Raw genomic sequence first — 282,892 nt, 5'->3', positions numbered from 1 at the left:
TGGATTCGCAGTTGTGGGCGGAGTTCAATTGTGTCCGGTAAGCTGTTACGACTGTGGGTGAAGGCGTCGGGCTCCTTATTTTTGGTTATCTGAGTTTAAATTTATTAAGAAGTCCCTTTTGGTGTGCATTAACATTGGCGTCCGTCTGGCACGAATGGAGGGCGAGTAGCAGGACGGCCGTGCCGGCAACAACGTAAGATATTCATGCTGGTTATGAGGCCGGACGCACGTGAAACTGTATGGAAGTAATTTATTCATATTCTTACCGCGAGCTTTCGGGAAAATTTAGACTGATTTCACTTACAGAGATTATGTCGCCGCAGACGAAGAAAAGCGCTCCTCAACTGCAGTTTCCACATGTGTATAGCGCGAGTTTTTATGAAAGCCCAGAATGCAGCCTCGATGTACGCTACCCTACGACACGATGTAATATCTTCGTGCTTAGACCAACAAAAGAAGGTGGCTTTTAGACAATAAACGTAAAGTTACTGACGGTCACTTTTTGCCCGTTAAAGGTATCCTGGCTTCAGTGCCTATAACCGTGGCATTTGTACAAAAGGATGCAGAAGAGGGGGTTTAATGCTGGTAGTGTTACAACTTTGTAATAGGACCGACCTGAAAAACGATTTTGTTCCTGACCTGCCTCCACGTCTTACGAAGCTTATACAAAATCCTGTCACCGTTTTATTCACCAACAACTTTTTTATTTCTCCAGAACATTCTCAATAAGATGAATTTGGCTTTGTACGAGAACGGTTTACAGTCGTCACTATTGCTCGGATTTTCTTGTTTTGATTAACACAAACTGCTAGCGGTGGTCCTGTCACTATTATGTGAAAATTACTTGAATTTGCATTTATTTATTTCAACCATGTGAAATGTCATGATGCAGGGACAAAACGCAGTAGGTGCCTGACAGAGGTCCCTTACCTGCCCAATGGCAGAAGCACAGGGCAGAACAAAAATGCACATTTGCTACAGACTATTTCAGTAATGAAGCAGAGAATTGTACTTGGCGTATAACTGTGCATCATAAGGTAGTTTAGGCAGTATTATAGTCGAGGTAACACTCAACGAAGTACGATCAACATAAATAACTTGCCATATTCACAAAACGGAAAACAATCAGATGTGTGCGACTTTGCCAAATTAGAAACAAATCTCCAGCGAAGCTGTTTCTTTCGAACAGTTGCAATAAATTATTCAGTTTCCTGTAATTATATCTCACATTTTAAAGAGCTGCCCGTATGTGACTCTTCCGTTTGAAACCTGGCCCGCATGTAATGCTTTGGAGCTTTTATTGTCGGGAATTTTTTTTTAAGCCAGTAATTCGTCAACACACATGCTACTTCGCCATAACATACACCATGGTGCTCTCTCCCTCTATTTCCCCCTACCTCAATTTCTGCTACATTTGACAATGGTTGAGTGCACAGCTCTCGCAGGGCAGCGAGATAAATTCTTTGTTCGCAAAACACATTAATAATGCTCTAAATCGCTTGCATGCGTAATTTACCGCAGACGCCATAGTTAGTTCCCTCTCTTTGAAATTTACCTACATATTGTCTATAACGCGCCCTTCGTGTTTGCCAAGTGTAAACAAAGTGTATTGTTTAATTCAATGAGGACATCGCTGAAACCAACTAGGAACGTCTTATGACGCATGAAAATATGGGGGTGGGGCTGGGGGGTGAGTGGGGGGAAGGGACGACTGCTCAGTAATTATTTACAACGCTTGTAACTGGACCAGGTACGTAGAATTTTTGTCGCCCATTGCACTTCCCATGACTCACTTCCCCTTTCCACGAAATATAAACGTGTTGTAACCTACAGCTACGTCGGGACATTGGAAACCATAGCTGATAGCGGCCATATCACACGCTCTAGTACTTCAATGAGACTTTTTTTACAGTGAAAGAGTTATATGACTAACCTTCCATAGTTTTTTCGGCGTCCGGCAACAGAAACGGACTTAGCGATTTCTAACAAACCCATACGGGTGCAGTGCGGCGGCGCAGATGCCAAAATGTGGAACAGATTAGAACGCTCGCCGTGAACAATAGCGTGACGTCAAGGTTATCACAGTATATAAGCAGGATAGGTACCGGCGCTAAAAACAGCTGCGTTATCTATTGGGCGGACACGTATGGTTCGCACACCCGAAGAACAACATGCGTACGAGGATCGCCGGAGGGAACAGCAACGAGAATGTAAACGGTGCCGGCAAGAAACGACAACAGACGAAGAACGTTCCCGCGAGGCTGATCGAAAACGACAATCGCGAGCCCGGGCCACTTCGAACGAGCAACGACGCTTGACTCGCAACGCAAAGCATGACATCCTTTCCACTCTGTGAAGATGGAATGGCAGGGAAAGCACTTTGCTTTCCGCTTGGGAGCTTTGACTGTCGTCAGCTTTCGCTGCCATTCCGTCTTTAAAGAGTGGAATGGTTGTCCTTCCTTTGCAAGTGCGGTGTCTGATACAACCGTATTTAACTTTGCACAGAGAGTTCCCTTTGCGTACCGCAAATTTTCGATAAAGTTGAACTTGATGGCTTTTACACTTCTGCCAAGGCAGCAGCATAAATTCTGCCCCGCTCGTCAGACACGCTCATAACACTCAAGAGGGCTTGCATAGGCAATTTATTGAGGAAGCGCCAATTATCCATATATTTCGAACTTTACCTTCACATCACTCATTACCTGGTCCTTAAAGACACCAAACATAAAGAAGCTGCCTCCTTTAGTTCAGTGGGGGCACCAGGCGAACCTAATATATCACGCATAAAAAAGAAAAAGAAAAATAATTGAGCCTAAAGGAATATTTTCAACGCTTGTAAATAGGCCAAAAACATAAAAAGTGCCTGCCAAATTCTACTTAAAGTGCTGTCTATTTCTTCAAAGTATAAAATATCTGAAACGCAAAGTTCTATTGGGATATTGGCAAACCTAACTAATAACAGCAGCTTGATATTTTCGAAAACCTTTTTTTTTAAAGCTGTATTTGGTGAACACGCATTTACCATCGCACATTAACTTTTCGTATTGTTGCGCCTATGTTCGAAAAATCTGATTGTAGTTGCAGTAGCATTATGCCCGCGCAACCGTCTAAGCTTTACACTGTCCGTAAAACAGTCTAATAACGCTATGGACCACTGGCATGCATGTTCTACTGGAAAAAGCGGGTTTGACCCACCCATGTGAAACATTGCCATTTACATACAATTCCCCCTTTTCCCAGGTATAGACCAGATGCCTTGCTCAGCTCACAGCGGACATCGGAGGAACACGCTACGAATCTCTTGTGATGCACAAAAACACATGGGCAAAATCTAGGGTTTAGTAATTATCGACAGCACTCGCACTTAAAGCAGGAAGATGAAAGTTTCCAAGGCATTGCGCTTAACATTGTGCATATTTTCAAAGAATTCAAGTCCGCATCTTGTGCTGCTGTTTTAGTAGTCTTGGAAACATTTAGATTAGCGTCAGTGTGACACCCTCGAACGCTTCAGTGAGTCACTTCTTACAAAGGTTGTAATGAACCTACTCAGAATAAACATGTATCGCTCGTCAATCAGAACAGTGCATCGTACTTCGAATAAATATTAGCACCATGACCTGCTTAGTTTACCAAGGATACCGGGGGAAAACAGCTAAATATCGTGTATAACGCGCAACAATTCATAGAAACAAACTATTCAGTAACTATTTTCAGGACACATAAGCAACCTACACAGACAAAATTTTCAGCACAAGTCAACAAAAAGTGGCCTTCATTTCTTCGAAATATGAAAGATCATCTGTTCTCGCTCCTATCGGGAAACAAGTAATATTGTTGCTCTTATTTCGAAACAGTCTGAAAATGATATAGCCTATAAGAAGTTGCACATGTCCTTAGAAAAATTTAGGTCAGTGCTCTACTGGTATTGAAATCCTTCTCTGCACATTCGATCAATGCCATTTTCACGGACATATCTACGACAAGTGGACACAATGAAATTCGAGAATTATGCCTGTAAGAGGTTTCATTAGAATCGTGATGGAGATAAAATACCGAGATTGCAATCCTATGTAGGCTATTTCTGAACGGAGATTCAATAGTTCCAGCATTGGTATACGTAGTCGTTGGTATACTTTATCCCGACCTCCCCCTCTACCGCAAGTATAGCAGTCTGACTGTGTTTTCAAATTTGTATATAGCGGTCCCAGAAAGCTTTGGAGACGCTTAACCTTCGCCTTTAACAGTAGAACGCGATAGCATCCAAAGATCACTGACTGCTTCTCACGTTTCACGGCAACTGTAGCGTATGTAACCGTAATGTTTACCGAGAAACGCTCGCGGAGTACACTATGCACGAAGGCGGGCTTTCTGGTAGAAACGCCGCCTCTTGCGCGGGCCGCGATGCGGCGGAGGCGAGCGCCATCTCGAAGTGTTTCAAGGAAGCGGGTGCGTCGCTCCGTGGACGCCGAGATATTCACGCGCCGGCGCGCGCAAATGGAGGACGCCGTCACCGGTCTATAAATGGCAGAAACGCTGAAAAAAAGGTTTGTCGAAGTTTTCACGTACGAGAATTATGTTTTCTCCTATATTCAAATTACAATCCGAGAGCTATCATGTCTGTTGGTTCTGTTAAGTCATACGTATTTTAGCTTCAGAAATATGGTTAGTTCAATAACTTCCTTGTGCCACATGGAGGGCCTGGGTATGGGTGGTTCGAAAATCCTTCTGCCGAAACAACGTCCGACGTTGGACGCCAACGCCGATACCGAATTTTCTGCGACACGAGGCCCTTAACGCTATTGCGCTATAACTGGGCATGTTGCAAGTTGTTCTAGATTACATTTGTTAGGGCGGGAACTGCCAAGAGCCATGTCTTCGCCGCTACGTGAGCGTGCATGGCGAATACCGCGCGCGTCCGCTAGAGCGCGTCCTGAGCAGGCAGAAAAGACAATCCTCGCTGCCCAAACATGGGATACGTAGTATACAATTCCGTACGTGGCCACTCTATTAAGAAAAACAAATAAATTGTTGGACTTTCCGGCGTGTAGCCGTAGGTGCCCGCTTTCAGAAGTGGGGTACGGTGGACGAGTGGCATATTTTGCCTGCCCCCCTTTTGACAGTACGTATTTACCGGAAAGGAGCAGAGGGAGATTTGCCCTCTCTGCCCCGGTAAATGGATGGATGAATGGATGATATGAGCGTCCCCTTTGGAACGGGGTGGTGGTTTGTGCCACCAAGCTCTTGCTATTATACTTCCTAATGTCCTACCTAGGTTAAACAATGAAAAAAGAAAACATTATGAAATCCCACAGCCAAATTTTCTGATCCCCTATTGCGAACTGTGCTTTTGTACGTCTCCATTTTTTGTCCTTTCCCTACTTTTCTTCCACCAATCCTCCAATCGTCTCTTACTAATGCCTATTGCGGACATGTTTGCTTTACCACTGCTTCCTCTGAACCCAAGGGCTTCAAGGAGGCCATTGGTGCCTAAATCCACCGCTGGGTAGACGTCTTCACATTCTAATAAAACATGCTCCGTAGTCTCCCTAGCTTGACCGCAGCAAACACATACTTCTTCTTCCGTATTATATCTCGCTTTATAGGTGCGTGTTCTAAGGCATCCCGATCTCGCTTCAAAAAGTAATGAGCTTCCCTTTGAGTTATCATAAATTGTTTCTTTCCTGATTTCGTTTTTTCCTCTTAAGTAGTTACTTATGGCAGGTTTCTTTTCCATTGCCGACACCCATGAGAATATTTCAGCCTCTCTGACTTTCCGCTTGACCTTCTTTGTTGCTGTGTTGCCCACCCTACAGGCCGCATACTTGCTGGTAAGCTTCCCAGTTCTTTTCCTCCACTGTGAATCAATGTTTTTCCTGTACAGATACCTGAACACTCTCCCCGCCCATTTACTTTCTTCCATATTCCACAGCCGTTCTTCATACTCAATTTTACTGCGAGCTTCCCTCACTTCAAAACTAGTCCAGCCCATATCACCCTGCATAGCTTCATTTGTAGTCTTCCCGTGAGCGCCCAATGCGAGGCGACCCCCTGACCTTTGGTTCTCATCGAGTCCTGATTGTACCCCCAATTTAAAGCAAACAACCGCATTTCCAAAAGTAAGTCCTGGAACCATTACACCTTTCCACATACCTCGGAGGACCTCGTACCTATTGTATCCCCATAGCGCTCTGTGCTTCATTATGGCTGCATTTCTCTTCCCCGTCACTGTTATTGTTTTTCCCTGTGTTTCCATATATCCATTGCCTTCGTTTATCCATATACCAAGGTATTTATATTCTGTTACCTGAGGTATTTCCTGGCCCTGTATCTCCACTGTCTGTTCACTGTTTTCATTGAATACCATAACACCTGATTTTCTAACACTAAATTTCAAATCTAAATTGTTGCTTTCCTGTCCACAGATATTAGCCAGACGTCGTAAATCACTTTGCCTGTTAGCTAGCAACACAATTTCGTCCGCATAAAATAAACCAGGGAGTTGCTGCTCTACTACTGTACCCGCCTGTTTGTATGAGAGATTAAACCCAATATTACTTCCTTCTAGCGCCCTTTCCATCCTCACCACGCACATCACAAACAACAGCGGGGATAAAGGGCACCCCTGCCTCAGTCCCTTGTTGATATGAACTTTCTCCTCGCTCTTCATCCCTTCCCATTCAACGCAAACGGTATTTTCTAGGTAAATCTCTCTCAAAAGCTGTAGACAATCGTTACCTAAGCCTTCCCCTTCCAGAATATCCCACAAAATGCTGCGGTCTACGTTGTCGTAGGCTCCTGTAATGTCTAAAAAGGCCACATACAACAGTCTGCTTTCTGCTTTTGATATTTCAATACCCCGTGTAAGAACAAACAAGTTATCATCCAAACGCCTACCTATTCTGCAGCAATTTTGAAGCTCTCCCAAAATGCCATTATTCTCTGCCCATGCTTGAAGCTTAATTTGATTGCCTGCATTGCTAGCCTGTATATTACCGATGTAATGGTCAACGGTCTATACGAGTGAATTCTGTCTTTGTCCCCCTTACCTTTATAAATTAAATTCATTCTTTGTCGCCAACTGTCTGGTATTCGTCTATCTTTTAAAGTTTTTTTTTCCACTGCTTTCACCAGAGCTTTTTTACTTCTTGGTCCTAGTTCATTTATCAGCCTAACGGGAACCTCGTCTAGCCCTGTGGCTGTGCGCTTAGGAATTTTCTCTTCCGCTTTCTTCCAGTTTAAATTTGCTAGCACCCGCTCCTTTACCCCTTGGGTCTCTTTCATGCTCTTTTTTTCTTCAACTACAACCTCTTCACTGCCTTGGAAAGATTCGACTGTTATTTTCGGATGTAATTTATTGCCGCTTCTCCTTCCAGTCTGTTTTCATCTTCGTCTAGGATATGTTGTTGTATTGTTGTTGACTTCCTGCCTAATAGTTTTATGCGGTTCCAAAATATTCTAGGTGCGGCTTTCTTTTCCTCACGTATTTTTGACAGCCAACGTTCACTTTCACCTTTTAATTTTGTTTGCACCAGTATTTGAACCATAGACTTTTTCTCCCAGTATATTTCCCATTTACTGGTTACTTCATCCTGCGGCAACTGCGCCTTCTTTGCCTGCCTGTGCTCTCGAGATGCTTTCTGTCGTTCGGCGATCGCTTCTCGTATCTCCTTGTTCCACCACCTTTTCGGTTTCTTTTTTCCTTTCCAACGAACATGTTGTTTCTCTTTCCGTATTTCTGTCGTTATTACACTTAGAAGCTCACCATACTCCCCACTCTTTACTCAGCCATTTGCCAAGTTCTTCCTCAACTCTAGTGACTATATTCGATATTTGGTAAGCGTTCAAATTTGGACTGGCCATTTTGCTCTCCTTGCTCTCTTTCCCAACTACATATCCCATTTTCAAAATGATGCGTTTATGGTCACTCCCTATGCTGCTAAACCCTTCCTCATCGATGATCATTTCTCGCAACTTATCATGAATTCCTTCTGTCATCAGACAGTAATCAATGGTCGATTGCCGGTTTCCCACTTCCCACGTGATCTGTCCTTCACACTTAGGCCCTGTATTCACGATAACGAGGTTACGTTGTTCACAAAGGTCTAGCATTGACTTCCCGTTATTGTTGGTATAGCCATCTAAATACTGTATGTGAGCATTCATGTCACCTAATAGGACAATTTCAGCACCATTCCCGAAACCCTTAATATCTGAGCTTATGCATTCCACTAACTCTTTATTCTTCTCTGTGCAATTTCTTCCGGTCCACAAATACGTAACGCCCCGCCGAGTTTCTTTTCCACTCATTGTACCTGATAACCAAAGGTGCTCTTAACATTGTGAATTTACTCTTTTCCATTTGGCTCCCTGATGGATGAGCATTCCGACTCCCCCTCCCTTTCTTTCCGACTTAGTTGTGTTGCACCCTTCCCAAACATAATTCTCAATAACTGACGGCTCTTCCGAGTCTCTAAGGTGCGTTTCTGAAACCGCATACACCCCTATTTGCTCTCTATGTAACTGCTCCTCAATCTCTGCCCACTTTTCCTTTCTTTGGCCGCCCTGTATGTTTATGTAGCCTATTGCATGGCGAGCTCTTTTCTTGCTTTCCTCCTTTTTCTGTTATCGACGGCGATGCTGTTTCGATGTTCCACTAGGGGACCTTCTTCATTACTATCTACTCTGACCTCCTGAGCGCCCTCGAGCCCCCTAAAAAAGCAACAGCGCGACCACCAAGTCGCCAGCCCACTTCTCGTGCCTGCCTGTAATTGAAGTGGATCCCGTCTCGTTTAAAACCACAACTTCTCACTTCCCTGTTTACTTCGACAACCTCGAAGGCTTTCTCTCGGCTCATTTTCCATATTGCCTCATTAGCAGCCTCTACGGCTCTTTGTACGTGACTGTCACGTACAGGCACCTCCGGCACCGTGCACACCACGATCTGCACCTGAGGGGATAGCTCGCGCAAGTCGTCCACCCCCTTCGCCAAGCGCTGGGCTAGTCCTGGCCCTTTCCTATTTATGACGTCATTTAGCCCACCTGCCATTATGACAAGGTTGCGCACGTGGGCATTTTCCGCGAGCTTTTATTTTGCTCGCTCCATGACAGAACCCAGTGTCCGCCTTGGAAATGTCCCTACTCTTTTGTCGCCTTTCACCCTCTCCACAATTGCTTTTGAGCACCCAGCCAGGTTTGAGTCGCCGGCGATAATCACCCTTTCACTCCCTTCTACCTCGCTCTGCTTCCATTTGTCCTTTTCCGCGTGATTCGGACTCGACAAGGGGCATTGTCCCCTGGGCTCCTGCTTTTTCCGCGAGGCGGCCTCAAGGTAGGTGCCACTCTTTCCAGCTAATCCTTCATCACGCTGCTTGGATTCCACGTATTTCGCTATGCCTCAGGCGCCGTCTGGTGTCGCTTTCAGCAGCCCTCGCGTGCACATACGATACGAAAGTATGCATGACACGTTTATAACGCAACTTGCGTTATTCAAGAAAGGATAGACCCGACAGAAATCGGCGTCGCTGGCGCCGGCCTTATATGGCCGCTTGGGTATCGCCGAATATAAATTGCATGTCATGCCAGCCATGACCTTAGTAATATGCAGGCACCGTTTGAAACTAAGGCATTTAATCACCAGCAATAAAAAAATATTGACACAACTGCCTGAAAAAAAAAACCAAGAATTATACAGGCCCGACGCACATTTTGAAATATGTGTGAAGCGAAACATTCCAGAAGCGGTTAAGAAAATTTGCTCATCCCATTCTTGCGTCTTTTGCGTTAAGGAAACCGGCATGCGCGCATGGGGTCTCCGGCACACACGTTACGCAATGTGGCAACTCTTATACCAGCTTGTATTTCTTCATTTCTTCTTATTCATTTCGTCTTTATTTTTACTGAAGGATATCCCGAAAGTGGATGGCAACTTCGAAGCAATAAATCCCAAACGTATCCCTACGACTATATGCTTTACCTCTTGATAAATTTTTGGTTATTATTTTCCGCACTTCTTTGCGGACTTCACAATTACCCAGTGATTGGAGGACAGCCCGAATTGTACCCATCTTTAAAAAGGGAGATCGCCTGACACTAGAAAAGTAACGTCCTATTTCACTAACTTCGCAATGCTGCAAAATTATTGAACATATCATAGCTACTACTATAACAAACTTCCTCGAGGAAAGCTGCATATTGACCAAATATCAGCCCGGATTTCGGAAAGGACTATCAACCGTAACTCAACTCGTCACATTATTTCCTTCTCTGGCATTGACCCTCGATAGACACGGTAGGATAGACGTGCTTTTTTTAGATTTTTGCAAAGCCTTCGATAAAGTTCCCCATAGTAAGGTCACTTTCAAACTTGAAACAATAGGCATTCCACAAATACTTGTTCACTGGATTTCAGCCTACTTGAGTAAACGCAAACAATACGTTGATGTAGCGGGTCAACGCTCGGGCTGTCTTCCGGTCACATCCATTGTACCTCAGGGCAGCATGTTAGGCCCTTTGCTCCTTACATTGTATATTAAAGATATTGTTGATGTTCTTCGCCCTGGTGTAGAAATAAGATTGTTTGCTGGTGACTGTGTTTTGTTTAAAGAAATTAGTTCCACTGACGATTACAACGATCTCAACACTAGTCTGGGCAATATACATGAATGGTGTATAAAATGAATATTTACCCTTAACACGAGCCAATGTGTCTCCCTTCTAAAAAATACTAAAATTCTAAAACTCCTAAAAAATATCCGCTGTCATATACCTACATATTAGGGTCTTCACCACTACAAGAAGTAAATTGCTATAACTATCTCGGTCTAACAACCACTTCAAACCTGTCTTGGAATCTTCATATTGATAATGTTTGTTCATTCGCCTTCCGCAAGCTTTGTGTCCTTAAACATAAACTTAAAACTGCTCCCACTAATGTTAAGCTGCTCTGCTATACTGCTCTTGTGCGGCCGACTGGAATATGCGTGCATTATATGGGATCCTCATACTAAGCGCAACATTGATTGTCTTGAACGTATTCAGAGAAAGGCCGTAAGGTTTATCTTTAACAAATTTTCAGCATTAGATTCACCTTCTGATTTAATGTAAGCAAATGTCATTCCCCTATTACAGGCACGAAGGCAAAAATTTAAACTAGAATTTCTTTCCCAACTCTTGGAAAACAAACTAGCGCTAGATGCATCAACATATTTGTCACCCTTAACAATGAAAACGCCCTAACCCCATATTTTGCTCGCACAGACCTATTTAAGTTTTCTTATTTCCCGAGAGCCATTAGAGAATGGAACTGCCTTAGCAAAACAAGCGGTCAAACTGTGAAATAACCTTTCTGAGACTATGTTATTGTTGCTTTTTTCATTGCTGCTTCTTTTGTATTTGTATCGACCGCCCTGCTTGGACCATGAGTCCGCAGTATTGTACAAATAAATAGAATAAAACGATGTTCGATAGTCTCCGACACATCACACAGACGGCAGTTAACAGAAGAAACGAAAAATACCTTTTCTTTGCAACCGCGTTTTGCAACTGCGACAAGGGTTTCGAATGGAGTTTATATATCTAAGACGCTTATGATGAATGTTAAATGACAGCGGTGAGGTGTTTATGCTTTATGCTTGCCAATCTTTCTAGTTAAAAGTATTTCGAAGAATCCCCTGGAAATGTGAGCAACGTGCTTTGTGGTGACTCTTGAGGGTGTGCTATATCGTACATGGTAAAATAAATGTCACTGAATTCGCCTATTTGGTGTTGGTATCATTGTGTCATAGTGTCTGCATTTATGAGTATCAATAAGTTGTTATCAGGTGATGCGTCTTGTTCATGACACTGTATACAATGTAATAAATATTACGAAAGAAAGCTTGCTGCAGAAACTCCCTAGAGGTACACAGAAACTCCCCAGGATATATATATATATATATATATATATATATATATATATATATATATATATCGTCATAAATCTAAGAAGTCTTACGTAGTCATAACGCATAAACATATATACAACTATAGGACCCCATGTTTACCTATGGAACGTAACTTGTCAAGCTTTAACTACAGGTAGACGAACGGACACGTTTTCGAGGGAAATAGCCCACGAATGCTTGCGCATTAAAAAGAAATTGTGGTCTAATGGTTAGAGCATGCGGCTGCTGCTGCTGCTGTTGCCGCCGCCGCCGCCGCCGCCGCCGCCAGCCAGCCAGCCAGCCAGCCAGCCAGCTAGCTAGGCAGCCACGGTCAGGAAAATCCAGGAGGGCTCGCAAAGGCAGGGGCATCGCCATAAAACGGCTTTGCGAGAAATTGCGTTGTGATTCTGCGATGTCACCCAAGTCTAGCGTTTTTTTTCTTGCGTTTATTTTTTCCAGAACTCAGTTCCACTTATGTTTCGTTCCTTTCTGCTCTAGTACGACACTCAATTTCACTCTCTTTAACGCGAATGCGTCTATTTCATCGCCCATTGGAGAAAACGTAAGTAATCCCAGTATGTATGTTGCATGGTCCATAACAAACGGCTGGAACAGTATTTTCCCTAACGTGAAACACTGGTTATGTTTGTTCCCTTCACTTTGATTTAAAATTAAGATATGTGAAGTTGCTCTGATAATTAAAACTCGCCCGATCCTAACTCAGACGAAATGCAGCTGCAATATTTCGCTCGCCAGACCAGTACAGATAAGCAGCTCTTAGCTTGAGGTGCTGCCGTTATTATGATTATTTTTATTTAATATAAAAACACACATTCATTCGCACAGAGCGAGGGAAATAGAAAATGAGCAGGCAAGCAACGGCCACCGAGCAGTTCACAAAGCCTGCCTACTCTTTAGAAAGGAGGGGGCTAGAAAAAGGAAGTTGAAGATGAGAAGAAAAGTAAAAAAGGAAACAGTAAGATGACAGGCCACAAACGAAAGTAAAGCAATATATACAGTGAGCAAGTAGGAACAGAAACATACACGCAGGAACAACAGAAAGAGAACAAGAAAGAAAGAAAGAAAGGATGTAAAAATATACAAACGAAGTTTCTACTAAACATGCAAAAAAGAGCCACCATATTCTGGATCAGTGAGAATGGTAGGTTCTTTTTTTTTTTTCTTCTTTTACAACAATCATAAGCTCTTCCACATTCTTTGTGTCCATTGTCATTCGATAAGTGTTCTCCCTTCTCTATCTAACCTCCCCTAATTATTCTGCAATTTCATGGTCTCCCTACGCATACGCAATATTCTTTCTTTTCAATAAATTTATATACAGTTCCGTCTTTATTCTTGTTTTTCTTACTATCGTTATCGCTCCTACCGACCTAACCTTCGCCCATCTCCAGTAGAGGGTGCGAGCCACATCTGACACAGCAACAGCAACAAGAACGATAAAATTCATGGCCGCCGAAGCTTTGCGTCAAAATTTCGCTGCGCAGAGGCGTCGGCAGGCGTCCGTTTCCAAGGCGGCTGTCAGCGCACGCTTCATCGACACAAAACTATAACCGCAGGTGAGTGGATATGCGTTGCCAAGCCGTTAAAGCTAAAAAACGTGCCTATCGCACCCATCTTGAGACGCGGGGGTTACGTGCCAGCGTGTCGCCAGCCTCGCCTGAGCAGGCTGTACAGCGCAGCGCCATCGTGTTCTTCCTCTGGATAAATTTTACCTACCGTCCCTCTGTTGTATACGTATAAATAGTTCTCTTCTTTACTCTGTCCTTCTTGCTATCATCTTTCCCTGTCCTTTTTGCTTGTATATGGTATACAGTGCTGTTGTACGCTTTTTCACGGCACTGCAGTTGTCTCTCTTGCACTACGGCAGTTCCGCACCTTGCCTCAGTCCCACCAGTAGGTGTCTTCCCCAGTCCAGTCTTTATATATATATACACAAGGACCACAGCTGCCGCCAAAATTGGCGACGCTACGTCTTCGCGAAATTCATTTTTTCTGTTTCTAGAAAGTCTAGAAAATCCATATTGTCCATACATTGACTATATTGTCTGTGCATACAGACGTCTTCGCTTGGCTAATAATGTCTGCATGCTCTCTATAAACAAATCTTGTAAACACGTCTGTTTCTTCGTTCTGTCTACTGAGGGTTACAAATTATGCTGAAAGCATTGTGGCAACTATTCGATAAGAAGTGTAACTCCATAAAGACATATATAACTTTATAGACACTATAAAGCCTTCAAACTTTCCATATGTGTTCCTTCTTTTCAATGACTGCCTAACAAAACACTTCTGGGAGCGGTGGCACGAGTGATGTTTATGTGCTGACATTTGAAGAAACAGTGTATCCGCGTTTTGAGGATCTCTTGATCATTGTCACTTCGCTCGCAAAATAAAGTTCATTGCAACCCCGGATTACTAAAATTGATGGCACTTGTGCGGTCTCAACTGAGTATACACGCTGAAAGCATCTGTTCCTGCATGAAGAAGCCACAACAACAACAACAACCAAGAAAGAGAGAACGCTCGACAGTCAACAAAAACAGCATTGACGAAAAAGGACATTGAAACAGCATGCGCTAGATTTCGATCGCACAATCAATTCTAAATCTGTCTATATCGCAGTGGTCTATCTAACGGCGAGATGCACGAACAGTCATTAGCATCGCTGTGCCAGTTCTCGCGTGGCATCGTGCTTTCCTCCCTTTGTTCTACATATATACTGGGCTTTGAGAGGCCACGCTCAGTAATTATGCATGCGCATGAGTTGCTTATCGACCAGGAGACAAATGCGACGTATATAGATCGCGCAATTTCGGCGAACGAGACGGCTTTGCGGGGTCGAACAGAGGCAGTCCATCTGAAGATCAGGAAGCGTACATGTCTTCATAGTATACGCTCATGACGTTCTCTTGATGAACGGGCACGAAGCACTGCGCGGCCGATTCAGCCACGAAAACAATGAAGTATTGTGCAAGAGGAGTTTTCATATGCGATGACGACTACTGACGTCTCCGTGGTCGAGAAGCGGATTAACGACCGCAGTAATGGGGGCGCATGCAAAAAAAAAAAGTACAGCACACACGAGTTTCAGACTTTGTTGAGGCCATCGTTTTCCGCTCACGGTTCTTGCGCTGGCGTTTGTGCAAATACCGGCACGTTTGCGCAAAAGCCGAATGTGTCTTTGTCCTGCAAGTATCAATCAATGACGTACGGTCTTGGACGGCGGGGTATACATACCTAATTTATCGGGCAAGGCAACGTCAGTGAGCCGACCCTTTCATAATTTATTGAGTAAAAAGGCCTGCCTTGCGTTTGACACCATACTGCATGGGCCCGGGATATGACACGTGAACCAATACTGGTGGTAAGGGCAACATAAGTGTATATATTATGAGTGCCCAGGAGTAGACAAAACAGGGAGAAAAAGATGGAGAGAAAAGACAATGCCATGGTTGGAGCAGTGCACAAAGGACTAGAGCACTGGCGCCGCTTTTGTTGCAAGCGCGATTGCCGTTAGAGCTGCCAGGTCTTCGCCTCAGCGCTGTCGCATACATTCACCGAGTACACTCATTGTGTAGCCGGTAGGCGTATACAGGCATAAGAGCGACCCCGTCGTCTTTTTACAACTCTTTCGTGTTTACCGCGACGTGGCATGCGCGTGTCTGCGTCGTGCGTTCTGGTGTCCTGAGTGGCTTCGTGTAAATCGGCTCCAGAAGGGCGCACTGCGAACCATGGGCAACGTCTGCGTCAGCGGGACTACGCGAGTGGCTCCAGCTGAGGAGTCCTGGCAACAGTCCGCGGGAACAAGCAAGACGCGACGTCCTCCCGGATGGGATGCGCCGGAACCGCTGCCCGACCGAATGACAGCCGAGGTCAGTGCCTCTCTTCCTTTTCTTGACGGATGTAGGTGACGGGCGAGCTTGACACGGCGTAGTGACTCCTGCAAAAATTTCGCGTGGCACCAGTTCGAACAAGCTAGACCATCGGATACACTGGAAAGCAGATGGGTCACGATGTCTTCGTCCCGGTACAAGGGCACCTTGTGTGGTCGGTTGTTCGCGACTAGAATTCGTAACTCTCGCACACCCGTTTATACAGCAAGCGCACTTAGTCTCGACTACAGCCACCAGCTATCGGCCAACTAGATGACCGAGCAGCTGACGACAAAGCCATGGCGAGCGAACACTGATGGTAAGCATACGCGGTACGAACAGGCTGAGCGCTATCGCGGTTGTTCGTTTCGCCGTATCCCGTAGTAGTCGGTAAAAGATGGCTGCCCCTAGAAGCAATGCAAATTCTTGTCGTGGAACTGCAGCAATATAGCAAAATATTAAATACGGTGAAATGCACTGCAGGACGAAGACCTCTCCCAGCGCTCTCCAGTTGCCCCTGTCTTGCGCTAGCAGATTCCAACTTGCGCCTGCAAATTTCTTAATCACGTCACACCACCCAACTTTGTCCCGCCGTCGAGCGCGCTTCGCTTCCTTTGGCATCAGTTCTGCGGTGGCTGTGAATCGCGCACGCGCGTCACCCACGCGCTGTCCTTCGCGATCTCCGAATTAGCGAGGCAGTCGCGCCACACTTCGCACCGTTGCCAACGTACGAGACAGAGTGTCCGCGCCAACCAATATATCGCGAAATGAAAACACGTATCAGTGACGCTCAAATTTCGCATTAGGGAGCATCCTAATCGTCGATGAATTTCTTGTCAAGGGATAGGGGGGTGTGGGTGGAAGTATAGTCGCACGCCGTTAACCCCACCCCCTTTCGGCGCCAGCGTTTCCTCCTGACTACGCTCTGCTCTAATTCCTGTGTTGTCATTTTAGTGATTTTCTCGTTGGATTCAGTGACCTTTTGGTCTATTTATTGTCTGGCCACATTTTTTAGCGATGTGACAGAACAATGGGCGGCATTTTAGTGACTGTGCAGTTAAGAAACTTGCTTCGAAAATTAATTTCTAGTAGGCGTTTAACATTCAAACGCTACAAAAAGGCAGCCGAAATAGGTTGAATGGCACATCGGCTCTGTGGCCAGGATGAAGCAACGGTGATCTGCGCTCCCGGAGGCTGTAGTTTGCGGCCTCACATATTGCTCATAATACATGCATTTTCTTTAATTTTTTTTATTTTTCGTGAAACCCACTAGGATTAATCTTAACGCTGGGGATGCAGCAATTTCACTAAGCATTGATAATGGACGTTGGCAAGCGTAGCGGTAAATTCAATTACCAAAACATGTATAAGTAAACTTTGTGGCGAGGTTTACAATGCACCGAGGTGCGTGATCGCCAGGACAAATTGGCTGCATGAAGGCGTACATCGGAGCGGCTGGGCTAGTTCACGCGAATCTGAGCGCAACGCTTTTGTTTCTTACGGCATTCGGACAAATCAATAACACAAATCACATGGAGCTTGCAGGTTGATGCCGTTTCAGGCGGTTGTCGGTGTCACAGTAATAACACGACAAAGATCGTGTCGGATAATTTTTTTTCGCGAGCACGGAAAACTAGAAAGTTGCACGCATAACATTGACCAAGTGGGCCTTTGTGATAGGAAAATCAGGTGATCCATCTTCTTTTGAACAGTTCTAGATTTTGTATTATCAGAAATATGAAGGTAGGTGCAGGATTTTAGCTGTCGTCATGCCTTTTTTTCTTTAGCTACACTACTAAAAGAAGTCAAGTAATCATGCTCATAACTTTGCTGCTTATTCGATTCTTCCCCTGCAAGTAGACTAGCTGAAATTAAAACGCCATGTGAGCTCATATCATACGTTTCAAGAACGCAAACATTATCGAAAAATCACTCGACAGTTTTAGCTCCAATTTAACCATTTCAGAGCAAGACTTAAAGAGGAACTCCGGCGACTTTTCTAACCATCGTAAGGTAATGGAATATTCAAGATCCCTGAGACACCTCTGTCGCGCCTCTGATAGTAGGATTCTTCCCGAAATTCGAAAATAATCTTAAATAAGCAAAAAAGCGCAAACACGAAACCGAAACATGACCAAGCAGCCAAGCGAACCTCTTTGTGTGACGTCACTCTCGAGATATTCATTAAATTACTTGACATTCTCATTCGAATGAGTCATTACTTCCTATTACTAGATTTCCTCTACCAAAGGTCGTGGGTTCGAGTGTCTTAATTATCAATGCATTAACTAACTCCAAAGTGCGTAGGTTCAACTCCCACTAATGGCCATGGGTTCGACCATCAACGGTGGCACCGTCAGTTCTGGTGCCATTAAATTTTGGTGCCACCAAAGGTCCATGGTTCTACTCACACCAAAGGTCGTGAGTTCTACTGCCTTAATTAACTCCATCCTAATTAACTGTGCCTGAATTAACACCAAAGTCGTGGGTTGGACTGCCACCAGTGGTCGTGGGTTCGAGCATCAATAGTCGCAATATCAATATTGGTGCCATTGAATTTTCCTCTCAAGAAAGGTAGTGGGTCTTAATTAAATTCGCCTTGATTAACAGCACAGTATATAATAGCTGTGTCTTACCAGTACTCACCTACGGGGCAGAAACCTGGAGGCTTACGAAAAGGGTTCTATTCAAATTGAGGACGACACAACGAGCTATGGAAAGAAGAATGATAGGTGTAACGTTAAGGGATAAGAAAAGAGCAGATTGGGTGAGGGAACAAACGCGAGTTAATGACATCTTAGTTGAAATCAAGAAAAAGAAATGGGCATGGGCAGGACATGTAATAAGGAGGGAATATAACCGATGGTCATTAAGGGTTACGGACTGGATCCCAAGGGAAGGGAAGCGTAGCAGGGGGCGGCAGAAAGTTAGGTGGGCGGATGAGATTAAGAAGTTTGCAGGGACGGCATGGCCACAATTAGTACATGACCGGGGTTGTTGGAGAAGTATGGGAGAGGCCTTTGCCCTGCAGTGGGCGTAACCAGGCTGATGATGATGATGAACAGCACAGCTCGCGGAGTCGTCTTCCGCCAAAGGTCGAGGGTTTGACTCCCTATGAATTTTGTGTCATAACGCGGGTGGCGTAACGCCAGACATCGGATTTTTCTTACCATGAGCCGTCTACTTAAGGCTTATGCCTTAAAGGACATTAATTTATGACCCAACAAGTGGGTCAGTTATATTCAACTCCTGAGCTTTTCCGAAAGGAATCTTGGTCCTGTTTGATGAAACCCTGGATTGCACGCGGAGGGGGGTATATGCGGCACGTGTGAAACCTAGTGAAAATGTCCATTTCGTCTGCTGCTGAAGTTCCGATTGACTGGGCTGGGGTACGCGTGAAGAGACGTGTGTCCTCCAGCAATTGAGCCAATCAGCACCTGAGCAGTAGACGAAGTGGACATGCCTTGGACACTTACGAAATACCCCCTCCCCCAGGCTTTTATAGGCGGCTAATCCTCTTGACTAACGCGGAATACAACTCCCTCTAGCTTGCACAAAACTGATAAACAAGCAACCATCTTAATTTGCTGTTTCGTCGCAACAATATACGTAGCCCCACGTCAAATGAAGCAAGACGCCTTACATCGTTCACCTGGCCATGCTCTGCCTGAAAATGCTTTCCTAAGTCACCACGGCGGGTGTGATGTTTTTTGTCGCTGTATTGTCGACGTTCATGGTGAAGTGATTAATGAACTGTTCGACACTACAGTCAAATACATAACTCTAAAATTCCCAAATTACTGTTGAGAAAACACGGGGTGTTGTTGGATGGTGTGACCACGTTCCAATGCCTTCTCGGCTACTTCCACGGAAACACCCTCTTGGAAGGGGTGAACAATCAAGTTTGCCACGAGCGCACACCTTTTGTTGGTTAGATGCACACTTTATTAGTGAAAAGAGGTTTATTGGACGTGGGCCGTGAATACAGAAAGGTATGCAGCCACGAGAAATGGTTCGCGTTGAGTACTTTCTTGCGCACTAATCTTGCTTGCGCTTTGGCTGTCCTCCTCCTCTTCATTACAATTGCCCCCGCGGAATAAGCATGAGGAAACTTTGCGATCTGAGAGGCGGGCATAGGAGTGTCGAAGTAGGACTCAATGTGGTCTACATGAACGATATAGCGTCCATAGCGGCGGAGATCGGCAGGTGGAACAAGAGGCTCAATGACGTAGTAAACAAGACTCGACCACGCCTTCAGACCCGTCATACTGGGGGAGCAGTTTGGAAGACAAATCAGGAGCGTGGGGTAGTACGTATAACCATACGAGTGTTCTGAGAAGGAAAGTAACGGGGAAGCCGTGGCCTTCCTGGGTCTGTTTCTGGCACTGCTGGTCGGTCGTAGTGAAACGCTTGGCCAGTTGGCTTTCTTCGGCATATCAGGCAGCTTCGAAATGGGCACATACTTAGCGACATAGGGATCGTAGGGCACTAGGGTGTCTATGGTATGATATGGTTGACAAACATACAATTGGAGAAATGGAGGAAAACCGGTTGTGACTTGCGTAGCAGTGTTTTAGGCGTAAGTATCAAAGGGATAACCAGGTCCGAATTTGCCTGATTGGACGCAACATGGGTCGCAAGTATGTCTCCCAAAGTCCGATTAAACCACTGAGTGAGGCCGTTTGTCTGAGGGTGGTAGGTTGTGCTGGTACGATGGACAATATAGCAATGATGAAGCAGGGCTTCAACTTCATCAGACAAGAAGACAAGGTAAACCTAAAGACAAAATTAAAGGTGCGATGTCCCGTACTGAGGCAGTGGGTGGTGGTGTTCGGGGGTCAACGGCGACGATAACCTACCAGTTGCGGCAGAAGTGAATCGCACGGGCCCATACATATCAATGCCGACGCAATCAAACGGACGGGCGAAGTACGGAAGCGGCTGTAAAGAACCGGTCGTAGGATGAGGGTTTTTTTTCCGTTGTTGACATGCTGGGCACGCAAAAACGAATGCAGGCGTACATCCCACGACAGAAATATCGATGCCGAATGCGTTCGTAAGTCTTGGAGACACCGGCGTGGCCTCATTGCTAGTCTGAGTGAAAAGCTGCTCAGATTTCAGTGTGCAACGTTCGTGGTATGACTAGAAGCCGCTTCGGACCATCTGGCGAGTAGCTGCACCAGTACAGGAGGCCGTCACGAATAACAAAGTGCAAAGCTTGACGACGCAACGTCCGATATATCGGAAGTATGGGTGTTCCGGAGATAACGTCAAGAAGCGATCCATGGATCGTAGCGCTGCGCTGAAGAGACGGTGTGGATGTCTAAAGAGCACTACTACCTGTGTTCGAGAATGGAGAAGTGACCGGAAGGGTGTGTCAGCAGGTGCATGCTTGGCGCTCGAACAGTATACAGACCGGATTTTGTAGACCTGAATCTGAAGAGGCTAACCTGCAAAGCCGCCTGATGGGTACTTCAATGAAGACAACCAACACAGCGCGTGGTGGTCTGTGACAACTTCGTATGCGCGGTCATATATATATGAACAAAACTTGCCGAGCGCCCAAACTATTTGAAAGCATTCTTTCTCAATAACATTGCAGTCAATTCAATTGCAATAACATTCAGCTTTCATGGGCGTTCGACTGGCATATGCGACGACATAGTTGGAGAATCCAGGTTTCCGTTCTGCAATAACTGCCTCCAGACCGGCACTGCTGGAATCCGTGTGCACTTTAATTGCAACCACGGCGTCGTAATGGCGCAATATAAAGGGAGAAGTAAGGAGATGGTGCAGAGTGGAGAATGCGTGGTCGCCCTCAGAAGACCACGTAAATTGCTCGCGCTGTTATGAAGCTGTGTCAAAGGTGACATGATAGAGGCGAAATTAAGAACCGGCGAAAGTAAGAGCAAAGCCCTACGAAGCTCTTGCACTCTTCTTTCCTTTTTTTTTTTTCGTCGGTTTAGGAAAGTCGACGGCAGCACGGAGTTTAGCTGCGACTGGAAGTATACTGTCCTTGGACACAATGTGGACGAGAATCGTGAACTGCCGCGCAGCAAGCAGCAGTTCTTGAGATTGAGTTCGAGCCCAGCATCCTTTAGGCATAGCAGGACGTGTTTGAGGCGCTCAAGGAGCGTTGCAAATTCTGGAGCAAAGTCGACAATATGTTCCAGGTACCAAATAGATATGGACCGCTTCAATTGGCGCAGCACAGAGGCCATCGTGCACTCGAAGGTGGCAGACGTATTGCAATGGCCAAACGTTATAACGTTGAATTCATAAAACCCGTCCGGTATAACGAAGACAGTTTTGGCGAGGTCGACGTCTTCTACGGATACCTGTCCATACCCTGAGCGCAAATCTAAAAAGAAATAGAAGTACCTGACACCTTGTAAGCATCAAGGGCATCGTCGAGCCGCGGCGAGACAGGATATGCGTCTTTTAGATTGATCTTAAGGCGCCGGTAATCCGCGCAGAAGTGGATTAAACCATCCTTTTTCTTTACATGAACCACTGGACATGCCCATTGACTATGTGATCGTGGGATGACGTCGCATCGTAGCGTGTCGTCGGCCTGCACTGTTACAATGCGGCGTTCTGTGAAGGAAACACCATATGGTATTTGACGCAGCGGTAAATTAGAGCTAATGTCGATTTGGTGACAAACAGTTGATCTGCGGGCAAGTGGAGCCTGGGCCACGTCGACAGGATTGAGGAAATGGCAAGGCAGATTGAGAAGCTCAGAGCGTTGATGAAGAGTAGAGAGTCCGTCGGCGATAGATGGATGGAACGGATCGTTAGCTGAGGAATTCGAAAAGTTGAGGGCACTCAGCGCATCGAAGTCAGGTGTAGGTGACTCATTTCGCACGTCGAAAATCTCCCAGTAATGAATCGATTGCACGCATCCAAGACGTTACCTTCGAAGCAGCTTGACGGGAATAGCAAGGGGATTGGGGATGAAGAGAGTGCTCGACCCGGTCGAGACGGCAAGGGTCGCATAAGGCATAATAGCTTTCTGAGCCAGAAAAGTGCTCGACGGCTCAAAGATTATGTCTTGGTCGGAAAGGTCGCTGCAGATCTAGAGTACAGGCAGAAGAGCTGACGTGGTCGTAGGAATATCCATGTCTTCCTTGACGACGAGTTCGCTCCTAGGCTAATGGGTGTTGTTGATGGGCTCATGATACAGCGGAAAGAGCTCTAGTTCAGCGCGGCGCCGTCGATTGCGGCGCTGTGACGCGAGAGAAAGTCCCTGCCAAGTATGATATCGTGAGAGCAGGATGCAAGTACGATGAATTCAATCATGCAGTGAACGCGCTCAATAATCACAAGGGCAGTGCAAGCAGCTGAGGGCTGAACGGGCTCTCCGTTTGCTGTGAGCAGGGAAAGTCCACGAAGAGACGTTGTCACGTTTTGGAGCTTACGGCACAGGGTCGCGCCAACAACCGAAATGGCAGCGCCAGTGTCTACAAGAGCATATGCACGGACGCCGTCCACAAAAACTTCGACAGCTTATCTGTATATTCGTTGAATGCAGGAGCATATGATGAGCCATGCTTGTCGTCGGCGAGGCTGCCTTTGCGGTTGCCGATTCCGGGTCTTCTTTCACCGAATGCGGGGTATCCTGGCTCGTCGCCACTGTAGCATTTCCACGGCACGCGGCCTGAACCGTTACGAGGCACAGACCGCTCGAAGTTTATTTAGGGGCGTGTGATAGCTTTTATCCCCTGAAATGGGAAGGGAAGTGGGAGCGGAAAGAAGGAACGGAAGTATACTGCGCATGCGCAGAACTAGAGTGACGAAGACAACACTTTCTGTGCAAAAAGGCAAGGACTTCGGCGTTTCCATAGTACAACGCCGCTCTTGCCTCCTGAACAGCGGCAGTCAGTTTCCCTCCTCCAGAGGCAGAACGAGGACGCATCGTAGAAAAAGAGCGTTGACGCAGCGAAGGTGAGCGACGGGACACAGATGGCGGATGGCCACTTAGGGACATACTGGATCGCGGATCCGAACAGTAGTGGCGTGAACGGGTCCGGTCAAGGTAGTACGTTCCATGAAGAGCGTCACGAAACGTTTACACGCGACGACCGCAATGCCTGGCGATGTGGCGGGGGCCGCGACATGCAAAAAAGATCAACCGCTAATCGGGCGTGTGCCAAGAATTTGCGGCGACGGCGGGACGATGCCGACCAACGGGCATAGAAGGGACTGTCGTAGGCGATCCTGGATGAAACGGCCAGTAAATTTGTGGCGGGTTCCATTTCATTGCTTCAGCGTAACTATTGGGAGCGGTGACAGGCTGCGCTAGGACGGTCACCGTTAGAGCCTCCGTGATCTTTTCCTGAATCGCGTGACGGAGCATACTAGCAAAATAAGTGGCTTGCTTGCTTGCTTGCTTGCTTGGCCGCCGCCGCTGCTACTGTGGTGGCCGGTCCGTATGCTGAGTAATGGCGGACACTAGAGACAGCTGACGAGCCACCTATTCATGCGCGAAGGTTTTGATTTGTGTGAAGAAAGATGAGTGGTCAGGGACGACTGCCCGCCCCGTGAGTGGCTTGTCGCATTCGTAAGCACGCCGAGTCAGAGCTCGTTGCTACCGCAGTTCATCGTAGCTCTGACACAAACGTCCGCCACAGTGAGACGGCGCTTCGCGGGAAGCATATCTGAAAGACGTAATCGTCGATACCCTTTATTATCTGCTCAATTTTAGCTCGCTATGCTATTAAAGCGCAAACACGCTTGCCCAGGTTGACGACGTCTTCCATATAACTCGTAAATGTCTCACCGCGATGTTGCACCAGAGCACGCAAATATTCTTCGGCGCACAGCTTCCGGTCGGCAGGGCGGCCGAAAACGTCCAAGAACGACGCCTTGAAAGCGGACCAGGTCGAAAAGTCCGTTTCGTGTTTCTTATACCACAAGTTTGACACGTCCGAAAGATAAAAGATCACGTTCTTCGACTTCCTGGTATCATCCCAGCGATTGTATGTGCTTACTCTCTGGTACAATGTGAGCCAGTCCTCGACGTAGGGGTCGTGGTCGTCGTTGCCACTAAGCACATCGGGGTCTCTGGGCACCAGGTGGTCATCGTAAGGCGCCAGGGGCGCGTGAGCGACGCGCCCTAGAGTCACTGGAAAAAATTTCAGAGTACCGCATTCGTTTTCCCCGCGCCGCCGACGCGTTCATTGGCCCAACCGTACCACGTGACTTTCGAGTGCCATATACCTTCCAAGCGCCGGGCGGGCCGGCTGAGTTAGAGAGTAGGCAGCGCAGGTGCCCTACGTTTTTTGGTGTACCGATTCTCGCACTCGCGTTTGACTGCAAGGAAATCATGCCTGGCTGCTGCGCCTTCGGACGCAGCAACCGAACTGAGTCTGAAAAGACTTTTTTCTAGATTCCGACTGGGAAAAATGACCGAGGGCGTCGTTCTGCGTAGCTACACAGAATCGGCCGGGGTAAATTCAATCCTGCAAAAAACACCCGCGTGTGCGAGGTATAAGTACACCTTGCTTGTGCTTTTCGGCACTGCTTTAGAAGATATTTAAGCGAAGTGCACGCGGTGTTAGCGATGCTACGAAAATAGGAGTTGATTGCAAGGATTGTTCGCGTCTTGCACGTTTGACGCGGGCACACGGGTACGCGTTTTTTGCTCAACACACGCGGTTATTCCGTGCTCGTGGGACGCGAAGGCACACTTGTCGCGCGAGAATTCCGCGTCCTCACGTGCACCGTAGTACTCGCATTATTTCTCCGCGCACGTGAGCGCGCTCTCGCCTCGAGTCACTGGATCCATATGGCACTTGTTTTTCGCAGATCGTGACGATCGCAGTCAATAAAAACATGCTCAATACGAGGCCCATGATACTTCCTTTCTTCCACTTATCCTTTGCTCATTTATACATACGCATTTCGAGCTTGAAATCAATGGCCAGGTGATATTAACAACACATGCTTCAAATTTCGAGCTTGTAAGCCGAACACATGCAATAAACTGAAGTCAGCATACATATTATGCTTTATGTTGAAATGCTACCGTGCATACCCAAATAATGTTTTGCTTGATGCATGATGAGAAATACAATACAACAGAATACCCAGTAGCTTTAGTTTCACTATGAATGTTACATAAACCGGTCTAAAAGCACAAGAATTTTATACATCACCTATGTAACTTAGAAAAAGAAAGTGCTGCGTCACCAGCGGGCGTTCCTCTTTGTTTTTTTTTTTTTTACACAGGTAGCAAATCTTGGCAGTGTAAGAAAACAGTCATAAATAAGATGAGAAGAGTAGCCGCTCATGAACGCACTAGACAGCCGCGCTCATAAATCACAATGTAGCAAACTCTCGCTCATTATCAGTGTACAGAAGTACATATACGTTGCTGCAATCACGCAAATGGCTCAAATTGATCTTCTCCAGGATTTACTGCGCAAAATGTTCATCGAAGTTGGTTTTTTACGCCTGCTGTGCACAGATGGTGTTACGATCACGGCGCAAACACCGGTGCGCACACGGCAGTCGCAGGGTGTCGTGCGTATACGGCGGACGAAGTCGCCCGGCAGAATCGAGAACGCGCGGTATCCGTTTGCAAACTAAATTAAATGTATCCGATTTAGCTTGTGAAATTATACAATGAACGTACGTGCCTGTGACACTGCCAGGTGTTAGTTTCGTCCTGATTGGAAACATTCAATAGAAGCCGACAGCGGTCCACGATGTTCATGCCCAAAAGCACAAGCCTGCCTCATTCCGGCTCGAAGTGACGAAATGTTTCCTTCGTAGCTCGCTCCGCTGAAGGGGGAAAAAAAACGCGTGCATAAGCTCCCGATAGCAGCGCTAAGCTGCTGCCCACAATCGTAGCACAGTTCCAGCAGTAAACACGATCGGCGTGCAAAACAACCACCGGCTGCATTACTTCGCACAACATAACATTTTATTTTCTTTCTTAACAACCATTATCTCCGGGCACAAAGTATTTGTACTTCAGTAAACACTCAGCCCGATGTGTCACCGAATATTAAGCTCTTCCAACACGGCGGCTTTCCCGCGACGCAGTCGGCTTGGAAGGTATATGGTGTTGGCCGCTCAGTGTTGCCAGTCAAATCCCGACCTTTGCGGTACTCTGAAATTTTTTTTTCTGTGATTCTAACGCGCCCTGCTCACCAGCGCCGCGAACGGCAGAAGTCAGAGCACTGGCACGTGAAGCAGACGACGGGACGAAGGCGATCACGGAGCTTCCAGTGAGTCGCGCACTGCGGGTTTTAAGGTCCGACGTACCGGAAAACGCATTTACCATGCAAGATACCATGCGAGCAGTGTGACGCGTCGTACATCGGCGAGGGCGGAAACAACACACGAATGACGTCGCCAAGGGCCACACAGCCGCGAACGCCCTGGCGGAACGTCGCGAACTAACCGGACACAGCATTGACTGGGACTCGACATCCATCATCGCAAAAGAGAAACACTTATCTGCCTGCTTGCTTTTAGAATCATACAACATTCAATCAACTAGACTCATGATAAACAGGACCCGGGGTATACCTGAGATATATACGCCGGCGCGCTGCGCCACCTTACCCATAAATAGCCGCGTGTCCATGCTTATATCTTCATTGTGATCAAGGGACCCGTACGGGCCCCGAAACGTCATGGTCTTTATTTTTATTTTCTTCTTGGCGAGTGCACAATTTTTTTACACCCGCTAGTTAATATTATGTTCGTCATTACGTCCACTTCAGGAAGCCATGCTGAATTATGGCAACTGATTACGATCTTGATGACGGTGAACACAAGAGTGCATTGACTTGTGTACTACTGACACCAGGCACGTACCCAGGGGGGGGCCCGGGGGGACCCGGCCCCCCCCCCCCGAAATCATGTGGCATACCCCCCTCTCCCCACCCACGCCACCACTCCTCACACATTCCTAAAGCGCCGCCAGATCAATGTTGAGACTTGGCAGCTGTTCATCGGTCAGCATTATGCTGCCTTGTTCACTCCTTTTAGATGGCGGTAGTTATCGGCCTCTCTTGTAATGTGAAGGACAGTTTTCTCATTGATTCCGCACCCGCGCAATTAACGCGAGACGCGTTCAGTTGTCACCATCTATTCAACCGTCACGCCCATAGCTGTTGCTTTTGTTAGTTCAACCTTCTTTGTTTAGGCTGATCCTGGGATCAGGAGGGGGATGCGGCTGTTACTCAGCTGGTCTGTACTCTCATGGAACGAGTTGCGGCCAGAGCAAACGCCAATTGCGTTCAGCTTTTCCCTTTGCTTCATTATTTCCTTGAGTTACGGCTCGCCGCGACGCTGGCAGATGCCCGGAACCATCTACACGTGATATGGGTTAGATAAGGTGGGAAATAAAATAATGTGAAAGAGAGTCCATCATGAAACCCTGCAATAACCCTTAACCCATAAGCAAGATGACTGTCGCCCGTTACCTCGTCTGTTTTTCCCTAATTGTATAGCACTTTTCGTGCAAAATTGGCAACTGGAAACAAAAATCGCAAGGAGTTGAGAAATTGAGCGATCTACTAAGGGAGAGAGCCAAGGCAACAACCAAACTGCAAGCAAAAGCGAATAATAAAAAAGTTAACCGTTGTTTATGAGAATATTCATGGATCAACATCTTTTTATTTAAAAAGGAAGCAGAGAAAACGCCGCCGGAAGTGGAGAACAATTACTTGTTTTGAATGATGCTTCTACAGTTATCGGTCGAACCGCCTCACCTAGCCACTTCTCTGCTGTGCTTATGTGGGTGTTTTTCTAACCTTTCGCGGTGAGCGCAGTACGTCTAGAATCGCAGAGTCCTGCGCTCTACGCGGTTGTAGGGGACTGGCGGCCGCACAGCGTTACGCAATTCGCGGAACTGTCAAAACTGATCAACAAGGCGAAAATAACTGATATTCGAAACTATAACATGAGAAAGACTGAAGAAGCCGTAAAAAATGAACGCAGCCTTAAATCAGTAAAGAAACCTGGCATAGGACAAACCATGATGTATGCACTAAAAGATAAGAAGGATAATATCATCAGCAATCTCGAAGATATAGTAAAAGCAGCGGAAAAATTTTAAGCTGACCTGTATACAGTACCCAGAGGAGTCACGATACCTCACTTAGAAACAGTAATGAACAGGATACAGAAACTCTTCTATAACTAGCGATGAGGTCAGAAGGGCCCTGCAAGACATGAAACGATGAAGAAGGGGAGGAGAAGGTGGAATAACAGTCGACTTAATCAAAGATGGAAGAAACATAATGCTTGGAAAACTGGCGGCTCTTTATACGAAGTGTCTATCGACTGCAAGGGTCCCAGAAAACTGGAAGAATGCAGACATTATACTAATCCACAAAAAAGGAGACGTTAAAGAATTGAAAAATTATAGGTCTATTAGCTTGCTCCCAGTATTATATAAAATATTTACCAAAATAATCTCCAATAGAATAAGTGCAACACTGGATTTTGTCAACCAAGGGACAGGCTGGCTTCAGGAAGAGATACATTACAATGGATCACATCCCTGTCATCAATCAGGTTATCGCGAAATCTGCAGAGTAAATAAGCCTCTCTATGTGGCTTATATAGATTACACAAATGCATTTGATTCAGTAGAGATACCAGCAGTCATAGAGGCACTACGTAATCAAGGAGTACAGAACGCTTACGTAAAAAGCTTGGAAAATATTGCTACATGCGTGTGGTATTTGTTTATTTGAACGAGGCGCGTGGGCGCCATCACTCCAGAAAAGAGGAGGAAGAACGAACTGGGCTCGCGCTGTGAATCTAACCGGTCAGCGCTGCAACCGTTGTTGTAAATATAATCTGTAAATAGCTTCTCGTCTTACTGACTCGTCCTTCGCGTAAGAATATCTACAGATGTTCTACAGCTACCTTAATTCTACACAAGAAAAGCAGGGAGATACCTATAGAGAAAGGGGTCAGACAGGGAGACACAATTTCTTCAAAGCTATTCACTGCGTGCTTAGAAGAATTCAAGCTATTGAACTGGGAAGGCCTAGGAGTAAAGGTCGACGGCAAATATCACAGCAACCTTCGGTTTGCCGATGATATTGTTCTATTCAACAACAAAGCAGACGAGTTACAACAAATGATTGGATACCTTAACAGAGAGAGTCTAAGAGTGGGGTAGAATAATAATACGCAGAAGATGAAGATAATGATAAATAGCCGGGCAAAGGAACAAGAGATCAGGATCGCCAGTCGGCCACTAAAGACTGTGAAGGGCAACACTGGATTTTGTCAACCAAGGGAACAGGCTGGCTTCAGGAAGAGATACCTTACAATGGATCGCATCCATGTCATCAATCAGGTTATCGCGAAATCTGCAGAGTACTACTGCAATGTGTACGTGTACCTAGGTCAATTAATCACAGGGATCCCTGATCATGAGAAGGAAATTCACAGAAGAATAAAAATAAGTTGGATCGCATACGGCAGAAATTGCCAGCTCCTGACTGGAAGCTCACCATTATTACTGAAAAGTAAGGTGTGCAATCAGTGCATTTTGCCAGTGCTGACATATGGGGCAGAGTTTTGAGAGCCAGTTAAGGACCGCGCAAAGAGCGATCGAACGAAGATTGCTAGGCATAACGTTAAGAGAGAGAAAGAGAGCGGTTTGGATCAGAAAGCGAACGGGTATAGACAATATTCTAATTGACATCAAGAGGAAAAAAATGTACCTGGGCAGGTCATGTAATGCGCCGGTTAGATAACCGTTGGACCATTAGGGTTACAGAATGGGTACCAAGAGAAGGAAAACGCAATCGAGGACGACAAAACACTAGGTGGAGCGATGAAATTAGGAAATTCGCGGGTGCTTGTTGGAATGGGTTGGCGCAGGACAGGGGTAATTGAAGATCCCAGAGAGAGGCCCTCGTCCTGCAGTGGACATAAAACAGGCTGATGATGATGATGATGATGATGATGATGATGATGATGATGATGATGATGATGATGATGATGATGATGATGATGATGAAGTTGTTGGGCCCCCCCCCCTGAAAAAAAATCCTGGGTACGTGCCTGACTGACACCCTCTGTAATGGTTGTCCAAAGAAGGTGCCAGTGCTTGTGCAATAAGAAGATGCTGTTATCATGCTACTAGTGTTATTGAAGTGCTCGTTTGTTGTTTGCTAAGCTGGATCCCTAATGCCCCGTGACAATGGATAAGAATATACTATATTGGAGAACAAACTGTCACTCACACTATTTATCACTCACAACTGATATGACAGCTGACAGAATATTTCCACCACATCACATCATCTCGTGTTGAACAATTTCAGTTGCTGAATCTTACTTTGCTTATATATTGCTGGATAACTTACAGAAATATTTATTCGGGGCACCCGCTATGTATGAACGAAACACGGTTGTGCCACGTACACCTGCATGGCAGTCTCAGCGCCTGGCTATCGGAATGCGCTGATACCATAACAACCTACACACTCCCGTGTTCCTGCTGCGACCAAAGAACATACTATGCCTTTGCTCGCATGGCAACACCCATTAAAAGCAATGCCAAATAATAAAAACAAAATGTTTATTTCCAGTTATCCACAACCAGAGTAAAAGTTGATTTTCCCTTCTTTGTCCGAACGAAACGTCTTCAGCTAACCTATGTTGCTCAATATAAATATCAATAAATCTGCGAATTTTTGCTTCACTTGTATTGCAAGTGCATAAATTACGTGCGAGTACATGACTGATTCCAAAGAATGTATGCGCTGTTCACTTCATTCTGCTGAGTGCTTGTAGCTTCCGGCTTACGCGGGGCTATGAGCCAATGCATTTTTTGCATGCTTACGGGGCTACGACTGCTTACGGGGGTATGAGCCATTGATTACTATAGTTTCTTGCCAACAGACGCGAAAGCATCACGGGATCCCACCCACACACAGCTTTGCTGTAAAAAAAAAAATACAATATGTAATACCAGTCGTCGTCGACCAGAACCTGGATTGATATATAGACATTGACAGTGAGCTTAGAATGCCAGCGTCAAAAGTCAGCATGACTGTTTCGAGGTGCAAAGAAATTGACGCAAGTGTTTCAGTTTTTGGTGCCAGGACAAAGCAAGTCCGTCGAGGCCGGCATGGGGAATTTGAAGAGGCACTGATTAAGTAGTTCAAACAAGCGAGAGTTTTGGCATAATCTTTTTATTTATTTATTTATTTATTTATTTATTTATTTATTTATTTATTTATTTATCTTGAAATGGGGTTTATTGCAGCTCGTTCGAGGGATCGCAGGTAGCTCTAGATCACGAGTCCTAGCGCTTCGCATCAACAGCCGAGCTCGGGTCTCGCGCTGCAGCGGTGGCAGTCCGCACTGTGCCACATGCATATCACCCACTACAACTTCCCCCGCGCGAAGAGGAGCCATCCTGGCGACCTAAGGTGATGATACTATAAGGGGGTCGTGGTACGGCTTCAGGCGGCTGACGTGAACGGTCTCGCGGCCACGGCGGCGTTTGTCCGAAGATGGCGTAACCGGTTCGACCACATAATTCGCAGGCCTTCGCCTGTGAACACGCGACGATCCGGTACGGACCTTGATATTTCGGAGCAAGCTTTGGGCTAAGGCCTGGAGCTTGGAAGGTCAGCCGAAGCCCGACGTGAGAGTCCACGGCGAAGGACTGTGTGGGCTGATCGTTGTCGTGGCGATCTTTGTGGATTCCTTGGGTATCCGACGTGAACGAGCGAGCCAGTTGGCGGCACTCTTCAGCATGGCGAGCAACTTCGCAAAGAGGGGTGAATTCAGAGGCATCCGGGTGATATGGTAGTACGGTGTCGAGGGTAGTGGATGGTTCACGTCCATGAAGAAGGAAAAATGGTGAGAAGCCTGTGGTAGCCTGAACGGCGGTATTGTATGCGTACGTCACAAAAGGGAGGACATCGTCCCAGTTGGAATGATCAGACGCAACATACATGGTGAGCATGTCCCCAAGAGTGCGGTTGAATCGTTCCGTTAGACCGTTAGTCTGTGGGTGATACGCCGTAGTGGTGCGGTGAATAGTGCGGCACGCGGCGAGTAGCTCATTAATAACTTCGGACAAGAAGACACGGCCTCGGTCACTGAGCAGTTCTTGCGGTGCGCCGTGCCGTAAGACGAAATGCCGTAAGGTGAATGCGGCGACGTCGCGAGCAGCAGCCGAAGTAAGTGCACCAGTTTCAGCATATCTTGTGAGGTGGTCTACTGCGACAATTATCCAACAATTTTCGTTAGCACTGCATGGAAGAGGCCCATAAAGATCAATGCCAATCCGATCAAAAGGACGTGCAGGACACGGTAAAGGTTGCAGAGAGCCTGTCGTATGAAAAGATGTCTTGCGTCGCTGACAGGCTGCGCATGACCGAATGTATTTGCGGACATAAGAATACATGCCGCGCCAGTAGTACCGCTAGCGGAGCCGCTCGTAGGTTTTCAGGACGCCAGCATGAGCTTTTTGTGGGTCTGCATGGAAATACGTGCATACGTCGGAACGCAAATGGTGAGGCATCACTAGCAGTCATTTGCGACCGTCTGGCTGATATTTATTAACTGTACCCTCAAGGCTTTAAAGCATTGCAGAGAGGAGGGACATAGAAAGAACGCTTACAGATTTGATAAGGAGCACCTTACATAAAACATGAAAATCTGAAAATGCAGCAAAAGAAAAAGAAAGAGAAAGATAATGGCATGTTGTCATAAGGTACATGAAATGCCATGGTGATACAAAGTCCATTGCGCTATGCACGGGTACACACACCAAAGAAAAGCTAAAGAAGGAAACGGCAAAAAAAGACAAATGTAAAACCTAAAGGAAAAAGCATAAAAACACCTGATAAGTTCATCGCGGAATCTTTCTGGGTTAGTAACACTGGGAGTTGAGGCGGGCATATGATTCCAGTCACGACAAGTTTTGGATAGAAATGAATGGGACTATGTTAGCGTATTTTCTCGAGAAATATGAACATTGCAATGGTGATCAAGGCGCGAAGATATGAAAGGAGCAGGCTGTATCCAGCGCGACTTAGGTACGTGACTCTGATAGCAGATCTTCTGGAAAGAGAATTTTCTACGCACGAGGAGGCAAGGTAGATTAAGGCTATCTTTATGGAAGTTACACTGCATGTTATATAATAGTTAGAAAGTATGAAATGTGTTGACTAATATTTAAGTGCATCAAGATTGTTGATCAGTGTTACCGCGCCACGGTCCCATATGGATACACCATATTCCAGCAAAGGATGGGCGTAAGTGACATGTAGCTGTTTCTTTAATAATGATGGTGCACGAGAAAAATGGCGTTTTAGGTAAGCGATCATACGATCCGATTTGGATGTTATGTAATAAATTTGATCAGCCCATGACAAAGAGTAGTGTGTATAACAAGATACCTAAAAGTCAGAACAGATTCAAACAGAATTGCGCTCACAGAAGAGTAGTCAGGGAAAGGAGCGTGGTTACGGGAGACGCTCATTGCTTTACACTTATAAATGTTAGGTTGCATTTCCCAGAGCTTACACCAAAGCTTAATATTATTAAGGTCTGGTTGAAGGGATTCGATGCCGGCATCATTTGTAGCTTTCGAGGATATAATACAATCGTTTGATGTAGCAGTTCCGCGGAAACTCGCAAGGTGGAGAGAAGTAATTAATAAAGGGAAATTAAGACGTCCGCACCAAATCGTAGCAATTACTACAAAGGAAACCCATGCGGGTTCCTTAAAAAAAAGCCTCGCAGTTTAAAAATTCGTCCTGGTCCGAGACTCGAACACAGGACCACCGCCTTTGTGGGGCAGCCGCTCTACCATCTGAGCTAACCAAGCGGCTAGGAGAAGGCCGGGCGAAGTCACATTTGTGAACAACTCGAAGCAAAGCAAGAGTTTGACGTAGAAGTTCTCCAGATACCCGCAAGGTGGAGAGAAGTAATTAATTAAGGGAAATTGAGACATCCACCCAATCGTAGCAATTGATACAAAGGAAACCCATGCAGGTTCCTCGAAAGAAAAGCCTCGCAGTTTCGCCCTGCCACCTGCTAGCCGCCTGGTTAGCTCACATGGTAGAGCGGCTGCCCCAGAAATGCGGTGGTCTTGGGTTCGAGTCCCGGACCAGCACGAATTTTTCAGTTGCGACGCTTTTCTTTCGAGGAAGCCCTGTTTCTTTCCTTTGTAGCAATGCTAGTCTCAATTTCCCTTAATTAATAATACAATCGTCAGCAAAAAACAAATGGACGAATTCATATTAGGTCAATCGTTTATATAAATTATAAAAAAGTAGTGGGCCTAGAAAAGAACCTTGGCGAATACCTGAACGTACGGGCACCTCAGAAAAATCGGCATCACTATTGGAAACAAACTTTGTGCAGTTAGAAAGAAATTCTTCAATGCACTGGATCAATAGCGGGTCTATACGTAAGCGGTGCAGTTTTATCACAAGCAGATGATGGTTAACCGTATCGAATGCTTCCGCGAAGACCAGTAAGATGCAGTCAATAGCCTCACCTGTATCAAAGTCAACATTCAAATCATTAGTAAATATGAGTATAGTTGTGTTTCGCATGAAAAGACCTTACGAAAGCCATGTTTTCAGCTGTGGAAAAAGTTATCTGACTCCAAGATATTAACATGATGGGTGTAAATAACGTGCTCCATTAGTATACAAGGAACGGACGTAAGAGAAATATGCGATAGTTACGGAGATTATGCTTGTCGCCAGAATTATGAAGAGGAATTACCGTTGCTGTTTTCCAGTCTTTTCGGAGATACCTATCCCGGAACGATTTAGTAAAAATGTAACATAATATGATAGAACTATAATCTTCGTTATTTGATTGTAGCATATTCCTAGAAAAAGCTTGGAAAATTGCCGATGACTTGGGAGAGCCACGAGTTCACAACGCAGAAAAGACGGATAAGCAGTTTTCGAACAACCATATTCCTTAGCTTGACCGGAGAAATCACTCTGTCTTGCAGCCATCTCTCAAAGTGTTTGCCTCGCGTATCGAGCGATTGCCTGCGTTGGGATTTATTGTTGTTCGTTGTATGGCTCTATTTGTGGAAATTGTAGTTCTGTTTACTTGTTTCATCCTGGTTTTGTTTATGTATATATTATAAATATTTTTTTTGTTTTCTCTTCCTGCCAACTATTTGTAAAACTCTTCATTTTATTAAAGCACTGAGCTAGAATCCCTTTTTGGTATTGCAGTGTCTAAAAGTAATTAAACAAATAAATAAGACACCGTCTAACAGCACGTAAAGGGAAATGCAGCGAGCGTGAATCCGGCTCATGTTGAGAGCTCGATTGCATGCGCAACTCCCTAGCATTATCAATGCGTATGACTGGTGTGACATGTGCAATGCAGAAGAGCTTGGTGCTGTCTTCAAGGTCCAGACTAGCGTTTCTACGCAATGAGGGAGAGTCCTCCGCCGACGGTAAGATCTGCAAAGATCGCGTTCTGGTACTTCCTTTGCTGCACAGAAGACGGTAGCAATGGGATGAAGCTGTGGGTGGACCTGATCGGATAAGCCAAGAACTTGACATGCTTGCAGAACATCGCCCATCTGCCTTGTGTCCGCAAGCGCAACGCGAAGGCATGGATGATGTGCACATCTTCAAGCGGTTCCTTCAAAATATCGATGAACTTATTACGGTGTAAAGGGACGTGCAATAACGTGACAGACATCGTGAGAAAAAAAAATGTCCTCTCTTGGTCTTCACATTATTTTATGTCCTGTTACGGGGGGCAAATCCCAGCAACATCTATCCCCAGCAACAAATGCCGATACTTCAATAGACGACCACAATGCATAGGGGACAAATGTGCCGCTCAACCAAAAGACGCGTCATGCTCCTTAATTTTTTGAAGTGCGTTCCTTCCATAAGAAAACAAGCCAGTTGCTACCTCTAGACGCACGTGTTCTCAAAAACGTAAAATATCTGTATAGGAAGTGCATTGCATATTGCTTCCTCACTCGTGTGTCCTCGCCTGGCGACCCTGGGAAGCTCACACTGTTGGACGTAATGCACCATCTCAAACACTACTGGGAGAGTGTAATGCTCGAAGCAGTAAAGAATCGGTTTAAAGAATGCAGTTTGCAGTGTATCTTGGCCAGCGGAACAATTGCCAGCCCGGCGCTAACAATTAACTGCTTGACCGCACTCCTGAAGATGTCCTTCAAGAGGTGTTTTAACGCACCGGTGCTAAAGGCCCATACAGAGCTTGTTGTAATGGCTGACAACGTCCTGACGTACGAGCAAGAAAGAATGGCTGAGATTTTAATAGAGAAAAGGTGATGACGCAAAACGGCCTAAGAACAGCGAAGACAAAACCAGCCGCCTGCTGGCTAATTTCACCGAATCTCTTACTGGACTAGATGCACGGAGAAACTTATTTCGTGACAAAGACAATACCGATGCAGTGACAGATCTGCAGTGTGTCGACAAGACGCTCCTCCTTTCAAAAGGTCGTATGCTGTACCAACCCAAGATTACAGATATGTTCAGTAGGAAATAAATACGCTCGCACTTCGCACATTCTTGCTGGCGAGTCATTGATTCAAACTTTAATGACTTGGGATTGTACACTTTTTCTGACACAGTGCACTACAGGTAATTTGACTCGGCTTAATTAGATTTTTTGAGGTCAATTTATTCCCAGCCAGCGTACATGCATTTCTATGGGCCCAAACGTTCGTTGTTTTGATCCTAGAATTGGCATTTGCCTGATAATTTGAGCTTGACCAGTCAGCATGCACGCGCCTCAACACTATGGAGACCCCGATAGCGACCCCTTTAGTGGCAGCATCTGTCTCAGCGGAGCTTAGGGGACAGTGAATGCGTGGAACACACGTCATCTCTCGTCGAAAATGCCTATTTTCGCCACGCCCTAGGAACATTCTTAAGCGATGACCATAGCCTACAATGTCTGATTACGGTATTTACTGTGTTCTAATGCACGCTTTACTTTCTTTTTTTGAAGATGAAGAATATTGGGCCAAGAATTGCCTACGCGGTGCAATCCGACACAAAACCAAACTACCTTTGCAACGGTGTTATCCTTTACCACATAACAAGGATTTATTGCGGTGCAGCTGACTAACATGAGTCTGGCCAAGCGCTCACTTCAGCTGCCAGAAATCAGGTGTCATTGTGGAACAATGTTTCTTGCTAAAAAATTGGATGTGCGTTACATTTATACTTTGTTTAGTAGCTTTAATGTCATTCCTGTGTTAGTTTTCTACTTTAAATACATAGAGAGTGTTCGCGCGTTTGCTTCGGAGCTGTGTCAGGATAGGGCGAATTCTGCCGAATAAATCAGCGGTGTGTTTTGGTGTTTTTTATGGAGCTTGCTTAATTCGACTCGCTGGATAATTCGATCACTTTCGTCGGCCCCATCGGGGTCTAAATAAGAGAAGTCAATTGTAGTATGTTTCTTTTTCAGAATAAATGAACGAGGTTCTAGCGTAAATAATGTCAGCTCAGAAATCACCAATAAATCAGCTCGAGATGCCGAAATGTCGTCCACATCAAAGGAAAGTGCTGTGAGTGTACTGAAGATGGGCTTTGAATTTGCTGACAGCGATATCGAAGCATCTCATTAAAAACTGCTTTCACAGTCCGCTAGGCTGTGTGTTATGGTGCTGTTGCTGGCACATGAAATTTCGCCACTGGTTGCCCATATGCAGAACAGCAGCGTTCCAATTATCAGTAACCAAAGGCGAAAGTTTCCTACCTCTGAAAAAAAATTCATTGCAACTTGAGTGTAGCGTAAAAATTTATGAAAGCCACAGCAGCACATGCTGTGAACTTTCACTAGTATGACTGCCCTACTCTTATTTCTTGCAAGAAATAAAAAAAGAAGTACAGAATAATAAAGGAAACGTCAGCACCTTCTACATTAACCAAAGCAGCGTAATGAATTTGATGTTTCATTTTCTTGTAGCAATAAAAAAATTGTAGCAGGAACCATTGAACATGATTGTAAACGTAAGCAAATAGTTTATGCAGACTGCAGAAATCAAATAGACACACCAGCAATACTTCCGAAAAGAAAATTCTGGTGTCGGTAACGGTGTCTGATGACGGCGGCACAAATTAACTGTAAAACACCATTGGCAGATGGCACGACACCCTTACTATGGCGGCACGACGATGAAAATGTTACCACAGTGGAATGACAACGACGGAGATGGCGGTGTGATGATGCTGGCAGGATTACCAGGATGGCACAGCAGCAACAAAAACAGGACAGCGTGACATTGTTGGCGTCATAACGACAGCGTGACGACGATGGCATGACAACAGCTGCAAACCTGCACGTTTTTCTCCTCCAGTTTACTCCATTCAGCCCAAATACTATTTGATTTAAAACCACGTAGTACATCCCATGCACTGTGCTAGTCGGTCTAAGTGAAGCTGTTGCGAGTTAGCAAATCGCAGTAGCGCACTTTGACAAGAATATGCACAGCGCACTTTGGCAATAAACGCAGCTCGCAACCATCAGATCAGGGAACGGAGAGACACAACACAGCACCATCACCGACCGCAGCACTTATACCTTCAGATTCCACAAAGCTTACATGACAGAGCGGGTCTCAAAAAGCTAATTGGCAATTCGCAACTAATGTCCTCCGCAATTCGGCTACGCGAGAACACGCGCCGCCTTGCATCGGCGGAGAAAATACAGCCGCAGACCACCATAACAAAATCGTGTTTGGATCGGACCGCTGGTACGATCTGTTGGGAACTCGGCGCTGACGCCCGTGGTTGTACCTGGGTCGCAAGCCCCAAGGGTAGCGTTGGCCTGGCGGCCTGGGGTACAACTCGAAGCATCCGAAGGTCCCGGCAAAGCATGAGTCGACTGGTAACAACGAAACAACTTGTTTATTTTAACATCGCAAAGAGTTGGTGGTCAGGTTTGACCGTAGTAGAGAGACGGGAGAGCACTTCACTCAACAGAAGAAATCGGAGCCCTTCTTTTGGCGTCCGGGGGCAGCTGTTTTTATACTCTCGCAGTTGAGGGCAAGAAGGAACCCCTCAAAAGACGAGCACATGAATGTACAAAGGGGCTAATGGTGACGCACACTGTCGTAGCGATGCCGTAGCACCATGTCGAGCACGATCTCGTAGCACCCTGTCGTGGCGCTGCCGGTCGGACACAATGACTGTAATGAGAGGATGGTCCCTGCTTTGGCATCGCCTGTTTCGGGCATAATGACTGGAACGAGATCCCTGCTTTGGCATCGCCTGTTTCGGGCCCAATAACTGGAATGAGATCCCTGCTTTGGCATCGCCTGTTTCGGGCACAATGACTGGAACGAGATCCCTGCTTTGGCATCGCCTGTTTCGGGCCCAATAACTGGAATGAGATCCCTGCTTTGGCATCGCCTGTTTCGGGCACAATGACTGGAATGCGAGGATGATCCCTAGGCGGTCGCATCGCCGCAGTCGCGCCTGGAAACACCTGGCGATGAGTGTTGCGGCGACGACGATCGGGCCAAAATGTCTGCCGCCCCGCCGCAGTCGCGCCGGCAAAACCACGTGTCGCAGGCGAAACGCAACAGACCGCCCCGCCGGGGGAAGGAGATCCCGATGGACAGGGGACTGCATCCGCTGTCCGGAGGGATGTCGCTCGATGATGCTCATAACCGAAGTCGGGCGTCCCTTGACGTTTCTTGAGCGCAGCGCACAGAGAAGGCCTCGTTCTCTTGTTCAGGTTCGCACGGGACACTGCAAAGTGACTTCGGGAGAGTTCACATTTTTGTTCTCGTTCCCGGCAAGCGTTAGAACTACGCTGAAACTCAACCGCTCAGTCAGCAAGCACGGCACAACCCTCACTAAGCCCTGCCAGGCTCTTTCCCCTTTTTATACCACTGCCTAGTTCCTTACAGTAGTCTAGCATCACTCAGAACGCGTCCACAAATTGAAAAATTGCACTAGAAAGCATATCATCACTTTGAAACACTAAACAAAAGCAATATGTTAAAAAAAATCCTGCCTCAGGAAGAAAAACATCAGTAACAAACAATTTTGAGGCTGATTCCTACGTTAGGAGCTTCGACTTAAGCCATCGGCGTTACCGTTGAGACTCCCCTTTTTGTAACGCACCTCAAAGGAATATTGTTGTAAAGCGAGGCTCCAGCGCAGGAGGCGGCCATTTTTGGGAGAGATGGTCTGCAGCCATTGGAGAGGGCAGTGATCCGTCTCAATGATAAACCTCGAGCCGGCTAGATAGCATGACAATTTCTGAACGGCCCACACGAGACACGCACACTCTTTCTCGGTGGCGCTATACGCCTGCTCACGATTGGTCAGCTTACGACTAGCATACAGAACGGGGTGTTCTACTTCTCCATTTTCCCGTTGGCACAGTACAACGCCCATGCCTCGCTCACTAGCATCGCACTGAACAATGAAACCTTTTGTATAGTCTGGCGATCGTAGCACAGGCTGGCTTGTTAGGGCACTCTTTAGGGCGCTAAAAGCTCTTTCCTTGGTCTCGTCCCAGACGACTGTTTGAGGCTCTGTCTTTCTTAGAGCATCCGTCAGGGGAGCCGCGATATCAGAGTACCTAGGGATGTACCTCTGATAGTAGCCGGCGACACCCAAGAACGACCGAATATCGGTCTTGGTGCGCGGTTGCGGAAAGTCTCGCACAGCGGCCACTTTTATTTCAGAGGGGCGGCGACGACCCTGACCAATCACGTGACCGAGGTAGACAACCTCGGCCTGTGCTATCTGGCACTTAGGAGCCTTGACTGTCAAGCCCGCTTCGCGCAGGCGGGTTAGCACTGCCCGCAAGTGTGCCATATGCTCAGACCAGGATGCGGAGAATATCGCTACGTCGTCTAGATACGGTAAAGCGAATTCTTGCTGTCCCCGCAACACTTTATCCATGAGACTTGAAAAACAGTATGGCGCGTTCTTCAAACCAAAACTCAACACTTTAGGACGGAATGTTCCCATTGGTGAAATGAACGCCGCATACCTACTAGCCTCTTCTGTAAGTGGAACCTGCCAATAACCCCTGACAAGATCTAGGGTGGAAATAAACTGAGCGCTACTAACTTTCTCAAGGCGCTCCTCGATGTTAGGGATCGGATAAATTTGATCCTTAGTGATGGAATTAAGCCTGCGGTAGTCGACGCAAGGACGAGGTTCCTTGCCCGGTACCTCAACTAAAATCAAAGGGGAGGTATAATCACTCTCACCTGCCTCAATAACACCGAGCTGTAGCATTTTCTTTACCTCAGCCTCCATAATATCGCTCTGGCGGGGTGACACCCGATACGCCTTGGATCGTACTGGCTCTGGGGAGGTAAGTTCTATATCATGAGTAAGTACAGAAGTCCTACCAGGCCTCTCAGAGAACAGACCTTCAAACTCTTGTAATAGCTGGTGTAGTTCGGTTTTCTGCTCAGGCGACAGCGGTGCTTTACTGATAAGGTCACTAATGACTTGACCGGTGTCTTCCCTGTTCGTCACTGAGCCTAGTCCCGGAAGCTCGACCGGAAGCTCTTCAGGAACGTTTACCATCATGCACACCACTGCTTCCCTTTGTCTATAAGGTTTGAGCAGATTACAGTGGTAAACTTGCTGTGCTTTCCGCTTTCCTGGCAGACTTACCACGTAGTTAACGTCCGACAGTTTCTGAACAATTCGTGCTGGGCCCTCCCACTGCACGTCTAGTTTGTTGTTTAGCGATGTGCGCAATATCATGACCTCATCGCCAACCTCAAAACGACGGGCCCTGGCTGTCCGATCATAATAAACCTTGGCCCTCTGCTGGGCCTTTGTCATTGCTTCACCTGACAACCCCTGTGCCCTTCTTAAGCGTTCGAGGAGCTTAAGTACGTACTCCACCACGACTGGGTCGTCGCCCCTACCTTCCCATGATTCTCGAAGCATGCGAAGCGGAGATCGAAGCGAGCGACCGTACACCAGTTCAGCTGGCGAAAACCCCGTAGCCGCATGCGGCGCGGTCCTTAAAGCAAACATCACCCCAGGCAGACACAGCTCCCAGTCAGTTCGATGTTCAAAACACAATGCTCTCAACACGCGCTTCATGACGGAGTGGAGCTTCTCAACGGAATTCGACTGTGGGTGGTACACTGAGCTGTGTAGCAGCTTTACCCCACACCTTTCGAGAAAAGTTGTCGTCAAAGCGCTAGTAAACACTGTGCCCTGATCTGATTGGATTTCCGCAGGAAAACCAACTCGCGCAAATATGGACAGTAGTGCATTAACTATCTCAACTGAGCTGAGTTCTTTAAGCGGCACTGCTTCAGGGAACTTTGTCGCTGGGCAGATCACAGTCAAAATGTGTCTGTACCCCGTGGCTGTTACCGGCAGAGGTCCCACTGTATCAATAACGAGCCGTCTAAAAGGCTCCGTTATGATAGGTACCAATTTCAACGGCGCCCTCGATTTGTCCCCTGGTTTGCCCACCCGCTGACAAGTGTCACATGTCCTCACGAAATGGTCTGCGTCCCGAAAACACCCTGGCCAATAGTACTCTTGCAAGAGACGGTCCTTAGTTTTCTTAACTCCTAGGTGTCCGGACCACGAACCCCCGTGTGACAAGCGCAACAGATCCTGACGATAGCATTGAGGCACGACCAGCTGATCGAACTCCACTCCTCTTCGGTCTAGATACTTCCGGTACAGGACTCCACCTCTTTCCACAAAACGCGCAGTTTTCCTGGCGATACCTTCTTTGACATTGCAGCGCACGTTTTCCAGGCTGCCATCCTTTTTTTGCTCGGCTATCAAAGCCGTCCGGCTGACTTTTAGCAACCTATCAAGTCCGTCTGACGTAGGCGCGATGAGCAAATCAGTAGATAGCTCTTCTAACTTTCCCGCATCGGGATTTTCCTCTCCAGTATCTGGCGCCTTTAACGTTACAGACTCAGGTTTATTCAGTTCGGGCGTGCTCGGAATATCAGCTTGCTGCGCCTCTGACCCTTTTTCGTTGTTTGATAACGTCGGCCCCGCAACTACCGCCTTTGCAGCGAGCTCCCGAACCTTCGATCTGGTTAAGGCCTGAACACTAGCTTCACCAAACAAAAGCCCCTTCTCGCGCAGGAGGTGATCGGACCTGTTTGAAAATAGGTACGGGTACTGGGGTGGCAGCATAGATGACACTGCCGCCTCTGTCTCAAGCGCTCCGAAAGGTCCTTCAATAAGCACTTTTGCTACCGGCAGACACACGCTATGAGCTTCCACGGCTTGCTTGATCCATGCGCACTCGCCCGTGAACATATGGGGTTCTACATAAGACGGGTGAACTACATCCATTGTAGCTGCGGAATCGCGAAGCACTCGGCACTCTTTCCCGTTCACGAGGAGGTCTCGCATGTAAGGCTCGAGAAGCTTCATGTTCTCGTCAGTGCTGCCTATTGAAAAAAAAACAACTTTTGGTGTTGTTTCCGGACACTGCGCCGAAAAGTGACCCGGCTTCTGGCACGTATAACACAAGCGCGCTCGCCTCATCTCGAACCGCTTTCTGCGTTTGGCTGCCGCCGTCTCTTTACGTTTGGTCGGACTGCTTTCGCTCGCATCCGCACTACGCGTGTCCCCCTTTGCTCTCATGGGTGTGAACTTCGGCCTCTCAAACTTCGAGCCAAATTCACCCTTTTGACCGTCCTTAGCTCCGCGAGCTCGACGCGTCACAAACTCCTCGGCTAGCTCAGCGGCTCTAGCCACCGTACTCACGTCTGGCCTATCCAAGACCCAGTATCGCACGTTCTCCGGTAACCGACTATAAAACTGTTCTAGCCCGAAGCACTGCAGAACTTTATCGTGGTCACCAAACGCTTTCTCTTCTTTGAGCCACTCCTGCATGTTCGACATAAGCCTATACGCAAACTCTGTATATGACTCACTTCTGCCTTTCTCATTTTCCCGAAACTTCCGACGGAACGCCTCCGCAGACAGCCGGTACTTTTTTAGAAGACTCGATTTCACTTTGTCGAAATCCTCTGCCTCCTCTCTATCCAAGCGAGCGACTACGTCGGCCGCCTCGCCGGGTAACAAAGTGAGCAAGCGCTGTGGCCACGTTTCCCGAGAGAACCCCTGCTTCTCGCACGTTCGCTCAAAGTTAACCAGGAACAAACCAATGTCCTCTCCAAGCTTAAACGGCCGCATCAGGTCCGTCATTTTGAACAATACGCGTTCTCCTGCACCGTGTGCCTGACTTCCATTACGAGCGCGTTCCATCTCTATCTCGAGACGCTTCATTTCCAAAGCGTGTTCGCGCTCTTCTTTTTTCTCTTGTTGCTCTCGCTCTTTCTGTTCTTTACGTTCACGCTCTTCTTTTTCTTTCTGTTCTTTACGTTCACGCTCTTCTTTTTCTTTCTGTTCTTTACGTTCACGCTCTTCTTTTTCTTTTTGCTCTTTAAGTTCGCGCTCCTGTCTTTTTGACCTCTCCTCAATAGTCTCAAGGCATTCCGACAGCTCGTCATCCTCAGCCTCTAACTCAAGAATAGCCTTTAGCAGTTCAGGTTTTCTTAGTTTGTCTGAGACATCCAGACCCAACTCTCTTGCAAGCTCCAACAATTTCGGTTTGCGCAACGACTTCAAATCCATGGCTGCTCTGAATGCTGCTTTCTCTACTGCTTATTATTGTCTTGCCGCAAACTAACCCGGCAGCAACGACAACCACAATTACCAGCTCTGTTTCTGACACTAACAAAAGCCTGGCAAAGCTCAGAAGAAGAAAGTCCCGCACTCACCAAACCTCGCAGGCAGGAATTCCGCGCAGTCGTTCCGCTGCAGGCAACCAGTCGTCACACAGGGCTCGTTGCACTGCTCCCGGATCGTCGTTGAGCTGCTCAGCATACCGTCAACTGCATCTCTTCGCTGCTGGCCTCCGTTGTCGCGATCTCACCGCTGGCAGACAGTTGTTTGAAGTCGTAGGCGATCTCACCGCTGCCAACCAGATGTTTGAAGTCGGAGGCGATCTCACCGCTGCCAACCAGATGTTTGGATCGGACCGCTGGTACGATCTGTTGGGAACTCGGCGCTGACGCCCGTGGTTGTACCTGGGTCGCAAGCCCCAAGGGTAGCGTTGGCCTGGCGGCCTGGGGTACAACTCGAAGCATCCGAAGGTCCCGGCAAAGCATGAGTCGACTGGTAACAACGAAACAACTTGTTTATTTTAACATCGCAAAGAGTTGGTGGTCAGGTTTGACCGTAGTAGAGAGACGGGAGAGCACTTCACTCAACAGAAGAAATCGGAGCCCTTCTTTTGGCGTCCGGGGGCAGCTGTTTTTATACTCTCGCAGTTGAGGGCAAGAAGGAACCCCTCAAAAGACGAGCACATGAATGTACAAAGGGGCTAATGGTGACGCACACTGTCGTAGCGATGCCGTAGCACCATGTCGAGCACGATCTCGTAGCACCCTGTCGTGGCGCTGCCGGTCGGACACAATGACTGTAATGAGAGGATGGTCCCTGCTTTGGCATCGCCTGTTTCGGGCATAATGACTGGAACGAGATCCCTGCTTTGGCATCGCCTGTTTCGGGCCCAATAACTGGAATGAGATCCCTGCTTTGGCATCGCCTGTTTCGGGCACAATGACTGGAACGAGATCCCTGCTTTGGCATCGCCTGTTTCGGGCCCAATAACTGGAATGAGATCCCTGCTTTGGCATCGCCTGTTTCGGGCACAATGACTGGAATGCGAGGATGATCCCTAGGCGGTCGCATCGCCGCAGTCGCGCCTGGAAACACCTGGCGATGAGTGTTGCGGCGACGACGATCGGGCCAAAATGTCTGCCGCCCCGCCGCAGTCGCGCCGGCAAAACCACGTGTCGCAGGCGAAACGCAACAATCGCCATCTCTGGATGCCGCCGTAACGACACCTACGTTGAGCGACTGGGGCATTGCCCCTTGAAAGACCATGACGCTGCCTTTCAGTCACCCCATACATTGCACCGCAGACTCCTCGTCGCCATCTTAACTATTTCAAAATTACTCGATGTATTGCTGCTATGCTACTCAAGTCACTCTTTCAATTCATGTTTTTTTTTTCTGTGTGTGTGCGGGTCTTTTGTGTTACTCGCGCACTGACCGCCTGCCGGCCCTTCTAATGCCACAAAAACATGCCGCCAACGACTCCCCCTGAATGCTTCCTAACCTCTTGCATCCCCAACACGCTCCCTAGCCCCCGTCTTTCTTAAAATTTTGTTTTTCTCTTTCTTGTTCTTTTTCTCTCTCCGCTTTTTTTCTGTCTTGGTCACGGTGTAAGAAGCACCAAGACACCGTGGTCTTGGTGCCGCCCTGGCTCCCCCACTTTTTTTCTTTTTTTCTGCTTTTGTTTCTTTTCTCTTCTCCCCGCGTGCCCACTTTCACGCTCTTGTCCCCTCGTCTTGGGAACGAAGCTCACAGACGTCGGACGACAGCGCCTGTTTCCTCTGGTAGTCTGTCTCTTTAAAGGGACCCTGAAACGCTTTTGACGATTTTCTACAAACGTACTGAGTCGTTAGAGTAGGTCCTTTTGATCATTAATTGACACATCTAAGTGCCCCGCGTAAAGCGTGTAATTTATTATAAGGTTTTAAAAATGCACATCGCTGCCGATCGCAGCACAGTGCTCGGCGGAATTTTAAGCCGCCCCTACCCATATGACCGAAATCACCCATACGACGTCAGTGGGGCGAGCTATCCGATTGGCTGACAAGGGCGCGTGATCGATAATTTTTCCAACTTTATGGTAAACAAATGATCTTCATAATAGTTGGAATGTTAGCTAATTTGTTTTTATGAAAAGAAAGTAACATAAAGAGAATGCACAAGAATAATTTTTCAGTACACTTGAGCACTTCCGGCACACAGCAAGTGTCGTCTGCTTGTGTTACAACGTACTCCATTTTGACGAGAGCTCCGCGGTCAGAATCGGTCTCAGTCTTTTCGCGAGCACTATGATTCGACTTTGTTGCCTTGTGGACTGCAAACGTAGCGAGTGGCAATGTGTCAAGCTGCGACGTCGTGTCCCTCTGCAAAGCGTACGAGCGAACTGGCTCCTGGGCATCGGACTGCCGCTATCCGATCGGCGCCAGGATTTGCGCGTTTGTGGCCGTCACTTTACACCGGAAGATTACTAACGCAATAGCGTTTCGCGAGTTAGGGCAAACGCAAGCGCAAGGGGACAGAGTTTGGCCGCTTGACTGCCGTAACGGGATGACCCATGAGATGAGCAGAAGGGCAAATGTGAATGGTCTGCACGGTGCAGCCACCTGGTGGCACAGAGCTCAACCATACACAGTAGCAGCAACGAAGTGTATTCTTCTTTGTTGCTGGTGTGTATTTTTCGCAGGAGTGTAATCATCAACACGTTGTTTTTATAAATGTTTAAAATGTTTTACACTTGGTTAGAACAATATTAGCGCTGTGTTTGGCTGGTTAAGCGCTGGGCCAACAAGTGTATGGACCGTGCAGACCGATCAGGCCGCTCACGTACGTCTACGCTAATGTTCCTTCACCAGCTTGAGTTTATGCCTCCAGTCATTTGCCGAAATGACCAGCTTGCCTGTGGTTACCGCTAGTGTGTGGTTAACGGAATACCAGACATGTTCGGCGCTACGACAGAATGCTCGCAACGCACGCTGCTTCGATAGCTCTCGCTTGGGGTCGACGGCCAAGCGGCTAGCGGAGAGGTCTCGCGCGGGCGGGGGCGGGCTCCAAAACAACCGGAAGTGGACGATGTGACGTCGCATCGTGACGCTGAACCAGTGAAGGCGGAGCTTAGCCCCGCTCGCTCGGCGAACGAGTTGAGGAGGAAAAGCATGGCTAGGGAGGAGGGTAACTTCTAATCGCTTGTAGCTCCATTAATACGTAACGCTTCACTTAAATTGTGGTGCGAATGTTCTACTTAAGCTGAACCTTACGCGTCTACAAAATTTGTCCGAACCGTTTCAGGGGCCCTTTAAAACCAGCCGCCAGCGACAACACCCGCACGTGACGTCACTGCACTAACCCTTTAAAACTAACACGCCGAGGATTACGAGGCCGCCTTTGACGAAGATACGTCCTCCTATCGAAACGTTGGCCAGCCTTTCTGAGGCACCTTATCCCTGTTTACGAACTTTATACCACAGTGTGCTATTCCATCTGTCAGCCCCTTTCTTGCTTTAAGGACAAAAGAGGACGAGACTCACTGTCGCGTTTTTCAAGCTGCTCCAAAAGCTCCTCGTACTTCTCCATAGCTCCGTCAGTGTCCATATTATTCACAGCCAAAATGGTCGGCTTAGGAGGTTCTCTCTGTACATTTCCTGTTCCTGAAAGCGTCATCGACGTTGATGTGGAAAAAGTGGAAAGGAAACACCATGGACACATCACAATCGTGCATGAGTACACGCAGTATAAGTACGCTTTCCATTACACACATAGGGTTAGCAAAAAATGTATCCGAAACAATTGTTTCCTGACGTGACTGTACGTCGCAGCGAGCTCGAACTGAGCGTACGTGTGCGGTGGTGGGATATGTGACCGTCTAGACGCGCCAAGCGCCAGTCGCCTGCGAGCGTTCGTTCAGGCTAGATCGTGTTTCAAGTGCACCCCTGTCTAGCGACTGGGTGCAAGCACAAGATGCAGCCAAATATTAAACAGCCGTACACCATCAAATTTTGTGATTGAATGGAGAAATCAGCTACGGAGATGTTGGGCATGATTCGCCAAGTGTTCAAGGACGAAAGCATGTCACAAACTACAGTGTTTAAGTGGCACAAGCTCTATTAAAGAGGGCAGAGAGAGTTTCGAGGGTGAGCCCTGCGCTGGAGGGCCATCGACGTCAAGAACCGACGACAACGTCCAACGTGTGCGTACAATGCTGAATTAAGACCGTCGTTGGAGTATGCAAGTGGTGGCAGGTGAACTTACCATTGTTAAGGTGAGAGTGAACAGCATTATCAAAGAAAATTTGATGACGCGAAAGATCTGCGCTAAGCTCGTCCCGAAGGCCTTGGCGGGCGAACAAAAGCAGAGGCCAGTGTGCGCTATATACTAAGTCCTTCTGCAACATGTTGAATCAGGCCACGGCTTTTTGGACAACATCAACATGGGAGATGAAACTTGGATATTTCAATATGACCCATAAACAAATCGGCAACGTTCCGAATGGCACACTCTGCCACCACCTGCACAAATGAGTAAATAAAGTGCGAAAGCCATCCTCATCATTTACTTCAACAAAAAGGGCGGGCAATCACTGTCCGCTACGAATCGGCACCTCAGAAGCAGACAGTGATTGGCGGTTTTTACCTAGAAAGTGCTAAAATACTGAAGAGAACGGTCAATCGGGTGTGGTCAGCCATCGCCGGAAATTGGAAATTGCATCACGACAATGCAACTAGCCACGTCTCCACCAAGGTCATCGACTAACTGACGACAAACGACATCGCGACGATTTCCCAACATCCTTACAGATCTGACTTGGCAACAACAGACTATTTCCTATTACCAAAAGTCAAATCCTCCCTCGAAGGACACCACCAAGGGACCATAAGAGCCGTCAAAGAAACTTGTACGCGTGTGCCCGTAAGGGCGTTCCGGAATCTGCCTGTCAGGGAGCGTTCAAGTCATGGAAAAGCGGTTGGCAAGTGTGTGGACGCTCAAGGGGTATACTGTGAAGACTTTTGAGGCAATGTAGCTATATTTTTAATGAATCTATTTCTCAGAAACATTTCCCGACATTTTTCATACAAACCCTGTATTTAGTACAACCATACTCTAATGTGGTATGATAGTCCTATCCAATTATAGTTTCTGTTGAGAAACAGGCTTATACTTTACAAAAAGAAAATAGATAAATTTACTAAATAGAATGCGCTGTTTTTCACCTCAGCTCAAAGAAAACAAAAGCAAAGGGAGATACGATTTAAGGTTTATTTTACCTAAATTATGGTCAACATCATGCTATTATTAATGGTGTCCACTACAATAATGCCCATCTTAGGGTATTGTAGGCATTGAATAAATAAATAAATTACTCTGTAACCTGGAATGAACAGCAAGTAGCAGGACTAAATTTCAGCAAAGCCATCAACCTGTAAACTTCTTCAGCTCCCCCAAGGTGCGACAATATCATTAAGAGGAAGCTTTAGCTCGGGCCTAACTCCAATGCTGCCTATTCAAATACATGTAAAATGCAAGAACGCTTTTCTGAGATAATCACTGGACCAATTTTAATGAAATTTTTGCATTTGAGAGAAAATATTTAATTCCTGTGACTGTTGCAAGCATAGTATTTATTTAAAGGGAAGCTGAAGAGTCTGTCGAATTCAATAAGACGCTCATATACGGATGCGGGAACCTTATAAACCATGAAGGTAAAATTTTTGGGGGGATTTTTCACTTAGGAGCGACGCAATCGTCGGTTAAAATGGCGCTGTATCTCCGCCCCCCGTCGAGCGCCGCGCGCTGCTGCTGACGCTGACGATGCGAGCGGAGACCGGAAACCGCGGCGTAGTGACGTCAACACTGGTGTTCCGCTCCTTCGCAGTCTCCGCGACCGTGCCTGACCGGGCTTATTTCTGCGTGCGTGCCATCCTAATCTCCTTCGCTCGACCCTACATTCCTTTGTTTCTGTGTATATAGGAGTGGTAGTTGACGTGCGCAGCATCAATTAAACTTGTAGGCCGATCATGCCGGCGTTCTGTGCAGCCTACTCTTGCACGAACACCAGCGGCCGCGACGATGTTCCGATGTTCCATTAGTTCCTGCAAGACAAGAAGCTTTCAGCTAAGTGGGAGGCTGCTGTGAAGCGAAACAACTTCAAGCGCTCAAGAACAACAGTGTTGTGCTCTAACCACTTCCGTGACGATTACTACCGGAGTTTATCAATAATGCGTGCTTTGCGTTCTCCTAAAAAAAAATTAGCACGCTGAACGGAAGGTGCATGTTTATCTCCCACCCTTGACGCAGGTTTCATCGCCAAGCGCCGCGAATTCTCTATTCCCACGTGTGGCGTGAAACAGCCTGCATGCAGCTACCTTAACGCAGTGCAAGCGTACAGTTTGCATGTGTTGGAAAGCCTGCTCACGCCAGGACGCTGCGCTCCCCCTTCTCTCGCACACATAGAGAAACCGACCATCTCATGTAGCTGACGGAATTCGCCGGTTACGAGTAGCGTGCGGATGGCGCGCTGATGAAGGTTCTATACTACACGTGCTACAATAGCCGGCAAACTTTTCCCGCGTTTAAACCGCCTGTGTAGATTGCCGACAGCTTTGGGGCAGCGCACAAATGCCGAAGATCGCATCACCGCTTAGGTCTACGAGGAGGCACGCAGGAACATAACACTACAGTTGTTTGCCTGTAAACGTACTCACTGGAACGCTGAATGCAGCTTAGCAAAAAACATACCCGCCAAAGAACATTTCCAACACAAGGAGATGCTAACACTTCGCCTTCGTTCGCGTGGAAAGCAGTGCTTGCACCAGCATTTTTTGCTTCTTGGAGAGGCCGGCTATTCGCACTCGGCTCGTACATGTAGGGAGTAAAGTATAAACCCCTTACAAGTGATCTTGCACGCGACAGCGCGAATAGCGGGGCGATGTCTGTCGCGTTCGCTCGTCGCCTGCAAGCCGAACTCCGCGCGAGCGACGGCTTTGAGCGACGACTTCCCGGTTTGAGGGCAGCAATACACGCGCCGAAACTAGCGTGACGCATGCTTTATCAATTTAAGTTGATGTATTTTACTGAAGAAGGAGCATAAAATAATTCTGAACGTCTTGCACTAGGTTCTCATTTTTGCACGTGTAAAATTCAATAGTTTGCTCGTTCCGTGCGACAAACAGTAGTATTTGAGTTATGTACATCCAGTTTCGGCTTCGCACTATTGGATAGTCGCTCATACCATTTCCGGGCGACGAGCGACGAGTTCTAGATTTCTAGAAACGAGCGATCGAGCGACAACACCGAGCGATCTGTTCAAGCGACGGCCCGTTTTGTCGCTCGAAGCCGTCGCCCGTCACCGTCGCGCGCAAAATCGCTCTCGTGGAGTTTGGACTTAAAGCCGAACTCCTCAGAGAAACGCAAGCTCTCGAAATTTTCCATGACCATCTCAACAAAACACCACCAAACTACCTTGAACAGTGCTTCGTTTGTAGTGGCAGCAGTCGGTCCGGACGAACACCATTGTTGACGTCACGAGGCGCCGACCAATCACAGGCGAAAACGAGGCGCGCGAGCTGGGCGTGTCTGCTGCTGCACTTTTCGTCGAAATAAAGTATGTTTGCGCTTTCTTTCGCTCAATTTCGATGCGATATTCGAATTCAGAGAGTTGAAAACCAGGACGTACTGCTCTTCACTCATTTTTTTTCTGGAAAAGCTTTCAGCTTCCCTTTAAGGCCTGAATTTTTTAACGGGATTTTTGAAAATTGGTAGGCATGAAAAAAATAGAAGGAAGAAGTTTGCAAATGCGTAACTCTGCACCAAGAACAGATACATTGTTCTGCAAACTGCATTCGTTAGAGTATACAATGCGTACAAATTTGATATATGAATTTATATTTTGCATGAAATCCATACATTGTTTACAAGGATTTCGTAAAAGTCCTACTTACCTATTAGTGGTAATGTTGAGAGCCTTGTATCATACAACAATTTTGTCCACTTTAGATGTACTGTTATTTGCAATTGACAGAATATTGACAATTCTTTCATTGCTGACATACAGAGTCGTGAACATATTTTCATTTTCTGTGAATGAGCGATTTTCCATATTATTCGTTTAAATATTTTTCACAATATTTGTTTAAATAAATATTCGTTTAAAAAAACCAGTTCTTCTTTCCCAAGTATTTAGATTGGAGCCGCCGAGTTAAGCTTCCTCTCAAAATACTTCAAGGACACAGTTCTTGAGTTTCCTAAACCATAACCGCCACTTCCTCTTCTAGCTCCTGCGACTGCACAATTTTTGGTTGGGATTTTCATACAGCCCACATCTACTCCTCAATTGCTACTTGTTATCCCCCACCCTTTTCCTATGAGCGCCTTCTATGCATCAACTTGTGCAGCCAGGAGGAACATTCCTGGCAACAAACAGCAGATCTATGATGTCCAGACTTGGTGCTGCACCACAGGAGAAACAAACTGAGATTTAAGTTTACTTTTCAGCTGATAAATCCTTGTCACCAAAAGATTTCAAAAAGACTCGTCGTTACAACACACATTTTAACGACTACCTCACTAATAACAATGCCCTACTGAGATACTTTTAGGATGATCACTCAAGCACCAAGTTCAAGCACCGTGTTCAACTTCCTGGTATCATACCTGTGATTGTGCGTGCTCACCCTCTGGTACATTGCGAACCAGTCCTCGACGTCGTCGTCGTGGTCGTCTTTGCCACTGAACTCATCGGGGTATCTGTAGGCACGAGGAGGCCGACATAAGGACTCGTAAGGACGTCGTAAGTGGTGCGGCAGCGACGTGTTGAAGAACAGCGCCGTGAACCGCAGAGGTCAGAGCACTAGCAGGTGAAGCATACGACGGGAGGAAGGCGATCACGGTGCTTTCAGTGATTCTGAACTGCGGGTTTTAAGGCGTGGCGCACCTGAAAACGCATTTTCGGGTGTCTGCTTTTGGGAAAGGTCGCCACTTGTACGAGCCAGGCCCCATTTATGGCACAAGGTAGCTCAGTTAAAACTCGATTTAACGAAACCCGATTTTACGAAGTTCCCGATCTAACGAAGAAATTTGCATTTCTCGGCAAGTACCTGTAAGATTCAATGTTGTCATCAACCCGAATGAGCGAAACTAGTTTGCATTAAACCTTATCTAACGAAGCTATCGCGGAAATAAATGAGTAAAAAAGACTGATTTCTTTTCAATTTCGACGCAGACGGGTTTTTCTTCGAGCGTGCACTCTAACAGTATCACGTTAAACATCTAGGCACCCTAGTCACTGCCCTTGCTTTAAAGGGACCCTGAAACGCTTTTGAAGTTTTTCTACAAACGTACTGAGTCGTTAGAGTAGGTCCTTCTGATCATTAATTGACACATCTAAGTGCTCTGCGTAAAGCGTGTAATTTATTATAAGGTTTTAAAAATGCACATCGCTGCCGATCGCAGCGCACTGTTCGGCGGAATTTTAAGCCGCCCCTACCCATATGACCAAAATCACCCATATGACGTCAGTGGGGCGAGCTATCCGATTGGCTGACCAGGGCACGTGATCGATAATTTTTCCAACTTTATGGTAAACAAATAATCTTCGTAATAGTTGGAATGTTAGTTAATTTGTTTTTATGATAAGAAAGTAGCATAAAGAGAATGCACAAGAACAATTTTTCAGTACATTAAGCACTTCCGGCACACAGCAAGTGCCGTCTGCTTGTGTTACAACGTACTCCATTTTGACAAGAGCTCCGCGGTCACAGTTGGTCTCAGTCTTTTCGCGAGCACTATGATTCGACTTTGTTGCCTTGTGGACTGCAAACGTAGCGACTGGCAATATGTCAAGCTGCGACATCGTGTCCCTCTGCAAGGCAGCGTACGAGCGAACTGGCTGCTGCGCATCGGACTACCGCTATCCGATCGGCGCCAGGATTTGCGCGTTTGTGGCCGTCACTTTACACCGGAAGATTACTAACGCAACAGCGTTTCGCGAGTCCCGTATTAGGGCAAACATAAGCGCAAGGGGACAGGGTCTGGCCGCTTGACTGTGCCCTAACGGGATGAGCCGAGATGAGCAGAAGGGCAAATGTGAATGGTCTAAAGCCCCTCAATTTTTCAAAAGTAGCGCCATTCTTAGATCTTTCCGCCACCCCGCTCACCCTAGCGCGTCCTCCTCCACGCCTCCTGTCGCCCCAGCCTCCTCCGCTCCCCCATTGGCCAATCTGTGTCACGTGGAAGAAGGCGCCGCGCTTTTGTATGTTTTTTCTTTCCAGCGCGGAGCAGGCGCCGCGCTTTTGTATATTTTTTTCTTTCCAGCGCGCGCCGACCTCCATTGTTGGGCCTGCGCGACGAAAGTACGGCAGGCGGACTGGCGGAGTGCGTTAGCGTAATAGAATGTGTCGGGCAGAGAACTTAATTGCGATGCTATGCTGCTGCGCCTTCGGCTGCCGCAACAGACACAGCGAGGGCAAAAAGCTTTTTGCTTTGCCGTCCGGCGGCCGCAACGCAAGAAGTGTGGATTCGCAGGATCGGGCGGGCTGACTTCGAGGAAGTGGCAAAGAACGCACGGCTTAGTGAAGAGCCACGGCTACTGACAACCTCTTATTTCGAGCCTAGTTCACGCCTTCCGCTTCGAAAAAGTGTGTTCATGCTCTGCGTGGTTTTTAGCGCGTTGTTTGACTTTTTTTTTTCGAATGTGCTCTCTTTGTTTCATGTAATTTCGTCTTGCGGTGAAATTCACGCATCTGCAGCTGGCCTGTGACATAAAAGCGACTTTACTCAGGGTGTGTTTTAGGCTCCACCAGAAGTTAGCACATTCTCAAGGCCTTTGCAAGGCTCAATATGACTTACGATGCAGTCTTTTAGCTTCGAATGTACGCCCGCATGTATTGATTTGGTTTGTGGTGATTAACGTTTTTAACGTTCCGAAGCGACTAAAGCGAGGATGCAGGTCGTAGTGGATGGCTCCGGATAACATTATCTAGCTCACCTGGGGATGTTTAACGTGCACTTTGATCGTAGAATCGTACGTGGGCCGGTAAATTCCTCGTTGGCGTTTCATAATATTCGCGCAGGCGCGCTAGCGCAGCTTTAGAAGTTGGCGCCTCGGCGCGATTGTATTTCTTCAATACATTTTATTTACTAGTTGTAACTCCTTGTCATTATTTCGTATTATTGACGGCGCCTCCAGGGCGCCAAAGCGGCAACGGGAACACCAAAGCTAGAACCAGGGCTGGATGGGGCTCGCCGAAGCCTGTACATGCCAAGGGGGTATAAGATCGCGGACAGCCAATTTTGTATGCGAACACTCCTTGCGACGCCTGCATTATTGTAATGTCACGTGCTCTTCAGAGGCCTCCGTTAGCCATTACATGTGCCCTCCTGGAGCAGTACTTGTAAAGAAAAAAACAATATATCGTCACGATTACCAAAGCACCCCGCAATGCAAGAAACGGCCCGGTTGCCAGGCATTGCTGACCGCACACAGCCATTCCGGCTGTGTGCGGTCAGCAATCTCTCACGCGCCGGCCGAACAAAAGTATCCTGCAGGTACGTAAATGAACCTACGAAACCACGTACACATACTTTCACGCCGTCAACACCTGAAACTTTGGTAATTACGCGCGCATTTGAGTACACCGCGTGCTTGCGTCGTGTTTCAGCAACACGAACTCTCAACGTCGCGCGCTTTAAGCCTTAAATACGCCTTGAATAATGGTCCTTTTCGCTATTTCTTCCGCAATTCCAACACGAAATTGTAAAGGCCAGTTACCGACTGACGAAGAAAGATCTCGAGTGAAAAAACTGCTCCGCAGGGCTCGAACGAACTTTTCTGCGGATTTCCTCCCGTAGCGTGTTAGCCGTCGTCTGCTACGGTAGGCCCACCACCGGCGCCGCCACCGTCGAGACCGCGCCGAGCGGAGGAGGAGGGAAGTGAATGGCGCTACTTTGGGAAATTGAGGGGCTTTAGAATGGTCTGCACGGTGCAGCCACCTAGTGGCATAGAGCGCAACCATACACAGTAGCAGCAACGAAGTGTATTCTTCTTTGCTGCTGGTGTGTATTTTTCGCAGGAGTGTAATTATGAACACGTTGTTTTTATAAATGTTTAAAATGTTTTACACTTGGTGAGAGCAATATTAGCGCTTTGTTTGGCTGGTTAAGCGCTGCGCCAACAAGTGTCTGGACCGTGTAGACCGATCAGGCCGCTCACGTACGTCTACGCCAAAGTTCCTTCATCAGCTTGAGTTTATGCCTCCAGTGATTTGCCGAAATGACCAGCTTGCCTGTGGTTAACGGAATACCAGACACGTTCGGCGCTACGACAGAATGCTCGCAACGCACGCTGCTTCGATAGCTCTCGCTTGGGGTCGACAGCCAAGCGGTTAGCGGAGAGGTCTCGCGCGGGCGGGGGCGGGCTCCAAAACAACCGGAAGTGGACGATATGACGTCGCATCGTGACGCAGGACCAGTGAAGGCGGAGCGTAGTCCCGCTCGCTCGGCGAACGAGTTGAGGAGGAAAAGCGTGGATGGGGAGGAGGGTAACTTCTAATCGCTTGTAGCTCCATTAATACGTAACGCTTCACTCAAATTGTGGTGCGAATGTTCTACTTAAGCTGTACCCTACGCGTCTACAAAATTTGTCCGAACCGTTTTAGGGGCCCTTTAACTTGACGATGCTGAACGCCGCGTCCATACCCCGAACAACGGACTCAACAGTCACTAGCGCTCTTACGTACCATATGGCGCTAGGGGCGGGGGTAATTGGGCCGTCCTCGAGGACCTTTTACACGCGTAAGCGTTAGTTAGCGGCAAATTCGATGCTGCGGTACCCTCCGGGTATCGCTACGTTAAAATTTTAGATTTCGAAGAACCTAAAAATCCCTAAGTCGATTTCTCGAACTTTCCGCTTTAAAGAAATAATTCGAGCGTTGTCATAACTTCTTTAAACCAAGTTTCAACTCTATATAGAGTAGAAAATTGGTGCAAATTGCGATGCAAGTGCACCCCGCCAACAGAGCTCACCACGGTAGCCTAAGCCGTGGAGCACCAGCATTTATATTCCAGATAATATTTTTCTGTGCACGTTAGCATTGTGGCGCATTGTGTAAATACGGGGAGACCAAGAAAAATCACCGGCGATTTATGAAAAATGTATAAAATAAATACCACTGGGTATGGAGCCGCCAGGTGTGCGCCACTGCGTAGGTGCCCCAATGGTCAACGGGCATGTGCCGCTCTTCAATAAAACTTTTTTGGCGTCAACTTTGGTCGCCGAAAGTATCACAACAATATCATATCTGCACGGTGACATTCACGTAATGCTATTTTCCTTGCACAAGAGGGTCGGCATCGACGATGTCGCTTTCTTCGGCTCCCAAAAAGCGCGTTTTTGCCAAACATGACGTTCAATTAATATCGCGTTTGTGTTCTTTAAAGGCTATCCCTGGGAGATATTAAGCTAAAAGGGTTTCGCTGCGACCCAAGCGGTTTTCAAGAAGACTTTCTGATTTTCTCGTCAATCATACAATGACGAAGTATTTGTCGGAAGAGTACAAAGACTGCAAGAGCGATTGCAGTGGTTATGAGCAATAACACGTAGGCTTGTGCGTGTATACTTGGCTGTAATGGCAGACAGCCGTCGCGAATGTCAATGGTTGCATCAAACACCTGACAACGGAAGCACAGCATCGCGATGTTCAAACCACACGCAGGTTTCTGCGGTATCGACGCCAACGGCAGTCGAACTGCTCTACAACGAACGTCTCCAGACCAGAATGCCCTGTATAACGAAGGAATAGCTCTGTCCCTGTTCTTGTGTGTGGTATGCGCTGCTCGACATCTACAATGAAGTGACATGTATAACGAAGGATTCTGGAAGCCCTGAGCACTTCATTATAAAGGCGTTCGACTGCATTGCACTTCTTTGGCAGGACTGGCACGCATGCGTCACGTCTCACACAGCATGAGCCAGAGCGCTTGTGTGAGCTCTAGCTTCCGTTCGGGCGCTAAAATTAATTACGTTCTTCCATGCGTCACGAGCAGGAGCGTGTCAATCTGTGCGCTTCTCGACACTTTGCAGCTAACGCTTTGGGACGCTGCGTTGAACTGTACCGCCACCTTCGTTTTCTGTTCTCATTGCCCAGTCATTACCTCGTGCCAGAATGCTACGAAGACGCTGCGAGACGTAGTACTGCCTTCGGTTTCGACCTAGGTGGTACCGTTTCTTTCTGGAGTAAACATTTACCGACGATTACGATACCGCTTCATGCAAGATCTACATGTGTTTTCATTTCGCGATATATTGGCTGGCGCCGACAGTTTGTTTAGTGCGCACATTGCAAACGGCGCGAAGTGTGGGGCGACTACCCCGTTATTCGGGAGATCGCGAGAGGCAACGCGTGGGTGTCGCGTGGGTGCCATTCACAGCACCCTCCGCAGACATACCTCGCGGCACACGCAAGAGGCCGCGTTTCTACCAGAAAGCTCGCCTTCGTGCAAAGCGTTCACCTGTAGTAGCGTTTGCCGGTAAAAATTACAGTTACATAAGCTGAAGTTGCCGGAAAACGTGAGAAGCAGTCGGGGATATTTGAATGCTATCGCGTTTCACTCTTAAGAGGAAGCTTTAGCTCGGGTGATCCTATCTAAATACATGTAAAAAGAGAATTCGTTTTTCTCGGGAACCACTGCACCATTTTTTTTTTATTTATGAATACTGCGATCTTGTACACAAGATCATAGCAGGTGGGAAACATTGCGTTAAGATACAGAATTACAGACACAAAGAAAACAAAATTGCACATAGAAATTCAACAAGAGAATACAGTGACAAGGTCACTTAACAACAATCAATTCAGATGCTCTTGAAATGAATGTAACGATGTCTCTCTGACAACATCATCCGTGAGGTTATTCCAATCAGTGATGGTCCTTGGAAAAAAGGAATATTTAAAACAATTAACTCGCGGATTTAATGGTGTTATAGAAAGAGAATGGCGATTTCTAGTTTGGTACCCCGAGGAATAGATAAGAATATTGGAGGTGTCAACTTTGAAATTATTATTAATTAACTGTTTGACGAGGTTGAGTTTGACGAGGTTTGTTGCATTTAAAAGAAAAACTTAAAGTCTAGTGACTGTTGGTTTCGAATTTTTGAGTTAGGTCGTCAATCTTTTATTAAAAACTAGCGAAAATCCGATATTTTCAAAAAACCAAACTGTCAAGTTTACAACTCCGTAACTCCTAAAAGAAAAACGATAATGCGATTCTGTGAAATGCATGTAATAGTACATCCAAAGCGGACAAAATTGATGTATTACACATGAATCTCAAAAAATTTAGTAACATGGAAATACAGCTTTTGCAAAACCCTTGTAAACAACGTAACAAATTCACGTAAGATGTAAAATGACATATCGAATTTGTCCGCTTTCAATGATCTAATGGATGCCGTTCACAGAACTGCGATATCTGTTTTTGATACAGAGCTATCAATTTTTAAAAATTATGCTTCTATTTTTTTTTAAACGGTCAAATATTTGAAAATCGTTTTAAGAAAATTCAAGCCCTAAATAGAAATTCCGCTTCCAACAGTCACTAGAATTCAACTTTCTCTTTCAAATGCAACAAATTTCATTAAAATCGCTCCAGGGGTTACCTCATAAAAACGTTTTTGCGTTTTACATGTATTTGAATAGGCCGCGTCGGAGTTGGGCCCGAGCTAAAGCTTCCTCTTAAAGGCGAAACTTAACGCCCTGCAAATTTTCTCAGCCACCTTTTGAAAAGTCCTTATGTACCTTCCACCAGCAACTTCTGACCATACGGTGCGACCACCGTCTTCATTTACAGGTCTGTGTTATCTTTCGTGAATTGTGGTGCTATCGCAATGCTCTGAACATGAGGAGAAAGTACAATTCACGTTTTTTATCTCCTCCGAGTAGTTTAAATAAGGCACTCGCGCTGTTGGAGACCTTATTTTATTTGCTATGCTCCATGAAGACGTCTTTTGTTTTGGTACAAAACTGACAAGATTGCCAACCTGGTTTTCTCAACACAGACACTGCAAATCATGCATTTAGCACCCTGGAACAATTTATATTGATATACTGAATTCAGAGGTTGCGTCATTGAACATTACTGTGGACGTTCTCCTATAATTTATGACCACGTAAAGAAATTGATAACTTTCATCCATCGCGCCAAGACCATTTGTCGATGTCACATACGCATTTAACTGGTCCGGTTAGTTATATTCAGAAAACACAACCATATCAGTCAGCACTGCTACAAAAAGATAAGACTAGCACAAAACACTTTTCAGTGACACTTGAACTTTTAGAAATGTATACACTGGTTCACTACAAGCTCAGTTTGGAACTTACGATCTGTGTCTATTGATATTTAAATAATGCATGTCTCGAAAGCAGCGTTCGCGCTCCTAACAAAACGCTCGATTGAATTTACGAGGGATGTCGTGTATTCTAGACATGATGCAGCACTCTGAAATTTTGCAATTGGAATTGAACAGAAGGCGTCTTGGGTTCAAACCGTATCACAACACAACGTTTCCTGGGCGAGTTGGTGCTTATCTGTGAACGAACAGGACCCCAGTGGGACATGCAGATGTGTACACAGGGGAAGAAGTGGACCGGATTTTAATTTCGATTCACCTTGTTTACCTGAGAGTTCTGGCTGGATGAGCGCTCCACTTATAGCCCCTCTTCTTTTTTTTTTTTCGTCACAAATCGTGCGCTTGTCCTTCTTGTGCATGCGTCCCATTGGTTTCCTTATTGCACACACAGGCATTACGTGATACATGCAAACCAAATATAGAAGGTCGTGGAAAAAGCGCGCCGCAAGTTACAAGCCGAATCAGCAGCGCTACATAACAACAACCGCAGTGACGTGCCAGCGACTATACTTAACGCGTAAAGTTCACGCGTGTAGGTACGAGCACATTCCTAACCGTTCCCAACCGATGCAAAGGTACGCGCGTATCATCCGGTCGTGAGGAAACAATGAGAGTTTATGCTAAAGCTGCATCATAGGGGGAACTTTACACCAGAGGCGTCTACTTTAAGTGATTGGCGCAGCCATGACATACTGAGACATCGCAATGCCCTCGGAGAGCGCGTCACAGTCAGTCAAACACTGTTCCGACTGCGCCCCATCAATAAGCACGAAGAACGCACTCCACCCTGTGCTATGATTGCTACTACGGTTCGGGCTTTTTTGCCTCTGGCAAGATGGTGTCGACCGGCTTCACTTTTTGACAGCCGCCTCCACTCCGCAAGTTTAAGTACAAAAAGTCTTTCCTGTCATCATCTACGTAGCGGGCGCGCGTGACGTCCATCCGTCAAGCTATCCACTTGGTATGTTGCATGGTGAAGAAATGTTCGTATAGTTGAAATTTTGTTAATTTGATTCTATAAAGAACAGTAACAGAAATAGTGTTGTTTTTGTTTTTTATTGCACTGCCAATAGTAAGAAATAAATATATCCGTAGATGCAAGTTCTACCCGCCGTGGTTGCTTAGTGGCTGTGGAATTGGAATGCTCAGCACGAAGTCGCGGGATCCAAATAGGATACACAACGACAGTGCATCACTACATTCAAGGACTTCCGGCACACAGCAAGCAAGTGTCGTCGCCTGCTTATGTTACAACGTTCGCGATGTTGACGCGAGCTGTGCGGTCAGTGTAGGTCTCGAACTTGCCTTTTCGCGAGCACCATGCTACGTTGTGGGCTGCAAATCTAGCGATCGGCCATATTTCAAGTTGCGACATCATGTCCCTCTGCAAGACAACATGCGAGCGAGGAGGTTGCAACGCATAGGGCTGTGGGTATCCGATCGGCGCCGCCATCTACGCAATTGCGGCCGTCACTTCACGCCGAAGGATTAGTTCCAGAATAGAGAGTTCTAACGTGTCCGGTATTCCGGTCAATACAGGCGTATTGGGTATATTGCCGGTTGGGCAGAGGCGCAAACGTTAGCGGCCTGCAGTGTTTATCCACCTGATGACGCTGAGCTCAACAAGACAAACACAGAGCTAATACAGCCGTAACCAAGTGTACTCTACTTTGCTTGTGGTGTAAATTTTCGAAACCGGCGTAATCGTGAACATGCTGTCTTTTTTAAATTTTACTCCATAATCTCATTTTACTCTTGGTTACAGCAATTTTAGCGCTGTGTTTGGCTGTTTGAGCTCTGCGCCACCAGGTGCTGCACCGTGAAGGCCGCTCACGTTTACGTCTCCGCCCATCCGCCAAAACGCCCAGCTCGCCTGCGTTTGCCGGAATACCGGGCACGCTCGCCACTGCGACAGAACGCTCGCAACGTACACTGCTTGGATAGTTCTCGTTGGGGATCGATGTCCACACTGAATAAATAATTTACATCCCAAAAAGGGGAAAAAAGTGTAAATGTGTGTATAACTCACAGACTTAGGGTGTTATCTATATATCGGACACCCTAAGGGTGTGAGTTATAGACACATTTACACCCTTTTTAACTTTTTAGGGTGTAAATTATTTTACAGTGCAGGCGGCTAGCGGAGAGGTTGCAGAGGCTTCACGCGCTCGCTCCAAGGCACCAGAAGTAGAAGACACGACGTCACATCATGACGCAAAGCCAGCGCTTAGCCCTGATCGCTCACCAAACGAGCTACGGAGGACAATCCCGGCTAAAGAGGGTAACTTGCAATATTCGCTTAAAATGTCGCGCGAATCCTTTATTGTAGCTTTACCCTACGCTTCTATAAAATTTGTTCGAACCATTTGAGGGAACATTTAAGTTCCGCAATCATTTATTGTAATTCTTTCCCACTGTTGCTGAACTGTACAATGTCCTCTGCAAACCGAAGCTTGTTAAGATGTTGCGGTGTTTCTTTTATTCATTTTGTTTCTTGTTTATTTTACTTCAGAACATGAAAAGCTAGTGCTTAAGCATAAATGCTATGTATCATGTTGGTTTGTCAACCGAAGTGACTGCTGTGCTGGCCTGAACCATCAGCCTCACACAGGAGGCCAAGCCTACACCCAGTGGCGTAGCTAGGTCGTCTGGAACCCGGGGCCCATAGGTCTTCTGTCACGCCTCCCCCCCGCCGGGTGTAGTTGGGGAAGTCAAGGATATCAACAATTTCCGGGTGTCTTCAGACGTATAAGACACCTCCCCCCTCCCACTGGCCCCTTGAACCCGAGGCCCACGCCCCCCCCCCCCCATTGCTACGTCACTGTCTACACCTCGCACCGTAGATTTACAATGCGTGAGAATGATGCCGGTGGCTGGCGCAAGTATGCTCACGACTGGCGCTTGGATGCTTTGGGGCTGCATTGAGTTGCCGTTACATGAGCACTTCTATGAAGTTTCAATTTCTCCGCCAGGGGATGAAATAGGGATAAGTTTTTTGTTTTTATTGCGCTGCCACTAGTATGAAATAAGTATATCCGTAGATGCAACTTCTACCCGCTGGGGTTCCTTAGTGGATATGGGATTGGACTGCTAAGCACGAGGTCGTGGGATCGAATCCCAGCCACGGCGACCGCATTTCAATGGGCGCGAAATGCGAAAACACCTGTGCACTTAGATTTAGGTGTACGTTAAAGAACTTCAGGTGGTTCAAATTATTCCGGAGCCCCCCACTAGGCGTGCCTCATAATCAAATCGTGGTTTTGGCTTGTGAATCCCCATAATTTATTTCTTTATGATGCAACTTCTATTTGCCGAGTAGGAAAGGATGCAGCTGGCATGGTCCACAACCACGCACACATCGTGGCTGCATGCACGTCGCACCTCTGCTGAGTCAAGATCGCTTCCGCTTTCTATAGTTCAACGGGTTGCAAAAAAGGTCACGTAATTTAATGTTTGTAGCGCTCTCGGCTGTCATTCGTACATGTACTGCAGCCAAATACTACACACTGGTTGTCCGACCATTTTCTACGAGCTGATACCCCGTAACTATTTCACTGAACGAGCTAAACTTCCCTAAATTGTTCCACATCACATGGTGGCAACATGTTCAAGCAGCGCCGCACTCACACGCATAAACCAGAAATTTTCCCCTTTCCCCTCACCCAATGAGAAGCGCTATTCGAGCAACCTTACTGCGTTCGCACACTCAGTTTCCGCAGCTGCTGCCTTCGTTGATTATGAAAGAATGGTGTACGTTGCCAGGATTCTTTCCTCTTTCTTACAGCGCAGCTCTAAAGCGCCCGTTCCTGCGTTGAGCGTCGGCGCGCCTCGGCGACCAACGACGTAACGAGCGAACGAGAGCGAAGGGTGACAGAGCGAACGTGGAGCGCAGCGAGGGATCAAAAGAGAGCGCGAGGAGAAAAGTGGAGGAGGAGTGTGCTTTTTTTTTAAATATTATTCTAGCACACTGTAGTATTGCGAAGGCGTAAGAAAAGGGTAGTGCCGCTCTGCGGCGACGATGGTTACGAGATGGCGCCAGAATAGCCCGCGTACTCTGTTCACCGATGACATACGGTGAGCGCGCTTCCAACTATACTATGTACAGGGCGTATGAAACAAAGTGCTGCATTAGCGGAGGTCTGTTTGCGGCGGCGGCTGTGAATCGCGCCCACGCGTCACCCACGGGCTGTTCTTCGCGATCTCCCGATAAGCGAGGCCGTCGCGCCACACTTCGCACCATTTGCAACATGCCGCACAAGACAGATTGTCAGCGCCAACCAATATATCGCGAAATGAAAACACCTATAATCTGCGCTCAAATCTGGTATTGGGGAATATCCTAATGTTGGTTAATTTTTTGTGAAGGGATGGGGGGAGGGAGGCAGGTGGAAGTTGTCTCACGCCGTTTACCCCACCCATGCCAGAGTTGTTCCTGACTATGCTCTGCTATAATATCTGTGTTGCCATTTTAGCGATTTTGTCGCTAGATTTAGCGACATTTTGGTCAATTTAGCAACTGGCCAAATTTTTTAGCGACGTGACAGAACTGGCGAGATTTTAGCGACTTTGCCGTTAACAAACTTACTTCGAAAATGAATTTTTAGAACACGTTTATAATACAAAAGCTACAAAAAGGCAGCCGAAACAGGCTGAACGGTGCGTGGCCTCTGGGGCCATGACGAAGCAAGGGTGATGTACGCTTGCGGAGACCTTAGGTTGCGGCCTCACATATTGCTCACAATATATACGTTGTATTTTATTTTTGTTATTTTTCGTGGAACCCACTACAATGAATCTTAATGCTGGGGATGCAGCAGTTTCACTAAGCATTGATAGTGGACACTGGCAGGCGTATCGGTAAGTTAAATTAGCAAAACATTCCTAAATAAATTTTGTGGCAAGGCTTGCAGCACAACAAGGTGCATAAGAACTAGGACAAATTAGCTGTATGGAAGCATATATCGGAGTTGTTGGGCGAGCTCACGCGAACTGGACCGCAACACCTTTGTTTCTTCCTTCATTTGGACATACATACATACATACATACATACATACATACATACATACATACATACATACATACATACATACGTACGTACGTACGTACGTACATCTTTATTTCAGCAGCATACCACATACCACAAGGAGCTTTCACATGGATGCCGTTTGAGGTGGTTGTCGTTTCCACAGTAACATGACAAAGATTGTGTCGCATAATTTATATTTTTTGTGAGTGCTGAAAACTAGAACGTTGCACGCATAACATTGACCAGGTGCCCCTTTGTGATAGGACAATCAGGTGATACATCTTCTTTTAAACAGTTCTGGATTTGTAATTTTAAAAATCTGAAGGTAGACGCAGGATTTCACCTGCCATCATGCATCGATTCTTTACCTACACTAGTAAAGTAAGTCACGTACATCGTGCTCATAAGTTTACTGTTTGTTCTATTCGTCACATGCAAGTACACTAGCTCAACCTGAAATGCCGTATTAGCTCATGTTATATGTTTCAAGAACGCCAACATTATTAAAAAATCACTCGACTGTTTTAACACCAATTTAACCATTTCGAAGCAAGACTTAAGTAAACAGTTAGCTACTTCTAGTATCAGCTTAGCAACACGCCCGAAAAAAGGTTGGCAATAGTAGTAGTCATACCACGTGGTATGAGGAATATCGGCATCTTTCCTAGCGCTTAACGTAGAAAGGTGGAACAAAATGAACACAAGTTGAGAGACACACAAATGCGCGTCTAGACCGAAATTCATTCTGTCTGTTTTGCACCAAGTTTCTGCGCAACTAGAAAATATGTCTTATATAACAACAAGGCCAAAACTCAACCCGCGCTAATATGAGCAATCTCGATTTTTTAAAATACTCTTGTGGTTCTTAGAAACGTAGATCCTCTTTGACGAATCACTGCCTGTTGTATTATGACATAAAAAGTCAGAGTATTTGTTTTTACAACCGAAATTTGATGGCTAGCTAATAAAGTGTCAGTGATTACTTCCACTTCAGGCAGTCATGCTGAATTGTGGCAGCTGATTACAATCTTGATGATGGTGAACACAAGAGTGCATTGCTTTATGTTCTATTGACGCACTCGTAAGGGTTGTCTGCAGAAGGTGCCTGCGCTTATGCAATAAGAATATGCAGTTATTATGCACATGATGTTATTGAAGTGCTCGCCTGTTGTTTGCTAGGCTGTATTCCCAATGCCCCCAGACGAAGGATAACAAAATACTATGTTGAAGAACAAACTATCACTCAACTGATAAAACAGCCGACATATTTCCACATCTAGTATTGAACCATTTCAGATGTTCAATGTTATTTTGATTATATAGTGAAATCTCGTTACTACAAACCCAACATTATTGAATTTCTCAAATTTACAATTATGTGAAAAAGCCCAGCCAAATTGCCTATATTTTCAATCTAAAATATTTCAGAACAAAGAATCGCAATACAGTGCATATTTCAGAATAATGCACGTAGTTTATTTTCCCCTTTATGACAGAGGAACATCAGTATTACAAATTTGGCTAGAAGTAACAGCGCCACAACTCTCGCGTGTCAGAAACCGCTAGTGCAGTAGCTATTATCATCATCACCATGTCACCATAGCTATCATCATCACCATGTTGAGTGTCAACTGCTTCACCACAAACTTCAAGAACTTCACGACAAAGGTTTGGCGATATTTCTGTGAGATCCAACGATGAATGCTGCTAGCGACGGCGCCAAGAAGTGAAAGCAGTTTTCACTGCAGGACAAATTGGACGTATTCCAGCAAATCGACGCAGGGAAAAAGCAAATCAACATGTGCAGACAGCGTGGCAATGCTACATCGACCATCGCAACCATTTTGAAAGACCGAGACAAGATTGTCAAGCTTCACCTGGAATCACAATTCGCTCCTACGAGGAAACGGCTGCAATTGGGAAACCTTCAAAATGTGGACCAAGCTGTTCTCACGTGGTTCAAAGATGCCAGACTGCAAAACATTCCACTGTCTGGTCCAATGGTTCAAGAAAAAGCCTGCGAATTTGCCGATGCACTTGAAAGAACTGGGTTCGATGGCAGTGTGGGTTGGCTTTTTCGTTTGCACCAAAGGAACAGAATAACTTGGCAGGTAGTCTCGGGCGATGAAAAGGCTGCTGACAGAGAAGGCGCAGATTCCTGGTGCAATGATCGTTTTTTAGAGGTTGCTGAACTGTATTCTGAAGACAATATTTTCAACGCGGATGAGACCGCATGTTTCCATCAGCTCCTGGCAGATTAGATGATGCACTTCAAAGGGAAGCACTGCAAAGGAGAGAAGAAGTCGCATCTTCGTCTGATAGAGTCCTGCTCTGCTGCAATGCAAGAGGCATGAAGAAAATTAAACCGCTCGTCATAAGCAAGTACGCGAAGCCTCGCTGCATGAAAAACATCATGTCGTTACCGTACAACTACTGCGCCAACAAACTAGTCTGGATGACCAGAGAGCTCTTTTCCGAGTGGCTACGCAAACTCGACGACCAAATGAGGAGGGATGACCGAAGAATTCTACTGGTTGTCGACAACTGCTCTGCTCACATTGTGAATGTTTGTTTGACGCATGTTCGCTTAGAGTTTATACCCCGAAACAACACGTCCTTGCTGCAACCCCTGGACTAGGGCATTATAAAGTCTTAAAGCAGAATTATGTAAGCACCTTGTGCAGCGGTTGATTATCAACCTCTGCCTAAAGCAGCCGACTGCAATCAATACTCGTCCATGGAAATGCTGACAGGAGCTTGGTGGAACTTGAAGGTGTCCACCATAAGCAACTACTGGCGAAAAGCAGGGCTTGTCAAAGCGCCTGTGCAGCTTCGTGACCTTGGAGGTGACCGAGGACAACCCAGGTCACCTGTAGACCGAGGCTGGGGAACTGTTGCCCGTCGTCTCTTCCTTTGACAACTATGTAGAGTGCGACAGCGCAGCACTAACAGCGGCGCACCTGAACTCTAAGAGGTGCTTAACTGCACTCGTGATGTCTCCAGTGACGATGCCGACCCGAAGGAAGATGACTGTGGGTCACCGAATACAGAAGATGAGATCATGTCAAACATTGATGTTTTAGTGCGCATGAACAAAGTCGGAACTTTCATCGCTCGTTGCAATGACGTACCCGATGAGGTATTGTGCAAAGAGGAAGATGTAGGCGCGTTCCTAATCGGTTGTGTGTGCAGCATGCGCCAGAAGAAAATCACTGATTTCTTCAAATAAAGCAGCCTTGAAGCGAGTGAAACATATTTATTTGAGAGTATGCTTGTCTGCACACACATTTATGCCAAGGTACGTCATTTTCATACCTAGGTTGGTCCACTGGCTTATAACCGCAATTTTTTCATTACAACGTTATTTCAAAATAACCAACGATTTTCAGCGGTCCCAGGTATTCATTATATCAAGATTTGACTGCATAACGCTCAATAATTTACAGAGATACTTATTTTGGACCTCCACTATGTATGAACGAAATGCAGTTCTGCCAAGTACACCTGCATGGCATTTTCAGCAACTGGCTTTCGAAATACACCGACACAGTAAGAACATACACACCCGTGTTCCTGCTGTGATCAAGATACATACCATGTCTTTGCTCACATGGTGAAACCCATTAGTAGCAATCCCAAATAATATAAACAAAAGGTTTATTTCTACATATACACAACTAGATCAAAACTTGGCCTTCTGTTTTTCGTCCAAATGAAACATCTTCAGCTTTCCTATGTTGCTCAATATAAATATCAATAAATGTGCGAATTTTCTGCTTCACTTGGAGGGTGTTCTTGGCGTCTCGTGCTATAATGGGTATGATTTCATCAAAGTGCATGAGGGTTGATGGCCTGATGTCTTCATGCAATGAGGATGCTGAAATGCATAAGAAAAGGAGTTAGAATTGCATTATGCTGCACAGTTATGGTATTTCATAGAAAAGATTGCAAGTGCACAAATAGATGCGAGTGCACCCCTGTTATCATGCAGATGCTTATGCTACAGTGGCGCTCTGTTCAACGTGGAGAGAAAACCCCCAACTTGACTGCTGGCAACAATTCTAATGAGTTTACTGCGCACTTAACGAGCCCTTCAGCAGGCCCCGTTTTAAATTTTACTTATACGTTGGAAGTTGTAAAATAGTCTATGGAGCATTTCACCCCAAGAAATTATTTAATTGGCTAATTGTTAGACGAGCTAGAAGGCATTGAAATGTTGCGTTGCCATGCTGCAAGGAGGCGAGCTTCACTGCGACACTATTTGTTTGCCTCAAATAGTGTCTCGTAAATGACACTCTTTCCCTGTATTCTCCCATACCTGAGCCAAGGGACCGCATTACGTTTAGGTCATGAGGCCTGCCTTCATGTTTCTTTTTTTTCTTTTTTGCTATACAGCCCACTTCCTGTGGCAGTTTTCCATGCTTTCCATAGGATGATCTACCAAATTAACATGCCACAATAAGTGATCTTGCAGGCACTGCTTCTTACGTAGAGGAATTTATGTGTGTGACCTTGATTTGATGGCAGGAAGTGTGGCTCTCTTGAGAGGAAGGGTGCATGAGCCATGCTGCAGTTTGATACTTTCCAGACACGATCGTTAGCCCATGATTTATGCTTGGGGCTTGTATGTTTACAAGGATGAAGCATAGTGAGGGGCCCTTTAAGCCATAATACTTAATACAGGGACCTGCATATTTTGATTAAATATATTGAAGAAGTATTTTGCATTTACTGCTGTATTGTTCTTGCTCAAATTTCACAAAACAATTGCATTTTGATGCGTACATCATTCATGTAACACATGGCACAGTTAATGGGCTGGTTTAAAAAAAAAGCAAAGTTGCTTCCACTTATAACAATGCAAGCAATTGCTGATACAGCACTAGCATAAACTTATTTTGCCACCTGCTGGAACCTGCCCAAAACAGCTGTTCAGGAAGGGTTGCGAAGTGCTGCCTGTTCCTCTCGAACATTGAATCTAAAGAATTATTTGCCAATGCCTTTGGTTGGAAACTTTCAGGATGCATATCTTGAAATCAGTGTCATCCTCACAATTCTTCCGAAGTGGATATGACTTTCGAAGTCGCTGGCTACAATTCGTTAATTGCATTGTGTGTCATAATGTAACTAGATTAAAAGTTCATTAGTGAGAATTTGTTAATACAACTATGGGTTGTTTCATATATTCAGTTTGATTTCTTGTACAAATATTGTACGCCTCAGAGGGTAATCCAGTTCAAGAAGTAGAACCATTCCACATGTCATGGGTGATATCTAAGAATTCTGTTAACAATAGAACAAGAACTTGCCATCCCGGCCCTGCAAAAGTGCATGTCTAACGGAACTGTTGAAAACCACCAGAACTGCTGAGGGGGGTATGCAATGCTTTATGGCTTTAGAGGGATGGTAGTACATACTAGTGCTATTTTAGTGTAATCGTAGGAATGGGAGTAATGGTAATTTTTCACAGCATGCCGCCACCTATAGCGGTGCTGCAACAACATTGAAATCAGTTGCTAGGCTGTTAATTTTATATATGAAAGGCTAGGGATGGCCCACCCAACGTGGCAAGCATGCGTCACCACGGAAGCTTAGGCAATAGGAATCTTTGGTGAAAAACGTATGTGGTGAGCACTACGTGCTTTGCTTTGCTATCACGAGCGCTTATCATCAGTTATGTGGATCAAATGCTGGTTTTGAGGCTCGTCTTTATTGAAACGTATGCTGTTCTGTATGTTATATGCCTGATTCCAAACATTGTATGCACTGTTCACTTCACTCTGCTGAGTGCTTGTAGCCTCTGCCTTATGCGGGGCTACGACCGCTTATGGAGGTATGACCCGTTGATGATGATAATTTTCTGCCAACAGACGTGAAAGAATCGCAGGATCCTAGCCATATACGGCTTTGCTGTAAAAAAGACCAGATATAGCTTTAGCGGTCGTTGACCAGAACCTGGAGAGAAAGCACACAGACATTGGATATGAGCAGTGAATCCAAAGAAATTGACGCGAATGCTTCAGTGTTTGGTGCCAGGATACAGCAAGTCCGTGGAAGCCAGCATGGGGAATTGGAAGCACTCATTAGGGAGTAAAAAAAGTGAAATCTTTCAGCGTAACCTCTTTATTTGTTTATTTATTCCTTCATTTGTCTATTAATTTATTGTACCTCCAAGGCTTTGCACCATTGCAGAGGGGAAGAGCATAGAAAGAACAGTTACAAATTTGAAAGGAGCACTTTACATAAAACAGAAAATCCAAAAAAGCAGCAAAATATCTGAATGAAAGATAAGGGCATGTTGTCATCAGGTACATGGAATGACATGGTGATGCACACGTCAAAGACACATGCGCCAAAGAAAAAAAAAAAGGCAAGATATGTAAAAACACAAAGACAGAAACCATGAAAAAAAAAGGACCTGTTCATCCGGAATCTTTCTCGGTTAGTAAAACTAGCAGTTAAAGCGGGCAGATCACTCCAGTCATGGCAAGTTTTGGGTAGAAATGAATGGGAATATGCTAGTGCGTTTCCTCAAGGAATATAAACATTGCAATGGTGATTAAGGTGTGACGATATGAAAGGAGCAGGCTGTATCAAGCGCGATTTAAATATGCGATTTTGTTAGCAGATTTTCTGGAAAAGCCAGAGGCGAGAGAATTTTATGCGTATAACAAGGCTAGGGAGCTTAAGGATGTTTTTCATGGTGTTACAATGAGTTTTCGATAATAGTTTGAAAATATGAAACGTGTTGAGTGATATTTAAATGCTTCAAGCTTGTCAAGTGTTACCTGGCCAGGGTCCCATAGGAATGAAGCATATTCTAGCAAAGGATGGACGTAAGTGATACATAGCTGTTTATTTAATGACGATGGTGGAAGAGAAAAATTATGCTTTAGGTAACCGAGCATACGATGGGATTTGGATGTTATGTACCGTATTTACTCGCATAATGATAGCAGTTACTTAATGATCACACTCCTGAATTTTGTCGTCAAAATTCAATTTTTTTAATTTCCTGTGTAATGATCACACCTCGAACTTGCTGAAGCGATATGTCGAGTGCCAAGTCTAGCTAATAATGATCCCGTTTACCATCTGTCGAATGCTATGCGAACGACTCTTCAAGACAAACCAAGCAGTCTGCACGCACCAAACATTCTTTGATGCCCCATTTCATTCCTTTCATCACTTTCCGCAATTCCATGACAAAAAAAAAAGCTACAACCAAACTTGCCTTTATTATGTGTAGGCTTTATAATGGTCGTGGTCAACAACAGCAAAAAAGGCGCCTTTCGATTCTTCTTGTCTGCACTCGTCGGCACACAACAAATCACGAGCGGTAACGATAGCAGCCATGTTTACATTGATAATTTAGAAATGTACTCCATTCATACACCGACGCTTGTAACACAGCTAAGATATTCGCCAACCCTTAGCAGAAACCTGCCGTATTAGGATAGTAGTGAAGACAAATGCCATAGTTTCCACAGCATGCCCGCCATGTGTTCCTAGGTCACTGGCAGCAAAGTGTGCCCGTCTGTTTCTGTCCCCTCAAAGTGGACATGGCTACATTATTGCCACAGACTTGCCTATATTAACGATATTCTTCATTACTGATATGGAAGAAACTGTTTCAATGCAAGTAATGCACTCACAAGAAGAAGAAGAAAGCGCGTTTGGCGTGTTCAGCTTGCTCCGCCGGCCGCCATTCTTGTTTTGGTGTCCCGCACTACAACATACAGCAGCAGTCGCCCATTTGTTGAGCTGTTGTCATCCCGCAGGAAATGAGGGATGAAAAATTTTTTTTTCTTTTTGTGGGAAATTTAACCAGCGTAATGATCGCACCCCTGAATTTGCGTCAATTTTTTTGACAAAAAAGGGCGATCATTATGCGAGTAAATATGGTAAACAATGTGATCAGCCCATGACAAAGAGTTAGTAATGCGTACAGCAAGATACTCACAAGTTCGAACAGATTCAAGCGGGACTGCATTCAAAGAAGATTAGTAGTTAGGGAAAGGTGGGTGGTTACGGGATGCTTTCATTGTTCCACATGTTAACTTATATTTCCAGAGTTCACACCAATGCTTAATATTATTAAGGTCTGTTTGAAGGGATTCGATGCTGGCATCATTAGGAACTTTCCAGTATACAACACAATCGCCAGCAAAAAGACAAATGGATGAATTTAGATGAGGTAAATCATTCATATAAATTTTAAAAAGTAGTGGGCGTAGAACGGAGCATTGCGGAATGCCTGAATGCACGGGTACCTCAGGAGAATCGGTATCACTAGCGGAAACAAACTGTATGCAGTTAGAAAGAAATAGTACTTCTATCCACTGGAACAATAGCGGGTCAATACGTGAGTGGTGTAGCTTTATTAGAAGCAGCTGATGGTTAACCTTATCGATTGCTTTCGCAAAGTCTAGAAAGATGCAGTCAATTGCCGCACCTGTGTCAAAGGCAACATACAAATCATTAGTCAATATCAGTATAGTTGCGTTTTGCATCGAAATACCATACAAAAGCCATGATGGGAGCTATGGAAAAAGTTTGTTGAGTGCAACAAATTAACAAGGTAGGTGTAAATATATGCTTCATTAGTTTATAAAGAAAGGACGTAAGAGAAAGTGGACGATAGTTACGGGGGTTATGCCTGTCACCAGACTTGTGAAGAGAAATCACCTTTGCTGTTTTCCGGTCTTTTAGGACATAGCTATCCTGAATCGATTTAGTGAGAATGCAACCTAATATGACAGAACTACATTCTTTGTTATTTAATTGTAACATATTCCTAGAAAAAGCTTGGGAAGTTGCCGATGCCTTGGCAGCACCACACCTTCACCACAGTGAACAGTCATATAAGCGGTTTTTGAACAACCATAATCTAAGCATGATCTGAGAAATCACTCTGTTTTGCAGCTATCTTTAAAATGTTTGCCTCATGTATCTAGCAATTTCCTGCGTCGTGATTTAGTATTGTTCATTGCATGACTGTATTCATGGAACTTGTAGTTCTGTTTCCTTGTTTCATCATGGTTTTTCTTATGTATACATTTTAACTATTTTTTGTTTGTTTTCTCTTTCTGCCAACTGTTTGTAATGCTCTTCATCTTATGAACCCGCTTTTCAGTACTGCGGTATCTACAGTGAACTCTCACTTGAGTGAACTTCAGGGGACCGAAGGAAATAGTTCACTTAAGTGAAAGTTTACTAAACTGAGTATTCACTAGACCAACATAAGACATGGCATACAGAGTCAAAAGTTTGAAGTGCAATTCATGGAGCAAACGACATGGCATCCATAGTGTTAGAAATGTGTGAAATGGAATTTGTACATATCAGCAAGTACAATGTTCATAACAGTTATAATGCTGCCTTTCTCACTTAGAAAAAAAATCTGCAATCATCTTCTGCACTTGTACTTTTAAAGCACAGGAAGTAACAAAACTGTCCAAAGAGTCAATATTTTTGTATACTTCTTCTGGCACAGCTTGCTGTTGAGACACAAAGTCTCTCAACTTTCCAATGTACCCTACAACCTCAGCTAGAGTTATAGGGCTTGAAACTGGCTCGGCAGTTGCCTCTTCTTCGTCTTCTTCACCTCTTCTTCGAAAGAAAGAGACGACGACCACGCCACGACTAGCCGGTCAGAAAAAAAAACACACCACGTGGTTTGTGGTGTGACAGATCGCCGGTTTGCTCTGGCAGCGTTGCAAGTGCCAGCGATGTTACTTTGTTCATGGTCTCCAAGATTACATGCTTGCTGGTTTTGTGTGGGTGATCTTGGAGGCCATGCCTCATTGCCGTTCGTTTTCGGCACCGCCGCTTTGCTCTAGGGGCACTGTAGCACCAGTGACGTTACATTGCCGCTGGAGCGGCGGTTTGGTGAGGGAGGGCATCGGTTCTGATCGTAAAAATAAGCCTTGGTCCTCTGAGTGAGTTTGTTAAACTGAAATATTGACTGTTTCGAAATTCGTTTAAGTGAAACATTTTTGCATCGAATCTATAAAAAAACTGCCGGGGATTTTTAAAAAGTTCGTTATTCTGAAATATTTGATAAATTGACGTTTGTACAACTGAGAGTTTACTGTATAAATAAATAAGACATCGTCTATCAGCAGATAAAGGGAAATGCAGTGAGTGTGAATCCGGCTGATGTTGAGAGCTCGATCACACAACTCCCCACCATTATCAATGCTTATGACTGGTGTGACCTGTTCAATGCAGATGAGCTTGGCGTTGTCTTCAAGGTCCAGTCTAGCAAGTTTCTAAGCAAGTTACTAGCAAGTTTCTAAGTCCTGTGCCGATGACTGTAAGATCAGCAAAGATCGCATTTTGATTCTATTTTTGCTGCATTGAAGATGGTACCAATGTGATGAAGCTGAGGGCGATCGGAAAAGCATAGAACCTGACATGCTTGCGGAAGATCACCCATCTGCCTTGTGTCCACAAGCGGAACGCGAAGGCGTGGATGATGTGTAACATCTTTGAACAGTTCCTTCAAAACCTCAATGAACTTATTATGGTGTAATGGGACATGAAATAAAGTGAAAACCATCGTGGGAAAGAATGTTCTGTCCTGGTCTTCGCTTTATATTATGTCCCATTATGCTGGTCATAAGTATGAACCACCTAGCCCAGCAACAAATAGCGACGCCTCGATGGATGACTGCAATCCAAAGGGGACAACCATGCAGCTCATTCGAAAGAAGCGTCATGCTTCTGCAATCTTCGTGTTGTGTTCCTTCCATCACACAACTACCTATGGAGGCAGGCGTTCTCAAAAACGTGAAATATCTGTATAGGAAGTGCATTGCGCATTGCTTGCTTGCTCGTATGTTCTGGCCTAAGGATTCTGGGACGCTCACACTGTTGGATGTGATGCACTATCTGTAACACTCCTGGAAGAGTGTAATGCATGAAGTACTCAAGAATTGGTTTAAAAACTGCAGTTCGCAGTGTGTCCTGGCAGCCTAAGAATTTCCACCCCAGCGTTGACAACAAATTTCTTGATTGCGCTCCTGAAGATGTCCTTCAAGGGGAGTTCTAAGCACCGGTGCCAAAGGTCCACACAGGGTTTATCGTAATGGATGACAATGTCCCGACATGCGAGCACAAAAGAAATGGCTGAGATTGTAGCAGAGGTTAAAGGTGATGAAGCAAAATCACCTAACAACAACGAAGACAAAACCAGGTGCCTGCTGGCTAATTTTATCGAATCTCTTACTGGACTAGATGCACTGAGCAGCTCATTCCGTGCCAAAGACAATGCAAGTGCAGTGAGAGATCTGAAGTGTGTCGACAAGGCGCTCCTTGTTTGAAAAGGTCAAATACTGCATGAACAGAAAATTACAGACGTGTTCAGTAGGAAATAAATACGCTCGCATCTTGTACGTTCTTGTTGGTGAGTCACTCATTTAATTTTTAATGACTTTGGATTGTACATTTTTTCCGATACAGTGGACTAATTGGTAAATCCAATCTTTTTTTTTTTTTTTGTCAATGCAATCCCAGCCAGCACCCATGCTTTTCTATGGGCCCAAACGTTTGTTATTTTGATTTATTATTTTGATAATATTTTATTATTATTTTTTCCTCTAGGCTGTGTGTAATAGTGCTGTTGCTGGCCAATGAAACTTTGCGGTTGCCCACATGGAGAACAGCAGCGTTGTAATTATCGCCAACCCAAGCCAAGACAAGAGTTTCCTACCTACGAAAAAAATTCACTCAAAGTTGGCTGTTATGTGAAAATTCATAAGAGCCACAGCAGCATATGCTGTGAACTTTCACTAGTATGGCTGCCTGAGGGTAGTATGGCTGCCCTACTGTGATTTCTTGCAGGAAATGAAAAAAAAGAAGTACAGATTAATACAGAAACAGTCAGCACCTTTTACACTAACTAAAGCAGCGTAACGAAACCGATGTGTGATTTTGTTGCAGCAATAAAAAAAATTGTTGCAGAAGCTATTGAACATGATTGTCAAAGTAAGCAAATATTTTATGCAGACTGCAGAAATCAAATGGATACACCAGCAAGACTTCCGAAATAAACTCTTGATGTCGGTAACGGTGTCTGATGATGGCGACACAAATTAACTGTTGAATGCCTTTTGGTAGATGGCATGACATCAGTACGGTGGCAAGACGACAATGAACATGTGACGATAGTGGAACGACAATGGTGGAGGTGATGGTGTGATGATGAGGGCAGCATTACCTACATGGCCCAGCAGCAACAAAATCAGGTCAGCATGAAATTGTTGGCGGCATGATAAAAGCATGACAACGATGGCATGACAATGGTTGCAAGCATGCGCTTTCTTCTCCACCCCTTTACTCCAGGGAGGCCAAATACTATTTGCTTTAAAACCATGTACTATCATGAGCAATATGAGCGGGAAGACGCGAACGTGCGGCAAATAGCCTCGAAACTGAGTTTGAGTAATACGTGGATGGCGCTGTCGAAAACAGGGGGGAAAGGGAGGCGCTCTTCTACTAGCTTTTTGCATACCCACTGCGCCTGCTTTTGTTGAAAACGGTAGCCGACGCCACTTCATTGGCCGCCGAGAGCTGATAAGGCAGTTTTGTGTCGCAGTGACTTACAGCTAGTGATTTTTTCCTTTCATGTTTGTTATATTTTTAGAGCGCAACTTTAAGTGCCCGTTCCCGCATTTACCGTAAGGTGCTTTTATATATACCACCAATAGGACCTCGTGCATACCTTAAGGAGCGCATTGTGTCACGCATTACAGGCATGTGGACAGATTTTCAGGAAAGTAGCTTTACAATGCTTACACATTGAAACAGCGATACTATTGGTGACGCTTCACAGGGTTACCAGTAACCGCAATATCAAACAGCGTTATAAATGTGTGCTGGCGATGTGAAGTTCCGCAGTTGGTATAAAGAGATGCACGGTACGAGTGCCAACGGTTATTAGAACAGCGTCCTCCTTTCCACTTTGTTTCTGACGGCGGCTGCCGCGTATCGGCCATAGCAGGGTTCGAGGCTATCTGACACGCACTCCTGTGTTCCCGCTCATATTGCTCATGATAGTACATCCCACGCACTGTGCTAGTCAGTTTAAGTGAAGCTGTGGTGAGCCAGCAAAACGAAATAGCGCACTTTAACAAGAAATGCACAGCGGACTTTGGCAATAAACGCATCCCGCAACCACCAGTCCAGACAGTGGAGAAACACAACACAGCAGCCTCACCGACCGCATGGTCCAAACCTTGAGATTCCAGAAAGCTCCCACATGACAGCATGCTGGTCTCAAAGAGCTCGTTGGCAATTCGCCAACCAATGTTCCCTGCAACTCGGCTACACGAAAACCCACACCCTTTTTTTTAGCAGAGAAAGTCCAGCCATAGACCACCAAACCAACGGGCAAAAGAGCAAGAAACTCACTGTCTTGTTTTTCAAGCTGCTCCAAAAGCTCTTCGTACTTCTCCATAGCCCCCTCAGTGTCCATTTTATTTACAGCCAAAATGGCTGGCTTGGTGAGGAGGTCTTCTTTGTACATTTCCAGTTCCTGAAAGTGTCATACACGTTGATGTTGAAAAAGTGGGAGGGAGACACCATGGACACATCTCAATCATGCAAGAGCATATGCAGCATAAGTATGCTGTCCATTACACATAATTAGTGCAACCATACTCTAAAGATGTGATAGCCCTATCTAATTATAGTTTCTATTAAGAAACAGACCAATGCTCCACAAAAAGAAGATCAATAAACTTAATAAACAGATTGTTCTGTTTCTTACTTCAGCTCAAAAAAGTTAATAAACCAAGGAATATATGATTTAAGGCTTAGTTTAAATAAGTTATGGTCAACAGCATGTACTAATGCATGCTGCCTTCTACAAAAATGCCCATATTAGGGTTCTCTAGGTATCTGAATAAATAAGGAAATTACTGTGCAACCAGCCTGTAAGTGAGAATTCTTCAGCTCCCCCAAGGTGTGACAATATCATGTATTCCTTAAAAGGAAGCTTTAGCTCGGGCCCAACTCTGATGCTGCCTATTCAAATACACATAAAATGCGAAAATGGTTTTCTGTGATAATTGCTGGGCAAACCTTAATGAAATTTGTTGCCTTTCAGAGAAAACGTCAAATTCCTGTAAGTGTTGGAAGCAAAATTTTGATTTAGGGCCTGAATTTTTTAAAAGGAATTTTCGAAAATTGGTAAGTCTAAAAAAAAAGCAGAAGCAAAAAGTTTGCAAATGTGTAGCGCTGCACCAAGAACAGATAGTATTGTTCTGTAAGCCTCATCTGTTAGAGCATCCAAAGTGCACAAATTTGGTATATGAATTTATATCTTGCTGAAAATTGTTACTTTGTTTACAAGGGTTTTGCAAAGGTCCTACTCGCATATTAGTAGTATTATTGAGAGCCTTGTATAATACATCAATTTTGTCAGCTTTTGATGTGCTATTATATGCAGTTGACAGAATTTTGATATCTTCTTCAATGCCGAGTTACAGAATTGTGAATATATGTTCATTTTCTGTATATCTGCAATGTTCCACAATATTTATTTAAGGATATGCAGCCTAAATCAGAACTTTGCTTCCAACAGTCACTGGATTTTAAGTTTTTCTTTTAAATACAACAAACCTCACCAAATTTAATGCAGTGGTTGCTGAAAGAAATGGTTTCTTCTTTTCTATGTATTTAGATAGGAGCCCTTGAGCTAAAGCTTCCTCTTAAAATGCTTCGCGGACACAGTTGTGGAGTTTCTTAACTCATAGCTGCCACTTGCTTTTCAAGCTCCTGCGCCTGCACCATTCCTGGTTGAGATTTTCATACAACCCACATCTACTCCTCAATTGCTACTGGTTGTCCCCCACTCAGCCTGCCAGAGCCCTTTCCCTTGAATGCCTTCTGTATATCAACTTGTGCAGCCAGGAGGAACATTCCTGGCTACAAACAGCATATCTATGATGTCAAGAGACTTAGTGCTGCACCACAGGACAAACAAACTGAGACATAAGTTCACTCTTTAGCTCATAACTGCTGGTTACCAAAAGATTTCGAGAACACTTCCAGTTACAACACACATTTTAACGACTACCTCGCTAATAACAACACACTACGGGGCACTTTTAGGACGGTCACTCAAGCACTCGATTAGCAATGATGCCTTCTGAGCAAAAGAAGGAAGCGGTTAAGCTAATATTTTGTGCGAGAAATTACTATAATGCGAAGAAAAATAAGGTAGAAGCGGGAAGCGCTAGGAATTGCAACCAAACGGGTGAAACCTCTGACCTTGTTCAGGGACATGACTGTCTCATAGGCACTCCTGTGCAACGATGACGTGTTAAGGCGGAAGCCGTTGATATCAACAATGAAAAGCAGCATGCTCGTCCGCTCAACATGCTTGAGAAATTTGTGGCCTAAGCCAAAGTTGCGGTGGGCACCTTCGATGAGCCCTGGCAGGTCGGCGAGGGAGATCTGCCACAGAGTCACGACATAATAGTAGATTCATCAGGCATTGAGAAGACAAAAAGCTGTGTGGCTGCTTGCATTAATAGCAAAGTGCCAGGAAAAGGTCTAACCTCTTCGTTTGCCTGCCTCTTCCAGAACATTTTCTCTAATATATTGCAAGCTTATTTCTAGAAGCATTCAAATAGTGCAATTTCCAAATAAGATTTAACACAGATAATTTCAGATAAACAGAATCTGAATATTAAATATTTTCAGATTTCCAAACAATGTGGAATATATGAAGTGCGTTTGGAGTTCATTTGGTAAAAAGAAAAGAAGCTTATACACAACATTTAGTAGACGTATGTGATACTGTTCACAACTGAACCTCCGGACAAGCCAGGCACTTGAAAGTGAGCCACAACTGCTTTCAGGCCATGAAAATGGTTGTAATGAAACAAGGGTAATGGAACACATCACCAGATGAAAGTAGAGTGTTGTGTTCATTGAACGTGAGAAGTGTTATACAACAGATCCGCACATAAACTTAGGCATGCAAACATAGTGAGACTGGTCAAACAATAAATTGAGACAACAAATTAGTTGAATGAATGCCTAAAGGCAAGTCATTCTTACTTTAAATTAAAGAGTGGATGTTATCTGTCCTTATGCTAGGCAACTGGTGCCTTTGTGTTGCAAACTGCAGTTCTCCTGCAATAGAATCATTCGGAAAAGTGTCACTTTCATCATTATCTCTCCCTTGAGACTTCAGTGCTTTGTTGTCTCTTAAATTTGAAAGGAACAAATGTTGCGCTAATTCAAATAGTGAATTTGCAAATAAAATACAAACTAAATAGCAACAGCTATTCTATTCATATTTGAGATTTCGAATGTATTCACATGCCTCTACTTATTTCGCAACCATCTTACATGTCACTGCGCATTCATCATCAGCATAATGTTGCCATTCCTATTTGTTAGGGATGTGCGAATATTTCGAAAGTTCTAATATTATCGAATATTATATTTTTAATATTCATGTTCAATTCGAAAAATTTATATTCGGAAGCAGTGGGAGACTGTGTTGCTCAGCTCGGACCCTGAAGACCAACTATGGCCGTCCAGCAGGCCGAGGATGCCGCTAGAGCTCAAGGGCTTCTGGCCGCCATCTAGGCGGAGTTGCCTCCCCCCCCCCCACTAATCTGCCGGATATACAAATAAAAGTTATTTCTCTCTCTCTCTCTCGAAAATGTTCGAATATTCGGTTGTATACGAATATATGAATGAAATCGAATATACTGCTGCCTATGCGGGAGCAAACACGGTTCTTAGCATTTGTTGCTATCTAATCGAAAAATATTAGGCCGATTTTGTACTAAATTTTGTGACAATTTCGTGCCGATAGCGAAATTTTACCTCTGAAGTGCACTTAGCCACTAAACGACCAAATAGTGCGGGAAAGCCAGCCTCTCAGCAGCAAGGAGCGCGGGTTTGTAGACGGCGAGTGTGCACTTTCTTTGTTTCTTTATTAATTTTTTCTTTTTCTGCAGTGCCACCGCTAATTCTGAGTTTATTGCTTGAAAGTATGTGCGATGGGTGATGACTGGTACAGGGTCAAATGCCTCCGAGCTTACAGGCATATAGTGTGGTATAATAATGTACACGCTAACGAAGACAGCTAACGGGAATTACTAAATTTTCCAGGTTAACATGAGCCAAGTAAACAATGTTTTAGTATAACTGCTTACTAGTCTAGTTTTTAACATTGTGATGTAACTGCAATGTTCCAATGTTACAAATTAACTCAACTTGCTAATAGATGCATTATTTGAAATTCGATACAATATTTGAAGCTAAGTATTCATATTCGATTCATATTTGAACATTTTGGTATTCACACACCCCTACTATTTGTATTAAAATAGAGTTCTGTTAAAGCAACTCCAGCTAATTCACTCTGAGCCAAACGTCCCGGCTAGCGCCCATACATTCATTCCTATGGGCCCAAACTTCCGTTATTTCAATGCTGAAATTTACCTTTGCAGGATGATTCAAACTGGACTTACCACCTTTTTGCTTCATATATTATGCATAAAAAAATTCTGTATGAATACATACTTAGTACAGAGTTATAGGCCTTTTCTCTGCTCCGCAAAACTGATCAACAAATGCTAATGCAGTATGCATTGGCATGCATTCGATCATCATCCTCATCATGGCCAGCCTAAGTCCGCTGCAGGACAATTTCTCCTTTAAGAGATCATCAATTACTCCTGCATTGCTTCATCTAAAAGACATTCTGTCCTATGTGCACACATTTCTTAATTCTGTTGCTATAACTAACTTTCTGCCACACCAAACCCACTGCGCTCTCTTGACAACTTGTTCGGCCATGCTCGCAGAACTCTGATTCACTTTTCTGTGAATTGAACAGTCTACCCAGCTCCAGTTCTTCCTTTCAATAGTATTAGAACATCATATGGGGCAGTGCAATATATGAAGGTACGATTTGATGCCATAGTTACCACAGTAACTGTACTGTGAACACACAAACGCAAGCTTGAGTGAATATTAGATAGTTTACAACATTCAACCAAGTATGCAATTCGATATCTGCTTATGCTCGAATTCCAACATGTATTAGGAATTCTTGAAGTATTAAAAAGTAATGAATGTAAGTTCTAAACATGTACAATCAACAGTTTTGGTTTCGGTAAGCAAGTCGCATAGCCTTTTGCAAGGCTCATGGCCAAGACAAGACAAAGATGAAGAACTAGTTAACAGTTGCCCATAGAATTTTAGGGCCTGCTCAATTATTTGAAGATTCCTGCTGCACCATCACTTTCTCTATTCGACACTATTACTATATGCTTCAACTTTGCCTTAAACGAAGAAATTGATATTTGCATGAACCTACACAAAAGGCAATTTTTTAGTGTTCGCAAATAGGAAAAATATTTTTGTAAACGTATTTGAATTGAACTAGAAAAGACATCAGCACAAATCTGCTTCTGGACACATTAGACACTGCCATCAGCCCACACTGTCTGAAAATGATGTAAATGTGCATGGTAAAGAAGTGGTGGTGGAGGCACTGGTTACGAAAAACAAAGGATGTTCCTGCAGCAGTGCAAGATGACTTCATGCTTGTATTCCCTACATGAATATAGACCAACAGTGCAGAGAGATTGCTCTTTCTGTTTACAGGACATGTGTAAAAATTTTGATGTACTGAGAAAAACTGAGCCCATTTTGTATCTCCGTAGGCAAAATGTGCTGATGCTATAACACACCAGTCTTTCAGTGAGGCGTTTCATTTTGGAGATTTCCAGCAAACAGGCTACAAATCTGAACGAAGATGTAAAAGAAATGGACTAGAAATTCATAAAAGTTATGCAGATCCAAGACGCATGTTGCAATATCTCTGGGTTGAAGCTTTCGTGAAGTGGTTACTCAAATGCTACGATACTAAATGCAATGCATACAGTTGTGTTCACTGTCATATATGCAGCACATAAGGTGACAACTTTGTAGTGACACAGTGTTCACGCTGACGGGCTACACCGTTCCCAATCTAAGCCTAGATTAAAGCAGCAGTTCACACGATCATGATGCACCGGCACAGTGCAAAGAAAACGTTGACACCATGTTTTTTTTATGCACCGAGCAGCCACATCGTGAAGCTGTACAAACTCACCGAAGCTTCCATGCTTTCTAAGTTCACATGGATGCACACTGTGAGACGTCGACGTAGTGACGTCACAAGGACAAGGTTGACAATTGTGGAGGCAAGAATTGCGAGGATAGATGTACGCTGAGAGAAGTACGACACAAAATACAGGGGTAGGGTTGGCTAACTTTGCTATTTCAATTCTGCGTCCGTGGCCTAATAGAAACTGGCGTGCACTCGTGTGCTCTCGTGCAATTGTGGTCTCGCACGCACGAGCTGTGTGACATGAAGCAGTTGCCTATTCAGCGAAAGGATTCACTAAGAACACTTCGCTTTAAAACGCAAAGCAGCTATACTGTCACAAGGCCTAACAATGACTTACCTGCCGGTGGTCAGCATATTCCATGATGCCAATGTTTGGGCTGATTGTTGTAACTGAGAGAGAGAATGAAGAAGAGTTTCAACCCCATGGTATTCATTGGCACAAAACTGCAACACTTTTGTTCAAGAATGCACTTCGAGAAAGATTTCAATGTTTTGTGCACTTTGACAAGTCAACCGTGCAATCAAGCTTTTTAGCAGCTAATAGTTTACGCCTATCAAGCATACCAAGTAGTTTGCTCAAAAATTTTATTAAAATAATCGCGCAGTCAGAAAAAATTGTTAAAAAACATCAAACGCAAAACAAACAAAACAATTTGATTGAAGTTGGGAGCCGACAATCACTTCAGCAGTTTTAAGCCGTACTGACAAAATCCACTTTGCAGCCTCTGTACGGCACACAGAAAGCCAAAAAAAAAAAAATTTCCAATGCACTACAGCAATCAGTGTAAGCCACCCTGTGGTCACATCCATTCTGCTACCTAAGCTTCCCAGCATAACCTCGGATATTGGTCAAAGTGATACAACAGCAAATACTATGTTCACCGAAGTTAACCGCTCTCCACAGTCTGATCAATGCGGCATCAAAACTTAGCCATAAAGTCGTGTGAAAGTGAGGCAACAAGTCGATTATAGCAGCTTTGTTCATGGATGCCACATTTTATGTTTTGCGACAACGCGCATGCATGATGTCTGTAGCCATTAGGCATTTGATACAATGAGTCCTTTAAGTTGGTTCTATCACACACCTATGTGGTTTTGAGGAGTAGGTAGCAGTGGAGTGGGTAAGTGCAAGCAGTTACAAAAGATTGTTCAGCTACTTATAAACAGAACTTGCTGCAGGAGCAATGCAATCAATGAAAACAATTTTATTTATGGCAAAAGTAGTCTGTTATTTTCTACCTTTTACCTGCTTTCACAGGGAATTAGTCTTTTTCTTCAGAGTCAAAGATGTCTTCTTTCAATTTCAAGATAACAGAGAGCGAGCACTGTAGCATCTCGAAATGAGTGGCAACATCCTTTTTCTTGTTGATCAAGACTACTTGCATAATACTACTGCTGTCCTCAAGCGAGAGGGCATTGCATTTAGTACTATGGCATTGTATCACACTCTACGTAGCGTAGTTCCATATTTCATGCGTGCCTTGCATCAGCGCCTGATTTGGTGTTTTTGCTGTCGCCAATGCTCCCTTGTTTAACGTGGCAAGTGATGAGCATTCATGCACTGACGCGTACACGAATGCATACATCTTGCACGTACATAAATGCATACATATGCACACTGAATGCATACATATTCCGTGCGTGCATAAGGCACTACTTTGCTATGTAGAGCGCGATAATGTGCACCAATAAGTGCACCCCCAGGTGTGCTTGACACCATACTCGCCAGCTCGTGGCCTCCAAGATCTGCCGGTACGTCTTGGACGCCATGAACGGCTAAACTTGCTGCTGCCGTTGATAATACTGCTCTTGTTCGGCAGCCGCTCTCTGTTGCATTGCCCACGATTTGAAAGGTGCATTGGGAAACAACCCCATGTGACGCAGCCATTTGACCACTGGTGCCCCCAGTAGTTTCTATTCACTGCCTCAGTCTTCCTTCGCAAGAAGAGTGAAATTTCATTACATGGAAATCATCGATAAACCTGTTTCTTATATTAAGGTCAAAATGCATGGTGTCTAATGGGCATTAAGGTGTAAATAGTTACACTCACATCAACAATTATATTACATTATTGTATGTTATATTGAGGTTTAACAGTAGTGTGCACCCTGGCAATTTTATAACATTATCACGCGAGCATTGACCATATGGCACGTGAGCGGCCTTGTAGTGGTGAGGGATGGAGAGATTGGCAACTTCATGTGCAGCCGTACACGGTGAATTATAGTTCGAATGTATTCTGCAACGTTGTTCACTTCAAGAGTGCCCCTCACTGCTACAAGGCCACTGACACGTTGTGCGGTCGATACTCGCACGATATTGTTAAAAAATTGCAAGGGTGCACATTGCTGTGAGTAAATCAACTAAAAATGAAAACTAGCCTCCAAGCACTGACGTCTAGAAGAAGCCTTTTCAGAGCACAAGTTGTTACAAACATTTCTTCTATATCCAAGTCATAGCAGGCATAACTACTTAATGGTTAAAACTAACAGTGCGACAAATACGAAGGCATGCGGCACAACCCGAGCATTGACCATCAACTGTAAATTTATTCAGGAAAATGGCTTCATGCACATGCCTTACTGCACATGCAAGGCAACTAAGTGAACTTGACAATGTTATGCGGTTAAGATCAATAACCATATAAAAAACAAGAGAAAGACGAAAGCTATAAAAAAGAAACAGAAAACTTGGTGATCTTAACGATCACCAAAACTCACTCAAAGACTCCCTCACACTTTTGCAACTTTAGGCATGCCATCGAATCCTCACAGATCCCACATTGACTCGCAACCCAGACCAACTGATGAATGAATTAGGTGAACCATCAATTAAGTGAAGTGGAGCGATGTATAAAAAAGGCAAACCCAAGTTGTGTGCGGCAGTCCTTAAAAGACCCCCCCCCCCCCCCCCACCTTCCCACCCCAAAAAAGAATTTGCTTTTCATTTTGAGATTATTGCAACAGAGTGGTAATCACTTGCCACGCTGGTTTCGTCGTGGTTTTCCTTACACCCTTCCTGCTACTCTTGCTTTTTTCCATAGCTTATCTAATTAGATTACATTGTCATATTCACTTAGTTGCCTCGCACGTTCATGCGCATTAAAATGTATATTTGCCGACCTGTGAACATTAAAATTCGTAAAAAATCCCATTCCTCTTTAAATGCTTCACTAAAGCATATGCCTCTTGTGGGTGCATAATATGTACAAACTTAGTTAATAATAGTTTACCTTTAGACAAAGCATGCAACCAGAAGCAAACTTGCAACATCAAAGGCTGACAAGTCACATGTTGTTTTTAGGATTACGGTACTTTTTCAGCAACTCTGCTGTTGCCAATTTTGTCTGCTTCAGGAACTTGTCTGCACAATGAACTTGCTTGAAGAAAGTACTCTTTCACTATTGGAAGACTTTCGACACATGGTCCAGTGACTGAAGAGCAAGACTTTTTTGCAAACAGAATAAATTCCTTTATAATACTTGACTCAACATATGTAAAATTATAAAACGAGAACAAATTCATAAACTTTATGGCACATGTAGGAGAGCTGGCATGTACAAAGATCTGTTTCTTAAATAAATTTCCAGTTGATAGTCACTGCTTCTGCTGGGTTGCTTGCCTTCATCTTTGCCATGCTATTAGTTTTAACCATGAACCAGCTCCTGGTTACTATAGTTACTTGCTGCATAAATTTGGACCTTGTCAATTACTACGTGCTGTTGCTGTAGTGATCTCAAAAGCTAGCCAACTGAGACATGATAGGAACACTTCATGAATGCATTGCTAAACATGTTAGCTGGTAGCTGGCTCAATGCATCATTTGCCAATCAGGTGACAGCAGCCTAAGTAGCACTCTTGACAGACTGTGTTGTCATCTCATAGTCCTGTTGTCTATACTGTTCAGTATGTCAATAGTCAACCAACTACCACTAATTATTACTCTTGTACAATACTGCTACATCTATTGGTGATTTTCAAGATTCCAAAGCTCCTCTTCATTGCGAGGTTGTTTGTTGTTTTCTGCTTTGGAGGACACTACTGCCCTTCTGTGCTAGTGATTTTCAGCTTGTGGAGGCATTTTCATAGCTTTGGATATCATATCACTACCATAACACCTACAAAGCTCTTGGATAATTAATCATACACACAAGATGGTACACCAGCATCTTCAAATGGTTAAGAGGTGAGGAACAAACTCCAGAGCCAACTTTAAGACAAAGCCAATGACAAGGTCTAAAGTGGAGCCAAATACAAAGCCAGTGAGGAGATCTCACGTGTAGCCAAACACAAAGTTGCTTCTACATAAAAGGCGCTAAGGATGAATAGACTTCACGTATAGGTCAGGTTCACATATTGGCTGGCTTTGCAATTCAGACTACCTATCTTTTAAAGAAATAAAAATTGACTTATACACTGAAAATTGAGTATTTTGAGCATAAAACACAGCTGGCATACTTACACGGATAGTTGGCAACCTTGGGTGCCGCTCTCGACAGTGCCCTCAGGAGTGTTGACTTGCCAGCGTTAGGAAAACTGAAAAGAGAAGGCAACACACTTCACACAAGAGGCTCTGCACTGCAACATTAAACGGACACTAAAGAGAAAAATAAATTTAGTTGCACTAGTAAATTAGCCTTCTGAATCAAAGAAAGGAACTCTCTTACCATGAAAGGAGCCTTCATAAGCCAGAAAAAAAAAAAAATGAAAACGAAAGATGGGTGGCGACACCACAATGAAGTGTAGACGTCGTCATAGCAGATAATGCCATGAATTTCGACAGCGTCTAATCAGGCCTATTAAACATTTTATTGGTAAAGATGGACCACATTCTATTCTAAAGGAGCCATGGACTGGACTTGGCAAGTTTTGGAAACATTTGCATTAGCAAAATAGCACGAATCTGACAAAATACTTTGAAATCTCTGTTGCCACGCTGATGTACCGGTGCTGAGGTTTCCGTGCAAAAGTAAAAAAAAAAATGGAATTTTTTCCCGTTTCCTGTTTCAGTAACAAACATTTTCGTGCACAAGTAATGAAAATAAGCATTTGAAAGAATATTTTACCAGTACACACCTCTTTAGTGTTTCTCTTGAGCATTCTTTCAGGTGCACAATTTCAGGAACGAAAAATGCAGTGCAAACACAGGGAACCACTTACTATCATAGGTGTACAATTTAAACCTGACGTGACACTACTGGCAGTCTTACTTATTATTAATAGTCTAGCTTCTATGGCATTTAATTTAATAAAGATAAGTAAAGATCTGCCAGATGATTCATGTGGTTTAACCTACCAAAGCAACACACTGGGGCAATGAGAAATGCTGCAGTAGAAGGGCCTGTGTTATTTTTGACCACCTGGCATTCTTTAAAGGCCAACTACAATGAAATTTAACTTTGGCTAAATTTGTTATAGATGAATAGTACTATATACCATAATAGAATTTCTGCAGCATCTTAGTGGGGTTTATTAAACTTTGTTTTGGGTGCTAGATGGGACACATGAAAGGACAGACACACACATACAAAGCGCTAACTACCGTAAAAACCTGCATATAATAAGAGTTTTTTTCCTATTATTAGTGTCCCAAATTTTCAATTCGTACTATATGCGGATCCGAACAAAAATTTCAGTCAGAAATTTGGGCTAGAAGTTTTGGTTTCATTATTGCTGCGTGGCTATGGGTTGACATTGTTATTGCTGCGTGGCTACGGCTTGGTTTCGTTATTGCTACGTGAGTACAGCATCATTCCTTTATTGTTGAGTGTGCACCTTGGCAGCACACGTGCAAACCACGCTTCGCAAAGTGCATCTTTTTTATTCCACATTGAAGGACCAAGATGTCCGGACCACAAAAACAGCACTCGGCTGCTTTCAAGAGAAAGGTTATTTTAGCTGCACAGGACATCGGCAACAGTGCAGCCGGGAGGCAGTTTGACATCAACAAGGCAAGCATTCACAGATGGCGTCGACAGAAGGAAGCCCTTTTCACATGCAGCGGAACACGAAGAAGCTTTCATGGCCCGAAGAGTGGGACATTCCCGGAAATCGAACTCGCCCTGACAGAGTTCGTACACCAACAGCGAGCCGCGCATCTAGCTGTCAGCATGGAGCTTATGCAGGCAGAAGCTAAGGAGCTTGCGAGAGAAAAAGGGCTACCGAGCTCCGCCTTTAAAGCGAGCAAGCACTGGATTATCGCTACATGTGCCATGCTGGATTTTCCTTATGCCGCCGTACTTCGATTTCACAAAAGCTGCCCGAATCGTTCGAAGAGCTGCTTGTGGCTTTCCAGCGCCACGTTACTTCACTGTGCAAGTCCAAGAATTTCCAGCTAGGTCAAATCGGCAATGCTGACCAAATGCCGGTTTATCTGGACATGCCATCGCCCCTCACCATGCACGAAAAGGGCTGTAAACAAGTTTATGTCCGGTCCACTGGCAATGAGAAAACGCAAGTTACTGTCATGTCGTGCGTGGCAGATGGGCGCAAGCTCCCACCCCACGTCGTCTTCAAGCGCAAGACAGTGCCTAAAGGTGAGGAGCTGCCAAAAAAATGTGGTCGTGAGACGCCATGAGAAAGGCTGGATGAATGCGAATCTTGTGCTCAACTGGATAAAGTCCGTCTCGTGTAGGCAGCCCAGCGCACTGTTGTCGTTCCTGTCCATCCTCGTGCTGGACGCATTTCGTTGCCATTTGGCTGACTCAGTGAAGAGGCTGTTATACGAATCCGGCACTGAAATCATCGTTATCCCGGGAGGGATGACGTCTCAGCTGCAGCCTCTAGATGTTTGCGTGAACAAGCCATTCAAGGACACGGTCAAGCGGTGTTACACAGATTGGATGCGCTCAGGTGAGACTGCAGTGACGCCGACCGGGCGGCTGAAGCGGGCTTCGCCAGCCACACTATGCAAGTGGATTGTGGACGCACGGGCCAGCATACCAGAGGACCTCATGCGTCGTGCATTCAAGAAGTGCACCATCTCGAACGTGCTCGCTGGCACAGAGGATGAGTACCTCTGGGAAGATATGTCCAACAAGGAACTATCCAAAGAGAGTGCAGCTGTGGAAGACAGCGATTGAAGTGCGGAGTGCAATTTAAATAAATGTTTTCCTCGAGTTTTCCTAACTCGCATTAGACGCGGATAAAACTTTTTTTTTCCATTTTGCGTCCCAAAAATTTCACCTCGTACTATATGCGGGTTCGTCATAAACGCGGGTTTTTACGATACTAACAGATTTAATACTGCAAGAAATGGAGCATAGTGCAATATTAGTGCTCTCACAAAGCAAGCCTGATCACATGACAGTGACGGCTATGTTCACTTCATTGCTGCAGCTGTGCATCAAGAAGGTGCGCCTCTGATGAATATACTAATGTGATCGAAGTGTCGCTCACACACGTGGGACCTTTCTTGCTGATAAAGTGTGCCTCTCCGATAGTTCATGCGCTGCTTTGTTATCGCTCCTGCCCAGAATATCGACTTGTGACAGTACTGTTCACATGCGCAGGCATTGGAGTGCGTGCTAAGATTCCAACATCCAATTTACTTAAGTTGTTGGCATGCTCACTCAGACAGCCGGTGTGGGCCTGTTTGGCCCACGCAGGACTTGCTACAGCTGAAGGGTATCTTGTAGACAACTTCCCCAACACAGTGCATAAATTCCTTGGCATGATGCTTCAAACATCCTAGTCTCTCACTAGTTGTGGTACAAGGACACAGGTGGGCTGGTGTGTTGGGGGTGAAAAGAACAACAGTAACTGGATGCCACTTCGTTTATATAATGGCTAACTTTGTGCATGTACGGCACAACCTCATCGTTTAGTGGTGTCAGTTCCTTTGATGTCTGATTGGCATTGCGAGTTGAAAGGAAGCCTGATGAGGACTCACCTGCACACTTCAAGAAATCTGTCAGTTTCTTATAAACTTTCTTCGAAGCAACCAGCAAGTGCTTTTTTTCGAGTACAGCAATGTCCGCAATGAGCTCACTTACGGCGTCGCTTGCACAGGCGAGTCTCCAACTGTTGTTGATGCTATGTAGCACATCCACGAACATAGGCACAGGGACGGCAGCTTCTTTGGTTGCATGAAGCAGTGCCTTCTTGCACATCCTGTCCCAAGGACGGTAGCGCGAAAAATCTTGTGTACCCATGCGTAGACAGAAAGCTCTGAACTGTGTGCGTGAAGATGGGTACGTGACACGATCTGCAAGCCTTCCGGTGCCTAATCAGTTTGATCTTGACACGTGCGCTCGCACTATCCACACACACTGGGGCAGTATTCTTGGGTGATCACTTTCAATGGATGGTGTCGAAGCACTCACAGTAGAACCTTGTTAATAGGTTTTCGAAAAAAATGAAAAAAGAAAACTTACTAATCGAGAAAACATACAATCCAAAGACACTAAAATTTGGCAGATTCAACTGTAGCTGACATCGACGTTATGTGAAGTGTTTCACGTGTCATTGCAGCGCGAGACACCAACACATGCCGATCTAGTGGGGCCCAAGTGGCCGAGACACACACTGATGCTTTTGGGGCTTAGGCAAGCTTACATTCATGCTCCTTGGATTCGGCATTGGTTAGCAGCTTCTTCGAGCGGAGCATTTTGGCAGGAACTTTTGATGTGCCTGGTTGGCAAGAATGGTTGCGGCACCAGAAGCTGATAAGCATAGAGCTCGTGGGGCCTGAGCTACCCGAGACACATGTTGTTTTAAGACTGCGATGGGATACCAAAACGAAATCAAATCAGTAGGCAAGTGTGAGTGTCAGTCAAAACCAATAACATTGATGTTCCGGTGTGACATGGCTATTACAGTCAATGACTGATTATTTTAGAGATGCCCAATACTTGAGACACCTTCGCGGCACCGCCACAAACCCCATAGTGGCAATGTATAAGGATGTCAAAAGTTTGGGATGCTGAAGCCCTTTGCCCTTTGATTTTACAGACTTTCTGTCGTGACTGCAGGTCTAAAACAGCATTTATTGAAGCTACTACAACTGCCGTTTTGATCATCTCGCTGCCTCAAACCAGCACTCTCCATCATCGATTCGCTAGCAGTCATAGCCACTGCCGCCACTGTAGCCATTTGTGTTTAGCCACATGGAGTTTGGTGCACTTAATTAATTAATAATAGACGCACGCACCCGCCATCTCCCATCACAGTACAAGCACTGCGATGCCTAATAATTGAAGTGGCACGCCTTCAAAGCTATTTTGGAAGTGGCAGTGGCAGTTTGATCCCTTGAGGGCAGTAAAACGCATGCATTCGTTTTTTCTGACGTTCGTGTGGTCCCGACGGAGACTGAAAAATTGGATGTTGACTGTAGTTCCTTTCACGTGCTCACTGAACTGTCAACCTATAGTTGAAAGTTTTCTCACCCCACAAAGCCCACATCCGCGATGAGCTTGAGGCTAAGAGTGATGTTGTCGGCCTCGCCTTTCTGTCCATGGTACTGGTTGCTGGGGTTGCCCCCCTGGCCCCCTCGCACCACCAAGATCTTGTCATCAGGCTTGATCAGGTCTCCTGGACACGTCAAACGTGGTTATTTCGCTTTCCCAATGTTAATAAGATGAAAATGGCACACACAGAAAAATGCATCTGTGATTGTACCAAAGACGGCACATTATAGCCATTCACATGAAGAATCAACAAATAATAATAATATAATATTTGGGGTTTTACGTGCCAAAACCACTTTCTGATTATGAGGCACGCCGTAGTGGAGGACTCCGGAAATTTTGACCACCTGGGGTTCTTTAACGTGCACCTAAATCTAAGCACACGGGTGTTTTCGCATTTCGCCCCCATCAAAATGCGGCCGCCGTGGCCGGGAAAGAATCAACAAATATGGAGGGCTCATTGTTAAAGTAACGTTTTTGAAGAAAGTGCAAAATGACATACCAATCAAGTGATTCTGGCCATTGTAGACGGATACTCCTATGGGGACTTTGACTGTGATGTCTGTTCCTGCACTTCCAAGGATTTGCGTTGCCCTGTCATCGAGAAACATTTGCAGCAATGAAGAAAGATAAAAAGAAGCCGCACAAATTGGCAAAAAGTATATATATATATTGACACGTGTACTTATTTTTATCGGGCAACTACGTTTCGCCGCCTAACAAATGTAATCGCACAGCGTGGGACGCGCCTGCATGTATCCGAAGTTTCTGGAAAGTTATTGATGCTTCTCTCCGCTGTCTGTTGTCGCCGAACGTTATGTTATCTGATTTCATCACCTGACGCGAATGGTGTAGAACTTTGTGGAAGGCACACGGGTCCGAACGATTAGTCTGGAACATTCGACGACTGCACTATGAAAGCCGACGCGCTTGACCCGCTGATCAGATTTCCGACGATCGCCGACCGTGTTCACCGCTATCGTTGTGCTATAAGTGTAGCCTGTTTTTGTGGGCACAGGTTCGCCCAATAAAAGCTAGTTTTGTATTCCACCGTATTGCTGCTTTGTTCACCGTCACTACCACGTGACATCTGGTGGAGGTGCTTGTGCGTTCATGTACCGAACGCCCCCGCAGAGCCACGATCCAAGCCCGAAGCCCGAGGACAGAACCAACATCGCCCAAGACCAGCGTGCTAGCCGCAGACTGCAAGGACTGCCCCCAGAGCACGGACTTCTACCTGAGACGACAAAGAAGATCGTGGTCAAGACAACCCCAATGGCTGCCCCAGCGTCCCCCGTTATCCTACAACAACCTCGGGACCCACCAACCTTCCATGGAGCAGCGACTGAAGACCCGGAATCATGGCTGCAGACCTACGAACGCATCGCGACATTCAACAACTGGGACTCCGACGACAAGCTGCGGCATGTCTACTTCGCCTTAGAAGACGCCACAAGAACTTGGTTTGAGAACAGGGAATCGACCTTGACAACGTGGGACCTGTTCCGTAGCGGCTTCCTGCGCACCTTTACAAGCGTCGTGCGCAAGGAAAGGGCTGAAGCTATGCTGGACGCCCGAGTGCAGCTACCAAACGAGAACGTTGCCAATCTTTACGGAAGAAATGAGCCGTTTGTTCCGCCAAGCCGACCCGGATATGGCCGAAGAGAAGAAAGTCCACCTACTGATGCGTGGTGTAAAGGAGGAACTTTTCGCCGGAATGGTAAGAAGCCCACCGAAGACCGTCAAAGAGTTTCTTCGTGAGGCGACGAACATTGAGAAGACACTCGAGATCCGAAACCGGCAATTCGATCGCCGCACGAACTCTACAAACTATGCCAGGGTTCAATCACTGGCTACCGACGATCTACGCGAGACTATCACAGCGGTCGTACGGGAGGAGCTGCAGAAGTTCTACCCAAGGATGCAGTCCCCAAGTGGATCCAATCGCTGAAATTGTCAAAGAAGAGGTTCAGCGATCGCTTGGAGTCCCTGAGGTGCAACCACGATCACCGCAACTTCAGCCGGAAGCGATGACCTACGCCGCCGTCGCCCGCCGTCAAGGTCCCCTTCCGCGACAACGCCAGGGCCCTGTAACGCCGCAATTCCGTCGTCCACCGCCACCGCCGCCAGCACGCCCACCCGTCGCCCAGCGCAGCTACGCGAGAAAGACGGACATTTGGCGAGCCCCCGACCACCGCCCGCTCTGCTACCACTGCAGTGAAGCCGGCCATGTGTATCGCCGATGCCCATACCGCGACTTGCGACTGAGAGGGTTCGGCGTCAACGCGCCGCGTCCACAGCTTGGAGAGCGCCCACATGACATCGCCGACTACCTTGCCGCTACTCAATGGAGCCCTCGACGACCGTCCCGTTCACCGTCACCAGGCCGCTACCTGTTGCCGCAGCGCCGACCATACACTGGCCCAGCCCGGGGCCGCTCTGCGAGCCCATATCTGGAAAACTAAAAGCAGCAACCGATGGAGGTGCGGTTGCTGTTCGTCAAACTGACGAAGATCCTCCGCCGCCGACGAAGACGACGAAGAAACCATCTCGACGACCTAATGACGACACGCCGCCGTCCCGAAGGAGTCGGGAAGCCAACACTACACCGACGAAAGACGACTTGACGACGCGACGTTCCAGCTTCAGTTCAACACGACGCAGCCGGGATCCGACACCAAGACCTAATTTGCAATGCCAGACAAAGAACCACCGACCTCGACGTGCTTCTCGACGGCCACGCAGTCACCGCTTTAGTGGACACAGGAGCCGATTACTCCGTCATGAGTGGACCCATCGCCGCGCAGTTGAAGAAAGTTAGTACTGCATGGGAAGGCCCACAAATTCGGACCGCTGGAGGACACCTCATCACGCCGACTGGAATCTGCACGGCAAGAATAACCATTCATGACCGGACTTACCCTGCCACCTTCGTTATCCTCCAACAGTGTTCACGAGACATCGTTCTCGGTATGGACTTCCTGGACCAACACGGCGCAATCATTGACCTGAAGTCGAAGTCAATAACGCTGTCAGAAGATAAAGCGATGCCGGCGGAGAGCCCTCGTAGTCACCACGCCTTGAGTGTGCTCGTAGATCAAGTGAGCATCCCGCCTCGCTCCAGCGTTGTTATTTTGGTCGGCACCGAAACACCCACTGACGTAGAAGGCGTCATCGAAGGCAACCAACGTCTACTGCTAGACCGCGAAATTTGCATCGCAAGAGGGATCGCTCGACTGCATGGAGGGAAAATCGAAGTGTTGCTGACAAACTTCAGCCGGCAGTTCAAGCACATCAACAAGGGCACGACGATCGCGTACATCGAGGAAATTCTGCAAACCAGTAACGCGTTTGCCCACTCGGATTCCGCCGCATCTATACAGACGACCATGGTTGCGAAACCAGACTATGACATTAACCCAAGTCTCCCCGTGATTAAGCAACAGCAGCTGAGAAGTCTGCTCCGACGATACAAAAACTGCTTTTCGACGTCATCTAGGATTCGACAAACACCAGTCGCCAAGCATCGCATAATCACCGAGGAGTGCGCTCGGCCACTGCCAGAGCCCTTACTGAGTTCCGCCGCGAGAACGTAAAGCTATAAGAGAACAAGTCGACGAAATGCTGCGTGACGACATCATCCAGCCGTCGAAAAGCCCGTGGGCATCTCCTGTAGTCTTGGCGAAGAAAAAGGACGTATACGCCCTCCCACGGATAGACGACGCATTGGATCGGCTCTGCAACGCTTAATACTTCTCTTCGATGGACCTGAAGTCTGGCTATTGGCAAATAGGAGTCGACGAAAGAGATCGCGAAAAGACCGCCTTCATCACGCCAGACGGCCTCTACGAGTTCAAGGTCATGCCATTTGGACTGTGCTCGGCGCCTGCAACATTCCAACGCGTGATGGACACGGTTTTAGCAGGACTGAAGTGGCAGACCTGTCTCGTTTACTTGGATGACGTCGTTGTCTTTGCCGGAAATTTCGACGATCACCTTAGGCGGCTTGCAAAAGTACTAGAGGCCATCAAGTCATCAGGGCTTACTCTCAAGCCAGAAAAGTGCCGCTTCGCTTACGATGAGCTTCTGTTCCTAGGCCACGTCATCAGCCAGTCTGGAGTCCGCCCCGACCCGCAGAAGACAGCTGCCATTGCAAAGTTCCCGCAGCCCATCGACAAGAAGGCAGTGCGTAGATTTCTTGGCATGTGTGCCTACTACAGGCAATTTGTCAAGGACTTTTCACGCATCGCTGAGCCACTGACAAAGCTAACTAAATATGACGTCGAGTTCAAGTGGGAAACGCCGCAGGCCGACGCATTTCAAGAACTGAAATGACACATGCAGTCGCCGCCCGTACTTGCGCACTTCGACGAGGACGCCGATACCGAAATACACACTGACGCCAGTAGCCTGGGCCTCGGTGCCGTCCTAGTCCAGAGAAAAGATGCACATGAACACGTGATAGCTTACGCTAGCCGGTCGTTGTCAAAAGCGGAAGGCAATTATTCTACAACCGAAAAGGAATGCCTCGCCATAGTTTGGGCTACAGCGAAACTTCGCCCTTACCTCTATGGCAGGCCGTTCAAAGTGGTCAGCGACCATCACGCGTTGTGTTGGCTAGCTAACTTAAAGGACCCTTCAGGACGGCTGGCACGGTGGAGCCTCAGACTACAAGAATACGACATCACTGTAACATACAAGTCCGGACGAAAACACTCAGATGCCGATTGCGCCCCCATTGACCCGCCGCCGCAAGATGACGAGGATGACGACGCCTTCCTTGGCATAATAAGCGCGGAAGACTTCGCCGAACAACAACGAGGGGACCCGGAGCTAAAAGCCCTAGTTGAGTACTTGGAAGGGCACACCGACGTTGTCCCTAGGGCATTTAAGCGTGGATTATCTTCGTTCACGCTTCAGAACAGCCTACTCGTGAAGAAGAACTTCTCACCAGTTAGCGCCAACTACCTTCTTGTTGTTCCGTCGGCTCTGCTTCCAGAAGTACTGCACGCCCTACATGAACGATCCGACCGCTGGGCACCTCGGTTTCTCTCGGACGCTATTGAGGATACAAGAAAAGTATTACTGGCCGCACCTAACCGCCGATGTCGCCCGTTACGTCAAGACATGCCGAGACTGTCAGCGACGCAAGACACCACCGACAAGGCCAGCGGGATTACTACAGCCGATCAAGCCTCCTTACCGACCTTTTCAGCAGATCGGGATGGACTTGTTAGGACCGTTTCCGACATCAACATCCGGAAATAAGTGGATCGTCGTGGCGACGGACTATCTCACCCGCTTCGCTGAAACTAAAGCTCTACCGAAAGGCAGCGCAGCCGAAGTGGCGAAATTTTTCGGCGAGAACATCCTGCTGCGACATGGTGCTCCAGAAGTCGTCATCACCGACAGAGGAACGGCTTTTACAGCAGAGCTCACACAAGCCATTCTGCGATACAGCCAGACAAGTCACAGGAGGACAACTGCCTACCATCCGCAGACGAATGGTCTCACGGAGCGCCTGAACAAGACCCTCGCCGACATGCTAGCAATGTACGTCGACCTCGAGCACAAGACGTGGGATGCGGTCCTGCCGTACGTAACATTCGCTTACAACACGGCGGTGCAAGAAACAACACAGATCACGCCATTTAAGCTGGTTTACGGCAGGAACCCGACGACGACGCTCGACGCCATGCTGCCGCACGTCACTGACGAGGAAAATCTTGACGTCGCTACCTATCTCCAGTGCGCCGTAGAAGCCCGACAGCTCGCCCGCCTGCGAATCAAGAGCCAGCAGAGGACCGACAGCCGACACTACAACTTCCGACGACGCTTCGTCGAGTACCAGCCCGATGACCATGTTTGGGTTTGGACCCCTATACACCGATGAGGACTGAGCGAGAAGCTTTTGCATCGCTATTTCGGACCGTACAAGATCATCTGACGTATTGGCGCACTAGACTAAGAGGTCGTGCCAGACGGCATTTCGCTATCACAGCGGCGCCGCTCACGACCTGAAATAGTCGACGTTGTGTGACTCAAGCTGTACTACCAGCGTTAATGAACTTTGGGGCTTCGCGTAACTGACCTTTGGACTTTGTTTCCTTTGGTTGTTTCATTACTTATGTTTAATAAGTATCCTTTTGTGTTTCGGTCTCTTATATTTGTAGCATCGGGACGATGCTTTTTAAGAGGGGGGTATTGACACGTGTACTCATCTTTATAGGGGAACCACGTTTCGCCGCCTAACAAATGTAATCGCACAGCGTGAGACGCACCTGCATGTATCCGAAGTTTCTGGAAAGTTATCGATGCTTCTATCCACTGTCTGTTGTCGCCGAACGTTATGTTATCCGATTTCATCACCTGACGCAAATGGTGTAGAACTTTGTGGAAGGCACGCGGGTCCGAACGATTAGTCTGGAACATTCGACGACTGCTCTATGAAAGCCGACGCGATTGACCCGCTGATCAGATTTTCGACGATCGCCGACCGTGTTCGCCGCTATCGTTGTGCTATAAGTGTAGCCTGTTCTTGTGAGCACAGGTTCACCCAATAAAAGCTAGTTTTGTATTCCACCGTATGGTTGCTTTCTTCACCGTGACTACCATGTGACAATATATATATATATATATATATATATATATATATATATATATATATATATATATATATATATATATATATATATATATATATATATATATATATATATATATATATATATATATATATATAAGGGTTATTTTTTTGACACTGTAGGGAACTGTCAAGCACACCTTTTTTTTGCCTGGCATTCATTTCATTGCCGTGGATTCTCTCATATAATCACACTTTCCTAAACAAGGTGAGGACTCGTGCATATCCATTTTCCATGTTGCTACTCGCACATGGAGGGTTAAAGGGCCTCCAAGATATGGAGCGCGCTCATCAGCAAAAATGCTCCGCTCAATCAGCTTAGTGACAGAGCCAGGGCAGTGCTGGCAGCTTCTGCTACTTGCACAAGCATTGTGAGCCCACATAGTAGTGCTCCTGCTGAGCTGCTGCGTGTACGCACTGGCGTGAGTGGAACGGACAGTAAACGTCAAGCCAACTTTATACTTGAAGTAGTGAAGGCAAGGTGCAGAAGACCAGGAAAAATAGAAGGCCTTGCCTTTACTACTTCAAGCATGAACCAACTAGCCCAAGCAAGAGTTTTACTTAACTTTATACATTTTACCAGTTGAGCACAGCACCGCTTCAGGGCAGAAGAGGGCACTACGCTTCTCAGGAATTGCCGACAGGTGTCAGTGAAGCGCAGTGTCCACTTGTGTCAATAGGCGGCACGGCCATTCACTTTCTCAAGTCGAGGTGGAGTGTTGAGCGGAGGAGCATTCTAGAATACGGAAGCGAGTTTTGACTTAACGTCGAGGGTTTCCCATCAGTCGCATATCACGCACCATCTAGACAAAACGCCTACAACATCACTAGTGGCGCTCCTCGTCATGCCAGTGTTCTCAGACGCTTGCTAGTTACTAGTCAGAATACCCTTTGAGCAGTTCAAACGCAACGCTAAACCGTGCCAATGGTGTCAGGGCTTAGCCCCTTTAGACAAAACTGTGAGTTTCTTCAAACCAACATAACTTGAATAGGTCATCTAGACCTACATAAAAGTACTAAAGTTATTGCGGAGGCCTTCATGGCAAAACGAAGTTGCAGTCATCCCCAAAATATGAGTTTCGTCAACAGTGGACCTTGCTGCACATGCATGAAACACATCGATGTGTTACCACAACAGATTTAAAATTGAACAACGAAGCGTGTGGCTTTTAGCACATGCTGCGCCATCTAACCAGGCCCGTGATAAATCGCTAAGCATACGCTGTCAAGTTATGGAGTTCAAGGGTATGTGTCCTGCTTTCATCTTCTAGACTGTGGACCATCTTGCAAGTACTTCGATATCACGTCAGCAGAAGTACTGGAAGGATCTGTTTTACTACAGTGCTCGTCGATGACCGAATGTCTTGCGTGCAAGGTGAAAAAAGAAGAAAAAAAAAACCTGCAAAAAAGCAAATGGGATATTTGCCCGCTTCAGGTCAGTTTATGCTCGGACATCATAACGGTGGTCGAAAGCACACTTGGTTTTCCAACTAACTTGCTATTGTGTCCGTGGCCTGCGTTGACACGCTTGTCGGGATACTCTTTGACGACATCCCTAAGCTCAATTTTGTCGCTGGCCTTCAGGTACACACTGCCACCGCTGCCGCCGATTCCACCGTAGCGTGGGAACCCTGAGCCGCCTCTGCCGGCGTGGATGTTCAGACGCAGACGATCCATGAAACGCTTCACGTCACGCAGTGGTCGGTGCTTGGCTGACTCCTGAACAACAGATGCGTGTCCATGAAAAAGCATCACTAGCAAATAATGCTATCACAAGTATATGTACAGTTTTTAGAGGTGCCCAAGCAGAATGGCAGGAATAAACCCTTGCTAAACAAGAAGAGTGTTTAGCAGAACTTGTTTTCAGGCTAGTCAATTCAAATGTAAGGGAGCACAAGGGGCAAATACATAAGTGCTACTTTCGCCCAAAAGATGTCTTTCCAGATTGTAACAGTTTCAGGTTCCTTTGCTATCTAAGATTGTGCCAAAAGAATTTTATCCTCATCAGCAAAGTAGAAATGCTAAAAACAGTGTTTTTCTCACAAGCCAGTGACTCTACACAAATGAGAATTTCCCGATTTCACTCATATGCAGCTCAAAGGTGGCTTGGGAAAAAAATAAAGGTTGCAGCTGCTGCCACAGAACAAAGCTGAATTGAAGAACAAGGCCCAATGTATGCTGCAGGAGAATGTTAGTTACAATAGATGCAATCTGAATAAGGTGGTAGACTTTAGAAGTTTCGGAACCATTTTTCTCAGTTTATGTTATTTCACAAAAGTTTGTGATTGCAAAAAAATTGTCCTAGTATAATAGGAAGACTTATCGGTAGGGTGCTTACTGGGGCAGAAGTTTATGGGGAATGAAACTGTGGACTCAAATAGATTCCACAAATTTTTAATTGAAGTTTTGACCGCAAGGTGAAAGTTCAATTCCTAGTGAAGCTAATTATGCCATTTTCTGAACAAAACAGCTGCACAGTGGCACAGTTATTGGGCCTTTGTAATAATATGTTATGCATAAGAATTCCAAATATTTTTGTCATTTTAGAACAGCAGTGTTTGCACTTACAAGTCACTTCAACATTTGAAAATTTGTAACTATTCCAAACATTATTCTACAATAAGATTTGGCACCTGGCATTATTATATATGTATTGTGCTCAACGTATCCTCCAATCTTTTATCAAAGTGAATTAAACGGTACAAAAGTTCACTTTCGCGGGCCGTGTCCCCCATCAAAGCAATAACCGTAGCGTTAACACGACATATACAAACAAGGCGACAGGACGAGTGGCCATACTGTCAGTTTTCTTGTTGTCACCGCGTTGACACTGAGGTTTTAAAGCGCACTCGGCCGGGCTGCTTATTCGGGCCATATTGCTTTTCCGCTTTTGTAACGTCGGGGCTTGAGAATGAAAGCTGTCAGCGGCGCGGAGTCGTTTGGTTTGTGTGTGTGTGTGTGTGTCTGTGTGTGTGTGTGCGTGCGCGCGTGTGCGCGTGTGCGTGTGTGGGTGGGTGGGTGGGTGGGTGTGCGCGCGCGCGCGCGTGCGTGCGTGCGTGCGTGCGTGCGTGCGTTTGGAGCGAGAGAGAGACAGAGGAATTTCTCTCGCGCAGGTGGAGGCATTTTGCAGCTGTGATCATTTGGGGCAACACCGATTTGCTTTCAAACTATGATTACTCAGGAAGTGCAGATACAAACCTCACATGTCAATAAGTACCAGATAGCTTTCACGATGAACGCTTAATCTCGCGGATCAACACTTTTATGTCCGGCGTATCCAATCTCCTTGAACGGAATTTACGGCGTTTTCTTAATGGCATGCTTACGGTCATAGCCAAGCGCATCAGTACCCGGTCGGTAAGCAGCTGTTATCCCCACGATTACCCTGCTGAACTCCGTACAACTGAACAGCGTTAAACGAATTCATACGCCACATGCAGGCAAGGATCAGTTTTTAGAGTCCGCTGCTGGTGAAACTGTCAGAGCGCCGACAAACCAGACTCAAAAGGACAGTGAAACAAAAGGAAAACAACAGGAAATATACACGAACCTTAGCAGCATATAAGCAAAAGGTTGTCAGCACAACCATTATCGCTGCCTTGACAAGTTTAGCCCAGGATCTCAGAAGAAGCGCACAAACGCGCAACAAAACGCACTCGCGCAGTTTGCATCGACCGCACGCTCGCGTACTCGCGTATGCTGCGCACTCCGGCGAGGCTTGTCTTGGATAGGAACTCGCAACACTTAGCATATTATTTGTATTTTTAGACAAAACTGTTGTGCGAAAGTACATTATTATAAATTACAAACAAAAATTAGATGCTAATAAAAGTTTTATTACGAAATCGTAAATATATGCGTAGATGTTGTTAAATTGACACACGCGAAGTGTACGACGCTGTTTTGAGCCAAGTCAATACAAGTACAGCCAAAGCAACAAGCCATCTGTAGATTTGAAAACAAGATCTTCGCATGGCCTCGGCTTGTTAAGCAATCATTCGGCGGCGACGGAAGGTCGTCATGTGCAGTATGTAGCCCCGTGCCAAGGCTTCCGTCATCTCTACAGCCTCCAAACTGCCCGAAGAGGGACCACTCGATTGCTCGACTACTTATGTCGAGCAGCTTCTAGCGCCCGACACCAAAAGGTCTCTGGCTTGGCTCATCCGAAACAGCTCCAGGTAACCGCTGCCGCGACCACCACTGTCGTGTTGTTGCTATCGGCTTGCGCGTCGCGCACCTCATGCATCCTAGCCCGCTTCATTGACCCGCGCTTTTCTGGTACGCTGGTTCTGGCTGTTTGCTTTTAGTACGAGCTATTTACCTGGGCGGAGTCGCATTGGCAGCCTGCGCTGCCGCGTGTGGTTCGGGTAACTTTCTTCTTGTTTACACTATGCGTTCTTCGGATTCCTCGTTCTTTTGACCTGAGCATCGTTTGTGTACCCATTCGCGACGGCTTGTTTCCAGATTGGTCCCCGCGTTATTTCTCTGGTAGCTGTAAGGTTTGGTCCAGGCTCGCATCGCCCATTTCCCTTGGGTTGCCACATGCATCCGTCGACGTAAAAAATAATCAACTGTCAACTGATGGCGACGAGCCTGTCAAAAACCGCGTTCTATAGCCTGTCTGCTCTATCCGGTGACGCGCTCTTCGGACAAGCGGTGTACGGTCTGGCGTCGCTCCCGTGCAGACATCCCGTGTGCTCGCGTAGCGTTCGCACTACAGCGGGCATCCGTCCTGTAATTTCGCCTGCTGTACGCTGGCGGGCCGTGGTCCTTATTCGGGTCATATTTCGTTTCCGCTTTCGTGACGCCCCGGCGAAAGAGAGAAAGGTGTTGGCGGCGCGGGGTCGTTTGCTTCGTAAACACATGTAGCCATATATATAGCATCTCTCTCGCGCTCGCAATTCTCGCAGGAAATGGACCGAGCGGCCGCCGAGGAAGCTCGGAGGGAGCGCGACCGGCTGTACGTGAGCGACGAGGAAGCGACTTTCACCCACGACGAGCTTCTGCCGCCGCTGCCGGTCCCGCCGCTGAGGCACACCATCGACAAGTACCTCGACTCGGGTGAGTCCCGTCGGACACCCGCTTGTTTATATTTTGTTCGTTTAATTATATATATCTGTCCATATCCCTAGCCCGCGGAGGCACTATATAGAATATAGGGAAATCGAAAAAGGAGGGGAGTGTGTCGATGCACGTGGTTATCAGCAGCTCTCTTGATGTGCCTGGCCAGTGTGTTCGACATGAGATTGGTTGCCCACAAGACAAGGCCTTTCTCTCGTTATTAGGTGGACAGTCTATAAACTTGCCTATCCGACTGATGCTGTCCACGTTAGTCCCCGCCCCTTCCCCTGTTCATTCATCTTTCTTTCATTCGTTTGTACACGTTATCAGTAAACACTCTTAAAAAGGATTTCACCATTTGGGGTGTGTGTTGTCCCACAACGATAATCGGCATCTGCCTTGCTGGCGTTTCCTTGAAAAATCTGCGCTCGCTACTTTACTGTTGAGAGACTGTTGAGAATTCTATGTCGCGCTGATAACGCGCATGCCGTTCGTGACTCGGCAGTACCGGGCTTCGCAAAGCCCGTTTCACCTGGTGCGTATTTGACTGCGTTTTCGTAGTTTCGGCGGATGGGCCGTCGGACCCTTCGTGCGTGCGATTTTTCCATGTTCGGACTGCTGAACTTTCTGCAAATTAAAACTCACCTGCGGCAAGGACAGGGAACCAGGCACAACATGGATCGTGGACACGTCACTGTGGACTTCCTACTTAATTTTTGTTTTGCTAAACCAACGCGCTCAAAGAGAAAGAACTGTCTCGAAAACAGTTTCTGGGTTGCTTTACTTTGTTCTTACCGAAGCAAACTGACGCCAAAACAATTCTGTCCAAACACAATTCTTTCTTTCCTCTTAAACAAATGTAGTACACCCTATGCGTCGTATCTTGCCACACAACGATAATCTTCATCTGTCTTGTCCGCATTTCCTTTCTTTAACGCTGCGAGCCCGGTACTTCCCAGTAACGAACGGCACGCGAGTTATCAGCACGACAGAGCATTATCGACAGGAAAGTAGCGAGCGCAGCGTTTTTATAAGAAAGGGAACGCAAGCAAGACAGATGACTATTATTGTTGCGTGGCGTGATACGACCCAAAGGGCGTACATTTGGTTAAGAGTGTAGGTGCTGGCCAATCGCGTAGTAACGGGGGGGGGGGGGGGCGTGGCTGCCAGTTGGGGGTGGTGGGGGGTGTCATATATGTCTGAAGACCCCCCCCCCCCACTTTCCTCCGGCTTGACTGGGCGTAAATGCTTAATATACTGCGGTAACCAGCAGCCCGAGCACATGTACCCGATGTACCAGAAGTGTAGTGCTGCAGAATTGTCGGCTGCAGCTTTATCAACATCCTACGTAATAGCTGCACGAATGTGCGGGCTGATAAATTTAATTTGCGAAGTGGTCACTAAGCCACTCGCCGTGCGCTCATGATCGGAGCGGACGTCGCTTAACATACAGTTAGGCCATGTGGCTCTTCGGACCCTCTTCCGTTTAGTCCGCGCTATCTTAAAGTATGATATCTTAAGTAACAGCTTAAATAACAATAATGGAGGAAACGTTGCAATTCTGGAATTGAGGACCCAAAGTCATATTAATATAACTCAACAAAAACTTTTTCTCTAAACAAAATCGTCTTGGGTGCTAGAGCCTGCAGTACTTTGGCACTGGGTGGCTCAGTATGGCAGTACCGAAATAAATATGAAATACTACACCAGTGACGTCAATATTTCTATCCTCTCCATTGCGAGTGTACACCAACAGTAGCGCAAGCTTTCGCTGGTACGGGCTTCATTGCGGCTCTCTCTCTCTTTTTTTCTTTTCTTTTTCTTGTTAACGCCTTGAATAGACGCGAAGCGTGTTCTATTCCGTCCCCAACCTTGTGGTGGTACCGCAGCTCGGATAATGACGTTTGCCAATAACAGCAAATAAAGAAAGGCTTTATGGATCAGAATGAAGAGAACTCGTAATTGCCATAGCGTTGTCAACCGCGCAGCAGGAAAGCAGATGGAGTTTGCTAATAGGATCCGTAAATCATTGTCACTGACGCACTATTTAATTTTCGTTTGGTTTCAGGGTTACCCACAGCCAAAATACTGCACGCCGTAGTACCTACGACGAATTCTGTGACGTTGTTGTTGGGAGACATATGGCTGTCGGGCTTCAATTTTCGAAATGTAATATCGTCTCTAAAATTCCTAATTAAAATTCCATTAGAATTGTTTTGTTACTTGTGAGCCATATTTCCCACAATGCCGCATCTGCATTGGCTGCGAAGCGTTACAGTCTGACAGTAGATGTGCAAATGCGCTTACGACACGTTATCAGTGCAGCACTCTGTGGTATTTAGTGCAGAAAATAGAACAGCGTGCACACCTGCTACATTCGCGATCTGTGGGAACGAAAGTGAAGAGAGGGAGAGGGGGGACATGTGCGGCTGTGCTGATGCTGAAACAATACTCCCCCTCCCCAACATTTTTCGATATCCTCGCCTTCCTCACTACACCCGGGGGGGGGGGGGGGGGGGGACCTGACAGAAGGCCTACGGGCCCCGGGTGCCGAACGACCTAGCTGCGCCACTGCTGCTGGCAAATATGAAAATTGCAGCTGCCACGCTCGTTGCATGTGAAATGCGAAGTTCCCATTTGCGGAGATCGCAGCTGCGAAAAAGAAAGAAAAAACGCAGCGTAAAATCGCACCATGAGTACCGGGCTTTAAAGAAAGTAAACGCACGCAAGGTAGATGACGATTATCGTTGTGGGTCAAGATACGCCTCCAAGGTTGCAAAGTTTCAGAGTGAACGCGTGGTCGCAGCTTGCTATATGATAGGAATCAGCGGTGAGGTGGTTATAATATGTACGTTGCTCCCAAGTCTCCCGAACTTTTCTTTTTCTTTCTCTAAATTTTGTGACTTTCGGATTGTTCTGCGATTGTAAGTGTGTTGAGTCAAATTTTTAGGAAAAATGAATTCGGTTGGCGAAAAAGATTTGAGGCGTTCGGAAAATGGTACCGCGCAAGGTTGCAAAATACGTGCCACACAGAAATTGTGATGGTGGTCGCGCCGCGTTCCGCAAGACACCGTATGAATCGTATAATTCGTGCTTCGAGCAAGTTTATTGTGACAAGTTCCTCAAGCAGTCCGAATCGCCTGCCGTGCAGTCGTTGAAGAAGACATTAGTGATCTAAAAGCGATGTTTCCCGTCAACCACTGCTGTTCCAAGTATGCTGTTGCTTGTATGCTGTCTTGTAGAAGTAAAGAATCCTTATAATAAAATGCTCCTATATCCCACAAAAGGTTAAAAAAAAAGAAACACGGTCTCCGACCGTTGTTTATTTATTAATTTTTTTTCTGCTAGCGCTGAGAAACGCTGGCATGCCGATAATCGCTGCACTCCTTCACTCCTGCGGCCCTGTGTTGTTTCATTCATAAGCGAGCAGACCTGCTAAGCTGTTATTGCGCGTTACAGCGCAACGCGCTGGCATTCCTCGTGACTACGCAGCGATTTCTGTTGTGTAACGTTATGCCCGCCGAGGATGTTTTTTTTTTTCTCTTGTACTCGCCACAAATTGCGGCAGGCTTCCTCAGTGTCTTTTGTTTTTGTTTTTTTTTTTTTTGCTTTTTTTTCTCACTCGACGATCTTGCGCTTAGGAGGAACGAGCTGAGGGGGAAGGGGGGGTGGGGCAGGTGCGAAAACTGCGGCGACCGCTGTAAAGCCAGTAGAAGGAAGAAAGACAAAAAGAAGAGTCGCGGCTTGCAGTTTTCGAGACAAAGGTGACGAAACGCCTTCCTTGTGCAAGCGACCTCGTACGCCTGCCGACCACTTTCTGGGTTTCCGGTTGCGAGGCCGCAGGTGCGACATCCCATCCACGGTCAGGGGCGGATCTTAATGGGGCCTCATCAAAGCATACGAAGTGGGTCACTGCACTCTGTCGGCGCAGGAGTGCAGGCATGCCTCGAGGCGGCAGCGGCCGCTGTGCGCGGTCGCATCAGCATACCGAATCGTCCCGTACGTTGACTTCTTGTGGTGCCCGCTCAAGGACGTTGCATTGACCAACGCCTGCGCGCTGCGGTGTGAAAACTGTCACGCGCCGGGGTTTTTCTCCTTTTCTTTCGTTTTTGTTTGTTTTTTTCCACCTTGGGGGGTGGGCATAACTGCGTTCCCTGGCTCCAGCTTTTACCTTGTTCGCGTTTTGCTCATCGTCTTCAATTTCCATCTCCCGCCTTCTCCGTGTTTTCCCTGGATAAGTGCGTTCTGTCTTTCGAATAAAAAAAATATATATAGCTGTTATGCAAGACGCACCCTTTCAGGCACCGTGTTTCGTTTGTTACTTTGCTTTTTGCGGCAGGCGACGTAATATGCTGGATTGTATGCGTAGTACCTTATTGCTTTTTTTTCCTCATTCCTCGCTGAGCGAGTTTGTTGCAGTTTGGTGGTACGCTAAGGTCGCGCGTGGACGCCAGCTGCACGACAATTATGCGTTGCCTCACCGGGTATGCTGCAAGAAAGCAGCAATAAAAAGTTAATGGTTCGATGTTTACCTCCATCGAAATGGTCTGCGTTAGTATGCCTGTCATTTCAGCCACGAATTTGTGCATTCACCATTAGGCATAGGAAAATCGAGACAAAATGATTATTTTTGCTCGCCACTATTCGTAGGTGGTCTTCGCCCTACAATCCAAGATCATCTTACCGTACCAACTCGCCCAACTTTCTATCCTTTTGCACTATTCATAGAATTAGCGGAAAACAGTAATTGCGCAATATTTGAAGGCAATTATTCTAAATAGACAAGTTTGACGGGCAGAATAAATTATTTAGTTCGGGTGCTCGAGTAGTGAAACTTCCGAATCGAATGCGAATAGTTCAGGAAAGAAAAAAGAAAAAAACGTTGCGACTATTTGCCCCTCGCTGTCGCAGCGCGCTGCCCGTGGTGGTACCCGTCTGTAACGAATTTGGTTCGTCATATCATAAGAAGCCAACAAACAAACACACCGAGGACAGCATAGGGGTAACTACTTGTACTTGTAATTAAAGAAATTATTAATTTATCGAAATGAAAGCGCATGAAAAAAAAAACTGGCCGCCAAACAAATACCACCAGAAATGAGCAAAGCCAGCTGCAAATTAAGACAAAAAAATAACCTTTATAGAACAAAAATCAAAACAGTGGCAAACAGCGTAGTGGTGTTGAGTGCACAAAATCTCAACATCGATATACAAAAGAAGGGGTCATAGCATTCAAGTGCAAACAGAGGGCATGCAAGAAAGCGGACAAGCTGAAAACGTAAACCTGTGGCTTAACGCCGTCCTGGCAAATGTACGGAGTTCACCAGGGAGTCCGAATTGATGTCATCAAAACTGTGGAAAGAAAAAAAAAGTGGACCGGTTGCTTCTTTATCCTGGTAAGAAGTCCGGACTGCGTTGGCAGCGCAGTGACGCTCCAGGATGGCCGAACCGTGCAGCTGTCTGAATGGTCGTCGAAACGCTGCCCCGTCTCCGCACAGCCGGGAGGCACCTCAGAGGTCGTCGGGAGAAGTGCTCTGCGAGCCCGGGTCCAGGAGCCCGTACCTCGGCACCCCAGGAGCAGTGGCGTAGCTAGGTCGTCTGGCACCCGGGGCCCATAGGTCTTCTGTCACCCCCCCCCCCCCCCCCGGTGTAGTCGAGGAAGGCGAGGATATCAACAATTTCCGGGTGTATTCAGACGTATATGACACCTCCCCCCCCTGGCCCCTTGCACCCGGGGCCCACGGCCCCCCGGCCCCCCGTTGCTACGCCACTGCCCAGGAGCCTTCCTCCAACGGTCCCCGCTGGCGTTGTGCTCGATAAACAGCAGGCCATGGGGGAAGCTTCGATGTGGCTGGGCGAAGGCCTTGTATACGCTGGAGGTCCTTCTGGTCGTGTACAAGCCTATATGCACCTCCGCACCCCAAGCCGTCTCCCTGCCGTTCTCCTTCTCTTCCTCCTTCTTTATAGTAGTCTGCCGTGAACTCCTCTCATTGTAAATTTTCTTCATATCTCGTTTTTCATGCTATCGCGCTCGCGCTAGACCCATGTGGTCGCCGTCGTCTTTATTGCGCACACATCTCGCGCCGCGCTGTAGACTCGCAAGTGGGCTCGATGGCTGGACACTGTTCAGTTCGCGCGCATCGTGACACCGTCACACAGCGTTTGGCGTCAGCAGGACGTCGCTTCGAGGAGGAGGGCCGCTACGCGCGCGCTGCAGCCTCCCAGTTTCGGTTTCGTGCGCTCTGATAGCCAAATTTCGTCGTGTCACAGTTCCGCGGGGAATCGTTTTTTTTTTTTTTTTCAGATCCAAAAGTTAACGTGGCTTGTACGGAGAACCAGTTCCAATTTGCCGATTATCATGAGCCCGCTAAATTAAAAGTTTAGGAGGTAAATACCAACGTTACTAGACTAGGTTCAGTTGTTTAACCCTCCGAAGGCGCCGTATATCGCGGGCGCCCCCGAGCCTTTGTTTGCCACCAGAGGGCGGGAGCGCCGCAGGTAGCTCTACTCGGGTGCAGCTCTGCGTTGGCGAAGGTGCTTGGGTCCTCCGACTGCGCAACTTAGGTACGGAGCAAGTGTTTTAACCGAGGCGTTATTTAATGTCTTTAAGTCTCGCGTTTAGCAGATTGATTGAACTTTACGTAGCTGTGAAAATGCTGCTGCGCTCCCCCGGAATGCGCTGTGGAGTCCTTAGTCCAAGGCCACAGCAGCCCCAGCCGTCCACTGCGCTGTACTAATCAGCTCTTGCTGATGGGTAAAATGTAAGTAGCTGATTAGTAGCTGTAATCAGCCGTTGCTGATTAGTACAAATTATTAATGCGAATGCATTGTATTACTCATGAGGCGGCGTTAGCGCGACCGCACGATGGTCCAAAAAGTCAAGGGAGTCCAAGTCAGCCAATCGAGGCAGTTGACGACGGCAGTCAAGGTAGAGTAGATTAAGGCAGAGTGAATTAGGCGAATTAAGGAAAAGTAAACTAAAATAGAGTTAAGGCACTCGAACCCACGACCATTGGTGTAAGTCGAACCCGTGACCGCTGGTGTTAATTAGGGCGATGTTAATACCAGTTTCTAATATGTAGTTAAGGCACTCGAACCCGCGACCTTTAGTGGGAGTCCAACACAGTGCCTTTGGTGTTAATTAAGGCGAAGTTAAGTAAGGGAGAGCGAAATAAGGCGCATATTTAATTACGGTAGAGTTCATTATGATACTCGAACGCACGACCACTCGTAGGAGTCGAACCCACTTACTTTTTGTGATAATTAAGACTAAGTTAATTAATATTGAGTTAAGACACTCGAACCCACGATCTTTGGTGAAAGTCGAACCCTCAACCTTTGGTGGTGGCAATGCTTTCGCATTCATCCACGTAGGGATAACTCTTTCTTTATTAGAACATAAGATATACAAATCAGATATTTCGTCAACGCAATGCCCCTCGAATTTTCATTATTTGATTATGTAAAAAAGCAATTAGCTTATTAGTACTAAAGTTGTATAATCAGCCGTTGCAGCTGTCCGCAGGTCAATCGGGTAATTAATTAGTACTAATGGGTGCTACGCATCGGCAGTTGCAGTGGTCAACAGGTCGATCCGCGCACTTTTAAAATAGTAGGAATAAATCGAAGGCACCTTCTCTCGATACACAAGGTGTCCCAGCTAACTTTAGCCAGAGTTTAAATATATGCGAATGCCAGAACCAAGGTAATGCTATTTGCCGTCGCTTGGAGATACTCAAATTATGGTTTATCAATCGTAATTAGATAATTAGTCCTAATTGCTTAATGAACTTCGCAAACATTATAAGATTAAAAGTGTCAATGAGAAAGTTGTAGAGCGACATGAAAAACTCCCGACACAGCTTTTTGTTTCTCAGTACGGGCTACATAAAAGTTTTTCTGAGCGTGAAAGCAGCCCAGGAATACACGCAAAGTGCCTCGAGCGGCGGGATTCCTTCACACTCGGAAACACTTTTATGTAGCACGTATTGAGGAACAGAAAGATGTGTTGGGAGTTTTTCATGTCGCGCTACAATTTTACACTGACACTTTTCATATAATTATGTTTCAGAAATTTGTGAAATAAGACTAGGCGGTATGAAAAAAAAATATTTGAGCATCTCCAAGATACGGCAAACAACATTACCTTGGTTTCGTTCAGCTACTTGGCATTCGCATATTTTAAAACTGGCTAAAGTTAGAACCCTGTACATACAAACTCTCAGAACTTCATTTCGGGTTGAAAAAAAAAAACTTTCATCAGAGCACCACATTCACAAGTGCAATGTTAAAACCTACGTGAGCTTTGCTCGCTTGCGAGCATAATTGCGCATTCAAGGCAGGTTCTCGCTGCAGGAACGGAGCATAAGTACGCATTCGCGTCACCGAATAAAATTGGATGACATGGGCCGTAAACTCGTCAAATTGCACACGGCATTGACAACGCACAAGAGTGTCGCAAAAAGCACCGAGACTGCGGCAAAACACGCGTGTAATAAACACCGCCAAAACGCGTGAACAGCCGCGGACAGCACTTCGCCGCCCCGTCCGCGCCGTGCAGACCGAGCGAAGTGCGACAGCAGCGCCACGAGATGCGAGAATCGGTGGTCGGTCCACGCAGTCACAGGAGTTTGAAAACTGAACCTAGTCTAGTAAACTTGGTAAATACATTTTTTGTTAATTGGCGATGAATTGCCTCGTATTATCAATCACCCCATGGTCGCCACACCACTGACGTCATGTCCCTCAGGGAACCGTCCTTTCATTTCAGAACGACTAGTTTGAAATATTACTAAAAGCATTCATAGAGGCAGCTGATATACAGGTACAATATGTTTGAATGAGGTTTTATTATAATTAATAGACTAAGATATAGTACAAGGCAATAATATTCTGGAGGAGGTCACGAGGTCAAAGACTGTAATGGGACCTCCTGTAGAGCGTATAAGTAAAAATATAAACAGTTGCAACAAATAGTGTAAAATGTTCAAAAGACAACAAACTTAGTATTGTATTAGGTTTGGCAGTACTAAACAAATTGGCTGTAGACATGCTAGTAAAAAAGTATAATAATTATTATTACATTCAACTAATTACAGAACTATAACACCATTATGAAATTAAATGGATAATGAGACCTAACCAAATGAACGTTAATATGTGTTGCGTAACGAAATGTACATTTGGAGGGGAAAAATACTTATGTAAGTGGTTGCAGAGGATAAAGTGTGGTCTTTTAGTTGTCGTTTAAATTGGAAATGATTTACATGACTTGATAGTACGAGGTAGTGTGTTCCAGAAGGAAATGGAATGGCCCAAGTGCGTGCCTTCTGCACTAGCACTTGGGCGCCGAGCGGTAGGTTTCTTTCGGTATAGCGGGAGGCCATTTGTCAAGAGTTTGCGCCGCCAGAGCACTCCTCCTTTTCTGTTTGGCCGCGCTGACGCGTTCAGCCGGGTATATACCTGGGTCGTTCGGCGTGGGCAGGATAGGGATGGCCGGGACGGAGCGGTCTGTTGCCTCGTTCTCGCTCGCCAGCGCGTGCGCGTCGTCGCTACCGATGCCGCCCGCGTGTACCGGTGCCCAGTGCACTCGCACTTTGAAATTGTGGTCTCTGTGGAGCCTGCTGCTCCACAGCTTTATGTCCCCGACTGAAGTGACTCGGGGTGCCCGCGAATCACATCAGGGCGTCCCCGCTGTCCGTGAAAATGGTCACTTGGCATCCTGTTTTCCATAGGCCCTCTAAGGCCTCTTCGCGAACTTTATGGATAGCGACAAAGACAGAGCATGGTTCGAGTTGACGAAGCGTATAGACGCAACCATACTAGTGCGCGTTTTCCTGTTTCCGTGCTTTGTCACTATCACCATCTTAGCGCATCCTGCGATAGTGTTGCATGCCGCATCATCGAAATCGCATTCTCAGCGGTGTCCCTACATGAGGCCGTCACCCTGCGCTCATCCTCGTGTTCTTGTTTGCGATGCCTTTTCGTCAGGAGCTTTGGCATTCTCACCAATACTTCCCTCGACGGCTCAAGGACTCTCGCGATTGGTTGCTCGGCAGGTGGTTAGTGTCTGCGAGATTGTCGTCGCCAAGGCGGCTTGGTACGGGGAAGCAAAGCGAGAGACCTCCGGCCAGCCTACATGTTCTGCCACCACGAGCCATGGTCCTCGTTGCCCGACTCAATGGTTGACTTGAGAAACGGTAGGCCTGCATATATGTAGAGCTCGGTGCTCTGCGTGTACTGCGGCAGATCAGTAGGAACTCGAGATGGATGACTCCCACTTGCTTCAAGTGTGCACCGTTGAGCTGGAAGCACGCAGCTCCGTAGCAGGCCATGAATGTCAGGCACAGCGTACGAATGGTACAGGCGCCAGCCGGGTCTAAGTTGCCTCTACGATTCCTTTAATCCACCGCTCTCGCTCAACGGGGTACGCACGCACGCACACACGCACGCACACACGCACGCGCACACACACGCACGCGCACACACACGCACGCGCACACACACGCACGCGCACACACACGCGCACACACACGCACACACACACACACGCACACACACACGCGCGCACACACACACACACTATATGTACGTATGGTATGTCTTGATAAGAGGTTTATTGGACGTGAGCCGTGAATCCAGAAGGGTCCGCAGTGAAGAGCACTAGTTCACGTCGAGCACTGTCCCGCGCTCTGCGTTGGCGATCCTGCTTGCTGCTGGGCTGTCCTCTTGTTACAGTTTCCCTCGCGGAATATGCAGGAGCCGTCCTCGCGATCTGCGAGACGGGCACAGGAGTATCGAAGTAGGACTTGAGGTGGTCTACATGAACGATATCGCGTGTCCACGGCGGCGGAGATCGGCAGGCGGGGTAAGGGCTTCGATGACGCGGTTAGCGGCTGCTGTGCGCTCGACCCCGTAGTAGGGCCCGAACTTGGAAGACACACCATGAACGTGGTACGTGGTACGAGTGGTCCAACAAGGAAAGTAGCGGCGGGAGGTTGGTCGTTCTGGATCTGTTTCTGGCGCTGCTGGTCGGTCGTAGTGAAACGCCTGACCAGTTGACGACATTCTTCAGCATATGGGCCAGCTTCGGAAATGGGCGCATACTCGGCGGCATCGAGGTGGTAGAAAGGGGTCTATGGTGTGACACGGTTGGCGACCGTACAACAGGAAGAATGGAGAAAAACCGGTTCTGACTCGCTTAGCAGTGTAGCAGGCGTAAGTAGAAAAGGGGAGAACCAGGTCCCAGTTTGCCTGATTGGACGCAGCATGGGTCGCCAGCATGTCGCGCAAATTCCAATTAAACCGTTCAGTGAGGCCGTTTGTCTGAGCTTGGTAGGCCGTGCTGGTGCGATGGACAATATGGCACTGATGAAGCAAGCCTTCCACCACATCATTAGGAAGGCACTGCTGCGGTCGCTCAAAAGTTTGCGTGGAGGGCCATGTCTAAGGATAAACCGGTTAAGAAGGAAAGATGCGAAGTCCCGTGCTGTGGCAGTGGACAGAGCGGCAGTTTCGGCGTACCGTGTGAGGTGGTCGACGGCAACGATGGCCCACCAGTTGCCTGCAGCAGTTAATGGCAGGAGCCCATACAGATCAGTGCCGACATGGTCGCGAACGGGTGGGCAGGACACGGAAGCGGCTGTAAAGAACCGGTCGTTAGATGGGTTTTTTTTTTAGTCGCTGACATGCGGGGCAGGAACAAATAAACAGGTGAGTGAAGGTGTGCATACCACGCCAGTATACTATCCCTGTCGCGGACGTTCGTAAGGCTTGAAGACTTAAGCCTTGGTCTGATCACATTGCAGGTCTGAGTGAAAGATCGCACAGATTTCAGAGAGCGACGTTCGTGGTGTAACAAGAAGCCACTGCAGACCATCTGATGAACAGTTGTGTTGGTACAGGGGGAAGTCACGAATAACCAAGTGTGAAGCTTGACGACGCAGCGTCCGAGATATTGGAAGTGTGGGTACCTCGGAGAGAACGCCAAGGAGTGAACCGATCCATAGATCGTTGCGCTGCTCCGAGGAGATGCGGCCAATGTCTAGAGAGGACAACGTGTATTCAAAGGTAGAGAGAGAGGCAGTGGCGGCAGGGCGAAGTTATCGGGAGAGTGCGTCAGTATCTGCATGCTTGGGGCCAGAACGGTATAACGCAGATGTCACAGTCCTGAATCCGAAGAGCCCAACGTGCAAGGCCCCTTCCTGATGGGTCCTTCAGTAAACACAACCGACACAACACGTGGTGGTCTGTGACGACGTCGAAGGCGCTGCCATATAAATATGGACGAAACTTGCCGAGAGCCCGAACTATAGATAGGCAAGCATTCTTTCACGGTAACACTGCAGCTTCATTCAGCTTTCATCGGCGTTCGCCTGGCATATGCGGCGACATAGTTGGAGAAGACAGGTTTCCGTTGTGCAGGAACTGCATCCAGACCGACACTGCACTTTATTTGCAGCCGTGGGGTCGTAATGGCGCAATATAAGGGGAGAAGTATGGAGACGGTGGAGAGTGGAGAATGCATGGTCGCACTCAGAAGGCCACGCAAATATATCGCTGGCGCAGCTATGGAGCTGTGGCAAAGGTGACACGATAGAGGCGAAATAACAAACCGGCGAAAGTAGAAGCAAGTCCCTGCGAAGCTCCTGAACTTTTTATTTCCCTTTTTTTTTCTCTTTTTCCTTTTTCTTTTTTGTCGGCAGTTTAGGAAACCCGGCGGCAGCACGGAGTTTAGCTGAATCGTCAGCTGCCGCGCAGCGCAGCGGCATTTCTTGAAACTTAGTTGGAGCCCAGCATCCTTGGCATATGAGGACATACTTGAGCTGCTCAAGGTGCGTTGCGAAATCTGGCATAAAGACGACATTGTTGTACAGGTATCAAATACATATGAACCACTTCAAGCGGCGCAGCAGAGTCCATCATGCGCCAGAAAGTGACGGGCGCATTGCAAAGGTCAAAAGGCATGACATTGAATTCATATAACCCGTCAGGTGTAACGAAGATAGTCTTCGGGCGATCGACGTCTTTAACGGGTACCTGGGAATACCCCGAATGCAGATCTAAAGAATGAAAGTACCCGGCACCTTGTAAGCAATCATGCAAGGGCATCGTCGATACGCGGCAAGGCATATAGGTCTTTTCGAGTTATCTTATTGAGGCGCCGGTAATCCACGCAGAAGCGGATGGAACCATTCGTTTTCTTTACGGGAACCACTGGAGAGGCCCATGGAATATGTGACGATCGGATGACGTTGCGTCGTGGCATGTCGTCGATCTACTCTGTATTAAGTATAAACCCCATGCAAGCGATCTTGCACGCGACAGCGACAGGCGACGCGATGGAGATGGCTGTCGCGTTCGCTCGTCGCCTACAAGTTGCACCCCATGCGAGCGATGACTTCGAGCGACGTCTCCCCAGTGTTGCCGGTATGAGGGCAGCAATATAGGCGCCGAAACTAGCGTGACGCGTGCTTTATTAACTTAAGTTGATGTATCTTACTGTAAAAAGCAGCATAAGATATTTCTGAAAGTCTTGCAGTAGGTTCTTATCCTTGCATCTATAAAAATTCAATCGTTTCTTGTTCGGTGCGACAATCGGAAGTACTGGAGTTATGTACATCCAGTTCCGGCTTTGCGCTATTGGCTAGTCGCTCATAGCACTTCCGGGCGACGAGCGACGAATTCTAGATTTGCAAAACCGAGCGATCGCGCGACAAGACCGAGCGATCTGTTCAAGCGACGGCCTGATACGTCGCGCGAACCCGTCGCTCGTCGCTGTCGCGCACAAAATCGCGCTAATGGGGTTTAGCCTTTAATGTGGCGTTCTATGGCTGAAACACGATATGGTTGTTGGTGCACCGGTGAAATAAAACCAGTGTCGATGTGGTGACGAACAGTTGAGATGCGGCCATGTGCAGCCTGGTTAACGTCCAAAGTATTGTGGAACTGGCACAGCAGATTGAGAAATTAGTCAAGGGGAGAGAGCCCGTCGGCGATAGACGAACAGAACATATCGTTAGGCTGAGGAGTTAGAAAAGCTGATGCCACTCAGTACATCGAAGTCGGCTGTAGACTACTCATTTCGCACATTGAAGACCTTCCAGCAATCATTTCGTTGCACGCATCCAAGTCATTCACCTCTAAGCATCCTAGTGGGAAAAGGAAGGGGATTACCGATAGAGTGCTGAAGCCGGTCGAAACGGCGAGAGTCGCATGAGACAGAAGAGCTTTCCCGAGTCAGAAAAATGTTCCACGGCTCAAAGATTACGACTTCGTCGGAAAGGACGCTTCAACGTACGGGTATGATTACTGACGTGGTCGGAGGAATATAAATGACTCCCTTGACGACGAGTTTGCATAGAGATTCATGGGTTTTGTTGATGGGCGCGCCATATAGCCGAAAGATCTCCAATTCACCGAGGGCGCAGTCGATTACGGCACTGTGACGCGAAAGAAAATCCCGGCCAATTATGATATCGTGAGAGCAGGCTGCATGGAGGATGAATTTGGCAGCGTAGCGAACGCGCTCGATAATAACACGGTCAGTACAAGCGGATAAAGGTTGAACCGGTTCTGGGCATTTGTTGTGCCCAGGGAAAGTCGACTAAGAGACGTTGTCACTTTTCGGAGGGTGGCAAATGGTTGCGTCAATTGGCAGTTTTAGTTGGGCGCCCGCAACCACCCACGTACGCAGCGCACGCGCACGATACGGCAGTAGTTGGCCGGATGCAAAAGTTGAGAAGGGGATCTCTGACTTGCACACGCAGAAGCCGGTAGTGTGCTACTTAGCGCCGCCACATGCCACCTTCTGAGACTGTGTTGACAATATCAGCCGCTACGAAGTCAAACCACAAGCCGGAGTCATATCTTCGGCAAGAGCGGTATCGAAAAATGCGCTCTAGTGGACACGCGAGAACGTCCCGCAAAGCCCGCCAAGGCCGCAGCGCACGTAAGATGCAGTGCGTGCTCCTGCCTACTGCTTATGCGCACTGACGCCTCCGCGGGTTCGCTGTGTACGGAGAGCTGCTGCGAACGCCCAGCTAAAATTGTCTAAGGGAAACGGTGGCTCCAGTGTCTACAAGAACATATGCACGGGCGCCGTCCACAAAAACTTCCACAACGTTTGGCGGAAAAGGGTGGGACCTGGCTTCGGCGTTACGACAGCAGCGCAATTCCTGCCACCTGAATGCGGCAGACACTTTCCCTCTTCTCCAGGGGCAGAACGACGATGCATCGGAGCCGTAGAGCAGCGACGCGGCCAGGGTGAGCGACGTGACTCAGATGGTAGATGGCCACTAAAGGACAGACTATAGATTGCAGATCCTATGAGTCGTAGCTTGAACGAGGGTGATCAACGTAGTAGGTTGGATGACGAGCGTCCCTAAACGTTTGCACCCGATGATCGCAGTGTCTAGCGATGTGGCCGGGGCCGCCACATGCAAAAATATATCGGCCGGTTGTCGGGCGTACGCCAATGATTTTCGGCGACGACGGGTGGTGCCAAGCAACGGGCGTAGGCGACGCTGGATGAAACGGCAAGTAAATTTGTGGCCGGTGCCATTTCGCTGTTTCGGCGTAACTCAGGGGCGCAGCGACAGGCTGTTGCTGGACGGGCACTGGTAGGGCCTCGGCAATCTGCTCCTGAATCACGTGACGGAGCGTAAGAGCCAAAGAAGCGGGCTGCTGCTCTGGTGGCGGGTCCAGATGCTGAGTGGTGGCGGACACAAGGGATAGTTGCCGAGCCACCTCTTCAATCGCAAACGTTTTGATTTGTGGGAAGAGGGACGAGTGGTCAAGGATGACTTCCACCTCCGCGAGTGTCTTGTCGCGTTGGTAAGGACGTCGGGTCAAAGCTCGTCGCTTTCGCAATTCATAGCTCTAAAATAGCGCTATGAGAGGGCACTTCGCGAGGAGCATCTGAAAGACGTCGTCGTCGGTACCCTTGTGCTGAATTTTAGCAGCCTCTCTCAATGAATCGTCGACACGCTTGCACATTTCGACGACGTCCTCGATATAACTCGTAAATGTCTCACCGGGATGTTGCGCCCGAGCGCGCAAACGTTGTTCGGCACGCAGCTTCCGGACGGCAGGGCCGTCGTTTTGTCCAAGAACGACGTAAGCGGAACAGGTGTGAAAGTTCGTTTCGTGCTTCTTATACCACAAGTTTGCCACGTCTGAGAGGTAAAAGATCACGTTATTCGACTTCGTGGTAGCATCCCGGCGATTGTGCGTGCTTTGCACAATCTTTGCCACTGAACACAGCCGGGTCTGTATGGCGAAATGCGCCTAAGCAAATATAGAATCACACACACGATGGCCAATCAGAAAGTCCTTGCCCAATTTTTTTAGCCATATTACAGCTATTAATTTGGTTAAACAACATATCCAGTCCGAGCGGTGGACCTTTCTTCGACCGGCCCGGCCTTATCTGCCCCTAGCTCCGCTGCACGGCGCTGCTGTCATTTGTTGAAGATGGTTGGGCTTTAACCGTCCACGGTGTACGAGCAACGAAGTTTGATTCGTTTTCTATGGCGCAAGGGACGAAAGTCCATCGAAATCCACAGGGAAATGCAGCCCACATATGGGGAAAGGTGTCTCCCTTTGAGAAGTGTGAGGTGGGGGCCGGTGTTGTGAGTTCGCAAAAAGTCGTGAAGATTTGCATGACATTGAGCGTTCTGGTAGGCCGCGTGTGTCGTTGACTGATGACAGGGGTATCTCAAGTTTACTGCTGGGATGGAAATGTTTGAACCGGTGTTGGGACTGGGTGGAAAAATAGTGTAAGGTACGTAGAATAGTCCGTATATTTGTAGATACCTGTATGTATCTTATTTTGGCTAATAAAAAAACTAGGGGCAAATACTTTCTCATTTCGCCCTAATGTAAAATATATATGCACACACACACGCCTCGACCTCTGTAGTCGGGGCAGGTTCTGGGACCGTGGACACATCTCAGTCGCTGGCGCAAGAAAACTGCACTGAAGCGCACCAGTCTGATGCGCGATGAAGGGCCATCCCTGACGGCAAACTACTATACGCAAGCGGAGGGAGTGTTCGCTATAGCGCAGGTTGGCCGCTGGCTACGATGGATATCGTGTGAACGTCCGAGAGCCGTCACGAAAGGCGAAGAGAACTTGGCAAACAATTAAGCCGCGGTGGTCTTGGAGAGCGCTGCCAGAATTCCACGAATAGCGGGAAATGCTCGTTAGCGGCGGCGGCGGCCGTGAAAGTAAACAAGCGCAGCATATGCGAGATCCCGGGGATTTTCGACAACTGCCAGAGTGCCAGACCGCACCGCCGCCTCTCCTACGAAGGGAGAGCACCAAGTGTGCCCGTGAACTACAGACGGCACGATGAACTTGAAAGAGACGAGCCGTTTCTGGCTCTCGCTGTATTTAGCCGCTTAATCAACCTTTCTTGCAAATAAATGCGAGAGATTTCTTTCCTGTTATCTTTAAGAGGAAGCTTTAGCTCGGGCCCAACTACGACGCGGCCTATTCAGATACATGTAAAACGCAAATACGCTTTTCTGAGATAACCCCTGCACCGATTTTAATGAAATTTGTTGCATTTGAGAGAGAAAGCTAATTTCTAATGGCTGTTGAAGTGGAATTTCGATTTACGGCTTGCATTTTGGGAAAAGGACTTTCAAAAATTATGAAGTTCGAAAATAAGACGCACGACGTTTATAAATTAATAACTCTGCATCAAGATCAGATATCGCGGTTCTGTAAACTTATCCATTAGATCATTTAAAGCGGACAAATTCGATATGTCAATTTATATCTTACGTGAATTTATTACGTTGTTTACAAGGGTTCTGGAAAAGCTGTATATACAAATTACCAATTCTTTAGATTCATGTGTAACACATCAATTTTGTCCGCTGTAGATGTGCTATCAGATGCTATTCGCAGAATTATATTTTTCCTTTATGAGCTACAGAGTTGCAAACTTGATGGTTCCGTTTTCTGAAAATTTCTATTTTTGCAAATTTTTAATAAAAAATTGACGACCTAAATCAAAAATTCGACACCAACAATCACAATTTGAAGCTTTTGTTTTAAATGCAACAAACTTCGTCAAATTTGGTGCAGTGGTTGCCGAGAAAAACGAATTCTCCTCTTGCATGTATTTGGATAGCAGTACTCACGTACGGGGCAGAAACCTGGAGGCTTACGAAAAGGGTTCTACTTAAATTGAGGACGACGCAACGAGCTATGGAAAGAAGAATGATGGGTGTAACGTTAAGGGATAAGAAAAGGGCAGATTGGGTGAGGGAACAAACGCGAGTTCATGACATCTTAGTTGAAATCAAGAAAAAGAAAAGGGGGGGGGGGCATGGGCAGGGCATGTAATGAGGAGGAAAGTTAACCGATAGTCACTGAGGGTTACGGATTGGATTCCAAGGGAAGGGAAACGCAGCAGGGGGCGGCAGAAAGTTAGGTGGGCGGATGAAATTAAGAAGTTTGAAGGGACAACATGGCCACAATTACCACATGACCGGGGTAGTTGGAGAAGTATGGGAGAGGCCTTTGCCCTGCAGTGGGCGTGTAACCAGGCTGCTGCTGATGATGATGATGACCCGAGCTAAAGCTCCCTCTTAATGTTCGCCTCGAAAAACAGCACAGCGATCACCACTCGTGTCACGACCGTGACTGTTACTGTCGCGTGTACGGAGCAATGCCACATTGGCGCAAGGATTGGCGACAAGAGAAAACCTGTTTGACCAGAGTCTTACCATGCGAACGCAAATGCTACGTGTACTAAGGTGCCTCGATGCCAGCGCCGCCTCCCGTCGTTTAAGCGTGGCATCGAGGCACCTGAACATGTACGCTTTTGGTGCGCCAGCGGAGTGATGTCTCGCCACAGATGCCGAGGGTAGTGGACGAAAGCCACAGGACGCTTCTGCGTTAAAAGCCCAAAAGCGTGCGCCGACAAAGAATCCAGGTTTAAAGAGGCACTGAGGAGAAACACAGTTGAGCACGATACTGCTTTCTGGCTGTTGCGTCGTTAATCCCGCTGATAGCACTGTCGTTCTGGGCTCTTGGCCTTCGACACTCAGCTCGTCTTAGACTTCGCGTTCCGAAGGCGCTCGCAACAGCTTCTCCGTATACGTGCACCCGTGAGCGAAAGTATACGGGTCACAGGCTCATTGAAAGGACAAAATTTCTCCGTAATTCACATCCACTAAAGTTGACGAGTGCACTGGATTGTTCGCTATGCCTAGTTAGAAGTCCTAAATTTCAAGTTGCATTCCCAAGGAGAGGTAGAAAATTGGCTTTATCGCGGATACCCTTGTCACGGGACTACAGCTTTATTTCGAAATATGCATGTCAAAACACTGCGGAGTGACGGAGCTCCAGAGGCCCTGACCGCGCTCTCCCTTCGTAAAGGCAAACGCCCATCTTTTATCCAATTCGAATCGAAATAATCGCACTTCTTCGCTTGCACTATAGATCTGAGGGACTCCTCACGGCTTTACAAGCGTGTTGCTCTTACACGAACCATTAGTTAGGACAATTTGACGCACGAGATTTCTCTCTGTATAAGTGCCCTCCCTTCGGTATTCCTTTCCCTTAGCCACTCCTTCCGTTGTGGATTCACTTCAAAGAAAACAAACAAATAACGGCAACAACAAGATGCGCAAGTGCAAGCAAGTAGCATTTCCTTTCCATTTCTGGCAGCCTCGCCATGCCTGAGCTCATGCACTTTCAAACAAACGGCACACTATACTCGGGCACATCCCGTATGTTTGCTTTCATATGGGCGGCTCGCTGCCTTGTGTAGCCTACGACTAAGTAACGCGTCTCTCCATGCCTCTGGAAGACACTCGCGCGGCACGCTTTTGTCCAGTTCCCGCGATGTCGTAGGGCGGCGACAACACCAGTACCGGTGCGGCCTTTATGTGTAGTGCTTCGCGAGGAACCTAAGCTCATTTACTGCCAGACAACGGGCTCCTAACTGCGAGCTCCTAACGCGAAGCAGTTCGGAGCTCCTAACAACGAGCTCCTAACTGCGAAGCAGTTAGGAGCTCCCGCAAAGGTTGTGTGGTTCCCACGTGAGGTAAACGACCAATGGTGCCCCAACTACAAGCATCTGAACGGCATTGCCGTCCTGTGCTAGCACACGGAAAGGTTTCTGCGAAGCGTAATTGCGAAGTTCGCCGAACCTAACAAGCCCTAGGTCAGTCTAAAGGGATAAAGTACTTGCGCAAAACTTTATTTTTCGTTAGTTTCTCTGCAAGAGTAATTGGTCGCATAAGGGAGAATGGAGGCGAAACTTCGTTAGTAGGAAATATAATTTTAAATTGGTAAAGAAAGTCAGAAAAACCAGTAAGTCGCGAGGTCTGGTTTTATGCACAACCTATGAGTCCAAGCAGCATATCGTCGTATGCTGGGTGCCGGGGCACCGAGAGATAGAGGGAAACGTGTTGGCTGACCAGCTAGCCACATCCGTCCACGCGAACGCTTCCAACACTTGCACGACTGTCCCTGTGATGGACCTCAAGCCCTCAATAACAAAAACACTAAGGGCTTTCTGGCAGCGCTTGTGGGATAAAGAGACAGAAAATAAATTACATGTTATCAAGCCGTATCTTGGCAACTGGCCGCCGGTATCAAAAAATCGCCATCTAGAAGTAACACTTTGCAGACTCAGGATAGGACACACATACAGCACACACGCATACCTCTTGTCCGGTGGCGATCCACCCACGTGTGATAAATGTGGTGAGCCACTTACCGTGCTTCACATCCTGGTGCAATGCACTCAATTAGACGCTAATAGGAAAAAGCATTTTCCATTACCACATCGGCAGCTAATTCCACTCCATCCTCAAATGATTATAGGTATAGAACCTCTCTTTAAACATGAATCCCTGTTTCGATATTTAAAAGATGTACATAGTTTTCATATTATAGCCCCAGGAAATCCGTAGCACAACCTGTAACAGAGGTTTCTGCTGCGGTAGGTGCAATAAAGCACCTGCCTCCCAGCCTTTGGGCTCAAAGGCCCTCCGGAGGCACAAGTGCTATTTACATATTCTTGCATTTAACTCCATGATCACATATCACTCGTACTATATTCACAGACCACTACATGTATCACAATCATAATTTTATGCTATATACTATTTTACGCTTCCATGACACTGATTTTAGGCCACTTTACAGCCATGTTACATCCCACCATCGCCACTCACAAATCAGCGTTTAAGACAACATTATCAGTCATGGCGCTCTTTGGCCATACCTGGCCCTTGCGCCACTAAACAACACACATCCATCCATCCATCGCGAGGCCTGGCGGTGAACTCTTGATACCTCGACATGAAGTCAGGAGATTACTGTACGTAAGTCGACTGTCATTAAGTACAGTAAAATTATTGCCTAAAATTGCAGTTCGTATATTATTAGACACTTGCGCTTTATTCTGTGCGTATTGCGAAGCATTATGACGAGCGGCGCTCGCGTCGTCCCACGTGCGTGACGGCGCACATGCTGTTGTACGCGCGCGAGTATAGCACGATTCAGCAAGTACTCAGTTTTATGTTCTCCCTGTGATACGAGATGCCGTGGACGAGTTGTGCCGTAAATGGGTGCACTTTTTACCTTCGTGTCTTGCCGCTATCACACTGTATCGACGTCGAGCTCTCCACCGACCGTCAGCAGATTGTCGGCGTCGGGACAATGTGACCCAGGCGCCGACACGAAGAGAAAAACGCTGTCGCCTACAGTCGGCAGACCGAAATCGATGTCGGGTCGGCCTAGTGAGTGAGCATTTACCAATCAGCATTCTGAAGGCGCGCTGCTTGTGGCGGGGACGGCTTATCGTGCAAGTCCGATTTGTCGCTGTCTCTTTCGTCCATCGAAGCATGATGTTCGGGTGCTACTTTGTAAGGATCTAAACTCTGAGCACGCATTCGATCTAAAATCATTTGTTCCAGTACGCTCAGGTCTTCGAGATACATCGAAAATCAGAAACGCATGCTTGGCTACAGCAAAACGAACCGCGTATCACGTGTAAAAGCGTCGTTTCATTTTCGATGGGCTTGGTTTCGTTTTGGCTAGTCAAATACCAAGTAGTTGGACAGGAAACCGCAAAAACACGTAGCTGTTATCGCAGAAATACTTTAACACTTTGGAATACATGATACGCAGGAACATCGACTTCGTAAACAAAATAACACTTTATCCTCACCGCAGATCGAAATATTCTGATAAAAATGTTCCACAGCGTTTTCCGCGTTACTACTTCATGATTAGAGGCTCTGGCCGGTGCTTCCCATTGCACTAAAAAAAGTGGGTATACCATGAAAATTGGGTGTCAGTCCTTTTCATTTTAATAGAGCTCAAGTTATTTTTTTTTATTACCAGGCGGCCGTCCTGCCTCGATATTTTGCACGTGTTTGAGATTCAAACGCATTGTCGTGTGTGTACGAAGGGCTGCAGACGTTTACTAGGAAGAAAAATTATAAAAGAAGCTGTCAAAGCCACACTGTTCTACGTATTCCTCCAGGAAGTTTTAGTGCTTGCGACATCTGTCCTGCAGCTTCTTCCGTCTGTGAAAATAAAATTATTCCGTCTGCAGGCGTAACCACCCGATTGCGGCATGCATTAGTTGCCTCCGGAACACCTTCATATCTTTGCATTTTGATATGTTTATTGAGATTATCATTAGGGCAAAGATACTAGTCAAAATGAGTCAGGTCGGGCGAATAGGCCGCATGATCTGAAGCACCACTTCTAAGCCTAACAAGGTCAGTTTTGCCACTGTTTTACCTGCCGTATGGGATGATGCATTGTCATGCAACAGGATGAAACCGTTAGAGAGCTTTCCATGACGTTTTTCTTTGTTCTGCCTCAACTTCGTTAATGAAGCACAGTAATATTTTGTATTAATGGTTGAACTCCGTTGGAGTCCACCAGCGGAAATTCCTTCTTATCCCACAAAAAGACTCTTGCCATTTGCTTGTGCACCTTTGCACGTGGAACTCCCTTGGCGTATGCCTCCAGTCCTGCACTCGAAAAAAAAAAAATATGTTCGAAGAATTAAAGAAAACTGCGATCGCTGACCACGCCGCAGTACAGAACTCTAGAGCGAATGCGTCCGTAATTCCCTACATTCACGCCGTTTCACATAAACTGAAAACGATATGTGAAAAGGTCGCCGTTGGCCCTTTCAGCCCCAGATAAGCTTGCAAAATTGTGCAGTACAGTAAATAAAGAGAGAATTCAGGAACTATCCTGAGTGCAGCAAGAAACGTCGCCACAGGTTTGTGCACTGCGAAGAAAAAGTGGCGCACGCAATTTGTCATGCGGCTTGACGTATGTTGACCAAATGGGCAGACGCAGGCCTGAACGATAGGTTAAAAGGGCATCGGTTGCAATGCAATAATCGTAATCTCTTGACATCTAAGTTTGCATTGTGGACTGTGCGGCTGCGCACCTTTCTTGGAAGAGACAAGCGTTCTATGCAGATCTGCTGATCGCCGGGCTAAGGAAATTATGGAAGCTCTCGATATAAAAAGCCTGGGGGAGCCTTGTGTCAGCGTGCACTCTTACGTTATCAGAGAAGGATGTGTGCTTTCTGTCGGTATCTGGTATGAACGCGTCTTGTTTCCTTTGTGCAGTGCCGTCCACTGCTGTGTAGAGCGCGCGGGCAGCTGGCTTTGCTCTGCAGGGCGACGCCTGGCGGCAATTGCTGGGTGCGAGATAGTGTGCCCAGGAACATACGCTGCATAACAGACATGCAGAACTGCTTTTGAGGAGTGGCGACATTGAAAAGCGTCTTTGTTTACCCTAATCTGCACTCCGTCTCAAGGGGCTTGCGGCGCGGCAAATGTGGAAGAATGGAGCATATGGGTTGATAATGCACGCCGGTCCTTTCGAAGCAAATGAAGCGCGCTCGCGGAGTGTTCGAGATAACAAAGGCACTTACGAACATCACCTCTGTTTAAATGCAACAAGCGCAAGTTTGGACGTTTATTGGGCCGTGCATGCTCCTTGGCACGCTATCTCGGACCCAGCAACCGTCGCCAGGCGTCGTCCTGCAGAGCAAATCCGGCCGTTCTCGCGCTCTGCACAGCAGTGGACTGCACTGTACTTGGGCTGGTGTGTATTTTCGTTTTATTGCTTGTCAACCAGCGTTTAAACTGCGCGATCAAGAAAGCAACCTTTGGTTGTTAGTGTGCCTTTTGATCGTCTAGGTCTCCTTTCTTTTTTCCAGAAGAGGGTTGTAGTGCCGAAAAACACAACACACAGCAAGCGAGACGGGACAGGCGCCTGTCCCCTCTCGCTTGCTGTGTGTTGTTTTTCGGCGCTACAACCCTCTTCTGAAACATGCGCCAACTAGCCCCCCAACAAGTATTACTCAGTCTCCTTTCTTGTCCCTCGTGTTTCCTGGTGCAGTTTGCTGCCGTAATGAACCAGCTAGACCAACAATGCGGTTTAGAAACAGGTACGCTACGCGCTTTCCGCGGGAAGCAAGCTCTTTAGTTAACAAGAGCGTCTCTATCAGGAAATCGAACCTCTGAGCTCCGCCAGACTGGGGTAGACGCCCGGTAGAGCAAACGATCCGAAACAGTTTCAGCTTTTCCGGACATCAGGGTTTAGTTCGCGGGAGGGGCGCCACGTGGTGTCGTGACCTTATACTTTTTAAACTTCTCGTGGTGACGTAGTGATGACGTCATCGAAACAAAAAACTAAGTTATCCCTGCGCGCTGAACTTCACTACAAGACTTCTCCCGCCGGCGCTGTCAGTTAATAGTCGCTTGTCGGCTGGAAATGACTTATCTTTCTAAGAGCGTTTAGACGTGACGGGGCAAACCCAGCGATTGTTTATTCTGGATTTTTTGGAGGTTCCGCGAAAGGCAGCCACATTTTCTGCTCCTTCTTTTTTTCTTTTTTTAATGCTACGCAGTCAGCGGGCTAGGATAATCGTCGGAAGCGCTCTGCATGCGGCAGCTTTTCTTCTATCGGAATACGTTCTTAGCCTGCGAACGTCGCACAGCATCCACGAAAGACGCCGTCGTGCACGAAAGACGCCGTCGTGGACGGCTTTTTTGACCTATCGGCTTCGTTAAGGTGCTTCAATTATTTTCCTAGCGATTTTTCTACCTGCACTTATGGTCTGCCGCAGCAGTTGGAAATCGAGAAATGATGCGCCTATGTTTTAAGATGGATAAATGAACAAGTTGGTTTTGCACCTTGAGGCAAAAGGCACGACACGAGGATTCTGCAACTGTCTGTTTCGTCGCCCGTTGGCACGCTTTGGCCGAAGATGCTCACAATATTACGTCCCATTTACGGGCCACCGGGCCATGTGCACCTTTGGGCGTGACCTATGCAATACTTTCAGTTGTCAAAGTACTGTCTTGTCACGGTTATCCACGTGCGTGAAAGAAGACTGATATTTAGCATTATTGTGCAGTAATACGCGCGGTATTTGTCTGTTTTCCATATTGTCTGCCATGCTGCCAACTCCGCCTTTATAATATGGCCGTAATTCAGATTAGCAGGTATCGAACGCCAAGAAGGCTGCCCATGTATTCCGAGGTCTCGCGCACAACTCCTCACACTTACTTGCATTCAAGAGTTGTGCGACTGTCGAGGGCATCATTAAGGAATGGTGGCAGTTCGAGGAAGGTGGCAGTCAGCACCTGAGACAATTTGTTCGCTTCTTTATCGCACGAGAATCGGTACCAGCCGTCGAAAGATGACACTGTACACTGCATTGTATTTAATGTGATGGAGTGCGCGTCCCAAATTACAGACCCGACTCACCCGACTGACGACCAGGCATCTCGCTTATAGTATTGCAGTCGTCCGACAGTTCGCGGGCGCTGGCGTAGGCCACAGGGCCTACTGGACCTCTCTTCAACAGTTGCCGCCAATTCTCACCTTATTTCACACCGTCAGGTATCAGCTGAACTAGTCCTACAGCCAATTTATTTGTCTCGAAATTTGGCCACCCTGGTCAGCGTTATGGCTGTTTTTATCTTTAAGTTATATTTAAGTGAGTGCTGGTCCTGACATTGCCGGTGGTTTCACCTTTGCCAAGATGCCCGCATTTTAATTCGTAAGCATGCTTTGGCGAATACTCCAGCAAAATATGTCACGCAAAATGTGTTATGTCTTGTATCTGCACAAAAATGCGTAATTTGAGAAGACACTTAAAGGTTGTAATTGTGTGAATATAGATGATTGGGTAGCATTATAAGCGATAAGAAACAACTGAAACAAAAAGAATTGATCAAGGAGAATACCCATATGATGAGATTTATGCATATCCTTAGGAATAGACAAGACTCCATAGAAAATACATGGGAAAGCCTATAGTAGTGGTGGGTCAACTACATTTTGTGGCTGCGCCAATGTGGCTGCCCAATTGAAATTTGGGAGTGGGCCAACTGTAATGTCGAAGTGGGCCAACTGTAATGTCGAAGTGGGCCAACTGTAATGTCGAAGTGGGCCAACTGTAATGTCGAAGTGGGCCAACTGTAATGTCGAAGTGGGCCAACTGAAATTTGGGGGTGAGCCAACTGAAATTTGGGGGTGAGCCAACTGAAATTTGGGGGGGAGCCAACTGAAATTTGGGGGGGAGCCAACTGAAATTTGGGGGTGAGCCAACTGAAATTTGGGGGTGAGCCAACAGAAATTTGGGGGTGAGCCAACAGAAATTTTGGCGTGGGCCAACTGAAATGTCGAGGTGGGCCAACTGAAATGTCGAGGTGGGCCAACTTGAAATTTGGGGATGAGTCAACCTGAAATTTAGGGGTGGTTCAACTGATATATGGCACTGGGCCAACTTGAAATTTAGTGGTGGGCTAACTGACATTTGAGGGTGGGCCAACTGACATTTGAGGGTGGGCCAACTGACATTTGAGGGTGGGCCAACTGACATTTGAGGGTGGGCCAACTGACATTTGAGGGTGGGCCAACTGACATTTGAGGGTGGGCCAACTGACATTTGAGGGTGGGCCAACTGACATTTGAGGGTGGGCCAACTGACATTTGAGGGTGGGCCAACTGACATTTGAGGGTGGGCCAACTGACATTTGAGGGTGGGCCAACTGACATTTGAGGGTGGGCCAACTGACATTTGAGGGTGGGCCAACTGACATTTGAGGGTGGGCTAACTGACATTTGAGGGTGGGCCAACTTGAAATTTGGGTACGGGCCAACTTGAAATTTGGGTACGGGCCAACTTGAAATTTCGGTACGGGCCAACTTGAAATTTCGGTACGGGCCAACTTGAAATTTGGGTACGGGCCAACTTAAATTTGGGTACGGGCCAACTTAAATTTGGGTACGGGCCAACTTAAATTTGGGTACGGGCCAACTTGAAATTGGGGGTTCTGCTAACTGAAATTTAGGGGTATGCTTACGCACACTTAGACAGCTTCAGTGGAGTGAATGCATGGTTTTTGTCCGGCTCTGTTGACATTTTGGGGGCTTTTCGAAAGACGTCGTAAGAATGGCACACCACCTGACCGTGCTGCTGAAAAAGTCAATTTATTTACATGAGGCCTTCTGCAAGCTTCTACCTTCTTGTCTTTCATCAGCCTCCTTAATTCAATATCAGTTGTAGCCCATTTTTACGACTATGATACCGCGGAAGTCCGCAACGATGCAACGGCCATGGGATTGAAGCCGTTTAAATCGGGCTTACCCTGGACACAGCAGCCGCTTTTTCGGACTTGGAATGAAACTATTTCAATAATGAGCACGATTCTTAAGCACATCCGTAAATTCAGTTAGAAAAAGTTATCTTTATTTCTTGGCGTACAGTCGCATGTCGTCATGTTGTCATCGCGTCCTTTGTGGGATTTCATCATTGCGAGAGCAAACTTGGCCGACCGGGACACTAGGTGTTTTGCCTTCAAGAGTAGCCGTATTCTTTTGCCAACACGCCAATGGTCTAATTTACTACAGCATCTCTTAAAGGACTAATGCAAGCACTATATGGTGAATCAATGTAACGCAAAACATGTATGTTTGCGGGTGGCTGCAGCTATCGAGCTTCGCTTAATATTGCGCAGCGTTACCACGCATATGACGCGCAACGCGTCCGTCAGCGTCTGTGACAACGACCAGACCCACGACGGCGATCGACAACGGTAACCGCAGCAACAATGACGGCTTCGCATCATATTAAAGAAATGCTTAGCATTAACCCGTTAAAGCTGCGGTTTGCCTCGATCGCAGGAAACAAACCAAAAATAAATTATGGGTTGTTACGTGACAAGACCATGATCTGATTACGAGGCATGCGGCATGCCTAGAGCGGCGACTCCGAGGAATAATTGTTACCCCTCCCACCCCCACCCCCCGGACTTCTTCAACGTGCACCTAATTCTGAGCACGGCGAGCGTTTCTGCATTTGGCCCACACGCCGAAATGCGGCCGCCGAGGTCGGGATCGCGGTGTTAGAAGTATTCCGTTGTCGGGATCCAACCTGCGACTTCGAGCACCACAGCGCAAGGTCACTGCGCTAAGCTATACCCCGGTGGGTCGCACGAAACCGTGGGGAAACGGACAGCCCATGGTTACAGTTCAGCATTATACACGACCATACGATTGCATGGCGAGCGGTAGTTTTTCGAAATGTCGATGGATCTCGCGAAATGCTGAAGCCGACATCCACCCCCTGCTGTGGGTTTGCCCTGCACTGAAAGCGACGAGGCTCCGGCACCTCGCAGCAGCGGGACTTTCGCCGCATAATCCGAGCGATTACACTGCTTGGACGCAGGGACCACATTCTCGATCCCTCAAAAAAAATATATATATATATATATATATATATATATATATATATATATATATATATATATAGCGATGGATCAACCTTATCTTGCGACTTCCTTCGAATTCAAATTGTCTGCTTTATAAATGGCAACGCAGGGAGCTATTATACCTTCGACCAGCGCAAATGCCGCACTGCTCCATCGAAAAGCGATGTATGTATAGTCTGCATTCGGAAAGCTTATAGGAAGTTTCCTCGTAACCCAATACGCGATATTAACCGGTTTACTGCGGCTCGTCAGATATATTTCCTTTTTCGCCGATTGGAACGTGGGGCATGGCTGTGCACGTAGGCGAAGGATGGACGCAATGCGTGTGTAGCTTTTGCACGATGTGGAGGATGAATTGTTGTTGTTGTTGCTCTATATTGCTCCATAAATTAGCTGACATTTATTTCGTGTATAATTGTACAATTTTAGCTTACCATTAGCATCTCAAATGCTTACTTGCACTTAGCCGTTGCTGTACATTGTACTATATACATTTGAAGAATCGAATGACCATGGACTTTCACAGTAACCAACGCTGTTGTAACGCGCAAGATTGTGCATATGTGTGTGACCTGCTGTCAGACCTGTCGTTCGTGCACGGGCTCTGAGACCTTTGTCAGGCTTTATGCCTTTAGTCTGTCTACCCTCGTTTGAATGAACGAGAAATAAAATTCAATTCAATTCAAAATTCTTTCACAAAACCGGCACAAGGCGCACGCGCGATTTCCTGCAAAGCTTTTTTTTTTAGTTAGTACTCCATTTCTGAAGACGCGTGCGCTTCGAATCGTTGATTAATGTGAACCGGCTATGGCGCTTTCGTTACCTACTCTGCATATTCAGCTTTTCTTGGCACGTGACAACTAGCGCTCCAAACGACCACGGCATGAAGCTAGCGCATTTTCAATGGAACGAGCGGATTTTTCGCGAATAATTAAAGCTGCAGTTCGATTATTGAAAAAGGCTGGTGACAGACATCTTCTAGAAGACAATCCACACGAGCCAAATGCAGTGGTGACGCTGTGGCAAGCTATAATTTTGTTCCCAGAGCGGTTGAAGATTCAGCAATGGAAGCCTATGGAGCGACGAAAATTTGTACTCGATTTTCGAGACACAAACAATAACTGTGATAAACTACGGCTGCTATCGTAGTAGCCGCTACTGCGTATGTAGTCCGAAGACTCGGCTTTCGATCGATGCCTATCTCGACTCTACATATGGCGTAATACTGTTCCCAAAAGCGATTTTTGAAACACAGTCGCGCAAATTCACGTGGTATCTATGAAACCCCGAGCGTATCACCGGCGGAAGCGTTGGAAGCCGTGCTTGAGTAGTTTAATCACTCGCAGCTGTCGTTCCGCGTCATGTCGGCAGCGGTTCGATACCGTGCTGCGCTACTTTCTTTTTTAGCGCCACGTAGGACTGAGTTCGACAGTCTCCCACCAGATGGCCGAACCACAAAACTCAAGATTTGGTTTTGGTTTCTTCAGGAGTGTTCTTCAGATATATTTGCTATTTTTACTTCATAAAAAGTAGCAATGCGTTGCTACAAGCATAATTTCTTTCTGTTACGTAAAAAAAAAAAAAAAAACTATCGTGCCTTGTAGCATGGACATTCTCATGAATTTCGGACATTGCAGCTTCACCATTCTGTGGGACTTCACGGCAAGGCACATGCGTAACTGAATGGGCAATATTTTAAACAATTCTATTGCAATGTATCGGCAGAGGATCAGCAAGTTTCAACTGACTGCGCCGAGAGGGTAGCCCCTAGTAACAACATATACATTTATGCCACTTAGTCGGAACATTGGTGGTGCGTTAAAGCAATGTTTTGTGCAAGGGTGGGCGGTTATGTCACACGACAGGAGCGAATGATTTTGCACCCTCTCGGCAGAGGGCGCATTGAGTTAAGGAAGCGCCAAATTTAAATCGTAAAGCGATTTATTACAGCGGGAGTTTGAACGTTAATTGCAGAGCGAGTGTCAGTCTGTTTACCCGCGCATGTTTTCGTGAGGCCGCAGGGAAGGAGAGTGTATATATGTGTGTGCACACAGCCTTGAGCGTGCGCGCATGTGTACTTGCATTTGCGTGTGCGAGCGTGTTTGTGTCTCTGTATTTGAATATGCGTGCGCACGTGTATGCGTGTGCGAGCATACGCGCGTTTGTGTGTGCGTGGAGTTCCGTGTGCGTGCGTGCGCACAGTTTTGCGCGTGTGTGCATGCGTGGGCGCGTGTAAATGTAAACGCGGGCGAGCGTTTGTCGTCTCTCAGTGTCGCGTGTGCGTGCATGTGCGTGTGCGAGCATGCGTGTGTGTGAGTGACCGAGCAAGCGTTTCCCCGCTTACGCATACTCTCGGGGATGAATGGCATATAGTTTATTTATGCCCATATTTAAATCTACGAGATCAGCACGAATGGCACTGCATTTATAGCATTCTCTTTCTGAAATCGAAATCAACGCAAAAAAAAAAAAAAGGCCTGAGCCACCCATAACGCCACCCTCGGCACGGCTTCGTGAGCGCCTACCGAGCTGTTCACTTTTGTTATCTTGCTTCCCCCTCGGCGGCAGCGCATTGTCTTGATGCCAGTCGACGCGCTAAATATACACAATCATTGCGTCAGGCACCGCTTCTGCGACCAAGCATGCTTTCGGCGGCACACTTTCGCTGCTATATTGACGTTAAAACTTTAAACTGCTAAAAACTGCGTAAATAAAAATTTAAAGCGGACTGGCCACAAGGAACATGCTCACGGGGCCATACATCAAGGCTAGGTGCGGTCAGGTTGACTTTACAGGTTTGCAAGGATTGACTGATGGGCTAGTTGGTTAGTTATCACGGACACAACAGTGCTTCAAATCGCGGCCACGGCGACCTCATTTCGACGGGGGCGAAATGCGAAAACACCCGTGTATACTTAGATTTAGGCGCACGTTAAAGAACCTTAGGTGGTCCAAATTTCCGTAGTCTCCCACTATGGCGTGCCTCATAATCAGATCGTGGTTTTAGCGCGTAAAACCCTATAATTCAACTTGTATATATTTTTAACAGCGTTTCAAGTTATTAGTCAGCGCAGGGTGTGTGTAGTTCCTCCTTTGCGTCCAGTCTTGAAGCGCTGTTCTTTGCCTTTATAGACGTTCCTTTTCTGCGTCACTTACGTTTTCCAAGAGCGTTTAATTGGAAAGTTTTTGTTTGCATAGCTCTTACCGAAGCACGTTTAATGAAAACTTCTTCCCTCGGCTAGACAATCTCTAGGACGGGTTCCAAGCTATTCATTTCCTTTAGCCACCTAAGATCAGTCATTGAAAACTTAATTAATGTAGCTTCGTTAGTTACGCACACAACTTCTCAACTTACTCTGCATCTAGATGTTACCAGTCTGAACACTCGAATGACAAAATGATGTCACCAATATTTGTGTTGGTTTAATAGTTTTGTTTGGCGCGCTTAAAAGCAGCCGGCATATTGATGGTGTAGTAGGCTTCTGATAAAGCAAGTGCGAAAGCTTGGACTGGTTATGTTGGCGCAAATCAAGTTCATGAGCTTAAACGCATGTGCCCAACTGTGCACTTCTGCCTTTACAGCCGATTCCCCCGCATTATACAAGAAGCACTTGAGCGCTACGGTACTTCACACAAGGTGTGCGAGAAGGTCGTGCGTGCTCCCGATTAGATCTCGGAGCGTTGGTGGCATCAGACTCGCTTTCCTGGCATCGTAAGGAAGAAAAAACAGCTGCCTGGGGGAAAGCATCGGATACATTTTCAGTACTTTGTAACATATGAAGCAGCGCGGACATGTGCGTAAGAACGAAAAGTACTGAAATATTAGGATGATGAGCAAAACGAGAACAAGGTGAATGGAGGAGCCAACGTTTCGACAAGTGGACTTGTCTTCTTCAAGGCGACATATGCTACCCTCGGCACAGTATATATAGGTTGGGTTCTTCTAAAGGGGAGAGGGCGAAAGGCGGGTGGTTGCGGCAACGAGCGAAGGGGTTAGCGTGTCGAATTGCGAATAAAGGAGTGCTGTGCACAAGGCCAGGGACCCGGCCGTCTGTCAATTTCGTGTCAATGCCCGCGTGTCAGCCGGCGTGTCAACGGCGTGCACAGCAGCCCTGTATTCCCTGTTTCACTGGTGATCGTAGGCTATCGTGTCTCTGAAAGAGATAATAAAAAGAGCAGCAGAAACCAGTGGTCGTAAAAAAAAAAAGGAAAATACTAAAATGGTATAAATAAATAAAGGGGGGGGGGAAACAAAAAGAAGGAAAAGAACGAGAAAGAAAGGGAAAAGAACGCTAAGAAACTAAACTAAGTGTTGCCTATAGCTTGAAATTTAGCATAGCGAATAGATTCTAAAGCTCCCTTTCAAACGTTTATGCCTATTGGTTGCAATGTCTTGAACTTATGGATAATGTATGATTCTCTGTATTTTCCTTCTCGTTCAGAACGGAAATTTGAAGATAAGAGGTAGAGTTTAAGTTCGTCAAAGTTATGACCTGGTTGGTTGAAATTCTCGGCGACGGCTTCGGGAAGCTTTCTAGCTGTGTCCGCGCGATATCCGTTTAATCTGACGTTCACTGATTGTCCTGTTTCACAGATATTTCACCGATAGTATCAGGATGAGGGTATCGCTGCATGTATTTTGGCTGTCTAATAATACCTGAAGAAAATACTGTGATTTTGTGACAATGCTGACATACTTAGTCACGTGAAATATGAGCTCCGACACTATAGTGCCCGTGGTGGAACTGGTCCCTGGACTACAGGGCTACATTGAAGAACGAAATGCTGGTTTGATGAATACCACTAATCGGAAAGTGTTTAACTCTTAGAATTTTTGGTATGTCGGCGCCGCTGTGCAGTCTTGGAGGCCCCCCCCCTTTTTTTTTTTTACTACAAGCGCTATGTTTCAGCTCATATTTAGAGCAACTGCACACTTTTTTTGTGTGTGAGTTTTCTTTGGCGCCTAACGACTGTTCCAAAGCTATCGGTTAGCTCAAGATGCGCCTGCACGTGTTTCTAATATCCAGTATGTTGTCACGGATTCAATAGCGAAAGATCGTTATTTAATCGGAATGAGACACACCACATCAACACATTATACAAGAATTCCGCTCTCTTCAAGACAAGTATATAAACTACATAGAATTTTATACTGATGTCTCTAAAACGGAAAAACACGTCGGTGTAGGGGCCATAACAGAAAATTGGGAAACATGTATTCGATTACCTCAGCATGTCGCTGTCTACACAGCCGAAGTGTACGCGATATGGACGGTAGTTCAAAAGATCATTGCTGACAAACTTGAAAACACTGTCATATACACAGATTCATTAAGCGTACTGAAGGCTCTACACATGAAATCCCAAAGTGAACCCTTGTTAGGCGATATTTTGAATGCATTAACATCAAAGAAATATGACCGATCAATAAAGTTTTGCTGGGTACCAAGCCATGTTGGAATATTGGGTAACGAAGCGGCGGATAGATGCGCATCAATGGCAGCGTGCAAAAACATTCAAAATACAGCACTTCCATATAAAGACAGTGTAAATGCGATTCGGAAGGCATTGACGTCAAAATGGCACCGCGATTGGGACACTTGTTTAAGCAACAAGCTTCATCTAATTAAACCTGTAATTGGCGAGTGGAAATCATGCAGTCACCAGCAAGGATTCTACGAGGTGATCTTGTGTCGACTACGAATTGTACACACACAACTGACGCACAATTTCCTTCTCCGAAAAGAAAACCCGCCAACTTGCGAAAAATGTAATGAAGCTCTTACAGTCGTGCACATCTTAATAACATGTCCACACATCAATACACTGAGACGGAGGTTTTTACACAGCCTGTATAAATTGCACATTCCATTACACCCTACCCTATTACTAGCAGATGACCCCCTAGTGCCATTTCCTAACCTCTTCGACTTTTTAGAAAAGACTGGTTATTTACACCAACTATAATGTAATGCAGGTTTCCCCGCCCTAACGTTCCGTTTTATTTTGTCTTGTGACTGGCGCAGCATGGCCTTAGTTGCCTTTGTGCCACTAAACCCAAACTAACTAACTAACTTAATCGGAATGCGCGCGTGAAGCGAATACTGGCGTACATTCTCGATAAAATATGAGCGCCCGAGTTTGGCTACAATGCACGAGCATTCCAATCTGATCAACCGATGCCTAGATCCGTAGGTCAGGTTCAGAGGAAGCACAACTTGGCACGCAGCCATTGTTGTACTTTGAGTGTTTTCTTTTTCGACGCGAGCTCGCCTTATAACGAGTTAGATTCATGACACACTCTTTTGGAACGGCCTTGTTCTTCACATCACTACAACTTGACAGTATAGACATGCTACATCTTCATTGAGTGAATAATCGGAAATGAACTAGGACTTTGGTTGTGTGTGCGTTTGCAGAATTAACGCAACAATTTATGTTTCATAACTTTTCTTTTTAATTTAGGAGCTCGTAAGAGAGGAACCTTATATTAACAGGAAGCCTTGAGAATAAAGTAGATTCAAATGCTTCTTAGCCTTCAGCTCATGGTAAGGAATTAAATTTCAATAGAAATATCCTTATGATAACTATCAAAGCGTGTCCACTTGACAACGTTTCATCTGAGTTCCCCCTTTGCAAGCTGATACCGACTTGAAGGGGGTTCGTATCGTGGGCTCTTCACATATGTCCAACCGTCAAACAAAGGGTTATTCCGAATGTTTTATTTCTGGAAGGCGTGTTACCCTCCTGCCCTTCACTCCGGTTCGCAAACACTCATAAGAGAGAGGTGCTGCGTAAAGAGCGTTGTTAGTCCAAACCGATGAGCTACTGTAACTCATCTCGCATATATCGCTGTCATTCAGGTTTAGGTAAGAAATGTATACTTTAAATCGACACATCACGAATCCGAAAAGAGCTGCCCGCAGCCAGCCCAGCTAGATTTCTTTCATTTCGTGCGTCGTCCCAGGAGAGACCAGGCAGGCCACCGACAAAGGAACGTGCAACATCAAAAAAAAAAAAAGAAAGAAAGAAAAAAACAGAGAATGGAACATGGAAAGACCGGGAGTTTAACCATGGACGTGCCCGAGTGGCTGCCGTTCACATGGGGAGGGAAAAAAATTGAAGGTAATTTAGCGGTAAATGCAAGAGAAATGCGGTAAGCATTACGTCGCACCTCTGCGGGGGTCGCGAATCCGTGGTTTATGGCACGTTTACAAAATTGCAAAGTGTTGTTCAGAAGCTGACTCGACACACGTCCTGTCTCTTCGGGGAGCGAAGTGTAGCATACCGCCATAAACGCCTACATATATATATATACCCAGTTGAAAAACACAACAGGAAATTTTCACAGTCTGTCGTATTTTGGGACGTTGTTTCTGTAGTTCTGTTGCCTGTAGTTCTGTTGTCTGTAGTTCTGTTGTTCTGTAGTGTGACGTCCTGTAGTAGAAAGTTCTGTAGTTCTTGATCAATATTTAATTAAAAATTGACAGAGACCTCCTTAAGGCTATGTAAATTTGTTAGTACAAAAAAAGAAAAATATAAAAGTAAAAAAAAATGAAAAAAAAAAACCGTTGCAGTCCAGGATTCGAACTTGCGACCTCACGATTCCGAGCCCGGCATCTTACCACTGCACCACTCCTGACATACTGTTCGAGTATGCATTTTGGCCATGTCAATAGTACGACGTGCTGATGCGCTGATGTTTACATCTAAGAGCCAAGATCCGCTATCACTCCACCGCGTCAAGTGCCGCATCTCTAGAAGAGCAAGAGTGTTCGTACCATCGACAGGTACATCGTGGAGTGCTAGAACATCAATTTTGATGTACGATATCCATATTAAATAAGAAATTCAGAAATAGACAACGTTGACTTTTAGGGTTATTACTGCTAGTTTCGACAGTTGTCTCTCGTTCTTTACACTTTTGAGCGCGCATATAATTCGTGTCGTCAATGCAAAATAGCTACATAAACATTCGTGGATGAGATTTCTTTCTGACAGCATACTGGCTTCTCACGGCAGCACTGTACCAGATTAATGAGACCCGAGCGAGACAGCTATTCACGCAACTTTGTGGAACAACCCAAATCTTCTTTTCCGCTTCGCATAAGCTTGTGAAATATTCCTGGGAAATTAACTAATGTGTCAGTGTAACAGCACATGTAAGTCCACAGGCCTGTGTGCCACATCTTACCAAAAAAATAAAACGGATACGCAGCCATTCCTGCAGATGGTATGATTTTGATCAGCGGCCGATCTTGAGGAGGCCGGTAGGGCGTTGCTGGTGCCGCGTCGTCACGGCACAATTATAACTATTCGCCACGTCGACTTTAATATCGGTGTTGGTGCCATCAGCATTGCCGGCTTCAGAAAAGCGCGATTGAATACCGCGCAAGAGAAAAGTACAGTGTACACCACCGATGCGAAACTAACATACAATTTTAAAGGGCCGCGACGGAAAGCGCTTCTGTTGCGACTTCGGAACCCTTGGCCGTCGCGACCGAATGCTTCTGCTGCGACGTCAGAATTGGTGTCGTAACGTCGGAGTCGCTGTCAGGATATAAAGCTGTTGTTCCGACTTCAGTGCTCTTGTTGTCGCGACAGAACGTTTCTGTTGCGACTTCATAACTATTGGCCTTCGCGACAGAATGCTTCTGTTGCGACATCAGAATTTCTGTCGTAACGTCAGAAATGTCACTCAATTAAGAAATGTCAAGAACTGCTGTCGTACAACAGAATTTCTGTAGTTGCGACAGGAATTCCTCTTGTCTTTTTCAACTGGGCACTACAGAAGCTTGTCGCATCGCACAATTTCAGTGCACTTCTGTTGTCATCATTGGGTACATGTTGGGACGATAGGTTTCCGTTGTGGAACAGTTCTCTGTAGTACAACAGAAGTTTGTCCATTACTTCAGGAACACTTCTGTTATGACAACTGGGGGCCTGTTGCAATGATAGGTTTCTGTCGTACAACAACATTTTTCTGTAGTACACCAGAAGTTGGTCGCATTACTTCAGGAACACTTCTGTTGTGACAAAATGGGGGCCTGTTGCCACAATAGGTTTCTGTAGTATTTCAACAGCTCTCTGTAGCACTACAGAAGTTTTTCGGGTTACTTCAGGAACATTTCTGTTGGGACAACAGGGTGCCTGTAGTGATGACAAATTTTTCTGTAGTACTACAAAAATCTGTTGTAGAGCTTCAGCTTTCTGTTGTAGCAACAGACATACGACAGACTGTACTTCTGTAGTCACAACAAGAAATGTCTGTTGTACATCAGAAAAGTCTGTCGCTCCATCAGGAATCTGTAGTTACTACAGAAAAATCCTGTTGTACAACAGAAATTTCTGTAGTACTGAACACAACCTCTGTTGTCATTTTCAACTGGGTATATATATATATATATATATATATATATATATATATATATATATATATATATATATATATATATATATATATATATATATACATACACACGCTTTTTTAAGTGGTCCCATCCCCACTCTGCCTCTCTCATGTGACCAGCTTGCTAAACATCACACGCTTCCACGTTTTTTCCACTTTGACAATCCTAATGATGTATTAAAAGACAGAGAGATGAGAAAAATAATGAAGTAGCGAGAGTGAACACTGCAGTACACACAGTGCAGAGAATTTCAAGCAGCAGCCTTGTGAATCGAATAATGCTTAGGCCAAGTTCTCAGGATATTTTTCTCCGAGAGTGGTCTGCCGTCGCAGCGGCTAATAGTAGCTCACGGAGCAGAGCGCTGAGTGTGGAAAAGGCAGAGAAGGCGCCCTCTACTATCTCGTCACCCACCGAAAATTGCATGCCGCGCTGCTATACCATTCCTAGGAAATTGTATATGCGATTCCCAGCCATTTGGAACACAGCAACATTGTTTTGCGATGCGAGAGTCCAGGTGAGAGAGAGGGTGGTTATGGAAATGAAGGCACGATATATTTTCTGCAGCAATTTAGGAAGGAATTAATGAATGACTCATTTATTGAGAAAAGAGGAGGATGAAACATCAGTGAAAGCACGTCTCAGCACATTGGGAAAGGAGCGGGGGACCAAACGAGGAAAAGATAAAGTACAGTTGGCAGACGAAGTCGCAGTTTATGGTCGAGAGAATATAAGCAAGAGGTGGTGAAATTTGTTGCATTCCAGTGTAGATGTGTGGTGTGGCTAGCAAATGATTGTAGCCACTGCCCAGCAGGCGTCCTTCGCAGTGCAATAGGCGCCCGCCGTTCTTGGTAATAAACGTTTCCTGAATGCCAATATTGGCAATAACTCATCCATCAGCCATACTTCGTTGCGTATTCCTTAGTGGCAGGCTCTGTGGATTGCAGCTGCGCTGTCGCGACAACTTACGACCATACACCGTGACTCTTGCGGTTACAGTGGCCATACTCGTGACTCCTGCGATTGCGCGCATATTATAAAAACATGGGTTTACTGCGAAAGTTAGAGAACAGAGTTTAGAATAGTGTCTCGCCTTACATACGCTCAACGCAAGCACCCTTGCAGGATGTTACGGTGCGCGTCCCTTCAAGGCAGAGTTTAATGTATGGGAATGCAAACACAGGAACGCTTTAGAAGATAGGGTGCCGTCTTCGGCCTCGTGCCAAACATATGCAAGCCAACACAATCTGTTAACAACCACGCTGTCGTTTCTTTGCAAGGAAGTTACATACTTAAGCTTTTTGATTGACAGTCCCAGCAGCCGCCTAGCGGACCGAGTGAAGCCACCGGCGGCCATATTGCTAGGTGAAAAAAGAGCGCGCGCCTCCAGCATGCACGGCAAGCAGCTGTGTCGTTTCGGGCTTGTGGAATGCGCGCAGGTTTCGCGTGTCCGCCTTGCTGTTGGAATCGCACTCTGGCCAGTTTAGGTTCGCCGAACTCCAGAGCTTGAACAGTGCGCGCAGAAGCGCGCGATGCCGCGACGTCCATACCTGCTCTGCGCTGCGCCGCCTGCGGCTGCCGATATAAGGCAACGCTGAGCAAACCGCTGTGACTTTGGTGTGCAGCACTGCGCAAACGAACGTAACGCTCGGTGCGCTCTTGAAGCAGTAACATTTATAAATGCGAACTTTTCCAAATGTTATAACTTGATAATCATCTCACATAGCGTATAGGCGGGTAACTTTCAAGCCACGGGTTCCGACAAGAGTCGAATACTCCGGATCTTTATTGGTGGCGTTCACTGGCCTCTTGACTCGAAGGTAATGGCGATCGGCACCTTCTGTAAAAAAAAAAAAAAAGAAAACAAGCCGACCACCCGGCAGCCACGTGTGATGGTTGCGGACGCTTCTCGAGCCCGACACGTCAAGTCCCGAATCGCCACGTTTGAGCTCAGTTTTTGGGAATCGAGTGCAGTGAAGACATCGGGACTGGCGCTGGAACTGTGCACGGCACCCCGTGCCGTGATGAAGTTCACTTTCAGTTCACGGAGCTGCACGTATACGCTTACGTCGGCTGAATGATACCAAATTTATCAAAGGAAAGTAGAGACCTGGACACGTGGCGGCTTCTCCAACTGAACATCGCCAAGAATTATAAATAAATAAATAAATAAATAAATAAATAAATGGTCTTCACGCGTATGGTGTGTTGATCGGCGTTGCTTATACCAGTCGTGTTTCTTATTTTTCTTTAATTTTGCGCTTGTGTAGTCCCTTTTTCCGACGGAACAACATATCCCGCAATGTTTGAAAAATATCACGTGGCAATGCGTACGCGCACCAGCGATAGCAGCATTATTAAAAGTAATCGTCGTCGAATGCAGGCTTGGCTTTCGTACTGCGCAATAAACGAAATTGCACCCTTGCGGTTGGGCGGGTTATCGATGCTCTTTGTGCATCCTTTCTTTTCCTGGGAATGTTTTAAATTAGTGTATTATTTAGTAGAACACTTTTAGTACACCCTCAGTGCACCTTTGTGTTATATTCGGGGTGCTTGAAAGGTGTTATGCGTGAAACATGCATCTTACGGAATCTAAGGTTGGTCAGGCACTTTCGAGCTCCTCTCCCAGCGGTTTTCGCCGAGTCATTGTTTGAGCACGTCGTGAAGTCAGTCTATAGCACATATGTATGTCATCCTGCTTCTTCATGTGTATGGCGTTCCCGACTGTCAAGTGCAGAAGGCGAATCGGTTCTGCGGAATCCCGCAAAGTGTAGGAAGGCTCACGAACGGAAAAATAGCCGTCCACCCGAATGTAGGACGAAGCTAGAAAGGAAATCCGTACGGGCTTCTTTCGAGAAGAACGCTTCGAAGTTCAGGAAAAATTCGTCCTGGTCTGCAGTTTGAACCTGGGACCAACGTCTTCCCGGGAAGGTCGCTCTACCATATTAGCTAACCAGGAGTGAACAAACCGAATTAAGGCGAATTAATTGACAACTCGACGTACAGGGACAGTGAACATGGCAAATCAGTTCTGCGGAGAGAGATTCATGAAAACAGCAACGCTTACCTAAGATGGTAAAGCTACCGCCCTCGAAAAGGCGGTTTAATCTTGCATGTGAAACCTCCGAATTTGATTTAGATTAATGAACTGTTGGCTAATCTTGAGCGTAAGCTGCCCAAATTTCGTGACGTTACGGATCACTGGCTTGAATCTCGTCTCTCGCTTTTGTCTATTTTCGCTAAGCAAAGATCCGGTCTCCTCTTGTATCCCTTTAATCTTCCTGTTGTGACGTGATTAACAAGCATATAGACTTTACATATATCGAAGTCGCGACAGCCGGCTCGAAAAAGTTGATCGACAAAGCCGATTCTCCTATCAGTCGATCTATATCTGATGACCACGAAACTTGTAGAAATCTTAATTATACACTCAGGTCATTTTTGTCATCTCATTCCAAGTGCAGCAATGCAGTATTTCTCGTGTCGTGGATTTCCCCTTCGAAATATAGCCGTATTTTCCCGTTAAGTCTTCTCAGCACCGAATCACCTAAGATTATGCAGGCGACGCCCTTATCTCGTTCCCGTAACGCCCGTACTTGCGCCGGCCCTTCAAACAGCGCTGTTTCCGCGTTGAGCGCGGTCCTCTTGAAGTTCTCGCTGTCTGCATTGCCAGCAATGCGTCGTGGGCACGTCCGCTGGTGATAGTCTGATAAGTCGTCGCCTTCCGAGTGCCAGGAGCGCCCTTTGCGGCTCTGTGCACCTCTTTCGTTAATTGCTCGCTAAGCGATCAGCAACGCGTGTATGCGTGTTGTCTGCTCCCGATTATACGCTATACGAAGTGATTGCGTACGCAAGGAACTGACGCAGCGCGCGTGATTCACTGTGCCCTCTTCCATTCCGATGCGATAATTCGTTTCTTGCCATCGCTTCCGCCTGCCATATAGGCATGCTAAATGTAAAAACGATGCAAACTGTGTAAGCTATTGGGCTAGCACTTTCCTCGTGTGCATTTGTATGCGCCGGGTGTGTATGTGTACGACCTTTTTCCTCACTTTAATTTGTTGATTAAACCCTTGTATTGGATATATACTTCGAGTATCGTGCCGAGCCTGCAGCTATAACTCACCGCTCCGGTTGTCATTAGACTTATCTCTGTCACTCCTCCCACCGCGTTGTCGATCCCAGCGATATAGCCGCAATGTGGACGCGGCTTCGCGCGAGCCAGTGTGCGGAAGGACGCAAAAATGATCGAAAACGAATGAAAGTAATCGTTACGAAATGCGGTCCTATCTCATCGAGCGCCGTCGCTCGCTTATACGCGTAAGAAAAACAGCCGTATAGAACGGGTTAAATTTTAACTCTGCTGGGGGCTTACGTGGCGGAACCACGATATGGATGCGAGGCGCGTCGTATAGTGAGGGAGTCCGAATAAATTCAACTACCTGGAGGTATTTGGCGTGCATCCAATGCACGGTACGCGAGCGTTCCTGCGTTTCACCTCCATCGGCAATGCGGTGGTCGCCGCCGTGAATGGATTCCGTGACCAGCGCAACGCCATAACCGCTAAGCCACCACGGCTCGGGTCAGTAGAGCGGACAAAGTTGTGTGAGTTGGCAAACGGCCATCCCTCTTGTTGGATTCAGCGCGCATGCAATCGACTTCCACAGAAAAGGAACAGCCGAGCACCGTTGACTCGCGATTCATTTTTTTTTGTATTTTATTGAGGAAATGGGAAATAAATATTCGCGATTTAACGAATAAAAATACACCAATCACTAAGAAATATTACAATTCGCATGAGTAACTCATCAATCACAAATAAAGATCACGTTGACCCCTATTGTGATTTACTTGAAATAAAAAAAAATTATGAGCTAGTGTGTTTCATAGATTATGCTAGCTCAATTCTACGAGAAAACTAAAGAAAAGTTTTGGCATCGCGTGCTTTGTGGAAAGGAAAAGCATTGTTCGGTGCGGTTAAGCCTGGTGTTCGGAGCGAGCAGGTGAGTCCTGGCCACGTAGGAGTGCGTATGCCGTTGTGACAGTGAGTCGAACTTAGTGGTTTGTCCAAAAGTAGCCCAGAACTCGCAGCTCTTTCTATCTAAAAAAAAAAAATAAGATAAATGCCCAGTCCATCCATACTATCATTTGATTTTGCAGCTATATGTTCCCACATTTCTTGAATTTGGCGTGTTGCTTTTCGCCCGTTCCTTTTCTAATTAGTTATTGCACTCTGACAAATAGACGGTGTTATTTCTCTATAAATTCTTCATGAATTCGTGAACCTTGTCTGCAAGGAATTTCATTTATCGCTGCTGGAACATAGGTATTTCGGCACACTAGCAAAACTGTTTCCACACGTTATGCACGTGAATGTCGCCATCGAATGTCTTACCCGCATTATCAGGCACGTGCGAGCTGTACAGAAAGACGTTAGAATGTCGTGTGATTGATTGACTCGTGGTGTTTGGAGTCCTAAAGGACCGGTGTGGCTATGACGCCGTAGTGGAGTATAATGATGATGATGAGTTGATGTATGATGATGATAATAGATTAGCATCTGCTTTCAAACAAGACTGCGATCAGTAGCCTTGTCTTGAGTTAATAAGTTTTTACTACATTTATTCCAGTCTCACCCGCCTCGGTAGACCACTGGCTATTGCGTTATGATCGAGGTCGCGGGTTTTATTATTTCTTTTGCAGTCTATCGTTTTCCCAATCTATCCTTTATCATCTCTAGCCTCATTAAAATATATACATTTTTTAACCACCGGACGTTCTTTAACATGCTCCTGTATCGAGTTTGTCTGCATTTCGCCTCCATCGAAATGCGGCTGTCGTGGCCGGGATTATAAGGTGCGACCTTGTGCTTAGCAGCATAAGGCCCCAGACTCTGCGCCACCACGGCGGGCCAGATTGAGATACGGATATGCGGAGATGTTCAGGGATGCAATGTGTACCCTACTAAAGGCATACGCTGGGATTGCATTAAGGTTTTATGACTTGTTCTTGCTTTGTTAGTCTGTTCTTCGTTGGAACGTGCAGTTTCTCGAAAGGTGATCGGCGGTGATGATCGAACGCAGACAGGAAGCGGTGCAGACCAGATGGACGACGAATGCTTATAGCCAAACGTTTACGCCTAAATACGTGGCAGGTGAAGCATATGACTTACAACTTCAACCATATAGAGTGTTACGTTTCGCCTACGACGCGCGGTAAAGCCGGCGAGGATACAACAGACGCCAGGGCTTCGTTCAAAGCGGCAGACATTTTGGCCCGTTCGGCGCCGCCACTACGCCTCCCTGCCAAGCGCGTCCACGCATGTTCCAATGCCACGTGTCTTCATGTGCGTGTGTGAGTGTATGTGCATATTGGTGCCCACGCTTGTCGAAGCGCGGCAGCCGGGGAGAGGAGCTCCCAACAACTGTGAAGCAAGGGGGTCCGAACGGCGCCGACACGACGGCTGCTCCTCCTTCTCTTCCCATTGTGCCCACGCTTGTCGAAGCGCGGCAGCCGGGGAGAGGAGCTCCCAACAACTGTGAAGCAAGGGGGTCCGAGCGGCGCCGACACGACGGCTGCTCCTCCTTCTCTTCCCATTGTGCCCACGCTTGTCGAAGCGCGGCAGCCGGGGAGAGGAGCTCCCAACAACTGTGAAGCAAGGGGGGTCCGAGTGGCGCCGACACGACGCTGCGCCACCTTATCCCATTGTTCCCGAGCGGCACCGTCACGTGCTCGTCTATAGAGGGGGTCCTTCTTGCCCTCAACTGCGAGAGTATAAAAGCAGCTGCCCCCGGACGCCAAAGGAGGGCTCCGATTTCTTCTGTTGAGTAACGTGCTCTCCCGTCTCTCTACTTCGGTCAACCTGACCGCCAACTCTTTGCGATGTTAGAATAAACAAGTTGTTTTGTTGTTACCAGTCGACTCATGCTTTGCCGGGACCTTCGGATGCTTCCAGTTGTACCCCAGGCCGCCAGGCCAACGCTACCCTTGGGGCTTGCGACCCAGGTGCAACCACGGGCGTCAGCGCCGAGTTCCCAACAAATCGCACCAGCGGTGCGATTACAACAACTGTCTGCCAGCGGTGAGATCGCGACAACGGAGGCCAGCAGCGAAGAGATGCAGTTGACTGTATGCTGAGCAGCTCAACGACCATCCGGGAGCAGTGCAACGAGCCCTGTGTGATGACTGGTTGCCTGCAGCGGAACGACTGCGCTGGACTCTTGGCTGCGAGGTTTGGTGAGTGCGGGACTTTCTTCTTCTGAGCTTTGCCAGGCTTTTGTTAGTGTCAGAAACAGAGCTGGTAATTGTGGTTGTCGTTGCTGCCGGGTTAGATTGCGGCAAGACAATAATAGGCAGTAGAGAAAGCAGCATTCAGAGCAGCCATGGATTTGAAGTCGTTGCGCAAACCGAAATTGTTGGAGCTTGCAAGAGAGTTGGGTCTGGATGTCTCAGACAAACTCAGAAAACCAGAACTGCTAAAGGCTATTCTTGAGTTAGAAGCTGAGGATGACGAGCTGTCGGAATGCCTTGAGACTATTGAGGAAAGGTCAAAAAGACAGGAGCGCGAACTTAAAGAGCAAAAAGAGAAACAGGAGCGCGAACTTAAAGAACAAAAAGAGCGAGAGCAGCAAGAGAAAAAAGAGCGCGAACACGCTTTGGAAATGAAGCGTCTCGAGATAGAGATGGAATGCGCTCGTAATGGAAGTCAGGCACACGGTGCAGGAGAACGCGTATTGTTCAAAATGACTGACCTGATGCGGCCGTCTAAGCTTGGAGAGGACATTGGTTTGTTCCTGGTTAACTTTGAGCGAACGTGCGAGAAGCAGGGGTTCTCTCGGGAAACGTGGCCACAGCGCTTGCTCACTTTGTTACCCGGCGAGGCGGCCGACGTAGTCGCTCGCTTGGATAGAGAGGAGGCAGAGGATTTCGACAAAGTGAAATCGAGTCTGCTAAAAAAGTACAGGCTGTCAGCGGAGGCGTTCCGTCGGAAGTTTCGGGAAAATGAGAAAGGCAAAAGTGAGTCATATACAGAGTTTGCCTACAAGCTTATGTCAAACATGCAGGAGTGGCTCAAAGAAGAGAAAGCGTTTGGTGACCACGAGAAAGTTCTGCAGTGTTTCGGGCTAGAACAGTTTTATAGTCGGTTACCTGAGAACGTGCGGTACTGGGTCTTGGATAGCTAGGCCAGACGTTTGTACGGTGGCTAAAGCCGCTGAGCTAGCCGAGGAGTTTGTGACGCGTCGGGCTCGCGGAGCTAAGGAAGGTCAAAAGGGTGAATTTGGCTCGAAGTTTGAGAGGCCGAAGTTCACACCCATGAGAGCAAAGGGGAACACACGTAGTGCGGATGCGAGTGAAAGCAGTGCGACCGAACCTAAGGAGACGGCGGCAGCCGAAGCCGAACGCAGAAAGCGGTTCGAGACGAGGCAAGCGCGCATTTGTTATACGTGCCAGAAGCCGGGTCACTTTTCGGCGCAGTGTCCGGAAACAAAACCAAAAGTTGTGTTTTTGTCAATATGCAGCACTGACGAGAACATGAAGCTTCTCGAGCCTTACATGCGAGACCTCCTCGTGAACGGGAAAGAGTGCCGAGTGCTTCGCGATTCCGCAGCTACAATGGATGTAGTTCACCCGTCTTACGTAGAACCCCATATGTTCACGGGCGAGTGCGCATGGATCAAGCAAGCCGTGGAAGCTCATAGCGTGTGTCTGCCGGTAGCAAAAGTGCTTATTGAAGGACCTTTCGGAGCGCTTGAGACGGAGGCGGCAGTGTCATCTATGCTGCCCCCCCAGTACCCGTACCTATTTTCGAACAGGTCCGATCACCTCCTGCGCGAGAAGGGGCTTTTGTTTGGTGAGGCTAGCGTTCAGGCCTTAACCAGATCGAAGGTTCGGGAGCTCGCTGCAAAGGCGGTAGTTGCGGGGCCGACGTTATCAAACAATGAAAAAGGGTCAGAGGCGCAGCAAGCCGATATTCAGAGCACGCCCGAACTGAATAAAATTGAGTCTGTAACGTTAAAGGCACCAGATACTGGAGAAGAAATTCCCGATGCGGGAAAGTTAGAAGAGCTATCTGCAGATTTGCTCATCGCGCCTACGTCAGACGGACTTAATAGGTTGCTAAAAGTCAGCCGGTCGGCTTTGATAGCCGAGCAAAAAAAGGATGGCAGCCTAGAAAACATACGCTGCATTGTCAAGGAAGGTATCGCCAAGAAAAATGCTCGCTTTGTGGAAAGAGGTGGGGTCCTGTACCGGAAGTATCTAGACCACAGGGGAGTGGAGTTCGATCAGCTGATCGTGCCTCAATGCTATCGTGAGGATCTGTTGCGCTTGTCGCACGGGGGTTCGTGGTCCGGACACCTAGGAGTTAAGAAAACTAAGGACCGTCTCTTGCAAGAGTACTATTGGCCAGGGTGTTTTCGGGACGCAGACAATTTCGTGAGGACATGTGACACCTGTCAGCGGGTGGGCAAACCAGGGGACAAATCGAGGGCGCCGTTGAAATTGGTACCTATCATTACGGAGCCTTTTAGACGGCTCGTTATTGATACAGTGGGACCTCTGCCGGTAACAGCCACGGGGTACAGACACATTTTGACTGTGATCTGCCCAGCGACAAAGTTCCCTGAAGCAGTGCCGCTTAAAGAACTCAGCTCAGTTGAGGTAGTCAATGCACTACTGTCCAAATTTGCGCGAGTTGGTTTTCCTGCGGAAATCCAGTCAGATCAGGGCACGGTGTTTACGAGCGCTTTGACGACAGCCTTTCTCGAAAGGTGTGGGGTAAAGCTGTTACACAGCTCAGTGTACCACCCACAGTCGAATTCCGTTGAGAAGCTCCACTCCGTCATGAAGCGCGTGTTCAAAGCATTGTGTTTTGAACATCAAACTGACTGGGAGCTGTGTCTGCCTGGGGTGATATTTGCATTAAGGACCGCGCCGCATGCAGCTACGGGGTTTTCGCCAGCTGAGCTGGTGTACGGTCGCTCGCTTCGGTCTCCGCTTCGCATGCTTCGAGAATCGTGGGAAGGCAGGGGCGACGACCCAGTCGTGGTGGAGTACGTGCTTAAGCTCCTCGAACGCTTAAGAAGGGCACAGGAGTTGTCAGGTGAAGCAATGGCAAAGGCCCAGCAGAGGGCCAAGGTTTATTATGATCGGACCGCCAGGGCCCGTCGTTTTGAGGTGGGCGATGAGGTCATGATATTGCGCACATCGCTAAACAACAAACTAGACGTGCAGTGGGAGGGCCCAGCACGAATTGTTCAGAAACTGTCGGACGTTAACTACGTGGTGAGTCTGCCAGGAAAGCGGAAAGCACAGCAAGTTTACCACTGTAATCTGCTCAAACCTTATAGACAAAGGGAAGCAGTAGTGTGCATGATGGTAAACGTTCCCGAAGAGCTTCCGGTCGAGCTTCCGGGACTAGGCTCAGTGACGAACAGGGAAGACACCGGTCAAGTCATTAGTGACTTAATCAGTAAAGCATCGCTGTCGCCTGAGCAGAAAACCGAACTACACCAGCTCTTACAAGAGTTTCAAGGTCTGTTCTCTGAGAGGCCTGGTAGGACTTCCGTCCTTACTCATGACATAGAACTTACCTCCCCAGAGCCAGTACGATCCAAGGCGTACCGGGTGTCACCCCGCCAGAGCGATATTATGGAGGCTGAGGTAAAGAAAATGCTACAGCTCGGTGTTATTGAGGCAGGTGAGAGTGATTATACCTCCCCTTTGATTTTAGTTGAGGTACCGGGCAAGGAACCTCGTCCTTGCGTCGACTACCGCAGGCTTAAATCCATCACTAAGGATCAAATTTATCCGATCCCTAACATCGAGGAGCGCCTTGAGAAAGTTAGTAGCGCTCAGTTTATTTCCACCCTAGATCTTGTCAGGGGTTATTGGCAGGTTCCACTTACAGAAGAGGCTAGTAGGTATGCGGCGTTCATTTCACCAATGGGAACATTCCGTCCTAAAGTATTGAGTTTTGGTTTGAAGAACGCGCCATACTGTTTTTCAAGCCTCATGGATAAAGTGTTGCGGGGACAGCAAGAATTCGCTTTACCGTATCTAGACGACGTAGCGATATTCTCCGCATCCTGGTCTGAGCATATGGCACACTTGCGGGCAGTGCTAACCCGCCTGCGCGAAGCGGGCTTGACAGTCAAGGCTCCTAAGTGCCAGTTAGCACAGGCCGAGGTTGTCTACCTCGGTCACGTGATTGGTCAGGGTCGTCGCCGCCCCTCTGAAATAAAGGTGGCCGCTGTGCGAGACTTCCCGCAACCGCGCACGAAGACCGATATTCGGTCGTTCTTAGGTGTCGCCGGCTACTATCAGAGGTACATCCCCAGGTACTCTGATATCGCGGCTCCCCTGACGGATGCTCTAAGAAAGACAGAGCCGCAAACAGTCGTCTGGGACGAGACAAAGGAAAGAGCTTTTAGCGCCCTAAAGAGTGCCCTAACAAGCCAGCCGGTGCTACGATCGCCAGACTATACAAAAGGATTCGTTGTTCAGTGCGATGCTAGTGAGCGAGGCATGGGCGTTGTACTGTGCCAACGGGAAAATGGAGAAGTAGAACACCCCGTCCTGTATGCTAGTCGTAAGCTGACCAGTCGTGAGCAGGCGTATAGCGCCACCGAGAAAGAGTGTGCATGTCTCGTGTGGGCCGTTCAGAAATTGTCATGCTATCTAGCCGGCTCGAGGTTTATCATTGAGACGGATCACTGCCCTCTCCAATGGCTGCAGACCATCTCTCCCAAAAATGGCCGCCTCCTGCGCTGGAGCCTCGCTTTGCAACAATATTCCTTTGAGGTGCGTTACAAAAAGGGGAGTCTCAACGGTAACGCCGATGGCTTAAGTCGAAGCCCCTAACGTAGGAATCAGCCTGAAAATTGTTTGTTACTGATGTTTTTCTTCCTGAGGCAGGATTTTTTAACATATTGCTTTTGTTTAGTGTTTCAAAGTGATGATATGCTTTCTAGTGCAATTTTCCAATTTGTGGACGCGTTCTGAGTGCTGCTAGACTACTGTAAGGAACTAGGCAGTGGTATAAAAGGGGAAAGAGCCTGGCAGGGCTTAGTGAGGGTTGTGCCGTGCTTGCTGACTGAGCGGTTGAGTTTCAGCGTAGTTCTAACGCTTGCCGGGAACGAGAACAAAAATGTGAACTCTCCCGAAGTCACTTTGCAGTGTCCCGTGCGAACCTGAACGAGAGAACGAGGCCTTCTCTGTGCGCTGCGCTCAAGAAACGTCGAGGGACGCCCGACTTCGGTTATGAGCATCATCGAGCGACATCCCTCCGGACAGCGGATGCAGTCCCCTGACCATCGGGATCTCCTTCCCCCGGCGGGGCGGTCTGTTACGTTTCGCCTACGACGCGCGGTAAAGCCGGCGAGGATACAACAGACGCCAGGGCTTCGTTCAAAGCGGCAGACATTTTGGCCCGTTCGGCGCCGCCACTACGCCTCCCTGCCAAGCGCGTCCAGGCATGTTCCGATGCCACGTGTTTTCATGTGCGTGTGTGAGTGTATGTGCATATTGGTGCCCACGCTTGTCGAAGCGCGGCAGCCGGGGAGAGGCGCTCCCAACAACTGTGAAGCAAGGGGGTCCGAGCGGCGCCGACACGACGGCTGCTCCTCCTTCTCTTCCCATTGTGCCCACGCTTGTCGAAGCGCGGCAGCCGGGGAGAGGAGCTCCCAACAACTGTGAAGCAAGGGGGTCCGAGCGGCGCCGATACGACGGCTGCTCCTCCTTCTCTTCCCATTGTGCCCACGCTTGTCGAAGCGCGGCAGCCGGGGAGAGGAGCTCCCAACAACTGTGAAGCAAGGGGGGTCCGAGTGGCGCCGACACGACGCTGCGCCACCTTATCCCATTGTTCCCGAGCGGCACCGTCACGTGCTCGTCTATAGAGGGGTTCCTTCTTGCCCTCAACTGCGAGAGTATAAAAGCAGCTGCCCCCGGACGCCAAAGGAGGGCTCCGATTTCTTCTGTTGAGTAACGTGCTCTCCCGTCTCTCTACTTCGGTCAACCTGACCGCCAACTCTTTGCGATGTTAGAATAAACAGGTTGTTTTGTTGTTACCAGTCGACTCATGCTTTGCCGGGACCTTCGGATGCTTCCAGTTGTACCCCAGGCCGCCAGGCCAACGCTACCCTTGGGGCTTGCGACCCAGGTGCAACCACGGGCGTCAGCGCCGAGTTCCCAACAAATCGCACCAGCGGTGCGATTACAACAAGAGCAAGCAGTCTCTCACTATTCGGCTGTCTGAATCACTACTAGAGCCCAGACTATCCGTACACCGTACGGCGCCTCGCTGATCGATGAGCAAATCGGATCACAACCCCAACTCCTTTTTAACGTAAATCTTACGGAGACTCACTGATCTATCGGCAATCCTGATTTCAGATCAGGCTGACGGACAGGATGTAGTCCCGATTAGTATATATGTCAAAATGACAAAGAAAAAATGGCGAGCGCCGTTTGCTCGTCCCTCAGATGCAATTGCCAATGAGATAAGTTCGGTTGGCCACAGCTCACAGGGGTGGGCCTACTCTTAAAGGTAAATATGTTGGAAAACAGAACTGTTTTCTCCATTTCGAGAACTGCGTTTCCAATCTTCACGTAGTCAGTTACGGCTTCAACGAGAAACGGTAAGCACGCTCAGTTTATCGCCAGGCCGTTTCGAACCTCGGCGGCTCTCTAGCCAGCAGAGAGTTCGGGAGACGGTGCCGCAACACTGCGTAAACCGTTCTCACTCGACGTTTGCCCACGGGGACAAATTATGACCATCGGCGGAATCCGAACTCTGGGTTTACAGGACCACGTTCTCAACATCCGTACCGCGCCCCCGTGGCCCGCATGCACTCTCACTTGTCACCCACCACGCGAGCTTGCCCTCCACTCAAAAAAAAAAAAAAAAAACTTTCTCAGTGGTTGTCACCCGTGCGCGTAGAGAGTAGATTCTTGCCCCGTACACATAACAAGTGGCCAATTCGCGAAGCTATGAAAGTATACAAAACAAGCATGCGGATTTGCAATTGCTGTGGAATGCATCAAAGTTTGTAACGTATAGTGCCAGTGCAGAACTTGATCTGCTTGAGATCTGAAAAATGGACAGAAAAGAATGCATCAGCATAGCGGTAGCCAGTGTGTTTTTTACTCGCATCCACATATATAAGGATGTGCACCAAAGAAGCATCAGGGAGTCGAGTCTGATGCCAGTATATAGTCATTAGTTCCTAAAGGAACTCCTAATAGTTTTTCGTGCGGCCTTGATATGGATCTGAGCAGCAGGTCACTGCCCTTTCGAGTATCATAAAGCGTTTATTCTCTTCTAGCTTCGCTCTTTTGTGTTTGATACAGTTCCCCGAGTTGATTTTATCGAGCCTATCCAGTATGCTGTTCATGTGTAGCTCGATTCGCCCATCCAGTATTTCTGACGTACCGTTTAACAGCGCTTCTTCCGTCACTGTCCATGACCTTAATTATATCTTAGTCCTACATTAGTTTAGACGTTTAAACTTTTTCCTTCGGAACTCCATTTGCATTAATTTGGCGGCAAAAGTTAGCGTTTTGCTGGACAAAATGGAGACCACACTTCCCTACTCTGATTGGCGCGCTGAAACACCATCGACCCTATACAACAGCGTGGCGTCACGTATTTCAGACTCCACTCGTTTGGGCAGTTTTGGGGCTCAGAAGGTTCTCTCGTTCTTAAAAGTGTGTTACCTAGATTGACTGTCTGGTTCATTAGAATGCATTAGTTTTTATTCAACGATAAGGAATTGGCTTTATATACCCGGCTATACAAAATCCATGATGTCTGGGCGTTCTGCATTCGAGAAATTCAGGGCGCCGTCGCCAACAGCCTATCGTTTTTGTTTTCTTTTCCAGTTTATCAATCCTGTTCTTGCGGGCCGTCTTGCCGTTGCAGAGTTAGGTTACAGTCTAATATGATATTCTTTAGTTTAAATGTAATGCGCGCCGGTATTTGTGAGCACCGACGAGATTTGGCTTTTATACTTACGCCATCATGAAGGCTTTCTGCGTAAAGCGCCACTAATACATGGGCTCAAAAGAGCAAGACACACACACAGCGCCACGCACTCAATAGGTGGTGCAGAGGCGTTTGTGAGGCAGGTGTTCGCAGAGCTTCGAAATGCATGCACTGGTTGCCTTGATACGTGCGCAGTCGCGAACAGTACGCACACGTACAGAACGTAAATACTGAATGCGACCGAGGACAGGTGCGCGCACGTTGCTCTTTATGGAAACCCTTGCGCCAGCCGTTTGCTCAGCGGACGGAAATGCTGTGATTTATGATAGAAGAAGGAAAATGGGCGATCCTGAAGGTCAAACTTTCTTTCTAACTGCTCGCGCGAACGTGCTGCGGCGCGGATGACCTCATTGCGCTTGCATCGTAAATTTCGTGGTGTCCTCTCGAATTTTTGTTGTGTTTATGTACGGCATGAGAACCTTGGAGGAAGTTACCTGGTTGAACTATTTTCTGTTTCTTAGCTGACGTAATGCAATTTTTGAGAGTAATAAAAAAAATACCGTGACAGGCAGAAGTTACCTCGATTTGTGAGCTCACTTGAGCCCGTTTCGGTGTATAGCTCAAAGAACGCCTTAAAGAGATACACTGCATCAGTTTAGACCACGGAGCAAGAAATATTTAGGAGTGGAAACCCCGCTGTTTGCGGCGACCAGAAAAGGTCACAAGCCCGCGGAGCCGTTATCGTGCTGGCGGCCTGGAAAGAAATTACCGCCGTTGAGAGCGCGCCGGAGCCGCCTGCCCGGGTGCTGCATTTTTTTTTTTTTTTTTTTTTTTGTCACTGCGGCTTCTACGACGCGCCGCATGGCGCCGCCACTGTATACGGCCCCCGTCGGCGCATACAACAGTTGTGACCTTATCGGGTCGCCCGCGCTCGCTCTCGCTGACGGGAGTTTCACCTCCTAAATATCTTACTCCGTGGTTTAGACCTATGGAGTACTCGTTCAATACGCTGTATCTTCATTGTTAATGCGAAAGCATGATATGGTTCATGAAGCGGAGAATCCTGCGGCGTGGCCGCAGATGCTGCGAAGAGTCACGTGGTCGCAGCCAATCAACGGGAAGCGCGCGCCGCGTGGGCCGCTGGGTTCCTGTAATCACAATTAGATGGTGTTCACCTCCGCGCTAGCGGTGGCGCCGGAAGTGCGGGGAAAAGAAGAAAAAACAACCAGAAAGCTCGCCTTCGGGCATAGCGTTCGTCGCAAGCGTTTCCCGGTTGCGTAAGCTGCAGTTGCCCGGAAGCGGCAATTGTGTGGCCGGTCTATATATAGCGCCGCGCGCCGCGGCTCTGCCAGTCGGTGCGGTGATTTTGGCGAGTTGTGCGCTCCGATGAACGAATCTTCGACTTTGACTCAATAGCTGCGCCCGGCTCCTTTGGACGTCCACGCAAGGACGCGAATGAGACCGAGGCGTCGTCGCACAGACGTCGCAATGCTTTCGCATTCATCCAGTGCCGTTGGATTTTTTTCGTGGTAGTGGGTTGATTACTGAAAGATAAAATGAACGCCAAAGTTTGATTTCCTTTTCTTTTAAATTTCGCGCCTATACAACGGCGCTAGTATATAAATGTGACATCACGGATTTTAAAGTTATCTTTTCGTATTTTGGCCTAATTGTGGCTCAGTACACGTTCTTGTATATTGTTAAGTCTGGCTTAAAATACAATATACCCATCTTAACCAATAAGAAATTGAAAGGTCCCCGAAATAGTTGGGACAAATTTTGTAGACGCGTAGGGTGCAGCTAGAGTAAAACATTCGCGCCACAATTTGAGTGAAGCGTATCATATTAAGAGATATACGGACGATTATAACGCCCTCTTCGCTAGCCATGCTTTTTCTCAACTCGCTCGCCTAGTGGTCGGGGCTAAGCTCCGAATTCACTGGCTCTGCGTCATGATTTGACATTGTGTCGTCTACTGGAGCGAGCGCGCAAAGCCTCCAATTTCTCCGCTTGCTGCCTGTGCGTCGGTTCCCAGCGAGAGCTATTCAGGCAGCGTGCGTTGCGAGTATTCTGTCGCGGCGCTGAGCGTATCTGGTAAACGCAGGCGATCTGGGCGTTTTGACGGATGGGTGGAGGCGCAAACGTGAATGGTCTAAAACTTGCTTTATCTAGGAACCTTCTAGCGGTCTGCACGGTGCAGCCACCTGATGGCGTAGAGCTCAACTAGCCAAACACAGAACTAATATCGCTGTAACCAAGTGTAAAACATTTTAAACGATTAAGAGACGTGTTCACGATTACGCTGCTGCGGAAAACTTGCACCAGCAGCAAAAGAGAATGCGCTTGGTTACTCCTATATTAGATCTGTGTTTGTCTTCTCTGCATCACTAGGTGGCTGCATCCTGCAAGCCGCTCACGTTTATGCCTCGCCCATCCGGCAAAACACCCAGTCCGCCTGTGTTTACCGCAATACCGGACAAGATAAAGCTATCTACTGTGGTAGTAATCCTCTGGCGTGAATTGATGGTGGCAAACACGTAGCTACTGACGCTGATCGGCAGCCCGATACGCTGCAGCCACTTCGCTCACCTGTTTCTTTGCAGAGGGACACGATGTCGCAGCTGGATATGTCGCCTGTCGCTAGAACCCCACAATGCAATAAGGGAGATTCATGGTCCTCGCGAAAAGAAAGCTCGAGACCAACAGGACCAACTCTGACCGCGTAGCTCACACAGAGTAGGTTGCTACATAAGCAGACGGCACTTGCTGTGCCCCTGAAGTGTAGTGATAAATGGTCGCTGTGTATATTCGCTTTCTGTTACTGTTTGCTCTATAGAAACAAATTAACCAGCACTCCAACTATTACGAACATTTCTCACCATAAAGTAAAAAAAAACTCGATGCCACAACGTCGGCAGCCAATCCGGTAGCTCACCCGCGTGACGTCACGTGCGCCCGCTACGTATCCCAGGTAGCACACAGTCTTGAAAACGTCGTATTAAGGGATTCAACGTCTGAAAAGGATTTTTGACCAAAATCGACGCATCAAAGACGTTCCAAACAAGATAGCTTAAAAACGAGGGGTGAATACGTTTTGATAACGTTGGAAGCCAGACAGCTTAAAAACGAGGGGTGAATACGTTTTGCAAACGACTCAGACGCCACCGCCACGCCACGGCGCGTCAGCCTCTTTAGCGGCTTCTACAATATTCAACAACCCATCAACGCGATCCAACCTTGCGCAAGGTGGCGATACCGTCGTCAAATCATGTGACCAAGGTGGCCACGTGATTCGTGATGCCGGGCAGCCGGGCGAGCCGGGGCATAGTCGCGTCGTCATGGCGTCGTCACGTCACCGCACTCGCATTGCGCTGTGGTGTGTTTGCGGCTGTTCTGAACGTGCTGTCGCTGCCCTTTGCTATGTAAGTGTTGCAGTGTTTTGCTGTCAAGAAAACGATATTCTGTGATCAGTTTGGGTTGTGCGATATGTTTGTGTGGTTTTAATTTGGAAATCAGTAGTGTTTTCAATTGTTATTTGATCAAGGCGGCCACGTTATTCGTGAAGCCGGGCATAGTTACGTTATCGCACTCGCATGGCACTATGGTCTGTTTGCGACTGTTCTGAATGTGCTGCCGCTGCCCTTTGTCATGTAAGTGTTGCAGTGCTTTGCTGTCAAGAAAACGACATTCTGTGATTAGTTTGGGTTGTGCGATCTGTTTGAGCCGGGCATAATAACGTTATCGCACTTGCATTGCGCTGTGGTATGATAGCGGCTGTTCTGAATGTGCTGCCGCTGCCCTTTGTCATGTAAGTGTTGCAGGGTTTTGCCGTCAAGAAAACGACGTTCTGTGATTAGTTTGGGTTGTGCGATCTGTTTGTGTAGATTAATTTGGAAATCAGTAGTGTTTTCAATTGGAGGGCGCGGAGTGGAGGGCACTAATCAGCTCTTCAAGTTCACTGTCATGTTATGTGAGGCGCCTTTTCACTGACGCTGTAATTAAGGCGTTAAGGGCAGTATAAGGACGAAAGTTAGAGGGACGAAATCGTGCCTGTGTGTCCCTAGCGTCGGGGTCGGCCGCTATGCGTGATCCTAACAAGAAAGCATTTTGCAGAATGCGAAGAAAGGCGGCAAAATTTCTGTCTGTGCGCACCTTGCCGATCTCCGCAATAGAGCCATCATCGTGGTATTTTAGTCTCCCGTTTAGCAAGAGTGTTGCAGACAAGGGAACTGGTTCAAACAGGCTTTTTTTTAATGATTCACTACTAGTGCGGTATCCCAAAAGGTGAGGTCAAGTGCTCACCCTATTTTCTTCCCTCGCGCTACAGCGCACTGACAGAATTTTGCGTGCACCGTACCGTGCTTTTATCGTTTGCGCTTCAGGTTCTCGATTGTATTTTCGCCCCCTTTACCCACGTGATGGGTATTTCATGGTATTACCGTGTACCACATGTGTCCATATATTGCGTCCAATATATGAAACGGCCAAATTCGATTTTATTTGACGCCTCAAATGTTAGTAATGTATTGAGTCCCTTGTAGCTTTGTGCTTGTTATCAATTTTACTATTTGGCGAATGGATACAGCATGTACGCTGCATAACTCGCTTGTGCATACTGCATACGTGAGTCGAGTATGCCCTTGGTATAAAATAACTTGTATGCTTTAGGTAGTACGATTGTTTGCAGTTTGGGAAATGTGTCGGAATGTACGCTGTGCGCCCTTCGCGCTTTACGGCGGCCTGCCGAGTTCGTGCGGGTGCCATGTGTGCGCATGGAGTTCGCGAAGCGCTCTCGCAGTTTTTTTTAATATATATATACATGTGTTCTGTTCGCGCGCTTCGCACAACAGGGCATGTCGCAGTTCTTTGTCCTTGTGCAACACATTTTCCTAGCGTACGTCTGTGCATTATTTGGTACCGGTTTCACACGGCGCTCTTTTAGCCGCTATCCAGTCCGTTACAAATCGAATTTCTCGGTCGTGATGGCTCCTCTGCGCAAGCTACGAGAGTGAGCCAGTCGCATCGATAATTTCGATCCGGATCGGGCTTGATCGCGATCGAGAGTGGTCGTGTGACACCGGTTTTACACATGGCTCCCACATAGGGAACACTTTAAGTTCAATGCTACTGAGTGAAGAGCAAGTGCATATATATGCCAGTGGTGGTATGTGGGCAAGTCTTTCTGGTGAAGCCAATACTTGTGCATTCAAAACATTTCAATTACCAGCGTAGTGCATCAATGTGTCTACTTCGACAAAATAGAGCACCAGTGCAGATATCTGAACATACCTGTCCAGGGCAGCAAGTCTGTCTAGATTGAAACCACTACCAGCATGTGCGGCAGTTCTATTTCCAGCAGCGGGACTGCACAATAATCAGTAGGGTGCTCTCAAACTGTTTATCTATGAAGCTCTGCCTGGACTGTGTGCCAAATATTTTTGGACGTGAAAGTGGGGGTGAATTGGTGAACATCAGTGGAACTGTGCCTGGACTTTGTGGAAATGTTTTTGGATGTGAAAGTGTGAGTGAACTGGCAAAGAATTTGCTCTGGGCTACATGTGTTAAACGTTTTTCTCATTCAGAGTGCTTCTTTTTACTTTAGGAGACTGGAGATGTGCGCAAAGTGGGACATGTCAGTGTGCTAATTATTGTATTTGCTGGCTTGCAAATTATTCGTTGCAACTTTGTTTTTGCCAGAGAGGTACAACTTTGCCTCTTGTAAAGGGCTTTTTAGATAAAACACTTACTATTTATTATGACCATTGCTTCCTTTGTTACACAAATGCAGCTTCCAGTGCATTCCAGTTTATTTCCATGTTTATGTAAGTTTCTAATATGAGGCTTGCATATTCATTTCTCACGTTCTGGAGTGGCAAGATGCAGCATTACTGTCTCATCGTTCGCTGTACTACAGTAGTGTTCACTTAATTGTTACACTGAATCCCCCGTTTAAGTATTCTGTACTAATTTCACTTGATTGCTTTTTTGTTGTATGGTTATTTTTTTCTCGCCATTACCTTCTTTGATATATCCTAAAGGCAATATTTCCAATTTTGCATTGTTCCCATTTTTTTTTTAATTTCTGTCACAGGATTGTTTTATGATGGTATGCGGTGGTATTTCTTTTTGTGCTCTTTTCAAGCTTCTAGATGATTGGTAACATTGCTTTGAGGCAGTTACCATCTAATTCATACTCTTGCATTTTTCAGTCTACTTCTTCCATTCGCTCCGATGTCACTTCTGCATAACTCTAGTCCATCTAATAGCACGCGCACTTTACTATGATAAATTAGACACTTTAGTACACTCCAGGTTTTTCTGTTCATTTTTGTATATGTACTTGGAATTTTGTTTATGTGCTAGTGAATGTTCACTTTCGAGTTCATTACGAATCCTTTCTGCGACTTTTGTCATTGTTGATGTACTTTTATTTCTATTTGCATTTCTCACACAGTTTGTTCGAACCTTGCATAAGCATTACATTTTAATAAAGTGTTCTTGCTTTGTCACAATGTTCTCATTTCATGCACTCTTGGCATGAAGGGCTTGGTCTGGCCACCTGCCAAGACGTGGCCATTTGTTCTTTGCAGGATGTCATTCCCATTGTGGTTGTAAGCATCGTAGCTTACTAAAGGCGGTATTAAGGATTTATTATTCCTAACAGGCTCATTTTCGTGCGACTTGGTAGACGATGCGCCGGCCATGCGGGGAACAGTGCTTGGCACTGCGCCATGGCTCTTACAGTCAACACCGACGCTTCTACTCATCTGGGGCGCGATTGGAGATCGTTGTTCGAAACACCCGATCAGTTTCACCTAACGCGATTGGCCTAGGCCGTGCCAACGGGTGCGGCTGACGACATCTGCGCGGCATAGGCCAGTCGCGTGAGGCGAAACTAAACGCGTGTTTTGAACAACGATGTCTCATCGCGCCCGTCACCCGCGAAAATTAGCTTCAGATGATCGTAAACCTTTCAAGACCGCTTCTAGACCAGCTTTTTGATAACGTCATAAAAACGTTTAGAAATTGGTTACGAATAGTTTTGGCAAAGGGATTACTTGTGTCTTTCCCAATCCTATTTCTAGACCAGCTTTTCGAATACGTCTTGCAGACCTGTTCTAGATCGTCTCAAGAAAGCAATTAAGCCGGACATTAGCAGAGATATCCGACGTTTTCCCGCCGAAGTTCTCTCATTCGTGTCTTCTTTAGCCCGTTTTTATCGTCTTGGATAAACGCTACGAAAACGTTACGTATCTCTTTTGTGCTACCTGGGATGTGGTAACGATGTGGCTGAAAACTTAAGGGAGCGGTGCCGCACAGATTTGTAGCGATTGATATTTGAAAAGGTTATAATAAGTTACCCGCTTTACGCTTAGAGCTTCAATGTCACTTTAATGATCAGGGCCTAATCTAACGCCTCAGTACGTCTGTACAAAATCTTAATAATCGTTTCAGCGTCCCAAGCAGACGCTGTCGATATCCATGACGCCACGACGATTTTGGTGCTGGAAATTCAAGGCGGAGTGGCTACAGTTAAGTCGTTTTTGCGTTTTTTGTGGCTTACGAGCCTAATTGCTCGCGAAGAGCATGTCTTTTTTTTTGGGGGGGGGGGGTGGGGGGAGGAGAATTGTGAAAGGTTGATTACCTATCAGCTTAAAATATTTTTCTCTTTAGCATCTCCTAGAGGGGTCCTGAACCACATTTTATTTAGTCGAGACAGCATTAAAAGTTAAAATAGGCTTTTAGAAATACCTTGTCGCAAAACACGGGGAAGGCGGGAAATGGAAATTCAAGACGATAATGCAAAACGAGAACGAGGTAAAAGCGGTAGCCAACGTTTCGACAACTGGACTTGTCTCTTGAAAAAGAAAAGTCCACTTGTGGATTTTACCTTGTTCTCGTTTTGTTCATCGTCTTGTCACAAAAAGTACTTCAATGCGGTCACCATTGGTCATCAAACGCCCCGTTCGTGGTGCTTCCGCTCCTTCTTTACTGCCTTGCACTGCGAAGGCTACGGCGGAGCGGGCAGTGCCCACAAAGCTCCACCCTACTGAACGCCGCCGTGACGCGCAGTTCAAATATGATTTTGGTTGTTTAACCACTACTTCCGATTTTGGCGCCTTGGAAGCGCCAAACGTAGCCAAACGTAAAGATCCAAACGCGATTGCACTCGGCGAGCTCAGCCAACGGACTCGTCGCGTCACCCCGCGGCGGCCGCGGTATCTACGCTACGTAGCAGACCGCAGGTACATGCAAGTGTAGTGCAAGGTCCATCTAAATACACTCTAAAAACAGTTGCGCCCTTTGGGGTGTATGTTTGCCACACAACGATAATCGTCATCTGTCTTGCTTGCGTTTCCTCTTACTTTCCTGCCGAGAATGCTCTGTCATGCTGATAACGCGCATGCCATTCGTGGGAAGTGCCGGGCTCGCAGCGTTAACGAAAGGAAATGCGGGCAAGACAGATGACGATTGTTGCTTGGGGACAAAATACAACCCGAAGGGTGTAAACATTTTTTTAACGCTGCGAGCCCGGTACTTATTACAGTCTTAAGGAAATGTACACCCTTTGGGGTGTATATTTCCCACACAATAATCGTCATTTGTCTTGCCCGCATTTCCCTTGTTAAAAACACCGCGCTCGTTACGTTCCTGTCGGGAATGCTGTCATGCTGATAACGTGCATGCCTTTCGTGATTTGGAAGTACCGGGCTTGCAGCGTTAAAGAAAGGAAATGCGAGCAAGACAGATGATTATCGGTGTGCGGCAAGTATAGACCCCAAAGGGTGCAACTGCTTTTAGAGTGTATCGTTGTGTGGAAAGATACGACCCAAAGGGTGTAATTTTGCTTAAAGGGACACTAAAGTGAAAAATGACTTCTTCTGCATCAGTAAATTACCGTTACACGACACCAAAAACACAACTCTTACAACGATAAGACGTTTGCTAAGCCAGAAAAAGCGCAAGAACGAATACGGGTGGCGACGCCTACTTGTGTTCCCGCACCTGAGGGCTGTGACGTCTTGGATTTTGATGGCATCTTCTAGGGCATACTAATTATATATAGCGGTACAAATTGACTACATTGTGTTCTAAAGGAACCAAATATTAAACATTGCAAGTTTCGGGAAACTTTATTCGGCCAACGCGGCTCAAATGCGAAAACATACTTTGGAATCCCTGACGTCACGCTGACGTACCGGCGCAGGGGTTTCGGCGCGGAATTCAAAAACTGATACTTGGATCTTCATTTTCTCATCTAATAATCAAACTATTTTTTTACATGACTGCCTGCAGGGTTCTCACACAATGATCCATTAGTCTAAACTGATTTATTGTTTCGGGGCTTGCGCGTTATCAGCTTGACACAGCAGTCTCGACAGGAAAGTAGCGAGCGCCGAGTTTTCAAGAGAGGAAACGCAAGCAAGGCAGATGACGATTATCGTTTGGGGTGAAGATAAGCTCCAAAGGGTGTGAACTTTTTTTTAGAGTGTAGTCCGCTTTGGGGGGGGGGGGGGGGTGAGGTTTCCGTGGCTGTGGCTTGGCTGTTAATTGGCTTGCGACCCAGGCCGCGCGACTCGGAGACACGCCGGCGTCGCGCGCGCGGGCGTTAGTTGCTTCGGAGGCTATCACTTGCCCTTGTCGTCTGCTTGGCGCTGCTCTTTCGGTGTCGACCACGGCTGGAAGTGCGATACGCGTTCGAAGAAATGACGGATGATGATTTGCACCGCCCCTGCCGGCTTTCTATAGTAGACCTTTTTGCAGTCTACGCTATCAACAGACTGGGTGCAAGCGTACCAGTGGTCATTTCACGCAGAGGAAGGAATTGCGCGTTGCAGATCACCACCACCTGCCTGCAGCCCCCAGAAGTCAGTCGGAAGGGAAGCATTCATCGGAATGGCCTAAGTCTCTGCTGCCGACCCGAAGTTGCTCTCGCAATTAGTGTTGGCCGGTAGCAGGCTTGGGTCAACTTTTCCGCGACCTCTAATGCCAAGGAGATATTTGTATGCTCAGATCGAATTCCCAGTGCCGTCGCCAGCGTGAATAACTCGCTGATCGCCATTCAGCAATCAGAAGGTTCAGCCTAGGCTGGTCCAGCGCTTCCTTCGTTCGGATGATAAAACTGTACAGTCAGGATGGGAAGATATTGCGGAGATCTCTTATTTGGCTGCCCTTCTTGCTCTAGTTCGGGAGTGCCGCACCTTCGTCCTCAATTTCACGGCACAGCGCGCACCGTCAGCACCACACTCTTCGATTTTACTTCGCGCAAGCAATGCAGGGCCCATATATCGTAATGTTCGATTTCAAGTTTCATTGCTTCTATCATGCGACGCGCCATAGGGCAGATCGCAGGGATAGCGGCAGCGCGGCGGCGAGCGTGTCATGTCCCAGCCGATGACGAAGGGCGAAAAAAGAAGGAAAATTGATATAGTCGGCTAGTAAAGGTGGCCCTAAGAACCAGTTCACGGTTTTGTCGCGCTCGCTACTTGGGAAGGTCTGGCAGTGCATTCTTAGTGCGTGCGTCGTGCAAGCTCCTCGTATATATAGCAAACGACATAGCGCAGCGCTCTGCCAACTCATTGACGCTTTCGATACCGCCTGTCGGCCGAGAATGAAAAAGAATGACATTAATAAATTACTTCAAGCATTGCGTAAACGCCCGGCACCGCACGTTTATACTTTAGAGCTTGCCGTATATTATTTAATTCATATTTTATATTTCATTAGCAAGCAAAAACATTCTGCAGTCCCTCGATTAGCTCGTCATATGATGACGTACACTTCAGAGGCAGCACCCTCTCATCCATTGGTCGCGTCCTCCCCTTCCACCTCCGACTTCGGAGTGGCTCATTTAGTGACGTAAGCGGCGAAGTTAACGGTTCGTTTCCGAACCGTTATAAGGTTTAGCTCCAGGCTGAACAAATTCCTGCGCATGCGGCCGCATCGAGCACGAGCAAACGATAGTCTAAACTCTAAGCCTACACTCTAAAAAAAGTTTACACCCTTTGGAGCTTATCTTCTCCCCAAACGATAATCGTCATCTGCCTTGCTTGCGTTTCCTTTCTTGTAAAGGCCACGCCCGCTACTTTCCTGTCGGGAATGCTGTGTCATGCTGATAACGCGGATGCCGTTCGTTACTAGAAAGTACCGGGCTCGTAGCGTTAAAGAAAATGCAGAACAGACAGACGGCGTTTATTGTTGTGGCAAGATACAACCCAAAGGGTGTAATTTTGTTTTAGAGTGTAGAAAGTAGCGCGATGATGCAAACACTCTTTATGATTGATATCAGCTATTGGCCGATTGCAGCCGCGTATATGGCAATCTGCTGTGTTAGGAAATAAAGCCTCCAGAAAAAAAGGGAGGATTACGCATTTGTTGAAAAGAGGGCGTTTGAGAAAAAAAAATTATGGGGTTTAACGTGCCAAAACCTCTTTCTGATTATGAGGCACGCCGTAGTGAAGGACTCCGGTAATTTCGACCACCTGGGGTTCTTTAACGTGCACCTAAATCTAAGTACTCGAGTGTTTTCGTATTTCGCCTCCATCGAAATGCGGCCGCCGTGGCAGGGACTCGATCCCGCGACCTCGTGCTCAGCAGCTGAACACCATATCCACTGAGCAACCACGGCGGGTTCGTTTGAGAAAAAGGTGACTCGATTTAGTTCAGGAATAAGTGCGTTTTGCGTTGTAATAATTAGTGCACGTACATTTAACTGCGGAAACATAGTAAACACCCGGTATCTGTAGTCATTTGCACAAGCCAGTTTATCCCTCCCTGTCTATCTCCCTTTTTCTTGCTGAAAGCTCTTTAAAAAACAACACGAAAAGTTCACGATGGAAGGCGAGACGTTCTGGTTACTTTGGAGCGTTGCAACTTCTTTTGTTGGGCTTTTTTCGTAGCCGCCGCATTTGGCGGGCAATTTTAGCTGGGTGGGGCCAGGAAACAATCCGCCATCTTTGTCAATATAAACAGCTAGCGGGGAAGGGCACTTGCAGTATATGCGTGTATATTGCGATGGTCGGCTGCACCTGGCGAAGAGGTGTCAGAACCCGCAGAGCGAAGCCGCGTTGAAAGTGAAATATGTGCCGTCGCCACTGTCGCAGCCAGTGACCACGTGACTCGACACGGATCGGCACCGCTGCGTACAGTTCCGTTGTGCGTTTTCATTCCCGGCGTCTCGGTTGGCTGGCTGGTCACAGCTAGCACTGGCGAGTTGTTCGCCTTCGCAGGAGCCGATGCGTGACTCTTTGTCCGGGACGCACTTGCTCGGCTCTTCCGGAAGGTAGCCGGCTCATCACGAGCTCCGATTGCTGTCCGTTCGTAACTGCGCGTTATGCTTAGCGCAAAGCGTATTTTTTTTTAAGCGAAGTTATCTACATATACATTTCCGCTATTTGGTGGGTTGCCGTCGGTTGTCTCGCCGAGTAGAAGTAAAGCCCCTATACATTCGAAGGTAGAGGGGCTTTGAGTAGAAGCGGTCGCTATCGGGAATGTGATCGCTTTCGCGAGGTTTATTCGCGACTCGGCACCAGACGCGACAGCGTTTCTGGCGTTCTGCTCGTTATCTTCGTGAAGTGCCAGGAACGTCCTCGGCTGTCTACTTCGACGGCGCGTCCGGTTCCGAGTCACGTGGAAACTCACGAAGGTGGTAGCGTCAGCGATAGTCCTCTCTCGAGGATATCGCCCTTGAATAAAACTGACGTTTGCTCTACAAAGTGCACCTATCTTGATGATGGCAGTTTCGGGACGTGTTCGTCGCTGAAATCCGATGCGTGTTTCTCATCGTGATGTGCCGTTTTGTTCTGCTGGCTCATGAAAACTACTTACCAAACACTTTCCCCACAGGCTTGCATGATTTATTTTTTTAAATTTAAGGCCTGTTAGGACATTGCAGATAGGTTAGGGGGGGGTGGAGGGGGGAGCAGGGCAATACATGGCACAAAGGTAACCTGCATGTGCAGCAGTGGGTGAAAATCAAGATACTGGTTGGAAAAAAAGTTAAAGCAATTGATCACAACCAATACCAGGATCATCAGGTGACGTATTCCGCGACGATCTGATCTGATCACTTTCGGCAATATGCACGCTGAATTCAAGTGACTGTGTACCCATGATCTCATTGTCACACTGCCAACGCATGTTTTTGAACACTTCAAAGCACTATAGAGATAGCTCACCATGCGAGTGCAGAGCGGCTCGGGTGTGTTCTTTTCGAGTGTATCGGCCGCAGCACGGCTTCCACACACTGACAGTAGTTGACTATGGCTGCTTTAGGTAAAATAAATTAAGTGTGAAATGTCTTATGTTATTATTAAATTGTGCTGCAACTCACGTGGCTGCAAAACACATTTTATTGCGATATCAGTTATATGCACACTCTATGCAAGGTCATTTCTGCCTTCGGCGTCCACGTCGCCGTGAGGTTCCGTATAAAGTCCAAGGGCGATAAAATCATCACCGCGCGCCGTATGCTGTATCTGAAAATGAAAGCATGCGAGGGTGAGCCGGCGAACGCGGCTCAATATAGACAAGAACAGCACTGCCGAGCGGAGCTGTTGGATGGATGGATAGATGCATGTTACGAGCGGAAGCGTCCCCTTTGGAACCGGGTGGTGGGTTGCGCCACCAAGCTCTTGCTATTATACTGCCTAATGTCCTACCTAGGTTAAAAAAGAAAAAGAAACCCTATGAACTCCCACAACCAAATTTTCTGATCCCCTATCGCGAACTTTGCTTTGGTACGTCTCTGTTTTTTGTCGTTTCCCTACTTTTATTCACTAATCTTTCAATCGCCTGTTACTAATCTGTCGGATGGATGGATGGAAGGTTGGAGTGTTCCCTTTGAAACGGGTTGATGGCAGTTGCCACCATGCCCAGCTTTTTATATTTGTTTAACTGTAAGTTATTAAAATTCGCTATTTTCGTTAAATAAGTCTTCCTACACTTTAAACCTTATGTCACTTCTCTGCTTTTGAGCCACCAATCTTATAATTGCTTTTTGCTAATTTCCGGTGCATATTTATTTACATGACTATTATCTCTAAAACCTAGGGCCTCAGGAAGCGTGACTGTGCCCGCATCGACATTGGGATGGATACCATCACATTTTAGTATGAGGTGTTCTATTGTTTCTACAGATTTACCACACACAGTACATGTGTCATCTTCGTTAAATTTCTTTTTATAGCTGCGCATTCTAAGACATCCTGACCTAGCTTCAAAGAGTAGGGTACTGCCTCTTGAGTTATCATAAAATGCTTCCTTCCTGATCTGCTGTTTCCGGTATCGATATAGTTCAACACTATGCTTCTTTTCCATTGAATTTATCCAATTTTGACCTCCTGCGTTTTTAACCTCTCGTTTAATGCTCTGTCTTTCTCCGTCCTCGTGTCTGGCATACTTGCTGGTTAGCTTCCTAGTACTTTTCCACCATTGTGAGTCAATGCTCTTTCTGTATAGATATTTAAAAACCTTAGCTGCCCACCTGTTATCGTCCAATTTCCTCAGGCATTTTTCATATAGGATTTTACTCTGAGCTTCCCGTTCTTTGAACGATGCCCAGCCCATATCCCCCTGTACTGCCTCGTTTGTGGTTTTCCCGTGGGCACCTAGTGCTAACCTTCCAACAGCTCTGATTTACTTCTAGTCTCGACTGAACTTCCACCCTTAAGCACAGGATTGCATTCCCGAAAGTAAGCCCCGGCGCCATTATTCCTTTCCAAATACCTCTCAGTACTTCATACCTGTTGTACCCCCACAATGCCCTATGTTTTATTATCCTGGCACCTCTTCGCCCTTTTGCTATGAGAGACTGTTCGTGCTTTTCTGTGTACATCTGCCCTTTGCTTATCCATAACCAGAGATATTTGTATTCGGCCACTCGGGCTATTTCATGGCCTTGTATTATAAGCTCCTGATCAGTTGTATTGTTCCAGGAAGAAAGCAGGCCCACGAGTGTAAAATGTATATTTACAACTGAGGTTAATGGCGTTCAGGCAACTGCCAGACTTAGTCTTCCTCTAGTCCAATCCGACTTCTTCCTTCCCTTCACCGTAACATCACCCTCCCGGCGGAGTAGCTCCGTCCCGGTGCAAGCTATAGAGCCTCACTTATTGGGAGGACATAGGGCTTCAGCCTGGCAATGTAAACAACATTGCTGGTGACGTTGAGAGGCACTGAAGGCTGACCGACTGGGGCGATCTCGTATGTTACGTCGGACAGTTGGCGTAAGATCTGGTACGGACCATAATAACATGAAAGTAGTTTTCCCAACAAGCCGACGCAACGTGAAGGCGTCCAGAGAAGGACAAGGGAACCAGGTGAAAAATGGGAGTCTTGGTGCCGAAGGTCGTAGCGTCGCTTTTGAGAAGCTTGCGAGACTGTGAGGCGATGACAGGCGACTTCTCGGGCCTGGGCGGCTAAGTCAATAGCATCGCGAGTGTAACCAGTGCTGGGTGATTGTACTGCGGAAGGTAGCAACGTGTCAAAGGGCAAGGTGGGGTCGCGGCCATACAACAAGTAAAATGATGAAAATCCGGCAGTGTCGTGACGGGTCGAGTTGTATGCGAAAGTGATGTATGGTAAAGCGACGTCCCAGTCGCGGTGATCGTCGGAAACGTACATGGCCAGCATTTCGGTTAGCGTGCGGTTGAGTCGTTCGGTGAGGCCGTTCGTTTGAGGCTGGTACGCGGTATCAATCTGGTGTTCTGTAGAACAGGAGCGGAGCAGATCATCGACGACCTTCGACAGAAAGTAGCGGCTGTGATCCGTCAGCAACTGGTGAGGGGCGCCGTGGTGCAGGATGACGTCGTATAGTAAGAAGTTGGCGACATCTGTAGTGCAGCTGGTTGGTAGCGCTCGTGCGATGGCATATCTCGTGGCATAATCGGTTGCTACGGCAATCCATTTGTTTCCTTTGATGGAAATTGGAAAGGGGCCAAGGAGGTCTAGGCCCACACGGAAGAAGGGCTCTGTAGGGATGTCAATTGGTTGCAGCAAACCAGCGGGAGGCATAGAGACATCTTCCGGCGCTCACACAGGTCGCAAGAAGTGACATAACGGCGCACAGAGCGATAAATGCCAGGCCAGAAGAAGCGTCGCCGCAGGTGGTCGTACGTACGAGTGATGCCCAGATGTCCGGCAGTAGGAGCGTCATGAAGTTGCTGGAGCATGGCTATTCGAAGGTGCTTGGGAACGACTAGGAGGAGCTCCGGGCCGTCAGGACGAACACTACGATGGTATAAAGTTCCATCACGCAAGGTGAACATCCGGAGGGACGGGTCATTGGGCGAGGAGCTTAGGCGTTCCATAAGTGTTCGAAGAACAAGATCTTTGCGTGGCTCGTTGCCAATATGGAGGAAGCCGGAGATGGACAGAACACTGATGTCTGAGTCTGCATCGGTATCATCCGGTTGATCCACGGGATTGCGGGACAGGCAGTCAGCATCTTTATGCAGGCGCACTGACTTGTACATAATAGAAAATGTATATTCTTGTAGACGCAAGGCCCAACATGCAAGTCGTCCAGTTGGGTCCTTCAAAGAGGAGAGCCAGCAGAGGGCGTGATGATCGGTTACGACGCAGAAGCTCCAACCGAAAAGGTACGGCCGAAATTTCGCGACCGCCCATACGAGCGTGATACATTCTCTCTCGGTAATGGAGTAATTTCGCCCGGGCGTGAAAAGAAGGCGGCTAGCGTAAGCGATGACACGGTCTTGGCCCTGTTGACGCTGAGCAAGGACAGCGCCGATGCCATGACCACTCGCGTCAGTTTGTACTTCAGTGGGCGCAGAAGGGTCAAAGTGTGACAGAATAGGGGAAGTTGTAAGCCGCTCAAACAGGGTAGAGAACACTTTCTCCTGCAGTGGTCCCCAAGAGAAAGAGACGTCTTTCTTAAGAAGGTCAGTGAGAGAGTGAGCTATGTCGGCAAAATTTTTCACAAATCGCCGGAAGTAAGAGCATAAGCCCAGAAAACTACGGACATCGTTTGTGAACAAGGTACAGGAAAATTTCGCACGGCGTGAAATTTCTGTGGATCAGGTTGGATTCCGGCAGTGTTTACGAGATGGCCGAGAATGTTAATTTCACGGCGACCGAAATGGCACTTGGAGGAGTTTAGCTGAAGGCCAGCCCTGCGAAACACTGAGAGTATAGTTGTGAGGCGCCGCAGATGGCTCTCAAAATTCTGTGAAAACACAATCACATCGTCGAGGTAACAGAGGCATGTAGGCCACTTCAAGCCGCGCAAGAGAGAGTCCATCATGCTCTCGAATGTAGCTGGCGCATTGCATAATCCAAAGGGCATGACTATAAATTTGTACAGACCGTCCAGTGTGACGAAGGTGGTTTTCTCGTGGTCCATCTCATCGACACTAATCTGCCAATAGGCGGAGCAGAGGTCAATTGATGAAAAGTATTGGGATCCATGAAGGCAGTCAAGAGCGTCATCAATGCGAGGCAGGGGATAAAGATCCTTCTTTGTTATCCTGTTGAGGTGACGGTAGTCAATGCAGAAGCGCCACGAGTTGTCTTTCTTCCTTACTAAGACAACTGGTGATGCCCACGGGCTACTTGAAGGTTCAATGATGTCCTTGTCCATCATCCTGTCTACCTCTTTTTGTATGATGGCCCTTTCTGTTGCGGAGACACAATATCGCCGCCTATGAATGGGGCTGGCGTCACCGGTGTTGATGCGATGTGTGACAACAGATGTCTGGCCAAGTGGACGGTCGTCCAAATCAAAGATGTGCCGATAAGATGACAGGAGGTGACTAAGAGCTGCTCTTTGCTCGGAAGGACGGTCAGGGGCGATCATCTTAGAAACATCGTCCGTAGGCATCGAGTACGGAGGAGTGGGTGACAAAGGTCCGTTGGTACTGAGGAAGGATTCAGAGGTCAAAGAAGAAACCTCAAATTCTTCCAGAGGAGTGATATGCGCTATGGCGATACCGTGTGGCAGCACATGCGACGAAAATCCAAAATTGAGGATGGGCATGCAAGTGCAGTTTTCGCGGATCCGGACTAAGGTGCTCGGCAGGGCAATATTGCACGACAAAACCACGTCAGTAAGCGGCGACATGACGTACTTGCCATCAGGTACGGGAAGACAGGGCGTCAGGACATTTGTAGCCGCTTGTGGAGACAGCCTTGCAAACTCAGCAAAACATAAGCAGTGTGAAGCACAAGTTGTTGCGTTGGCAGGAAGCGGCAGATCCAACTGTACACCTGCAGAGCAGTCAATTTGGGCAGAGTGTTTCGAAAGGAAGTCGAGGCCGAGAATTAGGTCGTGCGGACAGTGTTCAAGGACGATAAATAGAACAAATGTATAATGGCCCCCAATGGTCACACGTGCTGTGCACATTCCAAGGACAGGTAAAGTACTCCCATCGGTGACTCGCACAGTGCCCAGTACGGTGGGTGTCAGAACCTTCTTGAGCCTTCGGCGGAGAGCAGCGCTCATAACTGAAAGCTGCGCTCCTGTATCAACGAGAGATCTAACAGGAACGCCATCAACTTCAATATCCAGTAGGTTTCCACATGTAGGCAGGGTCAACTGAGGATTTGTGGGCAGGGTCGTAGTTGCAGCTTCACCTTTGGGAGCTGCACCGCCTAGTTTCCCGAAGCGAAGCGACCGGTTGCAGAAGGGGATGAAGAGCGGTGAACGAGAGGCGAACGGGACCTATGACCTTGCGGAGATGGGGAGCAGCTAGACCTTGGTGGAGCACTGCCGGCGTTGATGTTCCTAGTCGGCGTACAGGGCGAGAAAGTAAGATTGTCTGGTACTTGGCGGTAGTGACTCTGAGACGACCACCAAGGAGGCGACGACCAGTGGTTGCGGCAATGACAGGTGATGTGTCCAATACCGGAACAATTAAAGCACATGGGTTTATCATCTGCTGTGCGCCAGTCAGCAGGGTTGCAACGGGGTGGCGGAAAGCTTTGCGTCTGGGAGCGAGTGGCCGGAGAAATCTGGTAGGTGTTTGTATGGCGGACGGAGCAGAGAGATGGAATGCCCAAACTTGCTATTTCCTCCTGAACGACCGCTAGTATAAGGGAGATAGCGGGCACACTTTCCTGGCAGTAGAGACGAACTGGAGCCGGAGCCATGGCCTCAAGCTCACAGCGAACGATGCGCGTGATATCTTCCAGTCCTGCGGGCTGAACGAACCGCAGCGGGTCTTCGCAAGAAGATGTTGCGGCGGTATTGGGCAATCAGTCGAAAGTTTGAGCGACGTGGCAGCCCTTCGCTTGTTCGAAGCGCCGGCACTCCTTTACTCCTTTACAATTGCATCCACAGTGGCACAATCCTTACACATCAGGAGATTGAAGGCTTCGTCTGCAATACCTTTCAGTATGTGACCAATCTTGTCTGCCTCAGTCATGTTGTCATCAGCCTTGCGACAGAGGGCCAGCACATCCTGTATGTACATGACATAGGATTCTGTGGATGTCTGAGTGCGGCACGCAAGTTCTTTTTTTGCTGCCAGCTGACGACCAACAGGTCTGCCAAACAGGTCTCGCATTTTTTCTTTGCAGACATCCCAGCTCGTTAGGTCAGCTTCGTGTGTGTCATACCATTGCTTCGCAGTTACTCTTAGATAAAATATCACGTTTGCTACCATCATTGTTAGATCCCACCTGTTGTCGCACACTCGCTCGTACATCGTAAGCCAGTCCTCGACGTCGGCGTTGTCCATGCCACAAAATGTCCCTGGGTCCCGCGGATGAGTGAGGATGACCGTTGGCACGGGCTGCTGAGGCGTTGTCGCTTGTGTCGGTTGATATGCCATTGTGGCGGCAAGTAGATGACGTCCGCTGCGAAGTTCCGTGATTGTACCCCGCACCTTCCACCAAAATGTTGCAGGAAGAAAGCAGGCCCACGAGTGTAAAATAATGTATATTTTTAACTGAGGTTAATGGCGTTCAGGCAACTGCCAGACTTCGTATTCCTCTAGTCCAATCCAACTTCTTCCTTCCCTTCACCATAACAGTATCGTTGAAAAACATCTCACCAGACTTAGCTGTGCTAAAACTGAAACCTAGACTGTCTCCGTTGTCTCCACAATAATTAACCACTGTTTGCAAATCTTCCTGGCTATCTGCTAACAGTACAGTATCGTCCGCATACATTAAACCCAGTAGTCGTTGCTCAACAACCTTTCACCTAATCTGTACAACAGATTATACCCTAGATTGCTTCCTTGTAGCCTTCTTTCCATACTTATCATATAAAGCATGAACAGAAGCGGTGATAGAGGACAACCTTGCCTTCATCCTTTTTGTACCTCGACAGTTGACGTACTCTTAATTCCTTCACATGTTATTTCAACATTATTTTCTCGATATATTTCCTGTAGGAAACCAATTACCTCATGACCGGTACCTTCATCTCTTAATATGCTCCACAGGCGTTCCCTGCTCACATTGTCGTATGCACTGCTTATGTCCGGGAAGGCTAAGTACAGAGGTCTATTTTCTGCCTTAGCTATTTCTACGCACTGGGTAAGCACGAACAGGCTATCATCTAAGCACCTACCACTTCTGAATCCGTTCTGAAGTTCTCTGAGTATTCTGACTGCATTCTTAATTCCACCGCCTGCATCGCCAGCCTATATATAACTGATGTTATCGTAATTGGTCAGAAGGATGTTGTGTTCGTCTTATCGCCTTTCCCTTTATAAATCAAATTCATTTTACTCTGTTTCCAGCTGTGCGGAATTTGCTTATTTGCTATGACTGCCTCCAATACTTTTATCAGCGTTTCCTTGCTTCTTGGGCCAAGTTCATTAATTAACTTGATCGGAATTTCACCTATCCCTGCGGACGTGCATTTTGGAACATTTGCTTCCACCTTTGTCAAGTTAAGATTGGTCAGTTCTAGGCTGTTTTCTATTGTGCTATCCTGTGTTGATCCCTCATTTGGGGCGATTACGCTATCGTCTTTCCTAAATGATTCGGCTATAACTGAACCATTGTAGTTCATGGCGTCATCTCCCTCTAAACATTTTCCCTTGGCATCGTGAATCTGTTCCTGCTTTCTGTGATTCGCTTTACCCAGCCAGCTTATATGGTTCCAGAATTTTCTTGACCCCCCTTTAGTTGCATCGCGAGCTTCAGCCAGCCAGCGATCAGAGGACAGCTTTATTTTAGCCTGGACGAGGACCTGCACTTGTTTCTTTTGTCGATAAGATTCCCATTTTTGGCCTATTTCCTCTTCAGATAACTGCGCCCTCTTTGCTTCTGTGTTCCCGTGATGCCAGCTGTCGTTGTTCGATGGCCTTCCTAATTTCCTCTTTCCTCTCCAGTGGTTTACTCCTTTCAGTTCTTTTATTTTTGTACTAGTGAGTAGTTCTAACTGATTATAATCCCACTTTACCATGGGATGTTTCTCTATTGCTTCCTCTATGCCGGCCACTATTTGCGCTATTTGTTCGTCATTTAATTTTGCGTACTCTTTTTGACTTCCCTGCATTTCTATTTTGAGCTGGGCTCCCAACTGTAGACTAATACGTTTATGGTCACTTTCAAGGCTGTACTTCCCTTCTTCGTCTATTTCCATTATTGCGCGCTTGATATACATCCCCTGCGACATTAAGCAGTAGTCAATGGCCGTTTACCCGCCGTGGTTGCTCAGTGGCTATGGTGTTAGGCTACTGAGCACGAGGTCGCGGGATCGAATCCCGGCCACGGCGGCCGCATTTCGATGGGGGCGAAATGCGAAAACACCCGTGTACTTATACTTACATTTAGGTGCACGTTGAAGAACCCTACGTGGTCGAAATTTCCGGAGTCCTCCACTACGGCGTGCCTCATAATCAGAAAGTGGTTTTGGCACGTAAGACCACATAATTTTTAATCAATCGTTGTTTGCCTGTTACGGGATTCCGACATGATTGGTCCCTCACACTCAGTTTCTCTATTTACTATAACTAGGTTGTGCCGCTCACAGAAGTCTAGCATCAACTTCTCGTTACAATCTGTGCATCCATCCAGATCCTTGATGTGGCCATTCATGTCACCCAGCAGAATAATATCGGCACCTTCTCCAAACTGCTTTATATTGTCATTGAGACACTTCACTAGATCCTTGTTTCCTTGCCTGCATTTGTCCCCTGTCCCTAAACAAACTATTCCTAGCCATGGCATTTTACCGGCAATTGTACCTGATACCCAGACATGTTCTTTGAAAGTTGACTTTATTCTTTACCAATTTGTTCCTTGATGTATCGGCATACCTACCCCTCCTCTCTTCCTCTCCGTTGTTGTTCCCTTGCTCCCTTCCCAGACGTAGCCCTCAATAAACGGTGGGTCTTCTAGATCCCTGAGATGTTTTGCATAGCGCGTATACATCTACTTCTTTGTCCTTTAACTGCTGTTCTATTTCTAACCACTTCGCTCTCTTTCTACCGCCTTGCATGTTTATGTTCCTGATCCTGGTGTTAAATTTCCTTTTTGTAGTTTTTTACTGGACCTCCTAGCAGCAGTTTTATTGGTCTCAGCCTCTATTGTTGCACTTTCTACATTGTTTCTACCTACCCCTACGCCCTGAGCCGCAGTGGACTCCCTAAAAAAGCTAGTGCCTGGCCTGCCAGGTGCCAGCCGATCTCTGCTCCTAGCCTTCCATTAAAGTGGACACCATCTCGTGTGAAGCCTCCGCCAAAGCCTGCTTTATGCACTTCTCTGTTTATGTATGCCATTTCAAAGCCTTTCTCCTGGCTTAGCTTTCTTATCTTCCGATTAACAGCCACAACGTCCTTAGTAATTTCTCCGTTCCATCCTTGCACCTCCGGCACTGTGCATACCACGATCTGGACTTGCTGTTCTATCGCCCTTAAATCGTCGACTCCCTCCGCTAATCTTTCCCCTACTTTTGTGGCTTCAACATTCAGGACATCATTTAGCCCCACCGCTACCACTACCAAATTACGCTCTGCAACATTATTAGAAAGTTCGTTTTTTGTCTCTCCCAGTACTGCATCCATTGTCCTGCCTGGGAGCAAGCGTCCGCACCGCACAACTCGGATGGATGGATGGGTGGGTGGGTGGGTGGGTGGGTGGATGGATGGATGGATGGATGGATGGATGGATGGATGGATGGATGGATGGATGGATGGATGGATGTTGAGCGTCCCCTTTGGAACTGAGCGGTGGGTTCTGCCACCAAGCTCTTGCTATTATACTGCCTAATGTCCTACTTAGGTTAAGCAATAAAAAAAGAAAAAAAAAACAACTATGAACTCCCACAATAAATTTTCTGATCCCCTATTGCGAACTGTACTTTTATATGTCTCCGTTTTTTTGTAGTTTCCCTACTTTCCTTCCACCAATCCTCCAATCGCCTCTTACTAATCCCTATTGTGGACATGTTTACTTTTCCGCTGCTCTCGCTAAACCCAAGGGCTTCAAGGAGGCCAGTGGTGCCTAAATCGACCGCTGGTAGACGTCTTCACATTCTAATAAAACATGCTCCAAAGTTTCCCTAGCTTTACTGCAGCAAGCACATGCTTCTTCTTCCTTCTTACATCTCGCTTTATAGGTGTGTGTTCTAAGGCATCCCAATCTCGCTTCGAAAAGTAACAAGCTTCCCTTAGAGTTATCATAAATTGTTTCTTTCCCGATTTCGCTTTTCCTCTTAAGCAGCTACTCATGGCAGGTTTCTTTTCCATTGCTGCCACCCATGAGATTATTTCGGCGTCTCTGACTTTCTGCTTGACATTCTTTGTTGCTGTGTTGCCCACCCTACAGGCCACATATTTGCTGGTAAGCTTCCTACTTCTTTTCCTCCACTGTGAATCAATGTTTTTTCTGTACAGATACCTCAGTCATTCATATTCCTCAGTCATTCCATTCTTCATACTTAATTTTACTGCGAGCTTCCCTCACTTTCACTCCCTATGCTGCTATACCCTTCCTCATCAATAACCATTTCTCTGAACTTATCATGAATTCCTTCTGTCATCAGACAGTAAGCAATGGTTGATTGCGAGGTGTCCCAACTTATTGAAAGAATCCATACCTAGTGTTTGGCGCATGATAGCCTAAGCTGCTTATGTGCCATTAGCCTCAACTCAACTCAATGGTTGATTGCCAGTTTCCCACTTCCCACGTGATCTGCCCTTCACACTTAGGCCCTGTATTCACAATAACGAGGTTGTGTTGCTCACAAAGGTCTAGCACTGACTTCCTGTTGTCGGTATAGCCATCTAAATCCTGTATATGGGCATTCATGTCACCTAATAGGATAACTTCAGCACCATTCCCGAAACCCCTAATGTCAGCGCTTATGCATTCAACTAACTCTTTATTCTTCTCTGTGCAAATATTTCTGGTTCACAAATATGTAACGCCCAGCCAAGTTTTTTTCCCACTAATTGTACCTGTTAACCAAAGATGCTCTTGACATTTTTAATTTACTCTTTTCCATTTGGCTCCCACACCCGCCGTGGTTGCTCAGTGGCTATGGTGTTGGGCTGCTGAGCACGAGGTCGCGGGATCGAATCCCGGCCACGGCGGCCGCATTTCGATGGGGGCGAAATGCGAAAACACCCGTGTGCTTAGATTTAGGTGCACGTTAAAGAACCCCAGGTGGTCTAAATTTCCGGAGTCCTCCACTACGGCGTGCCTCATAATCAGAAAGTGGTTTTGGCACGTAAAACCCCAAATATTATTATTTGGCTCCCTAATGGATGAGCATTCCGACTCCCCCTCCCTTTCTTTCTGACTTAGTCCTGTTGCACCCTTCCCAAACATAATTCTCAATCGGCTCTTCCGAGTCTCTAAGGTGCGTTTCTGTAACCGCATACACTCCCTATTTGTTCTCTATTTAACTGCTCCTCAATCTCTGCCCACTTTTCCTTTCTTTTGCCACCCGGCATGTTTATGTAGCCTATTGCATAGCAAGCTCTTTTTCTTGCTTTCCTTTTTCTGCTACTGATGGCGATGCTCTTCTGAGGTTCCCCTAGGGGACCTGCTTCATTACTGCCCACTCTGGCCTCCTGAGCGCTCATGGGCACCCTAAAAAAGCAACAGCACGACCACTGTCGCCAGCCCACTTCTCATGCCAGCCTGTAATTGAAGTGGATCCCGTCTCATTTAAAACCACCACAACTTCTCACTTCCCTGTTTATTTCGACAACCTCGAAGCCTTTCTCTCGGCTCATTTTCCATATCGCCTCATTAGCAGCCACTACGGCTCTTTGTACATGACTGTCACGTAGAGCCACCTCCGGCACCATGCATAACATGATCTGCACTTGAGGGGATAGCTCGCACAAGTCGTCCACCCCGTTTGCCGAGCACTGGGCTAGACCTGTCCCTTTCTTGTTTAGGACATCATTTAGCCCACCTGCTACTATGACAAGGTTGTGCACGTGGGCATTTTCCGCGAGCTTTTCTTTTGCTCGCTCCATGACAGTACCCAGCGTCCGCCCCGGAAACGTCCCTACTGCCACTCTTTTATCGCCTTTCCCCCTTTCCACAATTGCTTCTGAGCACCTCTCCAAGTTTGAGTCGCCGGCCATAATCATCATTTCACTCTCGTCTACCTCTCCCTGCTTCCCTTTGTCCTTTTCCGCGTGATTCGGACTTGAGAAGAGGCATTGTCCTCTCTGCTCCTTCTTTTTCCGCGTGCCAGCCTCCAGGTAGGTGCCGCTCTTTCCAGCTAACCCTTCACCATGTTGCACGCATTCCACGTACTTTGCTAGCACTCCTCCTGTCACGTCGGGGTGCTGCGTTCCATTGTCACGCGCATTCTCGTTCACAATGGCGGCCCTGTTCAGCTTTTCCTCGGCTGCTTAAAGTCTTTTCAGCTACCTTGCATGCATCACGCTCCCTATTTAGCTCATTTTTTAGCTCTTCCACCTGCTTTTCCACTCGCGCTGGCCTGAGAGCGCCGCATGCGGGGCAAAGTTCAACTAGCGGGTGTATACCTCTCCCATCTCTCGTTCGCACCGCCTTGATTGCCTCTTGCACTGCGCGTGTTTGGACACGTTTCTTACCGTGCACGATGTGTGCCTACGTGTGTGTGCATGGACTTTTTACTCAGACAGTGTACACGCTTATATTTGCCTTTAAGAAGATCGTGTTACGTTTCGACTACGACGCGCGGTATAGCCGGCGCGGATGCAACGGACGCCGGGGCTTCGTTCAAAGCGGCAGACATTTTTGCCCGTTCAGCGCCGCCGATACGCCTCCCCGCCAAGCGCGTCCAGGCATGTTTCAATGCCACGTGTCTGCAAGTGTGCGTGTGTGTGTGTGTGTGCGCATGTTGGTGCCCACGCTTGTCAAAGCGCGGCAGCCGGGGAGAGGAGCTCCCCCAACTGTGAAGCGAGGAGGTCTGACCGGCGCCGGCCCGGCGGATGCGTCACCTACTCGTCTCAACGTGCCCGAGCGGCGCCGTCACGTGCGCGTCTATCGAGGCGTTCCTTCTTGCCCTCAACTGCGAGAGTATAAAAGCAGCTGCCCCCGGACGCCAAGAGAGAGGCTCCGATTTCTTCTGTTGAGTAACGTGCTCTCCCGTCTCTCCACTTCGGTCGACCTGACCGGCCGCTCTTTTGCGATGCTAGAATAAACAAGTTGTTCTGTTAGCAGTCGACTCATGCTTTGCCAGGACCTTCGGATGCTTCCAGTTGTGCCCCAGGCCGCCAGGCCAACGCTACCCTTGGGGCTTGCGACCCAGGTGCAACAACGGGTGTCAGCGCTGAGATTCCAACAATCGGTACACATGACGGTTATTTTCATGGCTGCAATGCAGCGAAAGGGCAGCGTCTGCTTAGCCATGTAAGTGACGTGGAGCAGGCAATGGGAAAAGATGTCGTATGTGCCGCTGAAAAAATCTTTGGCTCATACAATGCGTGTTAGGTAAATTCATTTTTGCAGTTTCCCACAAAATGTTCGCTACAAATCCTTGTTGTCTCTGCCAGAGACAACGAACTTCCATCAACACTGTGCGGAAATAAACAAAATATGTCGCCGCATTGCACAAGTTTGACACGCGCACACAACTTCGACTAGTACGTCCCCTACAATATAGAATAGAGGCAGCAACGTAAATAACTTGGCCATTTTTTAACAGTGCTCAAGAAACGGAAGTTGAAATTAATAATCATTTCTGCTTCAGCAATGCCGGCGAGACCAAGATGCTAGCATGTCTCGTCCAGTAACTCAATTGATCGGTGCAGTGGTGATGCAGGAATGAACTCCGGTCATGTTCAATGCATCGTGCACATATTCAATTTCTCGGCACGCATCAACTTTGACCACTACTAGCGCATGCAACAGAAGTGGTTTCCATTCTTGGGCAGCGCAAACACAAACGAAACACGAGAAAGAAGACGGGACAAGTGCTGGTTGAACTGAAAGTTTTTGTTTGAATAAAAGGATTATATGCCCAGCAATCACGAAATTCATGTGGATTACATGTAAAAACCACCATACACTCGCGAGTGATCAATGAACGAGATAGCTTCGTTTGCCAGTTTACTTTGTTCGGCGCACCGCAGTAATCCATGTCTGTCATCTGCTTTTTCGTACTATTTCAGGGTGTCTACCATCCGGGAAAACCGGGAATTCTCAGGGAATTTGAAAAATCTGGAAAAACTCGGGGAATTTATGCTTCTATCAGGGAAAATTAGCTGTAACTTTATTGAAAGGTAATGAAAGTTGTGTTAATGCTGGCTCCAGTAACAGTGGAATCGCAACGAATCGTCATTGACGCCGTGTCATCAGCACAATGTATTGCCAGATTAGTTAACGGCCGATTTTCCAGACACATTTTCGGACATGCCCGATAATTTGCACGGCTTTGCGGAACCACCACATACTCCAAATAGTCGATGTATATTGCCCTAACTGACATGGCGGCCTCAAACCGGCACTATTGCTCGCAGATCCGCCGGCAGCCGTAACCACTACAACGGCAGCATTAGGCATAGCTGCTTCTGCGTTCGCTGTTATGCTTCTTGCCGTGCGGTGCCATGTTTTTTATTGAAAGAATTCGCCGCTTTCAGCAGTGCTAGGCGGCGAAGCATAACAAGTGTGGGAAGGGGCAATTGTCACGGGTCACAGTATGTATTCCTTAATTATACACATGTGCACGCCCATGTCCTGTCACAGTATGAGCACTGATATGCCTAATAAGTCTACTGGCAGGCCTTAAAAGCTTTTTCGGACGTGCCTGTCGCAATTTTAGCCTTTCAGGGCAGTTACAGACATGCGTTCATTGTTTCGGACTGCCCGATTTTTCTGATGTTTTTGCGGCCCCCAAGGAGTCCGAAAAATCGGATGTTGACTGTACAACTGACCAAGAGGATACTTCAAATGATCCATGGGGTGAAAGCGTGGCAGAAGGAGGATGAGAACAGAAAGGACCGACACACTGAGGAATTAACAGGAAAGGAAGTGTGCCGCCGCCTTTTTGAAGGAGCTTGAGCTCAAAAAACAAACTGTTGGTTGACACTGAGATACAGCTGTCCCTCATCCAAACCAAAATAAACTCTTTAAAGCAGTGAAACCCAACACTGAGATGTCGTGTATGGGCTGAGAGTATGTCAGGACAGTTGAGGTTGACTTCCCAGCTGCTGAGAGAGAGTCTTAGTTGTGACAAACTTTAGACCTCATACCGATGAGCTTGCTCTCAGTTGATAGAAATAGCTCATATTCAGAAGTATTTACTTATGTATGCATCTCCTTTTCATCCGTATTTAAAAATGTTCGACTCAATTTGAAATGGGTTTTACCATTTTTTCCGCTGCACATTTTCCTAACACGTTCCTTCTGTTTTCTTTTTAAATAAAGTAGATATTACTCCTTACTATTCAAACTGGATTAAGTCATTTTTTTGTTTCAACATGCTCACTAGAGAGTGACAGCATCGGGCAACATGGTGTCAGCCTGTCTTGACATAAACGATGATCTGGCTCATTCAGGGAATTTTGCAAAGGTGCTCAGGAAAAACCTGGAAAACTCAGGGAATTTGGAAATGTCAACTTGGTAGACACCCTCTATTTTCTTGTGAATTGGCAGAATTTCACTGGTGGCATCAATCCTTTCATGTTTACATTGCTTTCATAACAGTTAATAACACCTTAATAATTTCATAATAAGTCATCCGAAGAGGCACCGTCGCAAAGAAGAGGCGTTTCGCGCTCAGCGCGAACTGAACGCGGGCGCAACTTTGAAGGGAAGCGGCGGAAACGTACACCTGTTGGAGGTGAAATCGTTCCGCCAATGAAGGAACGAGCACTGGCGTCTAGGAAGAAATAGGATGAAACTTCGCGTGCGGACAGTGCGTGCATGAGCAAGGAAGATGGGGCGGAAGCGCGCCCTCTTTTGTCACGAGTGAGGCACGGGTGTGAGGCGAGGGAGAGCGTTCTCTGGTGGCTGCTGCTTATGGCGTGGCCAAAGTGTGCACCCGCGTGGGCCTCACCCTCAAAGCGGTCTGCGATGCTTGCAGGGTGGGCGTAGCGCCGGTAGCTTTGTATCTGCTGTGCTTTTGACGTTTCGTTCTAGTTGAAGCGAGAGATTCACGAAGGTCAATCGCTGGTTGCTGCTACTGCAATCCCTCACTCCAGCATTTTCACAGCGAGTTTCCGCAGTCATTGAGCGTGGTGTGTTCATGTTTACCCGTGCGCGTGTGACATCGTGCTTGTAAATTTATTTAGTAAGTGAATGTTTACAAGTTTATATAGCCAATAAAACTACCATCCTTACTTCATACACTAATTTGTTATCACAATAGATGCTTTGCCTTTCGGGCTAAACTGCAACTTTTTTGATGATATAAAGTGACACAGGAAGTGCTGTCGAAAAGCTTCTCCCATCATGGCGAATGGGTCACGGCTGGGGCATGCATGTCGTTCCCACCGGTGTGCGAGCAAAGCATTGTTCATGGTGCTGCTGTCAGCTGCTCCAAGACACTGTCACTGAAAATTGTCACTTATACAAGGCAACACAGTGCGCTAGCCAATGAACAGTCAACAAATATCACTGTGCAAAACCACCTGCAAACCGCCATCATAAAATACTATAAACTACCATTTCTCATATTGTATACTGGAACTACTAGATGGCACTTTTCATTTTCCGGTCCTGCTGAAACAGCCAGTCAGCACGCGCCCGATGGCAAAGGTGTGGCTAAGGCGATCGTAGCAGAATATGTCCTCTGTATTGTGGCAAAGATTAATGGAAGATATCTGTTTAAGTAAGAACAAGCACTTAGCATAGCAAAATGTTTAGAATGAATGCCAGCCACAGTTGTGGTCCACAAACACATTGACCGTGCACTAGCTAGAAAGTAAAGAAAAAAACGAAAATCGAAATAACTTCAAAACAGTAGCACAAATAGAGGAATTCATAGAACTCTGGCTTTAACTACATTGGTAAATGTGGTGTGGTAAGGGATTTCAGCAATGGATACTGTTTGTCCCAGCTAACGTTAGCCAATCTGTTCAATGAACGAAAAAATATCTTAAAAATGAGGTGCAAGATACAATCATAAGACCTGCAGAATCAGAAATCTGACAACCGAGCACCATAGGTCTTAAAATCTTACCTTGCACTGCGTTTTCCTAAAATATTTTATTTCGTTGAAGAGACTGGCCTACGTTAGCTGAGACACCCTATATAGCATATCCTTTGGTTTAGTAGTTGGACTTCTGTATGGCCAAATACAGGAAGTAAGACCGGAGGTACTTGATGCACGAGCCTGGGGGCTGCCACAGCAACGGTGACAGGTGCCTTGAGGTTGATATTCAATGCTTGTTTACACCCTATAGTGATTCACCTGGAAGCCATGATAGATGGCTGCCGCATTTGTTTGACCATCCTTTGGAGTGTGCTGAAATATCAGAAGAAGAGTGTTTTTCATTTCTTGTGGTTGGTCAATCGGGAGAAGCTAATAAGCTTATTTTCTTGCAAGCTAGATTACACCTAAACAATTGCTCATATCACAGCGTATTGTAGTACACGGATTGCCCGGTGTCTTCGAGACACTTCAAGGAAGTTGGCAGAGTTCGCTATTTGTAGATGAGCCATTAACAAGCATACCCTTTGAAGCAGCAAGCTGCCAAGCTATTTGCGCTGGCCTATCCCTGAAGCTTCGTTGTTCACATAGACCAGGGGCATATATCGATAACAAGGAACACATTTGGTGTTTAACAACCATGCATTTTCGACCTTCACTCTTTTCATTTGACTCTCATGTCCACAGTAGCCCAGTGGCTACGTTGTTATGCTGCTGAGTTTGAGGTTGTGCGTTCGATCCTGGCTGTGGTGGTTGCATTTCGATGGGGGCTAAATGCAAGAACGCCCGTGTACTCAGGTTTACGTGCATGTCAAAAAACCATAGGTGGGCAAAATTAATCCGAATCTCCCACTCATAATCACATTGTGGTTCTGACTCTTAAAACGGCAAAAATTATTTTTTCCCCGCACCATTTTTTTCTCCCGCACATGCAATGCAGCCTGAATCATTGATCGTCGACTGGCATGTTAACTGGATAGCACCAAAAGGAAAAGCAAAACAAGAACACAAAAAAAGAAATAAAAGAAGATTGGTATCCTGCTTGCCACATTTAACTTTATTAAATGCAAAGGTGAGCAAACATAATCTGAGTGCAAATTAAGCAATCCCAACCAGGCCCCGGGAAATGTCCACATAGGGCTAAAGCAAATTATGATGTAAATGAAATAGAGTAACAACCTAAATAAGATGCAATGCGAATTGCAGGAACAGAAAAAAGGAAGCTTGTCAGGCTTTTGTTTATAAAGAAAGCTCTCAGGCATACCAAAAAGAGACCATATCTCAACAGGGATCGCAGTTAAGATGGAATGGATCTCTCGGACAGGTGAAGTTGCACCGTGTAGTTTTTAAAAGAATCGTTGGTCCAGAATGTTGGATTGCATGCGCTGAAACCTAGATATACAAGTATATATAGCGAGTACCAGCAGAGGAGCGCTTTTTTCAGCGGTACTTGTGGGACAGAGCATGGCACAGTAACTGTCTGCCATCTTTTGTTTTAACTCTCGCCTTCACAAACAGCATATTGATTGAGATGGTGTTAGAGAGACGTATTCCACTACAGAGATGAAAAAAAGATACTGCTATATGTGGTTTCCCAGTGCCTTCTATCTTTCAGCATTTTGTTTCTCTTTTCCGCAGTTCGTGCTGTTGCGTCAGATGAGGAGTATGTGCTCACCGAGGGCATCGCCACCGACTTCGAGAATGGCGTCGGTGCCAAGCTCCACCAGCGGCTCCTGCAAAGGGCACAGCACTCTAGAAACTGGGTGAGTCACCTCCTGACAAGTATGCTGCTTGTCAAAATGTCACTGGCAATAATCGGACTCACTATCAACGTCTTTTGCCATCACATTTCTTCTCTCTCTTTTAAGAACGCCTTGTCACCTGCTCTGCCTGTGCTACTTTAGTAGAACAGGTTCTCGCTGTGTCCTCTCCTCCAGGCGTCACAGGGGCATCTGCGTCAACAGGCATTTGGTTTGTTGCGACACCACGTACCCGAGCACACAAGAGTTGGACCCTTTCATGTCTAACCGTGCGTGGCTTAGTCGTGTTTGGGAAAAAAGGGATCCTTGGGTGTGCTTGGGCCATTAAGGCCCCTCAGCGGAGGCAACACACCCATTTGACCTCCGCTTCACTTAGACAGCCCCCCCCTCTCTCCCCCCCCCCCGCACGGACCCACCCGGGGGAAATCAGTATTTGCGTTTTCTTATCCTCATGTCCAATCTTCACATGTCTCTCTCACTTCCATTCTCTCCTATATTCTCCACTATTCCTTTTACTTCTGATTTTCCAGGCAGCGAGGGTTAACCTTGTGTGAGTAGCCAACCTTGGGTATACCACATTTGATTATAGCAGTAACGCACAGCTGGCATTTGCAGGACCTGTTTTTCACATTTTGGGGCGTCCCCTTGTTCGGCTCCATTAGTGGGTGGCTGGCATTGCTGCCGAAAACTGAAGATTCCTTATAGATAGTTATTTTCTGAAACTCCCTGATCACCCTAAGAAATGAAGGCACACCAAACTGTTTCAATTTTCTGGCCACCAATGAGGAAACTTTGCGATGCAAAACCAGAAAAGAGCATGAGAGTCATCTCACATTTCTTGCAAAATGTTTAGATGATTCTATAGGCCCAGGTTACAACGCTACAAAACTAGTTAGTCACAGCTGAAAGCGACGAAGAGACTACTACAGTTTTTAAAAGAGACGGGCTTAGACAAATGGCTGTGACAGTGATGTCACATACCACGCAAGAGTGACAGACTGTAACTGATGATGTGTGTACTGTGCCATATGCTGTCTCTCTCTCTCTCTCCTCCCCATCCCGCTCCCATGTGTAGGGTAACAAACTGGTTGAGCTAAACTGGTTAACCTCCCTGCCTTTCCTTCTCCACCTTTTTCTTCCTTCCTTCCTAGTTAGTGGTGGGCTTCGTTTGGAACTTCATAACAAGAAGCAATATGAAAAGCTACAGAACTTTCTCTTTTGGGAACATTCCAGTTACTGTGAGCCCATACTGAACTACCGTACAATTCTAAGCAAGCCTCCCCCCCCATGGTAAAAGATAATCCATGGAAGTTTGTGGCGAGGGCCTTGCTCAATCGCAGAGCAAAATTCAAGGGCTGTTGGCCCTGGATCTGGCAGCCAGCGAGCTAAGCTTATACCGTCTGCCAGCAATTGCAGGCTTGCCTGGCTTGCTCGTTCGCTTCGCAAGTTTGATACTTCGCAGGTTTGACCAAAATGGTGACTGATGAAGGCTGTGGCTATGCAGATACCTTGGCTATGATGAACTATTGGACCTCAGCAGAAGTGCGGATAAACAATAAATTTCCTTAAGTAGATATGTGGGCTTGTTGGTGCAACATTTTCCAGTTTCTTCCTGTAGCGCAAATGGCACAAGAACGTAGAAGATAAAACAGAGACACACAGGCATTAACTTCTAACGACAATCTATTTCTGGGACGAATGCCACTTTTATACCCTCGCTTTTTTTTAATAAGCACACGTGTCTACTGACAAGGTAACAGAACAAAGGATAGTACAACTCACTTGCAGACTAGGCGAAACTTATTATGTTTAACACATGTTCAGGAATTCCAACTCCTTCGTTGATAGTGACATGGACGATTGGCTAAGACAAGCATTGCCAAACTCTTCAATGCTAGCACTTTCAATGGTGAGATGAGTTAATTCGCGTTTACTTTTCCCAATAACAACTGTATCTTCAAATTGTGGAAGGCATCTGCAATTATGACAAGGAAGCCATCCGGCGAAGGCTTTTTAACTTTATTGGAGCGCTCCCTAAGCCATTTTACATATTTACATAGTGCATTCGAACCCTGAAAATCCTTATTATGCCTCTGTAAATGACATGATGTGTGCTACACTGTTTCATAATCACCCAACATTCAGACAATCCTTCTCGCTGCACGTTAGGAGGCTTAATGAAGAAACGAAGGTCTTACTTCTAGAACACTGTTTGAAAAACCCTGCAAAGCCACTACCGTCGTGGCACTGGGAGATCGTAGAATGAGACGCATCATTTGTAGAAGTCTCGAAGCATGCTCCACAAGAACACATTTGAATATACTTCATATAACTGCAGGTAAAATACTTGTGCAAGGAATTTTGCACGGATGCATCAGTCGCATGCCAGCTTAGCTTGTCCTATGCCGCAGTTGGACCATCATTTTCGAAATATGACATTCTGCACACACTAACCAGCACCTTTGCAGCAGAGTCGTATATGTTATTGTCGTCTGTAAAGCATATTGTGCAAATAAATTTCAAGGAGGCAATTATATTTACATGGTAGAGTGTATAAGCGCGACTGGACGGGGACGAAGAAAGAAACAGATACACAGACACAGCGCTTCACTTTCAACTATAGCTTTTATTTTCACACGCTTCGATAAATATATACCGTGCAAGCGGAAACAAACGTAACAGCAAAAAAAAAAACATTGAGTGGTACATTTCGTTGAACCGGACACGTGTGCAAGGCAAGGGAAAAAAAAAACATGTACTACAATCGTCACAAAGACAAACCAAGGAATCGTATCTCCTTTTCCGATAGTGACACCGAAGGCTTGCTTATGCACTTTTGCTCTGATTTTGCTATCTCGTAGGCCTCTACAATCACCCTCGTCATCCTGCTATGAGCCTTATACAGAATGGAAGTGCTTCCAAACATGGGTTTGCAGGAACAATCTCGGCAGTGAATACCCAAATGACCCGAGATTACCTTAGTGACGTTATATTGATGCTCCTTTAATCTCTCGTTGATGCATCTGCCGGTTTGACCAATATACGTTCTTCCGCATGAAAGTGGGATGGCATAGACAACGTTATGAGTACAGGTTACAAATTGTTTGCGATGTTGGGTAGAACATGAATGCCTTTTGTTATTTTCTGTGTTAACCTGTTTGCATAGGTTCGATAGACGCTCAGGGGCAGAGAAAACCACGTCTATTCCCGATTTCGCCGCTATTCTTCTGAGATTATGTGAAATGCAATGAATGTATGGTACCACAGCAACTTTCTTTGCTCTAGCATTGGTACTGCTTGCATTCGACGCATTTCTGCACTTTTTGCTTAAGCCCTCCGCAACAGAAGTTAGCATACGCATCGGGTAACCAGAATCTGCCAGGCGCTTAGCCTGCTCTTTGAAACTGGCTTCCATTTTGTGGTCACATGGCTTCGTCAAAGAATTGTTGAATCATGATGTCACTACTGCGCGTTTGACAAGTTTTGAATGAGCGGAATGAAATGGTAGGACTGGCTTATTGCCTCTCGGCTGATAACTCCAGCATGTCATTTGTGGATAAAAGTACAATCCCAAGTCTAAAAACCTTATGAAATTGCCTATGGGGACTTCATGTGTCAAAGACAAAGGGGACAACACTTCAGTGAATGAGGTTACACTCATTCACTCTACCATGGATTCTATCCAACTAGCCCGCCAATGTGTTTTAACCAAGTATATTTACAGACTCGTTAAATGTAGTTAAGGCTTTATTGTCGCTTCAAAAGCAGGAAAATCCTGTAGTAATTAAACTATATTCACTTCTGTGCACTACTTATGCAGCTGAACAATGTATCGTAATATGCTGGGTTCCTGGCCACAGAGGCATTAAGGGTAATATGCTTGCTGATGAACTATCTATGCTCATAACAACAAAAACTTGCAATGATCCCATAGCTGTTACAGCTATAGATTTTAAACCGTTCCTACGGAGAAAATTAAGAGGCTACTGGCAGCACCTTTGGGATGCTGAAACATCTAATAAGCTTTGCCTAATTAAGCCACAGTTAGGCATTTCGCCATTAACAACGAAATCACGGGAAGCCGATGTCCTCTTAACTCGGTTGAGAATAGGACACACGTACAGCACACACTACGACTTGTTGACTGGTGATGAACCTCAGATCTGTGGTAAATGTAGTGAGAGGCTGACAGTCATCCACATCGTTTATAGACAACATACCCCTCTTCATCCAGCAGTGTCTCTCGGTAAAGAACCGTTATTGAACACAAGATCCAGTATTCGATTTTTTCAATGAAATCCACTTACTACATGTTATGAGCCGAAACTATTCATAGCGCAGCCTCTCTTGAGAAGGCGCTGTTTTGATGGTAGGGTTTTGTGTAGTGCACGCTTCCAGACCCTTACTCCCGAAGGCCCCTGATGGGACACATATTAGTATATAACCTCTTAGTAGCATATCATTTATTTTCGTCCAGCATATATTGTACACCCTATTTATCACTGTCATAATTTTATTTAAACGTATATTTTAAGTACTTTACAGCGAATGGTTTTAGGCCATCATAAAGTGGTGCCACATACACCTTTTGACATTGACATCATTGACTATGTCATATCATTATTCGGCGCTGTTTGGCCTTCCCTGACCCTTGCGCCATAAAACCCCATTACCGTATTCACTTGCATAATGATAGCACTCGTGTAACGATTGCACCCCCGAATTTTGTCGTCAAAATTCGATTTTTTTTTTTCCCGTGTAATGATCGCACCCCGAACTTGCCGCAGCGATATGTCGTGTGCCAAGTCTAGCTAATGATGATCGCGCTTACCATCTGTCGAATGCTACGCGAACGACAATTACCAAGCGGTCTGCACGCGCCAAACATTTAAGTCTTAAGCATATGCCCCATTTCATTCCTTAAATCACTTTCCGCACTTCCATGACATAAAAAAAAAGCTACGGCCGTCTGACTTGACTTGGCTTTATTATTTGTAGGCTTTATAATGGTGGTGGTCAACAACAACAACAAAAAAAGGCGCCTTTCGATTCTTCTCGTCTGCACTCGTGGGCACGCAACAAATCGCGGGCGGCAACGATAGAGACTGATACGTTAGAAGTGTGCCTTATTCATACGCCGACACTTGTAACACAGCTAAGATATTCGCCCACCCTTAGCGGAAAGGTGCCGTATTAGGATAGTAGTGAAGACAAATGCCGCAGTTTCCGCAGCACGCCCGCCATGTGTTTCTATGTCACTGGCAGCTAAGTGCTCCCATCTCCGTTTCTGTCCCCTCAAAGTGGACATGGCGACGTTATTGCCGCAAGCTTGCCGATATTAACGATATTATTCATTGCTGATACGGAATAAACTGTTTCAAGGCATGTAATGTACTCACGAGAAGGAAAAAAAAAAAATCTCATTCGGCGCGTTCGGTTTGCCCCGCCGGCCGCCATTTTTGTTTTGGTGTCCCGCACTGTTACAGCGGCAGCCGCCTGTTTGTTATCCCACCACAAACGCGGGATGAAAAAAAAAAATTCTTTTCCCGGGAAATTTAACCCGCGTAATGATCGCACCCCTGAATTTGCGCCAATTTCTTTTTTTTTTTTTTGCAGAAAAGTGAGATCATTATGCGAGTAAATACGGTAATGATCATCTCTTCTCCAGCCTATCCTGTTTACTGCAATGTCACTCTCCACTGCAGCTGGAGAAGTGGTGGGAGGACATGGCGTACCTGTCCCAGCGGCAGCCTCTGCTGCCGAACTCGCACATGGCCGGCACGTTCGCGCTCTTCGAAGACGCCTTCCAGTTCCAGGGCGGCCGCAGCCTCTGGGCGGCGCGGAACATCACCTACTACCTCGACTTCTGGGCACTCCTCAGGCAGTGAGTAATGCATGCTAACATAAGGAAAGCACGTGGGTAGCTAACGGTTTTATGTGTATGAATTGGAATGCAGGAATAATACAGAAAAGGAAAAAAAAGTGTGATAAAAGACAGCTCGCCGCCGGTGGGAGCCCAACCGGCAACCTTCGCAAACCGCGTGCGATGGTACTGGTGCCCATAATGGTACCGGCGGCTGTCCCCCGCCTGCTTTATTGTATTTGTGTGAGTTGTGTTCGTGCGTGCGTGTGTGCACGTGCACTCCAGACAATTCAGGGTGTCTACCAACCGGGAAAACTGGGAATTCTCAGGGATTTTGGATAGTAAGGGAAAACTCAGGGAATTTGTGCTTGAATCGGGGAAAATTAGCTGTCATTTTATTTAAAGGGGACGAAATCGCCCTACTTCTGGCTCGAGTAAAAGAGAGGGATCGTAACGAATCGTCTTTGACGCCGTGTCGTCGGCTGGAGGAGTTGCCAGTGTACAGTCAACGACCGATTTTCCGGACGCCCGATTTTTGTGAAATGCTCGATAATGCGGACGATTTCGCGGCACCACCACGTGGCCCATAGAGTCATTGTATAAGAACGTCTGTAATTTCAGACGCAAGATCCCTTCGCTCTCCGATTTTCTGTACGTTTTTCCATGATCGCAGGTCCGAAACGGCATTAATTAAAGCCAACACTACCGTTTTGATTACCTCGCCGCCTCGAACCAGCGCCCTCGCACGCAGATCCGCTGGCAGCCGTAGCCACCATTGTGACAACGCCAGGCTTAGCTGCTTCGACATCTACTATTAAGGTTCTTGCAGTTCGGTGCCGTGATTTTCATTGAAAGAATTCGCCGCTGTCAGTAATGGCACCGATTCCGCCTCTGTAATCCTCGCGATTGGCTTCGAAGCTTAGAAAGCATGACGCGTGGCATAATGCCGGTTCCCGAAAGGCAGCTTCGCCTCAGCACAGTAATGTTACGCGGTGAAGCGTACGTGAAGTATTGGGGCGAAGCTTAAGCGTGGGAAGTGGCTATTGTCACGGGACACAGCACGTATTCCATAATGTTACACGCTTGCACGCACCGTCTGCTGTCACAGTACGAGCACCGATATGCCTAATAAGTGTACTGACAGGCCTTCAGAGCTTTTTCGGACGTGCCTGTGAGGATTTGAGCACTTAAGGGCAGTAAAAAGACAATCTTTCAAATTTTCGGTCTGCCCGATTTGATTTTTCGGATGTTTTCGTGGCTTCTAGGGAGTACGAAAAATCGTACGTTGACTGTATAATTGATGAAGAGGATGCTTCAAATGGTCCCTGGGACGAACATGCGGTGGAACGAGGACAAGAACAGAAATGACCGTTACATTGAGGAATAATCGGGAAAGGAACTGTGCCGCCTCTTCTTTGAAGGAGCTTGAGCTCAAAAAGAAAAGTGTTGGCTGATGCAAAGGTGCAGGTGACCCTCATCTAAACCAAAATAAAGTCTTGAAAGCAGTGAAACACAAAACAGAGGCATTGTGCGTGGCCTAAGAGTATGTGAGGACAGTTGAGGTTGACTTTCCAACTGCTGAGAAAATGTCACTTGTGAAAAAGTTCGGGATCAATGAGCTTGCTATCACCTTATAAAAATAGCTATTTTCAAAAATATTTGCTTCTGTATGCAGCTTTTTATTCGTATTTGAAAATGTTCAACTCAATTTACATAGAGCTTTATAATTTTTCTTTTTCAAATATATCTTATTTGCTGTGCATTTTACTATCCCCTACCTTCAGTTTTCTATTTTGAATAAAATAAACACTACTCCTTACTATTCAAGCTGTATTAACTAGTTTTTCTTATTTTTAATATGCTTACTTAAGAATGACAGCATCGGGTGACATGGTGTCAGCTTGTCTTGACGTAATATAAAGTTCTGTGTCACTCAGGGAAATCCTGGAAAACTCGGGGAACTTGAAAATGTCAACTTGGTAAACAGCCCGGACATAGTTGTTGGTATGTTAACCAGCGCCTCCCATTGCCACGGCAGCAGATGTGCAGCGTAATTTAACTGGCACCCGCCGTTGTGAAGTGGCTTTGGCATTGTGCTGCTAAGTCCGAAGGCTTGAGATCAAATCCTGGCCACTGCGGCCGCATTTTGATGGGAGCAAAATGCAAAAGTGCCTGTATACCGTGCAGTGGGTGCACCCTAAAGAACTATAGATAGTCAAAATTAATACGGAGCTGCCACTGCGGCATGCCTCATAATTATTACATGGTTTTTGCACGTAAAAGCTCGGAATTTAATTTCACCATTGTGGTAGCGTGCTCCTCTGTGCTACCACACGTTTGATGTATGTTTGGTCTAATGGTCTAAGCACTTAAAAAGAAAGCACTCGTGCTGCTCTTCTTTCTTGTCAACCTCATTTCACTTCATTTGCTTAAAGGTACCCTGAAACGATCATAACGATTTTGTACAAAGATACTGAGTCGTTAGGGTAGGTCCTTCTGATCATTAAGCGATGTATTTAAGCACTCTGCATAAAGAATGTAATCTGTTCTAAGATTCTAAAAATGTGCATTGCTACCAGTTGCAATGGTGCGGCTCCCCAGAGTGTCCAGCTGCCCCCTTGCAATCCGCCTCTTTTATGGCGCGACGGCGCATGCGCCCTGCCCTAGCGGATTAGTCGCAAAATGTTTTGGAAGGGTCACGTGCGTAGCCGCGCGCGCCAGGAAGTACCCTGAAAAAAAAAAAAAGCCTGCGGACGCACGCTGCTGCAAACACTCGCGCCGTGTATCGCGTTGAAACGCTACTGCGACGTCGGTGCTGTATCAAAAACTTGCGTAGCGTAATACCGCAACTCTACTTTAAAAGAGAGAGGCCAGGGCACCGTCCAAGTTGTCCGGACTGCACCGTGAGCCAGGTAGTTGCTGCCTTTCATGAATGGCTCGCTAATTTAACGAAAAATCCGTGCATTACACTTGGGCGACACTTAAGTACATCACGTTGCTGACAGTCTTTTCGGAGCGTGGTCCTCACTCGTTGGTGGTGGCAGTGCGTTCCTGACTGCACATATTCGTAAGGCCCGGCAACACTGGGTCGATACGAGGACCGACAAGACGCTCACTCCGATTGACCGACATTTGTGCGTCACTGAAGCCTTTTATCATACCAGGTCGACAACGACGCAACCGACGAGCGTGAGTTGTACTGTGACAGGCTTTCCTGTCGAAAGCACAGGCAAAATCAGCATGCCGTCCATTGTAAAACAGAACGCCACGCGATTGGTCGTCGAACCGACAACACAATATCGACAGCGTCTTTGCTTGTATATATAATTCATCGTGCTCAAAATGAGTCAAGCACGCCTACCAAATTGAAATGCACAAGCTTTAACCCTTTCAAGCCGTGCCCACAAAGTTTGAGCCAATTGGCCTCGAGCTCCACCACTGGAAAAGCTGGCGCCACCGTCGGCGTGACGTGCTAGGAGGGATCACGTGGACATAGCGGCCGCGTCGGCTGCTTCGGGCGCACCGAAGCGAGCTGAAAACGAGAGTTTAAATTCCCTCGTATGCTGCGGTCCTCATTTAGTGGCGAGATTTTCCCGCTTCATGTGTCTCCTTTACAACGCTTGAAAGCACTACAATAGGTACTTGCTGCCTTTGAAGGCGCACAACATGGTAGGCTACTGCTCGGTGCCGCAATGCCGGACGCACGCGACGGAGCACGGTATCAGCGTTATTCACACGTCCGCAGGACAAGAAGCTGTGTGAAGCTTGGCTCGCGAAACATAAAACCGGCAAACAGTCATCGGCTTCAACTCGGGTATGCAGCAAGCACAGACGCGAGGAAGATTTCTGCTACAGCGCCCGGTCTGCGATGTTCTGAAAACGCGCACTGAGACGCTCGCCCGAGTCCGCTGCCCGACTAATGTCATGACGGTTTGGTCTATGAACTTGTCGATGCTATAGATACTGGCAAGTTCAGTGGAGTGGAAAGGCAGCGGTAAGAAGCACATTTAAAAAAAGCATGGCATATGGTCGATGTTTGTGTTATGAATTAATGCAATGGATTACAAAAAAGGAGCAGCGGGGAATTGCACGCTGAGAACACCGATAAACATACAGTGCGACGCAACTCGAGAAATAGTATTGAAAGGTCAAAGAATTTAGTAGAAAAAAAGATTGAATCGTCGCGACGGCACATCACAGTCCCCGTAGGCGTCGAAGTCTCTACAATGAAATTATTTTTGAACAGCTCTGATAGCGCCCACGCAACAATGGTTGCTTGTATACTGTCAAATGCTCATATTCTGCGGCCTAAAGCTCATGGCACGGTGCGAAAATGCGCGCGCGGAGAAAGCGAAACAGTGCGCGGACATGCATGCAGACGCGCAGACGGTCGCTGCGAATCTGTGCGATCGCTGCATTGAGGCTTCATTCTATTACGCTCCATTTAGTTATACAAACACTATAAGAACATATTTCACATAGTTAGCTCTCAGCGTTTACCTACCTTTCACGCAAGGAGCCGGTTCGGGAGACTCCATCGCGGCGACTGCGCGCAGTGGCGTTCACTGTACGTATTCGGTAAAGAGATAGCGTCTGTAAACGATTGTGTGCTTTCAGTTTGCCCAAGATTATTATTTAGACAGTAAGAAACTTCTCTCGTTTCGAAAGTACTTACAGAAATGTCCGGGAGAGCTCGCGCGTGGTGTTTTCAGTGAGTGCTGACAGCAAAACCTATGAGGAGCGCGCCACGTGATCCCTCATACTACGCCAGCGAGGCGCTTCCGATAGATGGCGACTCCGTAACTCCTCGCCGCCAATGTCGATCCTGTTCAGCGAAGTTTAACCTGGCGCCGTCGAGTTCGTGCACTCTCAACCGGTGGACCTGAACTGAAATGTAAGCAGTTAGGTCGAACGAAACTGCTTTTATAGTTCAATTCTGGCCTTAGCGATTTGAAATCAGCTTAACTTCACTTAGCGCGGTGCGTACACAGTAAGCGGTAAGCGGCGACACAGCACTGTGCCAACATCTGTACGTCACCGTACCTGTAGGCTGTCGACCACATTCGCTACGTATATGGGTGGGCCTGTACGTGTTGCTTTGCTGACACATTTCTCAATTTTAGAGATGCACTGTTCGCCTCTGCGTCAAGCGGCAAACAAGAGACGGTGTATTCGGCATACAGCAGCATAAATAACCACCTCGCTCATTTATACCAACGCTGTGTGAGCGATGGCATCTACGCGTTTTTGTGAGAGAACAACATGGCCTACAAATGAGCACTTATGCGAGCACAATTTTCTCTAATAATGCTCTATGACACGCTAAACCTGTTAAAGTTAACTTGAAGAAAAGCGAGAATGAGTTAATTAACAGCCCGTAATGTATGTAGCTGGATCACAGTTGCCATTGTTTAAGTGGTTCAGCCGCTCATATTGACTCGTTTCAGGGTGTAACAACATGGCACATATGCGCAGATATGCATGTTTTGCTATATTTTGACATTATTTCATTTCAGCGACGGACCTTTTCCACACTAGTTGACAATAACAACGACCTGCGGCTATATATGTCGACGTAAACAAGTGCACCGCTTTAATAAGTACGACGCAGAAGGCTGCGCTTGAAAACTTTTTGAATGTGCGAAACGTCTAAACAATGTGTAAAAAGAATACAAAAAGTGATGACCAAGTGCACAAATCAGTGACAAATTCCAAGGCAGCCGTGCCGCCAAACTGAACTCAGCATGCTATTATCGGCCGCACTGTTTGCAGAACTGCGCACTCAGGCCTGCTCACCCAGTAGTTAGTGAGTGCTACATGGCTTCAAGAACGACAGGCTGTCCCTAAGAAGCCATTAATAATGACTTGCAATTCACTAAACACACAACCGACATGCACTCAACGTGGGTGCAGGTACACAGATCAACCGGCGAAAGCCCCGGGACCGTTCCAAAACGTTTTGGCATGCGGCAGAGGGCAGCACAGGAAAATGAAAGAGGCGGATTGACGTAGTTAACCCAATTGACGTCAATTGTGCAAGCTATACATTGGGCTACCCAGGACGCGTCATCGATAATTTTTCCAACTTTATAGTGAACAAATGTTCTTCATAATAGTTAGAGTGTTGGTTAATTTGTTTCTATAAAAAAAGTAACATAACAGAAAGAGTACATGCAACGACACTTTATCACTACAGCCAAGCACTTCCGGCATGCAGCAAGTGTCATCTGCTTGTGTTACGATGTTCTCCGTGTTGGTACGAGCTGTGCAGTCAGTGTGTTAGTCTCGAGCTTTCATTTCACGAGCATGATGGGTCGCCCTTGTTACGTTGTAGACTGCAAATCCTGCCATCAACGACATGTCAAGCTGTGACATTGTGTCCTTCTGCAAGGCAACATCCGAGCGGGGGGGCTGCTGCACATCAGGCTGTCGGTATCCGATAAGCACCAGCATTTATGCATTTGCGGCCGTCATTTTATGCCAGAGGATTACTCCAACAACAGAGAGATTTAGCGTGTCATGTACAGTGAAACCTCGTTAAAACGTAGTTGGCCAGACCTCGGAAAAAGTGTGTACTAAACGATAGTACTGCTTAACCGAAATACATGAGATCACCCACTTGCCTGACATAAACGGAACTCTGAGAGCGTGCGACGAATGGTCAAAAATAGGCAGTATTTATTCACTCCGCACGACAAAAGTCTGTTGTTTTCGTTTGATGCCATGGCGGCCTAGCAGTGACGACGGCGGCCTCAAACTTACTGAAGCTGCGAGCTAGCTTATTCAGCCAAACCCCTCTTCTCAGCAAACACTCGCATGGCAAATTGCTCGTTGGTGTTGCATATTCTCCGTACATGGGCGCAATAGTGCTGAAAAAGTCGCAGGTTGCCTTTTTCATTGTGAGGTGCCGTTCTCGTTGTTACAATTGCATTCATGAGGACGACGTAATGTGCAGCTTCTATCACTATCAGGCCTGAATCACCCATGCTGTTGCTTTTCGTGTCATCCTCATCGCTGTCGTTAGGCGACACTTCCACAACGACAGAGGCAACGATGGAAAAAAAGAACCTTGTAGCCGACATCTCTTCGCAGTCGCGGCAGTGCTTCCAAGCAACTTCTTTGCATTCCAAATGCCACACACCATAGTCAACGGTGGATCCTAGGTTGCGTGCCGGCGCCAACTTCTTTGTGCCATGTTCGACAGCACAAACGATGTCCAATTTTTCTTCTATGCTGAGCACTCAGTGCTCGTTACCTGAGCTTTCGTATGATGCAAGTCTTAGCTTGCATGACTACAAAACGCTTTCTGGCATGCTCTGTGGCACGGCACCAAAATGATGTTGATGTGGCTTCATGCGCAAAAACACAGGGCACTTGGAGGCCGTTGTTCTGATCTTTGAGGCTTGTTCTGTCAAGCCATTCGATGGAGACGATGCACTGCTGTGATTGTGCGACACGAAAAGTGAAAACGCTACATGTTAACCGATACGTACGCAATAAGCTGGTATGGTTTATTTGGATGCAAAATGCTTTGTTTAATGGCTGCTTAGTTGGGGATTTGACTTTACAACTTTAAAATGAAACTACTGTTTAAGCGGGTACAGTGTAATGCGGTTTTACTGTATTCGGATAAGCACAAGGGGTCTAGGCAGTTTATCGAATGAGTGAACGTGCAACCTTGAACCAAAATGCAAATGGGCTTTAGCATAAACGTGAGCAGCCTGCACCTGGTGGCGCAGAGCTTAATCAGCCAAACAAAATATTACTATTGCTGTAACCAAGTACAAGATATTTTAAACATTTAAAAAGATGTGTTCTGGATTACACTTCTGCCAAAAATTTGCACCAGCAGCAAAGTAGAATGCAGCTTGTTGCTGCCATATTATCTTTTGTGTTTGTCTGTCTGAGATCTGTGCCACCAGCTGGCTGCACTGTGTAGGCTGCTCAGGGCACTCATGTTTACGCTAAAGCCCCTTCATCACAGTGGTAGTAGTATGGAGGGGCTTTAGTTTACCCCTCCACCCATCCTTCAAAACGCCTAGCTCACCTGTGGTTACTGGAATACCGGACTCGCTCGGCGCTGCGACAGAACGCTCGCAACGCATGCTGCTCAGATAGCTCTCACGGGTGATCTATGGCTAGGCAGCTAGCAGAGAGGTTGGAGAGGCTTTGCGTGCTGGCACCAAGACAACCAGAAGTAGACATGATGTCGCATCATGACGCAGAGCCTGTGAAGGCGGTGCTTGGCCCCGATCATGCGGTGAACCAATTGATGAAAAGCATGGCTAGGAAGAAGGGTGGCTTGTAATCATCCATAGCTCTCTTAATGTCAGAAGCTTCGTTTAAATTGTGGAGCTAATGTTTTACTGCGGCTGTATCCTAAGCATCTACAAAGTTTGTCCAAACCATTTCAACAACATTTAAATTGCATGCTGCCAGGGCGACCAGGTGTGCGCCTTCTCGGGCTACGTATTGCAGGCAGTAGCCTCAGATACCTGCCCACTCCTCAAAAGCTGATGTTGCGTGCGTGCGTGTGTGTGTGCAGCTTTTGCCAGAAGTGACAAAGCTGCTGTAGTAGCACAATCTGCCTTTTTCACGGCACGACAATGCATGCACCCTGCCTTAGCAGATTAGTCGTGAAACGTTTTGGAAGGGACATGAGCATGGCCTGATATTGAGGGAAAGTCCCCCGGAAAAACATGTACACAGACGCGCATTGGTGCAAACACTCATGCTGTGCACCACGTTGGCTTCGGGGCATTAAGCCTAATCGACATGGAAGCCAAGCACTCAGTCGATCAACCGAATAGTGTAATGGGTTCCAGGTTGACTGTAAATCCCAAGGTCAGCAGTGGTCATTAGTGCCGTGCAATTCTTGATCTTGCGAGAGGATATACACTGTTTGCCACAAGAAAGAAAAGAAAGCTTTTTATTATTATTTCTTATTGCGATAGAAAATATACTGATACTCCAGGCGCCTTTTTGCTGTCACTGTCTCTAGCAAGAAGAATGAGTGGCCCCTGCGCTGTGAGGGTGCAAGAACAAGCGCTACGGTGTGCCATGAAAGGTGGTGGCTTGTTGCGCATGGGAAATCTTGGAGGTCACGTGATCGAGCCTGCTGTGCCCCACAAGAGCGCGGGTCTCCTCTAGCTCAGCCTTATAGGTGTTCTTTGGCCCAACTGTGGCTGCCCGCTGCGGCCGAACAGGTGCCAGGGCTCCGCAGCCCCACATAGCCAGGGCGAAGAGCGAGTGTGCAAGGGAGAGCAAGATGGCTACTGATTTCATGTGCCCTGTCTACCCACAAGCCTGTTGCTGGAGGTCGCATTATTATAAGTTTTCGAGATGCGGTAGAGTCCAAATGGTGAAACGAGCGGAAGCATGAAATATTCACTTTAGGACAAGCACGCCCACCCCTCGCTGTTATTGTTCCTCACCACGCCATCGTTGTTACAAAGATTGCTCTCGGACCATCGAGTGAGATCTGTTCACCTTTGTCTCTGTACATGCGACACCATACTTGTTTAGTTCGCTAATGTTTACCGCAATTTGTACAACTTAAAGAACAGTGAAGTTCATGTATTATTTAATATTTTGCTATGTTACTATCAATGATTTGCCTTCCGAAAAAAACTGCAACTTTCTGTTTTCGAATAACTGTGCGTGAACCCACTAAGGGTATTCGATGCATTGTGATACAGCAGGCTGTGTGCAGGGGTTTTTCTTTCTTTCTTTTGAATTCTGGTAATAGTAACAGTGTGACCTCCAGGATTACGGGCCTGTGACAAAATATGGAGGCCGACAGAGGGTCTGGAAGGGAACACACGCCAAAACCCTGACGGCTGCCTCCTTTGCCAGTTTGTAGGCATTTATACGATCTTCCGCATTTTGCTAAATCAAATCCAACACTAAATCGCGCTAGGATTGCAAGTCACACTTATCTCACTCAGATGCAGCTTGTTTTTTGTGTTAGGCAGCTACGAAATGAATAAATAAGTCACTTTTTTGCCTGAAAGGCAAAGCTTTGATTGTGACAGCAACTTATTAGGCAGCTACACAAAGTAAGGTTAGTTGTTTAATGAGCTGCATAAACTGCTGTAGGCATTCACTTACTAACTAAATTAATGAGCGCGTTGTCACGTCAGCACAGGTAAACAGACACGAACACATCTCACTCGATGACCACGGACACTTGCTTTCTTTTAGAATGCTGGTATGATTAAGAGCGGCAGCAGCGGCGAGCAAATTCCCCTTCATGCTGCTTCTCACTTAAAATAACTAGCTGCTCGAGAACACAACGCACATGAGCGATCAGCTATATCCGGCGGTCTACCCAGTGCAGATTGCCTCAAAAATAGGATATGCACGGCTGCGCTCGGCCATTGCAGCTAGAGTAGAAGAGGAGATCCTCCTTCCTTTCCCTTCTAGCATGCACACATCTCCTCTCGCCCCCCCCTTGCGCACGTGAGAAGACGGCATGCACCAGCCTTGCGAGCATGAGAAGACACCACTGCATCAAGCCACCATCCTTCTCAGCTCACCCTCACAAACTTTCACTCACACCTAAAGCACAGGGTGCGCGGCCGCGATGTTATCGCACTTGGACTTTATATGGAACATCACACCGGCGACGATGGTGCAGTGGAACTTCACCTGGAGTGTCCATATAATTGTTATTGCAACAAAAATAATTCGTGTAGTTTTATGTACCAATATTGCGATCTCATATTGAAGTACACCGTAATAAAGGACCCCGGATTAAAGGGACAATAAAAAGAAATTGCTTTTGAGCTGTGGTTGTAACTGACCCTTACACAGTACCAGAAAAGCTACTCTCACCATGAGAAGACGTTTGGTAAGCCAGAAAAGATGCAAAAGACGGCACGTTTCTCCCAGCCGTCCTCCCATGTGCGCATGAGATCGAACCACCATTGTCAGCTTACCCTCGCGGCCACAATGTTATTGCACTTCGACTTTATATGGAACATCACAGCAACAGTAGAAATGCACCTGGAGTGTCCATATATTTGCTGTCGCAATGAAAATGACAGAAACCAGCCTCTGTGATTACCTAAGTCAGTGTCAAGCATTTCAACCCTGCATGTTGTGCAAAGCCCGAACGAACTCAAGGACCGCCACATGCATGGGCTGCGACACCCTGCCGATGTATAATTGCAACCAGAGGGAGTCGCAGAATCTATACGCTGCACCAAATTCATCTTCGACAAAGTGATTTCGCAAGTACATGTCTGCATCCCGCAACTGGCGGTCCTCCAAGTGGTTCTGCTTGGTCTAGGTGGCCTGTTCAGCAACCGTTACCTGGCGTGTCGCTGGTCTTTGGCCGCAAGTCGCTTCTCTTGCTCACGCTCCAAGGCCGTGTGAATCTCATTGACCCTTCGCTTCTCCTCCTGCCTCGCAGCTTCGGTACGCATCACGTACCTCAGTAGCCTCTGCAGAGCCCTTGTACTCTTACGCTCCTCTTCCACTTGATGCTTTCGAGGGCCTATTGTGTCTACAATTGTGTCTACAAGCTTACGTGCAACATAGTGCAACCGAGCCGCGTAATCCTGTGGGCGCTGCCATGTTTCATCACGTGGTGACGCATTCATGCATTGTCATAGCTGCCTCTGTGTTTAGGATGCATGTGCATGACCCCAGTGGGGCTCAGCAAACTTTTTTTTTGTGGATATCGTAGACGGTCACTGGGCGGACGACACGGAGCTTTGGCAACAGTTTCAAAAAACATACAAGTGCTTTCAAAGCTCATTACACCTTGTACCAACGGTGTGAGCAGCATGTATGGTGCTTTTACTAAAAGTGCGGCTGCAGTTGTATTCGAAACTGCCAAAACTTTTCACTTCTGAATTAAACCAGGATCAGTGTCTCTTGCTCTTCGTTCTTTACTTGCCACTCACTTTGAAGTAGTGGCTTTTGTCATGTTTCTTACTCAGTAACCTAATAATTCCTTGCTGCGGTCACTATATGATTGTTTATTTTCTGCCTAATCGCTCGCGGTATGCCCACTTGCAGCAGATTTGTTCTTGCCGGGCACAAGGGCACGGAATGTAAAATGTTCTCTGCTTTGTAATAACTTGTGTCAAAGGCGTATTATCGCTAGTCATTCACCAACTCTGTGGACCGCCACGAATCATTGAGCTTTGTACATTTGTGAGCTGTCCATCTAGTCCATCGCTCACGCAAGGCGGATTGATTCTAGAGTACGCCCATTTACTTGTCCTTAATATTTGGGCGATAGAATGGGCATAAGCTTGAATGTCAGTTGGGGTGGATGTGTTAAGATCACGTGTGAGAAACTTAATACCGTATTTTTGCGTGCACAACCTCCACTCAAATTTCAGAAAGATTATCATTGAAGTGGGGGTGCGCATTATATGCGAATTTCACCTTGAACTGCGACTTCATGGCAACGCTAATTGTGCTGCCATAAATCCACACCTCAGGTCAAGGTTCTCCACCATTGAAGGTTCCATTATCTCCTAGGGAACCCCCACTCTCCCCGCCCTTGCATGTTGAAACTCCCTCCTCCCCTCTTTCATGGGCTCTTTAATCGTCGCCCATTCTCCTCCTCTTTACAAGTTGCCATTTTGAGTTTAGAAGTTAACGAATAACGCACATGGCGCCGGCAAACTCATATGTCTCCCATTCATATGGGTGCTCCCTCAGTCCGCGCAAAGCGCTTCACAATATGACAGAGGCAAAACATTGTTGGATTTTTAGGCTTGGTCACGTTTGCTGCACCGCCGTTGTACATGCGAGGGCTTCTCCATCTGCGTTGTCATCCACTGTTGTGTGAGTGCTAGCTGTAAAGTGCTCCTCCGAATAACATTGCGTATCGCGCGACTGATTCGTCTGCATTAATGTGCAGCATATGAATCCAGCTTTGTCAGTATCACCGAAGAATGGGAGAATAGAGCCGCTGGCCAAATATACGACGTGGACAAGCCGTGCATCCGTGAGTGGAGACTGTTCTTGCAAAAATTTGAGCGTTGTTGTATTCAGTTATTTTCACAGACTATACATGGAGATATATTTTTTTTTCCTTTCGGGCAGCTGTTGTAATTGGGGGCGAGGGTTATACGCACAGAAATATGGTACTATGCCAGGAAGTGGTGCTACTTCCTTTGTCACTGTGTAACTAGCACTACTCGCTCTTGTCGGCGTTCCACGATTAAAACCCTTTGTTTAGAGATCAGCGACACAATGATAATGGATGAGTAAATTCTTTTTATCCTCTAGGAAAGATTGGCAATCTCAAGTCCAACCCTGTCGAGCTGGGCCCGAAAGGTATGCCGCAGGGTGTGGTAATCTCCTCGCTTTTATTCAAAATTGCCATGTGCAAGCTAGCGAAATCACTCTCCTGAGTCGAAGGCATCGACCATACACTCTGTGCCAACGACATCACCATGTGGTGCTCTGGTGGCAGCGAGGGCAAGGTCAAAACTGCGCTTCAGGAAGTCCTTGACCAAACAATGTTTTCTCACCAACACAGGCCTTAAGTGCTCTTCGACCAAGTTAGAGCTCCTCCTATACAGGCCCGTCAGGAGGGGGCTGAAACCCAAGGGCTGGATGCCACTGTCTGCAGTCGACATAAACCTCTGCACGAGTAACGATGATCCCGTTCCCAGGGTGGACGTCCTTAGAGTTCTCGGCATGCTGATAGTCGAATGTCCGTAATGGTCGAACAATCAACAAAATCGCCACGAAGACAGAGAACGTGATCAGACTAATCAACAGAGGCTCCAGCGATAGGGGAGGTATCAGAGAAGACAACTTCTTGAGGCTATTTCACGCCTTCCTCATGAGCTACATCACATACATGGCAGCCATGTACTGCTGGCAAGGCCACGAGAAGAAGCTGGACACATTAATTCGAAAGAACATAGAGGGTGCTGGGCATTCCCATGCGAGCCAGCACCAAGCGACTCATGCAGCTCACAACACCCTAGAAGAGATCATCGATGCACAGGAATCTGCCCAGGTAGCTCGGCTGCCGTCTGCGCCGGCCGGAAGGAAGATTTTGGCTGTATTTGGCCTCAACCTGATGTTCGTTGCGAAGCAGCGACATCAGCTCTCCAACGCCTAAAGGGCCGGCATTCAGGCCTGTCCTTTTCCTCGCAACATTCATCCGCAGCGTAACGTTGGCAGGCGTGCTGGGCCAGGGCCGTTGGCTTCTCAGGCGTGTTAGGGACAAACCTCGCTCAGCTTGCTTTGTAAATGCCGCCCAGTATGGCCGCTCAACCAGGTTCGCTGCCATTCTCATCGATCACAAGGGTTCAATCATCAGTTCTGCATCTTTTAAAGATTCTACTTTCTCGAAGGCTGAGCAGGCGGCCATAGCTCTCGCCCTCCTAGACAATAGTAAATCACAAATATACACAGACTCGAGATCAGCAGCTAGGGCCTTTGCTTCTGGTTCCATTTCTCTCAAAGCCTCTAAAATTCTCGGCAATAAGATTATATCCCTGCACACCATTACTTGGTTTCTGGCACATCTCGGTTGTCAGCTAGAGTCGCTCACCAACCTCAGTGATACTGCTCACTTCCAGGCGCGCATTCTAACCCTCCGCACTGGGGAAGATGCAGGTCTGCAGGATGGGTACGAGGAATTTAAAGACATTTTATTCACCTTTAACAAAGTCACCAAGCACTATCATATGGGCAGGCTGGCTTTCCTGCCTCGGCGTGATACTCTCCAGGTCTCAGGCAATCACACTCAGAATGTTGCAGACTAGGCCATATCCCAGTTCATCTTTCCTCAGCATTATTGCCCCAGATGCCTTCGTGTCTACCTGCCTGGACTGCGGGTCAGTTAGCAGCTTAGAACACATGCTCTGGCGGTGCCTCTCGTTGCGGGGACCCAATCAAGTCACCGAGGAGGAGTGAAGCTCTGTCTTCAAGAGTTCCGAGCTTCTCCCACAACTCTTCACAACTACTTGTGTAGTGGGGAACCCTGAACTTGGTCACACAGATTCATTCCATTCCTTGAAATTCGAGTCACTATTTTTGCAGCCAACTACTGCACACGTCTTCCCTCTACCATTCCACATTTTGCAGTATGAATGGAGCACTAGGCATTAGTGGTCATCCAGTTGCATTCTCAACAGCTGATTGCGCAGAAGTAGGCCAGAAGTGGTAATGGTTTCGCATGCACCTAAGGCAGTGTGCAGTGTGACACCGGAAGCACCGTCTCGTGCTTCTAAAGCAAACTGTTCTGCGGAAAGGGTCTGCATGTGGCATGCGCTCCTGTACCGGCTAGTCGAGCAAGGAGAGGAGACGCCAAACCAGTAGCGTTATGCAGGCAGGCGCGTGGAGCAAGGAGGGGCCAAGCCATTAGCGGCCATCAAGTGGGTGCATGGGAATGTGCGCGCATTGGTGACACTCTGTGACCTTGGATGGACTCGCGTTTGACTATGGCTCCTACTAAGGAAATAAATGCTTCGCATTTAAAATGAAGCTTCAAATGTTATTTTCTCTTCTAATTATCAACCAGCTGCTGAAAGCTGCCGTTCAGCGAAGACATAGAGTTAATATATGGTTTCAGAGGAGTGGGCAGCGCACAAGAGCCCTTCCTGAACAGCTGCTTTGTGCAGCTGCTGGCAGATGCCAATACAAGTTAATGTAGTGCCATTGCGACAGCAGCTTGCATCCCCATAAATAAGGCTAAATTCAATTTTTTTTTTAAAGACTAGGCAATTAACTGTGCCAAGTGTTGCACTGAACAATGTAGACTCCAAAATGTGATCCTTCAGCAGCGTGGCAGCAGCAGCAGCGAGCGAATTGCCCTTTGTGCTGCCTCTCACTCCTATGCAAATAAGCAGCAAAAGCACAGAGCACACGAAGCTATCAACCCTCGGTGCTTGTCTGCGATGGATACAGGCTCTGTATTCAGTGCAGGATGCTTTCAAGATAGGGCCCGCACAGTTGCACTCAGCCACGCCATATGCAGCCGCCACCGCTGGAGTAGAATGCACCCCCCCCCCCCCTTCCTGGTGCCATGCGCGCGATGGAAAACGCCTCCTTCCTGTCTTCCTGCCTTACATGCGCGAGATCGAACCGCCCTCTTCGATTCACCCTCGCACGCGCGGTTGCACTTATAATTGCTGTCGGAATAAAGACACTTTGGTATTCACTGCCCTATCTCTATGGCTATGGCTTTGTCCTGCTTATCACGGAGTCACAAGTTCTAGTCCCAGCCACGGCAGCCACCTTTCAATAGGAGTGGAATTCAGAAATGCTTGTGTGCCATACTTTGGGCGAAATCCAGGCTGTCAAAATTAGTATGAAGCTCTTCACTATGGCATCTCTCGTAACTAGAATCCGTCATTTTTGTGTAAAACCAATAATTCTCTATTTTTGCACCCTGAATAAGAAGTTCACCACGAAATGCATTCTCTAAAGGATGAGTTTTAAGATTATCTGCTAAATTGAGGCCCGGAGAACAGCACTTGTGAGCTGGCCTACTGGCAAGATGTCACTGCCCGTCACCACAACCTTGTGAATGCATCACTGACATAGCATTGCAAAAGATAGTTATGATGCTGAGAGGACATTTTCCTGACCAAGGTACATTTAATGTTCTGACAGGTCTAGGATAGACACAGAAATGATCACAATGCAAATGATAATGCATCTCAATAAGGGCTTGTAACTATACAAGTAACTCATTCCTCTGAATGCGCTTGTGTCCAGTGTTGGTCTGCCCCCCCCCCCTTTTTTTTTTTCCTTTGTGAAAACATACATGAAACAAATTTAGCCAGCGATTGCCAAGCACGCCTCTGTTTTATTGCGATAGCAATTATAAGGTGCTGGCACCGTGACGTTGTGTATAAAGTTGAACTGCGATAAGGTCCTACCATGCGCTGTATGATGTGGGTGTTGGGGAAAGCGTGTGAGGAGGATCCAAGAAGGATGGTGGCTTGATGGATGCCCAAGTTTAGAGGTCACGTGATAAAGTATGCTCGAAGCAGAGAGGGGAGTGGACATGAGTGTGCAGTACCATGATCAAGTGCGTGTCTCCTCCTAGTAGCCTGGCCGTAGCTGCGCATTGCTGTACATGCGGTTGAGAGCGTACACCATCCATGCCCTATCTTGGAGGTAATCTCCAGCGGCTGCAAAAAATAGGGGAGCCATGATCGCTGGTGGCTGCTTATGTGCTACCTAATGTGGGCGGTTGCCTAATCCCAAGTTTCAGAGATGCATCGAAATGAGAGGCAGGAGAAGTGTTCGCTCCATTTTGTTTGCACTCTTCATCACGCAGGCATTGTGATAGTGAGTGTAATCCGTTCATGTTTGCCTATGTGTACGTGATGCCATGCATGTTAACTTATTTAGTAAGCGAATGTTTACTGAACTTTATACAGCTGATGAAACGACAAACTTTTATTTCGTGCCATATGTCTAATACTTTGCTATCACTATTTATGCTTCGCCTTTCAGGTAAAGGTACTACTTTTTTCCTTCTCTTCGTTTTTGTTTGTGTAAAGAATGCTAATAATGCATTGCAAAAAATATTTACATAAATAAGTTTGTCACATTACTTGTGAGCAGCTCTCCTCATCAATACTTGTTTGTGTGAGTGATTTGCTTCTTTAAACAAAACATTTGTGCCCTGGAGCAAGACCATTGCCTGCGTTAATTGTTCATGAAAGTAGCCAGAAAAGTGCCATTCTTTTGTTCTACCAGCCAACAAATATCGCCAATTTTTCCCCTGTTTTCCTCTTTAAAAAGAATGCCGCCTTTTAACCTCCCGAATTAAAAAATAACATAGAAACTGAAAACAGAGGGCACTACTTATAAGCCAGTGTGCAGTTTCAAGGTATCATAACACATAATATAATTACAGATTACACATTGGGATCTTAAGGAAGATGGGCCATGCTATTGTGCATAAGTCACTTTAAATGAAAGGGTGGTCTTCAGGATAAACAAAATGTCACTTATGTTGTGTGCAAGTTAACAAGGGCAGTGGGTTTACGGCACTCTTGGCAGAAGAGCATTGTAAAGGATTCCTTGAAAGCTGCAGAATATTGTATACCTTACCTACATTTAGTTGTAAAGTGGTATGTAAACATTCCAACAGCTGCAGCAACTGCCTGTTCAAACCGTTCGTCTGTATTACCTGCAGGGAGAGGCTGAAGCCGCAGTCATTCCGCAAAATTCCGTGGACCATGCACCAGTTCAGGAGGTTCTTCAACACTGCGAGAATACCTGCCGAAGGGAAAGACGAGCTCATCTGCAAGTTTTTGACCGGTGAGTGTTCGTTGGCTCATGTGTTGGGCAATGACTGGGATGAATAAGAGTTGCAAATTTTAGTGCCAACAACTGCAGGCCATGACAAACCTTAGTGCTGTCTTAACATACCTCTGTAGCGCTCCTTTTGAATAGACAAGCTTGCCATGATGTCTGTATAGATTGATAATAGTTGCTTCTGTTGGAGAGCTGTTCTTGAACAGAAAGAAAGATGCAGTTTCTACTTTGCAGAGGCGGAGGAGAGCTATGCGGGCGAGTCTCCCACCCACATTGTGGTGCTCCAGAGCGGCCGCATGTTCACCTTCGATCTGCTGAACGAGCGGCGAGAGCCTCTGACGGTGGCCGAGATCACCGCTCAGCTGAACCGCATTGATTACGTGTGCACTAGCTTAGGTCCTGGTGCAGGCGTGGGCATCCTCACACATGGAGACAGGGACAGTTGGGCCCAGGTGAGCAGAGACACATACTGAAATCAGGCTACTTGCAATGCTTGATGTGCCATTCTTATATTTCATTTTCTCTAATGAAAGGGAGTTTTATGGGCAATAGAAGGGAAGCGTCTTTAAGAAATGGGTTTTATTTGATAGCTATACTCGTGCTGACAGTGTCATTTTTGATAAGTTTTCATTCTTTCTGTTTTAACAAGCCACTACTTTACCCTGGGGCTGCTGTAGTTCAGTAAAAACACTCAGCTATACTTATCAGGGTAATGTGCTGGTTAGTTGCTAGTCATTGCACATGCACATACTGGATATTTCCACAAAGTTAGCAAGTAATATTTAAAATTAGAAAACACGATACACAAAAATTAGAAAACACAATATATTGTAGAAAACAGAGGGGAACAGTGACAAGATGACAGGCAAATATAATAGGGGTGTGCGAATAGTCAAATATAACTGAATCGAAGTGTGAATGCTTGTGACAAACCGTACGGTGTCTCGTTCCCGACTCCCAATGCCATTCATAGATGCGCATCAGTACCTTTTGTAGCTTCGAGCATCCTGCCGCAAAACAAGCTTTGGATTTACAGGGCAGGCTCAAAAGTGTCATGTGACTAGTGTGCTGCCATATCTGTGCGAACGGCAGATAGACACGAAGATGAGGGCCTCCCTCACGTGAATTTCTCGTGGCCCTACTGATAAGAATCCTCTAAAAAGTGGCAAATGATGCCAATCCGACATTAAAGAGGCCCGTGCTCTTTACCTTTGGCACCGACCACAGTCAACCTGCACAGCGTCGAACGGCTTCGTACGGAGCAGTGATCGAGTCACGGGACGCATGGTCTGAGCTTTCATCTGTCATGCAGATTGGCCTTATGATGACCCACCTGTCATAAAGATGGGAAAGCCATTCTGTATTTTGGTGGAAAACTGAAAAGCAGAAGTTTCTGTGCAATAATCGATTGCCATAGAACTCAGCTTCACTATTATCCGAGAATCTCTTTAATATTGAGTACAACATATATGATGTCACTAATTCTTTAGGTTCAGAGGAAAAAAGCATTTTATTGTATTCAACAGAGATTCTATTGATCGAAAAAATATATATAATTCCCAGACCTTTATATACTATAACTGAGCTGTAATCACTGCTGGCATAATAATTTGTAGTTGCCTTTAATAATAGTTGACCGTACTATACATCTTAATTTCTATGTACTTAATTTACTGATAGTTTGTTACATTCTCGTTATGCAATTCTAGGAGACTCCCAAGCATCTGCAGCACCGTCTTTGCTCGCACAAAATTTGTAAGCGTTAAATTTTGTGATCAATTTTCTGACATTGGATATTCTATCCTATATTTGTCTTTTCTTTTCCTGATTTCATTTGATATTCTATTCAAACTCTACTATTTTCTATTTGCACACCTCTAAAGGATAGGTTTATTCAAATAAAAAAGTGGCATACTTTTGGAGTCGTGTCAGCGGTTGAGGTGGCCAGAGCACAGGTGAAATGTGACAACTAACACACTAATTAACTAAAATAGTTTAACTTAAGCTTTAGCCATCTGTTGCTGCATAGATGAATCAGCGCTCCTCTCTTACCACACATACTGGATCTGCCCCTGAGCATGCTCATCACCACACCACTACGGGGGAAAGCTGGGCAAGGGCATCACGGGATGCCCAACCAATGCTCTGGCGTCGCCTAGTTTCTCACGTTCTCCACAATCAAGGGGCCAAGCCACGCACCTCACCCCCAGCACCTTCGTGATCACTAGTTGTACACGGAATGGCGATGTGGACTAAGCATCGCCATGAATAAATGTTTTCTTCTTTTTTTTTCCTCAGTGGTTGGCATCACATTGCTTATAAATATTTTGCCTTGAGAAGCAGCTTCACGGCAATGCGGAATTTATTACAGTGAAGCTGCATTATGTGTCAGAGAGCAACAGTGAAAGCGTTTCAATGACTAAATTTGCAGAACAAAATTCTACCTTTGCTAATTGTACTGGGTTGCATTTTAAAGCGGATTCTCTTTCCTTGCCTATGTTCCGACGATTTGGCTTGTCTTCGTCGGCTGTCTCACTGAGTAGAAGCTATTGCTATCCAGGATATGACCACTTTCGCGAGGTTTGGTGTGACTCAGCACCTGACTCGTCAATGTGTGCAAGGTGGTTGTGCTGCTGTGCCATGCTCACTATCTTCATGTAGTGCTAAGAACACTTTCGGTTGTCTTCTTGAACATGTTTGGCGCCGAATGCAAAATATAAATGCAATAATGTATCGCTGAAAGTGATCGCTCGAAAATATCGTTCCTGAATAAAGCTTACCTTTGTTCTCTGCACGGTACATCACCATCGCTGATGATTAAGGCATGCATTTGTCACAAAAATATGTTTGGCATTTGTTATCATGATATGCAGTTTTGTTTGACCATTTCTTCACAGCTTTGCTTATGTACCAATTCCCGTAGAGCTTGGGATCTGCATGATTTTTTTGTATACAAATTTGGCCCTTGCTTTATGCTGTTACCTTATTTGCGTGAATGTGACACCGCTGCGGTTATAACACTATGTGCTTTTGATGAATCCGAAAGTGAATTGTGTTAGGATTATAATGCCAGCATGTAATGCAACCATTGTGCGGACCAGTAGCATGATACGCGAATTGCCATAGCGTCACATCACGCACTCCATGTTGACATACGGCTGTGCTAATATCTATTTGCTGCCAAGAGGAGCCAGTTGGGCGCTCTTGTGCAGTGGCTGCGTATACTCTCTTCGCCACATACCCAAGCCCTGCATCATCCAGTGCGTTGAAGGCTGGCTTTCCCGCAGGCATGGGTTGTCTTGCGAATCAGCTCGTCTCAACCTGAAGGGTAGGATGGAGATAAAATATAGGTCACCTTGCGTCATATTTGGATTGTGATTCCGTGTACGACAGGAGATGCTTTTTCAATTTCATGCAATGACACTCTTTCTTTCACATGTTTGACTATAGAAAGCATTTTTTGGGGTAATAGAAGTAACTGTTTTCATGTTTTGTATACCTTGAGTTCTGTTCTTTCTGCTTTACAGAATCGCACATTTCTACAGCGATTACACCCTGATAATAAGCGTTGCTTGCAGCTGATTGAGGATTCTATGTTTGTGCTTGTCATGGACGATGCTTCACCCATGAACAGGCAAGAGGTAAGGACTCTTTCTTTTCTTGCTTTTTCTTTGATGTTCTAGTTTTTACCTTACTGCCCTCGTAGAATGAGCACCATGAAATTACCCTCAAGAGTGAGCAATACCATACCTTCAGAAATGCAGCCAGTCATGGACTTGTTCTTGTTTCGCATAAACTCATGGTGATTTTTGTCGCCACAAGTTAATGTGACATTGCAATTTTTGGTGCATCACATGGACAGGGTCCATTTTTACCCCATCACATGGTCAGCAATGTAGTGGCACGGTGATTTTTGCCGCATCACCACTTTGCCCAATGTGACACGCTTTTGGTCTTGACATGAGCAGCAGATAAGAGCAATGTCAGCTTTATGTTACTGAAAGCACCAATTTTTTTGAAAATGCAGACAGTCCTCTGATATTGTGTGCTACAATGTCCTACAGCACGGCTGTCCTCTATATATTTAGTTATTCATTTATTCATTTTGTTTAGATACTCTCTGATCATACAGAATTGTGAATGAGAAAAATACAGCAAGGTTGTCAAGGATAATGTAGTAATAACAAGGAAATACTATGTCCCGAAAGTCTGAAAAGCGTAAATGGCAATTCTAAGCACGTAATCAAAAAGCGCACATATATGTTGATGAGTGAAATCAAAAAATAAAAACAGTGCAAATACGAAGGGGGCCTGTACAGGGCCAAGGCCAGGTAGATAAGCAGCTCTGACATTTAAACAGCTCGAGTGCAACTAAAAGAAAATGATACAATAGATCAAAATAAGTAGCGTCATTTGTGGCGCTGTCAGTCTTTATAGTACAATTGGTAGTGCTTTCATTGTACTGCTGTCAGCAATTATCTTTCAGTCTTTTCTTAATCATCTTGCTTTGTTTCTCTGGCAGTTAATTTTGATGTCTCATATTAATTTTTGTTGTTTTTCAGCTTCATCTTCATTTGAGGTGTACTTTTCTTTCTTTATACCGCTGCTATTTCATGTGTTCCTTTTTTTTACATACCCACACAGGTATTGAGTGCGTGCTTGAAAGGTGACCCCAGAAATCGCTGGTTGGACAAGTCGTACGCAGTTGTCGTCTTCAGAAACCTTGCTTTGGGCTCTTCGGCTGATGTGAGTATCTGAGAAGACTGAGAAGATTTCTGTCGTATAATTCCTTGTTGGTTTTATTACCAGCAGACATGGCGAGTTACTACAACAAGCCAGTGTGCTTAACAATACGGCTATGCTTCATTAAATTGTGCATGCTTAGCAGTTCATAAAGTTCATGCTGTTGTTTTACTATTGTATTGCACCTGCATTGTGGTAGGGGCCATGTCATCACTCCTTTCCTTGCTAAACAGCAGCAAAGTTATCGTTGTGGTGGGGACATTCAAATTAAGGAGTAATTGAGATGGCGTAACTGTCATTGCAAAACAGCCATGGGCAAAGATTTCTGCATTTTATCCAAAGCAAAAGTTGCATCATTGTGTTCTTCACTGTATAATAGTTAAAATCTTGTAACATGTTTCTTTTGCTTCATTTGGTGGTGCATGCCTTAACAGCACCAACAGAAACACTGCTTTGCAGTGATTTAACGCAAAAAAGCTACAGTATATGACAGATGACGACCTGATCTGAAACCTGTTAAAATCAAACGTCAGTGCAGGGTATACACCCTGCACTGACGTTTGATTTTATTTGAGTGGTCGGAAATTATATCTTGATGGGCATTCTCATTCGCCCTGTTACACTGGCTGTGATGAAATAAGAAGCAGCATAGTTGAATGGACGCAACTGGTCACAACTGAACGAGATGCAAAATTCTTCCACAATTCGAGTTGCCCGCTACGGATGGTGTATCTTGCATAAATATCCCGAGCTGCGCCAGCAATCTTGGGGGGCCTGCCAGCAATACTGCCAGCCCTGGGTCTTTAGACGAAGAGGCCACTGCCATTCTCGCTAGCCGCAAAGTCACCAGAATAATGAAGCAGCACTATCTCCCCTTCTCTCTACCATTTCGTCTCTCTATATAGCAACACCATCTTGTGTGTTTACAGGGAAGCTCCAGGTGAAAGCGTTGTCCCCTCATCTCTGCCGTGGAGTGTGTGCCGCCCAATCCATCTGTTTCTCCACTCTGCACTTCACCATATCTGACAGGGAATAAGCCTGGTCATCTGTTGTCAGTTCAACGGAATGCGAAGCATCCCTTTCACCTTCATATTAGAGAGCTTTAGCGTAGTGTTAAGATGCTTGGGTTAGCGTTACCGGATGACACTACGCCAACACTATCGTACACCACAGAGCATGTCGCAAACTAGTCTTTTAAAACAGTGGAGGTAAGCTAGATGTACTAGATGTTCACTGAGTACCACTAAACAAATACACGCGAAATGTTAACTGAAGGCAATGCTGCATGCTTGTTATCCACACAACACCGACCATGGTGGCACCGAACGCACTTCGCTTTTCTGCAAACAATGGTGATCATAAAATTTATGTTGTGGCACCATGTATTGTACTAGCGTACATTCGTAATCTATGGCCTCCGAGATCTTTCAGTGCGTGCGGCTTCCTGTGTGCACTGCAATATCTCGGAGGACAAGCCCAGCTAGTGCAACCATTCTTGTTAAAGGGACACTAAAGGAAAATATCAAGTCAAGCTGGAACCTCATAGCGTTCGTGTAAAGCCTATCAACATTTTCTCTGTATCAATATATAAATTTCTTCCATAGATAATTGCCGTCGAAGGTCCTGCTGCTGCTGCTCCATTTGAACTGTCCGTGTCAAAGCACAGGACTTCACATCTTCTCCGTGTGACTGCTTTCCATGCCTTTGTTATGTCTTTTGTAGACTCTTTATTCAGCTCTATATACGAAGCGTACTGCTTGGCAGCTGCAAGTATCCGGGGGAGGGGGGGGGGTGGTATTCTGCAAGTGTCCACCTAGTGGACATGTCCATTTCATTTGTTGCGGAAGCTCTGATTGGCTGGGCTAGGGTATGCATCAGAAGGAGACATGCATCCCCATCCAATCAGCACTTCATCGGCAGATGAAACAGGCATGTCCACTAGGTGGACACTTACAGAACACCGCCCCAGCTTGCATGAGTCGCTCTGTGGCACCGCTTCGGTTCAGGTCCTTGAGTCACTTGCGCCTGCACAGCCACAGCTCGCAGTGTGGTCAATTGCCACATGTTGCTGCCTCGGCCGTCCCGGGATGCCACTTGTACTGTATAATGCGGAATATAGGTCGAGGCGGAATATAGGTTGACCCCCTTACATTGAAGCAAAGAAGTCGACATAAAAATTATAAGGCACAAAACTTCGTTTTATTTAGTAGTGCCGCCAGACTCGTCACCTGCTCATTTGCTTGAGCTGTCTGAACTCTCGTCCGAAGACTACTGCTTTTCACTGGCTGCGTCCCACAACATGTCATCCTCGGTGCCGTCCAAGGAGTTGCTAATGCAACACTTCATGAATGCCCGCACCACCATATCGTCGGGCAGCGAGCGCCAAGCCTGTGACACCCATGTGGCCACAGTGGCGAGAGCCGGCCTGCGCAGCCGGCTGGTTGGGGTCGTCGGGTTGTCGCCGGCCATCCACTGATTATATTGTTCACGGACACGGTCTTTAAAGGGCTTGTTACCCGCCGTGGTTGCTCAGTGGCTATGGTATTGGGCTGCTGAGCACGAGGTCGCGGGATCGAATCCCGGCCACGGCGGCCGCATTTCGATGGGGGTGAAATGCGAAAACACCCGTGTGCTTAGATTTAGGTGCACGTTAAAGAACCCCAGGTGGTCGAAATTTCCGGAGTCCTCCACTACGGCGTGCCTCATAATCGGAAAGTGGTTTTGGCACGTAAAACCCCAAATATTATTATTATTAAAGGGCTTGTTGAGCACGACGGCCAGTGGCTGAAGTGTTTACGTCATGCCTCCCAGAATGACGGCAAGTTCCGTCCTCCCGTCACGGAGTGCCTGCTTCACACCTGCGGTCAAGTGCCCGCGAAAGGCATCCAAGACGAGCATGCTTGGACACCGCAGGAGTGCGCCGAGTCGCTGATTCCAGACGGTCTTAATCCAATTGAGCATGAGGGCCTCATCCATATAGCCCTTTTCATTCACGCGAACGAAAACATCCCGTGGGAAAGCCTCTTTCGGCAGTGTCTTCCTCGAATATTATGTATTGGGGCAGCTTTCTGCTGTCTGCAGTACACGCGAGCATCACCGTGAAGCGCGAATGCTTGTTCTCCATAGAAAGAAGCTTGACTTCTTTTGCGCCGCGTTCACACACTCTGGTGGGCGGCGGCATGTCGAACCACACCGGCGTTTCATCAGCGTTGCCGATCTCTCCCAACATGTAGCCATGCTGCTGCCGGAGACGGATAACATAGCGCTAGAATTCGACCAGCTTGTCCTCGTATGCCTCTGGCAGCTCCTGGCAGATTGATGTGCACCGTCGAAGTGTGAATCCCTTGCATTGCATGAAGCGACGAACCCAATAAATGGAGCCCTTGAATTGTTCCTTGGGCAGTCCGGATTCTCGGGCGATCTCAATAGCTTTGATGCGGATGAGTTCTGCTGTCACTGGCAAATCTCTGGCACGATGCACGCGGACGAAATCCGCCACCTAGTCTTCGAGCTCCGGGTGCACCGTGCGGCGCCCACGAAAGGATGTCTTCCAGGCGTTGCAGCCAGACAGCTTGACTTTCTGCGTTCGCCAGTACCGGATGCTTTTTTCTGAGAAGCCAAATTGCCCCTGGGCAGACGTGTTCCCATGCATTTCAGCATGTTCGATTACTTTCTTTTTAAACGCTGCGGTGAACTGATGTCGAGTACTCGTACTCATTTTGCAGTTCATCTGGAAATTAGCAACGCCAGGAATGATCGATGCACAAATAGGAAAGATGGCGTCGGTCCAACTGCGTAAGCCGCGTTAATGTTGGGCCGCATCGGTCACCAAGGAGGCGATAACGATGCGGATGCCGAAAGGTCTGCGCTCCTAAGTGTTCCCAGGCGACTATTCATGTTGTGCCAAGGGCCGGTATATAAGTTGAGGGGTGACCTTTTAGTAATAGGTTTTGGAAAAAACCTTGACCTATATTCCGCACTATACGGTACTCGTGATCCACCACTCGGAGCGGTGGGTCAAGGCCGCTCTCTGTTCATCAGAGGTGCTGACGCCGCACATAAGAGGTACCGTAGTCGGCGACAGACGGTGCGACTTCGATTTTCTATTTAAGTCATTTTCTCACTTTCAGAAGCTCTGTTTTTGTTACGAATGAAAAATTAGTTGTAACAGAAGCCTAATCCTTTAATCTAGCTTGACTTAATATTAGCCTTTAGTGTACGTTTAAGCCATAAGTGCCGAAAAATCTAGGACAGATCTCAGAAGCAGCACCATGTTTTCGCTAAGCTTTGCCATCAAAGGATCATGATGCAAATCTAAAACAAATACAAAAGCCTGTTGGGAATGAATGAAGCAAACAGTGCAGGACATCAACTTGATAAACCTGAAGTTGGTGGCTGTCACTCAAGGGCACTGCCATGTTGTAAACGCTAAGCCATGTTTGCGAGCTGTAACGTCTCGGGCTAAATTTCAGAAATAGCAGAAGCATGCAATGTGAAAAGCAGCCTTAGTGTTCCGCGCATGTGCAGTCTGACCCCGCTATTCCCTTGTGTGTATAGTCTAGTGGCGCTTACACTGCACTAAAGCTCTTTATTATACTGTCAAATACTTACTGCCTTCAGGTGCCAATTCATTTCGTCCATTGAAAATTTGGTATCACCACATTTCCTGCATCTTCATAATTGCGAAAAGTGTAAAGCTGCCAATCGAATTAAACATTTTAACCCTTTGAGGGTCGATTTTTTTCACCATATGTGACCGCCCAGGGTCGATTTTTTTTTTCATTGCAGATTCCAATTCTTCTTAGGGACTTATTTCGAAAAAACTTACGGTAATTTTTTTAAGCTGACCATAAAGTGAGAAAAAAATATTTTGCGTTGGTATATATGCACTCTTCATTCTTGAATAACAACAATAAAAAAGGAAATAAACTTATCGTAATTAAAAATTTGATGCATTTTCATGCACATAGTTGAATGCTTTCAATATCCACACATGAGAATATTTCGCAAGTCTCAAATGTTCCTGCTCTTACACTAATATGTACGTCCATAGCGTAATCGAACTGCTAGGTGCGCGCACTCAAGAAAACTGTTTGGTTGTGTACCCATCAAAAAAAGCAACACATGTGACAAAATTCTGCTAATCTTCATCTTATTGCCAACCAGCTAGGGCAATTAGTTTCGCGAGTCTTAAAAAAAAGAAAAGAAACGGAAACGCATGCACGGCGGCATCCTTCCTATGTGCACCCCTATGAGCACTAAACGAGCGAGAAACAAGCGGTCGCCCTTTGAGTGATTAGTAACGAGATAGCTATCAGTTTTGCAAGCGCAAAAAGCCGAAACCGCCCGCGAAATAAAATCCAAGCTGCTATGCGCCAATGCGCGAGCGGTAGTATATAGACGCGCAGGAGGAAACTGGCGCTAAAACAAACCATGCAACGAAAACCGAGAGAGGGAGGCGCGCGAAAAAAATTCCCTGTATCCCCACATAGTGGCAGTACATGACAGAAAAGAAAAAAGTTAGAAAATTGGCGCACTCTTTAAATGTACAGACGGCACCGTAAATATACAGCATAGACCGTTTTTGGACTTGTTTGTGGCGCTGTATATTTACGTCATTGACCGTCAAAGGGTTAAGCTCTTCAGTGAGTTTCGTTAAGTTTACAGAATGTGAACTCATCTGAGAACTCTTCACAGGAACATCAAATATGAAAACAATTATTTCATCGCCAGCATACTTGAAGAGCACCTATCCAGCAACATTTAAAAAAAGTTCTTTGCAGACATATGCTTATCTGAGTAACTGCCAATTCTAGTAGTCATGGTTCAGAACGATAGTAAAGGTATGCCATAAAGGGATATATCGGAAACAGGTGCAGCCTCAGCAGCATGAACAAGTAAAACTGTCTTTATTTATGGTTGCAGATTTAGCTTGTATCTACAATACTCGTGTCAGCTATACTGTAATAAAGTTGCAAGCTAATAAACATGCATATTTTTTTATTATTCCTTGGTTGACTGTATATGCACTTCCCTGCACAATTAGTGTGCAAGGGGAAGGGGTGTCATTGAACCTTGATAGATCTGGCCAACAAGTGTGGCCAATAAGCATGGTTCATTGCAAGCTTTCATTTGTGGTTTTTCAGAACTACTTGTGACAATATTATGACATACTAATTGTTCATTCAAGGGATATATCATGTTTATGTTAGTGTGAGGCACAGTCTTCTCATTTTCAATCTGAATGCATGTACAGTTAATATGAGTCAATATGACTTGTCAGTCGTATTAACTCATTTATATTATAGTTCAGCGTTGTGACAGAGGCATTCTTTCATACTGTGATTGGCTCCACAAGTCATATTCTGTTGTATTTTGCGGATTTGAATAAAGAGGGCAGCATTTACTGCACCCTTGTCATATTCTTGATAGCCACTACCAACTACAATGTCTCTTTTCTTTGTCGTCAGCACACACCATTTGATGGGATGGTTCCTGTTACCTGTGCTCATTACGTACACTTGACATATCTGGCAACAAAACTTAACCCGGTAAGTTCTCATGGCTCGAAATTTAGAACTGCTAACCTTGTTCTAAATTATCCTGTTTTGTTCTGTTATTGATAACACAAAGTGCCAACACAGTTTGGACAAATGGATGTACCAAATTTGGCACAATCCATAATAACACCCCAGCTCTAGAAGCTGCTGTAGGTTTGTGCCCATTCCATTGTTTAGACTGCTATGGTCCGTTAGATGTTTAGGAGGAAAGTTGGGTCATGGACAAAAGTTATGCTGTAAGTTATGGTGCTGAAAGGTCATAGATAGGCCTTCGTGGCCTAAAGCATCTGAAAAATCGGGCAGTCCAGAAAATTGAATGCATGCCTTTTACTGCCCCAGGGACTCAAACTGCCACAGGCATGTCCGAAGTAGCCCTGAAGACCTGCCGGTACACTCATTAGGCGTATCGGCGCTAGTAATGCGACAGGAGACGGCGAGTGTTCACCTGGGTAATTAAGGAATATTGACCGTGCCCCGTAACAATTTCCCCGTCCCACTCTCGGTATGCTTCACCGCAATACTTTGCATATACTTCGCCGTGTAGCATTCATGTATTGAGGCGAAACTATTTTGGGAACCGGCATTATGCAATGTGTCGTGCTTTCCGAGCTTCGCAGCCATTGGTGACAATTTCAAAGGCGGATTCTGTGCCATTGCTAAAAGTGGCAAGTTGTTTGAATAAAAAACACGCCATCGAACAGAAAGAATCTGGGTAGCAAACGTTGAAGCAGCTAGGCCCAACATTCCCACCGTGGTGGCTGTGGCTGCCAGCAGATCAGCGTAAGAGAGTGCCAGTTCGAGGGTGCGAGATAATCAAAATGGAGACGGTGATGTCTTCGATTAATGCCATTTCGCACCTACGGTCGTGGCAAAAAGTGCAAGATATCGGACGACGAATAGCTTTTGCATTTGAAATTTTAGACGTTCTTATAGAGTGACTCTACGGGGTACATGGCGGTGCCGTGAAGGTGTCCAAATTATTGGGCATGTCCTGAAAATCAGACATCCAGAAAATCGGTCATTGACTGCACAGGTAATTTTATGTACCAATTCTTAAAGTGAGGTCCATTGTGTTTATTTCATTTTGTCCCAATTTTGCGCATGTTTCCACAAGTTATGCAAGTTGCGAGACTTCAAAGAAAGATTTTAGGAAAACACTGTTCTAGTTATCAACTTCGAAGTCTTGCAGCTCTTGTTCTTGCGGAGACAGAGTAATAAGGTTGGTCTTATTGGAGTCCCTGAATCATGCGGAGGCCATTGATACCTGGTTTAGCAAAATCTCGGGAATTGATTTTTCCCACACTTTTCTGGGAATTAAGTAAAGGAAGCTTGCATAAAATTAGAACAAAATGAAATAAACAAAAGAATTTACCCCATACTCGAAATTAAATACCTAAAGATAAATATATATCTAAGTTCTGGCACAATAAGTTCGAAAAATAAAGGTAAAAAAAGCTTTTTTGGTCTGAAATCTAACTTTCTTTTTAGGAAATGTGGTGTCTAAAAAGCAACCGATGGCACCGAATGACATTTTCTGGAGCTATCAACAGTGATGAGGAAGCTTGCGACAATGGTTGACGCGCTCTTCACACAGTCTCAAATGTAATAAATTTTCTTGCCCATATGAACAAGTAACCATTTCACTCTCTGTTACCACAAAAAACTAATTAGTGGGATATCAATATAATCACATTTAAAATTTCTTAAAGGGAAGCTGAAAGCTTTTCCAGAAAAAATGAGTGAAGAGCAGTACGCCGTGGTTTTCAACCCTCTGAATTCGAATATCACATCGAAATTGAGCGAAAGAAAGCGCAAGCATATTTTATTTCGACGAAAAGTGCAGCAGCAGACACGCCCAGCTCCCACGCCTCGTTTCCGCCTGTGATTGGTTGGGCGCCTCGTGACGTCAACAATGGTGTTCGTCTGGACCGACTGCTGCCGCTACACACGAAGCACTGTGCAAAGTAGTTTGGTGGTGTTTCGCTGAGACGGTCATGGAAATTTTCGAGAGCTTGCGTTTCTCTGAGGAGTTCGGTGTTAAGTCCAAACTCTACGAGAACGATATTGCGCGCGACGGTGACGGGCGACGGCTTCGAGCGACAAAACGGGCCATCGCTTGAACAAATCGCTCGGTGTTGTCGCTCGATCGCTCGTTTCTAGAAATCTGGAACTCGTCGTTCGTTGCCCGGAAATGCTATGAGCGACTCGCCAATTGTGCGAAGCCGAAACTGGATGTACATAACTCAAATACTACTGTTTGTCGCACGGAACGAGCAAACTATGGAATTTTACACGTGCAAGAATAAGAACCTAGTGCAAGACCTTCAGAAATATTTTATGCTCCTTCTTTGGTAAAATACATCAACATAAATTGATAAAGCGTGCGTCACGCTAGTTTTGGCACGTATATTGCTGCCCTCATACCGGGAAGTCGTCGCTCAAAGCAGTCGCTCGCATGAAGTTCGACTTGCAGACGACGAGTGAACGCGACAGCCATCGCCTCGCTTGTAGTGCTGTCGCTGTTGCATGCAAGATCACTTGTAAGGGGTTTATACTTGTTCATACTACACGTACGTACATACTTGTAAATACTACATGTACAAGCAGATTGCGAAGAGCCGGCCTCTCCAAGAAGCAAAAAATGCTGGTGCAAGCACTGCTTTCCACGCGAACGAAGGCGAAGTGTTAGCATCTCCTTGTGTTGGAAATGTTCTTTGGCGAGTGTTTTTTGCTAAGCTGCATTCAGCGTTCCAGTGAGTACATTTCCGGGCAAACAACTGTAGTGTTATGTTCCTGCATGCCTCCTCGTAGAACGTAAGCGGTGATGCGATCTTCAGCATTTGTGCGCTGCCCCAAAGCTGTCGGCAATCTACACAGACGGTTTAAACGCGGGAAAAGTTTACCGGCTGTTGTAGCACGTGTAGTATAGAACGTTCATCAGCGCGCCATCCGCACACTACTCGTAACCGGCGAATTCCGTCGGCTACGTGAGATGGTCGGTTTCTTATGTGTGCGAGAGAAGGGGGAGCGCAGCATCTTGGCGTAAGCAGGCTTTCCAACACATGCAAACTTTACGCTTGCACTGCATTATGGTAGCTGCATGCAGGCTGTTTCACAACACACGTGCGAATAGAAAATTCGCGGCGCTTGGTGATGAAACCTGCATCAAGGGTGGGCGAAAAACATGCACCTTCCGTTCAGCATGCTATTTTTTTTTAAGGAGAACCCAAAGCACGCATTATTAATAAACTCCGGTAGTAATCGTCATGGAAGTGGTTAGAGCACAACACTGTTGTTCTTGAGCGCTTGAAGTTGTTTCGTTTCACAGCAGCCTCCCACTTAGCTGAAAGCTTCTGGTCTTGCAGGAACTAACGGAACATCGGAACATCGTCGCGGTCGCAAGTGTTCGTGCAAGCATAGGCTGCACAGAACGCCCACATGATCGGCCTACAAGTTCAATTGATGCTGCGCACGTCAACTACAGTAAAACCTCGTTAAACCGTACCCGCTTAAACAGTAGTTTCGTTTTAAAAGTAGTAAAGTCAAATCCCCGACTAAGCGACCATTGAACATAATGTGTTTCGTATCCGCATAAACCGTACCAGCTTACTGCGTATGCATCGGTTAAAACGTAGCGTTTGAACTTTTCGTCGCGCAAACACGGCGCTGCGCCGTCTCCATCGGGCGGTCCAGCAGAGCAACACGCCTCAGAGATCGGAACAACGGCCTCGAAGCGTCCTGTGCGTTTGCGCGTGAAGCCACATCAACATCAACATCATTTCGACGCGGTGCCAGAGAGCGTTATGGCGTGTGCAAGCGAGGACTCGCATCGTTCCGAAGCTTGGATAAAAAAAACGCCGGGTGCTTAGCATAGAAGAAAAATTAGACATCGTCCGTGCTATCGAACGTGACTCAAAGAAGTCGGTGCTGACACGCAACAGGGATCTGCTGTTGACTACAGTGTGTGGCATTTAAAATGCGAAGAAGTTGCTCGGCAGCGCTGCTGCGACCGCGAAGATTTGTCGGCTACGAGGTTCGGCTTTTCGCCATCGTTGCCTCTGTTGCTGCCAAAGTGTCGACTAGCGACAGTGACGAGGACGACACAGAAAGCGATAGCACGGGCGATTCAGGCCCGACAGTGGCATAAGCTGCGCGTTGCGTCAGCCTCATGAATGCAATCGTCGCGACGACAATAGGGGCGCGATAACATAACTCTATTCCAAATGAAAATTATTCCAAACTCCGGCACCCGTAATGAAAAAGGCGCCCCCGGGACTTCTGCAGCACTCTTGCGCACGTGCACGGTGAATATGTAACTCCAACGAGGAATCTGCCATGCGAGTGTTTGCCGAGAAGAGGGGACTGGCTGAAAAGCTGGCACGCAGCTTCAGTAAGTTTGAGGCCGCTGTCGTCGGCGTGCTAGGCCGCCGCGGCATCAAACGAAAATAACGCTTTTGTCGCGCGAAGTGAATAAATACTGCATGTTTTTTCCCCTTTCATCGCACTCTCTCTGAGTTCCGTTTTTGACAGGCAAGTGGGCGATCTCATGCTATTCGGTTAAACAGTACTACCATTTAGTACGTACCTTTCCCGAGCTCCGGCCAACTACGGTTTAACGAGGTTTCACTGTACCACTCCTATATACACACAAATAAAGGAATGTAGGGTTGAGCGAAGCAGATTAGGACGGCATGCACGCAGAAATAGGAAGCCCGGTCAGGCACAGTCGCGGAGACTGCGAAAGAGCGGAAGACCAGTGTTGATGTCACTAAGCCGCGGTTTCCGGTCTCCGCACGCATCGTCAGCGTCAGTAGCAGCGCGCGGCGCTCGACGGGGGGCGCAGCTACAGCGCAATTTTAACCGACGATTGCGTCGCTCCTAAGTGAAAAATCCCCCCCAAAATTTTACCTTCATGGTTTATAAGCTTCCCGCATCCGTATATGAGCGTCTTATTGAATTCGACAGACTCTTCAGCTTCCCTTTAAAGTATGAAAATTGCAGTGTATGTTACAACTGAAGGCATTGCACTTTTCAGTTCTCTCCGTGAAAGTCTGGTGTACATTATAATGAAATACAGGTTATACAACACTTTGTGGTTTGCACAAATTCTTCGCTTTTTCCATTTCATAGTACGTAGTGGGATTCAATATTCTGAGCCATATAGGTGTACATCACCCCTTTCTCAGTAATGTCTGTAACTAGTTGAGTGATCAAGTGCTGTGGCCAAGGCCGTAGCTGTGAGTTTGGGGGCTAGCTAACACTCCCAGGGCACAATTTAATACGCATACACATATGCCCAAGGAAGGGGATGGAGAAACAACACCACAATTGGCAAGAACATCACACGTGATGCAAAGGCATGGATTCATATCCCACCTGCGGCCAGCCGTTTTTTTCATCCACCTTGATTTACCTTTATGTATTTATCGTTTGTAAATTTCAATTAAATCAAGTAATTCACCTTATGCTTTCCTTGCTGTTATTGTCTTGTTTTTATATGCTTGTGACTTACAAAAATCAAGCCCTGCTGTTCCCCTTCTTCTTATGCCTAATAAGTGTTATGTTAAGCACAAATGAACAGTGTAATCAGTCAGTTGCATTAGAACGACAGAAAGCTGAGCTAGTTGGTAAGGTTCATTATGCAAAAAAGAAGCGAGGCGTGCAGACAGGACACAAGAGTAGAGAAGTCGACAACACGAACGCCGGCGTTCGTGTTGTCCACTTCTCTACTCTTGTGTCCTGTCTGCACGCCTCACTTCTTTATTGCATAATGAGTTGCATTAGATGTTAACATTCTTGGAAATGCACTTCAGGATGATGGAACTGTTCGTGCTGCCCTTCCGATGCCAGAAGAGCTGCAGTTTCACCTGGACCATACTCTGGTGTCGGAGATGGAGCGCGTGAAGTCGGAGTACTATGCCTTGGTGAGGCCATGAACTGTGAATGTTCAACTTTTTCTTCAGATACTGTCAACTCCCGTTAATTCAAGCTTCACTGACTTGACTTCTCACTTAATTTGGACGCACTGAGAAGTTGCGGTGAGAAACCATATATTGCTATAGAAGGAGAACTCGTCGAGGTCGATCGCCAAAGCATGCTAGTTTGGACACTTTGAGCCCACCAATGTGCGCAGCATTACCAAAGGTTGAAAAGTAAAGGAATTAAGCAGATGGTGCTACTTCCTTAGGTGTGAATGTGTTTACCTCTTGGGGGCTGACACTTCTGTCCATAAAGCCAATGATTCCTGCTTGTTTTGTGTCATGTCACACCCAATATTCAAGTCTATCAGTGCTGTTTGCCACATGCTGGCTGTGTAGCACTTCAAGAGCAAAAACGAAAGAGTCGTTATGTTTAGATTGCTTGAAGCAAAAAAAAAAAAGAAAGTAGTGAATCTGCCGCCATTTCTCAATTAAAACTTGGGCAATTCGACCACATCTGTCGGTCTCGCAAGGGTCAAGTTAACAGGCATCGACTGTATACAGTACAACCTAGTTGATATGAACCCTTTTCGTACAATTTCCTGGTGATCGAGAATGCAAAAAATATTCCATTGCAGTTACGCTTTCTTAACGCGACAGCGTTAAGGAGCTTGTGTCGCAGAAAAGTCGGCGTCAGCGGCGCTGGCCGTGAGTGATAAATCCCAGAAGGCACTTCATAAATAAAAAACATCTTGCAAGATGGGTTGGTGGGAATCGAACCAGGGTCTCCGGAGTGTGAGACGGAGGCGCTACCACTCAGCCACGTATTCGTTCGTTCAAAGTGGGACAAAATCGCCTCTAGTGAATGCGGTGTTGCCTTAGAAATGTGCTGCAGAAAGTTATACTGCGGTGTATATCGGTAATTATGACCATGTAACTTACAGAAGTCGCAGTTTCACGAGTAGCGAAGTATGTTTCCGCTACATTTCTTCTGCGCTCTGCGCACACGCAGAGCCATCTTGCGGCAAATACAGAAGACCCCCTCCTCGCGATGTACGCCGCTTCCCCGACACGTGGCGCGCCACTCACCCCATGATCGCGTCCGCCTTCATGGCGCGTCACGGCCCAGCTGTCCGTGCTGATCGCGACGTTTGGCTGATGTAGATCGTTTGAGTAGGCGGTGCCAACAGGGTGCGATAATCCTATCGCGTTCCACTCTTGAAGGCGAAGCCTAAGCGTCCTCCAATTTTATTTTATTGCTTAATGTGCTCCTGGAAAACACAATATTGTGGCACCAACGTTCAATATATCATCAAATTGCGATTGTATGATGCGCTTTCTGGCTGCTAGGCCCTGTGCAAACAAGAAAAGGTGCGAGGCACGTGCGAGCGAGAGCAGTAGGAGCCCACCACTGCACCTTCCCTGCAGTACTCACCCCCGCTTGTCACATGCAAATGCCACCATGCATTTTGTTCCCTATTCTGGTACCAGCAAATCCTCGTAGGTCGTCGCAGGTCGCCATTCACAGCTATTACCGCCAACCCATAGCGATAAACATGTCCACCTATCCGTCTCACAGCGCGTGTGGCATAGTGCTATTGGAAGCACAGTGCATGCTTTTCATAGGTAATAACCCAAACGCGCTGCTGTTCTCCACTGCAGGTGGTACAAAGTCAGCACCTTGTTTTGCTCTGATAGCATCAGATTGCAGCATTGCCCACCAGGTCGATTTTGTTTGTTTCCCATCCCCGCCTTAAAAAGACAGTGCGCTTCTCGAGTCGCTTGGGCCCCACGAGCTTAACGGGCATCCGCCCGCGTCTTGCGCCACAACAGTTGTCACCAAGTGGGCACATCAATGTTTCCCGATGGAATGCTCCCCCCAAAGGAGCTGATGACTCAGGTTGAAATTTTTCTTGTATTTTTCCCCCAATACGTATGAACAAGGTTCTACTGTATACTGCTGCCACTATCGGCAAGGGTACCAGTGAGCACTGTAAAAATTGATTGCCCTATTTTGGGTTGCTTATTTATTGTGAAGGGCATAAATAACTGTTCTCATTTTGGGGCAGGTGCTCTTCATAAACCATTCTCCAGCATCTTGCATATTTTGCTACATCATCAATGTCTGCTCATGCATCAGCACCAAATGAGTCCATGCCAAAACCATAGCTCTTATCCTTTGCAATACGGACTCAGCTCGAAAATGGGCCTCTGGTTTTCTTCAATGCTTTCTTGGTACTAGCCTTGCTGATAGCACTGGTGGTTATCAGCAGACAATGCGGACTGTACTGTTGGCCCTGACTGCCATTACTCATTGCTTTGGTTGCTGAGTGTCTTCCTAAAGTGCTTCATGTTCAATTCTTGCCTGTGTAGCTTATGCATTAAGAGGTTTTAAATGCAAATGCTATTTATTGACTGTGTTGCGGAATTTTTTACTAGTATTTAGTCTGAAAATTCAAACAAATGTAAGAACTTTTGCTAATTGCTGATTTTAACTGGGATGATCACTGTTCCTTGGGCAGCATGGCCTCTCTGTCAGGGATCATTGTCTCTTGGAGACACCTCATAATCAACATCGAAGTCCTCTGAATCGAAATCTGTAGGAAGTTCTTAAATTTCTGCATTTTTCAAAAAATGCATAGAATCGGTGTCGTTTGGCCATGTCTGAACACTAGAAATGGGAGCAACACTGACATCCGGTAAGCTTTTTCATGCCATCTGCTGTAGAAAAACAAAACAGCATTAGAGGGTTAAGAAATCTTAACTCTGTACTTTTTCTGACACATTGCCCTTGCGTTGCATTTTCTTTTTTTTTTTTTTTTTTTTTTTTTTTCGCGCAGTGTGACAACTTGGATGTGGTGTGCGATGTCTTCACCGGCTACGGCAAGGGCTTTATGAAGCCAGTGCGAATCCATCCAGAGGCGTTCCTGCAGGTTGCAATCCAGCTAGGCTACTACAAACTGCATAGAAAGTGAGAGCATAATGTTTCTGTATTCTTTCTTTTGTTCAAAGACAACCACTGTATAACAGAGCTACCCGCCGTGGTTGCTCAGTGGCTATGGTGTTGGGCTGCTGAGCACGAGGTCGCGGGATCGAATCCCGGCCACGGCGGCCGCATTTCGATGGGGGCAAAATGCGAAAACACCCGTGTGCTTAGATTTAGGTGCACGTTAAAGAACCCCGGGTGGTCAAAATTTCCGGAGTCCTCCACTACGGCGTGCCTCATAATCAGAAAGTGGTTTTGGCACGTAAAACCCCAAATATTATTATTATATGTATAACAGAGCTTTCTTTTGCCTGAAATATCTCAAAACACACTGACCAGTTAATAATCGTGGTATTCGCAACATTGGAAAGGTTGTCCGCACACTTAACACTATAAAGCATGCTTTTTATTCAAAACACAAAAATAGCATTAGGAGCATCTAAGCAGTTTGTTTGCAAAATCTGGGCTCTTCAAAGAATAAGTGGTCATGCATTACCTTATCGTAGAACATTAACAAAGGCATGCAGTATTTATTCACTTTGCGCAACAAAAGTGTTATTTTTGTTTGATGCCGCAGCGGCCTAGCACGACCACAGTGGCCTCCAACTTACTGAAGCTGCGAGCCAGCTTTCCAGCCAGCCCCCTCTTCTTGGCAAACACTCGTATGGCAGATTCCTCGTTGGCGTTACGTATTCTCCGTGCATGCGCGCAGTAGTGCTGCAGAAGTCCTGGGGCGCCTTTGTCATTGCCGGGTGCCGGAGTTCGGAATACTTTTCGTTTGGAATAGTTACATTATCGCGCCCCTGTTTTCGTCGTGACGATTGCATTCATGAGGCTGACGTAACGCGCAGCTTCTGCCACTGTCAGGCCTGAATCACACGTGCTGTCGCTTTCCGTGTCATCCTCATCACTGTCGTTAGTTGACACTTCGGCAACAACAGAGGCAACGATGGCGAAAAGTCGAACCTCGTAGCCGACATCTCTTCGCGGTCACAGCAGCGCTGCTGAGCAACTTCGCATTCCAAATGCCACACACTGTAGTCAACGGCAGATCCCCGTCACATGCCAGCGCAGACTTCTATTTCACGTTCAATAGCACGGACGATGACAAATTTTTCTTCTGTGCTGAGCACCCGGCGTCTTTTTTATCCGAGCTTCCGCATGACACTAGTACTCGCACGCACGATGACGCCGCAACGCTCTCTGGCACGGTGTCGAAATGATGTTGACGTTGATGTGGCTTCACGCCCAAACGCACAGGGCGCTTGGAGGCCGTTGTTCCGATCTCTGAGGCTTGTTGTTCTGCCGGGCCGCCTGATGGAGACGACGCACCGCAGTGTTTGCGCGACGAAAAGTGGAAACGCTACGCTTTAACCGATGCGTACGCACTAAGCTGGTACGGTTTTTGCGGAATACAAAACACATTATGTTCAATGGCCGCTGAGTCAGGGATTTGACTTTACTACTTTTAAAAGGAAACTACTGTTTAAGCGGGTACCGTTTAACGAGGTTTTACTGTACAGTAGAACCCCGCTGTTACGTTCCTCACTGCTGCGTTTTCCCGGCTGCTACGTCGTTTTCATCCGGTCCCGGCATAGCTTCCATAGGATTCAATGTATAAGGAACCCCGCTGTTACGTCGTAGCTGTGAAAACGTTCCCGCATGATACGTCGCAACTTAGCACCCCGAACCCGCCTGGGCTGAAGTAGGCAACGCGCCCCAACCGCCATTTTGGCTTTTGACGAGTTTTGGCTGGGCTTGGCCGGGCTTGGCTATGGAACTGGCTGCAAAAAGCCGCACGCCAGTTCGAGAGGCCGCACTAAGTGGCCATTCGTGAAAAATGCTCTCACTATCATCACTGTGATTAGAGTCACCGCATGGTTGTTGGACGGGTCGACTCACGGAGGAAGGAAACTCGGGAGAGGCCCTCACGTCACTCTTTGTGAATCAAAAGTGAAACCGGAACTTGGCGTTGCTCGTGGCGTTGCTCCGCCTAACGGGACAGCTCTCCTCTCTTGTTTACATTTCTCCCACGCCGCGCCGCGCGCAACCGGGCTGCTCGGACGCGCGCGCTCCGCAGCAATACTAAACAGTCGTTAGCAGGTTAGCATGATTACGCCAAAGAGGGCAAAATTTCCCGCGGATATTCCTTCGTCCGTTGCCATTCCCGTGGCGCGGTGACGACGAGGAGCACGAGCCGCATGATGCCGGGCAGTGGCCAAATCCTAGCTTTGGAGAAGCCGTCGCGGCTCTAGACCTCCTCTGCCGGTACGTCGCACCTCACAGCGACGCTGACAGCAATGCGGCCTTCCAGGCTATTGAGAAACGTGTGGCGATTTATACCGAGCGAAAGAAACGGCAAGCCATCATTCTAGGCTTTTTTAAGTCCTAAGCGCACTCTGTGGAAATAAACTGTCTATAGTTGAAGCTGCCCTTTTTTTTCATTCATTTTCGGAGCTTTCCTCACTGTTGCGTTTTCCCGGCTGTTACGTTTTTTTCCCCCGGTCCGGTGAAAAACGTATGAACGGGGTTCCACTGTAATCACTTTTGGTAACAGTTTCGCTTTCACAAGACTTCGCCCGTTTTGGCACCAAACCCCTTGAAGTATATGGCCGGCAGCGCTCTCTGCACAACACCAGTAAGAGTTCTCGGGGATGCTTTTGGTGCCGAGTTGCACAAAATGTCATGAAAGTGAAACTATCTGCCAAAGTGATCGCCCGAGAATACCGCCCTAAGAAATCTCACGTCTCCTTCTCAGATGGCGATAAGTGGAGACAACTCAAATTGATTTCTTGAATAAAGGTACCAGTTCTCTTTCCGTTAATCTCGCATTACATTCGCGGTTTTCTCTTCTTTTTTTTTCATTTGGCTGACTGAAAAGTCGACCGTTGCGTTACGATTGCGATCGCATTACATTCGAGTAAATACGGTATGTTCAGTTTGCAGACCGGGTCAAATATGACAATATTCAATTCATTATTCAAAAGTTCCGAATATTCGCAGATTCCAAAATACTTGTAAGTCAGCAGTCCATGTAGTGCACTGTGATAAACACCTTCAAGACATATAGGCCGAAATCAAAGCTGTTCTCAGATATGCCGTACATATTCAATGCATTGGCACAATGCTAACAAGCCTTTTTCCTCTTTATTCCCTGTCTTGTGCATGCATCTTGAAGACCAGGTGCAACGTACGTGACAGCATCAACGCGAGGCTTCTATCATGGCCGAACAGAGACGTGCCGTGCTTGCACACCTGAGTTGGTGGAATTTGTCAAGGCTGCTACAGATGGCAAAACCTCGGTACGTACTCTATCTTCACAGCATTAGTAAGTTGTCATACCTGTTTGTTCAAAAGTGGCACAGAAAATGAGAAGCTTGTTAAGGGAACTAAGCTGTGGAAGAGGCGAACAGTCGCTGATGTCGAGAAGTGTGACCAGTGATAAGACCAGAGGAAGTCCTTTCCCGACTTAAAACCAAGGAATTTGGCGCTCTTTGGCCACTTCTGGCCCTTGTGCCAATCACCACCACCAACCATCACCATCATTAAAACCAAGGAGCGATGCCACTAGTACCAGAGTGCAAGAGATGAGACAAGCCTGGGGTAGACAGCATTAACAAGCAGTTCTACAGCGAATGGCATTGTATTTATCTATTTATCAATTTACTTGCCGGTTTACCAACTCGTCGTCTTGTCATACATTTGGAGATCACTGGTCAGCAAGAAATAAAAATTTTTTTTAATACAGCTCCTCTATATAAAATTGCTTCATATCGCACTTAGTCTAAGTACATGCACGTAGGCTGTACTGTTTGATTTCAGCTGCCATGTCCAGGCCCTAACAGTAAAGTTTTTCTGCGGCATCATTCACTTCCAAACTACTGCTCACAGCCGTACCTCTATCTTAGCACGTGGGCTGCCTTTTTACTGCAAGTGCTTATGTCCTGGAATATGTAAGGAAGAGTTCTGTTTAAAAGGCCCCTAACCAGGCTCCATTGCAAGTTTCGATTATACACTGAAAGCTGTAAAAGGCCGTCTAGGAAGTGTACTGCTACAAGGATTCTTCAAATCGATTTGTTATTAGAGCAGATAGGAGAAATTGAAATGTCATGTTAGCATGCCACCAGAACGCGAGCTTCGCTGCCTACATATACATTCTCTCCCTTTGCCTCAATTGACATCTGTGAGTGGCATTTCCTTCCTGCCTTCTCCCATACTTGAGCCGAAAGACTGCTTCAAGTTTGTCACAAGCCCCGCCTTTCTTTCTTTTATCTTGCATTTTGTTTCGCAGCGCACTTTCAGTAGCAGTTTTGTGCATTCCAGCAATGTATGATGTACCGAAGTCGTGTGCCATACCTTGTAGGCAGTGTGTTTGATGTAGGGGCCTATGACCTTCATTCTCCAGCAAAATGTGGGGCACCCTTTGAGAGGATGGGTGCACAAACGTTTCGTTTGAAATTTCACCTGCTCTTTGCCGTGCAGCTGTTTGATACTTTGCAGACACTATCGTCAACACAATTTCTGTGCCCCATGCTTGTTTGTTTGCGGTCCGAGCCTTATGAGCTTTGGACGCTGCAAAAGAAATATGGCGCTCTAAGTTCCTTTCCTCCAAATAAACTGGTGTTTGCTGTACTGTAAAATTTGTGTTTGGAGTAAAAGGAAATTGGAGGAAAGTGTGAGTTAACAAATAAAATGCAGTAGAACCACTCTCCTGCAGTCATTTTTTTTTTCTTTCTTTATGGCACAGCTAGGTCTACTCTCAGACAGCACAAAGAAATCAAGAAAAAGAGGAAAAAGTGCAGCGGAGTGCTTAATAGATAAAAGGCACACCTCCTAACAGTTGTAAATGGATTCCCCTGTGTTGTTCAGTCTATCCTCATCTTTGCTGAGCTGCAACTCTCAATCTATCTACCTATATATAAATAGTCTATCCATCACCAACTTTTCTTCAGTGTCATCATTGCACTGCATTGTACAACTTCATTCACTTTTCATGCGTGGAAAAGTGCTTTCAAGTCGTTCAATGAACACGTGTCAGGTTGGCTTTTTGCATAGCTCATATAATTGGAGGTATAGGTCAGTATACAGGGCAAGAATATTGCGCCTAAACGTAACTTAAATGCCGCTTTAACAGTGGTACCTGTCCCTTGTTTGGCTTTTGCAACCGCCTATTTTTGTGACTTGGTACCTTGTCTGGCACCTTTAAATTTAGCGTAATTAATGCTATGAAAGGGTACTTTAAAAACATACCATTTCACTATTCTTCACTCCGAGTCATGCAGTGCCAGGCCGCACACTGTTCATGCGTACTGATGATGCTTGCGTATACAGCAGTCCCTGTACAGTCAAGCTTAGATACAACAAACACCTTTGTTACACACAATTTGTTCACTGTGTTAATAGTTTGTTAGTCTACTCAAAACCCTCAGAACTACCGACAAAAAACTAAGCAAGATGCAGAAGAGTTGCTGTGTTACCAGAAATGATGCACACGCCACTCACTGGCAGAAATCGGTAAGTTATGTAAGTTTTGGTAGTGTAAACAACAACACTGGCACTACCGAAGCTCGTCAAGCTGTGGACGTGGTCGTAAGAGGTGCCCCTAACCATTGGGAAGCACTGTTGGAGGCATGCTAGTTTCATGGTCATCCTCGCTGCTGGAGGCATCCTCTTTTGGAAGTTGTCACGTCTCTTCAGCAATTGCTTCATTAGAAGCACTCTCCAAAACATCTGTGCTATCATAAGCCCAAAACTGAGCTGAGAACTTCTGTACAGGAAAGAAAAGAGATTGGTCCCTTCTCTTCAGAACTATCCACTGTCCAAGAACATTAACACTGTAAAAAGAGAAAGGAAAGAAGTGTGCAAAAACTCCACTGGAGTTGTCTGAGTATGCATACGCATACTCCCAAATTTCAAGGTGGCCCAACCCAAAACTTCAGTTGGGTCACCCCCAAATTTAAGTTGACCTGCCCCCAAATTCTAAGTTGGCGCACGCCTCAATTTCAAGTTGGCCCACCCCCAAATTTCAATTGGCCCACCCCTACTATAGGCTTCCCCATGCACTTTCTATGGAACCCTATGTATCCTTATGTGTGTGCAGAAATCTGATATGGGTATTCTCTCTGATGAATGTTTGTATGATGATCGCTTATGAAGCTATCAATCATACGCATTTACACTGTTATAACGATTAATTGTCTGAACTTCGCAAATTAAGCATTTTTGTACAGATACACTTTTCGCGTATCGGACAGATTTTGCTCGGGTACTCCCCAAAGAATGCTGATGTATTAAAAAAAGTGACGCATCTCACGGTAGAGATTGTCAAAGCAGCCTTCTCCCCTTCCTTGGCTCGTTGGGATGCTGCCACTCTACAGTCCATAGCATCAATGCAGTGCAAACGACCTAAGTGTGGAAAGATAATTACATGTGATTGACGAAAAGAAGCCCGCTACCAACTGAATTTTATTTGTCAAAGAATGCATAAATAAATTTAGAATGTGAGCAGATTATTGAACATGGTGTCACAGACTCATGGCAATTTCGGCAGCTCCATGAACTAGCAGCTACATTTTCAAAGCATGTGTGCTGAATTCTTTTAACACACCCCCCCTCCACATGCAGTTTGTTCTGTGCATTGTAACCAAAGCAAACAAGCTAGTTGATTGCAGTAAGTGGATACCTCCCTCATGAGCTCCTTACAAAACTCTGTGGGGGTTGAGAAAGTGTTCATGTCACCAAAAGTTTGCTGTAAAGAGATCGTTGTAAGTGGGCTCAACTGTAAAACCAACTTTCTTACAAGCACACCTTCCGTCTGCAAGTGAAGTGATGATGTTCTTTCTTTCTTATTTTGCAGGTAACAAGAGTTGTCACGCTCTTAAAAGAAGCCGTGCAGAAATTCGAAACCCTGATGGTAGAATGCTGCAAGAACTACGGTGAGTGACACTTTGTCAACAAAATCACTTCTATAAGTGCATAGAAGTGATTTTTGTGATAGAAGTGATATCGCAGTATCAAACAGCTTAATTTAGTTACCATAATATCCCACATAATTTCCAAGTTTTGCAGTTAGCTGTGCTAAATGGTGCACTGTTAGGTTGCTGTGCAAATCTCCATTTTTAGTCCGGCATCACTGCAGAGCATACATTAATTCTTATTTATCCTGGGTGCAACAAGACTGGTACTGTATCCGAACATAGTGTTAAACATAGTGTGCCTTGAAGTGCGACCACTGCAAGAAGTGCACTACCGTGAGGCTCTCTGCTTTACTAACAGTTCTAGAATGTGTAAACTGTGTATTCTGTTTACTCCTGAAGTTGACTTGTCACACTAGTTTCTAGCCGTCTAAGTGTAATGTGCCAATTACTTTATTCTTTTTACTTGTTATCGTTGTTTACAAACTAGGACCATTACCTACTCTTCACTTTGCCAACTTGTATTGTATTGCTTTTTTACGCATACATGTATCGTTTTGATTATTTTTGCAATAATGAATAATATTGTTCAGTGCCCATCCCTTAGCAAAACCCTGTTTATAAAGTTAGTTGACATACGCTAAATAAAAGGTTGTAAAAATTGGACCACAAAGAAGCCGCCAAAGTCAAAAAGACCAATTTATGCCTGGCTCGTTTATCTGTGTGACATTTGGTATAATCTTTTGAATTGTCTACTACATTGTTTCAAAACATGTGCCTGTTACGGCATGCATACTAGATGTATGATGTATAGCTGGTTAGCTGCTTAGAAGCAATACACAGCTTGGTGAGTAGGTAAACTTTCTGGTGTTTGATTCTTGCAGGGTGTGACCGTCATTTGATGGGTCTTGCACTCACTGCCCTGGAAGATGGCACGCCCATGCCTGACCTCTTCCTGGACCCTGTATTTGTCAAAAGGTCAGTTCATTCGCCTTTTGTGTTAATGCGATAAGCAATCTTTGGGAACTTCACACTTTTCAGAACCTCTAACCTAGCCTCTTTCACGCCAACTGGGGCCAATGAGTATGTGCCACTGAGTCGTAACTTCCGTCACTATAATCATCATAGCGTATAAAACATGTCACACCCATCATAAGAAATATTGCTGATTGCATTAATATTGCCACTCATCTCCAAAGGATGGATGCGCCACCAACTTTTTATCAATGAAGTGGTGTCAATCTCCACGACCAGTTGGCATTAGCACCTTATCAGTCATAGAATTCACTCGTATATACCGTTGACCATTACATCAGTAATATACAGGCTAGCAATGCAGCCAATCAAATTAAAGCTTCTAGCATGGGCAGAGAATAATGGCATTTTGGGAGAACTTCAGAATGGCTTCAGAATAGGTAGGCATTTAGATGGTAACTTATTTGTTCTTACTCAGTGAATTGAAATATCAAAAGTAGAAAGCAGACTGTTATGTGTGGCCTTTTTAGACATTACAAGAGCCTACGACAACGTAGACCACAGCATTTTGTGGGATATCCTGGAAGGGGAAGGCTTAGGCGACGATTGTCTACAGCTTTTGAGAGAGATTTACCTAGAAAATACCATTTGCATGGAATGGGAAGGGATGAGGAGCGAGGAGAAAGTTCATATCAACAAGGGACTGAGGCAGGGGTGCCCTTTATCCCCACTGCTGTTTATGATGTACATATATGGTGAGGATGGAGAGGGCACTAGAAGGAAGTAATATAGACTTTACAGAGCAGCAGCTCCGAGGTTTATTTTATGCGGATGACATTGTGTTGCTAGCTAACAAGCAAAGTGATTTGCCACGTCTGGTTAATATCTTTGGACAAGAAGGCAACAATTTAGGTTTGAAATTTACTGTTAGAAAATCAGGTGTTATGCTATTCAATGAAAACAGTGAACTGACAGTGGAGATACAGGGCCAGGAAATACCTCGGGTAACAGAATATAAATACCTTGGTATATGATAAACAAAGGCAATAGCTATATGAAAACACAGGAAAAAACAATAACAGTGAAAGAGAAATGCAGCCATAATGAAGCACAGAGCACTATGAGGATACAATAGGTATGAGGTCCTCCAAGGTATGTGGAAAGGTGTGATGGTTCCAGGACTTTTGGAAATGTGGTTGTTTGCTTTAAATCAGGGGTACAATCAGTACTCGATGGGAACCAAAGGTCGGTGGGTCGCTTCGCATTGGGCGCTCACGGGAAGACTACAAATGAAGCTGTGCGGGGTGATATGGGCTGGACTAGTTTTGCAGTGAGGGAAGCTCGCAGTAAAATTGAGTATGAAGAACGGCTGAGGAATGTGGAAGAAAGTAAATGGGCTGGAAGAGTGTTCAGGTATCTGTACAGGAAAAACATTGATTCACAGTGGAGGAAAAGAACTAGGAAGCTTACCAGCAAGTATGCAGCCTGTAGGGTGGGCAACACAGCAACAAAGAAGGTCAAGAGGAAATTCAGAGAGGCTGAAATAATCTCATTGGTGGCGGCAATGGAAAAGAAACCTGCCATGAGTAACTACTTAAGAGGAAAAAATGAAATCGGGAAAAACAATTTATGATAACTCAAAGGGAAGCTCATTGCTTTTCGAGGCGAGATCGGGATGCCTTAGAACACGCACCTATAAAGCGAGATATAAGACGGGAGAAGAAGCATGTGCTTGCTGCGGTAAAGCTAGGGAAACGACGGAGCATGTTTTATTACAATGTGAAGACGCCTACCCAACGGTTGATTTAGGCGCCACTGGCCTCCTTGAAGCCCTTGGGTTGAGCAAGAGCAGTGGAAAAGTAAACAGGCCCGCAATAGGCATTAGTAAGAGGCGATTAGAGGATTGGTGGAAGAAAAGTAGGGAAACGGCAAAGGACGGAGACATACAAAAGCACAGTTCGAAATAGGGCATCAGAAAATTTTGGTGGGGTAGTTCATAGCGTTTTTTTTTTTCTTTTCACTGTTTCATTTTTTAACCTAGGTAGGACATTGGGCAGTATAATAGCAAGAGCTTGGTGGCACAACCCACCGCCCCGTTCCAAAGGGGACGCTCATAACATCCATCCATCCATCATGCGGTTTCTTCATGCATGGATCTGCCAGATGCACTACTTAATTACTGATGTGTTAAGAAATCTGGTCACCGACCATTGCCTTTCTAAGTGCTTAAGAACGTTCATTAAAAGTGGGCAGGGATTCAAAAAGCTAAAGGAAATGAGCAGGCGGTCTTTTGCACAAAACCATAGGCTCCCTGTTACAAGTACAGGAATAATATTTGGCTGAAGCATTCAGTGACTAAGCAAGCTTATTTACCATGTGCAAGAAGTGCTATTAATGTCTGGTCTCATTTGTGTCGCAATATCTTATAATGGTTGGTATGTAGTCTCCATATTTGCCTTATACACGAGGAGTGACCCAAAAGTAATCAGAATTTTTTATGCGCAAGCATAAGAAATCTGTGAAATCGACAAAAGTATGTTTGTCGCCGCAAGGGAAGCGAGCGCCGTAGAAGGAAGGTGCCTGGAGGTGGAGAAAAGAATTGCCGCATCGGCACCATTTCCGTTTCTGCTTTGACGCCGTGGTGCTCGCTGTACATGTTTGCGGCGCCTCGTCTTTGCACGTGTAGCAATATGCACTTTCCCTGTGGCACACCAGGCATTGCACCGTTGAGATCAATGTAGCTTCTACGACCGCATTCTCGCCCTTTCCGTTTGTGCTTCAACGCCGCGGTGCTCATTGTGCGTGTTTGCGCCGTCCATACACTTGCACGTTACCCGCGTTCACGAAGTGAAATGTCACCAACTTTTTACTTAGGCAGAGGGTCAGGGGAGTTTTGGAAACGGAAAAAAAAAATAGATTTTTCATTTCTGTTTTTAATTTACATATCATGGTGCACCTGCTCGCAAAAGACCAGCACTCTAAACGACATGTTGGAGAAAAAAAGTACTGTATTTATACTTAAATATGCTGTTTCACCGATGAAAGTACTGAAAAGGACCCATTTCCTGCCATTTGCCATTGCAAAACTGCTTATTGGAGCCAGGCTATCTTGGCCTTAGTTGAAAGAGCATCTTTCTGGCTTGCTTTCCTGTCAAAAACACTCCTTCAATGCAGTTTCAGAAGAAAGCTACCTTGTTTTGTAGCTCGAAAGGTATATTTTTGCACTCTCCTAATTTGTTGTTCGTCTCAAAAACTAATTTTTGCAAGTTGCAAGGTTTGGGAGTGGCACTTTCTCTCTGCTATTCATTCAATTATGAATTTCTTTTCTGGATGCTGGTGAGCCTTGGAGTACGTAATCACTGGTGCAGAACCAGTGTTTTAGGACCTGGCAACATTTTGAAATCTTGTAAAGGTCACCAACAAAATTCACACCTGCAATATTGCGACTTTAGGATTTCAATTGTTCATCTAAAATATAGGTCGTCATCATCAGCCTATTTTTATGTCCACGGCAGGACAAAGACCTCTCCCAGCAATCTCCAATTACCCCTGTCTTGTCCCAGCATATTCTAACTTGCGCCTGCAAATTTCTTAATTTCATCATCCCGCCTGACTTTCTGCCAAACTAATGGTCTATCGATTATCCCCCTATGCATTACATAGCCTGCCCAGCTCCATTTTATGTATCCTAATATCAACCAGAATATCGACTATCCCCGTTCTCTCTCCCTGTTTATTAATGTTAGGCCTAACGTTTCTTTATGCCTAACGGTCTGCAACTTGTTCTCAAGCTTATTTGTTAACCTTGCAAGTTTCTGCCCCATATGTTAGCACCAGTAAAATGCAATTATAGTACACTTTTATTTTCAACAATAGTGATCAGCTCCCAGTCAGGATTTGGTAATGCCTGCGTATGCGCTCCAACCCATTTTAGTTCTTCTGCGAATTTCCTTCTCATTATCAGGGTCCCCTCTGAGTAATTGGCCTAGATAACTGCTCCTGCACAGACTGCAGGGGTTGAGTGGCCATTATAAATGCTTGTTCCCTTACCAGGCTATTTAACATTACCTTTCTCATTTGCATATCAATTTTCAACCCCACTCTTACTCAATCAAGTGTTGCAATTCATCCCCAGTGTTGCTGAACAGGACAGTGTCATCTGCAAACCGAAGGTTGTTGAGATATTTGCCATTGATCCTCGCTGCTAAGCCTCCCCGCTCTAATAGCTTGAATACTTCTTCCTAGCACGCAGTGAATAGCATTAGAAAGATTCAAAGATCCTCAGGCAGAGGCCTGACCCCTTTCTTGATAGGTAAAGTGCAGATACCAACATTAAAATACCAAGTTGCATTCTGTGGACATTGAGAAACATACCTGCTTAATTTTAGCTCCCTTGCTGCAATATTTCAACTCACTTGCCAAATTTATAACTCAATTTATTTTTTTACTTCTTAAAGGACTGACTTAAGAAAAGCAAATTTCATATTTGCAATCAGCACATAATGGTGAATATATTCTAAAAATTCTAAGTGTCTAAAATAAATAACAAAAATGCTTTTCCCGGAACCCATGTCTCCCCTTACGGGGTAAGGTGGGGATCAGAGCTAACTTTTTTGTTCTTTGACCTAGAGCAATGAAATTCGGCAGCCATACTCGAAAGTGTCTTACATAACGAAATGTGCAGTTTCATTACGATACCTTGATTAGTTTTCAAGTTACAAAAAGTGAATGTGTTCTGCTTGTGGAAAATCTGGCACTTTAACAAAACATGCCAGGGAGCTGCCTGTAGTTATAATCTTTGCTCAAAAGAGCACTACAGGGTACAACAGTTTTAGCTTTTTTAACCGCTTTTTTTTTACGCAGAACATCATGTTCACCTTCACTAATTGTACCAGAACTTGTTGTTCGCAAATTAGCATGCAGAAGAAAAACTAAGCCCTCGGCAAGATATTGAAGACGACTCATACCCTCAAGCACACTACAGGGAATACATAAAAACAAACAGGACCAAATTGGTCCAGGCATTCCCATGCTACCCTTTCCACAGACAACGCAGAATGCCGAAAACATACGACGTTTGAGAAAACGTCTCTAAGTTTTTGGAGCAGTTCACATCACTCAAAATGCACCAGGATTGTAGTTTTTGCTGTCTTTGCTTACAGGTGGTTTTTTTGGGCCTCTGCCCTTTGATTTTGTGCACACGAGACTATTTTCTGGCACACTGACGGCCGATGCTCGATGTGCTTAGTCGCGCAGTTCGAGGTGCTGATGCGCGAAGTACCTAGCTGCGCACTCGGAGGTGCCGACGCACAATATGCTTCGGCGAAGGTCCGAGATGTCCACGCGCGATGCGCTTGATCGCCGAGTCAGAGACTCTTATGCGCGAAATGCTTAGCCACAGGTCCGAGCATTGCGTGTGCGATGTGCTTAGTCACAAATTTCGAAACTGCAAAATTTCACACAGGCTTAGCCGCGTGTTCGAGGATTCTGAGCACGAATCTTGGTCACGATGTCTGCGTTGCCGATGCTCGGTGTGCTTAGCAGCGGTTCTGAGGTGTCCACAAACGTAGGGATCAGCCACGCTACTGCAATGTCCGCATAGCGCCCGTTTTGACACGTCGAGATTACAGCAGGTGGAAACTTCCAGACTTGCGAGGTGCAAAAAGCTGAGCAGACGACGCGAGCACCGGACCAATGGCGAACCGCGCTGGAATCACGTGGCGGGTGGGGCCAATCGCAGACTCTGGCACGACCTTCAATCATTTGCTTTTTGTGTGATTGTTTCTGTATGGAGGAGGTAGCTGAAGTGGTAAATTTGAAGACTGAGAGATGCACTTTCCAACGAGACCAAGATGGCAGCGCTCGGTTGCGCCATTCTGGAGTTATTGTTGCTTGAAAAATACTGTTCTTCCTTGATTTCCACGAAATTTTTCACCACCTTGGCTGATAACAAAAATTTTCTAGAGCACTTCTACGCGGTTTACAGTGATCATATTTCGGAATCAGATATAAAAGGAGTTACAGAAGCTGAAAATTTGATTTTCAAAAAATTGATTTTTTTGCCCATTTTTCGCAATGTGAAAGCCGCGCCCCCCCTTAACACCCATGCATACAACTAGGCACATATACTACACTGTCATCCCCTTCAGTTGACCAAATAGATCACCCATGGTAATGATTGTGTGAAGTTTTGTTTGCTGGCTCAATTGGCTTTCTTTTGAGCCTCTGTCGGCATGTGCATCATTTTGTGATGGCAGACGTCAAAGCTAGCATTTTTATCTCGACGTGCCCTAGAGGTTGTGCAATAGAGTTAGAAAAAATTATACTTTAGAAAGTTTTAGCATGTCCAGTATTCCAGCAATGACGAGCAATTTCGATGAATTGCCAGGTGAGTGGAGGTGTAAACATAAGTGGCTGGAATGGGGACGACAGCTGGTGGTGCAAAGATCAACCACACAAATACAGAGTTAATAGTGCAGTTACTAAGTAAAGTCTGCTTTGCTGTTGGTAAAATAGAACATTTAAAAAAAGGCAACATTTTTGAGATTGCACCACTGCCGGAAATTTGCACCAACAGCAAAGTAGAATGCACTTAGTAACTGCAATAATAGCTTTCTGTTTGTCTGGTTGAACTCTGTGCCTTTTAGATGGCATCACCATTACGGCCGCTCATGTTTGTGCCTCCACTTAGCCGGCAATTCACCCAAACTGCCTGCGCTTGCCAGAATATTGGACATGCTAAAACTCTGTAATCCTTGTAACTCAAACAAATGGCTTGTGCATCACAATGCTCACGTCCACACCGCACTGAGTATGCAGCACTTCCTAGCAAAAATAAGATGTTAAGAATACCTTAACTCGCCTCTGCTCCTTGTATCTTGCCCTTTGCGACTCCTTATTTCCAAGATTGAAACACGTGCCTAAGGTTGAGCATTGTCAAGGTGGTGGAGGAGATAAAGAAGAACATGCTGGAAGCACTGAGGATCATCAGTTTGCAAGAGTTGGAACAGTTGTGAGCAATGAATAAAGCTGTGGGACACATACATTGTGTCTCAGAGAGAGTATATTACTTTGAAGGTAAATAATTTTTAGGACTGTTCAATGCATAATCAATTTATTTTTAACCCCTTCAGGGTCGATAGCACCGCTGTTCTCGTTTGCTTGCACACTGTCCAGTCCTCCTCACAGCAATCCTGCGCTATTTCTCGTCACAGCGGTGGCAACGGGAACTTCACGTTATCAACCAGCTGCAACGGCTACACGCCACTGATCGGCTGCGTGGCTCCAATGTGTACAGATGGCTATGGCGTCTTCTACAGCATTGAAGAGAACAAGTGAGAAGCGGCACATTGCCTAGCTGTTTCATTTTTATTGCCTAGTGCAGCACACTTTCGTTAATGCTACTGGTTCGTTTTATCTTGTCCGAAGATCATGGCTGATGCCCATACATTTCTGTGGACCAAAACTGATGTTACTGTGATTTTGACATTGGCCCTCACGGAATAAATTGCACTCGACTGGTCAGCACGAACATGCCTGACCCAAACAGTGGCCCCAGTCATAATTCACAATCGTAATTCAGACACGGTAAATTCACCCACTGTAGTTGTCAAGTGGCTATTATGACACTGCGCTACTAAGCTCGGTCGCGAGTTGGATCCCGGCTGCGATGACCACTTTCTGATCAGGGCGGCATGCAAGAACGCTCGTGTAATTGGGCTTATGCGTGCGTTAAAGTGCCCCTTATTGTCAAAATTAATGCAGAGTCCCACAACACGGGTGTGCCCCACAATCGGATCAGTTTTGGCATGTAACAACTCAGGATATAATTAGTATTCTTTTGCATTCAGAATTTTAACCTCGCTTTGTTTCAACGTTTTTCTTGTTTATTCTTTTCTTTCATTTTCTGCACTGCAGGGTCATCTTTGCCTTGTCTGCCTTCAAGGAAAGTGATGAGACTGACGCACGGACGTTGTATCAGCACATCGTGCATGCGCTGTTTGATTTGCAGGGTATGCTGCTCTCGGCCAAGCTGTGACACGTGACAGCCAAGGCCATGCTTGCGTGTTTTAACTCTTGTGGAGACGCCGCGCGTGCTGCCCAATGTAGATCAGCCGAAGACCAAGGGCAGCGCTGGGCGTGTTCATAACACTGTGATTGTAACTTGCATTTTATTTTTCTGGCGGTTTTCGATTTAGCCATATTTCTTTATTAGGTAGGTGTTTGTATTATTTTTGGTTTTTTTTACCACGATGATGTATATTTTGCGACCCTATTTTTTACGAACAATGCACGGCAATTGTATTCAGGTATGCTGTTTATATACACAAGGTATTTACGAGCAAGGAGGTGTACAGCTGCAGCTTTTCTGCACAAGATTCTCGTTTTTTGTTTATTTCTTCAACTGTGCTTTTTTCACAGACTTGCGGAAAAAACATTTGCGCTATAACACGGGCATAGAAGTAGTATTCTTATGTGCGTAAGTTTTATAGAGCCCCCAAATTTAAGACTGCGAATGGTATTCATTGCCCTTATCATTATGTTATGTGAACCTTCAAGTACTTAAGCTGGGCAACGGAATATATTTCGTTTGCGGGGATGTGCGAACATTTGGGTCTTAGGGCGTGGATCGGACAGCACCTGATGAAGTAATTTAGGTTAATGTTTGCACACTTAATGTTTGAGTCATGAATAATTCGAACTACGATGGCAAATCACAGTCCTTGCCCCCATCTTTTATTAGCCAAAGTAAGGTACATACAGGTAATTAGAAATATACATACTATTCTACGTACCCTACACTATTCTTTTCCATAGTCCCCACACCAGTTCAGACATTTGTCCCATCGCACTCTAAATTTGCGCTACCCTTGTGGTAGAATTCGTCTGGCTGACTGTGGATTGTCATGTAGCCTTTTGCCAACTCGCAACACCACTACCTCACACTTCGCAAAGCGAGACACCTTTCCCCATACGTGGGCTGCATTCCCCTGTAGATTTCGATGGGCGTCCGTTTCTTGCTCCATAGAAAACTAATCGAAAACGTTCATTGCTCGTACGCCTTGAACATGTGAAGCACAACTGCCATCTTCATCAACTGAGAGCAGTGCTGTGCCATGGAGGTTACCGGAAGATAAGGCCAGCCCAGTCCAATAAAGATCCACCGCTAGGAATGGATATGTTGACTTCACATTTACAGCCATAATTTGGGGAAAAAAATAGGGGCAAGGACTCCGATTTTCCCTCGTACCAAAGTTGTAGCTCTGCTCAAATGTGAATGCAGATCTGATACATAGTAAAATTACAGAAGGCCGCTTAGGTTGCTTGCCTAAGTCATGCCAATCTTATTTCTTTTGAGCACCAAAATTGGGTCACGCTAAATTCATTGGTTAGCGTTCTCACACAAGTGCATCACTGTTGCCAAGAAGATGGCTTTTGTATGAGAGATAATGACGTAAATAAATCAGGGGTGTAATCACCTCTTGGAGATGCGAAACCTGCTCCCACTGTTGTACATCACTACCGGTAAGGTGTTGTCAACCATTCATAACAAAAAGCCTATCGAATAAAATGTGAGAATTAAAGAAAATGCAACTGTGCCAGTTTAATATGGTTTTTCGTCATGGGAACCCACTTATTTTCGAAACACCTAGGTAGCCCTCGACAACTCTGCAAGAACAACAGCTGCAAGCTTTGCTTTGCAGCTTGACTGGTCTTTTCGAATGCTATGCAACATGAGCTGAGCACGCTCGGGACAGCCTCTCGATTTCTCGCGAGCTCAGATCTCTAAAATTAGTAGTAAAGTTCAATTCACAGCACCTAGCTGTTTTCTTACAACGCAGGGCAACAGCAACGTTCATCATGATGTCTTTGATAATCGTAATTTCATCAGACCTGCGGCACAGCTGCTGGGGGTTTCTATCATCTTATTTTGCTACAGCATTGTTCCTTGGAGACCATCTCTTCATTAACTGTGGCACCCTCTGACTTCCCAAGAGTGTGGACTCTGGGTTGGTATGTTATGCCGATGGTTTCAGACGGCCATGATTTTAGGAAGGCACGTAATTTATGTACTTCGCAACAATGAAGCATGCAGACTAGCGATCCTGTGTTTGCGGCTGTTTTGACTTGCAGGAATGCTACTCATTCACCACATTCGTGGCTGTAGTACTTGTAGAAATATGCTGTATTTATCTCTCGGCACAGAAAATGCACCCACAAATTTATCAGTCTAGGTAGACATGCGACGACGTGAGAAATTCTCTGTTCAGAGCCTCCTTCAAGCTAAAAAAATGCTGCCTTCATTATTTTATTCATCGGTAATATACCTTGCAAGGCCCCTGCATGGGGAATTGAGTAAGGAGGCCATAGAATCAAGTAGGCACATACAATCTCATAGTAATATGAATGTAGAGCAAGAAACACCAGCCAAGTGCACAGCTTAGAAATTGGAGAAACAACCTTTGCTACTACTACTCGCCTTTCAGCTCGGAAAATATGTCCGCAAATTTAACGGTTCAGCAGGACTCGATGATTACACTTACTGCCTTATTACCTGAAAATTTGTGGCTGGAACTGTTTTGCAAATTTGCGTCAGTGTTGCATGCCATTGCGTCCAGAAGGGAGGAGTACGACGGCAAAACTTGTCTGAGATGTTCACAACAGCCTATGCTATCCGCGGACTATGTTACTTCACCAAGCCCGAGGGATGGTTCAGTGCCCTTTGAGACGACCGTTTTCAAGGTAGCGCCTGCAGCAGCGAGCGAATGCACTTTGGTGCTGTCTCTCGCTTCAACGCCAACGAAGTGGGGAGAACGCGGCCCTCACGGAACTCTCGGCACGCCGCATTCGGCCACTTTTGGTGAACGCTTTCAAGGTACGGTCCGCGCAGCGGTGCCTCCGGCCGAGTACGTTTGGTCGCGATTTATAACTGTTCGACGTAGATGGATAAGGTACTAAAGAGCAATAACGATTATAATGATCCGAACGTCATAAATGCACCTGGCGCCGCTACCTGCAGTAGTTTGCTTTTGGCACCATATGCACCAGTTCGTGTCGCCGCAGCGCTGTCATTGGTACTTGCCGTATCAAGTTTGCTAACACCGGGCTCTAAGGAGATGAGCAAGTGGCACAGTGCTTAGGCATACTTAGACAACTCCCAGAGGAGTTTCTGTGTGCATTTTCCTTCTTTTTTTTAGGTTGTGTGCGAGTACCTGGATGCCTTTACTCGGCCGAGTTAGTGCACGTTTTCATTTTCGCCAGCCACACTCGCATACGACGTTTTGAATCATAGTTACTGATGCATCTTCTAGGAGGATAAGCCAGTTTTAATATTGTGTGCACGTAACACTGATTGCAGCATGTTTACGTACTGTCATCATCCCTGCCAGACGATATATTCCCGTGGTAGTGGATGTAGTATCAAGTGTTAAAATAAGTTGTGTGGCTTAATGCAAAGGCCTAACACTGCTTCTAGCCGCCCAGTCACAGGATTGTTTGTAAGGAGCGTAGACTAAAGTAAAGGCATTTACCTACAAAGATCCACCTGTACAGACACCAGAGGAAGCTGAAGAATGCGTAGAATACATTTTGAAAATGGGGGCTTAGCTAACTTGAGACGGTGTATCTGGGATTTGGCCATCTTGTAACCACTTCAAGAAATAAAATGGTTAAATGACTCATAGATATCGTATGAATGAACATGTAACAAATGATACCTCTTCATGCCGAGAACACGTAGCAATAGTCGGAAGCTAAGAATATTATCAATAAGGGGTATAGTTGGCCGTAAGCATGTTGGGATGTGCGTGCCTTTGTCATTGTCACCCTCTGCTTTGGGTGACAACTGTAACGTGTCAAGTGCTATTTAACTGAGCCGCCGCGTTCCGCCAGCTAATGCTAAGTGGTCGAGTTCGGGCACTTCGCACCATCTTTCACCCAGCGAAACCCGTAGGTAACGCCCACCTTTCATAAACATAAGGATTCAAAGCGGATAGAAGCATTAAACGGTCAGCAGTAGAAAGGAGTAATAGACATTTAGAGTATTGGTGAAAAAGAGACAGTTTCGCCGGGAAGGCGAAGCATCGATTGCGATAGCAGACAGCCATACGAACTAACGATAATACTTTTATCGGCCGTATCAACTTGTAAACATTCGCTTGATAACTAAATTAACAAGCATGGTGTCGGCGCGCAGCAAACATGAACACATCACACTCGACCGCGGACACTCGCTGTCAAAACGCTGGCGTGAAGAAACGCGGCAGCAGCAGCGAGCGAAGTGATATTCGTGCTTTCTATCGCTTCAACCCAAAATGAGCACCGTGAGCACGCAGCACTCGCAAAGCTACGAGCCACCGACGCACATAGACTGCCCTCAACGCAGATCGCTCAAGATGCGGCCGCGCGCAGCCGCCACATGCGCAGTTGCAGCCGGAGTAGAACGCCAACCCCTCCCTCACCTCGACCGGTGCCTCGCACGCGACGGGAGTTGGCGCGATTCCTCTCCACTTTCGTGGCTGCGAGGAGTTACGGAGTCGCCATCTATCGGAAGCGCCTCGCTGGCGTAGTATGAGGGATCACGCGGCGCGCTCCTCATAGGTTTTGCTGTCAGCGCTCACTGAAAACACCACGCGTGTGCTCTCCCGGACATTTCTGTAAGTACTTTTGAAACGAGAGAAGTTTTTTACTGTCTAAATAATAATCTTGGGCAAACTGGAAGCACAGAATTGTTTACAGACGCTATCTCTTTACCGAATACGTACAGTGAACGCCACTGCGCGCGGTCGCCGCGACGGAGTCTTTTTGCTTGAAAGGTAGGTAAACGCTGAGAGCTATGTGAAATATGTCTTATAGTGTTTGTATAACTAAATTAAGCGTAATAGAATGAAGCCTCAATGCAGCGATCGCACAGATTCACAGCGACCGACTGCGCGTCTGCATGCTTATCCGCGCAGTTTCGCTTTCGCCGCGTGCGCGTTTTCGCACCGTGCCATAAGCTTTGGGCCGCAGAATATGAGCATTTGACAGTATACAAGCGACCATTGCTGCGTGGGCGCTATCAGAGCGGTTAAAAAATAATTTCAACGTAGAGACTTCGACGCCTACGGGGACTATGATGTGCCGTCGCAACGATTCAATCTTTTTTTCTTCTAAATTCCTGGACGTTTCCATATTATTTCTCGAGTTGCGTCGCACTGTATGTTTATCGGTGTTCTCAGCGTGCGATTCCCGCTGCTGCTTTTTTGTAATCCAGTGCATTAATTCATAACACTTACAAACATGACCATGCATATGCCATGCCTATTTTTTTTTTAATGTGCGTCTTACCGCTCCCTTTCCATACCAGTGAACTTGCCAGTATCTATAGCATCGACAAGTTCATAGACCAAACCGTCATGACCAGTGGCGTAGCAACAGGGGGGGCCGTGGGCCCCGGGTGCAAGGGGGCCAGTGGGGGGGGGGGTGTCATATACGTCTGAAGACACCCCTTTTTCCGCCAGCTACACCGGTTGGGGGGGGGGGGAGGGTGACAAAGAAGACCTACGGGCCCCGGGTGCCAGACGACCTAGCTACGCCACTGGTCATGACATTAGTCGGACAGCGGAATCGGGCGAGTGTCTCAATGCGCGTTTTCCGAACATCGCAGACCCGGCGCCGTAGCAGAAATATTCCTCGCGTCTGTGCTTGCTGCATACCCGAGTTGTAGCCGATGACTGTTTGCCGGTTTTATGTTTCGCAAGCCAAGCTTCACGCAGCTTCTTTTCCTGCGGCTACGTGTGAATGAGGCTGACACCGGGCTCCATTGCGTACGTCCGGCACTGCGGCACCGAGCAGTAGCCTACCATGTTGCGCGCCTTCAAAGGCAGCCACTACCTATTCTAGTGCTTTCAAATGTTGTAAAGGAGACACTCGAAGCAGGAAAATCTCGCCACTAAATGAGGACCGCAGCGTACGAGGGAATTTAAAACTCTCGTTTTCAGCTCGCTTCGGCGCTCCCGAAGCAGCCGACGCGGCCGCTATGTCCAGGTGATCCCTGATAGCACGTCACGCCGACGGTGGCGTCAGCTTTTCCAGTGGTGCAGACCGTTTCATCGGGCGAGGAGGATAGGGCGCGCGGAGAGCCTTTCCTCCTCTTTGGCTTGGGCGATCCGGCGCGGCGCTGCTTGAAAGTATTGCTGTCGCGTGCGGCGGAACGATTTCGAGATGTTTTAGATGGTACTTTGGGAAATTTACGCCATGTCCGTTCATATAAGGTCGTCGGGGAAGCCTTTCGGTGCATCGGTAACTAAAGTAGGCGGAAATATCTCTTGGGGGCTCAAAAATGTGACGCGTTTTATCAGACGCGGCGTACGTACATTATCAGTCACGGTGTGTGTATGTGTTGTGAACTATTTTGCTTATATCGGTTTTAATTCAACAAAGAAAACCGGTGTCTCTGTATTAGCAGCATGAAATGGTAAATCTGCTCACTATCGAATCGCTTGGCGTAGGGAGTAGAACATAAAGCATAAGAGCGCTTGCTCGTGCACGGCCAACCTAAGGCAACCACGAAACACCTAAGCGGCAGGCGCTATCAAATATTTGTGATGCACTGGCATCGTTCTCGCGCATTTCAAGTCTAGTAGGCTTCAAATTACCATATGTCTACGCTAACCTTCCTGCATGAGGCCGATGGCGCTGCTCAACACAGCGATCACTGCGGTTGCTGCACCAGCACGATACATATGTAAGCTGTGCGCTTCGACATTGCCTTTTTGGCCTGCATACAGCCATAATATATGAGACGGATCGCATAAAAAGAATGCGATGCCTATTTTTTAGGACAAAATTTCCGTAATACGTGTGAGTGCGTCGTAGAAAACGGAACGAGCACAACCGAAAAAAAAAATCTATTATCATCTTTCTCGAAAAAGCAAGAGAAAACGGACTAACGCCGCAATAGGACCTCGCATAGTCACGCCGCACAACGCTTACAGATATATAACCGCTGATGCCGTTTGCTTGGACCATGCGGTATATAGAACAAAGATATATGTAATCCAGCACCTACCACTGCTTAGGACGCTCGCGCAGTTCGTAAACAGTCCCTTTGCTGGACAAGCTTAATTCAGACTAAGGTATGCTGCTATCACTTGCCAAAACTATTTTATTCAGGGGCGGAAACCTCATCCATCGAACCAAGTAGTCACGCAATGTAACCTGCAGCGAACAGTTTGAACGCTTGTCAAGGTATAACATCACAGCTCCTATTGTAGCAGAACGGTACCCACGCTGTTACGATCGTCGCGTATGTTTCAAGACTCCTAAACCGCAGCTTGGAAATAGAGGATAATACTGCAATAAGGTCACATTAATGATTGGAACATTCAGAAATATACAATTGATCTCCGAGGCTGATTGTAGGCTCAAATATGCGCGCACACATCGCGCTGCGTGTTCCGTCCACCTCAACGTCAACAGAAATTCCGGCCATGACGCCTTAAACCACTTCAGCACGTCTCACAGAACCGTTTACCACGTAGAATGCGCGCGTCATACTAAACAGACCGCACGACCGCGAAAACAAACGCCAGAACCTACCGCCGAGCGTATACGTGCCATGCAAAAGACCGCTTTCACCCAAGCCAGTATGGCGCTGCTCATAGGCGGCGCCACGAGCATATCGAAATTGGATTTCACCGCTCTTTCTGCGCACGCGCGAGGAGCAGCAGTTGCGAGAGAGAAATGTGGGGACTTTTAGTGCTCAAAATTTCCCTACGCCTAGGTACTACAGGGAAGAAAGTTGTTAGCTCTGTTTGTCCCTAGCCGAGCTTGCAGCACAGAATGGCAGATGCGTGGTTGACAAGACGAAAAAGCCGCGTCCGAGGTGACTTTGTTGCTATTTTGTTGCGACGGTAGCATATTAAATTTTGTAGTCGCAGGGGATACGTTTGGAAGTGAGGTGTCTTCTCGGATGACTTTAGTGGCAAAGTATTACGTCGTGCCGATGCATTGTTCATTAGTGTCGTTGATCAAGGTCAGCATACCACACACTTAGGGGAATCGCGGGAACGGAAACAGTTTACGAATTCAACTGCCGTGCCGATGCATCAGTTCTTAATGTAACTGAGCATACAACACATCAGGAGTTTCGCGGGAATGAAAATTTTGTACTCTGTATGTGTAAGTACTAAAACTTCCGTCGCTATGCAATCTTAGCCGCAGATCGTTGTGAGAGCTGTACAGCCACACTGGCAAAACACTACGCCCTGCGGATGAATACGCAACAAATTTATGCTAAAGAAAAGTGGCCGTCATGCAATTTCATAGCAGTAGACCGTTGTGAAAGCTGTACAGTAACACTGATATTGGTTACGTGGTGCAGATTTGTAGCGTTTCTGAGGTGCTTGTGCGCAAGGGTAATTAATAATCCCGGCTGTTACGATGTCTAGCTCATATACGGGGCGCTCTATGTGGGCGAAACAAGGGCTCAGATCGCTACAACCGCGTGCGAAATAGCTCTGAAGGCCTGCCAGTACACTTGTTCGGCGTCTCCGTACTTGTACTGCGACAGGAGACGTGGCGGAAGGTGCGCACGTATCCTCTGACTGGCCGCTTTCCACTCTTGGTTCACCTCGCCGCAATACACTGCGCATGCTTGATTGCGCGACACTGGTGCCTTGCGGCGAAGTTGACTTTAAGTAAACGGCATTATGCAAGGCTCGAGCCATCTTGTCCGTCACTGCGGATAGAAAACGCATACACGTTCAAGCTATTTGAGCTGCATCATTTTGTCGATGTTTACCCCTCTTTACTAAATGAAGAGGATAACGTACGCCTGTGTGGGTGACTTAAAAGATTAATAAAAAGCCTGGTAACATATGTGCAGTCAGTGAAAAAACACTATTAATGCAGGCCTCCACGCTCCTGTAAAAAAAAAAAACAAAGAAAGAAAAAAGATGCAATTCAGTGGTGACCCTCTGGAGGTGGATCCGCTTCTATGTAAGCACAGCCGGCTCATTAGTCACAAAGTAGGAGCTGAAGAGAACTTTTTAATGCTCATTACACGACATTGACAGCAATTAATTTGTGGTCAGCCAGTGACAAACACATTGCACCAAAGAGTGGGACTTCGTCTTAATCCGCAATGCTTACGTGGCGAACAGGAGAGCAAAAGGTGAAAGAATGTTTTCATACAAGGCAAGTCATCCATGTAGTGGAATTGCATTTATCGTTGGTGTAGTGTTGATTCACTTTCTGAAGTCTAACCTTTAATGCAGCTTAGTTTCCGTTGGTGCAAGTGCTTCTACTGGAAACATCCAAAATATGATATATCAAATCAGGTTGCCGTCTTGTAATTTTTGAAATTTTCCTCTGGTCTTAAGTCTTTTCTTAATCTGGAAAAGCTGGCTGATTGTACATTTAATCTCGAGATAGTTCACACACTTCCAGCAGCACAGGTTACCACACTTTGTTGAGTGCAGATGAGCACTGCAAATTCTATCATTTTGATGAGGCACCGATCTAATGCCGCTCACTCTTGCCACAATGCTTTCTGAACTTGTACTTGTTTCTTCCACCTTCCATGTTATTGCTGTTGTGCTAAGGCACAACAGCAATAACATTTCTAGCAGAAAATGCTTGCTCCTTGGCATCTGATCTCCCCATTCATTTGCTACTTACTTCAAATTTTTTTTTATGTGATGCTCCTGCCTTCACATACTGTCAGGCTGTTCTCCTTCATGCGTTTCCTTGTACTCTTTCTCTCCGCTTCTTGCTCGACATACCGTGCATGCCTTCAGTCATGTCCAATTGATCGATGCAGTCTTGTCCTTTTCTCTTTCTCCTCCAGAACCTGCAACTTTCGAAAACCTAGCATTATTTTGCTCCTTTTTGTCATAGTGCCTGGCTATCTGTTGCTGATGCCACACATTCACTTTGCAATGGTTTATTAGACCACATACATAAATTAATAGCTGTATAAAACCTTGACCCTCCAGCACTTCCACAACATTCATGCAGAAGTGGAAACAAAGATTACACTTAATTCCTCACCACATGTTACTATGTCTGCATCAAAGGTTGATATTAGCAACATGTGTGCAGTGTCGTTGCCCATGCTTCCTGGATAGGAAAGCCAGTTATTCCAGTTCACAAGGCTAGAACAACTGCGAAGTGATTTAGCTATCTGCTTGTACTGCAGAAACCACATCTTTTTGCCTGCTGCATTCCTTTGTGATGCATTGAACGTGTCTGCTTCCGTTTCCCCTGCTATTTTTACAGCGAAGCTGTATATGGCTAGGTTCTGACCATGACTAATAGTGCATACATCGACAGGGTGTGTAGAAAAAAGTTGCGTCTACAAAATTGAATCCACAGTAGCCTGCTGTGTGCCAGCAGTGCTCAGTGGCTCCGGAGTGGATGGCAGAATAATAAAACGTCATTGTGTACCCACCAATGTCTATGCCTCGTTTTCTTGTGAAGTCGACATCGCTCTAGCGACGTTATCAGCAGTTTTACTTTGGTCCTGCTATGGCCAGGACGCGTCTAGTCTGTACTGAAGAAGAACAATGTGCATGTTTAGAGCACCGGTGTGAGCAACAGTGTGAAGGCAATGGGCAGCTGCTATAGCCAGACCCGTCTTGTCTGCAGATCGGTAATGTCGGATAGCTGCTCTGTGACCCATGAAGAACAGTGTGCCCGTGAGGATCACCTTTGCAAACAGAAGCGGGAGTGGGCACGAAAGCATCGGCGACCAATTGCAGTATATCACAGTGACCACAAAGCAATGGTTACCATGGTGACAAAGTAAATAGAAAATCAAAGATTACGAAGTTGCGTGTATGTTTCTTTATTTAATCAATATAGCAATTAACCATATATAACTCAATATACTTGTCAACAAGTACAGCTTCAGCTGGTCTTCCATCTTCACATAATGGAAGGGCTTTGAATTGTATTTTTTTGATCATTTGTCATCAAACTTGTGCATTTTCTTTTTGTAATGCTACAGCCTGTTTCTTCCATTACTGTTTTCTCTGCTTTCGCCTATTCTGCAGCAGTTGCTGGTATTGTCTCTTGCCTAGGTGTTGGTCTGCATTACATGCTAGAGATGCCACAGACAGTTTAATCACAGGGTGTTCAATGTAAGAGAAGGTCAAAATTACTGGTGTTTCTCATTTTTTAAGCAGACTTTTTTGAACTCTTGTGTGATAAAATCTCGCTTTGTTGATAAACAAGTGATTATCTTTGACAAGTTGTTTCCAATGACAAAATTTTTTCTGCGTCGAAAGTTCACACATTTGCCAACAAGGTGCACACATGACTCAAAGAATTTTGAAACTTTATAGGTCTTGCTTCATGCTTTGCCACTTGGTTTGACATTTTATTCCCATTTTTGATCTCATTAACCTGGCTGCTGTGCGGGAATACCGAACTTGCTACTTAGTACTCAGCCCGAAACAATGCTTTAACACCACTGTGTTGTCTACTTGCCTCACCATGCCACTGTGTGGTTTTGATCAGAATTTTCCATCATAAGTACACTGTTACAAACTTGAACATGACAAGTACGTTACCCTGTATGCAAGCAATGCACTGTTTAAAGCCGAGCTAAATACTTCACCAGAAGAACTGCTTTCACCTCCAGTCCATTCTTTTTAGTCTGTTGTCTAAACATCCTGCCAAATACTGTCATTGCTATTGTGTCCTGCCGCAAATGTTCATTGTCAGTAGACCTTAATTGTTTTGTCTGCTAGCGCAAGTAATATGCCTGAAAAAGTACTATGGTGGTGTCCTGTCCTATTAAGGATGACCAATTTTCCTGGAAACCATAGTAGCCAGAAGAATGGCATTTAAAATGTGCATCACCAAGGTCCTGCAGAAGAGCAGAGCTCAGTGTTTGAGCCTTGACATCACTCCATAGAATACCTGCACATTATTTGTGCTCAATTAACCTTGCTGCAAGACTTTTTCCAAGGGCAAGGCCTAGAATGTTGGTCAATTTTTTATGCTTGGACCTAGTTTGATGTGATTTTCTGTGACATTTTTCTCTATTCCTTTCTTGATTATTTTGGATAGTGGCCTTCTTAGGAGCTATTGCTTCATTAGACGTTTCCTAGGAAAGAAAATCTTGGATGCCTTTATACCACACTAGTGCGCATCATCTGTATGGACACAAAGCGCTCCATGAGCAGAGGTCTGTCTGCGGCAGCTGCTGTGAATTGCGCCCACGCATCACCCATGTGCTGCTCTTGTGGTCTTCCAATTAGTAATGCAGTCGTGCCACACTTCGCTTTGTTTGCGAAAGTGCCACACGAGACAGATTGTCCATGCTAGTCAATATATTGCGAAATGGAAACATGTATAGAGCTGCACTCAAATTTCACATTAGGCAGTAGGCGAAATATTTTGTAAAAATACCAATTATATAAATACCATCCAATGAAACCAATCAATATGTACTGAACCAAACTTGTCGCCTAATCGCACTGCAGGGAACCCCTGATCATTCTAAGTTACACCAAAGGCTTGTCATATTTAAATTGTCTCTTGTGCACGCAGTGCATGAATGGGATATCATTGAAAAATATGTGAATGCCTAAGGGAGTGTAATCAGGACTGGCACTTTTTTTCACTTTAACTGTCAGTTCCCTATATGTTGCTTCGATATAGGGAGGTTATGATCTAATAGAAACAGTTGGAAGACTGTTCTGTCCACATTGTCACTTCCATATATATTTTGTTTTGCACTGTGCATTCGTTTAAGACCCATCAACTAGCCCAAATTAATTTACATATCTCATAAAAGCCAGTGCACTGCAGTTGGAGCTTTGGAAATAGGCCTGTGTTTAAAACAGATTCGAGTGGTCGACACATGAAGTGGGCTCATTCATGTGAGTATCCATGTATGGCAGAAGATTTGTGATTTCGAGCTTCTCAATTAGTTTAGAGTGTCAAACAAGCTCAAATGCTTTTCTGTCTGCAATACAGGAATATAACATCAATCTGGCCAGGTTTATCAAGAATGCTAGCAAATGCTTGCATGTATAAACCCGTGATCCAACTTCCAATAAATCGTTGAAAGTACCAGTTGTGTGTGTCTCTTCTCTCGTCTGTCTTGTCTTGTCTGCGCTAAGCACTAAAAAAATGTTGTACCAACAATGTTAAAAGTCCACCCTTGCAATGTAAAGTTTCTTTCTTTTTTCAAAAATACTCCACACTTCTCTGAAATGTGAACATATTTGTTATTCAATAATCAATAGGTCAGTTTCGTCAAATATCCATATTTAATTCTATCCAGAAATATCAGAATATGAAAACCCCTACTACATATGGGCCTTGAGTGGAGCAGTATGGCCTTAAATGCGTGTAACCAATGCTACTTACAGGGAACACAAGAGGTGAGTCTGGGGTTTTATGTGCAAAACCACGACATGATTATGAGACACACCATAGTGGGGGACTCCGGATTAATTTTGACCACCTGGAATTCTTCAATGTGCACTCAATGCATGGTAAACAGGTGTTCTTGCATTTCTTCCCCGTGGAAATGCAGCTGCTGCAGTCGGAATTTGATTCCGCGCCCTTGCGATTAGCAGCACACAATGCCAAAGGCATTATGGCGGGTTTTAAAACTCGAGAGGTGGAAGAGAAACCGCGGAAAGCTTTAGAAGAGATGTTTTTTAGATTGTTTGACACATGTAATGCCAGTCAAACCAGGCTTCTAGCCAACTGATAAGTTAGTAAATGAGAGTGACTGAAAGGTGATAGTATCTGCCGCACCAAGATGACATCAGGAACACGTTCACATTGTCCAAATGATAATTTTTACAGCCTCAATTAAGAAAACAAATCCGTTGGCTGCCTAAAGGCGAGGCATCCTTACTGCGCGACTAGAAATTACTAAGCAAAGCAAAAAAGCACCTGCTGTATATGTCTGCTCAGGAACTGCAGTTCCCTTTGAGAATGGTCACCACATGCACCTGACTTTCTCCCTAAAGATTCCAGTATGTGTAATTATTGACAGAAAGGAAGATTTGATCACTTCTAATTGCGTGTTCTCCAATTGAATACAAGTCAAATGGTCAACAACTATTTGATTTACATTTGACATTTTGAACATTTGCACAGCACAAATATGCACTCCAGCCATACTCGAGAAGAACGCCATCAGTGCAGATTGTGAGACACCTGACGAGTAGGGAAAAAAAAGCTTCCGTTTCCAGGGCTCCGAAATTATTTTGAGTTTTGTGCAAGTGCACCGTCAGTAGCACACCTACTGGTGATGATCAAGGGTTCAGCATTTAATATATCTTCTCTTACCAACACTAACAATACGAGATATTCCTCTAAGAATTCTTTCCTTCCTCAAATAAACACTAATTGTCAATGTTTACTGCTCTTTTATGGCGATTAAACACTAAATTAAACCACCCCATATTAAAGCCTGCCGCACAACATTAACATTCAAGAGAGATATGAAGAAATATTTACTATCGACACTACTGGCTACAGACTCATTACTATGAACATATATACAAATTTATTTTACCACTTCCAGTGCTTCTGTATTTGCCTAATGTATCGCTTTTATTCTCCATATCCCATTGTCTTTATTTTTTCCTTCCTTACTTTTAGAAATTTTAAGTTTTTTGTCGCACAGTATATATTTCACTTGTACTTTGCATATTGTAAGCATATTTTTGTTTCTAATTATCTCGTACATTAACCTTGTGTTCTTTGATATGTGTCATCCCTATGTTTCCATAACGTGCTAATTACTACATTTTTATTTATTTATACGCAGCATCTATTTCATTTGCTTGTATTTGTAAGCACCTTCCTTGTATTTGATTACTTGCTTCATTAACTTCGTGTATTCTGATGTGTATCACTGCTATGTTGCCATAATGTATTAATTAATATATTGTTAAACTACTAATAGGTCCCACTGACAGTTTTTGTAACTTCGGGGCCTCCTTCTGTACTAATGATGAATGATGAAATAAAATTTAGGTATTCTGCATAAATTGTGTAATTATTAGGTATTAAACATCACCATTGCTAGATGTCACAGAGGCACCACTCCCGAGGTTTTTAGCCACCTCTAGTAGAACGAACAAGTGATCTTTTTTCATGAAGTGGATTGGCTTCCCACATGACATCATTAAGAATACACAAAGCAAGCCTCCTCATTAACCCATTAGGGACCGGTTTCTTTTTTTTTCTTGCTATGTTGAAATAAATCTAATATATTAACTTACCTTTGTACTAATAATTCACTTGCAAAAAATTATTACTCTTGCCTAATTAGATTTTGAAATATAGCCCGTGACCATATGGTCACACTGGGCCCTTACGCTACAGCAAAATACGCGAATTGAAAAACATTTATTTCAAGCTATGAAACATCACAAAAAACATACGTTGTGAATAGTTGAGCACTTATTTAGTGCGATATGGTTTAAATCATGGAATACACATGCGTCGTCATACTTTGTGCATTACTTGTGAACACGAGAGTACCTGTCTGCAGATGACATTGGTTCTACGCCATGAATGGTGCTTACGATCGTTACTACAGAATTACCCATCCAGAGGTCAGCAATTATCCAATTGTTGCTCAGCACGGGCTCTTCGTGCCCGCGAGGTTGGCGCTTGACGAATTGTGGTCGAGCGATAGGACACTCTCTGGGAACACGGTTCTGCTTCACTGTGCCCGGTGCCTTCGTAGCCCTGTGCCTTGAGATGCCTGAGTAGTGGCATGCCTGTGAATAAATTATCCAAATAGAAAAAGAAAGGAAGGTCGTGCGTCTCTGCTGCGAGTTCATTCACCACTTGAAGAAGTGGCGCCGCTGCTTTTCCGAAGTTCTTTTCATATTTTTCAGATGTTCCGGGATCCCCTGCTTGCCTTGATACACTTTGAAGTGTACAAGGTATCCGTTCTTGGCATTTAGGCACCATACTTTATGCCCGAAGCGGATAGGCTTTCCGCGTATAAACTGTTTACAGCCATGACGACCATAATACTCAATCATACTTTCGTCATAGCTCATGTGACGCACAGGTTGAAAGTGCTCCAGAAACCTTGCTTTCAATAGTGCCATCAATAGTGCCATCGCATTATCTGTACGAAACGATTTCTTCGCATAGCTTTGTAGGCCACCGTGTTGCTCATATCCAAGCCGCTGTCCCAGTGGCACTTTTTCCCTGGCAAGCGGTTTTAGCCGGACAAAACGAGCACTCCAAGAAAACCTAATTCTTCTTTGGTAACCTCCGGATCGGGCATACTTAAAAATAACGCATACTTTCTTGTTTGTTCGTCTAGCAGCTCCACGACGGCTTCGTCAAAAAAGATTTCGAACAACTCAACAGGTGAAAAGTCCCTGTAAGCAGCAAAGTTTGGGTAGGGAAATATGCCAAGGCTTTTCTGGAGATCACCGTTCGTCCACTTAGAAGCAGTGACTAATTTCGCAGGAATGGCCGCATCAACTACAGCAGAAGAAACTTCTCATGTTCCGTCACCTAGCCCGCCTGGGTCGTCATCGTCCGAGTTGGATCCACCAATGCGGCGTCCTTCAGAGAAAACAGTTTCAGCGCCGGCTCATAGCTGCCGCCCGATTAGATTGTCAATGAGCCCGCCTGAGTCTTCCTCGGCCGACTCTTCATCCAAATAGGTGCTAGAGTCTCGCGGTCGATATAAATCACTGACGCGTCGTCTTTGAGTATCTTCGCTATTTATTCCAACATCAACCTATTCAGACAATAATATAAGAAATAACTACTGCGGGAACATGCCAGCAGCCGTGCAAGAGATGAGAATGCAGTTTTAAAAAAAATAGGAAGTTAGGTAGCCTAAAGGCCCAGCGTGACCATATGGCAACGCGCAAGATAACACGCTCGTTCATGGATAAATCAAACATTAATCTCTCACAAATGCTCATCGTAGCTCACATTTTCAAAGAGCAATATGGAGGTAAGGATATCCGACTATTGCTCAAACAAGTAGTAAAAAAAACATTATCCCTTGTAGTGATGCATGGCGACGCTACTCGCACAGCAACAGTTTTTCCCGCCCTTGCGAGGGGCTCCCACAAAACGACGGGCACCTGCTGCCACTTGGTATCCATAAAGGGAACCCTAATCTGTCAAACGGCATGTCAAACGCGATTTTGGTGCCGTTTTGCTAATCTTAATTAATTGAAATCCACTGTGCAGACTAACGTGGCCATATGGTCACACTGGTCTTTAATGGGTTACGGTTATTTTTAGTAGGATATGAAGGCATAGTAATTGATGTACCTGTAAAAGTAAACACACTAATGTAAGACATGTAGATGTTTCTTGAGTCCAGTGGTAGGCTTGCCTGAGATAGCAGATTGCCTGCCACTGTTGTCTACACACATACTATCGACTAAAAAAGTTTACGGACCACGGGATCTCAGAAAACGCTAAATATCCGAGCAGCCTTTAAAAGTAGCCAGTAAAACCGTACATCACAATGTTCGCATATACTAGTAGAGGCTGGAAATGGGAATACCAGGCTTCGTTTTGAGGCTGCGGAGATATTCAGCTTTTTGTGAGATCCCTTCATTCGTTAACTTTTTGGGTCGATAGTACATTTGTATGTGTGTGGCAGGGAAGGTATGAATTAGAGAGTTTCTCCAAAAAAACAGGGCTTTGCTATAGATGTGCCAGGCTGTAGATGTGCAAGCAAAGAGCGAAAAAGAATGCAATAATGTTTAACAATAGCACAGTTACGACAGCAACCAAAGCAAAGCAGCAGAGGGGTACATATGGTGGCAGAAACTTGCACTGTACCTATTGCACTTATATTCTTGTACTGCAGGTGAGTGCAGAGAGTAAGTTACCGCGACTGCACACTGTACAAAACATGTAACAAAACAGCTCTATGTAAACTTCGTTTTGAGGCCATCATCACCACAATAACAAAAAAAAAAGCTGCATCTCTAAGTGACACAGGGACACACTAGGTTCAAGTAAACTGCAAGTAGCCAACACTACTTTCACTGTACAATGTCGTGTCCAATGAGGCAGGACATAGCCAAGGCCACATAGAATAAAAGTGACATTGGAGAGGAAAGGCTTTAGAGGAGGGTAATTTTTAACCACTTGCAGCTCTTTATATAGCATGGTGACATGAAGCTTTTTTGAGTAACCATTCGAGAAGAGATACTGTGTACGTGTAGGTAACACACAACTAAAATAGTTTCAGGGACCCTTTGGGTGATAAGGTTAACATTTAGTCTTTTTTTCTTTATGCACCGACAAGTTATACCGACATGTTACACATGTACAGTTTTTCCGTGAACATTTTTTTCCCTTATCAATTTGGGTTGTACCTGTTTTTTCACCAATAAACTTCCAGTTGTGAATAGGTGCTCATGTGTGTTCCTTACTTTCCTTGTATGATTTTGTTCTGTTTTCTTTAACTTCAGTCTTTCCTCAGCGGCAATGCTGATGTCATTGTTATTGATTTCTAGTGCTTTAAGCTAATATGGCCAGTCCTACACAATAGAGAAAGAGTGAAATAAATGCACAAGATATGCATGCTGTGATGTGAAGTGATTGCTTACGATGGGGCAGGGTGGACACCTTAGGGAATGATGGCTGGAACAATGTAATAATTATTTCCTTTTTCACACTTTCTCATTGGTCTCAGCAGCATTCTGCTTACATTATCATCAGCAGGTCTACCAGTAAATGATAAACAAATTCTGACATTATACCAGCTAATAACTGCCTTGCTCAAGATGGACAACTGAGCTATTTCATGATAGGTGTGTTTGAAAACTTGCATCAATACTGACTGAACGAAATGCTATTTTGCTTCAGCTACCTAGAAAGAACTAGCATTAGTGGGGTTGATCTCTTGATATGTCTTATGCTAAACGAATGGAGGTGCATTTGCCCATTTAGAATGAGAATAGTGGAAATTAATGGGACATTGAAAAGACACTTCAACATTCCGACAGTTGTTACAATTATGAAGGGCATGACAGTTCCCGTAGCATTACTGTTCTGCTTACCATTTAAAGGTTACCAGCTTACTGCTGTGGTTTGGACATTAAACTCTACATTCGACCTCACATTGTGTGTTCTTGTACCTGCCTTGAACCTCATCCTTTCCGTGCATACGAGGTGTGTTGAAAAAGAAACCGAACTTTTGCTATAACAGCTTTGCTGCTTATGGTACAACATCTTAAGTGCTGTCCCCTTCAAAGTAGTCCCCTCTACTGACAATGCACTCTTCCCATCTTTTCTTCCATTTTTGGAAAGCCTCCTGGAATGCAATTTCTGGAATGGCATGCAGGTCTGTTCTCGCATTGTCCTGGATCTCCTCTACGATTTGGAAAGGGTCTAGGTCCGGAGAATATGGTGGGTGGGGCACAAAAGGAGTGTGGTGTTTCGCTAAGTAGCTGCGAACAAGGAGCGACATGTGAGCCAGGGCATTGTCATGATGCAACATTCAAGCCTGATTTTCCCACAATTCAGGCCTCTTACTGCACACAAAATCTCTCAAACATGCTAGGGTTCCCTGGCAAACTTCTTTGTTTACCATCTAACCATGTGGCACAAATTCCTGATGGGCAATGCCTTTGCAGTCAAAAAACACAACCAACATCACCTTCATTTTTGACCGACTCATGCGTGCTTTTTTTGGATGAGGAGAACCTTTGGCCACCCACTGCGACGACTGCACTTTCGTTTCAACATTGTAGGCATAAGCCCATGTCTCATCGCCTCTTATGATGTTCTTAAGAAAGTTTTCATCGTCATTGGCAGCGGCAAGCATTTCCTGGCTGCTTTCAACATGGGTCTGCTTCTGTGCACCAGACAACAAACGTGGCACAAATTTTGCACTGACACTACGCATCCCAAGTTTGTCACTCAAAATTTCATGACATGATCCTATGCTGATACCCACTTCGTCAGCGACTTCTCGAACAGTCAAACAACCATTTCCATGAATCACAGTTCGAACTCTCTCGATGTGGTCATCATCTGTGGATGTGGAAGGTTGTCCAGGCTTGGGATCGTCACCGACCAACATTCTTCCCTCTTCAAAATGCTTGAACCAATCATAGCACTGCGTGCGACTCATATAGTCCTCCCCGTATGCTTGGCTAAGCAACTGAAATGTCTCTGTGAAAGTTTTCCCAAGTTTGTAGCAGAACTTCACACACACACACTGTTCTTCCAATTCCTTCATTGTCACTTTGGCACCAATCCGAAGAGCAGCTTGTTCATGTGCTCACTTCAGCGGCTGTAGCTCGCCAACTAACGGTCAGAGCGACATGCGGCAAATGGCAGTTTGTTGTCTAAACCTGCCGCTACATGCGCTCAGTAGCCGCAGCGCGCTCCCTCTGCTGATTGGCATGCTATTTCAAAAGTTTGGTTTCTTTTTGAACCCACCTCGTATATATTACTGCACACACACACGAAAACCTTGAGTCATAAGTGAGCACTGTCTGTCCCCTTTCCTTTTCCAATCAGTTGACGCTGTTTTCGTTCTAAATACCTCCTAGGAACTAGGCCATCAAGAAACTGTCTTGCAAGTGCCCTATATTATCTGTGTTGTACAGTCCAGTTTGTCAGTACACCTAAATTTAGCATTGTTTATAAATTCTGCTTAAGTGCTTCAAGATTTTATGTATTTTATTCTGTACACTTCTACAGGTCAACACCACCACATATTTCATGTAAGTAAAAGTTACTATGCAGAAAATGCTCGTTTTATTTGAAGACCAAGCAGTTTAAGTGATAATGCATGTCCTGACTAGGTAAAGTTAGTGAAAAGTGACCAAACATATTTTTCAAAGAAAGGCTATGTATATGTACTACAGGCAATACAAACCTCTATTTGCATGCCGCTGCTATAGGTCCCATGACCAGTGTGACTTGCTTTCTGTAAGCAGTACAGGCTGTACAGAGCTGTCAAGTCAGCTAGTCTTTAGTCTATCTAGCTTGCTTTCCTGGTGCTTTCATGTATACAAACCAGAAGGCCGCCTTCTACAGTATTATGCTGAATATTATGAACGGTTGTCTGACACTGTGCCTTGCAATGTTCACAGGCATTCTGCTTACCAGGAGACATCATTTGTGTTGGCAACAGTAGGTGAGAGGTAAATAAAAAATAAAGTACACATTAATTTAAAAGCCTTCATCTTCACTACATTGTGTAACATGAGGATGCCTTTCCAAAGGAATGTAGCCAGTGCCATCTGAGAGCACATTGCTCACCAGCTGCAGTGGCTTCATATCGACACAGGTGACACGCAACGACATCATTGTGCTTGAAGTGAGGTGCATGTAAAGCATCACAATCCAATAAAACTGCTCATCTTTTATACATGTACTGCGTTTTTGCTTCCACTTTGAGGTTGACATGATGAGCCTGAATGCCATCAACCATCCCATACAAAAACTGTCCCAACTTTCATTCAAATGACTCAACCTAACTGTGATAGGCTAGCAATTTTCTTGCTTGGATATGCTGTTCAGTTGGTGCATATTATAGTGCAGGCATACCACCAATTGAGTTAAGCATTGTGAAAATCAAGTACACTACATTGCCTACTTAGGCACATGAACATTTAAGTAACAAAATCTTTTTCTGCTCATGCAGTGACCTACAGCTACAAAGGAAGACACAAAGACAGTGCAGACGTGTAGGTAATATCAAGCTTTGATGCAGACATAGTAAGCTGTGGTGAGGAATGAAGTGTAATCTGTGTTTCCACTTCTGCATGAATTTTGTGGAAGTGCTGGAGGGTCGAGGTTTTATACAGCTACTAATTTATGTATGTGGTCTAATAAACCATTGCAAAGTGAATGTGTGGCATCAGCAACAGATAGCCAGGCACTATCACAAAAAGAAGCAAAATAATGCTGGGGAGTGGTCGAAAGCTGCAGGTCTGGAGGAGAGAGACAAAAGGACAAGACTGCATCGATCAATTGGACATGACTGAAGGCATGCACGGTATGTCGAGCAAGAAGCAGACAGAAGGAGTATTAAGGAAACGCATGAAGGAGAAGTCTGACAGTGTGTGAAGGCAAGAGCATCACATAAAAAGAAAAATTTGAAGAAAGTAGCAAATGAATGGGGAGATCAGATGCCAAGGAGCAAGCATTTTCCACTAGAAATGTTTTTGCTGTTGTGCCTTAGCCCTGGTGCTGTAAATGGAAGGTGGGAGAAACAAGTACAGTACAAGTTGAAAAAGTGTTGTGGCAAGCGTGAGCGGCATTAGATCGGTGCCTCATCAAAATGATTGAATTTGCAGTGCTCATCTGCACTCAACAAAGTGTGGTAACCTGTGCTGCTGGAAGTGTGTGAACTATCTCGAGATTAAATGTACAATCAGCCAGCTTTTCCAGATTCAGAAAAGACTTAAGACCAGAGGAAAATTTCAAAAATTACAAGATGGCAACCTGATTTGATAAATCATATTTTGGATGTTTCCAGTAGAAGCACTTGCACCAACGGAAACTAAGCTGCATTAAAGGTTAGACTTCAGAAAGTGCATCAACACTACACCAACGATAAATACAATTCCACTACATGGATGACTTGCCTTGTATGAAAACATTGTTTTCACCTTTTGCTCTCCCGTTCGCCACATAAGCATTGCAGATTAAACGAAGTCTCACTGTTTCGTGCGATGCGTTTGTCACTGGCTGACCACAAATGAATCGCTGTCAATGTCGTGTAATGAGCATTAAAAATTTCTCTTCAGCTCCTACTTTGTGACTGATGAGCCGGCTGTGCTTATATAGGTGCGGATCCACCTCCAGAGGGTCATCACTGAATTGCACTTTTTTTGACTGACTGCACATATGTTACCAGGCTTTTTATCAATGTTTTAAATCACCCACACAGGCGTACGTTATCCTCTTCATTTAGTACAGAGGGTTAAACATCGACAAAATGATGCAGCTCAAATAGCTTGAACGTGTATGCGTTTTCTATCCGCAGTGACAGACAACATGGCTCGAGCGTTGCATAATGCCGTTTGCCTAAAGCCAGCTTCGCTGCAGGGCACCAGTGTCGCGCAAAGAAGCATGCCCACTGTATTGCGGCAAAGTTTACCAATAGTGGAAAGCAGCCACTGTGATATACGTGCCCACTTGCCGTCACGTCTCCTGTCGCAGTACAAGCACGGAGACGCCGAACAAGTGTACTGGCAGGCATTCAGAGCTATTTCGCATGCGGTTGTAGCGACCTGAGCCCTTGTTTCGCCCACATAGAGCGCCCCTTATATGAGCTAGACATTGTAACAGCCGGGATTATTAACTAGCTAATATCAGTGTTACTGTACAGCTTTCACAAAGGTCTACTGCTATGAACTTTCATGACGACCATTTTTCTTTAGCATACATTTCTTCCGTATTCATCCGCAGGGGTAGTGTTTTGCCAGTGTGGCTGTACAGCTCTCACAACGAACTACGACTCAGATTGCATGGCGACACAAGTTTTAGTACTTACACATACAGAGTACAAGATTCCATTCCCACGAACCTCCAAGTGTGCTGTATTCTCAGTTACATTAAGAACTAATGCATCGGCACGGCAGTTAATTCATAAACTGTTTCCGTTCCCGCGATTCCCCTGAAGTGTGTGGTATGCTGACCTTGATCAACGACACTAATGAACAATGCATCGGCACGACGTAATGCTTTGCCACTAAAGTCATCCGAGAAGACACCTCACTTCCAAACGTATCCCCTTGCGACTATAAAATTTAATATGCTACCGTCTCAACAAAATAGCAACAAACTCACCTCGGACGCGGCTTTTGCGCCTTGCCGGCCGCGCATCCTGTGGATTCTGTGCTGCAAGCTCGGCTAGGGACAAACGGAGGAAACGGTTTTCTTCCCCATAGTACCCAAACGACGAGAAATTTTGAGCACCTAAAGTCCTCACATTTCTCTCTCGCAACCACTGCTCCTCGCGCGTGCGCAGAAAGAGCGGTGAAATCCAATTTCGATGTGCTCGTGGCGGCGCCTACGAAAAAACGGTCTGACAAGAACGGCACCGCGCGCGGCGCTGCTTCGCCGGCGTCGAGAGCGCCGCATGCGGGGCAAAATTTAACTAGCGGGTGGTACGCCTCTCCCATCTCTCATTTGCACCCCCTTGTTTGCCTCTTGCACCGCGGGTGTTTGGGCACGTTTCGTACCGCGCGCGGTGTGTGCCTACGTGTGCTTGCGTGGACGTTTCATTCGAAAGACGATGTACAGACTGTTGCACGCTTAGTGGAAAACTCGGAGCACATTGCATCGCGATGCGGCGAGCGCTTGAGTCAGGCGCGGCAGCAGCTCGCGCAGGTGCTCGAGGGGCGGGGTCTTGAACGGCGGCGCGCGCTGGCCGCATTGTCGGGAAGCGTTCTGTCAGCTGCAGTGCGCCGATCTCATCGTTACTGCGTCAAATGAGCCGGTATTCTGTACTAAGCGTTTTGCGACGCCCACTGATACGCCTAGACGGTAAGTTCATCGCTGAAAGGTGCAGGGCAGTCACAGACGACGTACTGATTCCCTACGTTCTTGACGGCCCGTTCCTGGAAGGCGACTATATATTCTAACACGATATGCCGCCGATCCACACTGCTCGTGTTGTGCAAGAGCTGCTGGAAGAGCGCGCCGTCACTCTCTTGGAGTGGCCGCCTCAATCCCCGGGCGCCATCATTTAAAATGTCTGGGGCTCGTAAGTATCGCTGGCGCACGATCCCCTCTATCAGTCGCCTGAGGATAGGCTTCGATCCAACATAATCAGCGACTGAGACGTGCTGCGAATGAAGTGACTCTGCACTTCACTGCCTTCCAGGATGAGCACTGTCATCGCTGCCGCTGGGGACATGACGAGATACTAACTGAAGTTCGGAGCGTGACGTGTCCGATTCCCCGCCGGCGGGCAGGGTCTGTCTGGTGTAGTGAATGATTGTCGAGAAAAATCACTTCGAGCTCATTGTCTTAACCTAAAACATTCCTTTAATCGTATCCGTTTGTTTCATCGTGTTCGACCCCCATAGTGATCATTGTTGAGTGCTTTTGTTTTCCTTTCGAGTCAAATAAAGACTGAGCACGTTGTCCGCACATCTTGGTGCGTCTTGTCGCTGCTTATTACGGTAGCACACACAGTGAAGAAATATGCGTGCACGCGCTCAGTACCCCGGCCTTTTGAAAGAACAAACGAAGCATGCTGGCAAAAGAAGTTTGTGGAACTCTATTATCGCCAGTGAAGGCTCAGAGTTTGGCGTCGCACAACGTTTAGTAAATAAGTCATTTTTGCAGTTTCTCACAAAATGTTTGACACAAATCCGTGTTGTCTCTGATGGCGACAACGGACTTCCATCGACACTGTGCGGAAATAAACAAAATATATCGCTGCATAGCACAAGTACGACCATGCGCACACAACTTTACTAGTACGTCCCCTACAATATAGAATAGAGGCAGCAATGTAAGTAGCTTGGCCATTTTTTAACAGTGCTCAAGAGACGGAAGTTGAGAGTATTAGTAATCATTTCTGCTTCAGGAATGCCGGCGCGGCCAAGACGCAGGCTTGTATCGTCCGGTAACTCGATCGATCGGTGCAGTGGTGAAGCGGGAATGAACTCCGGTCATGTTCAATGCATCGTGCACATATTCAATTTCTCGGCACGCGTGAACTTCGGCCACTGCTAGCGCATACAACGGAAGTGGTTTCCATTCTTGGGCAGCGCACGCACAAAAGAAACACGAGAAGGAAGACAGGGCAAGCGCTGGTCGAACAGCTGAAAGTTTTTGTATGAATAAAAGGATTATATACCGAGTAATTATTAAATTCATGTGGGTTACATATAAAAACCGTCATACACTCAGGAGTCATCAATGAACGAGCTCGCTTCGTTTGCCACTTGTTTACTTCGTTCGGCGCACCGCAATATTCCATGTCTGTCGTCTGCTTTTTCGTACCATTTTGTTGTGAATCGGCAGAATTTCACTGGTGGCATCAACCCTGTCGTGTTTACATTGCTGTCGTGACAGTCAACAACACAATAATAATTTCCGGTCATGCGAAGAGGCGCCGTCGCAAACAAAAGACGTTTCGCGCGCAGCGCGAACTGAACGCCGGCGCCATCGTGAAGGGAAGCGGCGGCGGAAACCTACACCCGTTGGAGGTGAAATCGTTCCGCCAGGGGAGAAACGAGCGCTGGCGTCTAGGATTAAACTTGGCGTGCGGACGTCCATACGGAACCTGACGGCGACGCCGACGGCAGGAATGCGCTTGGAGTGTCCATTTAAATTCTGTCGCAATATGGTTGAACTCGCCTCACAATGACTGTCGATGGTTATGGGAATAGCACTCAAGTAATGTAGCGACAGGCCATATTCCTGAATTCAGGTTTATTTCACACATGTGGTGGTAATTCTGAGACTCGTTGCTTCGGCTGTATGCCGCGTACTCCAATATCGTCCCACTTTGCTATGGCACTTCGTTGCCGTCGTCCATGATCATGGAGGCATGACAATGGCTGTATGAGGCTGACGTACTGACGATGGAATTATATCTGTCGAACGACAAAGGCTTATAACACGGCGGCATGGCTTCAATGACATGCCAATTTTGAAATTACATAATGCGCACATAATTCCACATGTTTGGTGACGACCAACCAATTAATGACATTCTTTAGTCGGCTTGCTAGGTTTTTTTTCTCTTGAAGATTTTGTAATCGCAATCAGTGATATAGGCATAAATGTATAACACGGGGAAGGCGGAGTGTGGAAATTCAAGACGATGAGCAAAACGGGAACAAGGTGGAAGCAGGAGCCAACGTTTTCGACAAGTGGACTTGCCTTTTTCAAGACGACATATACTCCCCTCGGCACAGTATATATTGTCACGTGGTGGTGACTTAGAAGAACACAGTAGCAATACTGTGAACGACAAAACTAACTTTTATAGGGCGAACCTGTGCCCGCAAGACAGGCTACACTTATAGCACAACGATAGCGGCGAACACGGTCGGCGATCGTCGAAAATCTGATCAGCGGGTCAAGCGCGTCGGCTTTTATACATCAATCGTCGAATGTTCCAGACTAATCGCTCGGACCCGCGCGCCTTCCACAAAGTTCTACATTATTCGTGTCGCGCACACATGCAATCAGATTACACAAGTTTCGGTCACAGTCGGTGGATGGAACCATCGATAACATTCCAGAAACTTCCCACACATGCAAGCGCGTCCTGCGCTGTGCCATAACATTTGTTAGGCGGTGAAACGTGTCGCCCGATAAAGGCAAGTACACGTGCCAATACCCCCCTCTTAGAAAGCATCGAGCCGATGCTGCAAACAAACGAAATAATAAACAAAAACACTAGTAGCAAAGAAAACAACAAATAGGAAGTTCGTCAACGTCCGTAAAAGGGTTTAAGGTTCACGACGTGCTCGGCGATGGCGTTGGGAAACTTTTTGTGTCCGTTAACCGGACGTTCATTGATTGTCCCGTTTCACCGATATATTGTTTCTTAGAAAAGGAACGAGAAGAACGGGTATCTAGTAGTCGTTTCTGTTCGAATGTAACCCGTAACAGCACATTGAATTGATCGAGAGCGATTGACCGATGCAAGTGAGGACTTCCGAACGATTATGCTGATGGCGAGTCGCAGCTGCTGCGCAGAGGCGCACCAGTTCCTGAGCAAACTAACGCACGGGGGTTGAAAACTTCTATTTAACACGTCCTTAGCTGTCAATCAATATTAATGCCTCGTTTCGGGGCAGCCTGTAAATCTGTGAACTCAATTCGGGCAAGGAAATTTTTTTTTGACAGCATCACCATGATTTCATCCCATTGAAACTTGAGTAGTTGATGTTGTAGCACACTTGTCTCCTTCAACGAACAAAGGAAATATTCATGTATCTCTACGTGTATGTGAGGCATGCCGTTCTTTTAACTGCTTCATTATCATCATCATCATCATCATCAGCCTGGTTACGCCCACTGCAGGGCAAAGGCCTCTCCCATATTTCTCCAACAGCGCCGGTCATGTACTAATTGTGGCCATGCCGTCCCTGCAAACTTCTTAATCTCATCCGCCCACCTAACTTTCTGCCGCCCCCTGCTACGCTTCCCTTCCCTTGGAATCCAGTCCGTAACCCTTAATGACCAACGGTTATCTTCCCTCCTCATTACATGTCCTGCCCATGCCCATTTCTTTTTGTTGATTTCAACTAAGATGTCATTAACTCGCGTTTGTTACCTCACCCAATCTGCTCTTTTCTTATCCCTTAACGTTACACCTATCATTCTTCTTTCCATAGCTCGTTGCGTCGTCCTCAATTTGAGTAGAACCCTTTTCGTAAGCCTCCAGGTTTCTGCCCCGTAGGCGAGTACCGGTAAGACACAGCTGTTATATACTTTTCTCTTGAGAGATAATGGCAACCTGCTGTTCATGATCTGAGAATGCCTGCCAAACGCAGCCCAGCCCATTCTTATTCTTCTGATTATTTCCGTCTCATGATCCGGATCCGCAGTCACTGCCTGCCCTAAGTAGATGTATTCCCTTACGACTTCCAGTGCCTCGCTGCCTATTGTAAATTGCTGTTCTCTTCCGAGACTGTTAAACATTACTTTAGTTTTCTGCGGATTAATTTTTAGACCCACTCTTCTGCTTTGCCTCTCCAGGTCAGTGAGCATGCATTGCAGTTGGTCCCCTGAGTTACTAAGCAAGGCAATATCATCAGCGAATCGCAAGTTACTTAGGTATTCGCCATTAACTTTTATCCCCATTTCTTCCCAATCCAGGTCTCTGAATACCTCCTGTAAACACGCTGTGAATAGCATTGGAGAGATCGTATCTCCCTGCCTGACGCCTTTCTTTATAGGGATTTTGTTGCTTTCTTTATGGAGGACTATGGTGGCTGTGGAGCCGCTATAGATATCTTTCAGTATTTTTACATAGGGCTCGTCTACACCCTGATTCCGTAATGCCTCCATGACTTCTGAGGTTTCGACAGAATCAAATGCTTTCTCGTAATCAATGAAAGCTATATATAAGGGTTGGTTATATTCCGCACATTTCTCTATCACCTGATTGATAGTGTGAATATGATCTATTGTTGAGTAGCCTTTACGGAATCCTGCCTGGTCCTTTGCTTGGCAGAAGTCTAAGGTGTTCCTGATTCTATTTGCGATTACCTTAGTAAATAGTTTGTAGGCAACGGACAGTAAGCTGATCGGTCTATAATTTTTCAAGTCTTTGGCATCCCCTTTCTTATGGATTAGGATTATGTTAGCGTTTTTCCAAGATTCCGGTACGCTCGACGTCATGAGGCATTGCGTATACAGGGTGGCCAGTTTCTCTACAACAATCTGCCCACCATCCTTCAACAAATCTGCTGTTACCTGATCCTCCCCAGCTGCCTTCCCCCTTAGCACATCTCCCAAGGCTTTCTTTACTTCTTCCGGCGTTACCTGTGGGATTTCGAATTCCTCTAGACTATTTTCTCTTCCATTATCGTCGTGGGTGCCACTGGTACTGTATAAATCTCTATAGAACTCCTCAGCCACTTGAACTATCTCATCCATATTAGTAATGATATTGCCGGCTTTGTCTCTTAACGCATACATCTGATTCTTGCCAATTCCTAGTTTCTTCTTCACTGTTTTTAGGCTTCCTCCATTCCTGAGAGCATGTTCAATTCTATCCATATTATACTTCCTTATGTCTGCTGTCTTACGCCTGTTGATTAACTTCGAAAGTTCTGCCAGTTCTATTCTAGCTGTAGGGTTAGAGGCTTTCATACATTGGCGTTTCTTGATCAGATCTTTCGTCTGCTGCGATAGTTTACTGGTGTCCTGCCTAACGGAGTTACCACCGACTTCCATTGCACACTCCTTAATGATGCCCACAAGATTGTCATTCATTGCTTCAACACTAAGGTCCTCTTCCTGAGTTAAGGCCGAATACCTGTTCTGTAGCTTGATCTGGAATTCCTCTATTTTCCCTCTTACCGCTAACTCATTGATCGGCTTCTTATGTACCAGTTTCTTCCGTTCCCTTCTCAGGTCT

General features: G+C 46.4%; 2 protein-coding genes and 1 long non-coding RNA gene across 5 annotated transcripts; 1 reads left to right on the top strand and 2 right to left on the bottom strand.

The window, feature by feature from the left end:
• Nucleotides 1-70,522: 70,522 nt before the first annotated feature.
• LOC142573077 (GTP-binding protein 10) lies at nt 70,523-105,769 on the bottom strand. Its single transcript, XM_075682593.1, has 9 exons — nt 105,636-105,769; nt 103,581-103,804; nt 95,945-96,036; nt 95,422-95,566; nt 90,498-90,571; nt 86,373-86,425; nt 82,162-82,347; nt 80,299-80,422; nt 70,523-70,759 (listed from the first exon to the last, which is right to left on the bottom strand). Exons 1-9 carry the CDS (start codon nt 105,672-105,674, stop codon nt 70,560-70,562), a joined length of 1,137 nt encoding a protein of 378 aa, XP_075538708.1. The 5' UTR covers nt 105,675-105,769; the 3' UTR covers nt 70,523-70,559.
• A 249-nt stretch (nt 105,770-106,018) lies between these two features.
• On the top strand, nt 106,019-254,332 carry CROT (Carnitine O-octanoyltransferase). 2 transcript variants are annotated; one of them, XM_075682590.1, is made up of 16 exons: nt 106,019-106,263; nt 106,996-107,146; nt 192,492-192,616; nt 198,319-198,497; nt 216,619-216,743; nt 216,975-217,192; nt 220,268-220,381; nt 221,385-221,486; nt 227,954-228,034; nt 233,857-233,967; nt 236,802-236,932; nt 240,126-240,249; nt 243,804-243,882; nt 244,746-244,839; nt 252,051-252,170; nt 252,754-254,332. In XM_075682590.1, the coding sequence occupies exons 2-16, from the start codon at nt 106,999-107,001 to the stop codon at nt 252,872-252,874; spliced, it is 1,872 nt and encodes a 623-aa protein (XP_075538705.1). In that variant the 5' UTR covers nt 106,019-106,263; nt 106,996-106,998; the 3' UTR covers nt 252,875-254,332. The 2 variants fall into 2 exon arrangements, with proteins under 2 accessions (XP_075538705.1, XP_075538706.1); XM_075682591.1 differs by lacking the exon at nt 106,019-106,263 and adding an exon at nt 106,770-106,912.
• On the bottom strand, nt 189,965-198,079 carry LOC142573080 (uncharacterized). Of its 2 annotated transcripts, none has more exons than XR_012826206.1 (4): nt 198,013-198,079; nt 192,679-192,805; nt 192,529-192,605; nt 189,965-191,168 (listed from the first exon to the last, which is right to left on the bottom strand). It is a non-coding gene; the product is annotated as an uncharacterized LOC142573080 (long non-coding RNA). The 2 variants fall into 2 exon arrangements; XR_012826207.1 differs by having other exon boundaries at nt 192,529-192,586.
• Nucleotides 254,333-282,892: the final 28,560 nt, after the last annotated feature.

The sequence above is a fragment of the Dermacentor variabilis genome, chromosome 2, assembly GCF_050947875.1.
Source record: "Dermacentor variabilis isolate Ectoservices chromosome 2, ASM5094787v1, whole genome shotgun sequence".
Classification (NCBI taxonomy): Eukaryota; Metazoa; Arthropoda; class Arachnida; order Ixodida; family Ixodidae; genus Dermacentor; species Dermacentor variabilis.
Note: the sequence above shows the minus strand (reverse complement) of the source record. Positions and strands in the feature narration are given on the sequence as shown.

Bases quoted from the DNA above. Each gene is read 5' to 3' on its own strand.
- LOC142573077 (XM_075682593.1), bottom strand. From the start codon at position 105,674: ATGGTTGTGCTGACAACCTTTTGCTTATATGCTGCTAAG. The intron at 90,572-95,421 runs GTGAGAAAACTT...TTCTCTTTTCAG, and splicing joins GCGGATGTGGGCTTTGTGGG to TTTTCCTAACGCTGGCAAGT. The intron at 86,426-90,497 runs GTAAGTATGCCA...TCTCTCTCTCAG, and splicing joins CAAGGTTGCCAACTATCCGT to TTACAACAATCAGCCCAAAC.
- CROT (XM_075682590.1), top strand. From the start codon at position 106,999: ATGGACCGAGCGGCCGCCGAGGAAGCTCGGAGGGAGCGCGACCGGCTG. The intron at 107,147-192,491 runs GTGAGTCCCGTC...TCTTTTCCGCAG, and splicing joins CGACAAGTACCTCGACTCGG to TTCGTGCTGTTGCGTCAGAT. The intron at 240,250-243,803 runs GTACGTACTCTA...CTTATTTTGCAG, and splicing joins CTACAGATGGCAAAACCTCG to GTAACAAGAGTTGTCACGCT.